The sequence below is a fragment of the Colossoma macropomum genome, unplaced genomic scaffold (assembly GCF_904425465.1).
Source record: "Colossoma macropomum unplaced genomic scaffold, Colossoma_macropomum, whole genome shotgun sequence".
Lineage (NCBI taxonomy): Eukaryota > Metazoa > Chordata > Actinopteri > Characiformes > Serrasalmidae > Colossoma > Colossoma macropomum.
Genome location: NW_023494793.1, coordinates 13,132,317 through 13,349,302, shown reverse-complemented (window position 1 = coordinate 13,349,302; position 216,986 = coordinate 13,132,317). Strand labels below are relative to the sequence as shown.

The window sequence follows — 216,986 nt, the reverse complement described above, 5'->3', positions numbered from 1 at the left end:
AAGACTCTATGTAGAACCATATACAGCACCATATATGTATATATATATATATAGTACCTCTGTATAAAATACCTCTATACTGTACCAGTATATAAACACAGTAAGGTGCAAAAGTCAGAAGCAACTTTACATTAAGTTCATTTCTGGTCAAAAAGGCCAAAAAAGTTTCTCAGGAAAAAAGTGTAAAATATATATTTCACAAAAAAGCCTCAGACAACTAAAATAATAGAATTACATTTGTCAGTATATCATTTTCATTTTTCTCTTTGCCTTTATGACAGATTCCATTCTTTTCAGGAGACTCGCTTTCAGTTTTTCAACGAAATCTGCAGGAATGTTTTTCCACACCTCCAAAGTTCAGTCTTAGAAGTTGGTTGCGTTTCCTTAAGTGATGTTGAGGTCTGGACTCTGGGGTGCAGGGGCATCCCTAGAGGGGGCTAAGGCTTTACTAAGTGGGTCTTGGGCCCATGCTCATCCACAGTGTTTCTAATGGCCCCAAAATGTCTCTTCATTATGAACCTTTAGAGAAGCAATAGGATGAAAATTAAAAAAAAAAATGGTCAAGTTGGCAGAGAGAAGATCTGTTTCCTCATCGTGTATTCGGTACAGATCTGCTACAATTTAAATATCCACCTACACAAATCACAGATCAAACAAAGGTATTAAAGTCAAGCAAGACTATCTCCACTCTCTTAGATAAGCTGCAGATCCTTATTCAAATACTAGATTATAGATCAGGACAGTCTCAGTTTGTGTGACCAGATAGATGGGATTCTGTTCTGTAGCTGTGCTTACATAGGTGACATTTGTCATAGTGACATTTGGCAGAACAAAAATTATATTATCTCAAAGATTTTTTGTTAGTCCCTATAGGGAATAACATTTCTATAAATTTGGTATAAATTTGGACCTGCTTCTTCAGCTCTGTTAGTCTCCTTCAGCTTCTTTCTTTGTATCTCCTTGCTTGAGTTTAGTTATTTTTATGAAACTCAGAAGAACTCAAGGATCGATAAGTTCTTTGTTTTTGTGAAATGGCAAAAATCTTCTCACTTGACTGGCTTTCTACAGAGCTACCACCTCTTAATTATCACCTACACTGCAAAATGAGAATATATAGCCAATACTGTTGTGATTGTTTTGAAATACTTAATAGAAATATGACAACAAATAATCATGCTTTATAGCCTATGCCCTTTTCTTTACTTCACATTAACTCTTTAACCACTTACTGATTCAGACAGTATATTACATATTTTGAATAACTGTCTCATCTTTATTTTTTAGTAAGCTTTTCATATAAAATCCTGTCAAAATTTCAGCGGTTACTTCACAGAGTACGTAACACTACAACCTTTCCTTATGCAAGTGGATTATCTTTTCTAATTTGCTCAGAAATATCTCCTAAAATTGAACAACTTGGTCTCGGACTTTTGCACAGGACTGTATACTTATATTCAGCACTGTATATAATTATGTATAAACAGGGTTGGGATACAGGTAATGAACTGAATATAGGTATCAGTACTCAGTCCAAGTTACATTTTTGTAAAGGCAGTATTCAGAATACAGTTTCTTTTTACATTTTTAGGAGATGCTTTTACAATACTTAGTCACTAAAAAACAAAAAAACATAGACTATTCAGAAGAAACACCATCATTGCTTGTTTATGAACTATTTTAGAATCAGTGCATGGCATATAGCAAATATGCTTGTTAGGTGAATTCCAAAGATGACCTCAAATATCAGCCTCTTTACAAATACTAAAGTCCCTACTAAAGCCTGAGTGGACTGATAAATCAATGTGACGATCAGTTATTAATCTCAGTGTTACTAAGGTCTGCTAAAGCCTGAGTAGACTGATAAATCAATGAGATGATCAGTTATTAATCTCAGTGTCACTGAGCTCTGCTAAAGCCTGAGTAGACTGATAAATCAATGAGATGATCAGTTATTAATCTCAGTGTCACTGAGCTCTGCAAAAGCCTGGGTAGACTGATGAATTGAAGTTTATTAATTACAAAGTTACTGAGCTTTTTCAAGGGATGATCAAATGAATAATCTCCTCAGTAGTGGACATGGTTGTGAGTGACAAATTTAGCGTTAGTGCTGTACTGTACTGCTGTTCGTGGGGGAAACTGGGGGAGCAGCAAAGGACTAAACCAGGTGGTGGGAGAGAAGACATGTTGAGAATTTTGCAAATTTCAATTAAATGATAAGTGAGTTTTCCATGAAATGCACTTGAAGAAAACTACCAGTAACAGCGAGAAACATTTTTCCACATGTGCCTTACCAAGATGTATTTAAATGTATTCTAGATGTATTTTGTATTAGTTATTTATATTAACTCTGTATAGAAATATACCTAAACACCGTATATAGAAACAGCTCTTTCTGACTGTGAATGCGAATGAGTTTCCACACATTTTGATTTCTTCTCCTTTCTGTGAGCAGCAGTGCCACCTTTTAATGACCTCATCACTCTATTGAAACACACACCACGCACCATAAACAAAAACTGTTTAATTTGTTAATCTAATCTGTTAAAATGTTTACTTTTTACTTTTAGATACTTGAGTATGTTTAAATGTATGATTTTGACACACTACCCATATTTTTACCAATTTTTCAAAATGTCTGCATATTGCAATGCAGACATTTTTCTGTTTTATGTGGGACTATTTTGCCTTAGAACGTCCTGCATGTACCCCTCCACCATGAATGCATTTTAAAACGTATATTCAAGCCAAAAGCTTATCACAAAACTATCATAAAACAATGTCTTTCAACAAATTCATAATCACTTTATGCAATATCTTCCTGTAAGGCAGTTTTAGAATTATTAAACACTCCACAAACCACTCTGAATGACTTTGTTTACATCTTAATCATTTAGTTGTGCAGATTTTTTTAAAAATTGGTGCCATTCCCCTTTCAGTCCAGTTTTCTGTACTTTTTCTAGCCCTCATAAGAGCAGAGAACATACAGAACTATGCTGGGTATTGGTACGTCATGACCAGGATGGACAGAGTAGCCTTAATCCATACTCCGGTAAAAGTATTGTTACTTCAGTGAAATAATGACTCAAGTAAAAGTTAAAAAATCTTTCAAAATTTGAAAAAACAACTTCAATAGTTGAATAGTACAAAAGTAGCAGGTCAAAAGATTATGTAAGCCCTGAGTAACTCCCAGAACTGCAGTGGAACTTCTTAATACATCCAGCATCTATCAGCAGAGGCAGTGAAGTTTATGAAGTTGTGAGTTATTGTTCTGTTTTTGATGCACTGGTCATCTGACATAAAATGCTCAAACGTCAGAGGTGTGACCAACTATAAAGCAGTACAGACGCTGTCATCAACATTACAGAATGGATTCTGTATTGTAACACATATATAAAACTAAAAGATTATTCAGATCGAATAGAAGTCGTGTGTCAACTACGGCTCTAAGCAGATTTTCATTATGAGAAAAAATTGTAATTTGCCTGACATTCCCTGTGGTAAACAAAAATGTGCACGGAAATAGCATCACATGAAAGTAAGTCTACTATTAAACTTCAACCCTATTATACAACCACCAGCTACTGCCAAAACTTCTTAACCACCATATTTGACTAAACTTGCTGGTTTGTAGGGTTGTTTTGATGTCAATTCTTTGCGCAGCAGTGTTAGTGCACATGCAGAAACAGTCATATTTGAGCTTATTAATGACCTCGTAACCTTGAGCCGATGTTCTGACAAATTGTGCAACCTGGTCAAAACGGCCTACCATAGCACAAAGTATGGGTAACTCCTTACTTAAAACAGGGAAGGATGTTTTGAAAGCTTAAATCACTGTATCAGAAAATGCTACCAACATTACAACTACAGGTAGGGTAGTTTTCTAACCAAACCCATTTATCAGAAAGTTTTACCAGCATAAAGGAATAATTAGGAGATTTTGATAGCATAAATCAGCTGATCAGTTCAGGGAGTAAGTGGCAATATTAAGATTAGACTGTATGATTGACTTGAAGTAAGTTTGAATTAACATGAAAAAGAAGTTACTATGCTGTAGTAATGAAATGCGCATGCTCAGTGGGACCACTCGCTGGGTAAGAAAAGCTGTTAGAGCAGCGGTTTAAAGAGCCTGGCCACTTCCTATTTCTCGTGTTCTATCAGAAACACAGCAGAACGCCAGAGGGCGCCCGTGAGCAAGTCCTAAATGAATAGTGCACTACTTTTGTGTATTAGTCCAAATTTCATGACTCACATAGTGCACTATGTAGGGAATAAGGAGCCATTTGTGTTTAAGGGTTTCTAAAAAGGTTATGCCCTGCCTTCCGCACCCCCCATGTAATAAAACGCAACGTACGATAGCTACTAAGCCTCTGGACCACTGTGTAACATCATATCCAGAGCTGAGGGTGCGATACGGAGCCCCGGAGGGGACGGAGGTAAAAAAAAAAACGGGTGAACGTTTTGCAGTTTGTATTAACGTTTTCTTTTATTCGTGGTCACGATTTCTTAAATCGCTCTCTTGTTTTCTTTTAATCATGTGCACGTTTTCTTTACTTCGTGGGTACTTTTTTATTCATGATCACGATTTTCTAATTCGTTCTCTCGTCTTCTTTTAACCGTGGTCATCTTTCATCATCATCAAAACCCGTCAGACGGTCTCAGGGAGCTGTTGGCTGTTTCTGCACAGGACAAATAACACGACCTGTATCTACTACATTGATTTTGCTCACGAATCAAAAAAATAAACAACGTGCGTTCAGTTAAAAATGAAACATCACAACGATTAAAAGAAAACGAGAGAACGAATTAGAAAATCGTGATCACGAATAAACAAAAACGTACCTACGAAGTTGCTACGCTTCCCTTTCTCTCCGCTGGTTGGCGGTAAGCGCCGCTGTAACCCGCCCCAGAACACAGAAGAACGACGGGTTCACTTTTTCAAACAGCAGCCGCGGATCCAGCGCACCAACCCCGCTCCGCGTACAGACTCTCCCTGGAGGCGGTCGGTGGGGAAACAGCGACAACAAACAGCCACAGTAACGGTTTCAGTACGTTATTATGGCTCCAGTAGACCTCTTACAGACGGTGGCTTCACTTTAGCGAACCCAGAGACGTCTGTATTTGCGGTATCTTAGCCAGCTGAACATTTACCATTAGTTTGCAAGCTTAGCTTAGCCAGCCAGTCTTTTAACTAGCCGACGTTATTTTTAGCAGCCTAGCAACCAGCAAAATGGCGTTGGCGTGTTTTGACAGCTTGTCTGATTTGTCTTACGACTCTGTTTTTTAATGAAACATCAAGCGAGCTGTATCGTTTCATTGCCCTACAAATAAAGTAAGCCTGTACTGTCGCTTATCTGTGAGCTGCTGCTTAGCTAAGCTAACTTAGCTCGTTTTTCTACCTCTACTCAGGTAACGTTAGTTAGATGTTGAGCGATGCTGGGTTCTGCTCAGCTGAAGCGTAGAAGAGCTCAGGACTTTGCAGCCTGTTATGATTCAGCTTGTGCTGCTCAAGGCTCGGTTCCACTGCCCGCGGTCAAGTCGAGCCTTGGCCAAGGAGTGCTGGACTTCAACGGAGATGTCCTCAGTCTCCCAGACTGGACGCCTGTACTGTCATCTTTGGCCATCAACAAGCATTTACAGAATGTGACCATCAGAAGCTGCTACCTCAGCACTTTGGGATCACAGGGTGAGCCATCCCTGATTTATGTGAATATTAGACCAGCACAACACAGATTTAACTAACACTGATGATAATATTGTCTTGTATTGCTTTAATTTGGCAAAACTGAACAGATTCAAATACTCTTAGTTACACAGTGTTTTACTGGTTGCCATGGTTGTCAGTTGTCAACTGTGAATTATCAGTCACACACTGAACCCTTAAAATCTGTGGACGTGTGTCATTTCTATCACATTTGAGGTGTCAGTTTGTCATGGATGCACACTTATATCAGAATCTTATATCAGAATGGGCAGATAATTGCTTAAAAATTCACAGTTGGACAGATGTTAAGATCTGACCAATATTTCAAACTAATATTTGATGACAAACATAAATCAAAGTGCAACATTGAAAGTAAGATGCTACTGGCTATTTTTCACAATGAGTCATGCATAACATTTGGTATAAGTGTAGCTGCAGCTTTTAAATACAGCACAAGTGCACTTACCTGACTTACGCTATTTATGTTGCAGGATTTTAACACCAATTGGCCAAAATAAAAATGATTTATAGGTTGATTGCTGATCATGTGTTTAGACTGGGCAATTAAACCAAATTTTATTTTTATAATTTTTTTTAATTACGATTTTGGCTTTCACTATAATGGAAAGGTTATCGAGATAAACATTTATTGTGCCACATTCCGTTTCGCAATGGTGCTTTCCTTTTGTTTAGTGCACTACAACAACATGGTTGATCTTATTTATTTAACTTTATTTATTTTTGCTTACTTATTGGTTTTATATTATTTATGTAAATGTTATCATATCTTTATCTTAAGTATTATTTATTTTATTTATTTGTCTTTGTTATTTCAAGGAAATCCACTGTTAATTTTTTTATTTTTTTAAGTTTAATAAATGCATGATGTTTCCGAAATCAATGAGTAATCCTGCTAAATAATTATAATTATGATTTTTGCCATAATTGAGCAGCCCTACAAATGAGCTGATGGTTCCCTTCTATCTAGCTTCTTCTAAGGCCACCAGCAGAAAGAAGACACCCGTAATCCATTCGAAGAGTATGACCCTTCAGCTCTGCAAAGCTGTGCAGAAATGCCTTTGTGTTTCACCCAGTCTGAAGATCCTCCAGCTGCACGGGCTGCCGTTAAGAGAGAGAGACCTCAACATACTCACAAAGGTAGAGAAAGGCACTGTCCTGTTGTGAATGAGTGTGAAGTTCATATTTAGAACTTCTGTTCTCTTTTCAGGGTTTGTCCAAGAGCACCTCATTGGAGCATCTGTCTCTGGCGCGCTGTCCAATTGCAGACGATGGGCTAGAAGGTCAGTAAGTCAGGAGCGTTAAGATCATTATCATCAAAATGGTATTGCTTTGTTTTTGTTTATATGTGCCTTTTATATCTCTCTGTGCGTTCAGTTATCTGTCAGAGTGTTAAGTACTCCTCAACAATCAGAACGGTGGATTTCACTTCTTGTAATATTACCTGGCAAGGGGCAGAACATATGGCAAACATAATCAAGGTAAGCCTGTCTGTTTGCTGAAATGTGATTGGACTGGATTTAAAGGGGTATTCCAGCATTAAACTAGAATTTAGTATTTTAATTAGCATGTAATATTCTGTAATGCAGCATTGCATCCCTCAGTCTTATCAGTCTGATGAATTTGTATCCTTTTTGTGTTTTTGTCCAATACAAACACCACAGTGCCCAGAATGCATTGTACAAATATGCCATACCGCTGGGAATTCTTCCACAGCAGTAAAGAGATCCTGACTGCTGACTGATGTAGAAGCTAATAAATACGGAAGTGGCTTTCTATCAGTAACATTAGCTGTCTACCTTCTAGAGCCAAAAAGAAAAAGACCCATAAATCCACCTCAAAATGCTTGTAGGTTTTCAGAGGTTCCTCACATCTTCAAAATACATCATCAGAAGGTAGTTGTCCTAGTTTTTAAGCCAGCAAATCCCATTCTAGAGACTACTTACCTTCTACAGTAGTCCCACAGTAGATGTGTTTACAACAGATGAAGCGGTTAAATTTTCATTTTGGTCTGGGTGCCCCTTTGAAGATGTGCTTAGTCAGTTTGACCTGAACATTCATATCAACCAGAGTTACATAGTCGAAGGTGCTTTTTTCTAATGGGACGATGTGCAGAAAGCCTGTTGAATGATCTGTTTGTTGTTCTCAATCATTCTCAACAAGAGGAAAAATGAAAGAGACTAGGATAACGTTCCAAATTATTAGCATGAACATGACTGCTTTGTTTGGAGCAGCACCAAGCAGTGAGGCGGCATAGCACAGCATGGGCGGAGTCTTTGCGGTACAGAAAGGCGGAGTTTGAGGCGATGGGCGGGCTGCGCAGGATCACGCTCAGTGACAATATTCTAATCGGGGACAGAGGAGTGACCGCACTCGCTGAGGAGCTCGCAGAGGACCTGTGGGTCAAAGGTCAGACAATATAAATCTTTAAACTGGTATTGACGCATCTCACAACACACAGGATACAGAATGCATTATATATTTCTGAATAATTTATTATTGTCTCACATGCATGAAGGCATGAATTCTGTGTGAGTACAAAAAAGATCCATCACACATGTGTGAAAGAACTTGGTGTGCATGCATATGTAGTTTCTAAATCCTTGTTGTCATGGAGGCTGAAGTCAACTCGGCACGTGCAGTATCAGATAATGATGTAGGATTTTGCTGAAAAAGCAAGCCAGCCCAAATATGTGTTTTATTTGGAAGCTGCTCTGCTGTCTTTGCTATTTTTAGCTTGTATCCTTTTGTAGAATTAACCGATTAACTTAAACACATATTAAATTACATTGAGCTTTATCTTTAAGTACTTTTGCATTTCATTCGGCAATCTGTGACTGAAACCATGTGCCCCTGCTGATCTGGGTTTTCTCATTTTCAGTGATGCATATAAATGCTACTTGAGTGCTAATGGTGCGCATGTTGTTCAGAACCTAAATGAAAACAAGTGAACATTAAAATTCAAACATTTTACATGCTGCAGTTAAATTGACAAATTGTTCCACTTATCAGGATTAACGCTTTTTCGGAAAGTTATTATGGACTTTGCTATAATATATAATTTGCTATAATATTCCTGTTTGGGCTACAACACTTGCAACATTTCTAGCTCAGAAAGTTGCAGCCCTGTAAAGTCACAGATCCATTTTCACGAGACCAAGTAATCCTATAGGCTACGATATATATACGTTTAGATAGTTATTCTTTTTCTGGCTAAATTGATTTGTGTTGATACTGCAGCGGTGGACCTTCAGCGCTGCGGCATCTCTAATGAAGGAGCTAAAGCCTTGGAGAAGATGCTCCAGTCCAACTCCACTCTGTGTGTCCTGGACATCAGGAGGAATCCACTAGTGGGTCAGTTCAGAGCACATTCATATACATGAAGAGAAACCTCTTCGGCTTAAATCCTCATCTTTTTTTCTTTGGATCTTTTTTATCAGACAATGAGTTGGTGAAGGATGTGATTAAAAAAGTCCTTATGAACACTAAAGGCCAGGACTCACAGGTAACACACAGATCCTCACCTGCAAATGGTTTAGGTGCATTAGATTAGTTAATAAGTGGAGAAAACAAGGGCTTCAGTTTGCACCCCAGTTGTGCCATATGCTATAGTATTTTGATAAAAGCAACACTGGCCAGTACACACTATTAATCATTTATTATTACAATAAAAGTTATGATACTTCATAGTTGAACTGAATTATAGAAAAAAAATCAGTATCATTATAAAGCCACTTGAAAAGTGTAGTAGAAGTTAATGCTGGGGCTGTGTTTCAGTATCTTTGGCTGAAGCCTCCAGCAAAGGATGCATATGACCGCACAGGCCAGATTATGAGGAGAAACACAGGAAGAGCTACCTACAGAACTGGTGAGAATGCTGCTCTCTTGAATTATCTTGTGGCATCCCTTGATCTATGACTAAGACTGACATATTTAAATAACTTCTGTGCTGAAATTGGCTGCCCTGTATTGTGCCTCATGCAAAAAGCTTGAAAAAGGCTTGAATGGCTGGACCTAAACTGCTGTTGGTTGAATATGCAGATATAAGTAAATGTTGGTTTTCGTGACATCACAGAAACAGTGAAGTCAGCGTAGTTTCCTTGTATGGACTGAGGATTGAACTGCACACTTTGAAACATTAACCTTGTTTACATATTGACTGTTAGAAATTCTGTTTTTATGTCACTTGTATCTGTTGAAGGATCTCGCAGAACATCTTCAACAGCGTGCGGCTGGAGGCCGCCCCGACCTGGATCTGCTGGGTATATCCCATGGCGCACGGCAGCACGTGCCAAACTTCAGAGGTTAGAGACAATCACTGTCACACTGAGATATAGTGGTATCTAGTTCTTAACTCTTTATCTGTCTATCTATGTATCTATCTATCTATCTATCTATGTATGTATCTATGTATCTATCTATCTGTAAAGCCTCATCGGGTTTGAAAAAGACGCTATATAAATGAAAAGAATTTTGGGATTTAATCCAGCATAAGAGTCTGAAGTCCTACAGTGTGAATATAGTCAAGCGCCATTTAGTTATTGGGCTGCAACACTAGCTCAAGTAAGGGGGAATTCCACTAACTTCTAAAAGTTTCTGCATAATTCAGTTGTTGAGATTCAGAGTGTTTGTGTGGTTAATTGTAGAGAAACTTGCTGACACACATTTCTTTACAATGGTGGTTATAGAAACCAGGGTACCAAAGTCTACAACACAAATATAGCCGTTTTATTTGCACCCCAAAATGACCACATATAACTACTTAGCTTTTATACATCATGTTGATAATGGTAAAGGGAAATAAGTCTTTGAGGACTATTTTTTTTTCTTGCAGTCACTCTGCATGTATCTCTGCTGTGATACCTCTCTGCTTGCTTATCTCAAATATATAGTTAGATTGTATCAGGTGTCATTCAACATGTTCATAACCATTTAATATAATGGCTTTCTGTGAGGAAGCTTTTAGAGCAGAGGTCTTTAATTAAAATTCAATAAGGTCCAGTTAAAGAAAATTTCCTCAAACAATGGTCTGGAATATCATAATGTCTACCTTGCATTATGACTCAGTGCCATATAGTGTATACTAAAGTAGCCTAGTAGTTATATCAACATCTTATGTAGTCGACAACTGAATGTCAGATCAAATAAAGTACAATTCAGTGATATTTCAACAATATTTATTGTCAGTTTTCTCTTTTTAGAGTACACCATATAAGATAATCTGGCTCACTTTCTTCTCCAACTGCCTGTCTCGCCTCGTCCCTCCCCTGTGTGTGCGCCACTCACTTGAGTGCTCAAAGTAATGCGCAGATCTGATTACCTGAGTAGCGTCACATGTGACATTTGCAGCGCATGCGATTGGTCTGTGAGTTTCCCGGGCCGCTAAAGCGGTACCGTAAAGGTTGGAAAAGTTACGCGGTCCGCCTATTAGTGACCTCTGTTTTAGAGCCACTTCTTTTGTAAATTCTTCAGACGTCTGGTTCCCATCACCACTGTTGTGAACAGTTCTAACTCTGGGAATTTCTGAAACAGAACATTTCACATCAAACCACTCTGAATGAATTTATTTATATTATAAGAGTTTAATTTGCAGAAAGCTTAAGCACAGAAGGACCTTTTAATAATAATAATGTGCTGTCTGTAAGGCATCTCTAGTTACATATCAATTAAATTAATTGCAAATTTTTGGTTGTAAAATGTTAGTCATTTTGTCACAGACCTGTTTCAAGTTACAAGAGGCTTTTATTAAGGATGTTTGTTACATCTCAGCATGGATACGGAACAGAAATAATCTTGTGTTTCTGTCTTGTTTAGGGGCCTTCCACAGGGTGCAATTGCAGCCAATCAGAGTTTTCAGGTTTGGTTTTATTTTTTTGATTCCCACACCATTGAAGCACTTCATATTTTTTGCTTCCGTTTCTTTAATGAAGCCTAAAATCTAAATCTAAGAAAAAGTGTTGATTTAAGGGATGAAATTCTCTGTGAAATATTTACTTTATGATGACCCTTTCAGAATGCTTCCACTATCCGAGTCACTCTGGAGTCAGCAAGTGAGTCAGAGTCTGAGGAAGTGGAGAGTGTATCACAAAGTCCGTGTACGCAGAGTCCTCAAGGAAATATTACCAGCAGGAAGTTCAGGCGTCTGCAGGCAGAATACAAGCGCCTACAGGTACGACTGGAACAGTAGCATTGTGTTATGGCATGCAAAAACTGCTCTAGAAAGAGGAACACAATTCAGATTAGTAGTACCCACTGTGCTTAAAGGCCATTGGTTCAGGATTGCCAGACTCAGGCCAGCGCAGAGCTAAGTTGTACTGTTCAGTATACAGTTCAGCCCCTGAAGGACAAAGTAGTTAGCTGAGTCAGGTTTTCTACATCTAGTTTATTTTGGTGTTTTATGAATTTGATAACACACTGAAAATAGTTTTGACACACTGTGATGGTTGTGTCTTTTATCATTTCTTGGGTCAGGGCTAAGGATTTTGTTTATGTCCTGCAACATTGTGTTGAATAATTATGCCCTGCAGGATCTTTTAGAACAGTTAAACAGTGTAGTTTCTCATGTCACCTGCAGGTGGAGCTTGAGGACTGCAAGCTCAGGCTAGCAGAAGAGAGAAATGCAAGACTGAAAGCCAATTCTCGCCTGGTGGAGGTACAGTGATCTAGAACTGTTTTTTTCCTCATATTACTGAAATGTGTATATGGGCCATTCTACCAGTGTAGTCCCACAGTTTAAAAAAAAAAAATAGATTTCAGACTTTTATTTCAGATATTGCCAAGAATATTCCACAGATTTTTTTGCATTTTTTTCAATGTGTCTTTTTGATTTCTTTTAAAGTAATGTTGAATAATTTAGATTTATGAGTTTAATTTTTAAATTAAAAAAAACTTTAAGAAATGCTGTTCCACGTTTTCACATCTCCACCCGAAACACAAGTTTTAGACCATAGGCGGAGCCTTATTTTGGCCATGCCTCTGCATTTTAGAGCAGCAAGTGAGACTGCATCCCTGTCCCTCATGGCCACATGGTCAGTTTGCAACTTTAAGAATCAGTACTGAAACACATGTTTTCTGCATGTGTTTAAGTAAACGTTTTGTGTTTTACTGAAAAATATTATGATTTTATGGGTGTAAAACTGTTCAAAGTCATGTGCTGGGTAGTGTTTTTGAGTTATGCCCAAAATTGTCTATAATTTTTTAGATAATTTTATATAATCTGTGCTTATCATATTTTTTCTATTGAATCAGTCACTACTGAAACATTTGGTACAGTATGGTTAGTGTTTTGATAGTTTTGGTGATGTTTCAATAAAATAAACATTAGGTATATTCAGTTCTGGCTTTGAACCAGTTTGATAAAATGATCCATCTATTTCTCTTGTCTGTTTTGTTTTCTGATTAGCTGGAGTTAGAGAACAGTCGTCTGCGCAGTCTGAATCAGTCTCTCTCTGAAGCCCACGTCAGCCATTCTATGCTGGAGGATGACCGTGTGCTGGACAGCATTGAGTCATCTTTTCACAAATTTCACGCCTTCCTCGACCTTCTGAAAGATGCTGGGTATTTGAAACTGCTGTTTTCTTACTCTGATGATTGCAGTCATGTTAAACAAGTTTTTTCCTAACGTGTGATGTGGATAATTATTCCTAGGCTTGGCCAGTTAGCGTCCATGGCTGGCATTGAGCAGTCAGACTTTGGGCTTCTGGGTCATCCTCAGCTCTCCTCCACAGAGCGAAGGGGCCAGGGAGACCAGGGTAATGAGCAGAGGAAGGAGGACACTGCTGTAAGTGGCATTCATCTCAGTAATAAGAAACATATTATTTTAACAACAAAATACGGACAAGCCAAATTTTTTAGCTGACTTGTGATGTGTTGGAGGCGTTAGGGCACAGACAAGTCAAAGCTGCTTTTGTATACCCTCTTGTGTACTCTCTAAGTATTGGATGTATATGCGAAAAGTCTTTGTCTTTATACAATGCCAAAAAGTGCTCCATTTAATTCATGTTGCCTTCTGTGAGGAAGCTTTTGGAAGCATTAAACACTTAATCTGGTTCCTATCACAACAATTCTGACCTATCAGATTTCTTCAGAGTGGCATATCTGACATCAAACCACTCTGAATGACTACATCGTAATGATTCTGTTGTGCAGAGGTTGTAAAAAATCTCTAATTCCTTTTTAAAGAAAAGTACAAATTACAATTATTTACATATGAAAGCACCTAACATTCTGTACCTGCTCCACAGACTACAGACAACCTTCAAAGAGCATCAAGATCTCAGTCAAGCAGATCCTCCTCTAGAGTCTCTGCTGCCTCCAGGTCCTCTATTCAATCCCAGCAGGAGATTCCCTTCAACCCCACTATCCACTCCAGCACCCCTCCTGCTCAGCTGGACCAACACGATGCACCAGGGCAGCAGCGCAATATCTCCCCAGTCCCAACGAGCCTTCACAGGATGTCCGGCTCTGAGAAGGTCCAGGGCAGCGGAGGCTCAAAGTCAGCAAGTTCAGTCAGTAGCAATATAAGTATACACAGTAAAGTCTCTAATTCTTACAGAGATGACTTTTCTGAGGGGAAGGTTTCTCCTGCTCTAAGCTCTAGATCCTCCAGTGTCTCTAGGTTTGAGGGCCAGAGGAGTACTGCTGGTTTGGCGGGGTTCTAGAGCAAGCTCAGATCCTGGACTCTCTGTAGACTGGATTTAAAGGGCCCATATCTTACAGTTTTCTTCTATTGTATTTTATTCGTAATTGTGACATTTGTATGTTTATGTATCAAAAACAGTCAAAGTTTTTACACAAAATGTACAATTTTACACAACCATTTTTCAGCCTCTCTTTATTCCTTTTGTTACGGGGCCTTTAAAGGCACTTTTTCCACTGCATGGTACCAGCTCGACTCGACTCGCCTTTTTTGGTTTTCCGTGAGGCAAAAGTTGCCTGGTACCTAGTACACGGTACTTTCTTGGTATGAACTCCAACGAGGTTCCAAGCAACCTCAGGCTTTTTCTCATTTTTTGTTAGCAGTCTTTTGCCTTGCTGCTGTCAGCCTCTTCTGAACAAAATTTGTTTCCTTCACATCATGGCAGTTTCATTTGGCATAGCTATGACGCCCAGCTACATTCAGATGGTACCATATCTGCAGTGGACAACAATGTAGCTGCTACTGAAAACGTTCTGATTGGCTGCATTGTATTGTGCATCATTCAGAAGCAGTCCAGGCTGACAAAGTTCAGGGGCGGAGCGAAAGTGCTGTAGGCTGAATAGGTGTATGTATGTAAATGCATTGTTTTTTTTTTGTTTGTTTGTTTGTTTTTTTTTAAAGACATTACAAAAACACTGAATTCAAAACAGGTTCTTTTGGCAGCTTACTATATGCATGGACTGGGGAGTGAATGGCTTGTTTTGAAACTTTAACAGCAGTTACATTGTTATTTTATTCCAAAAATCGAAGGAATTTGTTTTTCCGTGATATGAGCCCTTTAATGCTACGTGCCGGCACATGCGCATTACTGGAGATTTTGCAACAAATGAGATGTCATTAGTTCTAAAGGCCTTGCTGCTGTGTGCTTTCCAAATATTTTAGGTTGTGAGATTTTGGATTGTAAATCACTCAATCATTGTTTTCTGTTAAGTGGATACGTAAGTTTAGATTTTACTTTCAGACTGTTTTTTTTTATTGTACCTTTAACCTCACCATGTTGATGCTGTTCAAATGCTGGTATTTGTCATTGGACAATCCTTTTTGGTCTAGACTTAGGCTTAATCTGGAAAGAAAACTGGCTGATTAGAAAACTGGTGTTGACAGTTTGCGGTTTTCTTAACACAAGATTTTAAAAGATTTATATCATGGTTAATGGAATTGTCATCACTTTTATTGCAAAAAAAGATATGATGCAGTGTGTAAACACTGTAAAAGTAAATGATAAATGGAATTCAAACTGCAAAAACAGCTCATTCTGAATTAGGTGTTTTTGTGGTGTCACATACATCCCGTCTATTAATCAGTTTAGCCCCATCCTTTCTAACAGAAGTTTAAGAGAGCACTTTAGCCTGAAATGCTTTTGTATGAGACTCAACCCAGGGCAGCCAATCAGAACAGAGGCTGTTTACATATATCACCAAGGCACAGCAACAAAAACAGCCTGTTTAATTAAGAGTTAAGAGAGGAAAATGGACATGTAAAAAATTACCTGACAGGTTTCAAGTGGACCTCAGGGAGAAAAATAAAAGACAAGACAAATGGTATGGGCCCTTTAATATACATTGTTTGGTTTTATTTAATTTTTATTTTTATTCTTTTGTTCTTTTTTATATATGTCATCCACCACACTCAGAAGTCATTCATACACTTTATAAAATTACTGTTGACAGATTGCTGTGAAAATGTTATGATGAAAATAAATGTATAGAATGTTGACATTTGACATGGCTTGCTTCCTCTGAATGAACTGAACTACAGTAATGTTAGAAGTGACATATTTTTATACCATACACACACACACACACACACATATGTCCTGTTAAAAGTGTTTTAGAGAGATTTTTGTGGTTTAGAGAATGAAAAAAGTATGATTACTTTTTATTAAACTTTTGGACTAATATGGAGAATTGTGTAAGAAGGAAGACTGGACACTGCATTGGATGTGAAATATGTTCTTATTTACTTCTCTAAGGATCACAGATTGGATGTGAAATATTTTCTTTTTGAATGGTATTTATTTATGTGTAAATATTTACATTAGAAGTGATGGTCTGATTACAAGCCAAACTTTGCACATTTCCTCCATGAGATTAAGTATTATAACACTATTTTTAAAAATCTTTTAAAATAAAAAAGAAATATATATATATATATATATATATATATATGTTTATTTAATGTATCCCCTTGCTGTTGGTTGATTGTATATTGTTGAAAACTTCCTACAATTAAAAAACTACAGGAACGTTAGGCGGCATCCCGTAGTTACAGAAAGGCGTAAATACCGTGAAATGTTATTGGCTCGTTTCTGTCGCGCCTGTGTGCTTTTAGCCAATGAGATCGGGCGATGTTAGCCGCCGCCGCTTACCGTGAGGCTGCGTTGTAGTGCCCCACTTGCATCTCTGAGCCGGGTACGACTTAACACGTTTAATTTAAACCTTTATTAGTATTAATTGTACACTGAGTGTAAATACATGGAGCTTGTGATGTTTAACCTGGAGCAGAGTTTACAGACGTTGCACATTAACGTTAGCAAGGCTAGCTAGCGTAGCCAGAGTAAACGGCAGTGTAAACAAAGACGCTGTGGGAGCTAAACGGCTATAATAATAATCCGATATTATGTTTTACTTCAGCTAAAGGTGGGCCAGCTGCAGTCGCCTGGAAGAATAACGGCTTCTTATTTGGTAATGTAGTCTCAAATGTTACCTCAGTGCTTTGCTGTTTAGTCCATTGAATGGGGACACAGTGGCCAGAATTAAAATAGTCTGTTAGCTAACAGAACGAGGCTGGAGTAGCCTTCCTATTAGCCAGCTTCTTGTTTGAATTTTCCCGTTCCACCTTAAATAGTGCAGCATATACATTCTGTCGCCCGAGGTGTAGTTGGCGGGTGGCCACAGTGCAACTGCTGCACCATTTAAGGTGGAACGGGAAAATTCGAGCAAGAAGCTCGTGTTAACCTCACTGTTAACGTTGCTGTCAAGCCACCTGAGCTCAAACACAGAGAGCTGATGTGTTTTATATATGAATGGCTTCACACCCCCTATGGAACGTTAAAGGACAACGCCACAGATTTTTCAAATTTCTGCATAATTAAATGCATGTCAACAGAATCGTTCAGTGTTTTAGTGCAAAATGCCTTGTCCTAAAGACACAGAGTCACAGTGTTGGTGATAGGAACCAGACGTCTGACGAGTTCAATGCCTCTAAAAGGTCTGTCACAGAACGTTATTACATGAAATGGTTATGAATACCCTGCCTGATCTGTGAGATGTTGTTTTACAGTAGTTTTGTGATAAGGTTTGGCCTAAAATGTACTTTAAACAATTTATTTTAATCCAGTCTCAGTGGAGGGATACACAAAGGCAAAATAGTCCCCCTGACAAACCTTTTTTTTATTATTTGATTTTAAATAAAGTTGCTAAATTTGCATAATAGACATCGGTACCCCTGGTTTCTTTCACCACCACTGTAAAGATTCGGTAAGTTTCTCTACAGTGAACCATTTCATATCAGGCCACTCTGAATGACTTACATCTCAGCCACTGGCTCATGCAGAAATTTTGAAGAATCAGTGGAATTCCGCTTTTATGCATCACATTATATAGGTTATGAAATACTGCTTCTGCTCCCTGTGCAGTAGCTAATATCCATCTATGAGCCATTTGGACTGCAACCCCTGTATCACTAGCTACCCTGTAACGTTATGTCAGCACATTAGGCAGTGCAGCTTTTATACATTTAAAGTAGAATCAAACATTTTTTCAAACTGCTTAATTTTGTTGTTATGATGTAATTACGGTCATTCAGAGTGGTTTGGTTCAAAGTGATTTAGATTGTAGAGAAACTTGCCGACTCAGATTTCTTTACAGTGGTGGTGATAGGAACCAGGGCTCACAATGTCTACAACACACAAATAACCACTTCATTTACTATCCAAAATAACTAGTGAACCTATAGTTTCTTCTGAGTATTAATATGTAATGATGATGATAAAATAGGGTTAAACCTGAATAAAAATGTTTGATTTGGAGACCTAAGTACCTCTCCACCATGAATAGATATAAAGAATATGTTTAAAGCCAAAACTTTATCTCAAAATTATCACAAAACAATGTCTCAGCTTTCAGGCAGCATAGCTGTAACCGTTTCATGTAATAGTTTTCTGTGAAGTCACTTTTTTTTGAAGGACACAGTAGCAGCAGAGTTTAGGGAGTGTGTTTTTGTCACATCTAAACATTCCTAATCGTGTCATGTCATACTTTGTTACAGGACCTGATAATCAGTTAGTGGTGATGCTCAACATATAAAAGACCATGGTAGGATATTCTCGTACAGTTTTGAATGTGGATATTTGACTGGCTGTGATAACCTAGAAATATATTCCCTTTTCGTACACCGTTTATGATATAACCTCACTTCTGTTATAGATCCGGATAGCTGCTCTTAATGCAGCCTCTCAGACTGCAGATGAACATGAGGATCACTTCAGGAGTACCAAACCAAGTCAGACAAAGGAAGCTCAGGTGAGTTTGGGAGATGCAGATAAAAATCACGCTCCTCTGAATGTCCTGATAGTGAAGATGTTATTGGTGCCTGTGAACTGTGTTTAGTCTGTTCACTTTGGCTCTGTTTGCACCTGGTATTCAGTTACTGATCAACACTTTTTCTCGCAATTGTTGCCTTCTCCTTTTTCTTATTTCCTCTCTCTCAACTCCTTAATGTGTTTCAGGAGGCAGAGGCATTTGCTCTGTACCACAGAGCTCTTGACCTGCAGAAGCATGATAAGTTTGAGGAGTCGGCCAAAGCCTATCATGAGCTCCTTAAGACACCACTGCTTAAGGAGGTACAAACGTGGGCCTCAGGATGGGCCTCTAATTCTGTTGGTTAAATTAGATGCGATTGTGTTGCTTAGATCAATTGGTTGGACTTTAAAAACATACTGGCTTTGTTCCAGGCAGTGGCGTCTGAAGATGAGAAGGTTGGGCTCAAACATCCTGGACTGATGCTGAAATACTCCACTTATAAAAACCTGGCCAGCCTCGCCGTGCTCCGGGATGACTTGGATACAGCCATGGACTTCTATGTGGAGGTGAAATATCACTTAACTGCTCAGATTTACAAAGATGCAGCCTAAAGATAAATAGATTTTCCCTGCTTCCTCCACAAAAGTATTGCGAGGTTAGACAGGAATATGGAACACTGGCTAGAAGAACTTTCTGTGTTTGCTGTAAGAAGTAAGGAAAATGTCTTTGATGCTGTACTAGTTAGTGTACACTTAGCAAAGTTAACTTGGCTATCTATGCTAAGACAATGAGTGAACATTCCTCTTAGACTGTCAGATGATTATCCTAAAAACCTTGAGTACACAGCAACCTACACCTGATCTATTTTAAGAGTTTGACCCTTCATATGGATGGAAATGTATAACTGTTTGGCGTCAGCATAGCTGTGAAAATTGATGTTTCCTAATGACATCACCCAGAGGTAACAGGTGCAAAGAGAAAAGCAAAAGCCCTAAAACTGAATCTTGTGGGACTCCACAAGAAATGTTAAAATTTTTGATGAAGTGAAACCATGAACTGTCTATTAACTAAGTATGATTTAAACTGTTCTAAACCTGTGCCTGAGAGGCCTGTCCAGAATTCAGTACGGTGGATTCGAATCTTGTAATCAACAGAATCAAAAGCTGCATTAATGTTCAATAAAAGTAGAATAGAAGAATATTATGCAATGTGCACCAGCGCTGAACCTGAGGTCATTGACGACATGAACCGATGCTGTCTCAGTACTATGGTTAGAACAAAAACCTGATTGAAAATTCTCATATAACTTGTTTGATGTTATATATGCATTTGATTGTGTGAAAACAATTTTTTTAATTTAAGTCTTTACTTAAAAAAGAAAGACTTGAAATTGGTCTAATGGGCTCCCTAAATAGACATTTTGAGAATAAACTGAGTTCTGCACTAACAAACTTTCGCCAGTGGATACAATAGAATGCATATGTAGGTGAAGCATGGACAGGTCACCTGGACACCCCTCCTGTAGGTGCATCTGTAGATAAAGACTTAATTGATAAATAACAACTTTTTGCTTTGTTCTGCTGATGTATGTGTTTGTGGTTTGTCCACAGGCTGTTATGCTGGACTCTACAGATGTGAATATGTGGTATAAGCTGGGTCAGGTGGCTCTAAGGAGAGTGAGCATCCCGCTGGCTCGTCATGCCTTCGAGGTGGGACTACGCTGTAACCCTGACCACTGGCCGTGTCTCGACAGCCTCATCACTGTCCTGTACACACTCAGTGACTACAGCTGTAAGTACTTATAAAATGTGAACCAGTGGTGGAGTGTTTAAGTTTTGCTTAGACAAAATCTTTTTCATCGTATGTGCACGTGCTTGTGCATCCTTGAATTTCTCAGAATTCTTCTAGAATAGCGCATCTCAAAGATTTGATACGACTATTTCATGGTTTTAATTAAAGATGGCACAATATCTCTTTTTCTTTTCCAATACCAATGTCTAAACCTTGGGTATCAACAGATTCCCATTTAAAATTTTTTCTTTAAAAGTTACTAAGCCTTATATTGAGCTATTTTTAATTACAGTGCTTCACTTTAGAAAGGCATCGAAAAATAGGCTATCATGCTCAAACCACTCAAACTCTTTACTACCCCACAGGAAGAAATACACACTTAATAACTGAATATCACACAGTTTTACTGTGTGTTGTATTAGGCCAAAATTGTTACACAATTGAATCCGATTCATTATTTTTTTCCTTCAAAGTCCAGTCCGGCATTTTCTGCTGATATCTGTCAGTACTAATACATGGCTGAAAGTCTGATTCAGAAAGATTTGGACTGTATAATGAATTGTAGATTCATTGTCTGCTGTTATTTGGCAGGTTGCCTTTACTACATCTGCAAAGCCTTGGAGAAGGACATAGGCTACACTAAAGGTCGGGTACTGAAGGAGAAGATATTTGAGGAGCAGCCTTGCCTCAGACGAGACTCCATGAAGATGTTTTCTAAAATGTATGTCCCCTGTATCATTTTTGTACATGCTTATCTGAGCACTTGTGTTGTGCAAGTATCAATCAAGCCTCATAATCATTCATTTATATTCTGTGGAGTTGTCTGACTGTTTAACAAGAGAGTTTTCCAAAGATGTGGCTAGTAACAGAGGTTTGTAATTAAAGGAGAAGTTGTCTTTAGTAGGCTTTTCATGCTCAGTGCTGTTATGTCATCTCTACAGTGATATGATGGTGTATCACGGAGAGGTAGACGAGGAGGAAGCTCACAGTATTGTGGAGGAGGCGCTGGAACTGAGAAGACAGAGACAAGCCAAACTAACCCGCCATCCCCGACCAGACCTTCAGTTAGTGGAGCCCATCAAACGCTTCACGTGAGTCACTGCTGCAGTTAACAGAGCATGTATAGTGTAGGTTCTGAAAAATGAGCATTCTGTCAGACCCTGGATGCTCTTTTGCTACACCTGTCAAAACTCATGTAATCAACTACCCTTCTTTAGCTTTACATATCCTGTAATAAGTAAAGTACGGGCCTGTCTCCTGAAGCATGTTCAGCCTGAGCCAGATTCCTTCAAAAAACATGAACGCTACCGCAGTTCATTTGTTGCTGGATAACAACTTTCTCTTTTAAGGATGGAGTAGATAATTTAATCCAGAAACACTTTTTGTTGTATTTCTTGAAATACTCTTAACACCCCGATAGCAAACAATAAATCAATTGCTCTGGCAGTAAAACATCTATGGAGGCCAAAGGACTGTAAAAAAACGATTGGATGGCCTACCTGCCTGTCTACCTACCTACCTCATGACCTGCCCACATGCGCATGCTCGGCACGTGTACTCAATTGTGGAGTCCGTCACACAGACACAGCTGAAAGATATCGAACTAGGTTCACGAGAAACGTGAAAAGAAAAGAAAGACAGAAGTAGAATTCAAACAAAAAGAGGTTGGATAAAGCAAGAGGTCAAATCAGAGTGAACATCAGTGTGGCTTTCCAATGGAGGGGAAACCTGAGGGAGTTGAAAGGTCTGGAAAGCAACGTCAAAGTTGCTGTTTTTCTTTTGGACATGAAGGAAATAGTTTTTATCCTGAATTACGTAGCCATCGTAGTTAGCTACTTACATAGCTACATTATGTATTAGTACGACGCTAGTGTTGGCTAAGCTGTAGGTGTGGGCTAGCTAGCTATGTTTATCTTGTATGTAATCTGTGTGTGTATATGTTCGATGATGTCTGTGTTGTAGTTTTGAGCAAGTGTTGTTTGATAAGGTAGATGGATATAGTTATAGCACACCACGCATTGCTCTTCAGTGCTCTCTGCCATCACTAGTCAGGAATGCATTAATGTGTTTTAGGGGGAGTGGCTTTGGAAGGAGAGCTGAAAGTAGGGGGTGTGATTTTTTTTATTTATTTATTTTTTTTTATTTATTTTTTTTTTCAGTTGGAAAAAAAACTAGCTTGCGCTTTCTGTTTTCTACAAAATCACCTACTCCAGCTTTAACTCAGGTTTAGATACTCAACCTATGATTGATCTTCGTTTTATGCACATGAAAGCATGTAATTTACAACAAACAGCCAATAGTGTGAAATATGAGTCATGTGGCTTGTTTTTTTTTTTTAAAGAATGGAAAAAAACATATCTTAATATGTGGGAAACCAAAGCTTTTACAACAGTAAAAAGCAGTGCTCGCTCAACTACCACTATGTTGGCTCTTTGTGGAGCAGTACTTGTTTTATATCCTTGATATCTGTGTAGTGTGATTAATTTCTGCTCTATTTTACACATACTCCATATCACAATGAAGAGAAAGTGGCTGAAAAGGACTGTGTTCCACTTGTCCTTGATGGGTTCGTGGCTCTGCCCTGAATCCCAAACATAACCTGCCCTGGAGCAGGTTAGGAGTGCAACATGAGTTGCCATGGGAATGTAGCCCAGTAAGAAGTGATCCACTATCGTAAGACCGAAAATCCAGGGTTGGATCAAATTATGCTTGAACTTAGCTAGCAATACAAGAAATCCTGCTTTGTGAGACAGAGCCCAGCTTTCATCAACATCCCGAATTATAGTTATTGTTAATAATTATACAGAGCTTAAACAACGGCAACTAGTGCATAGAAACTAGATAATGAGACATATATTGGACATTGTGGAAATGTTTAACTGTCATGATGTTATATTTTTACCCTGTCTCATGCCTTCAGCTGGAAGAGTGTGGGAGAGAGTTTCCTGGCCATGTATAAACACCAGAACGAGTGCTTGGTCCCACGGCCTGACTTCGGCCGTAGAATTGACCTATCTATGTACAAGGACCCAGACTGCCTCCTCCAGACACCTCCTACCACAATCCCTACTGCTGCACCTACTGCTCCGGCTCCGGCTCCGGCTCCAGCTCCAGCTGCAGCTCCAGCTCAAGCCAGTGAGCCTCCTCAGCTCTCCACCCCTGCTCCCCTGCCTGAGCTTCCCCCTCCACCTCCGCCAGGCTCCAGCAGCCCGAGCTCCAGCCTGCCCACACCCTGTGAGCCTCTGATCCAGCTGCAGGTGCAGACCAGCGTCCTGGGACAACTCCCACAAAGCCAGATTATCATAGAGGTTGGCACTACTGCCACAGTCACTGTTCCTGCTGTTGCGAATGGAGCTGCTGCTGCTGCTGTTACTGGTGTTTCCACTGCACCCCCTGGTGGTTAGTATTAACACTTACAGCGTAGGGGTGGGGGAGCCATTGCTGCTTAAGAATTTTTTAGTTGTGGAGTCTGTGGACGTGTGCCATATGTGTCTACAAATTCAAGTACAGTAATCACAACTGCAAAAAAGCTCCAGTGTAAAATTAATGAAGCAAACTTCAGACGTCAAATGTGTCTTGGCTGATTGACAACATTAGTGGTAATGAGAAACCTGTGTAAATTAGTTATAGTTGTGGGTAAGTAGATAATTGTGCAATTATTTACTTACCCTAGATGAAGCTGATTAGCCAAAACATGTTGGGAATACAAATTTTCCTTCTTTTTTATTTTAGAATGGGAGCTATGAGGCTAACGCTGCTAATGTTTGTTACCTATAGCTTCTCAATGCGGCTTAGAACAAAGTATGTCTTACTGTGAGCTATAAAATTGAATTATGGGCTGTTTGGGTGACTACTGAGTTCTAATGTTTGTTAGCTAACATTGCTAACTCTGTGACTAAAAAAGAAAAATTTGGACACCGAACATGTCTTGGCCAATCGGCTACATTTCGAGTAAGTGGAAAGTTGTGCAAATGAGATTTCTCACTAAACCACTCCTTTAACGTGAGAGTAGATTTGATTGGATAAAAGTATTTCCTTTGCAGTGCTTGACCCAGCTTTGAATGATAAAGCCAAGAAAGCCCCCAAGAGGAAGAGGGTGATGGAGGACTGTGCCGAGACGGCCAAAAGGCGCTCAGCACGTGTCCGCAATACTAAATGCAAGAAGGAGGAGAAGATTGACTTCCAGGAGCTGCTTCTTAAATTCCTGCCCTCACGGTATTACTACTCTTTATAAGCACACACAGTTTCTAAGGTGCTTAGATTTAGCTACGCTTCATCAACACTCAGCTGATCAGAAGCATCATAATGTCGGATTGTATGTATTTTAGGGCTGCAAAAAAACGATGATTGCCATAGTCAGTCAGTTCATCGTAGCGTAGATTCATCAGGAAAAGAAAAAGCACAGCTAGTAATCCACAACTAACAAAATATTTCACATCGTATGCACATCGTTTCTTTCAATAAATGAAAAGGACTATGCCTTCTCCTGCACAGTTGAATTAATTAATGATGAATTAATAGATACGTTAATTAGGTAATTAAAATCATGTAATCAAACCTGATGTTTTCAAGCACGCAGACAGTCCGGTCATCAGCCATGTTAGACAAGCAGTGTCCTAAATCTTGCTCACCTCATTTGGAACAGTAATAACTGCACATGATGTCAGTCCACATGATCTTCCATCCAAGTCAAGTCAAAAGGCTTTTATTGTCATTCCATCCATGTACAAGTACACAGTGGAACGAAATTACGTTCCTCCAGGACCAACATGGTGCAACATGGAACAAAATAGACAAAGTGCAAATGTGCAGACATAGGTGTGCAAACATTAAACTAGAAACAATACAGTAAATATGATAAATAAAACCGACATTAGACACAGTAAACAGACAGGACAATGCAGCGCTGACACAGCACTCATTTCTGAACATGAGGTAGTGAGGATAAGGTGCAGAGATATTTAACATGCTGTGAAAATACAGGCAAAAAGTTTTCAGTGACCTAAAACTAATTGTTTTTGCGTGTATGGAAGAATGTAAAGATAATTTTAAGAGCCCTTATCCTGCATTTTTGTTTCAAGTTATTTGTCCCCGAAGGTCCGCTTGGTTTTATGCACCAAAAACAGTCATAATTTGTTTTTATATGACCATTCTCTAACACCTCTTTGGCCTTTCGAATTTAACAGTCTTCTTTTGTTACTGTGCCTTTGAGATTGATAAATGAACTCCGTTCTGATTGGCTGCCCAGGCTGAAAAAATTTGATGTGGATGAAGATGAAGAAAGCCTCAGTAACATGGACACCCAGTGTGACGCCAAACCCGCCTCCCAGCTGAATCAAGGCACTGGCTCCAATCTTTCTGACTACATCAGCTCTGTAGAGACAGGTAAGGGAGTAGGGGGCTGATCGTTGACGAAGTGTAAAGGGTACATTGGGATACATTAGCCTTGTTGTTCCAAAACTAAAGAAGCAAACTTTGGGTGCCAGATGTATCTAAATATAAATGGCTGATCAGCTTCATTTGCGGAGGTGAAATTTTGTACGTTTTTGCTAAACTATCAGTGTAAGATGCACATATATGTTTATTCAGACCTTGTTGATAAAAAAGCAGGAGCATCATACTGTACACAGAGGAGGGCACCTCGTAAGATTCGTATTATAATAAACTGCGTTTGGAGCCAAAAGTGCATCTTCATACACGTGTTTGAAGAGAATGAATGGGAACTCACATTATTTTGTAATTACATTTTCCTACTCTCCCTTATGTGCATTTTTATTCATTATGTGTATTTTTATTCATTTATTTCATTTTTCTTGCCACTCATTTTCCTCCTTTCTACAGAACATGAAGAGGTGCACTCTTTCCTGCTGGCTAACATGCAGAATGGAGGTATCCTGGAGCTTCTGTTGCGCTATTTGAAGGTTATGGGGCAGAAATTTTTGGAAGAGTGGCCCCCAGGACTGAGTGGAGTGGTGCTGGATATTTACAATTGCTGGAGGAAACACAGCGCAGGGCTGCCCAACCCACTGTTGAGAGATTCCAACAACCAGCACATCAAGGTAATGTGGTGAGAGTAAAGGTTAAAATTATATTGATTATTATTAAATAGTTAGTTGCTTTGTTTGTTTTTGCAGCCAATAGATTAATCTGACAGATGTGCATCTGCTTATGTTTGTGTGCTTGTATGTAATAGGAGATGATGATGATGAGCCTGTCCTGTATGGAACTGCAGTTGGAGCAGTGGTCTCTCAGTAAGGGAAAGAACAGTGAGTTCCTCCATACATGCATCCTCATGAATTTATTTATTATTATACAACAGTTGGTTCTGACCTAAGAGTGCAGATATCTCCCAATAATCACACTCTGAGCACATTTCTTTGAGTATCACACATTCACCCATAGCATAGCAGTGAAAACCAGCTGTTAAAAACGGGCCAACAAGTAACAAGTCTGTTAAAAGGACTGTAAAGCAGGCGATGCAAGTGAGCGACAGTGACAAAAAACAAATTGCTTCCAATGGAATGAATGAAGCTGTTCACTCCAGACCCAAGTATTGGATGTCCCGTTTCTGTTTTTGACACTTTTGATGTTCCACCTTAAATATTTTTATTGCTAATCTAATAATAAAAATCAGTAATAAACTGTAAATAGTGTAATCAGTGGTATAATAATGAGTTATTAACACTGGTGTGCTGCAAATGTAGATCAACAAAAAGAAAAGCCAGGCAGTAGTAAATGGTCAGATACAGTTCTGACCTAGTTCAAGCCTAAGAGTTTGACATAGTTGTTTGCTTTGTGCAGTGGGTGAGGTTTTAAAAAAATTTTTTTTTTAATGCCAGTGTCTCAGAGGAAAAGTGTCTCAGGGGGTGATCACGGGGAGTTGGACAGCCAGGAGTCCCGTTTCCAGACAGACCTCTTCATGATGACCATGGCCTCCTCGCAGAGAGACGTGTTTGAGCGTGACTGGCTCTGCTTTGCTGTCAGAGTCCACTGGCTCAAAGCTCGACATCTCGCGTTTCAGGTACCAGCTAAAAATGTGGCACTCCACTATGTTCACTTTTTTCACCTCACTGCCCTACTATGTGTTACTTACTCTGACATTACTGATTCTACTGATTTGCTATTCAGCAAAAATTAAGAATAGTCATTTAATAAGGATAATAATAGGGTTTGAGAAGAAAAATTCAAAGAACAGGGTAGGAGGGGAGTGTGCAATTGGGTTGTATAATAATTTATATTTTTTATGCGAGATACCTAGTTCCTCACCAGCTCCTCACCAGCTGCAAAAAACACAAACTTTTTTTTTCTCGTGCCTGCCATTAATTAATATCTCAGCCTAATTCAAAACAATTCAAGTGGCCCGAGTGCTAATGCTACAGCTTAACCAATAGGTGAGAAACTAGTTGTAGTAGTTGCTTAAAAATCTGCTAAATCAACGCAAAATATTAATTTAAAACAGTTCTTTGTTGTTTGGACCAGATGAGCTGACCAACCTAATTGCATAAATATACAGGACACACTTTGGCAGATTTTAATGCACTAATACTGTTATTTGCTAAATTTAACCTGATGGGGAAAAAAAACACATGTGGCCTGTGCAAAAGTTATGGCACTTTTTTGAATGTTCATCTTGTTAAGCAAATAAATAGAAATTGTGCAGAAATGTGTCATTCCCTATAGAGGATGTGTTAAAAAGTGTTGTTTCCTGTCTTTCTTTCCACAAGGCTTAAGTTAGCTTCCTATTCGGCAGCTTTTTGTTGGAATTTTCAGTTCGACGTCTTCTACAGGGAACAACCTTAAATATGGTATTTTTCTGAAAATTTCGGTGCAGTTTTAGCTTTGTTGAGAGTCATTTGTCTTGTGCTTTCCAACCGTGCTGGAGTTCGGCAAATATTACAGTCATTAACGCTTCAGTACCAGCTGGTCCATGGCTTGCTAGACAAATCCCAGAGACTGTAACGCTGTCTGATGCAGCTGGCCCGGGTCAAGTGGCTCCTCTGCCAGGCCTCACAGGTCTGGTGTCCACTTTAGGCTAAGGCTAACCCCAAATAACCAGCGCATTCCTTTAAATCCGTTGCCTTGAAAACAGTGGGCTACGTCAGATGAAAGGGACTAGTCAGCGGGTGGTGATCAAGGCTCTGCTGCATTTTCATTTTCATTTGAAATGTGACTGAAGCATCCCTGTCTCAACCATGCAGCTAAACAAGCTAACACTTGTATGATTTGCACTGCTTGAACATCATGTAATCTGTGCTTATTTGTGGCTTACTGGTGTAACGGTTATGACAACTTATACCTGGGAAGAATTTTAACCGATATGCAGCCCACTAGTATTATGCATTATGTTTGTATTCAATCTGCTGTGGATGTGACAAGTTATGCGTGCTGTGTCATAGGGTGACATGGACGAGGCTCAGGAGGGTTATGACCTGTGTGTAGGACTACTGAAGAGCCAGCCTCAGAGCAGCGAAGGGGAGAAACTCGCCATTTACCTGCCCAACCTCTGTGTGGACTCGGCTATTTCTGTAGAGGAGGTACAGCGCTCAGAACCACACACACATCTCAGCATCTGAGAAAATTATATGTAATTCTGTTTATCTGGGTAGTAATCATTGATCTGTTCAAAAACATTGTGTGTATATGTGTATATATATTTTGGGACGCTTGGAAGTATTTTTGACACAGTTCAGCTTTTTGTTTTAGATTGAGAAGAAGCTGAAGTCTCTAGAGAGATGTCAGTCACTGGAGGAGATTCAGAGGCTGTTTGAGAGTGGAGACTACACCTCCGTGTTCAGATTACTCCAACCAACGCTGAGCTGTGGGCCCAGCTCAGCGCGGCCCAAACCGCTGGAGTACCTCAGCTCAGCTCCCGAGAGGCCAGCACAGCTGCTGCTGCTACAGGTGGCACACAGTCGCACCCAGAAGATCACGTAAACACACAGAGGCTCTGTTTGTTACAGGCCATAATGTTCCCCTGTCTTTGTCCTGTCTGCGTTTCCTAGAGCTCCCTCCTGCGCATGAAGGACTTTGCACAGTGCTTGGAGAGTTCAGAGGTTGCACTGAATGAGGCTCTGCAGCACCTGAATGCTGCATTACCGAGCAGTCCTTCTGCAAAAGAGGAGTGGGTGGCCACGGTAACGGCCATGCTTCGTGGGATAGAGCAGTGCATCACCGAGCAGCCGCAGCTCCTCACCAGCACACCGCAGACCACCAACCTGGCCCGCCTCGCCAATAACCTCATACAGGTCTGTGTATATCAGCTCAATTCTTTACAAAACAATTCAGTTTATCATGAAGTTTTAAATTTCATCTTTATTTTGGTACAGTTCATAATTAGTCAGTACTCAAATGTGACATTTGAAAATAAGGTAAGAAGTGTATTATTATATTATAACTGATTATAATTATTAGAATGTTTATATTATTATAACTGATTATAATTTAAAATAACTTTGAGCATGTAATGCATTTTGAATTGCCGCCTTCAGGTCAGTGCATTGGCACTATAGTATTTTCTGATAATTCGGTAGCACTTTATTTGAAGGCTGCCTGCATAGGGATGTTATAAAACATGTATAAGCACTGATAATGTAAGGTGCTTTATAAAGTAAATGACACATTGACTGAAAGTGACAGACATTTGTTCCATTTATAACACTATGAAGCATTATTATCAAGTAGTCAAACTTAAGACACAGGACTAGTTAAGAGTCCCATATATGAATTCTGTATATTTCTACTTGGGTTTAAGTACAAAAATACAGTTTCTAATAAGGAGACCTGAATAACTAACTGTAATAGAAATAGTCTTAATAGAAATAAAAAAAAAATTCAAGTTCAAGAGCATTGAAGTCTTCCATAGAACTCCTATATGGTGTTCTAAAAAGTGGAATTCCACCAAATTTTGAAGCTCTCTACATTATTCAATCCGTGAGATGTGCGTAGTCATTCAGAGTGGTATGATTTGAAATGGTTAATTGTAGAGAAACTGACAGATTCTTATTTCTTTGTTGTGGTAGTGATGGGAACCAGGGATCACAAATATAAGCATTTTGTTTACTGTCCAAAACTACCAGTAAACCTACATGTCTTCTGAATTTTATGTTTTATTTTTTTTTATATAATGCTAGAAATGGTAAAATAGTGGTAAATCTGAAAAAGTAAGTTGTTTTGGGGGACCATTTTGCCTCACCATGGACTACATGTGCCTCTCCATGACTTAAAAGGAATTTAGGCCAAAAGCTTTTTTGTAAAACTGTGATAAAGCAGTGTCTCAGACATCAGGCCGCATATTAGGCCTCATATTTGTAACCATTTTGTGTAAGAACTTTCTGTGACGGAACCTTTAGGGGCATTAAATGCTTCAAATGTCTGTTTCCTATCACCCCCTTGATGAACAGTTCTGACTTGGTGATTCTCTAGAATGGAATATTTCACATAAAACCACTCTGATTTTATTTACATCCGAATGATTTAATTATGCAAAGGTAGAATTAAGGCTCTCACCTTAAAAGTCTCTTTACTTTGGTGTGATATTTCACAACAGTGTTATAAATGTAATGATGGTCTATTACTTTAGTTTAATGTCACTGCTGTCGATACAGTGCCATTTACTTCATAAAACATCTTATGTCATCTTGCAATTACTTGCATAAGCTGTTCATAAATATTGAAGTATTGCTTTATAGATGTTATTCATTGCTTATGCATGTGTTGTGAAGTTTCTGTATAAGTAGCTTTATAAATAAAGTGTTGATAATTCTAGGAAAGCGAATTGCTTTTTTGAAAGGGTGCAAATGTGATGTCACATAAGTTGATCTTCATCTTCAGGAATGTGTGTATGTATCTTTTGTATATCTGACATGCCTCTTGTGTCTGTAGCTGATAGACTGCAGCATGGTGTTGCCTGATGACCCCAAAGAGCCTCACTTCTCCTCCATGCTGCCCTGGATGCTGCTACACCACCTGCTTAAGCAAGAAGAGGCTGAGTTCGACGGCATGCTCCGCCAACACCTCGCTGATGAAGATGATGATGGTATTTTCTGTCAGTTTTTTCCTTCCTTAGTCTGTTGAACTCCCTCTTCCCTGCTAGTTCTGTTTTGTTCACACTGACCACCAGAGGTGGTGTGATACACAGTTGATGCTCCATGCATGAGCACCCTTGCCAGAGCTGCACCCCTGTAGATCTGACAGAAACCTTTTTGATATACTTCATAAGGGTGGGCGGCATGACGATTAAAAATTGTCACAATGTGCATTTCTGAACCTATCATGGATATTGTAAGTACATAAGGATAAATTCCAGTGTAAATTCCAGTGATATTCTGTTAGATCTGGGGTGTCAAACTCAAGCAGTAAAAGGGCAAAATTAGTGGGCCAGAGAAAATAAATGTTTTTATTTCATCTTAAATTTATGTTGTGCTGTAGCAGATGGAAAAACAGTAAAATACAGACACTTGTAGTAGACCTCGAAATATTTGCACTTGAAAATATTAAATGTCCCCAGGTGCTCAGTCTTTTAAACCTACCTATCTGCTTAAACTAGACACCTGGCATCCTTTTCTGCAAGTTCATAAAGACTTGAGCTCAGTTTCTGAGTGGCTAGGCTGATGTTAAGTGTTAATGTTGGTTAAACTGCAGCTAAAATGCATTTCAGTGATATGACTGGTTTGGAATTGCACAGACTTGTGAACTGAGGTGTAACCACTGTCCCATAGACTGTTGTTGCGGTAGGAGAGTTGGAGCACGTTACATTGCAGTGCATGCTGGGGACTGTAGCGCAGCACATTGTGAAACAGGCTAATATTAATAGAAAATTAAAATACTTTCGCGTGCTGGATAGGATTGTGTGGTGGGCCTGATCTGGCCCATGTTTGACACATGAGTGTTACATGGAAATATTGATTCAAAAACTGTTTAAGGATCTAAATATCATTGTTCTTACAGTTTTTTGATCGCAGTATCTGTATTTGGTGTAGAGCAGTTGCTTCTGAGCATACATCGTGCTCCACACTTGTTCCACTCAGAGGTTAGTGGACGGTGCCCAATATATCCCTCCAGTGTCGCACCAGTTCACAGCGTGAAAAAGCTTACTATTGCTGAAATCCGTAGCAAATGCCAAATGAATAACTGCCAGTTGGACATCACTGGTTACTGTCAGAAGCTGGAACATTCACTAGATGAGGCCAGCAGGTAGCTAATAGGCTAAAAAGCAGGTTCTGTAATAATTAGAAACAGCCTTCAAATTCAGACCTTTCCAGATGGATTCACTGTAAAGCTGCATATAAAATAAGGAATATTTGATTCTGTTACGACCTTTACTTGCCCAAGTTTAAGCCAGAATTGGCATTAAATGTGATTATGCAGCACCACTAGCTTGGCGCTAACACTACAAATTTCCATAGGAAAATTTTTCCAGGTTTTAGGACACTGTCCACTTTTTGACTTATCAGTATTAAATATTTCTTGTCATGCTGCACTGTACATAGGCCACACCCCCACATCAGTCCCTCCATGTCGTTGAAGTTTAGAATGATGTCCTGCATCGTTGAAGTATTTACCACTGGAGTTGCTTCTTCAGCACTGACCAGCTGTATGTTTCATTATAAAGAGAGTCCTGTTTAACTGGATTTAGACCAGTGCGGTATATAAATTGTTGAATAAAATCATTGTACTCATATTTTTTGATGGTATTTTTCAAATATGCCACTAGTAGTCTTGCCAAAATTCAGGAAAAAAATATTGTGATGCATATTATGTATCAGAAAAATGTCTTGAGGTGTTGTGATGTTGTATTTTACCCTTTTGCCCTCTCCCTATATTACTTCTGATGTTTAGTGTATATTGATGAAACTGGTTCTCTTAGGTACCCTGACTAAGGTTGCACATTATTTGTCGACTAACTACAACTCATGGTAACTGCTAATTTGTTCTTGTTTTAATGCACTGGCTAATTGTCTGCATCATTAAGCAGACCGTTTTTTACCTAATAAGCAGCCTGAGGTTTCTTTCCTGCAGGGCAAATCTGAGTGATCTCCTGAATATTTAACTTCACTCCCACGCTATAGTGGTAAAATTGAAAAGATGTAGACTAAAGCACCCGAGCCGAATTTCTGCACCTACTCAACCCCAACAAAGCGCAGTCAAGCGTTATGGTTCGTGGGGGATTTTACATGTGGTAGATTAGGCACAGCTGAGGTAGTGAATAAGCTGTACTGTGGCATTTTCAGAGCACCTTTCTTTTATCTCGTATAATCTGTGTCTTGTAGATGACGACACTCCGCTGTTGCCTTCTTCTCTGATGCTGCTGAACACGGCTCATGAGTACCTGGGCCGCCGCTCCTGGTGCTGCAACTCAGATGGAGCACTGCTTAAATTCTTCGTGAGTATAAACACACTCATCATGTCACATTCAGCACAGTCATTACACACCTGCCTGCACCTGGCAGAGCTGAAGTGTGTATGTTTGTCTTGTCTTTGTGAGGAACACAAGAAATCAGTCCTGACTTTGTAAAGCTGGGGCAAAACCATAAATTAAAAATAAACGGTTTGTGTTGTTTAATTCAGGCTCAGTGTTCTTTGGTGCCAAATTCACAGCATAGTAGTAGCTGGAAATTAGTTTTATAAGAAAGCCATCAATGGACGGCATTAACAGTTTTAAATAAATAAATATACAGTGTTGTGCTGTGCGTTTGTGTATACATACATATATGGGGACATGACCCCACATCCTGACTGAGTACAAAAATAAATCTGTCTGTGTGTTACAGGTGCGTGTGCTGAAGCAGAAGCTAGCTGAAGGGGAAGCTCTGCCATATAAAGAGGAGCTGGAGACTGCGCTGGAGCAGTGCTTCTACTGCCTGTACTCATACCCCAGCAAGAAGAGCAAACCACGCTATCTGGAGGAGCACTCTGCACCACAGGTATGTACACTGCCTGTCAAACATATGGTGGGCATGTCAGCACTCAGCACTCAAAGCTTTGAGCTGTTTAAACCGCATTTAGGCCTAAACAGTTTCAATATGCTGTTTAACAACAGTTTGAAAAAGAAAACTGTCGAATCTTCATTTAGGCAAAACTCGCTCTCTGTACCGAGGAAGACACTTTGATGAACATGAAGCTGATGTTGATCTCACTGGACGATGGACTTTAAATTTTCGAAACATCTGTATAATTAGATGGTTAGGATGCAAACAAAGTCATTAAAAAGTGGTGTGATGTAAAATGCTCCATTCTATAGAAACTTACTGATTCTTACAGTGTTTGTGATAGGAACCAAACGTATGAAGCATTTGATTCTTCACATAGATACCGGATAGAAAGCTATTACACATAATGGTTACAAATACGCTGCCTGCGAAATTGTTTTGTGATAGTTGTGAGATGAACATTTTGGCCTGAAACACATTTGGTAAATCCATTAATGGTGGAGGGGTACATGCAGAGCATTTTAAGGCAAAATAAACCCCAAACAAAACACATTTTTAAGATTTATCACTAATTTACTATTAACAACATTATATATAAAACATAAAACTCAGAAGACAAGTGTAGGCTCACTTGTCATTTTGGATAGTAAATAAAGTGGTTATATCTGCATAGTAGACGGTGCAGGTAGGTCTGTGCGACAGGGTAATGTAATCAGATCTCTTTGATGATGGTTTATTAACCCCGATGGCAATGTGTAAAAGGCAAAAAATGAGAAATAATTAGAGTACTTTAATGTTAGACAGCTTGTAAATATGTTGTTGCACGCCCCAGTAGTCAGCCTGCTTTACCACACGGCTTTCCCTTCTACAGATTTTAGTTTGTTAAGTTTAGCTTGAGTAAATGGAACTGATAATAATTGCTAATGTGCTTTGCAACTTGGCTCAAAGTGACTCGCTGCAATAAAAAAAGAGCTAATGTGACTGGATATTACCCTAGTGCAGCTCAAATCCAGAGAGAAAGTTCTTCTAAATCCCCATCTACTCAGTTCTCAGAAAAAAAGATAATAAATAATATTAAATAATATGTACATGTCATTTTTAATTTGCTTTTACTGTTAAAACAAAGTTATAATAGGCCCTACGGTACGGCTGCGGTGGAGTAAGTTCCCCACTGTGTCTACTGCGTGTGATTTGCTGGGTATAATTTGTCAGTATTTTCTGTACAGCTGAAGTGTCTCAGTGGTTAGTTGAATTATGAAAATGGAAACGGAAAACACCTTTTTTTTTTCTTTGTTGTGTAAAACACGTGGGCTTTGAAAATTAGTCTGAAGTTTCTCCAGCAGGGAGCGCTATTAGCACACAATTCGCCACAAATCTGCACCAGAAGAAGCTCACAATTGCACTTCTTTGCAGTAACATTTATTAATGCTAATTATTTTTAGCCCAGGCCTCATCACGACCCCGGTTCCTATCACCACCACTGTAAAGTAAATGAAATTGGCCACTAAGTTCCTCTACAGTGCACCGTTTCACATCAGACTCTGAATGACTTTGTTTACATCTTAATTAGTGAATTATGCAGAAATATGGAAAAATCAGTGGAATTCCCCTTTAATATATATGAGCTATTTGTAATATTTTGGAAATATTTATTTTTTTTAATTGAATAGTAACAGAAGGCAAGGTGTCTTCAGCACTTTTTACTAGACACAAAAACACATACTCTTTCTTTCTCAAACCCTCCCACATGCATACATACTGTACAGGTGCAGCAAGAAGTCTAAAGCATTGAGTCTCTTAGCACAGGTCCACATTAACCTGCTGTGCGACTGCAGCCCTTTCCCCTGGCAGTGGCTATGACTGCTCTGCATTTTGATTCAGTAGCACCAGCTAGTGCAGTCCCTTGTGTAGCTTGCAGCTCCCCTCACTGTGCCTGATTGCCGTCTCCCTGTGGCTGCTTTGCAAGCTTTGTTAGTTAATGAGTTTACGAGTGTTTTCCCAGAGCTAATTAGGCAGCTGGGTGGCGTGAGGTCTACCCGGGCACCACGGTGACAGCAGGCCGACTCTACAGTAATCAAGCGATTGATTCTCTCTCAGCCTGCTCCAGGCACATTGATTGTGTGGCCGCACACACACACAAGTTATTCCCCACACTTCTCCGGTTACCAGGGAAATGCTCCACACTCACACATATAGAAGCAACCGAGGGGAACTCCAGTGTTTTCTTAATATCTGTGTGACTGTGCGTGTGTAGCATAAACTAGGGCTGAAAGATTCATTGTTTTTATATCAAAATCACAATTTTGCAAGAGCTACTTTAATCGTATCTTACAACAGTGTTTTCCAACCCTGTCCTCAGGGCCACCCAAGCGCTCTACATTTTTGCTCCAAGCTAATTCAAAACACAGGGATGAAGGAAAAATGTGGACCGCCTGGGGGCCCTGAGGACCGACTTGGGAAACGCTGTCCTACATTCTTAACAACTTTTAAGTGGAGAACTTTACCTTAGTGTAGTGTTGAGCTCATGAACTGCCATTCTGGCACACTGCGTTCAGCGTTCAAGCCTCAGAAATGAATGTGCTGTTTTTCCCAACAATTGGAGCTTAATTTATGGAAAACAATCATGTTTAAGAAAAATCACAAATAAAAATGTACACCAATTACACAACAGCAAATTGATCAGCCTTAGCATAGTCTTTTAGCTACAAGTTTTTTTGTAACTTAAGCCGCTGTATTGCTCTCATTAGGAATTATTAGGAAATAATCTGAACTGCTCTGCTATATCAGGCTCATTTTGCTGACATTAAAACTTCAGAGGGCAGAGGAACATCCCATAATACCCTGAGGATATTGCTATGGCGTCTGATGGTTTAATAATTCCATTTGGGAAAACGGGTGACATGATTCCTACCATCAAAAGCCTCAATTATTTTTAAACGCCAGTTGAAACCTTAGCTGCTCCTTACATTAAAATTAAAGGGGCTCTCTGGCCAAAATGAAAACTTGTAAACATGCCTACTTGCTTCTTACAGTGGTGCCACAATCGTCTCTAGAGTGAAATATCTCAGTTTAAAGACTAGAGAAGACCCACCTTCTGATGATGTCTTGAAGGTTGGAGAAACTTCTTAAAACCTCTAATTGCTTTTAGCCCAATGTTGAAGGCAGGATTCTCAGTAGCTGTTCACTGCAGAAAGAATTGACTATGCTACAATTTAGAAGTTCTTTATTGCAGTGAAAAGAGATTCCCAGTGGTTGTATGATGTCTTTGCGTAGTGCATGCTGGGTATTGTAGTGCGAGAACATTGATGGCTGCAAACACAGAAAAGAAACAAAATCATGAATTCTGTCCAACTGATAAGGCTGAGGTAAATAACTCTGTGCTAGAAAGTAATTCATAACATTACCAATAACACATTAAATGCACGTTTCAGGCTTGAATGTCCGTTTTAAGACTTGTTTTCACCTTCTCCTGAGAAGTTTCAGGGATGTAGTTTTGTTAGGTTTTAGTAGGGCTTGACTGATGAAATGTTTGTGACAGATACTGGCTTTAAAGGGATAAAGATTCCAATTCTAAATATTTAGATTTACTGTAGGTTAGTGTTCATAAGGCTACATGACACCTACAAAAGCTTGTCATGACAGCTGACTTAACCCTGTATAAATGTTTATAAATGCTTAACCCAATAGTCGTCATTCGCTATAAAGGTTACATTTGCCACTTTCGATTAAAGTTAGTAGCCTTTATGACAGAGGATGCATGTAGGAATAAGCATTTATAAACATTTATACAGGGTTATGGCAGTTTTCATGACAAGCTTCGTAGTCTTATGAACAGAACCATACAGTAAAGTCTTACCACATTTTCGTACTTCAGTAGTTTTTAGTTGAACAGCGTTTTAATGACAGATATGATTGTCGGTTTTCTTCAGTCACACATTTTAAGCTCAGATAAACAGCAGAAACTCAGTTTCTTTGCAGTATTGGTTTCTGTAAATTATTTCTTAGATTTCTCATTTTTCATTGGTTCTTTGTGTTGATATTCTCATGATAAAGTGGGTTGGAAACATTTTACAGCTTTTTGTTCACATTCACAGTTAAGCGTGTATGGCTACATTAGTGTGTGTATATATAGTTAAATGGGGGCTAACTCACACTGGGTTCTCTAGTGTTGCAGTTGTCTAAGGTGCTAAGATGGGAGATCAAGTTTGAATCTTGGCAATGGCACAAGCAAAAAAAGTCAGTAGTTATTGGCGAGGGTAGGGGAAATCAGCCTCTCTTAATCTTGCCTTATAAGGCTCTTATCAGAGCCTTATTTCCTTTCTCTTTCTTGTCCTCCGCTGACTCGAAGTTAGCCTGCGGCGTTAGCTTTTTTCATCATTCATATTTGATGTGCTCTTTGAGATCCAAGTTTCTTGTAACTTTAAAACCCCTATATTGCTCTCATTAGTAATTATTAGGAAATAATCTGAACTACTCTGTTATATCAGGCTCATTTTGCTGGCGTTAAAACTTCTGAGGGCAGAGGAATATCCCATAATACCCTGCGGATATTGCTATGGCGTCTGATGGTTTAATAATTCCATCTTTTGTCACCCCTCGGTGTCTGAATACCTTAGAGTTAATGAAACCCACTCTACTCACAAGATATTACACTGCTGCCATTGTGTCTTCATTATTAGGCCTTAGTGAGATGCAAAACTGTTGCAAATGGGCAATAACCCCCCCCTCCCCCTTCACTAATCCTGTGTAACTCATGCAGAGAAGAGACTGTCAGTCATATATTAATATAAGAAATAAATATCCATGTATCACACAGACTTACGTTAAAGGAATACTCCAGCATATTTAACCTCATCTCCACGTACTGCATATACAGCATTCGATCAGTAACCACAGTGTGTGCTTAGAAAAGAACAAAAATAAAGTGCTGTCTTGAAATGCAATTGATAGAAGCCAATAGGCAACTGCTGAAACGCTATCCCTTTGGCTTCTGTCATAAAGCTGGCTTTACATGGAAAACTTTCATGCAAATAGCTGCGTGTTGTGAGTTGCCTGCAACCTAATTACTGTGCTCCTTGATAGTTACACCAAGCAATTCAGAAATAAAGTTGCGGGCGCCATATTCAATTATTAAAGTTATTAATTTTGTTATTTACATATTTGCAGCATTTGTTTCATCTTCATATATTTTTTTTCCAGCTTTTATTACTTTATTTCATTACATTATTAGCTTTTTGATATATAGATCATTCCACACATTTCAGACTTTTAAATTTAAAAATCTAAAAACTGAATTTTTTAACTGAAGCTTGCAAATTTAAAACTAAAGTTTTTTTAAGGGTATGTTTTATTTTCAACTCTATTTCCAAAAAGCAAGGGAAGTTCACTTTGGTTTGTGTGTGTGTGTGTGTGTGTGTGTGTACACTTCAAGTACACTCTTTGTCCATTTTGTCAGCTCCACTTACCATATAGGAGCACTTTGTAGTTCGACGATTACAGACTGTAGTCTGCATGTTTTGTTAATACCCTGTCATCCTGTTCTTCAATGGTCAGGACCACCACAGAGCAGGTATTGTTTGGGTGGTGGATCATTCCGTGCTGCTGGAGCTTTTAAACACCACATTGTCACTGCTGGGCTGAGACCAAAAATACCCAGCCAACAGCTTCCTGTGACCACTCATAAAGGACTAGAGGGTGACCAACACAACTGTGCGTCTTTTATTTTTAAAGCTGTGTTTCTCTTTCTGTCTCTCGCAGGTGGAGCTGCAGTGGAGCGATGCTCTCTTCATGTTTGAGTACTTCAAGCCTAAGACCTTGCCAGAGTTTGACAGCTATAAGACGAGCACGGTGTCTGCAGATCTGGCCAACCTGCTGAAGAGGCTTTCTGGAATCATCCCCCGCTCAGACGAGCCCACACTCTCTGTTGACGATGTATCAGCCTACATAGAAGGAGGGGCAGTAAAGGTATAGCTTCAGTAGCCAAATCCATAAACACTCCTACCTTCCCTTTTGGACTTGTCCTGCATTCGTCTCCACTCAGACGTTTCGCGTTATATATTGAAAGTGATACTTTGCTCAATTACCTCAAATATAGTAGATCAGCCAAGGCATGTTTGGTGTCCCAAGTTTGCTTCTTTAGCCTCATGGCTCTAGTGCGAAACGGATGTTACTAGCAAATACTGGAAGCTGCTAATTAGAATCATACACACTGAATTCCTGAATCAACACACCCTTGGCTCAAACTGTGTTGAGTTGTTAGTACTCTCAAAAAGACTTGCTTATATATGTGTGACATACTGTTATTTATAAAAATGGACAATAATACAGAAAAAATCTAACTTCATGATGGCTGGTGTTACTGTTTTTAGCTATATGAGGAATTTTAGGCAAAGTATTTTTATTGAAAACAGTGTCCCATACAGCATCAGAAACCACATAAGCAAGTCTATTTGATATTACTTTAACATTACTGAAAAGCAAACTCGTCTCTAATTCAGGTGCCAGCTCTCCCTGAAGGATCACCTCCAGCGCCCCCTCTGGTGAATGAGCTCTTCTACCTCCTGGCTGACTACCACTTCAAGAACAAAGAACAGTCCAAAGCCATCAAGTTTTACATGCACGATATCTGTGTGTGCCCCAACAGGTCAGACCCAACTGCATTTCCAGCCGTAGGTTTGGAATGGAAGAGATTCAGTTGTTGGCAGTGGATGAGATTCACTGTAGGCATATAATCTAAAAGCCTGCTATTTAAATTCATCTATATACATTAACACTAGCCCATCAGCATCAAAGCACAGCTGCGTGAAATGTTAAAATAAAGACTGACAGAGAAAAGTGGTCTAATGCTTGTTTCAGACTGCAATTTAAATTTTCCATGATGTCCATTAGTTTACATTCACTATTATAATCTTAGGAAATCGCAGTGTGACGCCTCCAGCAACCCAGCCCCCTGCTGTGTTAACAAGTGAACTGTATAACATTAGAATGAATTTCATGAAAATAGCATGAAACAAACAAATGAATGAAATAAGTGAATACCAAACACTGCTTTTAGTGTTTGTGTCACATATTGTGTTTGTAAGGCATCCAGGCATCATAGTGTTATACACTGCCACAGCAACAACTCTAGTCTCGAGATGACTTAGACCCCAGCCACACATAGGGATTTTTTTTTTTAAATGTAAAGTTTTTTTTTCTCTCCGTTTTGGCCTCCTGTCTACATGAAAATGGCCTTTTCTGTCCCTGAAAACGCAGCATTTTGAAAATGCTGGGGTCGTGGTGTTAAATTCTGTGTGTCTGTTGCTGTTGTCTTTTATTAAGTATGCAGACTCTGTCTGAAATGTGAATAAGGACGTTTGTGTCTTACTCCAGGTTCGATTCTTGGGCTGGGATGGCTTTGGCCCGGGCCAGTCGCATCCAAGACAAGCTGAATTCCAATGAGCTGAAGAGCGACGGGCCCATTTGGAAGCACTCTTTGGCTGTGCTGACCTGCTTCAAGCGGGCGCTGGAGATTGACAGCTCTAACCTGTGCCTGTGGATCGAGTACGGCACCATGTCCTACGCCCTGCACTCCTTTGCCTCCAGACAGCTCAAACAGTGGAAGAACGAGCTGCCGGTAGAGCTCGGCAAACAGGTTTGTGTGAGAAAGATTCTCTGGTTGATTACAGTAATGAGTGTACACTATATGGCCAAAAGTATGTGGACACCTGACCATGACACCTGTATGAGCTTCTTGGTTATCCTTTTCTACAACCATAGACATTAATATGGAGTCCCCCCACCTTTTTAGCTGTAACAGCCTCCACTATTCTGGGAAGACTTTCTTCAAGATTTTGGAGCTGTCTGTGCCCCTTCAGTCAAAATAGGTGTTATTGCTCCTGGGCACTTCCATTTCACAGTAGTAGCACTTACAGTTGACTGGGAAGATCTAGCAGGCTGAAATTTCACCAGTTGACTTGTGGCAAAGGTGGCATCCTGTGATGGTGAGGAGATACATCCAGTTAGCAATGGGTGAGGCTAAAACACCTGAACTCAATAATTAGGAGGAGCTTTTCACCGTGAAGTGTAGTATACTTCAGAGTTTGAAACCGTATCATTTTACACAAGACAAACATCTGTTGATTTGACCATTTAAATAGATGTGAAGAAGCTTGTAAAAAATCTAATGCCAGTTATAAGTTCCACATGCTACCAGTATGTATGCCACTCAAAACCAGCAAGACTCAACACCATGTTAAATGTGATTTCTTTGTGTGCCATGTATTACACATAACATGTGTAACATTGTTGAGGTACCCTTTTTTTTGGTTATCCAGTATATTCATTTGCTCCAGTTTGAGTCTTCAGCTTCTAAACTTGCAGTAGATAACGCTACCTATTATACTACCAAGGACCGTACAGGGCTTGAGAATGGACATTGCATCGCGTTGCATTATGGAATCATTTCGCCATTTTGGCAGAGTTTGTTGCTTGTCTACATGCTGCAAATACTCACAGACACTGAGAGAGCTTAAAGAGCTGTTTTGTGGTTTTTCAGACTTGTCATGCTTACTATTAAATGAAACGGGAGTGTATCTTTATCATTGTGAACAACTATATATGTTATAATTAGCCTTTTTGACTGTCTGGATTCACCCAAAGTCCCAAGCGAGTGGAGCAATAATCTGGACATGCTAATGTTACCTTCTTTCCCATTTGCAGAATTTTTTCCCTAACTGTTGTGTGGCTTATATGCCTGTTCTTTTACATAGGTAACAAACTTTCAAGCTGCTGCAGATATAACTTACTGCCATATTTCATCCAGCCTCTGGCTGATTTAACATTATTTCACTCAGCCACTGGCGTATTCAGCCAGTGAGGTGCAGTCTTTGATTTAACCCCTTACGTGGCCAGGGCCCACCAGCCAGCCTAAAGTTTTATTACACACTTCCATAAACTCAGAATAGCCCAACCGGTTTGCATTGAAGTCCCTGTAGTTACTGAATAAATAAGCCTTAGTGTTATAAGCCTGGGATTTTAAGGTATTAGTTGTTGGCATAATTCTCACTGGCACATTTCATTTTTTGGCATTTTCCACTGTCGACTTTTAAAAAACACTAGTTAGCAAGTGACACTACTGCTGGACTGTGCAATATTAACCCCCACATAATATAGATTTTCTCTCATGTGTCTTACATTTACACTGAAGAGGCAATCAATCTAAAGTCTTTAAGAGAAACAGACCAGTAAACACTAATTGCCTGACACCTCAGCTAACATTAGTAGTCCAGTCACAGCATAACTTACTTCACCTCGTATGTTCTAGCTGGAAAACAGAATTTTTGAAGGTTAAACATTGTTTGTTGATCATAAGTGGTAGTATCACTGCATACCCCGCCACAAAGCTGACATTAGCTTGTTAGTCCAATGTCCCCCATAAATGGTGTAGCAGTTACATCCCGGGGCCAATGAGGCATTTGTGAAAAGTAAGTAAGCTGATTCTAAATGTGATAAACCCACTAAATTGAGTCAAAAGTTTTATTCCATTACATCTGTATGATTAGATCTATAAAACTGCGATGCTTCACATGCTGTTTCACTAGAGCTGCGTCTGAATCACTGAGTGAAACTTCCTTTCTGACCTGTTTTCCTTGATTTTGCTCTGATCTGAGATCTGGTAGTCATGCAGATCCACAAGCTGCTGGTCGTCTCTGCAAACATATTAAGTCAGCCCATGAATGAATGGGGGTTTTTAACCCTGCCACAATGGTGAATCACCCATGACGTCACATGGAAAAAGATTAGTATAGCTAAAAAAAGACCTTTACTGCCACAGATTTCAGTCTTTATCCTTCAAAACTGTATCAGTGAATTTTTCTGAATTGAACCTTGTTTTTTTTTTTTTTTTTTTGCTTTTTTCACTATACTAATGTTAGCCTCTTGTGTTAACAAACTGAAGCTGTAGCATGTTAAACTATTGCTACATTGCAAAAAAATTAATCTGAGCTAAATTATCTTAAATCTAGTCAATATATCTGATATTGATGGTTGTAAGAATATTCTAAGTTTATTAGACTTCTTTCTAGACAATCTTTACTTATTTTAAGTAATTTTATTAAGGGAAATTATCCCACTGTATTGGCAAATAAATATATAAATAAATAAATACAAATAAATAAATATATTTGAAACTAGCGAATTTCACAGAAGAAATGTACATAAAACAGTTAAAACACATTTACGTATAAGTTAAATAATCTTATAATTTTCCTACAACCATCTCATAATGAGAAATGTTTGATATTCAGACTGAAATGAGAATTTCTCTGGCTAAGTTATTTTTGCAGCGTACCTGTGTACGTACTGAGAAAGTCTATGTTTTCAATGGAAAAATGTGAAATCTAAGCTGTGGTAGCACATTTGACACAAAAACCATTTTATATTACCATAATAAACCATGCAAAAGGAGTTAGCCCTTTCAAAAAACATGCTTTTGAGTACAAGGGTCTTTTAAAGTCTTTTAAAAGTTTTAAAAAAAGTTTTAAACTTTTAAAAGTTTTTAAAAGTTAAGGAATACTTTGACAAATCAATGTTATGAAGCTCCCCTTGCCGTGAATGCTGCTAGATTACACCTTATGTTTCAACTCTGTTGTGGTCGGCTCAGTTAAAGCAATAATTTGGCCAAAAATCCACATAATACTCACTTTTCTCCTTACTCCACATGTGGGCAGGAATGTTTGAAGTACTTTTTCCACAGGAGCTGTGGAGCTAACCTAGGTAACAAGCAATGGAAACTTTTATCTCACCAGTTGGCATTTTGCAAACTAGATTCCTGAATCAAACTTGCCTCAGACTACACCAAGTAATCTCGCTTGTGGTTTTTGACACTATATGACAGTGTTACTACTGTTACGACTGTTTTTAGCTATGCAACATTGTTCCTTTCATTTTGACCAAACATGTTTTGACTTTCATGCTTTCATGTATTTAAAAGTGGTAGCTGTCTGTAGAGCACTGAATGTTGTATGTATGGAATTCTCTCAGTGTGCGTATTGCATTAATGTTTGCAGGGGAAGGGTATTCTTGTCTGTGAACTGTTAGCAGGCTGTAAGATACTGATTGTGTGAGCATGTGTGTGTGTGTGTGGTAGATGGAGGAGCGCAGGGACTCGATGCTGGAGACGGCGTATCAGTGCTTTCAGAGTGCATCTGCGTGTGGCGGCGACTGTAATGAGGAAGAGTGGCTCATCCACTACATGCTGGGCAAGATCGCCGAGAAGCGCAAGCTACCTCCTAAAGACTACCTGCAGCTCTACAAACAGGTGACCTGCTGAAAACTACTGCTGTCACACTCTTAACAACCAGCTGTGGATGGTACACAGTTGAAATGGTTGATAGTTTGTTAAGGATTTTAAGTATTGAAGGAATAGTATGTAAAGGTTTCTTTAGCAGCTCTTTTTTTTGTGTGTATATATGTGGGTGTGGGTGTGTGTGTGTGTTATTGTATTTATTAATTTATTCATTAGGCCCCTCAACAATTATTGGCACCCCTGGCAAAGATGAGTAAAAGAGGTTATAAGAAATTCTCCTTTTGGTGAATTAGCTTAAACTCGCACTGAAAAGTGAGAGAAATCCAACCTTTAATTGAAGTCAGTTTATTCTGAGAAAAAAAAAATCCCACATTCCGCACAATTGTAGGCACCCCTGCATTTAATACTTTGTACAACCTCCCTTTGCCAATAAAACAGCACTTAGTCTTCACCAATAACATCTTAAAATGTTGGAGAATACAGAGCAGGGAATTTGAGACCATTCCTCCTTACAAAACCTATCCAGATCGTCCAGGGTCCTAGGTCCTTTACCTCACCCTGCAGGTTTTCTATTGGGTTTAGATCAGGGCACTGGGATGGCCATGGCAGAGGCTTGAGTTGTGTTCAGTAAACCATTTTATGTTCATCTGGACATGTTTTGGATCATTATCCTGTTGGAAGATCCAACGACGACCCATTTTTAGTTTCTTGGCAGAGGCTAACAGATTTTGATTCAAAATGTCCTGGTATGAGTCCATGGTGCCATGTACCCTGACTCGATTCTCTGGGCCTTTGGAGGAAAAACAGCCCCACAACATCAGATCCTCCACCATACTTAACAGTGAGCACTAGGTTCTTTTCAGTGTAGTCATCCTTTTTTTCAAACCAAACCTGCCTTGAGTGTTCGTTGCCAAAATCTCAGTTTTCGTTTTATTTGAGCATAGAACACGGTTCCAGTTTAGCAAACTCGGAGACATAGTGACCCCAAGAGGCAACTTTTTTCTGTAACTCTCCAGCAGTGATCCTTTTGCCTCTCCTACCATCCTCCTCACTGTGCGTGGGGGTAAAAAATAAACTTGAGTCCTTGTCCAGATAAGTTTGTCACAGTTCCAGTTGATTGGAACTTTTTAATTATTGCCCTCCCTGTAGATGTGGACATTTTCAGGCCAGTAGCTATTTTTTTATAGCCATTCCCTCAGTCAAACACACTTTTCCCTTATTTGAATTGTGTGTTCTCTTGTCTTTCCCATGTTAAAGAATGACTAAGGGTATTTGTGTGTCACATGGATTACTGCTTTAAAGTTCCTAAACACTTATCAACTTAAAAAAAAAAAGTAAAATCTAAAATAAAAAAATGCTGCAGTTACATTGTGTTCCTAAGAATCTCCAGGGAGGCCAGTAATTATGGCACATGAGGTTTTGTTAAACAAAAATTATTTCTTGAGGATTTTATTTTATCGCAGAATAAATGTACTTCAATTAAAGGTGGGATTTTTCTCATTTTTTTCAGCGTGAGTTTAAACTAATTCACCAAACGGAGAATTTCTTATAACCCTTTTTACTCCTCTTTACCAGGTGTGCTATAGATGTGGAGGGGACTGTGCGTATATAAGCTCTGTTCAGCTTGGCTGCCCTGTTTTGTGCCTCATTCAAAACGCAGTCCAGGCTGAAACACTACCTATAACTTTGGTGTGAATGTGCAAGGCTAAACTGCTGTAGGCTGAATAGGCAGATACATGTAAATGTGAGTCATTATAAATCAAGAAATTCAAAACAGTGTCTTCACTATGATTCTAAAGTGGTAAATGTAAAAATAGTACAAATAAACAAAACTCTTCTATGTGTAGTTATGTCTGGTACTGGTGTCACTTTGTGCTGGTGATTTGTTGTACTACCTATATGAGTTTCATGCTTTCTCTCTTTCCTAGTCTGCCCATTATCTCCATGAGGAAGCTGCCCGATACCCACGGAAAATCCACTACCACAACCCTCCTGATCTGGCCATGGAGGCTCTGGAGGTAAGAGGTGTAGTAAAATAAGATGTAGGAATAAAGTTATTTTAAAAAAGGCTTTTTTCACTTGTTGACATTCAGACTTCTGAAAAGCACCTGTTTACATGTGCCCCTCTTTTTTTGTTTTCTCTTTCAGTTGTTCTTTCGTTTGACTGCCACTATTCTGAAGCTGCTGGAAGAAGAGTGTGATAGTGAGGAATCAGAGCTGCAGAAGAACGTTCTGGATTACGAGCTTTTCTTCAACATGCTCGCAGAATCTGCAGTTGGGCCTTTTGCTCGCGGAGAGGAGAAGAACATGCCCAAAACCAGCGACAAGTAAGCCAACGTTTCAGTACTTTTAATTCTGAATATTTTGGTACCTAATAGGGATGTCAGTGATTAACCGTTAACTGGCAAATACATAAACCAGTGCATTTCCAACGATAAACAGACATTTTTATCGTTGAGTTTTTCATTTTTGAGGACTGTTTTGAGTTGTATGCGTGAGGGCGTAAGAGCGCAACAAGTTCTAGTAGCCCTAGTTAGTGATGCACATCTCTGGGTTTTCTGGAGTTGACTTTGACTATTAACTGCTCGACTCCACTTAATCAAATTAACCAATGGCCCTAGAATAGTTGATAAAGGGTTAGAGCAAAGATTAAACCATCCTAAATGCAGTTTACAGCACTGTCTCAACCAGGATATTTAGCCACAGGACACAGCAGTAAGGTAGACTACAACTGACTATGTGTTTTTAAATGTAATGTAGCTTTTGTTGGGTGTAGCCTATGAATGTGTTTGTCAGCAAACATTTAGCCTAGTTAGTCCTGTAACAGAAAAGCTTTAAAAGCGTCATGTTAGTGAGTGCATTTACATTCACTTAGTAATCTGATTATAATCGGATATCTGCACTTATCTGATTATTTAAATGGTCATATAAACAGCAAATCTGATTAAGAAATCCGATGAAGAGAGCTGGATTTTAGCTCAGTAGTCAGATTTCTCAGCGCATGCTACTCTTTCTCTTTGGGACTTCTCAGTCTGTGCATGCACGAAATCAGACCACGGTACCGGAAATAAGCAAGCAGCGTTTAATGCAGTACCTGCGAAATGACAACAAAACACTTTTTTTTTGTGGCTCGATGGTTTTAAAAAAAGCTATAGTGTTAAGTTATAATATTACATTACATTCACATCAGGTCGCCTTCTGTGAGTTTTCAGCCGTTTGCAAAGCAGAAATCTGAAGTTTCCCATTATCTGACTACTCAATTGCATGTAAACACGTTGATCGGATTACTGACAAAATCTGATTTTCTGCAGTTATCAGATTATTTAGTGCATGTAAACGCACTCAGCGATTTTAGGTTTGTCGGTTAACGGTTAAACACCAACTTATGACAGTCAGTTATCAGTCAATAGAATTTGCCAAATTTCACATTCCTAGTACGTATTATAGAGGCCAAACATTTGTAAGGAAGGGCTGTTTTTGTTTTTTCAAAAATATTTTATAGTTAAGTGAATTAGCGAGTTTAAATAAAGACGTTTGTCTGAAATATTTCATTGGTTGGCAGTGAAATACTCTTACTCTAATGTATTATAGAGGAGAAACACTCACTTTCTTTGTTCGTAAGTCCCTGGTACTGAGCAGTTTTTAATTCTTTAGACTCTTAATTTAACACCTGATTCTGTTCCTCAGAGTGATTCTTTAGGAGCATCTAAATGAGGGAATCAGATGGATATGATTAGAGGTGCAATTAAGCTCCACAGGAGAATCACCAGGATCAAAACAAATGAGGAATCAGCCACTATAGCTGCAGACAATCAAACAGTTTTGTTTTTTCGGTAACCATAGTATTGTCTGTTGTCTCTTTAAGGAATTCATGTTTATTATTACAGAGTTAGTGTTGCTTTTGTACTTTTGGCTTTGGTCATAGAAAGAGAGAAGGGAAACCAAAAGACTATACAGTGGTAAAAAAATTGTTTGTGTATATTTAGTAATCATTCATCTGCTGTTCCTCAGAGAAAAACACCCTTCTTTGAATGACGAAGACTCTCGCTCCTCTTCAATGGGCGTAGCAGCGGCGGTGACCTCCACACTGACCTCCACATCGACTTCCACAATGACCGCCGCTCACGCGGCGACATCATTGCCTGGCGACGGTGCGGCAGGTGTGACTTCCCCCCCGTGTGCGGTCACTCCGGTCGACCACGATTACGCCAAACGTAAAAAGCTGCAGCAGAGGCAGGGGCAGCCGCAGGACGGTACAGTACCTGGCCCAGAGTCTATTCTCTTTCACTCACTCACTCACTCACTGGGGGCGTGACCAGGGTGAATATGATGAGGATTATGATTGTGATAAAGGCTAAACGTGGCCATTGGGCTTGGGTTTATAACAGTGACGTCTCCCACCCCTGCTCCTACCATCCGCACTGGGCTGCTGAGGATCATGGGAACACGGGCGACAAAGCTAGCAGGGTCCATTTTACCGAATGTCAGGATTGTTTCCTTTTGATTTCATGAAATAGATGAAAGCAGTAGGTGTGTACTGATGAAAGAGAGGAAAGACTGAGTAGGCTGTGGCTCCGGGGAGCACAGTTAGGTAGTTCGAGGTAAATGTTTCCATCAGAGGAAAGCAGCACTGCTTCTTGTTCTTAACTTATAAAGTGACACACGATCATCACACCCTGTGGTGAATGTGTAAAGCAACCAGAATGAGTTTTTAAAGTAATCTCAAATAGACTTGATTGTAGGGATTTCGGTCAAATTAGCTGTTTGAATTTGCAAGTCATGTAAAAACTCGCCCTCATTACTGTTATGTTAATCCCAAACCACAGATCTATAGTAGATTATATATAGCTTGACTTTTGCACAGAGAAAAGCAGCCCCTCTAAAGTCCTCAAGCTAAACAAGTAATTGCTAATTGTCTGTTTTTACCTCGTCTAACGTTACTAGCCTAGCCACATCCTGTTTCAGCTCCTACCTGTTAGCTAGAACGCTGAACTGCAACCTTCAGTCGGCTACAGTAGTATTTTTGTGTTTCCATATTTATACTAACCTAAACAGATCAGAAACTTTGGCCAATACGATGCAGGCTCTACACCTCCTGCTACACTGGTGGAATATAGGCTTGATGCATCTCATGGCTCTTCAATATGAGAACATATGATGTTCTAATTTGCATGTATTTACTAGTTTTATTGATTAATTTACTTTCATGACTGTTCGAATATATTTGAACTTTCAAATACATGTACTGCGTGACTTGCTATAATCTATAAAAATGGATAAAAGTACATGGTATATGAAAACCTAAATTTTGTTTCATACTTTTGTTCATACAGTGACCTTTTATGTATGTGATATGGTGTTGAAAACCGCATAAGCAAGTTTATTTGAGATTACTTGACAATTCAGTGTGGCTAGAGGCAAGTTTGTGATGATTTTGGCATGCACAGTGCTAACTGGTGGGGTTTAAGCTCCCTTTATTGTTAGCTTCATAGCTCTGGAGAAACTAATTTTGCTGATTGGCTACATTTGGGGTATGTCAAAACTGTACATTTGATTTTTCGCTAAACTATTGCTGCTGTTTTCTGGCAGATAAAAAGACAAGCTTGGACCTTTCTGCAACCTGTTTGTGTTGTATGTATGTCTTCTGAACTCTGGCTATTGAAGAAAAATAGGACACAATCACTCTGTCAGTTATCATTAATTTCATGTAGTGTTTCCAAGTTTCCACTTTTAGCCTGAGACTTTTATTCATCGTAGATTTTTCCCCATATTTTTTGGGCTGGTTTGAATAGGGTATTGATGGAATCTTGCTGTGGCCTGTTTTGGTAAAATAGAGACTGTATCTGTGTCAGATGACAGGCTTGACCTAGTTACTGAAGTGGAGCTCAACTTGGTGAGCTTGTCTCTCTGGAATGCTTCAAAGGGTTCTAAGGCCTATAAACAAGTCTGGTAGCTTCTCAGTAACAGTTTCTTCGGATTTTATGAGTAGCCACTAATGACTGCTTAATGCTCCTAGCTTTACTGTAATCCTATTTATTGACAATCTGTATCATACTGCATCAGTATTTGCATATTGCTTCTAATGGAAAAGTCATGGCCTTTAAAATGCTTTTATCCCTCCTGAGAGAGCCGGATGTATTTAGAGTACATTTTAGTACACAGTCGAATGTCTAGCTGTCATTTTTGGATGTTTGTGTTATAAGAAACAATAATGAGTCACTTTATGCATTAGCAATATTGACACTAAGTGGTCAAGACAGGACTGTATTCACAAACAACAGTGCAAATTTATCGTGTGTGACTAACTTTGAGCAGCTAATCATATTTGCATGATGTTGCAATGGCCTGTTTTTTTATATAGGCCTTAATGGACACAGTGACGGGGCAAACTCAGTTACCCCGTTCTCAAGGCTTGGTTATAAACCTTACAAGTTTAAAGGTATTGTTGTTTTCCTGTACATTTGATTTACACTTTTTTTTTGTATGTAATTACATAATTACATATAGACATGCACACTTGTGAGGTGCTCAGAAACCAACCAAGCCCCTCCCACCCTACCACCATAATTTGTACAATTTTGACATGATAACTAAGCATTTTTGTGTACTCTGATGCTAGAATATGTGAAAATACCATCCAAGCTCCAACAAAATACCACATATAATCCAAAAAATGGTGAAAAGGTTAATTAGTTATTTTGTTTTCTATTTTATATTTCTATTTTTATTTGTACAATCTTTTTATAAGCAGCCAAATTGTGTATTATTCATGTTTTAGTGACCTCTTTACTTTGAATACAGGGCAGTAAACAATGTCATGCCGTGCTTATGTAATTTTTCGTCATATATAGTCATATATACTGGTTTTTGTTGCAAGGGCTCAATTCATGTCAAAAATGATTTTGCTGTCCAGGACATTTGATGTCAGTCTGCGTAAATTGGCAGAAGACTGGCAGCACTCTCCTTTTAAGACCCATCTTAAACAATCATTAAAAATAGGGGTCATTCCATTCTGACTGCCCATCACTTGTGTTCTATCTGCTGAAAGGCCTGTTCTGGCTCATAGGTCTCCATATGGTGTGTTGTGCTTGTGGCTCTTGTGGTTATATTTGTCTGCGGTCCATTAGCAGGATAGCGGTTTCGACAGTCCATAAGAATCAATTTGTTCTATGAACAAAGGCATTAATTTCAGACAAAAAAGTTGTCCCTCATTGTCTTGCTGCAATGCAAACAGTGATAATTACACAAACTGTTCAAAAGCCTTTAAAGAAAGAAATCTGAATATGCAAAATTTCAATCAACTTTACTCATCACTTTCATCAGCTATATTTACCATTAGTTAATGTTAATGGTGGCTAATTTCACCTTTCAGTTTGTTCGGCAATAAAAAAGGTAAAAAATGAAATAGATGGTTGGCTTCTGTGGGACCCCACCCTTTCACCTCTTATTTATTTTATTTCCAGTCAAAATGGCCATTGGATGCAAGGCAATAAAACGCCAAGAAAATAGTAGAAAACACATATTTAACAGAAATTTGCACAGACAAACTAAATATATCGGATTTTTCAGTATTTAGTGTGTTCACTTTTTGCCTTTTCACAGTTTTCATTTTTATTCAGACGCTTGCTTTTAGTTTTTCAAAGAAATCTGCAGATTTCACACCTCCAAAGTTCAGTCTTAGAAGTTTCATGCATTTTCTGCTTCAAAGTAATCCCATTAAAAAAATTAGACTGATCCGTCAATAAGACCTCCACATCTCAGATGTTCAGATCTCTGTTTATCCAATTCCCACTGAATTGAATGAGTTACGAATGAGAAATGATTGAATAAAATGTGAGAAGTGGAGTTCATGGCCTGTACACTTAGGGGTCCTGGGAAGATTAATAAGTGTTGTGTAATTGATATGTGCCAAGCTGCTGATCTAAAACCAGCTGTTGTCTGTGAATATGACTTGAGCGTAGACTGGGGTTAAAGTGTGGGGCCTATAACTGTGTCGCTCGTGTTCCTATTCCTGTGGCCTACTCAGGCTCCCTTTCCCCCTGCTGCCTACCTGCCTGCTCCCTCTTTGCCTGCCTCTGGCCTGCTTTGCACCTGCTGCTTCTTAACGTGTGCATGATGAGATCAACACTCTGATTTGGTTTAAAAGTTATCCTAAAACATCCCACAATGTACTCTGCTCCACTGTGTGTGCCAAATGACATTTGAATGATGTGTCCTTCATGACTTGCTTGCACTGGGGTGAACAAAAATGATGGTATATGTCTGTATGTTGGGGTTCAGTGGTCCACTAGACCACAGTGGGTTGTGGTGGTCTGTAGGTTTGTATGTTGTGTTTTATATATTTTTATAAAATGAGCAGATTGGCTTCAGTGACGTGATGCAGATGCTGCTAAAATCAGGTAAAACAGAAAGTGAATTCATTGTGAGTTGCAAATGTTTTCTAAAGCCATGGTCTCCTCCGCAGCTAACCTCTCTCACGACCACGATTACTGCGGGTCCGCGTCTGCTTTGCGAAGGCGACCTGTGTATGGTACAGAATACACTCACCTCCCTCCAGCACGAAAGGACTAACCTCTGCAGGACAGTGGTGAAGAACCTTTGTTCAGGCTTTTGTTCCAACCAAGGATGGACTAAGTAGCCAATCTCTGAATCCAGAATCACCCATTCTCACTATTTAGTGTACAATATTGTGTATGTGTTAATGACTTTTTCTTCCTGTGAGATCTGCAACCCTTTTAGTTTAAACTTTAATCAGGCACACCTGATCCAGCGTACTAAAGGTACTTTTTCACATTTGATCCCTGCTTAGCACTTATTGGGTGATTTTCTACGCATCTCAAAAAGTTTTTTTTATATCAATTGAATTGAATCAATTGAAAATCAAATTAGAAAAGATGTTCCAGGAGACAGATAAAGCATATAGTTTTATTATAAGACATAATCTGCCTTTGCATGCTTGAGTCACACAACTGTATTCGTCCGCTGTGCCGCGAGTACTTCCTGGGGCTACATATGTTCGTTCCTTTGTTTGCTACTTGCTAAGTGATCGATATTCATACAAATGTTATATGTCAAAAACTATGAAGGCTAAGTCATTTCATAATGTTACTTAAAATCAAACCTACCTCCAAAGATCGTAATTGTAACAGTACATCCAATGTTGCTAATTACTTAGCGAGCTAACTAGCTACTGTAACCAAAACAAAGCCAGCTGCAGGCGTATTTTGAGGATGCTGTTGTCGACAAATCAGCTGGCGCACATAAAACCATAAATCCATCTCATTACACTTTTTGCAAATGTTGCTAAGCAGTCAGTTCTAGAGGAAAAAATGAAAAATTTTAATATGGCCTTTATTAAGCTAGAAAACATCCAAAACATATCTAACAGGGATGAGATGTAATTCCTTCTTTAAGCAATAGTTTGGATGAAAATCAGATGCACACTGTTTTTCCTCTTCACTCTAAATGTCTACCAGGACAAAGTTTGCTTGTACAACAGAGGTGTAACAATGCATATTTTGAGTTTCGATATGATTTTCGATTCTAAAGTCAAGATTTGATTTGATGTTAGATATTTCATGGAGTAGTGGCATCGAAATTCGTCCTCTGGTATGAGTTTTGTCCTAAGTGTTAAACTGGTAACATTTAACACATAAGCACACAAATAAGTGCATTTATACACTGTTATACCGCGATATAGGGCTAGCGCTCCCTCTCATGTATTATTGCGATTCTGCCACTGATTATACCAGTTATTGATTTTTATTTTAAGATTTTGAGATAAATATGATACAGAAACAAATCAACAACAAAGTTCCTGTAATACCGTGAACAAAAATAGCTCAGATTCAGCACTGCTGCATATACACTACCAAACGAAATATCACACTGCGAAACCTTCAGGATGCCCACACTGGGAAAGCCAGGTTTGCTCATCAAGTTAAAATGTAAGAAAACTATGAACTTATCAGCTAATTTTTTGAGAGAAGTTCATTTTATGTGTGTGTAGCCCATTTTAAAGCTGTATCAGAAGCTCACAGCAGATTAAAAACATGATACTATTGAGTGAAATATAAAAATTAGAGAAAGGGTCATACAGCTCACCCCTTGTGAATTAGTTTAATCTGTAATGGCACATCAGCATGATGTGTCACAACAAGTCAAAAACAGAAACAGGGCAAAGATTGTTACTTGTACTAAAATTGTGCCAGTTACCTTTGCCTTTGCAGGTGAATGAGGCGAAGATGTACTTAGAAATTCATTTGGACTGGCATGATCAGGAGATATTGGCCCTCATGTAATGCCTCTCGCCCAGTCTCATTACAAGGTCAGAACTAAATATCAAAGCTTGGATACAGGAAAGCTAATCAGCCAATTTGCCCATGTTAGGCTTGCACTTTAATACTTGAATACAATGAACAGATTAAATTAAATTGTTAATTGCTATTATTTATATGGCAGTTTATCTTGTCATGATTGAGACAGGCCGTTATGGCTCCAGTGTTGCTCTACAGAAGCAGACTTCAGACGCTGAGCATGTCTTGGCTGACTGTCTACATTTGAGGTAAGGGGAAAACTACTCAAATAGCCAAAGTGTTTCTTCAAAAATTGGCATCTGAATACCAACGTCATGTGAGTTTAAGATTAAGATTAAGGCTGGAGCAAACGTTTTCAGGGTGGCTGATCTCCAGAAGAAGGCATTCTTAACCCTGGATGAAATAAAAGCCCCGTCCCAAGAACAGTGTTCTTCACCACTGCTCCACTCCGTCCTGATCAGAGCGCTTTAAACCGCATATTTCTCATTCAGCTTTCAGCAGCTGCATCCTACAGCTGTTGTTGCTGTGTGAAAGCACAGTTCCTTCTTCACTTCGCACTGTGAAATCAAACTTCTCCAAACTGCTCCTGGCACTTTCACTATATAGTTTCATATACAAGTCCAGCACTGCAACCTCTTGCCAGCACACCTTTCCATGGGGCAAATGTTTCCAGCTTTCACCACTCAGTCAAATAAATCCCTGTGCCAACATCTCAGTAATTAGATTTTCTACGAATTGCTTCTTGTGCTCCTATTAAAGAAAGTAGACTGTCCAGTGAAGACGCCACCCTGGTGCTATTGGACTCTAGCTGAGCTCCATTGGGGGTTTTGCTGAGGCTGTCCTTTCATCTTCTTTTTTTTTTTTTCCCCCACCCCCATGCTGAGTTGACTTGGTGCGTTGGCGTTTTGGACGGGGGCGATTTTTGGCATTGGATTGTTGCTGAGGGCTGCAGAGTTGATGGCACTTTGCTAATGTCAGATGCCCTCTTCCAAGCCACACTACTGACTCTCTCAGCATGCGATAGGGCTTTAGTGTTTATTTTTTGGGCAGCACAAGAACAAAAACAAAAAAAGAAAGAAATCACTTTCTTGTCTTTTTGCAATGGGTGCATTTGGAGAAGGTGCAGTAGTTTTTAACGCCCTCCTAAAGAAGGCTAGTAATCATTCCCCTTTTCCTGAATAGCACCCAGATTAGAGTCCCCATCCCCTTCCTCTCTGCCCACATAGCTTATCTGAAATAAGTAGCCCTCACTTTACATATCCTGAGTGAAATTTGTAGAGATACTGAGTGGTGCACTTGTCTTGTTTCAAAAAGAAATTCAGCACTGTCACTTTTCAATGACTCTTTCCATCCCTGAGCCTTTTGGTGTTTGTGTTGATCCATGACTCATATGGATGGGTCTCATAGGCCTGGTTTTCTGGACGCTGATTAAAAGAATAGTCCAGCATGTTTCAACCAAATCCCTATCTGCTGCATCTGTAGCGTACACTCGATTACCATGGACAGTATATTTCAACGTTTTCCCTTGAACTTAGGAAAAAAAAAAGAGAAAAACTGTTGACTTGAAGCACGTTTATAATAGAGATCGTTGGGCAGTTGCTGAGTTACACCAGGAAACATTTATGTGAAACACATATTTCTTTACAACACTTTGAAGAGTCCTTCAGTCAAAGGTCATTTCCCACAGGGAGGAATTTGTGTTAATTCATTATCTGAGTGGTGGTGTGGGTGGACTTTTCTCAGGCTACTGCCTGATCACTCATGAATTACCGGAACTGCTTTCATATAGTGTTCGAAAGTTCGAAACTTCTTAAGAGCAGCTTAGGGGCCCTTAGGGCCTTCTAGGCTTTGAGAGAAGGTCTAATGATATCAGTTAAATAAATTAAAAAAGTCTGTATTTTGTAGTTGATTATTGTTTACTATAATCATCATGCTTGTTGCACTTAAACTCTGCAAGTGTTGTAGCACTAGTTTTAATTCATAATCCAGTCAGTGTGGTATCTAGGTAGATCGAGCCAAGTTAGCTCTCCCATTGGTTAGGACATCCTGATAAACCATATCAACATATTTATGAATTTACAGTGGAATTAACTCATCATGTTTTGGTTTCCAAGGGGTGGGAACAGTTTCGACCTTCTCAAAGTCCTAGATACATCACTGACTTTGAATAGGAGCTGTAGCCTAAGTTTCCATCAGTTGTTAGAAATGGAAAACTGCAGTAGATCTGTCCCAGCTCTTTACTGAAACAGTCACTGTAAAACTGCTACAGTGTATAAAACGTGCTATCACAAGCTTCAGGTGTCAACATTTAATCTTGAACTGCCAAAAAATGTTAATGTGAAAAGCTGTTAGTTTAGCGCTAACATACTACTAGAATCCCGTAGAGGGGCTAGCAGACGTTTGCATTAATGTGGAGGTGTTTTTTCCCCTCTGTTTTTAACTGAGTTTTGACGTTTATGGCCCGACTTTAAGGCCTAACTCTAAGGGTGTGTTTGGACTTGGCAGGTTTGGTTCAGTTAAAACAAACCCTGGTGTGATTGCTCTGTTAGTGCAGCTTGTTGGATCAAGTGAGAACTCTGCCATCCAAACTCTAGTGCACACCACATCAGCGACCCGAAACCTCCTGAGCAGATTAAAAATTATATTTTATGTTTTGTAAAAGCAGTAAGCCACTCAGAGCTGATTTCATCCCACTATGCGTCATGCAGAGCCACAGTAACGCAGGAAGTCTTGTGGCTTATTGCTCTGATGTCACAAGACAGATGAAACAAGACATTAATAAAACCAACAAACCCAGATAGAACAATGAACAGCATAATTCAGACGTTTTGTCGGACATTATTATAGTTCTTGTACGTAATAAAAATATGCCCAATATCAACCCATATGACTTTTGTTAACTACCTTTGGTACAGTGATAAATATGGTTGAATGCTAAGCAAACCAGAACTAGAATGCAACATGTATCACTTTCTGCTTTGGTGCAGACCAAGGGAACCAAACTACAAATATAAACGCACCCTAGTAGTCACAACTGCTCTCATTATGAAATCACAAATTGAATGATCATCCACAGAATTTAACAGCTGTCTACTGGCTTCTACAATAAGTTTGAAGTCAACACATTTTCTGTTCTTTTCTAAGGTGCAGGGAAAGATCAAAATTTGATATCCATGGTAATCAACTGTACGTTACACATGCGACAGTTAGAGATTAGATTGAAGGATGCTGGACTATTCCTCTAAAGTCTAGCTTTGGACTATATTATGTAGTCAATTGGGGTCTCTATTAGAGAGCTCTGAAATTTAATTGTGTCCTGGAAACCAGCCTGCTGGCTTCTAATGGTCAATCTTGGGATTTTGGTGTTAAATTGCGGGTTCTGCGATTTGGGCCACCCTGGTTTAAAGCAATGAAATAAACAATGGTGTCTTTGATTATTATTTGTCGTCCATGTGAATGTGCCCAGTGACTTTGTCCATCAGTAAACATTACGGTGTGTTTGTGTACGTGTGTCTGTGTGTACGTGTGTGGTCCCCCTCATCAGAGCAAAGTCAGGACAGCGTGGCGGTCTTGTCGGACTCCAACTCCCTGCAGGACGTGTTTTTGGACCCCACCAGCTCACAGGACAGCAGCCACAAGCTGGATTCTGGGAAATGCCGTTCCTTTTCTGAGGACACCAACACACTATTAAAAGACAAGCCATCGACGACAGAGGAGCCAGGTATTGTCATTGTATTGTTGCATATGTGAAATATTTAAAATAAATGAAGCAGAGGAAACAGATGTGTTGGCTGACATGTCTCAGTAGATTAGAGAATTCTTATTAAGGATGTCCTGATTGAGTTTGTTTGCCCTGAACACTATCCAAGATATTTAATATTAAGTATGTGCCAATACCAAGTCTTAATGCATTTGTATGTGTTCTAGAAGATAATAAAGTCTGTTAAAGTCTAATCTAATCTATATTATGTAAGATACCATCGCTGTTGGGACAGAACCTTGTTTTTCCAAAATAGTAACTTCACAGGAGAATGAAAACTTCATGAAAAGTTTGAAAACTTCTCATCCTTATAATAAGTTAATGTAACATTTTTTTTTTTCTAATTCGTTTTAGACCATTTCTAGTCATCATAAAATATTCACGCAATGTAACACTGTGTGTACAAGTGGCTAATGCAAAAAAGTTACAAGGACACAAAGTGTCATAGATGTTAAGCACCAAATGCTACTTGAGTGCAGAGTTGCCAGGTCTAGCAAAAGTTTCCAAACCAACCTTTGTTTAAATCTTGCCCACCAGAAGCCCAAAATGTGAATGTCGAATTGCAAAAAAGCTGGTTTTGATTGCATTCAGCATATTTAAAAATGTTTATAATGGTATACTTGGCTGCCAAAATCACATCAACTGGTATATTTACACTACATTTAGCTGCTTTTTGAAATGACAATTTTATGGTGTCTTTAATACCATGCTTCTGTATTTCACATCTAATAATAGTGACTCTTTTCAAGCTGTGATTTTTTGTAGTCCACACACTTACATTTTACATCCAGTTAGTTTAACCCTGTTTTAATGAAAGATGGCATTCAAAACACTGGCATGTTGGGCTTTAAAACAGTTGTACGCTGCAGGCATTTAAACCACATTTTAACTTCTGAATTGTGTCTTACTGCTGCAAGTTAAAGATAATATCTGTTTTTTATCCAGCGCCTTTACGACATTGGTGTAAACAAAATGCAGCTGGGTAAATTAGCCTTAACAGAGAATCCTAAAGTCCTTGGGGTTTAATATTAGGGGTGCCGTGAATATTTTTAAGCCATAAAATGTAGACACATTGGGCCTTTCTGATTGGTAAGAATTCAAACCTTTTCCAACTATAAATAGTTGCGGTAACAATCTTTACTACCACGAATTAAAGTTTAGCTTGACTCTTTTTTCCCCACTCAATTAAAAATAAACATGCCAAAATTCTAATTACTGTTTTAGCTTTTATTTCTGATTTTTCTTGATCTCAGAAATTCAGTTTACACCTGTGAAAATAAAATTTTATCTAGTAAATATTTAATTCTTGAAATCATGAATTCAGTGTGCACGTGTGAAACTGGAATTTTCATTAGTAAATATAAAATTTTGATTAGTAAAAATTCAGCAATATGGCTTCTGTTGTTTTGCGGTATCATTTAAAAATATTGCTTATCACACTTACAGAACTTTGAATGATCGTGATTATGTGATAGTGGCTACAATAAAGCAATAAAGTCATAGTAGCTTGTTAATCGAATAATAGTGAATGAATTAATGAATTATAGAAATAACCGTTAGTTGCAGCCCTACTAAATATTGCCAGAACCAATGAATTTAAATAGATCTTTCTTCTTCCCTGGTATCCCAGGCGCCTCAGAGGAAAAGCAGATGGACATCAACTCCACCACACTCTCCCAGGAGTCCTCAGCCACCCAGGAGTCCTCAGACACCACTCTGTCCATCATGTCTCCTGAGGTCGCCATGCCAAAAACCATGACTACTGATACCCACAGCCAGCCTCCACACACTCCCCTCCATACCACCCCACCCAAATCTGGTCCTGCTTCTCTGGCAGGGCCTCCTAGTGAGGGAAAGCGTCGGCCTGAGCCCCCCACCCCGCTGGAGCTGCTGGAGGTGCCGCGGTGCCTGCCTGCGGGGAGAGTGGAGCAGAAGAAGGTGCTGGTGGACATGTGCGTGAGAGCGCTCTTCGTGTGCCTCAGCCGTTTCCCTCAGCACTACAAGAGCCTGTATCGGCTCGCCCACCTCTACGCCTACAGCAAGACCCACAAGGTGAGACGCACACACAAGCGAAGGATTAGAAGAGCCTGTGCTGTCTGGCCTACGCATGGCCAAACATATACATGATAGCATTCAGAAACTGCACTGAAGTACTGTGCAAAAGTCAGAGACCACCCGTTATTGACTTAATTTCCTGTCAAAACAACCCTCAAGTTCAAATTATTCTTTCAAAAGAAGTTTCTATAAAAAAAGTAATCCCCTTGCATAAGAAAGTCGAAGGTTGAGTTCAAAATGGGACCTGCTAGACCACCAAAACCTTCAGATTAACAGTGCTTTAAGGGGAATTCCACAGGTTTTTCAAAATGTCTGTAAAATTCAACCTCTGAAATGTAAACCAAGTCAAACCGAGTGGTTTGGTTTGAAGTGGTTCATTGTAGAGAAACTTATTGACTTCTTTACAGTGTTGGTGATAGAAACCAGATGTCACCAAGACTATAACACAAATATAGCCGCTTTATTTACAATTCAAAACCCCCTGAACCTACACGTGTCTTCTGTTTTATATATCATTTTAATCATGGTAAAGCAGCGGTAGATCTAAAAAATAAATAAATAAAAAATTAAATACATTGGGCCTCATTCACCAAGCGTTCTTAAGAAGAAATTTCTTCTTATAACCCACTTATGCAGTTTTGACGAAGATTCTGACATTCACCAGTGTTTTCTTATTTGGGGTTTGTTCTCAGGTAAGAAAAGAATCTACACATTGAAGAGCACAAAGGTGTGAACAATTCTGCAGTTTAAGAACACGTCATGAAACTGACGTAGACTTTTTCTTGGGGCCTATCTCAAGAACACATTTAAGAAAAAACGTAGGAAGATATTGGAAAATGAGGCCCTTTGTTCTTTGGGATCTGTTTTGCTTTCCCATTATTGAATTTAATTATGTATTTTAGCCCAAATTCTTATAACAAAACTGTTACATAACCATTCATGTAATAACTTTCTGTGATGTATCTTTTGGAAGCAATAAAGTGCATTCCTATCACCACAACTTAAAAAAAAAGTTTCTCCAGAGGAATTTTTTTAAATTTATCAATACTTTAACAGTACTTAAGTTTTTGAAAGAGAGAGGAGAAAATCAAGCTTCTCTTTTACTTCATATGTTTCTATCCATCCTTCCACTGTGAGAGGACAGCTCAGCACTATGGCTCTGAAAGGATGTGTAGCTGTGAAGAAACCGTTACTGAGAAAAATAAATAGATTTAAAAAAAGAAAAGTGAAGAAGTAAAACAAAGAAGCTCCTGGTTTTCTTTTAGAGCAATGGACTGACTTCCCCAGAGTCCAGACCTCAATGTCAGTGAATATTGGGATTACTTGGATTGTGAGAAGCAGTTCTTTTTCTAACTTGCCCTCATCCACTTTGGCTTGTCGTTCCGATGCGCGTCACACCTACATTACGCATGTGGCCACCTAGTGCAGAAGGGGAGGAGCCGACAGTGAGGAGCGGATTATTCAAATCGAATGCACTTGCCCTCAGCAGGTTATCCTCAGTGAGCTAATCAGGTAGCCATGCGAACTGTGCAACACGAAACGTTTAGAAGTTTAACGTACGTAATGTGTGAATAATTGTCTTGTCTGGCTATAAACGTGGAGCAGAGTCATAGTGAAGTGCCTTGCTTTTTTTTTTTGTTCCTGTTAGCCACGTAGCCTGTTAACATGCCAACGAGCCAGCTTGCAGAGGAAAGTGATGAAGTTCTGAGCAGTCATGTATAACACATGGAGTAGTTTGTAACTTAAAGCCCAGTAAATTGAATGTTTTGGATGTGTTTTTAGGGGGGTTTGAAAAGGGAAATGCGTCAAGTCACAATGATTTCTGCTGCTGAAGTCGACACTGATGTTCGCTCAATCCCTTGCCCCTCCACAGGCTCATCTAACACCCTTCACTTGAGCTGATAATGTAATGGAACTGCCTATAAGATGGCGCTGGGGATTTCCCTGAGGCCATGTATACGAGGGCTTGTTAAAACCGGTATTGAAACAGGGGGCAAGTCTCTTGGAAAAAAATGGAAGCTGTAATAAAGGCAAAGAGTGGACACACCAAATACTTAGTGTGATATATTATTCAGTATTAAGTGGACATGCTAAATACTGAAAAATGTATTATGTTAAGGCTTCTGTGTAATTAATGTATGTATTCCCTTATGCCTAAAAATGAATAACTTTGACTGGAAGTTAAATAAGTGAAGGGTGGTCTCTGTTTTTTTTTGCATAGTGCTGTATATGTTTACAGCTAATGACTTCAACAAACAGCTAACATCACATGTTCATTTACATTCGTCCTGTTGATATTTTCTTACATGATTCTGAGAGATGGTGTAGTTTTTGTGCGTGTGTGTGCGCGTGTGTGCGCGTGTTAGTGCAGGTAAGCCGGCTGGCATGGGCACACCTTGCGTGGGTGGGTAACATGAGGTGGATAGCGTGAGTGGGCGATGAAAGCTGTGCCCTTCCGCACTGAATGCCATCCTGGGCACCGCAGGCAGCACTGTGCCAGCCTCTCACGGCCTGAGCGGAGGTCATGCTGGCTTTATTCAGCCTGACAGGAAGCTGTAGTTGATAACAGCAGGGGAACCTGACACAGGCTGTGATTGTTCTATGAGAGCGCCTGAAGCATGGGACGGAGCCGGGGCTTCCCCGTGCTTTCATTTTGCATGTGCGGTTAGCTGGTGGAACACACGTTTCTGCTGCGAGAAGGGCTGCGACCATGACTCGCCCATTTTGTCTCTTGCCTTGACTTTTCTTGACCAAAATCCCCATCCACCAGGAAAAAAGACAGTACATAAGAACATAGTATCCAGAAGCTTTGGACTATGGAACCAAAAGCTAGATTTTATCTCAAGTGTAAGCTGTTATTTGGCTATATGCAGTCGTATGCAAAAGTTGAAGCACCTGTGATCAAACTACATGTTTACTGGTCCGTTCGTGGTGAAATTGTCACACATTATAAAGGTCAGCTGACGTTTTGAAATGTGGGGAGGGGGCTGAGTTCGCGTTTGATTCCCTTCAGTGCCACAGCCGTCTGTGGGCGTTTGTCTGAGAGAGCATAATTGACTTCACTCTCTCTGAGTAGGGTGGTCCTCCATCTCCCTTCAACCACTCAGCGTGATGCTGGCCACAGCAGGCCTCTGTTAGCTGACTTAACAAAATTGACCTAGCTAGTAGGTGGCTACAACTAAATTGAAGGGAAATCATTAGAGGAAAAATCAAAAGATTAAATTAAAAAACATAAAAGCAAGAATGTATTATTAAGAACGGTATCACGCTTTTAAAGCATGGTTGACTATAGTTTACTCACTCAAGTGTTTAAGTGACACATTGTATTTAAACTTGATCAATAGGGCACCTTATAGAACATTCAAATACATCAGTACCTAAACTTGTATGGTGACTAGTTACATGGTCTTAACTTATTTTACAGAAATACACTATGGACAAAAGTATTAGGACACAGCTCCTAATTATTGAGTTCAGGTGTTTCAGGATAGTACTATGAGGTTGTTTTTCAGGAGTTGGGCTCGGCCCCTTAGTTCCAGTGAAGAGAACTCTTAATGCTTCAGCAGACCAAGAGATTTTGGATGACTTCATGCTCCCAACTTTGTGGGAACAGTTTGGGGAAGAACCTTTTCTGTTCCAGCATGACTGAGCCCCAGTGCACAAAGCAAGATCCATAAAGGCCTGGCTGGGGGAGTTTGGTGTGGAAGGACTTCACTGGCCCACACAGAGCCCTGACCTCAACCCCGTCATATGCCTTTGGGATGAAATGGAACAGAGATTGTTAGCCAGGCCCTCTCGTCCAACATCAGTGTCTGACCGCACAAATGCTCTTCTGGATGAATGGGCAAAAATTCCCACAGACTCTCCAACATCTTGTAGAAAGCACCAGAAGAGTGGAAGCTGTTATAGATGCAAAGGGGGACCAACTCCATATTAATGCCTATGGATTTAGAATGAGATGTCATAAAAGCTCCCATAGGTGTAATGTCTAGGTGTCCCAATACTATTGTCCATATAGTATATATACAGTTTTCACGGTAATTTATGAAGCAAATACGTAATTACATAAATAGACGATGTAAATTGTTGCTGTTGTAAGAAACCCTCATATCTGACTTTAAACAGGTCTTAAATTTATTTAGGTATTTATTGATTCATTGATTATTTTGAATTTTGAAATTTCCAGAAACGTAAAGAGCAGCTGAAGTTTTAAATAGTCTAAAAGATAAAAAAAAAGAAAAATATGCCATGCAATGAAAAAAGAATAGAGTTACAAGGTTTTGATATGAAGGCAACAGTTAGAGTTGTGTATATAACAGTTAGAGTTAGTGAATATAATTGGTTGACAAACATAATCTTAGTCAATAATCGACTAGTCAACAGCCGCCCTACTCTGCCCCTTGTGTGGTATTTCAGCGCGGAGGTTATAAGCTAGTGTAATGTGGCCTTTCCTCTTAGCAGTTAGAGTTTTTCAGTGTAGCGACCCCGCATTAGCATCTGTATAACAATGCCATTTCCCTATGTGGAAAGAGAAAGCTCTATTGTCCTTTAAAAGAGAAATCTGCCTCTGTGATTATTAGAGTATCCATCGCTGCTGTGCACGCGAGGCAAGCAGACAGGGATAATTGCAGAAAAGCCTGTAATCAGCCGCGTGGCTGTGTGAATACATCCAGCGCAGTCAGAGCAGTAAAAACTCAACTCTGATTCTGTGAGGCCTAGCCTTGATGGTGTGTGTGTGTGTGTGTGTGTGTGTGTGTGTGTGTGTGTGTGTGTGTGTGTGTGTGTGCGTGCGTGCGTGCTCAGGGAATATTGACATGTCGTTTCTTTAACGTGAGTAACGCTGCCTGAAGCTGTGGCATTTTCCATCAGCACATTGCTTCTTCCTGGTAACTGTGTTAAAAGCTTGTTTGTCAGTTTTCTTTAGTGAAGCAAAAGCTGTATAAACCAAAATACTTACACAATTCGTGTACATTATATTCAGATAAGCTAAGTTTAAATCTGACTTTCTGACAGGGCAGCTTATAGAGGGGAATCCCCTTTGTAGTAATTAACTTTTAGTTCCTAGTCATAGAGAGCACATAGTTCTTAAATTACTCTCCTCCTGGAAATATTTAGCATGTGTGGTCCCCCCCCAGTTATTTGAAGAACAGCTTATTATGGCCTGCAAATACACGCCAGGCTAAAAGGATGGAAGTGAGCAGTGACATATTTTGCAGAAAAGCAGAGTTGGTCTTCGGTCTGTATTTCTGTGGAGGGCTTGAAGGGTCAGGAAATAAGTGGTGTTATTAGGCCTATGGTGGGTGATGGTTGACCAAGTTACCACATTAGTCTCAGTAGTGCAAAAATGAAGTCGCACACTTTGTTTTTTAAAATTTCCAGTCCAAAAGGCCATTAAGTACAAGTTACTCATTGTTCAGTGTCAGGAAACTTACATTATAACTTTATTACAGCTTCCATTCTTTTCAGGAGACTCACTTTCAGTTTTTTAGAGAAATCTGCAGGGATATTTTTCTCCAAAGTTCAGTCGCAGAAGTTTTCACAATCCGAGTAATCCAAACACATTCAGTAATGATGGTCATTTGGTCTGGACCAGCAGCTTCTTTGTCTTCCTTTTTCTCTATTTTCTTTTCTCAGTAAGAGCTTCTTGACAGCTACACATCCTTTCAGACCCACAGCGCTGAGTCGTCTTCTCACAGTGGAAGGATGGACAGAAACACCTGTGGATTTTTTTCAGATCTGAAGCAGTTTGATTTTCTCCTCTCTCTCATAGATGAAAGCTTTCAGTGCTGTTTATTTGATGCTGGCAATGGTGGTGGTCCACCATAGTTTGTATTGCTGTTAGGAGTCCTGTTTTCTCTGGATCTTTTGATAATTTGTTGAGCTCCAGTTTTGGAAACTCCTGTTTTTCCCACTTATTTTACTTTGACTTCTTCCTTATGCATGTGGATTATCTCATATCTATTCTCCTCAGAAACAGCTCCTGAAAAATGGCCATTCTGACTGGAAATTAAACAAACGATAGGTGGTCTCTGACTTTGACACAGCACTTGCTTCTGATTCCCATGATCCCCCTCTCTTCTTTTCAGCACTTCAGTTCATCCTCTCCTCCTCTGTACCCTTTCCACTGCCTTCTTTTTCATCGTAGCACTTGTGTTCCAATCTCTGTGGCAGATTATTAAGAGAAATTAATTCAGCCCTTAAATTTGCTCAACCTAGCATGGCTAGTGAGATTTTGTAAAAACTGCCGTGAAAGCGTTTATCTGGTGTAATCGCGTGGAGCTGTGTTTACAGCCCGATCGCACGAGAGAGCAAATTCATGACATCTCTGATGAACAGCAACAGGCACTTTTTATTCAGATGGTGTGAACCAAAGGGAGCGAGGGCTCTGTGTGTGGGGGGGGGAGGTATTTGTCGTGCCACAGTGGTGCGTGTGAGTGTGAGTGATGAGTGAAGTGATTTTATTTCTCCTCACTGATGTGGAGTAATTGTATAGGAAAGTAACAGTAGCTGTTATTAGAAAACCTCACGACTGAATATTCATCTCTCAGGCTTTCCATCAGGACCTGTAACAGTGTGTGTGTGCGCGTGTTTGTGTTTGTATTTGATGAGGAAAAATGTACAGTAACGCACACATAGTAATGCTGACACACACACACACACACACGCACACACACACACAAACACACACACACACACATGCCTAAACATACATACATAAACACACATACACACTGACTCAATACATGTTGTCTCTCTACAGAACCTGCAATGGGCAAGGGATGTGTTGCTAGGGAGCAGTGTCCCATGGCAACAGCTGAAGCACATGCCAGCGCAAGGACTTTTCTGCGAGAGGAACAAGACCAATTTGTTCAATGTAAGTCTGACATATGCACATATACACACCTTAAAACTAATCAACCACACCTCAGTTTTGGAGTCATAGTCCATGCAAGACAAAAGCATGGAAAACAGTTGAGATTCTCTGGCTATAGATTTGTTTTTTGTAGCAGCTGCTGTGAGTTTGGTCAAGAACTTCACTGAAAAATTTCACTCAGCCTGTTAAGAAATTGTGCTAAGAATCAGTTTTTTGTCAAAATAGGTCAATTATTCACGTCCGGCCACAATACAATGTCAATGTACAATGGCTTACACATTCTACATAATGTTACAGTTTAAGATGCTACGCCACTGGGCTGGCTTCTCTTGTAGCTAATCAAAACTACAAACATAGTTTGCTTGATTGCAGGATGAAAAACAGTTTATCTACCCCAGCAGTATGATCTTTCACACTGATACAAAATAAAAATGATTTAAAATCGATATGCAGTTGTATGCAAAAGCCCATGATCAGATTGTGTTTTTTTTTTTTATTTTCCAAGTACAGATAAGTTGAGTTGGTCAGAATAAAGACCGGAGTATTTTGACACCATTTTTATTTCTGTAAACTGAGCAAGAGGTGTTAATTGTACACCATTTATGTATGATTTTATATCCTAATCATTTATATTCATGTGCATTATTATTCTGCATGTCCGTTCCAAAGTTGGTGTCAGTCAGGCTATGTATGTTTGAGTTGCAGCCAACAGACTTGCAAAAACTCCACCCACATGGATTGATTGACATGTTGTAGCAACTCTGTGTTAAAAAGTCAAAATTTTTTCCCGTATCTTTTTACTTTCAGACTCCAAGTTTTGTTTCAAGACTAGTTTTAAGATAATGGGTTGTAAACGATAGGACTAGTTTGAAATGTGTTTTTCGAGCAATTAGAATTTGTAAAAAAATGGTAAAATTAGTAAATAATGTGTATTGACAAAGTTGTCAGGCTCACAGAAGAGCGTTGTTTGAGCCAAACTGCATGTGTATAGGCTGGACAGTAGAAGAGATTTACTTGTTTTAGTGTTTTGAAACAAGAGTAGCGCCCCCCCCCAGTGGCTGTTACCCGTCTAATTTCAGTGGGCATTTCTCTTTTAATGGAACACTCAAATATTTAAGATAAAGTTTGATAGTATGTTCGGAAGTGAAAATATTTGTTTAGTTTTTTAGCATTTTCGCTGATACTAATGAAACACTGGATAGTAAATATAAAACAGTGTTACCGCCAGGCAATATATTGGTCAAACTCTAGTATAGACTGTGTTCTGTAAAACTTTTGTACATGAAGAATTTTCCACCATTTATATATTCTGGTAATATGTTCTATTAATTTATATCTATGTGCTTTTCCAGAGTATTATTCTGCATGACTGTACCAAATTTGGTGCAATCAGCCTATGTATGTTTGAGTTGCAGCCAACGAACTTGGACAAAATATTTAAGTCATTGTCGTGTATCTTGAACAATATGTGCAATTTGAAATGTAGGAAAATACAAATTCTTGTAGCCTTTTTCGTAGCAAAAGTATGGCACGTCTTCCTAAGATGGATTAGCATTTGCGGTGTGGATTAAGGGCCACAGCTCATCACACTGTAATTTTTGAGCATATGACTGCAGATGAAGTCTGTGTGTGGGGCAGAGTGAGGCTGCTGTCCATCCACATGTCTGATTTCTGCTCTTATGAGTTGGTCTAATATAGTGCAGTCAAATCCCCACACCACACACACGGATTAGTGAAAGTCTCTTCCTTTTTGGAAAAACTGGCTGGATTTCCAGACCTCGCTCCGTGCCATGATGCTGACAGATGGCACTGCTGTGCTGTGTGTATGTGTGTGTGTTTTCTCATCACCCTGTGTGTGTATGTGTGTGTGTGAATGGAGGAGTTTTTGGCACTCGGTCACAAACCCGGCTGAGATGAGGACATAACCTTTGTGCTTTACAAAACCTGCATGTATGTGTCTGTGTGGATTCGAGGGAGCTGTCCGTGGTATCAGTGGTCTCAGTATGGCTGAGTGTTGGAGCCTTGCAGGGAGTTGCCACTCTAGGTGTCAGAGCCACAGCCGTCTGGCATTGCCAACCTGTCGCCCACTGTGCCCACCTGTCCCAGCTCCCAGGACAGCCCCCGTCTCCACACTCACACACCACCCACAAACTCCCCTCCCAACACGGCTCTGAGCATTCCACCACTGCGCTACACAGAACCCCACACAGGCCTTTGCTATTTAAAGAAATGGTCCGTTTAAAAAAAAAAAAAACTAATTATACACAGTTTTCCACTTAAACCAGATGTAGTGAATCATCCAGGACATGTCTGGTGTCCAAATGTTTAGTGTAGCGCTGGAGCTACAAGGTCAACTTTGCTAACACTTGAAGTCAATAGTCACCAAGTCTTTGATGAATACATCCCCAAAACTTCTCGCATCCAGGTGTTGACTAACTAACATTTAGTAATTCATTTCTTAACATGAAAAATGAACACTGTTATTAACTAATATTAAGGAACAAAGAACAACAGCATAAATATTGTATTTACTTATTTATTCACATTCCTGCAAATTGTCACTGTTGGAATAAAACCTCGTGTCTCAAATTAGGAGAAGGAAAGTGTGTGCGCGTTTGCGCAGCAGTTACATTATCTTTGCATAAACTTAGGACTTAATAATTATAATTATATCATCTTAAGTAATTGTTGTACTGGCAGAAATGTGTTCAACCAAAGGTATGTAAAATAGCTGTACACACTAAGTGAAAACATTTATATTATTAAGTTATAGTAATGCATCAATACCACCTATTAAACATTACTAGACATCAATAAAAATTCAGTCCCTGTGTTTAATCATGCATATTATAAACATGGTATCTAATGTTGTTAATGTTAGCAAATACACTAGTTAATTTTAGTCAACACTTAATGTGAAAACAATATGCAGTTGTTACTTCTTTTCATAATTTTAGCTAACCATTATTAATATACTACCTTGTGTGTCAACAACTGCATTACGTCATTTTTTTATTGCTACAGCTGGGCAAAAACAGAAATGTGCGCAGTCATAAGACTTAATACTGTTCACTTTTACATTACTTATTCTATTTTGTTTTCCATTGTCATTTCTTTTTTACAAACAAAAATGTAACCACTTCAAGTAAGCATATGGAATTTTATGCAAAGTTGAATAGCTTTGTTTAATATTTTTAAAAATTAGTTTAGTATTTATTTATTTATTTGCTATGTCTAAATATGTGTACAGAGTCATGTGTGGAATCCTAGCTAATGACTCTATTTGCCTTTGGTAATTCTAAGACATAATGACAGGTTGTCATAAGGCATAATGACTGATGTTCATGAAAACATCAGCTTTGGACTGTTTTTGGTACATAAAACCTCAGAAAATTCCAGGAAAAACGTAAAATACAAGAATTATTTTGAGCATGTCTGCTCGTGTGAAAGTATGAGAAAGCAACTCATAATAGAATGAGGTGATCTAGTCTCTCTTGAAATAGTGACATTTGACTGTTTTGACATTTATCACATTCATCACGCTGGGTTTGTGATCCTAACTAAGAGCTCTGTCTCTGTGTGTGTATGGATGTGTGAGTATGATGTGGGTCAGGCTGTTCTAGTTTGCTTCAGGCTCTGACTTCAGTCGCTTTGACTTGGACTCGGGCACACGATCACACAAACTTGCTCGCGCTCACGCATATGCGCTTACATATGCCTCCACCCACACTCTCCCACAGCGAGACCACCACTCACTTCGTGCCTCCGCTGCTGCTGATTTGGCAAAAAAGACAAGCCAAACTCGACAATAGCCAAAACAATTTTGTGCCATGGCTGCCTGCCTCTTCTGACTGGCCTGTCCAATTTGTTTATCCAATACAGTGTGTCATATTTTAGCAGGACAGTGGTTTTTTTTATTGTAAGCATTTTTCAATTATTGATGGTTTTTTATTATTTATTTTTTTGTTTTTTTGAGCCAGTAGGTTTAGCCATGTTAACCGTCACTATCCTATTTTTATCATTCACAATGCAGCTTCATTTCTTACTAGGTGTTAAAGCATACCTAGTAAAGTATACTCTTATTAATATTAATGATATGAAAAGGTTGTCAGTACTGGTTGTAAAGAGAGGGACAAAAATCCAATAACCCATAACATCAGCTGATATATTTATTCTTTAGGTTTTGAGTGCTTCAGTATTCAAACAGTGCTGGCTGATATGATCTGTTACTTGTTGGTGACACTTTTTAAACTCCAACAGTAAGAAATTCACTGTTTTAAGTTTGGATACATTTTACATATGTTTCTTCTTTCAGCCGTGATGGTGTTGTGTTCAGATTGACCAGTTCAGCCTGCATCTCCCCAAACAGGGGGTGATTCTGTTTTAGTTTAGTGTATAGAAATAAGCAGTGCTGGTCAGGCTCTGATTTAAAAGTGGTTGATTTTCATACTATAAAAATGTGATATCGGTCATACACAAATTGGGGTGATTTCTGCTGCTCTATTAAAAATGCTATGATATTCCTAAAACTGACAGCCAAGAAAGGAATTACAAAAATGTTCTGTGCCTGAAAGCATTTTACAGTTTGTGTGCATTTCAACTCATTTGTCTTCTAAGTTGTTTTAGCCATGCTTTCACCTGACCTGATCTTTGACCATAATATAACATAAAATAGATATTGGATGATATTTCCTTTTTCACTTCTGCACTGAAATTGTATCATAACAAGTGTAAAAAGCACAGTATATCTCAGTGAAATTTGGGACACCCCTATTTCTTATCCTCATTTTCTAGGGTTTACATCATTCAGCAGCTTTCTCTAAAGCTCTTTTCTTCTTGCATAATGAGCTGCCGTCCCTTTGAAGATAATTTACACATAGCTGTGAGGTGTAGACATAGCATTATGGTGATTAGTAGAGGCTGCGTATTTAAAATGTGCTCTTCGTTCTGGGGTCTTCAGCAGCCGCTGTTTGGATAGGGCACATATTCCCTGCTACGTTTTTAATCTTTTCTCCATAATTATGATATAATAAATCCTGTTTAATTTCAGTAGAGTGTTTTTAAACTTTAAACGCCTTTATTAGTACTCAGTACCTGCTTTGATCGCTCTCTACTCTGATTTATTTAGTGCTGTGGAATCCCCTCTTGACCTTTGTGTGTACTGCCTGTATCTTTCTCCTGTGTTTCACTCCTCCTCTGTTGTGTGGAGGCTGTAGCTCACTCTAGACAGAGTGGAAAGGGGACACCGAGAGGCCCGTGCATGTGGTCAGTCCTAATCTGAGATTCTGACCCTAACCAAACCCACTGAGTGCTGCAGAGTTAATAAGACTGTGCCTGTATTTTTGTTGTTTTTCATACATTTTCGGGACAAAAACAGTATAGCGTGTGCACACACACACACACACACACACACACACACACACACCCCAAAAAGCCGCTTCATTAAGTACCCCTCCTTGTATTTACACTCATTGCCCATTTTATTAGCATATATAGCCATATATTAGCCACACAGGTGCACTTTGTAGTTCTACAATTACAGACTGTAGTTCATCTGTTTCTCTGCATACTTTTTTAGTCCCCTTTCACCCTGTTTAACAGTCAAGACCCCCACAGGACCACCACAGAGCATTTTGATTTGTGTGGTGGATCATTCTCAGCACTGCAGTGACACTGACGTGGTGGTGGCGTGTTATTGTGTGTTACGCTGGTACGAGTGGATCAGACACAGCTGTGCTGCTGAAGTGTAGACACACAACTGTATACGATTAACATGCGGGACGTAATACACTAGATTTAGCAATTAACATTCTATGTTAACATTCTATATTACAGCTACTGTTACTACTACTGTATATGGATTCTTACATATATATATTTATGTGTGTGTATGTGTGTGTATGTGTGTGTGTGTGTAACGTTCTTTAAAATCCCAGCTTTTTCAGTTATAAACCGGTCATTATTTTTGTGCTTTCTATTCTGAACCAAAACACATGTGTGTGTACTTTTACTGCAGTACATTAGCAGTGCCTGGTTTTATCACGTGCTTTGTGAGGCGTTTTCTACATAGAATAGACTTTATTTACAAACTGCAGTTCCTGACAGTCAGCAAGTTTTCAGTGTTTTTTCCTGTTAACAACAGGAAACGAGGAAGCCAGGTGTGTGTGTGTGTGTGTGTGTGTGTGTGTGTGTGTGTGTGTGTGTGGTTACCAGGGTGGAACCACAAGATAAGAGGGGAGGAAAGGGAAACGAACTGTCTGCTGCTCTTGCTCACACACACTCTTCCTCTAACACACCCTACTGTCTTCTCTCCTTTTTGCTTTTTGCTTACACACTCTCTCTCTCTTTCTCTCTCTCTCTGTTTGTGTATATCGTGTGTGGGGGCGGACACTGCTGGCCCAGAGAAGATCCTCTGCTCTCCGATTGGCTGAAATGATCCAAAGGGGCGGGCCCTGGGCTTGTGTACAGAGAAGGAGAGATAGAAAGTGGGAGGAGGGGGAGTAGTGAGAGAGAGCGAGGCGCACAAGAAGGCAGTGATCAGAGCAGAGAGAGAGAGAGCGGAAAAAAGCTGAAGAAGGCTGCGATCAGAGCAGAGAGAGAGTGAGCGAGAGACAGTCAGAGTGAGTGGGAGAGAGAGAGCGTGGGCGTTTTGTTTTGCGATGGCAGCACGGCTCGGAGGAGAGAGAGCGCGCGCATGTGGTTGAGCCGAACTCGTTCTCCGATCCCTTCTTCTCCTCCTCTGTTTTCCCTCCTCCTACTGCGCGCGTGCAGCCCGTTCCCTCGAGCCTCGGACTGCCGGACGAAGTCGAAACATTTCAGAAAAAGGAAAGGAAAAAAAAAAAAGCACAATTGAAAAGCAAGCTCGCCTCCCACAATCCAGCGCAGGCAGAGTCGCCTCTCCTCGGTGATGGTGAGTTACTCTTCCATTTTCTTCAGCGTCTCTAATGAGCCTCTCTGTCGCGGCGGAGCTGCGAGTATAGGAGCGGAATTCTTCTGGCGTTGCGCTGCTGGACGAGGGGTTAGCCCAGGGGAGGAGTTACACACACTCTGAGAGATGTGGAGTGAGTATTGTGGAGTGAGTGTGGTAGAGCCTGGTTTGGTTTTCTGTTTTCCAAAGCTATCACGGTATCTGAAGGAGAATTCCACCGACTTTTCAGAATTTCTGCCTAATTAAATGGTTAAGATGTAAACAAAGTCAGAGTGGTTTGATGTGAAATGATTCACTCTGGAGAAACTTGTTCAGTTAGAGTTGTTCACAGGAACCGGCGGTCTGAATGCACCTAAAAGCTCCCACACAGAAAGTTATTACATGAAATGGTTATGAATATGCTGCCTTGACATTGCTTTAAAATCGTTTTGAAATAAAATTTTGGCCTAATGTTTATTTATGTATATATGTGTGTAAATAAACATTAGGCCAAAAGTTTATTTTGTGTGTGTGTGTGTGTGTGTGTGTGTGTATGTGTGTGTATATATATATATATATATATATATATATATATATATGTATGTATGTATGTATATGTATATATACACACACACACACACACACACATGTAAATGTATGTAAATGCATTCATGGACATTCATGGTGGAGAGGTACATGCAGGGCGTTGTAGGGCAGTCTAGTCCCCCAAGGAAACCAGTTTTATGTTTTATTCACATCTAAAACTCACATGGATGCAGATGATGTAGGTTCATTGGTGGTTTTAGATAGTAAATAAAATAACTACATGTATGTTTTCGACTTTGCGACCCCTGGTTTCGATCACCACCACTGTAAAGACCTCGATCGCATCAGACCACTCTGAATGACTTTAGTTACATTTCGACAAATTATTATCATTATTAGTATTTATTTACTTTTTATTGTCTGTTGAATTCCCCTTTAATAAAGCTAATGAACTCATGCTGGCACTTAATGTTAAAGAATGTCTTGCAGACCTGACATAATTCAATGGATGAGATGTAAACAGTCATTCAGAGTTGTTTGATATGTTGTGGAGCATTGCAGGGAGACTTACTCGCACTTATTTGTTTACAGTGGTGGTGATGGGAATAGCCATTTTATTGTCTGTCCGAAATGACCAGTGAGCCTACGTGTGAGTTTTATATGTAATGCTAATCATGGTAAAATAGTGGCAAATATGGGGGAAAAAAAGTTTTCTGTGGATTTATTTATTTATTTATTTTTGTTTATTTATTTTTTGCCGTACAGCAACCAGCATGTACCACTCCTCTACGAATGAACTTCATTGAATGAATGAAAAATACACATTTTAAGCTAAAGCCTTATCTCAAAACCATCATAAAACCGTGTATCAGGCAGCACGCAACATTTTTTGGTTAATAAATGTTAATAACTTTCTGTGAGGGAGCTTTTACAGTCATTAAATTGTTTCAGATTGTTTTCATTGTTTCAGAGTCCCCGTCAAGCACAGCTTCCCGTCAAGCACAAGATGTTAATTGGCTTCACATAGTAATGCAGTTAGTGTGCTGGGACACAAGTGTTGTAGACAGGTTTTATTTATGTTTTAAGCTGTTTATCTGAATGTCTTTACCTTTACTTTTAGGTTAATATCAGTGGGACACAAATTACACCCAGCAAATGACGTAGACTGCAGTTTTATTTGTTCTCTAAAAATTCAGTACTTTTACACCAATTCTGATATTCTAGTATAGACAGTTTATCGCTCTGCCCTGGAGTGAACGTGAGAGTGCTGTTCCGTGTAAAGATAGTAAAGAAAGAATGACTGAGAAGAAGAAACCATGTACGCCAGAAGGGAAAAGACTTGTCAAGTCAGACTTTCATTATGCTGAGAGAAGTGTGTACAGGGGAATTAACGTTAGATTTGTGTCTTGTTTTTAGCACGGTTGAAAAAGTAACACAACAACCCCGCCATAGTGCCAGTGAACAAGCAAATACCTCAAAATTGTATTGGGATAGGACAGCCACCAGTTTTAATTATGTACTGTAGCATAAAACTGTGATAATTGAACTGTTTCAAATATTAACCATGTAAAATCACAGGCTTATAACTTCCTAAGGCTTATTATTCGGTAACTACTTGGACTTCCTAAGTTACAGAAGAGTGCAGTAAAATTTTGTAAACACTACCGAGTTCCAGCCATTTAATGACTTAATGCCTCCGAAATTGGTGTACAATTACTATCTTTAAGAAGTCTCAAAGAAGTAGATGATTCGGTGCTGTATGAAGTCACCCCTCCTTTATTTAATCTTCAGTCAAAATGGCTATTAAGTCATTTCATTTTTCAGCATCAGGGGCAAAAAGCAGAAAAATATATATTAACAGAAAATTGCAGAGATACTTCAACTGAATATATAATATTTTTTCATTATTTACTGTTTTCATCCTTTACATCTTCCATTTCTGTTCAGGAGACTTGCTTTCAGTTTTTCAAAGAAATCGGCAAGAATATTTTTCAACAGCTTCAAAGTTCAGTCTTAGAAGTTGGTTCCATTTTCTGCTTCTCATGATCCGAGTAATCCCAAACACATTCAGTGATGCTGAGGTCTGGACTGTGGGGTGGTCTGAGGACACCAGCTGCTTATTTGTTTAATTTGAAAATTTTTCTTTTTCTCATTAACAGCTTTTTGGCAGCTACACATACTTTCAGACTCATTGTGTTGTTGTCTTCTCACAGTGGAAGCCTAGACAGAAAAACTTATTCATTAATTTATTCAGATCTGAAACAAAAGCTTGATTTTTCTCCTCTCTCTGTTTATCTGATGTGGACGGCTTTGGTGGTCTACCAATTTCGAAAGCTGTTTTTCCCCCACATATTTTCCTTTGACTCTCTTCTTCCTTATGCAAGTAAATTATTTTATATCTTATCTCTTCAGAAATATCTCATGATAATTGAATGACTCAAGCTTAAAGGCCGTTTTGAGTAGAAAATGTGGTACGGTATACTCAGGTATGAAGTTTTCGCTGTTTTGAATGGTGATGATACCGGAAACGGTGGTTATGGTTACATGACCGGAAAGTTTCATACCATCTCATTCTCTGTGTGTGCTCGTGTGTAGACTTTTCTCATGATGCATGATGGCAGGTCACTAGCGCTCTTCCTACCGTTCTGCGTCTCATCAAGCCGAGGGCAGCCGTAATGACCACAAATGGAGCGAAAGAGTCAGAAACTGCATGAGTCAGAAAAGCCGGGAACCTCCTCTCCTCCCCCTCTCCCTCCTTTTCTCTCTCTCCCTCCTTTTCTGTGTTTCCCTCAGCCTCCCTGCTTTTCTCTGTGGAACTGAACGCTCTAGCTTTTGGAGAACAGTGCCTCTGGGAATTGGAGAATGCCGAGTGCAGAAGAAAATCTGACCATTTCTTCCAAAAGCAGACAACATAGCAAATCCGAAATGAGAGCATGAGTACATTGTCACACGCTGCTTTTCAAAAGTTTGGGGACATTGTGTCTTTGTTTACGTTCGATTTGCTGTTACTTTTCAGTCAATTAAGAAAAATGCTATAAGCCATTTGGGTATACTTTACAATACTTTCATCAGTGTCTTCTTAGGTCTGAAGTCAGATTGTATACAGTACAACAATACAAATTGTATGGATTTCAAAGAGCTGAACATTTCTGTAACAAATAATATGTGCTGATATAATTTTGCATGATCCAAAAGTTGACAAATATGATTACCAGTCAAATATGATCCTGTTCAAGTGTCAAATTTCTTAAGTAAACAGCAGAAATGCTGTTTAGGAGAGACTGCTAAACAGTCAAACAACCACCGACCATTCGGTTGTAAGTATAATTAAAAACAACTCTTTCTCGCACCATACCGCTCAGTCGCAATCGGTGGAGATTTCAAAACAATGTGGTGGTAAAATTCAGTCTCGGAACAACAGTACAGTAATTAGAACCAGTCACAGTCTGGGGAGGTATTAGAACAAACAACAAAGTGGTTAGAACCAATCACAGTCTGGGGAAGGTCTCAGAACAAATGACACAGTGGTTAGAACCAGTCACAGTCTCGGGGGAGATCTCCGAACAGATGACACAGAGAGCAGAATCTACCACAGTCTGGGAGAGGTGTCAGATCAAACGACACATTGGTTAGAACCAATTACAGTCTTGGGGGAGATCTCTGAACAGATGACACAGAGAGCAGAACCTATCACAGTCTGGGGGAGGTATCAGATCAAACGACACAGTGCTTAGAACCAGTCACAGTCTGGGGGAGGTATCAGAACAAATGACTCAGTGGTTAGAACCAGTCACAGTCAGGTGGAGATCTCAAAACAAACAGTGCTGTTAATAGAACCAATCACTGGGGAAGGTCTTAGAATAAATGACGTGGTGGTTAGGCGTTCCAGGAAGAGCAAGGAGGATACATGGCTTGGAGTATGGCGTAACTTCCGAAATAGTACTTTTGTCAGTTGTTCCTTCAGTTTGTGAAAAAAAAAATCTTAATGGCTAGGGGTGCGGGAAAAAATCGTTTCTTAGATGCATCGCGATGCGGACGTGAACGATTCTGAATCGATTCACAAATGTCAAAAATCGATTTTCTAAATATTTAATTTATAACGTAATGTTGACGGAACGCAAAATACGGAACTTGGAAGTGGGTAAGTGCAGCACCCGGACAGTCTGTGGCGGCACATAACAAAAACACCACTGCGAGAAATCTGACCAGCTTCCTCTGCATTAAAGCCAGGTTAGGTCAGGAGTCACAACACAAATGATAAGAAGAGACATTTTGCCTTTCAACAAAAATTAAACCACCTTGGGAGCCGCAACATTTAATGTCCAGTATGTCTCAGTATGTGTTAATGTCCTAGTATAGACTAAACAATACAAACGAGAGCGCAGACTTACTTCGCTCTGCTTTAAGATTCAGCTATAGCCGCTTTCCTCCCATCTCCGCCAGAAAACTTTTCCTCAGAAGTAGATCAGTTAAATGTCTCTCAGCGTTCGACTGTTTTACGTGGCTGAAGTCGCTTCTTATTCTCCAGCTTCTTGTTCGAATTTACTCGTTCCACCTTAAATTCTAACTGAGGCGCCGAATTTAAATGCGGCACCATTTAAGGTGGAACGGGAGAATTAGAAAGAGAAGCGACTTCAGCTTCGCCACTGTTTAGTGTGTGACAGTCTCTCGTTGAAGATTTAACGTACCAGGAAACCAACTGCGCTGCTCATAAATGCGAATAACGCATCGCTGCTATCTGACCTGCAGTTTGCACGCCGGTTCTCAGTCGTTGCCAAACGGGGCTTTTGCTCTATGTTGCACACGACCTGTCTCAAAGATACTTTACTGACACAGCGATCCCCCCATCTCTGCAACGAGACCAAAACCGAAGTTATAAAATCACTAAAGAAAACGGGTAGAATAGCTGTAACATGTGCTGCGTGGACATCCACTGCCACTGGATCTTATTTCACCGTAACTGCACATTTTATCGCAGATGAGTTGCAGCAGCTTCTCGTGCTCCAAACAAGAGCACTGAAAGAGAGCCTTCTAGTTCACTTGCCACCTCACTTCCATTTGTTTTATTAATAAAAGATATTGGAAGTAAATTCATTATGGATCATTACAAATACTTTACTTTAAAAGTACCAAGTCACTTTAAATAACAACACCGAGTCACTTAGTCGCTTTAAAATGTATATTGTCTCTATATTCTGTGTATATTTTGTGTATATTTAATATTTTAGTTGGTTTTTCTTGTATTTTTATTTTTACTTATTTACTTTCTGTAGAGTGATTAGCTGAGCCTCACCACAAGCATTTCAATGCATAAATGTCCTGACATGTTGTGCAAATGACAAATAAACTTGAAACTTGAACTCGAAACTTGAGCTCACACAGTGAGAAAATATAAATGCTATATAGAAAAAAAAGATGCATCGATAATCATTTTATAATCGCATCGCAGCCCTCTGAATCGAATCGTGAGGTGCCTAGAGATTCCCACCCCTATTAATTGCTTTGCTTATGTTAATAAAGAGAACTCACTCGTAAGTGTTGAAACATTTTGAAAATAAAGACTTCCCCAAACTTTTGCCAGTCTGTGCGTATAGACCCCATGTGTCAGGCTCCAGTCCTCACGGGCCAAAACTCCACAGACTTCAGCACGGGGCCTCATTAAACACACCTGAGTCAGCTCATCGGCTAATTAGCAAGGCCTTCATGAACTGACTTCAGAGCATTAGATAAGGGGAAAACGTTAACATCCGCAGCACTTTGGCCTGGAACGTCCCCCGTTTGACATGTCTGATATAGACCGTGATGGAATTTTCTGACAAGTGTGGAAAAACATGCGTCAAAGGGTGATCATGTTTCAAAAGTCTTTATCAGCAACATCTCAAAGCCTGTTTTAGCTATTCAGCTTTTGCTAACGGGGCGTGTTGCACATTGTTTCTCATGTCGTGTGTAGAAGTTCGGTAGTGGCGTCTGTGACAGGGTATCACTTTCTGTCTGTGGGTTTATGAAGGAAGCGTGTGCAGCTGGGAGTGTTTGTGTAGTGAGGAGTTGATTATTCCAGGCAGGTCTGGCTGACTGAGTTGCTTCGATTGAGAGGAGGACGCGTCTTCTGTGCTCTGCTTTTAAGAGCATAATGATTTTGCTGTCACCGGATATCGATCGCGTTAGAGGCTCCCACAGGCCACCTCAGACATGACTGATCAACCTGTGAGAGACACCCCTGCTAGTTCTTTACTGTTGCCTCAGATGTACTGTATGCTTTTGGAGAGATGGATGTTTCTGGCTTTCTGAGCTGTGTTGAAGGCAGACACTGAAAAGTGTGGAAGAAGGGGATGTCCCCCGCCCCCCCCAACAATGACTATTTGTCAACAAATATTTATTTATTTTTGTATTTATTTATTTTTGTTTTTCTAAATATTCCATTTGTTTGCAGTAGTTTTTGCCACACGATTCCTTCCAAGTACTTTAATACAGAGTATTGGCCAGTTCTGATCTGATATTTATATTTTCATAGATAATGCAACCAGTTTAGGCCAAATATGCATTTTTAGCGTGTGAATGATGTGATGGCGGATTGGTATGTTTTATTTACTACAATGTTTGTCAATTTTATAGTGTTTCCACTACTGGCACATGATCAAATTAGATTAACCGATCTCATGATTTGTCTCCAAGTTACTCTATGATCCTGCAAAATCATGTTCTTTCCTGATATCTTTTGGGTTCTTATGTAAAATTGCCATCTTATTGAGGTGAGGTGTATTGCTGTTACATGGACGCTGTCGTCTGCTTCTTTATTGGTTTTAAACGTACTGGACAACTTGTTCTGCCAACTCCAGCTTCAAACCAAACTGTGCACCTTGACTGGCAAAGCTTAGTATTTCTGCAGTGGTTTTGTTTTCAGGCCTCGCGAGTGATAAAAGTGTAGAAGTGTGTATTTTGTACATGATAACTGGTGGCGCACGGCAGAAAAAAAGCCTTAAGAATCGTAATAGCCTGACACTCTTGCTTTACATGCCCATATTTAGATGTTAGGAGGTTTAAACACAAAATTCTAAAATATTATATATTATAAACAGGGTGAGGCAAAAAGTTTAATCCGATTTCAAAATGATTTGTTTCACTTATAAATTATTACAGAACAATGCAGTAAATTGTAAATGGTTTAAGTGAGCATAAAGTTTATTATGTAATTTTACTAGTGCTAAATATGAACCTCCTCCCCCGGTGTGGACAACATCAATGCAATAGTCAAATTCATCCCATACTCAATTTAGCATGTTGGGTGTCACTGTACTCACGGCTCTTTCTGTGCGATTTCGGAGATCATCCAGTGTTGGGAGTGGTGGCACATAAACAGAATCCTAAACGTACCCCCACAAAAAAATTACACAGCCTGAGATCTGGTGATACTGGTGACCTTTTTCTTGTAACTGGTACCAACGACGAGTGCTCTGAGCTGTTGGAGGTTCACTGCCACACTGACAGTCAGAAACTCTATGACCCCCTCTTTCAATTGGTATGTGATTGGCTCCTAGATGCCTCACGGTTGTAAAAAATCTGGCTCTTTTAATCTGATGAATCTTTTTGAATTGCCCTGTATTTTCATTTTCAATAAACCAATCCATTAAAATATGACTGGTGGGTTTCAATATCACTCGATTGCAGTAATCTAACACAACAGTAATCTAATTTAACTGTTGTGCAATTATGTCTCACTCTTGACTCATTAAAACAGGAGGAGAAATTTTGTCAAAAGTGGCATGGAAGAAACGGAATGTCAGAAGAGCAGACTCAGACTTACTGACACAGGATGTGAGCTGAATGTAAATGTAATTCATTAGATGACATTGTAATTAAGTTGAGTTGACAAAGCCAACTTCTTCGTTTTATTGTTCTGCACTCTTTTTGAACCGTTTTTACGCACAATTTTCAAGCCAGAGCCGCGTGTGTGTGTGTGTGTGTGCCTTTTAGAAACCACCTTTAATACCGTAGCAATGCCCTAGCATAGCAAAACCCGAGCAACCACCTGAGATAACATAGCAATGACCAAGCACCACCTTACTAACCACCTGAGATACCATAACAATGGCCTAGCAACACTTTAGCAACCACCTGGGATACCATAGCAATGGCCTAGCCTTTGGCAAAAGCAGTGGCATAAAAGGCCACGCAGAAAAGCAGTTAACAAATCCAGAATCTGGGTAGCTAATTATATATTTTTGCTTTTCATAAGAAAATCTCATAACATTTTTTTTTTTAAACTGTTTAAAAATGCCAGCTGTCATTTATGTTGTGTATTTCATGACTAATCAACCGACAAAATGTTTGTTACATTAACTTATATTGAGAGTGTTTTTCCTTCTCTTCACAAAAACCATAGCAAAAGCTGTGACAGTATTCCAATAGCAATCAAATGCAAAAGTTTGAACACGCCTGGTCAAATTCCATGTGTTGTTGATTAAGTTAGCATATCCTCTACAGATAACACACGTAAATATGGCATCTACAAATTTATATATAAATATACAACTTTTGCTAATGTTACAGTAATATTTAAGTAATAGTATAGTAATAATTCAGCAAATAAACAATAACGTGTTAACTTATTGTCACTTAGAAAATCAACAAAATATGTCATTTAACAAGTGCGCACAAGCTTTTCAGTGTGACTGTGTGTATGTAGCTTAACAGTTGTTCCACGTGCTAAAGTGTCTTACTGTAAAAGTTCGGTCCAGATAAATGAAACTTCTCAGCTAGAACTTTTAGTCCATTTAATAGACGTTGATCTCTTTTCTATTCTGTGCTGTAATTGTTCCACTCTTGGAAGTTGATGAATGAATAATTAATTTTGCAGCATGGGAAATATGCTAATGTGCTGAAGCAGGCAAACCGCTAGATTGATAGTTGCATCTCGGTTGCCACGGCAGCTGGTAGTATGATGCTGATTGAAACTGGACAACTTGTGTTTCCCTCAAACGTCCTCCATCACACCCCCTCTGTAGAAGAGCGTTCAGTCTCTCCTGTGCAGAAGGGATAGCACTTACTCACTCACAGACAGAGAGAGAACATGAAAGAGGGATTAGGTCAACAAATTCACCCCCTGCACTTACGCACACATCTCACTCCTCAGTCTGCGGTGGAAAAAAAGAGAGAAGAAAGAAATGTAGTATTGATCCTGGTCTTTTTTTTTTTCTTGTCCTTTCTAATGTTTGTTGTTTGTTGGAGCTCATGCCTCTCAAGTCTCTGAGAAAGGCTTTTAAGATCATCCAAGTGGATCTTCTTGGTTTATTTTGGTGGCTTTAGCTTGTTATGTTTGTCATGCACAGAGTATTGGTGGAGTTGTACCTGTTTTTTAGGTTTATGCAGGAGTTTATTCGGATCCCGATTGACAAACATGTAAGTAATACGGTTCCTAAAGGAATAAATTTATTCAGCGAAAAATTCACATTTTCCCCTTACACCAGGGATCGGCAACTCAGACATTAGGAAGAGCCATTTTGTCCTTTCAACAAAAACCAAACCACCTTGGGAGCCACAACATTTTATGTCCATTTTACTGAAATAACGTTTTGCCATCTTTCTATGTAATTATGTCTCAGGATGTCAACTTTTTACAAGGCTGAAGTCAACTTCGCTTTTGCCAGCTTCTTGATTGAATTTTCCCGTTCCACCTTAAATGGTATCTGAGGTGCCAGAAGGTAACTGCTGCACCATTTAAGGTGGAACGGAACAATTCAAGCAAGAAGCTGGCGAATGTGAAGCTGACTTTAGCTTCGTGACTTAGTGTTTGACAGTTTCTTGTTGCAGATTCAACGTATTAGGAAACCAGCTGGAGTGATTATAAACGCAAATAAGTCCATTCGTCTTCAAATTGTCATTGTCCATCCTAAAACTTTCGTTTTGCCTTTTCGTCAGCTACTATCTGTGGAGCCGGCAATAAAAGGGTTGCGTGTGGCTCCGGGGCCACATGTTGCCGACCCCTGTCTTACACCACATGTCTCTTCAGTTTTGCTTATTCAGTTTCCCACTGGAACTACAAAGCTGATGTAGCTGACAAGTAATGTAAGCTTATACCTCATCAATAAGCACTGTTTTAACTGCATGCCTAAGGTCAGAAACAAACTTCAAGTATGTAAATGCGAACACCTTTTTACATCCCACTGCGTTCTAAAATGTATCACCACGCAATTCAAAATAAAAAGGGCCACCATAGTGCCAGCTGGGGCCTGGCCAAACTGCCTTGTACCACTAGTTTATCCGGTCATCTGGTTTCATTGAGATTATGTGATTTGTGACACTGTATCATGTTATCTATGCAAATGAATGTATCATAGCTATAAACTGTGGTAGTAGCAGCCATATTGATAGTCCCATGAGGCCAGACGTGCTCTCATGACGAGGTCATGAGACAAATGTAGGTGACAACAAATAAAACATAGACTTACTAGGGTGAGGAAGACCTCGTGCAGGTGGAGCTCAAAGTAAGAGTGTGCTTATCAACATTCTCTGACTTACAAGTCTATCTTAGATCATAGGTGTATTGTATGTTAGAATGGCCAAAAAGTCCCATCAAAAAACAGCAGAAAAAATAAAACTATTGCAAGAGAACAGCAGTTCCATCATCTAACAATAGGGTTACGGTAGCTAACTTGTTATTGATTACTCTGGACGTTAAAAGAGCACAGACTAGAGGGATTTGGGTGGGTTTTAGAGAAGACGAACACTTGTTTGCGTAACAGTCCAGCACAGCCGTTTAACATGTTGTCCCCAGAAGTGAATTCTCATTACAAGACCACATCTGGGCCTGTAAGACTACCATGTTGGCACCAGAATGCATCTGTGTCTTTGTCTGATTTATAGATAACAGTATATTGTAGTGTTGGAAACTACTAAAGTAAATCTGGTGCTTGTCTGCTTGTCTATCAGCCTTTACGTTGATAATTGGTGGAGTATAAGCTATCCATGCTACCCATTAAGTGTTAGCTATATTAGCCTCGTCACTCCAGTGCGAAACCAAAGAAGCAGTCATATCATGGCCACATATGGGCCGAAAGAATTATGTGAATTGAATTTTTTTGCCCATTTATTCCTCTTCTGGTTATATATGCAGAAAATCAAGGATGGAGTCAAAAAATCAAAAGGCAGTGCGCGATATAAATGGATGTGTAGTAAGTGAGTGAATCTACACGGGGTGCTTGAAAGCAGGCCCCTCCTCCTCACATGCAGGGATTTCAGTCCCGCTGTCAAAGTGTTACATAATTCCATTAGCCGCACTAGTGCAGCTCAAGCCAAAGCATGCCAGCGACGCAATGAAGTGACACTGGCACACTCTGAACTGATGGCTTTCTTTTTTTCCCCCCATTCAGTCTCTCACGTCCCTCACTGCCGGGGGCTACAGCTAAACGATAGAGGGAAAAAATTTGTTGTGATTATTTTGCTAAGTATTGCAATTAGGTCTGTCATTATCAAGATATATATATATTTTTATATTTATATATATATATATATATATATATATATATATATATATACTGATTATTTCTGACAATTATTTGAAAAATTAAACAAATTAAATCATGCGTAGCCATTCAAAGATCCCAAATACTAAGATATGCTTCATTGTGAAGATTTATGCGGTCGATCCTCCAGTTACCTAATAACTTTTCATAACTCGTCATTTTGTATTGTTTTATAATAGAGGTGGTCAGGATGACAGTATTGTTATTGTGATAAATGACACTGTACGCTTTTCCAAATCGTGGATATCATCAGAGTGTAAAGAACTAACTGCATGTTTCACTGCAGAGACAGATGAATTATTCTTGTTTAATTGGATTTACTGTAGAGCAGTATGTGAAATGCTGAATACAAAGCATTGTGTCTGTATTTTTCTGATAGTATTTTTAAGTGTGGTTCTGCTGGTTCACCTATCAAACCTCAAGCTTAAAAGGCTGAAGACTGCCCTACATTATTTTGACCAAAAGTTTTAGATATCATAAATGCCATCTGGAATGTCTGTGATTGGTCAGGATGCTTACAGCACACAGTAAGCAGTGGTGTTAGTGTTCATCTGCATATTGCAGACTTCTGCTGTATCAGTATTGCTGAAATGATTAATAAAACAATATATTCTGCAGCCCTGCCGGGGGGCTCCTATTGATCAGCAGTCTTCATAGTGGTTCTGGCAGTTCTGCTGAACGCAGCCCTGGGTATCTGAGAGAATGAGGGGGTGAAGAGGATCTGGCAGCCCTAACCAGCTGTGCAAATTTGAAAGCATGCCTCTGCGCTAACCTCTCTGCTGTGGTTGGAAACTGTTGGGTTTTTTTTCCGAGTTCCGAGCCACAAGCGAAATCAAAACGGTGTGCGCTGGCTTTGTTAGGCTTTACCGTCATTTACACAGCACCTTATAAACCATATACAGTGTAGAAACAGTAAAACAGTGTATATACAGTGTGGAAACTGTAACAGTTTATGAACAGTGTATACAGTGTTCACAGTGTAGAAACGGTAAAACAGTGTGTATACAGCATATGTACAGTGTGGAAACTGTAACAGTGTGTACAGTGTTCACACTGTAAAAATGGTTAAATTGTATATGCAGTCTTGTATACAGTGTAGAAACAGTAACAGTGTATGTACAGTGTTTACAGTGTAGAAATGGGAAAACTTAGTATACAGTGTTTATACAGTGTTTTATGTAGTGAGAAACAGTAAGTGTATGGACGGTGTATACTGTGTTTACAGTGCAGAAAGGGTAAAACAGTGTATGTGCAGTGTTTTATACAGTGTAGAATCAGGGGCAGTGCATGAACAATGCATACAGGGTTTACAATGGTAAAACTGAATATACAGTGTATATACAGTGTTGTATACAGTGTAGAAGCAGTAACCGTGTATGAACAGTGTATTTACAGTGTTGTATACAGTGTAGAAACAGTAACAGTGTATGAACAGTGTATTTACAATGTTGTATACAGTGTAGAAACAGTAACAGTGTATATACAATATAATGTAGGAACAGTACAACAGTGTATATAGAAGGTAGTGTACAGTGTAAATAAAACATGACAAAAACCATGAAATTAAATGTCTGTCTAATATAATTGTGAAAGTAAAATCAAGAAAACATTAAAATGGAAACTAAAAAAATCTAAAACAAAAGGATTTAGAAATAAAGTGTTATATGTACAAACCTCATAACGAACAGTAGACAAAAACAAGAACAGCAAGTGGTAATGAAATGCCAAACTGTGTCCAGTGTTTTTTGCATCATTGCTAATTTATTATATCTTTTTTTTAATTTTGTAATATATTAATAATGTAATATATTGTCAGTCAGTAGAGGATGCTGATGTCTGACTTAAGAAGGATGAGCTCCAAAGTTTGGTAACACTTTATTTGGAGGATCCACTGTAGATGCTTTGTGGATGCTCAGTATATCTTTATGTAAAATTCAACTAAATATCTATTAAATGCAACTGAACTACAAGTTCAGTGTGAAAGAGTTTATTAAATCTATCCCTACTCCTAACCCCAACCCTGACCCTAACCTCGAGGCTAAACTTACATCTACTCCTAACCTTAATCCTAACCAGTGTTGTTGACAATCAACTGAACATTAACGGAAAGTTAGTTAATGATTTAAGTATCTGTAGAGCATCTATAGGGGGCCATCCAAATAAAGTGTGCTTTTAGAGTCCTTTTTTTCCTTGTAAGTAGGTAACAAGTTGAGATTTTTTTTAACAAGTTGAGAGTTTTTAACAAGCAGTCCATAGGTGTGATCTAGACAGATGTTTTTTCAGCAGCGGTAGTAGCAGAAACGACAGCCACATGTCACACATGTCGAGGTGTGGGTGTGTGTGTGTGTGTGTGTGTATATGTCTTGCTATCCTTATAAGGACATGTAGTTATGACATGTATGGCAGGACAACATGACATTTTTGCTGGAGTGAGGACACTTTGCTGACTCACTTCAGCAGGTGTTGTTTTCACCTCAAATTACATTTTTTTGGAAAACACTAACAGAGCAGCAACAGGTTCTGAGGTTAAGGTTTGGGCTGGGTTTAGGTTTAGGTGCGGTATTACTTTGCTACAGCAATACAAAAATCAGTTGGAATCTATGGAAGTCCTCGCAAGGAATTTGTGGAAGTCCTCACAAAGACAAATTTGTGTGTGTGTGCGTGTGTGTGTGTGTGTGTGTGTGTGTGTGTGTGCGTGTGCGTGCGCGTGTACGTGTGTGGGTGCACGCGCAAGCTGGCTAAAGCTGCAGTGTTTGGATTGTAGCGCAGCAGTCAGAGCGAGTCGTGCCAAAGAGACTGCAAGATACGTTACATCTGCTCATCTACCCAGTGCATACCCCATTATGTCTCTCTCTCATCCCCTGTCTCTCCCTCTCTCTTTCTCTCTTTTACTCTCTCTCTCTTTTTCTCTCTCTCTCTCTCTCTCTCTCTCTCTCTCTCTCTCTCTCTCACTTTCTCTCTCTCTCCCCAAAACCCCCACTCCACCTCTCATTTCTTTTCTCTCTCATTCCATCCTACTTTCATTCTCTTTTCTCTCTCTTTTTTTTTCACTCTCTCTTTCTCTCACTCCATCTCTCACTCTCTTTCGTCTCTCTCAATCTCCTGCCGTTTTTCTTATTTCTTTCTTTCTCATTCTTTCATTTCTTTTTCTCCCTCTGTTCCTCTCTGTCTACCCTGTTTTTCTCCCTCGCTTCTTTTCTCTCACTCTGTTTGTCTCACTCTCTTGTTCTTTCTTATTTTTGTCTTTCTCTGTTCCTCTCATGTCTTTATCTCTATCCGCCTCTCTCTCTCTCTCTCTCTCTCTCTCTCTCTCTCTCCTTCTCCCCCCACTCCACCTCTCATTTCTTTTCTCTCTCATTCCATCTTACTTTCATTCTCATTTCTCTTTCTTTTTTTATTTCCTTCTCTTTCTCTCACTTCATTTCTCACTCTCTTTCATTTCATCTCTCTCAATCTCCTGCCTTCTTTCTTTTTTTTTCTTTCTTTCTCCTTCTTTCATTCCTTTTTCTCCCTCTGTTCCTCTCTCTGTCTACCATGTTTTACTCCCTTTCACTTCTTTTCTCACTCCATCTGTCTCACTCTGGTTCTTTCTTATTTTTGCCTTTCTCTGTTCCCCTCTCTCTCTCTCTCTCTCTCTCTCTCTCTCTCTCTCTCTCTCTCTCTCTCTCTCTCTCTCTCTCTGTCTATCTTTTAGTGGTCTCCTAACTTCAATCAGTGTGAATCTTCATGTGCAGATGATGTGAGCTGGTCTCTGCGTCTGTGTTTGAAGCTGAGAGTAAACACCAGTGAATGCAGATGAAGTCTGGTGAATATTTCCTGTTTAACCATAAACCAGAGGCTCCTCCTCCTGCTGCCTTTCTCCTCTCATTCATCCCCTCATTAGCATGGCAAATGGAGAAACGTTCCTCCTTTTCTTCCTGAACCACTCTTTCCCTCTCCCTTTCTGTTTCTCTCTCTCCTCTCCCTCTCTAATATTTTCCTGATGTGAGTTAGATCTCATGGAAGATCTGGGCTAGCTCTGCTCAGGCTTCAGCCTAGAGGCTCTAAACAGCACTGTATGGAAAGTGGCATGTTACCTTGTCATAGCTTTAAGTAAGAGCTGGATTCCATCCATTTATTTTTATTTAAAATACTAAATGAGGATTTATTAATTTTATATAAAATGTCATTAAATGAAAAATGAATAAATCTTGTGTCTGTGTGTTGTTGGCAGCAGTGCCCCTCTTGCCACTGGGGTCGTACCCTCGGAGGTACACCTCAGTGCCTTTAGTCAGGGAACATAACTGTACCGTAATCCACTGAAATTATATTCTCTATGTTGTATTGACTCAACACACCCCGTCTTTATTGTTCCGTTTTAAAACATTGTTATGAAAAGGCACAAATATGTACTTTTCACCTGGATAAAAACTTTAAGGTACACAACTGTTGTACCTTTGAGGGTACATTTACATTGTTTGTACCTGCACAGTACCTTCTTATCTCTGTAGAAGTTATTACATTAAGTGTTCTTCATTTTTGGCAAGAAAACAGCAGAAAGCATATGGTCTACAACCGTCTGTCAAGAATGATGGAGGATCACTGCAAGTTTAAGGATGTTTAACATCTGGTGCCGGTGATTTGTTTTTGATTGAAGGCATCATGAATAAGCACATGATGAGTACAAACAGATTTTATTACGTCATGCCGTACCCTCTGGAAAAGATTTAATTGGGAAGAAATTCATTCTACAGCAAGATAACTAAAGGATCAAGCTGTACTTGGCGAACAAAGAAGTTGCTGGTGTTTTAAGAACAATGGACTGACCACTCCAGAGTCCAGACCTCAGCATAACTGAATACTTGGATTGTGAGAAGCAGAAAATGTAACTAACTTCTAAGACTGAACTTTGGAGGTGTGGAAAAATATCCCTGCCCATTTCTTTGAGAAACTGAAAAGAAGAATTGGTAGTAAATGAAAAGGGCAGACGCGCTTGTGTGTTTCTGTTACTCGTACTTAATGGCTGGTTAAAATAAATAAATAAATACTGACTTTGTCTGACTTTTGTCCAGCACTGTGAAGATGTGCAGTGTGCAAAGTGCAAACAGACAGAGCAGGATGTAGGTGTATTTTTAATGTGGGCTGACAAATGGGCAGCATACGTGATGTTATTGCTATAGAATCAGTAACTAATAATGAAATAAATAATAAACTGCCGTTAGTAACTTTAAACTGTAGCAACTTCCTGCCAGCTTTAACTGAGGCTCCACAGGCCTCTCCACAGCATCGCCTACAGCTATATGGAATGTCCTACCGTCCAAACATGGGTGCTTGCCAACCTTTTTGCCCAGTTTTCCTCTCTCTCTCTCTCTCTCTCTCTCTCTCTCTCTTTCCCTCTCTTTTCCTCCTCATGGCAACAAAAAAATGACAAATGCAGTGGAACAAGATGGATACACATTGACCTTTCTCAGTGTATTTTGGGTATGTTAGTTTTTCCTTTTCCCCCCTCAAGCATTCTTTGCACCTTGGCAGAAGTGGAATTTGTAGCTTTGCTTTTGGCCTTGTAATAAATGGTGCTGCTTAGCTCCATTAAGGGCTGAAGGCATCTTGAAACTGGGCTCTGGTACACTGAAGCCTGTAGTTGTGTAAATGATGGGGTGCATTACAATATTAAACAGATAATTCACACACACACACACACACAAATTTTCTAAACTGCTCATCCTTCTGGGTCTCGGGGGGGTTGCTGGAGCCTATCCCAGCGGTCATTGGGCAGAAGGCAGTATACACCCTGGACAGGTCGCCAGTCCATCTCAGGAGGAGTAGTTCAGTGAACAGTAATTACCCTCTTTCCCCAAATGTAGTCAGTCAGCCAAGATGTGTTTGGTGTCTGAAGTTTACTTCTATTAGTTTTGTCATAGCCGTTATTCTGGTATGCCAAGGATAACGTACAAACAGTGCAAACCACACCAGCCTTAGCCCTTTTTAGCTGGCTAAGCCAGGGCTGTTTCAGACACATTTCAAATGAAAACAAAAGAGCAGCAGTCCCTCGATCGCCTCTCACTGTCTCGTCCTTTACATTTGAGGTAGTCTGCTTTCAGGCAGCAGATCTAAAGGAATGTCTGGTCTTTTAGGGTTAGACACCAGACAAATTACCATACTTCGTCTCGTACCACCTGTTCAACTGTAATATTTTCGGTCAGAAGCATGAGTGTATTGGACACACATACGAGACAAATGACTGCGACAAAGCAGAAGTTCCCTTCTTATTCAAAATTCCCATTCCATCTTAAATGGTGCAGCAGATGCATTCAAGCGCCTGTACAGGTGCCACAATGCAACTGCTGCTCCATTTAAGGTGGAATGGAAAATTGGAACAAAAAGATGCACCTTTTACAGCCAATTTTTCCAGGCCGGTTAGCGTAAAAAAAGCAGTATTGACGTAGGTTTATCTATATATGGCTCAGTTTTGTTTCGTATTATCTTGCACAATGAAAATATTTAATTATCATGTTTGCCTTAAAGAGTTGTTTATTATGTCAGTAGCCTTTAAGTGGTTTCTGAAACTGTATGTACTCTCATTCTGTCCTAGCATTGACGTGCATCTTGAGTGATTCATAAGTCAATAAGCCATAGTAAATGGCTCTAAATAAAGGTGTAAGAGGTGCCCGGTGCATCTTGGGAGACATATTGTTATCTCATCACTCAAACCACCTTCAGAGCTCGTCAGGGATGCATATGATCACATTTTAGAGATATGGAAAAATATCCCTGCAGATTTCTTTGAAAAACTGAAAGAACGTCTCCTAAAAAGAATGGAAGCAGTAATAAAAGAAAAGTGTGGACACACTAAATACTGAACAAATGGATAATTGAATTAGTTGTCTGTGTAGTTTGTCAGCCTTGGGCAATCCAGTTATAAGTGGACAGCACCAAGTACAGATGTAAACTGGGTACAGTGCATCTTTGAGACTCTTTGTGATCTGATTGCTCAAACCACCTTAAAAGGTGGTCAGAGACACATTTTCGTAGTGTGACCCTTAAAGTCCTCTTTTGGTCAGCATGTCTAATAATTATATTGTACATAGCTATTCTTAAAGATGGGTTGGCTCACTTTCCATTAATTTAATTTAATTTAATTTAAAAAGTCTTTTGAGTTTGCCTGTGTGATGATAGTTTTCATAGCTTCCATTACTTGTTACATTAGTTTGGTTGCTCCAGTGCAAAACTAAAAACACCAAACATCTGGTGTCATTTAGTATAAGGAGGAAATTTTTGATTTTTGATTTGAGAATTTGATTTGTTTGTTTGTTTTTTTTGTTTTTTTTGTTTTTTTGCCAAACCAGCTCTTTGAGTCCCTCTAGGACATCTCTGCTGGCCATCGCTAGCACAGTGCTCTCCTGTTCCCTAGCCAATTTCACTTTTGTCTGAGGATAGAAGAGTGTATCTCAGAGGGAGGTATGCAGAGGATAGATGGAGAGATGAAGAGAGAGAGAGATGGAAAAAAGGCTGTGGGCAGATTGCTGGCGCTTCTCTCTTTTCATGGCCAGAGCCCAACACTTCAAAAGCCAGTTCTGCCCAGCCAGGAACAGATGGCCTTACAACAATAATATTATGCCTTTCCACCTCTCTTCTCTTATTCTCTCTTTTCTCTTTCTCTCGCTCATATCCATTTTATACTGCCTTCTGTTTACTGACAACATAATAATCTTATATTTTCAGTGACTTTGGTGTCTGTTTTTCAGATCAAATCTGTTTTGTTGGCTAATTGAGAACTTAGAAATACAGTGATAGTTTAATAATGACATTTTATGGTCTGTTTCTTTGTCTTCATTAGCTCTGGTGTGTTAAGTTGGCAGAATGTCGATATGTTATCCAGTTTTTCTACCCAGTTTTCTCCCCAATTTGGTCACGGCCTGTTCTCACCTGCCATTTCAGTCTTCACCCATCACACAGTGCTACCAAACTGTGTCCTTACCAGGACACAAAGCACCAGCGTTCTTCAAAATACTGATAATGCAGCGTCATTCAACAGCTCAACACACTTGGAGGAGAACACTAATTGCCATTTCTGTTAATTCCCAGTTACTGGTGGCTATGGCATCGCTGGGGATCGAAATCACAGGCTCCCGACGATAGGGTCAACGCTTAGACCCATTCGTTTACCTTTACCAATTGTTTGGGTTTTTTTTCCTTCTGTTCTAGTTTATTTTTGGAAATATTGAATGAAAAAAGTCATATTACTCATTGTTTACAGCAAAATGTGGCACTGATGTTTTGGTGTGGTACATTTTTTTCTGTTCCAGCTTGTTCATAAACTTCAGAAAAACTAAATATTGTTGTAGAAAGAGACAGAGTTGTGGCTCCAGCTTCATGTTGAGGCTTGTTTGTGAAATAAGACTCGACTGGGTTCTGACAGTCAAGGCTGTGCTGTAACTGTACTAACACCACCTCTCTCCTTGTTTTTTTCCTCCTTTTTTCTCTGTCTCTCCATCCAGGGCATCTGGCGTATTCCGGTAGATGAAATCGATCGGCCGGGCAGTTTTGCGTCTCATATGAACAGATCCATCGTGCTACTGCTGGATGTTCTGTGTCAGTTAAGGGATCACGACACGCTGCTCAAAATTTCCCTCATGCTCCAGAGAACCCCTGACCAGGGAAAGTAAGCACAGCCTTTTTGTTTACTTTTGACGTTAGGGATGGATTTGTTATCAGCTTTAATTATTTGCTACAGTCTTCCTGTTTTCTATTAAGGAGCATTTATCCATCATCTCATGTCCTTAATTTTTGTTTCTCACCAAGCTGTTTGTTGTACTTTTGCATATACATCATTGTTTTGAGTGTATGTGTGTGAAATCTTCACTCTGTCTGGGTGGTTGTGTGTTTTGTAGGAAATATTTGCGGGATGTGGACCGGCAGGTTTTGGCCAAACGCGCCTTCTTCTTCACTGTGAAAGTGCTGGAGGACAATCTGGATAAACTCACTGCGGTACGACTGCCCTTTTTCTGTTCTCTCTGGCCTTTAGCTTACATGGAAGTGGGTAATTTGCTCTTTTAAATGCTGTCATTGTGGGTCCTGATTGTATGATTCATGCCAAATAACTCATCCTTCTCAGGGGAGCAAGGTTCAGCAAGTTCCGCACTCACAATTGGCACTTTTCAGAACACTGCAGCTATGACTAATTGCCCAATTCCAATATTTTGCTCAGATTCCGAGATTTTTGCCGTGGCAGGTCACGTTCATCACTGCAAGTGACCCATCATCTTTCACAATGGATGATGACAGCAGTGATACGTATGCACAGTGACACATGATTGGGGGGGGGCATGAATTGCATCTTCTGTTTTTTCCTTCTGTTTCTGGCGGGAGTATGTCAAAATAGTGATTTAGTATTGTGAAATAATGGCTTATTTTCTTAGACTAATTCATGTAATTTCATCAATGTAAGTCATTATTCTCTGATATTAAGTCAGTAATTTTGAGGAAATATCCATTTTTCCAAGATACTAATGCATTGTGAAGACAAAATAAGTCGTCATTCCGGGATGCTCAGTCATTTTAGAGATCTAAAGTCAATATTTTCAGAAAATAAGTCATTGTTTTGAGATACTCAGTCAATATTCTGAGACAATAAGTCATCATTTCATGATGCTACCTGAATATTGTGCCTTACTGCTGCCAGAAACCGAAAAAGAAGAAAAAAACATAGGCATCAAAATGTTATGTTTTTATTTTGCTACCCATGGACAGCAGATGAAAATTAGCCGCTCAGATAAATCTGACACATTAACGTCACAGAACAATGACATCGATTTGGTTTGGTCCTGAATTGTGACATCTCTGTCACTTATAGCCAAAACGTTTTGTGTCTTATTTATTCCACCATTCATTCCCTCATTCCCCCAGGTATCCGATCCTTCTCTTAAACCTTCCACCTCCTCCATGGGTGAGATGACCACAGCCGACGTGTCCAGCCGGCCTCCTGCCACGGAGGACCCCAAATGCTCCCAACCTCCGCGACCTAAACAAAGCCTCCCAGACGCAGCCTCTGCTCCAGGCACGGACATCACACCCTCAGAAACTTCCCAGCACCAGCCTGGACCACCTCACCCCTCTTTACAGCCTGGGATCCAGGCCCAGGGTCCAGCAGCCTCTACTCAGCCCAGAGAAAGCAGCTCAGGCTTGGGGGAGCCCATGGAGCTTGGTCCATCACCCTGGACGGGTACCATCAAACCCAGAGACCCACAAACACCCACTGATGGCGTTCCACCAGAGCAAGGAAGGTCAGCAGCAGAGGGGGCAGAAAAAGTTCAGGAAAGCAGCCGGACTCCCGAATTGTCGCTGGAGGAGCTGAGCATTAGCTCCAAACACCAGCTGATGCAGGTTCAGGCAAGCACGGCTAAAGGGCCGCATGCTATGGCTGTTAGTTGCCCTGTTAGCCAGACTGGCAGTCAGGAATTGGGTTTGTTGAGGCGGCCTAGTAGGAAAAGGAAACTTCTGGAGGATGCGGAGTCCGGCAAGACGCTCCTGTTGGATGCTTACAGAGTGTGGCAGCAGGGTCAAAAGGTCATGACGTATGACCTCGGGCGCATCGAGAAGATCATGTCGGAGACGTACATGCTGATCAAACAGGTGAGTGTGTTTGCTGGTTGTAGTGATGGGCATTTTCACAATATTAGATCTTTGAATGTCCCCATTTTCAGTGAAGTATTCTGCAAGCATGAGCCTGATAACATGATCGGTACCAGATTTTTTATTTTTTTTTAGTCCATAGTCATTTATTTTTGCATTTTAGGAGCTTAGCACTTTAGCATCTGCCCTAAATACACAATTTCCACTGTATATCATTCATCATTTTGTTATGAGCTACACAATTTTAAGTTGCTCATGCAGCGGAGAAAAAAAAAACATGTTGCTTCTCATTAAATGGGCAAACTGTGGCAGTGTGGAGGATGCTTTTTCTACTTTGAAAAAGGAAAACAGAGAGTTTCTCCAGCTCATTCAGGAGCTTAAACTTCATGCACTTCATTTCACTTGCAGTTCAGATCTGCATAACTCAGATTTTAACAGCTAGTTCACTTTAAATGAACCAAACGCAGTTCTGTTAAAGTGAACCTTAAAGGGAACCAACTGCAAATGATTCCAGTGCTTTTTTTCACAATGCAAGCAAACTTAAAAGGGACTCGGTTCTCTTTCTGGTCCTTTTTGGTGTTGATGAAATCTCAGACCTGTTGTTGTTCACACCAGAACCCATTTAGAAATGTCAAATTTTGGGTAATATTGTTAAAATTTCCCTCATGGTAAAATACTCCAATTGCACTAGAGCTACACTATTAAAAACAATTAAATGGTCACCACTGTTTGTAAAATACATTTTGATCTAGATGATTTTTTTTTTATTGAGTATCGTTTTTATTTTATGGTATATTATAATTTCTATCACCGCTTAATTAAAGCCTCTCTAGTCTACATTACAGTGATTTCAATTCAGGTAATGGGTTTAGCTGAGACCTTGTGCATCTGCTGCAGCAGAGCTCCTGCATCCAATTGGAAGTTAATGTGTTTGAAAGCATAGCAGTGAATTTTCCACGTTCAGTATAAAAGCAGCATAATGTTACATGTATCTGCCATCAGCCTTAAACACAGAATAATCACACAGGCTCTTGCATCTTATTGCTTTAAAGTGTCAGCTCTGCTGTCTTGTCACAAGATCATGGGCAGGATTAATCCCATGCAGTACCTTATATATGATCTGTGGTACTTTATATATGACTCGCAGGCCAAGTCAGTCCCGTGGCACGATCCTATGTGCTGTGGCTGTTTACATGGTAACCCTCAAGGTCTTTTAAACATAAAGCAAAACACAAAGTGAGCTGGGGCCATTTTGTTTTTGCAACGCACAAATCAATCAGACCACGAAACAGACTACAAACGACCTGTACGAGAGGTGGTCTGTAGTTTGGTTTGTTTTGTGGGACTGTTTAGAGAGGTCTGAGCTCATTTGACATGTTCACATATGCGCAGAAAGCCATGACTCAGCAGTCTGAGCCCACTCGAGACACTGAAGCGGTCCAAGTGTGAAAACACCCTCAGTTTGAGCTGACTTTGGAGATGCAGCTCCACACAAGACGAAGCACAAGACAAACAAGCCAAATGTCTTCAAGTGCAAATAAGAAATCTTTTGCTCCTCAGAGAACAGGAAAACAGACTCTGGGCTCCTTTGCATTTTGTTAAAGCGAAAGTCACGTGTGAAGCCCATGCGTCAAACACAAGATCTGTGGGCCAAGTCAGGCCTGTGGCACGATCCTATCCAGCCCGAGAAATTATTTTAACAATTCTGTTTATATTGGCCCATTTCAGTTACGCAACAAAATGAAAAAAACTACCTGCTGGGGACATTTAAAAAGATATAGTGGTTATCTGTAGCTAATGTAGCCTGTTCTTTTATAAAGAAATTAACTTCTCTCTTGAAATTATTTTTAAATAGTTCTAGTATTGATGTAATATTTAAGAGTTTAAGTTGCCTGTTTTGCTATTGCAGTTTTGGCATATTTTGAATAAGTGGTTGCCAGTACAGGTGATTTATTAGAGAGTTTATGTCGCTGGCAAAAGTTTGCAAAAAAAAAAAAAAATTGCATTTTTACCATCTGAAAAATTGCATTTGGTGTGCAAGATATTATCAGTTATATGCATTTCCTGCACAAATAAATCACTTTTAGGGTGTAAAGGCCTTTATACTGAAATAACTAACTAAACTTCCGTTTGATTACTGGAAATCAACAGTCTGAGCTTTAGCATGGGTTGCTAATGTTTTAGAATAAACATCCTTATATATTTCATTATATTTTGTTATTCATTTCAGTAACAAATGCTGTGTTGCTGTCGTCTCCTTTTCAGCTCCTCTTGCTATGTAATTTCTGTTTGTTGTGTCTCGACATGCAGAGGTTTTTCTGCTGTCAGTGCTTGTGAAATGTTGACAGTGCGTCATTATAGAAGCATAATGATGGGGAAACCCCTGTTCCTCGGCCGGATGACTCGACATGAAAACGCTGAGCTGATGTATTAGGGGAGATACGAATAAGCCGCAGCGTTTTACAGTCCGCGCTCTGCACTGTCGCTCGCTGGAGGCCTCAGGAAACTATTCTGTACATACAAAACTCACTTCTCTGCAAACTGCGTTGTTACCGAATAGTTTTGATTGAATTCTAAAGAGAAATGTACTAACTGATATGTAGCACTGCAAAGTTGGGCAGAAAGAATCTTAGTATCATTGACCCCTGCAGCTGGTGCTGTGGGTGTTTGTCTCCTGACTGCCTCCACCCTCTTCCGTTCTTAATTTTGTTAACTTTCTACTGCAGCGCTGTTTGGACTTTCTCATTGCACACATAGCTGTACAGCCTTATTGTGATCTAGCATTTGTAAAATGTATGCTGTAGTTCTGTCTAGTTGGCCTGTCTGTGATGATAATGAGAAAAGTCTTAAGGAGTAACAGGATGTTTATGCCCTACTTTAACCTCTTACACTTTCAGGGAAATGTAGATGGGCCACACTGCCGTTCCTCACTCTCACAGCTGTATAATTGACACAATACAGTTACTGAGGCTACGTTCACATTACGAAGTGGCACAAATCCATTTTTTTGCCCTAATGTGTCTCAGATCTGATGTTTGAGCTGTGTGAACACACAAGTCTGATCTTTTCAAAACTGACCTGAGCCACTTTGGCTATGTGCACATTACAAGCCTCATTGCTCAAATCCATTTTTTTGGCTTAGTCCAATTAATAATAGTTACTGAATACTTTATAGTACGTTCTGAATAATTCTTAGAATGAATCATAGTAGTCACTGAATGATTCATAATGATCACTGAATGATTCATAGTGATCACTGAATGATTCATAGTAGTTATTGAATGACTCATAGTAGTCACTGAATGATTCATGCTAGTCACTAAATGATTCATAGTAGTTTTTAAATGACTCTTAGTAGGTACAGAATGATTCTGTGTAGTTTCGTAATTATTAGTGATTAATGAATAATAATGTGAAATTTATAACTGAATAATTTGCTGTTTAAATAGCCTGCTGTGAAAAATTAAAGCGTAAGAAACACATTAAATATAAATGTATAAAATAATACAAAATGATTCCCTTTCTCATTAAAAGAGGACTAACAATGACATGAGGCTTAATTTAAACTGAACATGGCAAGATAGCATGCCTAATTGAATAGGATTAGCCTAAGATCATACTAAATTAACTGAAACTACATTTGAATACATCACTTTACCTATCCATTTACCTTTCCATGGTTTGCTTACGTTTCTGTAGTAGAATAGGTTATCTGCATTATCAGTAGCTGCTTTTTTAGGACTGAATAAGGAAATTGAACTACTGAGAATAAGCTTTTCAGATCTTATAGTTGAGCAGTATACTCATTCAGTGGCTTTCACTGTTGATTATATTTGAGTAATTGAGAAATTTAACGATTTTCTTTTTTTATTTTTGTGATATAGATACACATAATTAGGGGCGAGCTGTACATATGCATGATATATTAATGCACCTTTAAATAAGTGAAAATGAGTTTTTGGACAGTGTATTTTACATCTGCTCTTATTGTTTTCAATCCTGTTTCTTCTAAATTTGTACAAATAAATATGTGAAAAGAAACTCATTTAATTGAGATTAATTAGTTTGTGTACTCAATTGAGATTAATTACGTTTGTCTTATTTGCTCATATTAGACATATATATTTGCTCAGATATGACCTGGAGAAAAGAGCTATGCATGTTTTTATTGCTGTATAAGTGGACAGTTTAAGTTTCAGAAGAATATATTTATTACTTTATTTTAGTAGCATTGCTTTCATCATTTGAACGCAAAGTTTACATGAACCTTAACCTGAAAATCTGGAACAAAAAAGGAAACTGGAAAACAGAAACAGATTAAAAAACAGGATTTAGACATTTATAAGAATAATGTTCTAATCTGTTTCAATTCAAGGTATTGATTGAGATAATAATAATAAGTTGAATATGTACAAAGCCACCATTTCTAGAGTACTTGCTATTGGGAGGTGTCTGTCCCAAAACCTAACCCCTAAATATTAACCTGTGAAAATATTTTCAATTATTTTTAAGAGCTTTTTGATTTCTTGAAGTGACATTGAACGATTTAGATTTGTCATGAGTTTAGTTTTTAACTAAAAAACTTGATTCAAAAAATGCTGTCCCAAATTTTCACGTCACTACCGAAACACTGCGTTTTAGTCCATAGGCGGAGCCTTATTTTAGCCACACCCCTGCAGGTTAGAGCAGTAAGTGAGACTGCATGGCCACATGGTGAGCAGTTAGATCCTATCGTTTTGAAGTAAATGTGTCCCAAAGTTGAAAAATCATTAAGAACTGTCATTACCAAAACACACATTTCCTGTAATTAAGTAAACATTTCTGTGTTTTAATGAAAATATTATGATTTTATGTGTGTACAACTGTTCAAGGCCATGTTTGCTAGTCATGTACTGGCTAGGGTTTTTTTGATTTCAGCCAAAACATTTGGTGAAGTTTGTGTACTGCTATGATTGTTTTGTCAGTGACAAAATAGAGTGTTCAGTCGAGGCCAGTTCAAAAAATAAAATCTGAAACGTGTTTTCAACTCTGACTTTTAACCAGTTTGGTAGAGTGATCCATATATAAAAACTTGGTCAAAGTTAATGAATTAATAAAACTTTACCGCAATACATCAGAAACGGATTTTTTGTTTGTTTGCTTTTGTTTTTTGTATTTTTTTCCAAATGTCATTAACGCATTTTCCTATTTTGACATATTGAACCATCCGTACTTCGAGCCTGAGGCCCGGCTGCAGGGTGCCTTGGCTATGACTAAGTGCTTGTAGCCCTCCCATTCAAATACACCTTTTAACTCTCGTGTTTCATTGATGGCTGTCTTGATAAATGTTGTTTCCGGAAACTGCAACGCTGTGAATTTGTTTATCACCGAAGCAAAACACACAGTATCAGTCAGATCAGTAACATTAGCACCGGAGTCTTCAGCAGACTACACTGGGCAGCGCTCACAGGAGAACTGTGGATAAATCAATGAGAGCAAACTCTCATTAGCAACAAAAGTGGAAAGATCCAGTTCCCCTCAAAACAAGATGTAGCATTATGGGAGCGAGAGACTACAATCACAGTGGGTTTACAGCCACTGTTGCTCTCACAGGATGAACATTGGAAACTGTTTTCACCTTTTCATGTTCAAGAATTGAGCCCTTGCAACATACATAAGCATGATGTGGCATTATTTGATGCCCTGTGTTTAAAACAAATAAAGAGGTCTCTAAAATGTATATAAAGCATAGTTTATATTTTTAATGTAAAATATGGTACAAAATACAATAGAAAACAAAATAAATGGTAATCCAAAAAAAAGGATGGAATGCTTAGTATCGTTGTCGGAACAAAACTTTGTATCTCCAAAATGGTAACTTTGCTTACCATAGCTTAATTTCAATGTAAGTCAATGGAACCAGACTTTTTTCCAAGTAATTTTGGGCCATTTCTTTTGGTCCATTCATCATGAAATTTCCACACAACATAAAGGGCAGCAAGACTTTTCAAACTATATCAAACTGAAAAACGACAAAATTAGAGATACAAAATTTTGTTCCGACAGCAGCAATAAATGTTTTTTCGTTGGAAGGGCTCAATTATTTTTATATCCATAACAGAATACACTGCATTTTAAATCAAGAAAATTGTTCTTTAGGGTCAAATTAATGCCAGTAAGACAGTGTTATTAATCACGATTAGCTAAATAAAGTAGTGTGATTATTTTGCTAATAAAATAACACTGTGGAAAAATACATGTACCTAGGCAAGTTCTTCAGACTCTCTCTCTTACTGTAAGAGAGGAGAGATCAATAGGAGAACGAATTGCCAACAAATCATTGCTTTGACTAATATTGACAGCCCTAATTACACTGATGCTCTACTAGGACTTAAAGAATGGAGCTACTGAAAGTTAGCAGTTGAGATCTAATAGTGGAGAAACATACACATTCATAGAAACAGACTATATACATGAAATCTGCAAAGACTGATGCTAAGGTTGTCGGCGTGCATTGCTTTCTGTTCTGTATGAAAAGGTCAGATTAGACTCTATGCTTGATATGTTGTAAAAGTATTTGTTACTTGAAGCGTTTCGCTAATAAGAGTAACCCAAACGGTCTATAAAGCAAATTTCTGTTTATTTGTCTAATCCATTTACAGAATAATGGGATATATGCTTCCCCCACATACACATCTGCCTGCAAACTCCATCTTTTTAATTATACTGAAGGGACAAACAAACCGCTGAAGTTTCCATTAAGGTTGTGTTATTAGTTTGAGAGGATAATGGCTTTAGCTGGCAGGAATCATGCACATACACAGTACTCTCCCAATCCATTATCAGGTCCATCCACACTCGCTCTGAATAACCTCTTATTTCCCCAGCCTGTGTAATTATATCTGCTGCATGTGTGTTTGTCTGTGTGTCTGTCTATCTGTCTGTATGTCATGCTCTCATGCTTTTCGAGCTCTTATGGAGCCTCCATGGTGGATGATGGCTTTTGCATTAGGAGGTTCTTCATAAAAAGTTTCCACATCAGTTTGTTTCTTTGAAGGGTCTGTATAATAGGAAAACATTTTCATTTCTCTTATTTTTTTTAAATAAGACATTTATTTAGTTTTGTAAATCTTTTGAAACGTATGATCAACTCCAGAGTCCGTGCAGACTATATATACTGGAATTAAGCTGCATAAACAGCATGTTTTGAATTAGGGTGGACAGTATGACAATATTTATCGTTACTGTGATAAATTATATCACAGTATGCCACAATATGCTTTTCTGAGCATACCGTGGGTTTCGTCAGTGCTTAAACACTTTCCAGCTGCATTCTTTGTTTAATAGTTAATAGTTAGAAATCAGTATATTCATAGTTTTTGAAAGTACTTTTCAAATATGGCACTATTTTGTCTATTCCAACTCATCACATGTCAGAAAAATTATGTATTGTGCCATGTTGTGTATAGTGAAAAGTTTCAGCCCAGAATGATTTTTGAACAAGGGCAGCCAGTCAGAACAGAGGTCATTTACATATCTCAGTCTTAAAGGCATGTAACAAATAACAGTCTGTTTAATTATAAGGGTAAAGGAGAAATTGGAAAATGATCATTGGAAAAAGAATTCTGACTGTTTTTGGGACAAAAAACAAACTACTAATAAATAAAATACTCCTCATGAGTCCAGGTGCTCATGGAAGTTGTAGTCAGTAATCCCTAATCAAATATCCATGAGCTGTTGTGTGAGATGTTTGCTCAAGGGTAGTCATCCTGTGGTGTAGGTTATGTTCTGGAATTCTGGTAGTTGGGAGTCCAACAGGCAATACGAACAGTAGAGACCAAATCTAGATATTGTGTGTATAAAACATAATGGAAAAATATCCCAAAAGCACCTCTGGATTTGGAGGCTGAGGCACCCCCTGCTTTACCCTCAGCCTATCTTTGATTTGTGGAAAAATGGGTCAACTTTCAGTAGACAAAAAAAAAAAACAAAATTGAGTTCAGCTTCTTTTATTATAAGGGTTTAAAATTACATTACCCATCTATTTGACTGGAAAGAAGACAGTTACAGCTCTCATGTGACACCCACCTTTGGAATGAAGCTTATGAAATATGAGTTATGAAGAATATGAAGTGCATTTTGAAACCACTGGTGGTCTCAAGGAGTTGAAGAGTTTAATAAGCTGATTAAATAAAAATATGTCTTAAGTTTATACGCCAATTCATTTTGAATTTCATCACTCCAGCTCTACATACATAACTGCTGGTGTTGGTTTTCTCAGAGATCATAAATCACACTTTAAGATACAGAAAATGCTACTTTGTGGAAAAAATGAATATCTATATTTCACAAAATGAACATTAATATACAGATTTTACAGCTGCTTCTATTTTTTCACAGTAAAAAGTGACAATTTGGTACCCTTATTTAGAATTACCCTTTTTTAGAAACAATTTTTGTCTCTTTCTCAATACAAAAAATGTAGAATAATTTATATAATCATTAATTTATATATAATTTATAAAAATAATAATAATTTGTGCTACAACGCTTGCAGTTTTTGTTCTACCAGTGCTACCTGTTCAAAAAGTTTACATACAGTCCTGCTGTTTAGAATACATTCATGGTGGAGAGGTACAAGTAGGGCATTGTAAAGCAAAATATTTCCCAAAAAAAGAAGCTATTTTTTTGGATTTGCTACTATTTTACCATTATCATGTAAAAGCTCACAAGACATTATAGGTTCACCAGTCATTTGTTTAATAAATAAAATGGCTATATTTGCATTGTAGACAATGCAGCCCCTGGTTGCTGTCAGTACCAGAGATATGTTTCTCTACAATGAACCATTTCACATCAAACCACTCTGTATGACTATCTGTACACCTTAGCAATTGAATAAGCCAGAAATGTTAAATAAACTATATTATAAAACAGATATTTCTGGTCCTAAAATCTGACTCACAGTGGTAATTTGGTGACCTAAAAGTACGTATAAAGTGAAAGTTTTTACATTAAACAGTGCTGTGTTATCATTGGTTTATTGTTATATGACAAAAAGTTAACAAATTCATGTAATGACTGCAGTATACAGCGATGAGCGACCAAATGTGAAAGGGGTGTTAGGCACTCGCTTCACATCGTAACACACTGCCCCTCGTGGCTTATTGCTTTAATTTAAAGCAATGTTGGCTTAATGGAGTTGTTAAGTAATCCCAAATAGACTTGCTTATGTGGTTTCTGACACTGTATGGCATAATGTCATCTAAAAAATGGACGAAAGATGGCTTCTACAGTTTTTTCTATGCTAGGCAGTTGCGTCCATTTGTGGTAAGGTAAATTGTGTAAATATGTCAGTTTATTGGACAGTATCAGTATTACAGTTCTAAGCCATTGTCATTCTACAGCAACAGGATTGTGATATTCTAATACATTTTTAATGAATTCCTCCTCTTCTGGTCTCTGTATATGCCCCCATATCAGTGTAGATGTTTCTGTTTGGCTCAGCTTGGCAATCAATGCTGCAGTGATACTGGCTCCTGGCCCAGATTTAGCCCTCTGCAGGCAGCTGAGCCGTAGCTATGGCTGCACGGCTGTAGGACAGGAGGCCCTGAGCTTGTGTTGTGTGTCAAAACATGGTGACATCACACTTTAATTCAGCGTAGGCAGTTGCTGACTTTAAACAGCCGCTTGAAGAGCAAGTCTGAAATAAATTTGTGTTTATTTGACTGCAGATATACCTGGAAAAAAAAGTCAGAGATTTCCAGTCAAAACGCAGAAGCCTCAAACACTGAATAGAATATTATATTTTTCAATATTTAATGTGTCCATCTTTTACATTTATTACAGCATCCATTCTTTTCATGAGATTAGCTTTCAGTTTTTCAAAGAAATCTGCATGGATGCTTTTCCACACCCTCAAAGTTCAGTCTTAGAAGTTGGTTGCAATTCTTTTTTTGTTCATGTTAGCTTTGTAGCCTTTAGCATTCTACTGAGTCAGCTAGCTGAGGAAAGTGACAAAGTGGTATCAGCAGTGTAACAGATGGAGTAGTCTGGAACTTAAAGTTCTGCTGCTGAAGTCGACACTGGTGTTCCCTCAATCCCTCCCCCCTCCGAGGGGCTCATCGAACACCCTTCCGTTGAGTTAATAAATAAATGGAGCAGCCCAGTAAGATGGCGCTGGGGATTCCCCAGAGGGGAAAAGACGAGGCCAAGTGGATGAGGACTTGGTAAAACCGGTGCTGAAATGGGGGTTGAAGTCATCTAGTGAATTCTAACCTTAACGGACTGACATCAGCTGGCTGAACTAGCTGTACTAGTTACAAACTCAACTCATTCTAGAAAAGTTCAATGACACAACCTAAAATCTTATCTGACATGTCAACTTGACAGCAGAGCTGACAAAAGCAGCCTCTATGACAGACACTGCCTACTAATAAGCCTTTATAATTGCCAGTTGTCATTAGGGAAATTACAGCAGTAACACGTCACATATACAGACATATATTGTGGACATGGGGAACTTTTTCAAGTCTGAAATGAATTTGTGTTTATTTGACTGCAAATATACCTGGGGAAAAAGTCAGAGATTTCCAGTCAAAACACAAAAGCCTCAAACACTGAACAGAATATCATATTTTTCAATATTTCATGTGTCCATCCTTTACATTTATTACAGCGTCTATTCTTTTCATGAGATTAGCTTTCAGTTTCTCAAAGAAATCTGCAGGGATGCTTTTCCACACCCCCAAAGCTCAGTCTTGGAAGTTGGTTGCATTTTCTGATTCTTACAACTCAAGTAATCCCAATAACAAATTTACACTCATCAGTCCATGAACTCTTACTCCACATGGCAGATGTCTAGATGTTCATTTTCTGATGGGGATGGTTTTGCTGGTCTACCAGGTCTGCACAGTTGTTAGGAATCCCCTTCCTTATGCAAGAGGTTGTCTTATATCTAGTCTGATCAAAAACATCTCTTCACAAATGAATGACTTATTTTGACAGGAAATTTCAGAATTGAAAGGGACTTTTCACAATACTGGGGCCATGCTTGATTTTATTACATGGCATGAGGGGAAAATTGCAGGTGTCATATTGAAAACTCACAAAATAACCTTTGGTTATTAGCTGTTATAGTTTTTTATGTGAAGCGTGACTTGTTGAGGAAATCTATAGGCGTACCTGCCTCAAATACTGAAAATGTGTTTGTTTCTGTGGGTGTTGAGTTTGAGGTCAGTTGTGAGGGCGTGTGCCTTTGATTTATAAGTGTTTTTAGACTCTTTAAGGTGAGTAAGGAATGGCAGTGGTTAAGTGTCACACCTCAGCTACCACATACCTCACTGACTGGAGGAACAAGTCCTGACAACAGCCATAAACACACTCACATGTGTACAAAAGACACATCATATACATGAACACGCACTTTTTAACCTTCACTTCCATTCCTGAGAGATCTGTGTATATTTAAAGTAGATTGGCTTTGGTTAAAGAAGCTGTTCAGATGTCTTTTTTCTATTTTCGATTCGTGTTTTACAAACTATTTAACACTGCAGTCAAACCTTATGCTTCGTTTCCCTGAAAAAGTGCCCCATATCCACAATGTATGTCCGTATATGTGACGTGTTAGCACTGAAATTTCCTTCATGACAACTGGCAATTATAAAGGCTTAGTAGGCAGTGTCTGTCATAGAGGCTGCTTTTGTCAGCTCTGCTGTCAAGTTGACATGTCAGATAAGATTTTAGGTTGTGTCATTGAACTTTTCTAGAATGAGTTGAGTTTGTAACTAGTACAGCTAGTTCAGCCAGCTGATGTCAGTCCGTTAAGGTTAGAATTCACTAGATGACTTCAACCCCCATTTCAGCACCGGTTTTACCAAGTCCTCATCCACTTGGCCTCGTCTTTTCCCCTCTGGGGAATCCCCAGCGCCATCTTACTGGGCTGCTCCATTTATTTATTAACTCAACGGAAGGGTGTTCGATGAGCCCCTCGGAGGGGGGAGGGATTGAGGGAACACCAGTGTCGACTTCAGCAGCAGAACTTTGAGTTCCAGACTACTCCATCTGTTACACTGCTGATACCACTTTGTCACTTTCCTCAGCTAGCTGGCTTGCTAAAGGCTACACGGCTAACATGAACAAAAAAGAAAGGGATTTCAGCGTGATTCTACTCCAGGTTTATAGCCAGACAAAACAATTACTCACACATTATGTATGTTATGATCAAACTTCTAAAAACACGTTTTGCATTGCAAAGTTTGCATGACTAGCCGATTAGCTCACTGAGGCTAACCTGCCGAAGGTAAGTGCGTTTTAATAATCTGCTCTTCACTGTTGCCTCCTTCCCTTATGCCTCAAGTGGCCACTGGTGTAATATAGATCCATGATAATGGGGCTCTAGACAGAACAACCTCTCAACCAATTAAACATTTGAAAGCAATAATGTTAGCAATAAAAATGGGTTCTATTTGAATGCATTTTGAATGCATTTAAAGTCATCAGATTCATCTGCTCGGGGAGGGGTTCAGATCACAACCCACATAACAAAATGTTCTTCCATATGTTGCGAGGTCTCCAAATCCCCAGAACGTCTACAAAGAAACTTTAAATAAACTCTTAAGAGACAAATAAAGTTAGGCGTCATCATATAATTTAAAAAGCAACATTTTTGTTTTCCCATAATCTTCCGTGAAAATATAGTGACAAAAGTACGATTGTAAAAAATCTTAGCCTGAAGGCTGACAATCTGTAAATCCGCAGCTAAACTTCATATTAAACAGTAGCCATGTTTACGTGCAGCCTTATAATCCATTAATAATCTGACTAATAGCTCAATAGAATACGTCCATGTATACGCCTCAGAATAGACTAGTCCGATTGAGGCCATTCGGAAAACAACTTCTGTCCGATTGAATGAGGTGGGTAATCCTGTAAATAATCAGTTAAATAGAAGAATAATAACCGTGTAAACGCCTGTATCTGAATACATTCCCAATCAGAGAGTTTAAGTATGTTAAGTGCATGTGCATCGCGTCATAGTGAAAGTTTATGCTTTGAACTTTAAAAGATGCTGGTGGGACTGGCAACCAGAACATGACGTCTTCCTCTCACTCCTTCTTTAAGTACATGTGAAGTACGTTTTTTCTGAGTGTGTCATAATTTTAAAGCAATTAAAAACCCAAGCACTGCTCACCGCTGCTCGTCTCTGACTGGACTCACATGATGCTCGTTGTCATGGTAACGTCTATACTAAGCGGTGCTCTACGCATGTGCGTACGTCTGAAACAGATGACTTGTGTGCATGTAAACTGAGACTTCCATCAGATTGTTGAGTAGAGTCCGTATAAACACCTCAGTCTTAATCTATAATCGGAATATATTCAATCAGATTGGCAAAAATCTTTGCATGTAAACATAGTGATGAATAGAGAAACCTGCAGTAAAACATTAACCTATGGAAAACTTTCAGATCATTTATGAAATTTCAGCACACTTTTTTTCTTAGGATGTATGTTTTATAGGAAATATATTCCACCAAAGCCAGTGGCTGTTGGGCAACACAGCTGACCCCCCACACCAGACTGGAGTTCAATTCCCTGGCCAGGCAAACGCACTAAGCTATACCAATTAGACCCCTTGGCAAAACTCCTAACACTACATTGCCCTGCCTCTGTAACATTACTGTGAATTATAAGTCATTCTGGAAAAGCACATCTGCCATAAATGTAAATGTAAATGTTATCCCATCTTGGTTTAGTGTTTTCCCAAGCGTTCAGAGCTGCCTGACAGTGCCTTGAGGCCTGCAGTTTTAAAAGTCAGACTTCATACTCATCCAAAGAGGCGTATGCACCAGTGATGCAGGTGGGCCAGAGCAGTTCAGCAGTTCGCTAAAATAAATAAACGTGCTGGTTAGGTGGTTAAAAAGAAGCCTCCTTCCATTTGGGTTCATCACAGACATGTGTTTTAGAATCTCCTGCCTTCTCTCCCTCAGCAATTTTCCTATTAGCCTTTTCAGCTTAGTCAGAGGCAATAGGTTCATTATAGACCGAGCGCTGCTGAAAGTGCAGCGATATGCACTAACATGTTTGCATGTGTTTTGTGTATTTCTCTCCGTTTCTCTCTCTTTTTCTCTCTCTCTTCCTCCCACACGCCGTTAAAGGAGAGAGCACCGCGTTCCCAGTAGCTGACATAAAACAGACACCAGGGATGTCCAATCGCAGCACTCCCTCTCCGTTACCATGGTCACGGGAGCTCCAATAAGAGGTCTTTTTAGGTCACCATGCTCTGCAACCTTTTGGGCCCTGTGTGTCATGCAATTGTAGAAAATTTGGTTTATTTCATTTGCAGTCAAAACAGCCATTAAGTACAAGTTCTTCATTTTTCAGATGTTGCTGAGCAGATTAGACATAGATGATCCAGTTGCTTAAGGATAGAGAAAGTCAAAGTAAAATAAGTGTGGAAAACCAGAGTTTCCAAAACTGTTAAAAAAAATAATAATAATAATGATGGCGAGATATAGAAGGAATGGGACCCCTAACAACCATACAAGATCTGGTAGGCCACCAAAACTTGAAGCTTCTGTGTAATATACTGTTAAATATATATTTTCTGCTTTTCTCTTGACACTGAAAAGTGACTAATGTGCACTTAATTATACTTTAAACTGGAAATTAAATAAATGAATCCCTAACATTATTATTATTATTATTATTATTATTATTAAATAAATTATCCGTAACTTTTAAACAGCAGTGTGCGTTTCAGTTTGAAGTGAGTAATGTACTTTGTTTGGCTGCATGACACCAAGATCATACACAGTTTATTGAGATTTTTTTTTATTTTTAATGTCTTTGTTTATTCTTTTGTGCCCCATTAGACAAGTTGTCTTGTCTGATGAGTTTTTCGGCTTCACAGTCAGCCATATTAGTCTGAGCTCAAAGAATATGTTTCATATTGTATCCAGTGCTCGGCCTGCAGCTGGGCCTGATGTGTAAAGATGTTCAGTCTGTATTTCTTAATGAAATGATTGCAGTCCATCATTAGAGTAAGTGTCCTCTCACCTGCTCTCATGAGCCTTCATCAGCTGATTGCTGAGAGCCTGTTTTTAGGCACAAGGTATCACACTGGCCATCCTCCTCTATATGGAAATAAGATAAACGAGCAACAACTATGTAGCAATATGAGACAATGTCAGCTCTACAAAGGACATAAGGAAACTTGCTATGTAGCATGTACTGCTGTTAAAAGTTTCAAAACCACTCACTTAGCCTATACAGTCCATATATGGAAACTGAGCCGCCCAATGTGAATTAATCATGGTAGTGATGTCACAACCATTGACGTGATACAGAGTGTCCTTAGTGCGGACAGTCTGCAGTAGAGTGTCGTAGTGGAAAATGAGGGAAGATGATTGAATGTTGTGCTGTTCATGGTTATCAGGAAGCAGAAGCAGAAGCATTTCTTTTACCTTCTAAAGGATCTGAAAGGAACAGCTGAAGTTTATTTTTTCCAAAACACCTGAGGATTTCAGTCTGAAATTAAAAAAGGGAGTTACAAAAAGAATAAGACATTTTTTTAAGATAAAAAGTCATTCAGAGTGGTTTGATGTGGAATGTGTTGTTCTACAGAAATTTGCCAAGTCAGAATTGCTCACAGGTGTTCATAGGAACCAGACGTCTGAAGCATTTATTGTCTCTTAAAGCTGCCTCACACATGAAATGATTACCAATATGTTGCTTAATGTCTACAACATTGTTTTACCATGATTTTGGGTGTTTTTTTTTAACAGAGAGGTACATGCAGGCACTGTGAAGCAAAATAGTCCCCAAAGAAAATGTGTATTTACATATTTATATCTGTTTACCATTAGCAGAACACATGAAAACATGTAGGTTCACTCAGTGTTATGGATAGTAAAATAAAATGGCTATATTTGCATTGTAGACATCAATGGTTTGAATTATGCAGATTGTTTAAAATATCTGTGGAATTCCCCTTCCCCAATTTACTTTCTGTTTTACTGTAATTGACTGTGTCTCAGTCCAGAGTGCTTTTTTAAATGGGATCAGAGATCATTTACATGTATCATATATGTAAATAACCTAATCGGCCTGTTTAAGATATAAAGAAAGTTTGGAAAATGGTCATATAAAACAGAATAACAACTCTTTTTGGTACATAAACCCACACAAATGTTGTAAGTAGACTGAAGTGTTGTTTTTATTTGTTTTTTGTGTTTTTTTTTTTTATTTGAAGTCTACGATATTGGCCCTGGTGTGGCCCAAGTGTTGTGTATACAGCGCTTACATTTTGAGTTCTCTGCTGGAAGCAAGTTTTGTGTTGCGCTTTTGTTTTGAAACTACAGGCCTGAGCTCTGACTTGCTGTGCTGTTTCTCTCTGCAGGTGGACGAGGATGTGGCTTTGGATCAAGCGGTGAAGTTCTGTCAGATTCAGATGGCATCAGCACAAAGACAGGTAACACACACACCCGCACACAGAGGCACATTCAAATGAGCGAGGAAATAACACTCTATAGATGTTTTTTCCCCTCTGCAATGCAAATCCTTCACTCAGACATTCTTTTACGGTCACATTGAGCCTCTTGTTCAGTCTGAATGTCCTCAGTGTGCTTCTATTTAGCCAAACTTCTCTGGAACACTTTTTTCTATCACTTATTAGGAGTGATGTAAGAGTGTATGGATGCATCGTGATGCCTCATTCTGCAGGTGGTAGGCTTGAGCCAGTAGCTTTGCAAATCGCTGATAGATTCAATCCATCATGGTTCAAGTTGAACAGTTTAAATGTCTTAAAATGAGCCACCCACACCTTTAAGATGCACGAAAGTAAGGAAGATTGTCTCATAATTTCTTTTAGCATGTTTTCTCATAAGAACATTCTGTAGCAGCACAAGGCTGCACTTACTTACTTATTTGCTTGCTTACTTATGCATGCAAGCATGCATGGATGCATGCATGTCGTGATCTGGCTTATTAAACTGATAAAGCCGTGCGCAGCCTTCCATGCGCAGACTGATGTTGTGGTTAATAACAAATAACAAAAAAGACAAAGCCTGCCATTGTTACTAGTGATCTAATAATAATAATAATAATAATAATAATAATAACAGACTACAAGAATAGTAAAGGAAAGCTGCCATAACAGGTGCCTGAAAGGCTGACTTCAAAGTAATCTTAAGTCATTTTATTGTTTTAACATGAAGCAATTTAAAGACTGTAAATGTGTAATTTAATAAATGATTTGTTAAAAAGCAAAAATCATATCGAGAACTACAAAACCGTACACAAACGAATTTAGCTTACACGTTTCAAGCATATTTCATTTTTCAGATTTAAGCAGGCTTCTGTGTGGTGTTAGCACATAGCCTGCTGTGCTGACATGTCGTTGGACGAAGGAGGTGCAGAAAGGAGGAGCCTCTCAGTCTGTGTGAAACAGTTTTTCATAGTTATTGTTAATGTTTAGTTGTCATGAAATCTTTTCATGTGGTGTCAAAGAAAACCGAATGTGATTTTAACACAAAACTCTCACGTGAAGAGAAGATGAAGAGGAAGACGGAGTTTTCTATGAGGAAGTACTCCAGAAAAGAGTAGAAAACGTTAAAACTTGATTTTGTTACTGTTTTGTTTACACTCACTGTCTGTCTTGCTGTCCTAAGCAAACGCAGTGTGTCATTAGCATCGTCGTTAGCTTGGGAATTAACAGGCAACAGTCCAATTCACTGTATAATATCAAACTCTTTTCTATGATGTTTTTACTCGTTTTAAAGTTCTGAGTTTAAAGTAGTATACAAAGTGTTAGTTTCATTTAAGCTACACAGAAAGTGAGCAAATGCTTCTTCGAGTGCCTCCATAATTAAGAAGCTCCTTTCACATAGAGTGTGATACCATTTCACTGACCTGTCAGTTTACACAGGATTTCTATGGCTCGTTTAAGAAGGTAAAAGGCGCTGGAATCTTTACTGATGCATAAAGAAAATCACACCAGTAAAAGGTTCCTTTACCCCACCTCCCTGTGTAAAACTAATCCCATACAAATAGGGAACAAGTTGTCTTTTTTTTTCCTTTGGTCTCACTTAATTTGGATAGTCCACTATAATCCCCTGTGGATTATCTACAGATGTTCAAATGGTGAACAAACTATCTCTTGAAACTCAGTTGATTCTGAGCAGTGGTGGGGTTAGGGTTAGGATGTATACCAGGGTGAGGGTTGGGTTTAGGTTTTGGTTAAAGTTAGGGTTAGGATTAGAGGCAGGTTTAGAGTTAAAGAAAATTCTGGTCAGTTTAGTAGATATTTAGTTGAATGTAAGTTAAGAGTAAATTAAGTATCTTCAAAGCATCTAAAGTGGACTATCCAAATAAAGTGTTATCTTTTGTTTTAGCTGGTGTGACCCAGGCTGCAGACACTGGGTAACGGCCTGTTCTGCTAAAAAATAAAGAAGTTCAACACGGACTGTTGCAGCTGCTGGGTCTGTTCGAGGCCCCGTTACTTGCCTTTTGTCTTGACGTGTGTTTGTTTTTTCTGTAAAATTGGATCTCTTGATGAAATGCTGGATGAGCAGGTATGTACCAACTTTTGAAAAGGAGTATTTTTTTAAACTTTCTATCACTGCTTGCTTCAGTACTTTTAGCCAGAGAGAGGGAGAGAGAGAGAGAGAGATAGAGAGAGAGAGAGAGAGATTTATCCCACAGGCTATCTGTCCCTCAGGCTTTATTCCAGTAGAAGAGAGGTGGACTGAATGCTGTATGCTCCTTCTTTCTCCTCATTGCTCTCCTTTCAATTTCAGCCTCTACTTCTGTCTGTATTGTTCTCCTTTTTGTTTATTCTTTCACCCACTGCCTCTCTGTCTGTGTCTCTCTGCTCTCTCTCTCTCTTGTGTCTTTGTATGTTTTCTCTTTGGATTAGTGGTTCATAAGCATGTGGCAGCCTGTCAGCACAGCTACTGGAGCCACCTCTCTCTCTCTCTCTCTCTCTCTCTCTCTCTCTCTCTCTCTCTCTCTCTCTCGTCTCTCTCGTCTCTCTCCCTCAATTTCACATCTTCTCTCACTCTTTCTTGTTCTCTTTTTCTCTTATTTCTTTCTCTCATTCTTTCGCTTTCCTCTTTTTCATCTTCTCTCTCTCTTGCTCTCATTCACTTTCTCTAACTCATTTCCCTTCTTTTCTCTCTCTCTACCTTTCTCTCTCCCTCTCTTTCTGTCTTCTTTCTCTTTTCTTAATTTTTTTCTCTTTCTTACACTCTTTTATTTTCTGTCTCCGTCACTCTGTCTACCTCCCTCTCTCTCTCTCTTTCTTACTGTCACACACCACACATTTCACTCACTCACTCACTCACTTGTCTCTCTCTCTTTCTGAGTCCCTCTCTTTCTCTCTGTCCTTTTCTCTCTCTAGCTTCACTTCTGCCCTCACTCTTTCCTTTTTCTTTTTTCTCTCTTCCTTTATTTCTCTTTCCCTCTTTCTTGTTCTCTTTTTGTTATATTTCTCTCATTCTCTACTTTCATCCCTTTTCTCTTGCTCTCATTCATTTTCTCTCACTCTCTTTCCGTTTCTTTTCTCTTTCTCTGCCTTTCTCTCCCCCTCTCTTTCTGTTGTCTTTCTTTCCTCATTTTTATGTCCTCTCTTTCTCGCTTTCTTGCACTCGTTCATTTTCTTGGTCTCCCTCACTATCTGTCTGGCTTTCTTTCTCTCTTTCCTGCCCTTTTCTCTCACTCTCTTTTTCTCCCTCTTCTCTCTCTCTTTTCCTACCCCCCGTCTCTCTCACCCTCCCTCTTCTTTTTCTCCTCTTGTGCTTATTCTCTTTCACAGTCTCTCTTTCTTTCTATTCTCTGTTTTGCAGCCATGAATCAGATCTTTCCAACATGAGTGTATGATATGATAAATATGCCAGGAATATAAATATTTAAATACTTTCCTCAGCCTGAATAATGTATATAAATATGTATGGATTATAAGGCATACTTTGTTTACCATATACAGAGATTTTGTGTGTGTGGATGGATGGATGGATGGATCGAGTACATAGATATATTGTCATGGTATGTGTAGTGTTGAGTTTGTTGCTATGACAGTGATAAAGCCACAGGAATGCAGTTGTAATTCTTTCTTATGGATGTAACTTTACTGACAGTTGATGAAGAGCATTGTGTTTGTTCTGACAGTGCTGCAGTGCTCCAGTGCTTCAGCGCTTCCACAGAATCTCTTATTTACTCGATTCAGCGGCAGACGACCGTGTGTGTGTGTGTTTATGCAACAGGTGCTTTGCCTTTCTTCTCTGCCTCCTTTTGAGTGTGTGAAGAAGAAAGTCGAACAGGAAGTGCGGCTGCCGGTGGGAAGCGTGGGTTTGGGGCGGTTTGACTGAAAGAGAGAGTGAGTGGGTGCAGGCTCATCACAAATGTTTCTCTGTGTCAGTGCGGAATGCACAATTTACCATGGAAGGGTTTTTTTGTTGTTTTCGTGTCACTTTATTGTTGTCAGTGTCAGTATTGGGCCTGTGCTGATATTAAAGGACCCTGCTGATGTAGTAAAACAGATGCTGATAGATGTTAACTCGATGTTACACTATTTCAGAATACTGAACGTGGTTATTACAGCTGTACAGTAGGGGAGTACAAATACATCGATTCAGTGTGATACAGAGTGAAGGTGGCAGTTCAGCTGCATCAATTTTAAAGTGTTTCAATTAAATGAAATCGATTATGATAATATTCAGCTGATTATATGCTCATTTTATTTGGCCAAAATAAAATTCACAGGCTATTTTGGGTTTTTGTAATTGTATACTTGTTATTTTCACACATCTGCAATTCACCTTTAGCTTGCATTTGGTTTTACTAATCTGGTTTAACACTGTGGTAATGTATTTTGCTGTTATTCTCATTGTGAGATGTGAACTTTCAGCTATATAGCTGTAGGTCTGCATGTTCATGGACGTATATGCAAAAGTTGTATGCAAAAGTTAAGGCGCCCCGGTCAAACGGCATGTTTTGTTGATTTCTTTTATCTTCAAAAAAAAAACAAAAAAAAGTCAATACATCCTCTACAGAGAACACATGCCTGCACATTTTGTGTGTGTGTGTGTGCATATATATATATATATATATATATATATCGCTGAGGTCGGAAGAAAACCTTCTATCTCCTTTTTTGACCTTTTTCAGTTTTTTGAGATAATTTGAAAATGCCTGTTAATCTTTGCATTGTCTGTAAATTTCCTGAAGAATGGTCCAAAAGAAATGACCCAAAATGACTTGGAAAAAATTCTGGTTCCATTGACTTGCATTAAAAATAAAGTAGGTTTTTTCCTTCTCCTGTAAACTTACTATTTTAGAGATACGAGGTTTTCTTCTGACTGTATAATACACACACATATGTGTATGTGTGTGTATTATATAATATATAATATAAATATATAAAGTAATATATTGATATATAGATATATGTATTTAGAAGGATTTGGTAAAATGCTGCACTGATTGTGTTTTTGCACTGTTAGTTGCATTAACTTCTTTGAAAGCACTTTCCTCCTTAATTTTTCCATTTCTGTGATCCCATACTTGCGATGGTATTGAAGAATTTTGTAATATTTAGAATATTCAAAAAACCCACCAATATCTCATAACTCCTTTCAGTTCCACTGCCCCTTTCCACCAAAACAGAGGCAATGATATGTAACCCACTCCAACTTTGCTTTAAGCCCCAGTTTTAACATCAGAGGCAATATAATTAAAACTCACGTCTCTTCCTCTCCCATAAACATAATCATTGCGTCTGTTGACGTACAGCGGCCAGCCCCTTTAAGCCTTTTTAAATCCTCATCTCCATAATTGCTGGGGGCCTATTGAGTCTCCCGCGATCCGTCCTCTTTCTCGCTTTCTATTAGTCAGTAGTTTTCTCTCTCTTTGTTGCTGTGATGAATGCAAGCAGGCCCACAGGACTTCTGTCTTCCTCAGGTACGCTGTGTTTCCAGATGGGCCGGCCAGTTGAAGGGGGGGGGAGGTAGTCTGTGGAGCGGGGGAGGCTTTGTTTGTCTGTGTGTTTGTTGAACCAAAAGTGTTCACATTTGAGTCAGCGAGTGCTTTCAAGAAAAATAAGAAAGGGGAGAACGGAGAGGGAATGGAGGGAGTGAGGTATGGGGGACTCTAGACAAGAATATTTGAAGATTTAATAGAAAGAAAATGTACCGAGCATTTGCCCCTGAGGAACCCCTGTACCCAAGAAGCCTGTTTTGTCTCTCTCTGTTTGTCTCTCTGTCTCTCTCTTTTTCATTTTGTCCTACCCTCTTCTAAATGGTTATTGACCTGCTTGTACCCCTCTTCAACAATTTCATTGCGCATTTGCAGACAGTAATTTAACTATGGGTTATCAGTTAAGAGTATATTGGATTCTGCTTCATGTTGTGGGTTTATATTGGCTCCTCTTTTTTTGTCCCTCCAGTCTTTCTTTACATGCGAAATTTAATTCAATCATATCTCAGAATCAGATCAGAATCAGAATCTCAATCTTTTTCACCAAGTACAAGAGGTACAAGGAATTTGCTTTGGGGAATAAATGATATATTGCATAATTTTCAATAAAATGAAAAAATAACACACCAAATTACATTATAAATGTACAAAGGATAGAAAAACAATCAGCAATGGGTGTTACGTTTTTACCTAGTAGATATTGCAGATGTCTATACAAAAAATAATGTATTGAAACTATATATTACAAGATATAATCTATTTAAAGTACTGTGCAAAAGGCAGGAACCCCTATTTATTTAATTTTAAGTTATAATTGCAATCGGGTTAGTCATTTTTCCACATCAGCAGGGAAAAAACAAAACGACCCAGAAATGACCCAAAATGACTTGGAAAAAATTCTGGTTCCATTGACTTGCATTAAAAATAAAGTAGGTTTTTTCCTTCTCCTGTAAACTTACTATTTTAGAGATACGAGGTTTTCTTCTGACTGTATAATACACACACATATGTGTATGTGTGTGTGTATTATATAATATATAATATAAATATATAAAGTAATATATTGATATATAGATATATATTTAGAAGGATTTGGTAAAATGCTGCACTGATTGTGTTTTTGCACTGTTAGTTGCATTAACTTCTTTGAAAGCACTTTCCTCCTTAATTTTTCCATTTCTGTGATCCCATACTTGCGAAGAATTTTGTAATATTTAGAATATTCAAAAAACCCACCAATATCTCACACAGAACCCTTAACAACTTTATGTAACAATTTTTAATTGTTGTACTTCATGTAATGTTCATTTTCGTAGGGTCATTTGGTTTTTTGAACAGGGCATATATCATGTACACTTGCATTGTAAGTGTCAGGAATATGTATAAATATTCACAAGCACAGATGAGTATATCCATCACAGTTCAGGCTCTAATGTGGATGTAAATATAAACATGAAAACACAGATGCGAAAATTTCTACTCTTCATATGTTTCAGCACTTTCTACCTTTTGTGTCTCCATAGTAACAGGCCTGCACTGTTGGTGAACTCACAGCATAACATAACACTGGGCTACATCTAACTCAACACATCTAAATTTTATGATCACTGCTTTGAATGCTAAGCTTCTCCTTTAGGTAGACCTGTCTTAAGTAACTGTCTGCTTTTATGACTGTCCTATAAAGCAGATTCTGTGTCAGGAACTGTTATGTGGGACTCCCATAGCCCTCTAGTGGCTGCAAATGAGCACAGCTGTTGTGTAACTGGTGTCCTTCAGATAGCCTGTGGCTTTCAGTGCCCACATGCATGCTCTAATTTGTGTTGACTCCTTCCATAGGGAAGGTTTCGTAATATGTCATAAGGCTGCATATGGACAGAGTGCTAATATTGAGATTGTATTGCTACATGGTGCATTTACGAAATACCTTACAGTACATTAAAAATGCCCTAGTTAGTCCATAATGGTACATGGTAAAATATTGGCCTGCACTATTTTGTCCAAACTAATTTGATTAATAATTAGTCGATTGTTAATCTGAAAATATTTAAGTGTATATATATTGACCATTCTAACCTAATTAGTTCCAGCTGCGGTCCCGCGGTAAAAAAACACATGTAAAAGAAACAGATGTAAATAATGGAAGAATTCAGATCTATTTATATCCAAGGCATTGACTGAGATGGTTTTGTGTATATTTAGCTTATTACTATCATTTATAGGGTACTTGCTATTGGGAGGTGTCTGTACCAAACCCTAACCCCTAAATTTCAACCTGTGAAAATAACACTTTTTAAGATCTTTTTAATTTTTAAAGTGAAGTTGAAAGATTTAGATTTATTAGAAGTTTAATAAAAAAAAACACTTCATACAAACAATGTTTTTTTCATGTTTTCCTGTCACTCAAACACAGTTTTAGTCGATAGGTGGAGTCTTATTTTAGCCACACCCCTGCATTTTGGAGCAGGAAGTGAGACTGCATCCCTGTCCCTCATGGCCACATGGGGAGCAGTTAGATCCCATTGTTTTGAAGTAAATGTGTCCCAAAATCTGAAAATCAGTGTTAAATAATAGAAATTGCCACTACCAAAACACTCTTTTCTGCAGTAAACATTTTTGTGTTTTTATAAGAACATTATGATATTATGTGTGTACGACTGTTCAAAGCTGTGTTTGCTAGTTATGTACTGTCTAACGTTTTAGAGTTACGCTCAGAATTAACTCAAATTGTAGCTTCTGATACATTTGGCAGTTTGGGTAGTGTTGTGATTGTTTTGGTAGTGACAAAATGGACTGTTTAATAAAATAAACATATTTAAGGTAACACTTCTTTCTGCTACCTAGCATTTACATTATGTTCATTAATATAACACCAAGTTACCATTACAATTAATTGTCATGACAAAGGTCACAATGTCTGCTAACTAATGAGTGATATAAGCAGCCATGGCATAAAACATCATGACATGTCATGAGAATTACTGATAACGGTAACATGACGTTGTTGTTATATCACTGAACAAAATCTATCACGAGCAAAAACTTGTTCTCTAGTTGCCTGCATACTTGCTAATAGCGCTAAAATTGTAGCTTCCGTTAGCTAACGTTAACTTGGTGATCTCAAAGTGAAGGTTATAAAATGGTGATGAACACATTGGAATATTATTCCGGTTTGCGTTCTGCTTATTGGTACTAGTCCTGCGGCCTGGTCCTTAGCGATTGTATCCTCACCTGGAACAATAAGAAATAGCAGAATTTTTCTGCTTTGTTTAATTGTTAGACTTATAATGATAGTGTTGGGAGGGCTTGGGAGCAGCATTCAATACTGTATAGGTAAGTGGGCTCAGTCAGCCAGTCAGTGATTCAGTGATGGACGTTAACTCTCATAAGCTCGTAGCAGAAACATTGATTTGTTAGAGGTTAATATGCACATTGATGTCTTCTGTGATATCATTATTTCACAGGCCAGTATCGCAGTAATGATATATTGTGCAGCCTTATTATGTATATCAATAAAGAAGAAGCCTATACGAGTTGTTTCTGTTATCCAGTATAATAGATTTGCTGATCGGATTTAAACAAGCAACAAGTGTTTAAGCTCTTTGCTTGCACTTATTCGCTCCTTCGCCCTTTTAACGTTATTCTCTTGTCTTCCCTGAAATGATGAGCGTGCAGCTCGGAACCGCACGCTTTCGTTCTATGGTCAGTGAGCGAGACTTGGACTGTAGGGAGGAAAAAAAAAGTGCGTGGTCGTTTGATCAGCTATTGGCTGTGTTCGGCCAGGTTGCCTTGGCAACGGCCGATCCTGTTGTTGTGGGGTTTGTTTGTGGAGCTCTGAGTGTGTCCCTGAGTGGTCCTCTAAAGACACACAGCACACACACACACACACACACACACTTTCTCTCTCTCTCTCTCCTCACACACACCCTCTCTCAGAGCCTTGCTGATTTGTTCGCTCAGTGCGTTTGTTGATTGTGAGAATGAGGGTGACAGTGTTTCGCTAAGGCGTCGTATACAGCACAGGACAAAGGCGGGTCATACAGGTAGGCCTCCCATCGTGAGCTGATTGGTCAGTTTAAGTCAAAAGTTTAAGCTGAACTTGTGCTGGCTGCTTTGATGGTGTTTTCAGTTGTGATGTCTGCATTCAGAAGTTGTTGACTTGGGCAGGCTTTGGGAATAAGAAGATAGCCGCTTGCTTCTTGTTGATGGTTTTTGGTGGTTTAGAGAGAAACTTAACTTTTTGGTGGATATTCTGTCAGACTTCAGTTCAGGTGTGATCTGCTCTCAAAGTGCTGTTATTTTTTTAGGTTATATTGTGCTAATTAAAGAAATAATTTGGATTGGTCAGTGGTTGTGCTATCTGTCGAATTAACACAATTGTCCCACACGCCATTCGATCATCTGAGACATTTTTCGTGTCTGCTTCTTTAGTTTTGTGCTGGAATTATGAGACTAATGTAGCTAAATCCTCACTTACCTGTAAAAACCACATTGAAATTTTACAGTAGACTTATCATAAATAGTTTATCTTAAACTTGCTTTCTGACACTTTTATTTCTGGGATGTCCCGTTCCCGTTTTTTTTGACCACCTGATGCGATCTGCGTAGCATAACGTTGAATATTGTCCAGTTTTGTCCTAGGCAGTTGTCCAGTTGTCCAGAATATTGTCCAGTATTGTCCTAGGCAGTTGATTAATACTGCAGTGTTAGTTATAATGTGCCATTTAGGACGGATATGTTCTGTTTCATATACTTTTAAATTGGCGTTTGATAGTTTAAAATTGGCTTGTAATCAAATTTTGATTGACCTGTCTGATTATTTGTCTTTAATATCCCGCAACGGCGTCACTTCATTTTTTTATATATGTATAGTGGTATACACTTTGAACTGATATCTTTTAATTGTTTTTTTCCTAACTACTTCTGTACAATAACCATTTTGTAGTATTGTGAATACAAATAGGCCGACTCCAGTTTTGAGCATGGTGTTTCTGTTGATGGCGCAGTGGTTTTGCAGTCGCAAGTGAAAAACATGGCCGGAGTGTCTTTTGTATGTTCTCCAGGTGACATGCTGCTTTGTGACGTTAAGTTGACTGGAAGCCTAACAAGCACATGCTCGCATTTCTTGTGCCAGTGTTTAGACAAAACATACAGCAAGTTTTTTCCACTGTAACATATTTCCACACTGCAGACAGGTCTTTGTTAACTTCTGAAGCCTCACCTTACTTGTGCAAGTTGTGGATGACATCTGTGTCACGTTTATGACATTGGTGTAAGTGGCTGGATCAGGCTTTATATACCTGATCAATAAAAATATTCATTGATATCTGAGTTCAGGTGTGAATGTGCAGTACTCGAATCTAACAGCAAGAGGCAGCAGTGTTTAGCCTTCTGAAAAACAAAAGAAGAAACATTCAACCAATCATAGCGCTGGGTTCATTCCCCAGAGATGACAAATGCGCAGTGTCAATCATTTTAAGAGACTGCAAATCGACCGCAACACAAAATGGGTTTTATCCCTATTGATCCAAGGAAGGATTGTTTCCACACGCGTGTGTTTAACGCACGAGTTTCCTAGTCACGCAAGGTTGCCAGATAATGCGGTTTTGCCAAAAATTCCGCTTAGTCTGAGCAGATGGAAATTACACTGTTACGGTTTGAAAATAATGAGTCGTCTTATGAATGTATATCAGTCCTAGTTTTAAATAGGTGGCAACCTGTTACGTTTCTGAGGGGTTATGTTTCTATCATTGGTGTGGCGCCATAAAGGGTGCAACCTCAGCACCTTTAGTTAGGGGAACACATTGTTGTGTTTGAAAAATGGACAAAAGTGCATTATATGGTTAAAAACAGTAGTAGCTGCCATCGGAATTGTGTCTGTCCCTTTATCCAGGTCAGCCAAAGATCTCTTTGTTTTTCCTTTATAACTGTGTTCATTGTATGTTTACATCCATTTAATTGTATGCCACATGAAATGGCATTATCGGTTGTTTCTCTTTTTCTTTTCCAGAATTCCAGTGATGCCCCCACCACCCCAAAGTTCAGCAAAGAGCAGCGAGACATCTTCTTCCCTGCTTCCTTCTCCACTCCATGCCTGCATGCACACACACACCCCCTACCCTCCCAGGAACACGAGACCAAACTAAACAAGACTGCACGTCCACTTCACACACACTCTCATACACACTCGCACCCACATACGCCCAGCACGCCCACGCAGCTCTACTGCCAGCCCCCAGGCCAGCAGGACCAATCACAGTCCAGGACGACGCATAGTCATCCAATAGTAGGCATGGCCTTCCTGCCCCACACAGGTAAGGCACCAAAACACACCTCAGTTCAGAATCAGTTTTGTTATGCTTTCAAAGGTTTTTACTGTCTTAGCTGTCTGTGATCTCCTTGTGTGCTCGTTCTGGGTTGTTTCATAGAACAGGAATTTTCAGTTAGCCAGATAACTTAAGCCCAGAGCTGAAATTTACAGTCGCCCTCCCAACCACAAGTGTATTCGGTAAACCATAACATGTTTGGTGTCTGACGTTTGCTTCTTTAGTTTTGCACTGGACCTAAAGGATAATGTAGCTAACGTAAAGGAAGCTTAAACACCACCAATTAGCATTTTGCAAACTGCGTACCTAAATCATCACACAGTTGCCTGGAACCAGAGATGTTCCCAAGTCAGTTCATGCCAAGTCCAAGTTGAGTCTCACGTCTCTGAGGTTCATGTCTAAGTGAAGTCTCGACTCTCTGGGGCCTAAGCTGAGTCTCGAGTCTTTAGTAGAGAATTTTAGTTTAGTAATTGGCTGCAAGCATTAGTGGTTTCCTATGATAAAAAGCTTGAAGCCGTTTGAAGCCGCATCAAGCCCAAGCCCGCTGCGACCTGGGCATTTACTGCATTAAGGTGAGCGGTCCTAACTTAATCAGTTTTTGTTATCAGGCTGAGAATTCACAAATTGTTTTCGAGTCATTTCGAGTCCAAGTCAAGTCACAGGTCCCTAAACATGAGATTCGAGTCACTCACTCAAGTCCCCAACTCTGCCTCAGACTGTGCTGAGTTGTTAAATAATTTCAAATAAATGTGGTTATGTAGAAGCAGCTGGCTTGAAGCCTGAATTCTGCCTGTGCGTTTGTCTATTCTGTGTCAGGAACCACATTAGCAAGTTTGTAGTTGTTAGCTATGTTAGCCTCGTAGTTCCAGTGCAAGAAAAAAAAAACAATTTTGGGCACCAAACTTGTCTTGGCTGACCGACTACATTTGGAGTAAATGGGAAAATTGTGCACAATTGGCCAAACCCTTGTTTTAAATTACCCACCTTACTAAGAAATCCTGCTTTGTGAAATATCCCACTGACTTGTAAAGCTTATATCATGTTGTGTCATTAGCCTCTTTAGCCTGCAGTAAATGATCTCGTCTTAGTTCAGCTGGAAGGACAATTTGGGTTGATTTGATTGATTTTCTGAGGTAATCACCGAGAGACCAGTAGAGGGCAGACCAGTGCACTGATGTAATTGCTGCCAAATTCATGAAGCTGATTAGTCTTTCATTAGTGCTAATGCTGTTTGTTACTGTTTATTAGCTGCATTCATTGTCCTTTTATTCTTTTCCTACAAAATCACAGTAGATCAATGTTTCATGACCTTGTTTTGTGCTGGAGGGAATGTCCCACATTAACATCTCTACTTGTCTTACTGAAGTTTTCTCTATGTCTCTAATTATGGACTTTTCCATGTGCACATGCAAATTGTGAAAAGGTGTGCGTGTGTGTGTGTGAGGTTGAGTAGAGTTTCTCCCTGTCAGGCCAGTGAGTTCTGAGTTCCACACTCAGTTGCTAGGGAAACAGAGATGGAGAGATGGAGTAGAATATTGCATTAGTTGTGTGTGTGAGTATCCGTGATATACACTGCATACTGAGTGTGTGTGTGTGTGTGTGTGAGTGTGTGTGTGTGTGAGTGTGTGAGTGTGTGAGTGTGTGTGTGTGTGTGTGTGTGTGTTTCGAAAAGCATCTGGAGACACGAACAGCAAATTTCTACATCACCACAAAACTATTACTTTATGAATCCCCCTTATGAAACATATTAGGTTCATAATTATTATCATTATATTTTAGTCAGGGTTAATCTTGCCAACAACATTACTGGTTGAAATGCTTGTTGACAGTTTTTTTGTTTTTGTCGTTGTTGTTTTTTTAAACTACAATACTGCCCGTAATATCAAAGACATCTATTCAATTTCCAGTCATTAACGATCATTAAGAGAAAGTTTGAATTTTTTTTCTGAGGAGTTAATATAAAAAAATAAAAACAGGAGGTTCAAAACCAGAGATTAAAAAGTTAAAGAGAAAATGGGACAAAACATGTAAAACTGTGTAGACCACCAAAACTGTCCCCATCAGATAAACATGACTTAACAGTTCTTTCATTTTTGAGAGTGAGCTCCACTCTGTCCATCCTTCCTCTGTGGAAGTGGGCAAAACTCTGGAAATGGATAAAAAAAAGAAGCTGCTAGTGTTCTCGGAACATTGGCCTGACCACTCCAGAGTCCAGACCTCAACATCACTGAATGTGTTTGGGGAAAATGCAACTCCAGGGCTGAAAATATCCCTCCAGATTTCTTTGAAAAACTGAAAGCGAGACTCCTGAAAAGAATGAAAGCTGTAATAACGGCAAAATGTGGACACTAAATACTGAGGATCTGATATTATATTTAGTTGTTGAGACTTCTGTGTAATTTTCTGTGAAATATATTTTCAGCTTTTTTCCCCCGACACTGAAAAATGAATAACTTGTACTCAGTGGACATTTTGACTGGAAATTAAAGTGATCGGGTGGTCTCTGACCGTATTTTATGTCGGTAATAATAATTCACTGAATAGCTTTTCTGTAAAAATGAACTTTAACACATGCATCAGCATACCTTGACAGGTGTGGTCTCTTTTAACCTCCTAAAAGTCTGGCATGTGCACCCCCAACCCCCCCCCACACACTGCATTTGCTCGCTTTCATAACTACCTAACTTGCATACATTACTAAAAGTTTGAAATCACCATCTTCATTAATATCAAGCCAGTGTTGTAAATAGTAAATGGGTTTCTATTTTTAGGAAGCTGGGAAAATGTAGTAATTTTCTGTGCTGAACAGAGCTGTAGATGATTCTGTAATAGGTAAGAACATTTGTAGCTGCTCCAGTCAATAATTATTTATAGTAATTTTGTGATGAGAAATACTATAAAGATAATTCATTATTTAACAACTACTTGGTTGCCATGTCAAAACTTCTCATTGTTCTCACAATAATTGTGAATAAACCATCGTACCTGTGATTAAACCACTGTGTGGCCACTTGCGGCCTTTTGTGGCTTATTGCTTGTATCAAACAGCAACAACAAACATTATGATAAAATACGCACATTTTCAACACCATGTTCTTCCACCACGTAGTTCATTTAGATTATGCTGTTGCCAAACAACTATGGACAGCTAAAGAACAAACAGAACTTTGTCATCAATCTTCGTAAACTGACGTTATTTTATAAAGCTTTTCATTTTTGTTATGTAAAAAATGAAAGTATCAAAACATACTAATGCTAATTTTCATTAGCATATCAGTTCAGCTTCGTGTATCGTGTTAGCATCAAGCCAACAGTGCCACATGTTCATTTTCCCACACTCAGTTCAATACCACTTAAGGCAGATATACAAAAAACATGGACACTTGAAGCATGTAAGACATTAAAGGAACGTATTCTTTACTTTTATTGCTGCAGTTCTACAGTGAATCTTTCAGTAAATACTTCATATCAGAGCCTAACACTGAATATTAATGGAGGAGCGGTTTAGCCTGTCGGCTGTCTTTTAGCCTGGTTAGCCTGTCTGTTAGCCAAGTTGTCAGTTCTTCAGTTTAAGCAGAACTGGGTTCTGTTGGTGGTCCATGTAAGCTGTGCAACTGTCCTTTTACAGCAGTGTTTTTTTAGGGAGTTGGTGCATTAATACAAAATTCTGTCAGGGGTCTTCAGTGTGTGTGAATTGAGTATTTTACAGTGGCTTCAAGCTCGACTCAGTCAATCAGATTTTAGGAGTGCTATCCGCCCACCTGTCCTTATTTTTATCGCAAATGGCTTGCTTTTTTATTTTATTTATGAATGTTATTATTATTATCATTATTGTTCTAATGGTAATGGCAAAGAAATATTTATGGAAACAGCACCCTTTTTTATCGTTCGTCTTTCCACCTCATCTTCACCAGTGTGTGTGTCTAGAGGGTCCCACAAGCACATAGTACAGTCCCTGTAATAAAGTGCTGTATTAGGCATTAGTATTGGCCACCTAGTGGTCACATTACAGTATAGCAACAGTGGGAATCTGTGTGTTGACACTGATGACTGTGTGTGTTTGTGTTTTTAGAGGACAGAGAAGCCCCCGCTCCTGAGGGTCTGGTGTACAGACAGCAGGAGTCTCACTTGTGTCAGCAGATGAAGATGGCCACAGTCTCACAGAGTCACGACACTCAGGAGTGGAGCAGCCACGAGACCGCCACCTGCTCCACACATTCCGGCACAGGTAACCCCTCGTTTGTTTGTATAACTTTGTCTGGCCTCTAAACATTGATCTGTAAGCCTTGAGCTGTAGCTGTAGATCTGTAAAACTGTTGTTTTGTGTCTCAGCAGAGATTGTTGACCAGTCGAAACAGGGAGACTCCAGCCGGATCCGCTCCAGAATCCCCCCCAACATGCCTAAACTGCTCATCCCCTCCACCGCCACAAAATTCCCCCCAGAGATAACCGTCACACCCCCAACCCCCACACTGCTCTCACCCAAAGGCAGCATCTCAGAGGAAACCAAACAGAAGCTCAAAGTAAGTCAGAAACAGCAGCTGTTCCAAGGTTTGGAATCATTTTCATTAATATAAAACCAATTGCAGACACGGTACTATGCAAAAATCAGAGATCATCATGTATTTATTTAATTTTCAGATTGAAATTTCAAAATGGCCAGTAAATACCAGTTATTCATTTTTAGTATCTGGATTTGGTTGCATTTTCTGCTTCTCACGGTCCAAATAGTCCCAAACACATTCAATGATGTTGAGGTCTGGAACACCAGCACTTTCTTTGTATGATTTGCACATTTTCTTCTTTACTTTTTTTTTTGCTTTTTCTTTAATGTTTCCTTTTTCTCAGTATGGCTTTCTTGACAGCTACACGTCCTTTCAGACCCATAGAGTTGATTTTAGTTCTCTCATAGTGCAAGGATAGATTTTTTCAGATCTGAAGCAAGAGTGGAGCTTCATTTTCTCCTCCTCCTCAAAGATGAAAGCTTTAGGTGCTGTTTATGTGATCGTCACAGTTTTGCTGGTCTACCAGGTTTTTATATATATATATATATATATATATATATATATATATATATATATATATATATGACATTTTGAATCATATAAAACATATGAAATTTTATCTGCCCAGAATGGTGAACAGAGCTGTAAATGTTTCTGTAATGGTTGACAAAGCTGTAGGGCATCAGTAGTAATGTTTTAATAAAATGAATATCCAAAAGTCCTCCTATTTCAAAACCTCAAGGCAGAAAATTTGACCAAAAACTAATGTAAATGGATAATTACTGTATATTTTTTCTTTTAATTTAACTTCTTATTTCCCCCCCTAAAACTATTGCACAAAATATCTAAGAACTTCTACGGTTTTAAAAACACTTCGTAGTTGTCAGTAATTCACACTTTGTAAATTATTTTTGACAGAAAAAACAAAAATGTTAATATTGCAAGTGATTCTCTATTTTGTACAATGCACAATGTTGACTATGTGTTGGGTTTTTATTGAAAATATCATACAAAGTAATGCTGATCCTGCTTTACTGCTGTTTGAGTAATAACCTCTTTTGTTTTTTCCTCCCAGAATGTAATTCTGGCGTCTCAGTCGGCGGCTAACGTTAAGAAGGACACCCTGACCCAGCCGGCGCTGGAGGTGCAAGAGACGTCCAGCCAGGAGTCCTCACTGGACAGTGAGTCTGACGAGGAGGATGATTACATGGACATTTGAACTGGGAAATTTAACCTCTAGCCTCCAGGGGGCACCAAAGAGCCCTGGACAGTCCATTAAAGCACCAGGAGGCAAACATCTTTCTTTCGCTCTTTCTCTCTCTCTCTCTCTCCTTGCTATACCTTTCTCTTGTTGATTTGCTCATTCTTTTGTCTCGAAGCAATGGAATGTTCCCGGTTCCGCTGCGGTGTTTGTGCACTTGGTCTCTTCGTCCTGCAGCAGTATGCACGTAATTCAGCAAAAGGGCTTTTCTCCCCAAACTTGGCTCGAACTCCAGCTAGCCATGGACTGTGGTTTTGATTTTGCTTTTTGTCGTGGATCAGCGATGCTGCAAAAGTGCCATTTTTTTTACTCCACCAGTCTCAGCAAAACTGCAGCTAAACAACAATCTGTGGCAGAAACAGCAGCTTCTAAACGCCACTACAAGTGACTTTCTTTTAAAAGTCCACAGAGGCTTTTATACCAGGGACCTATGCAGACAGTCTGTTTAATGCAAAGAGTTCTTAAACACAGCCAGAGGGGCATTAGATCAACAGCATTAGTAGTTTTTCCCCAGCGTTTGATAGAAACTTTAATTTTGCTGCGGTCAAAGTAAATGAAATTCGAGTTTACATCACAAGCAAGGTGCTTAAACTCAGACCCGTGCTGCAGTGACGTATCAACCAAAAGCAGATATTTTTCTTCTCTGAAGCTGTCAGCATGCAAGCACAGACGTTTTCAAGAATTGTGCATATGTGAGTTTTTCACGTGGTTGTGTGCGTGTTAAGGGTGGATATTGTGCTATCCACGGTGAAGCCCCTTGCTGTAAGCATGGCTGCCTTTTGCTTGTGTGACTGTCTGTGCTTTAGCAATCAACCTCTCCAAGACTTTGTCCGGTCCAACCTACTAACGACGGCATGAGTTTACAGTTTTCAATAGTGTTGACAGATTTTTTTAAACCACTTTCTAAACTGTTTGCCTCAAAAGTTTTGGTTACTTTTGGATAATGACTGGGTGTACATTGTGTTTGGAGGACAAAGTAAATGGCTTCTAAGCCATATTTAGACCTCCAGGTTTCATAATGTTGGAACTTTTTGGGAACACTTCAGCAAAGTTCAAAACAATTGACCATTCCTGGCTCCGCCCACAAATGCATATATGTTTAGTAAGGTTGGACAAGCTTTACAGAACGTCGGCAGAAAGGCTTTTCAGCCTAATGAGAAATTGTAGTTGGAGATGGCATATCTGCACTGATGGGTATCGGTATTGGGGCGATATCAATGCTGGATCGGATGTCAGAGATCCAACAGGACAACGCCACTAGCGTGAAAGACCTTCCTGTAGGACAGTGGAGTGTTCCAGTAGTTTGAGCGTGGTGGCCTGCTTTTAGATGCGTAGATCTTAAGTGAAGCGCTTGGTTAAAAACAGCTCATTTTAGAGCTTAGTAGAATATATCGAATCAGTATTGGAAAAGCCCTGTGATGGACTGGCTTCCTGTCCAGTGAGCGCTGGGATAGGCTCCAGCAACCCCTCATGACCCTGGAGGAAAAACAACCTAGAAGATGTATGGATGATACTGGGAAAGTACCATGTTGTTACAGCTAGTCAGAACCAGTTAGTGTGCAAACAACGCCAGAATTCACCACCATGCTGTGTTAGCTTGGTTACATTTAAAATAAATGTGAATTGAGTAACACACTCAATTTGCATGTTTTGGACACGTTGTCCACTACACTTTCTAATTAGGTTGAACAGGCTTTTGCTAATGTTCTGTAAAGCTTGCCTGACTTTACAGCCGTTGCTACAGAAGAACAGGATTGTGGGTGCGGTGTGAACAGGTCAACCACTGGAATTCTGTTCAGAGAATTTTCTACTGACTCTGCTTTTCTTTGTATTGGAGTTTTGTTCTATCGTAGTCCGTAATGTTTTCTTTTGTACTCGTTACTTGTATTATTACCTTTTGCAGGTTGTTAGGGATCGTAGCTGAGAGAGAGAGAGAGAGAGAGAGAGAGAGAGGGTTGTAAGCATGCAGGCTCGTAGTCCTGCCACCAGCATTGTGAAGAAGTGTGGGTTGACTTTTGTCTGTTTGTATATATCGCACTTAAAACCGAAGAGCTCCACCAGTTTTGTTATATGATCAGGTTTGTTGTGTCTGGCATCATTCTAACATGAAATGGCTTTTTCACAATCTTTCGTCCTTCAGACCGTAAGGAAACGGAGGTAAAAAGATTTATTTCTGATGATGAAAGAAGTTTAGAGTGCCATGAAGCTGAGACTGGAAAAACTGATGCATTGAATTGACTTGATTCAAATGTAAACATTGCTTCCCGCTTGAATTAAAGTATATGACAGTAACAGATCAGTAATGCTCTGTATTACACATTACGTCCCTTCTTGCTGAAAGTAAGTGATTACTAAAAATCGTATCGTCATAGTCATATCAAAATTTATTTACACTGTTTAAAAAAAAATACCAGCTGCTCTTTAGAAGGTGTGAACATTTCATGATAAATGGACCAATAGAAATGATCCACAGTTATTTCTGGTCCATTGCGTCAACATACATTATGTGTCCATATCTGAAATGTTACTTTTCCTTTGGTCCAGATGTTCTCTGAGCTTGCTTGAGCACAATGAGCACAATAACTGTCAATCAAATCAATCTAAATAAGTAAATAAATCAAGTCTTATCTCTTAATTTATCATATTATTCCAACTGTTGATGTAACTGATTGGCTTCCTAGTGTTATACGTACCAGAGATTATAAATCCAGGACCGGAAACTGGATTCAACTGATTTGAAGACCTCTGTTGCCACTTGAAGTGCCAAGGTTTCATTTCAGCAGTGTCAATTTCTATTAATGTGTTGTAATCATCTGAATCAAGCCAATTCAGTGAATTAACTTTTTCAGTGTAGCATGATCCTGGACACAACTGTGGCGTTGATCGCTGGTGCGGTAACCTGGCCGTAGATGCATTGAGTGCATGTCTGAGGAAGAACTGATTATATTTTTGGAGAAATTAATATGACACACTATGTGTTGTGCTGAAATAAGCTTGTGCTTTGCCTTCCCCACAGATCACTTGTGGAGATCATGTTGACCTCCTTTCCAAGCAGCTGAATGTTGTTTCTTTTTTTCTACGTAACGTTTTGTACGAGTAGATGGATGAATAGCCTCCAGTATTTTTCTTGATCACTGATTTCCGAAGATGATTTTTTTTGCAGAATAAGGAGAAAGCTTGTGTTGACTGACTGAAAAAAAAGGAAATGCAATGGACATTAGACACATGCGCCTGACCAAACTACCTGTAAACAGATAAAGATGTTTGTATTTTTCTCTGGATTTTTTTGTATGGCTCTGCTGTGCTTGTACTGAGAATGTAACGTGGTGGAGGAATGACCGAGGTTGTGGGCACTATTCTCAGCCTCTGTGGAGACGGGCCTTTTACTGTGCTCAGACTTGTTCTAACAGAGGGTTGATATTTTCTCTTACTTTCTGACTTGCTGCATTAAAAAATGTCACAAAACCAAAAATAACACTTGATAACACTTTTTTACCCTGGTTTCTGTGTTTTTCTTTTTTCCTTTAGGTCACTGGTTAGATGTATCCTACACTTAAGCTTTAGAGGTTCTTTATCTCAAATGTCAGGCACTAGAAGTAAGTTCTCTGGGAGGAGGGTCTACCAGAACTGATAGTACCAGGACACAATTTCTACGGAACAAAATGCTTCAGTCACCTGCTAAAAACGGCATGATATGGGCTTGTAGCAATTGTTAATATTTGTAAAAATATGTTATAATCATTTTAAAAGAATTGAGATTTTCCTTTAAAACTGCCATCAAATTTTTCAGTTTTCCCCATTTCCCAAAAATGATTGCTCAACCAAGACAGACGACCACTTTTCCACTGGAGCTACAAGGCTAATGCAGCTAACAACTAATGGAATGGCACTGAAATAAAAGGTCATTCCATGCCTCAAAGCGTATTTGGCCACAGGTTGTTTATTCATGATGGAAAAAAAGCAGGAGCACGCTCTGTACTCCTTTCATTTTTGTTGTATAAGATGCACCTGGCCATCAAGATTGAGACGTTTGGCATCCATAGTTTCCAAAAAATATCCAAATCTGATCTATTTTTATAGCCAAGGTTGGAAAACTGAACTCTTGATGGAACGTTCCGCTACTGTTTCTGATGAATTTTCTGATGCTGCTCCATTAAAATCAATGGAATATCTAGTTTATTGTGTAATCACAGTCTTCTGGAAGCTTATACTCAACAATTGGCATCAAAGCGTAATCTCAACTAGACTATTTTGTGATCTCAAATCGACCACAAGAACTATTTATTCAAAGGCCCAGGATGTTCTCACTGTATCAGCAATAATAATAGGACAGTATTAATATTGAGTAATTATTCTCACAAAAGCACAGTGGAAAAACAAGACATTGTAAATATACAACATGAACAAACAGCAGAAAGAGAATTTCCACACACTCTTGATACCTTGAAATATCATTCAGTTTACAGAGGTCATCGATCTCTCAGCATCTCTCATTCACAGTTTTCTCACAGTGTTTGACCAGAATGTCTTAACTTTCAGTGTAAGTTAATCTGACCTAATTGTAAGTCATGTTGGACCATTTCTATTAGTTCACTCATCATGAAATTGTTTTTCAAATTATGGAAAATAAAAAAAAAAATAGATAAAAGGTTTCATTCATACCGTAGTGATACGGTTGTCCTTGTTTTGGCCTTATTTATTATCCTCGCTGTTGAACATTCTAACAGAGCAGATTCTCAGATGAGAGCGGCATGAGCAGAGGGTTCTAACCCCAGTTTTAAAATGGTCTTGCCTGCTGTGAAAACAGCCAATAAAATCCATGAATCCTTCTGCAAAAAAATATAATAGAAAGATTATCTCAAACATAACACCGAAATAAATCAAAAATGGGGCGTCCCCAAAATATAGGCGTACAAATACCAACTACTGTCCTGTTACGTAAATGAAAGGGCAATGATCCTGGCTAACTTTGCAGTTATACAATGAACTGAGTGTAGCATATGCTCTTATTTATGGACTTGCAGCTCGCAAATAGACTTGCTCATGTGTTTCTGTATGTCATACTGTTACAGTGGTGTCCTAAGGTTTGAACACGTGGTCAAATTACAGGTTTTCTAAGTGAAAGTAAGTTAACACATCCTCTACTGAGAACAAACCTAAACACGTCATTTTTCTGCACATTTTAGTACACAAGAATTTAACATATTGGAAAAAAAACGAAATATAAAATATGCCATAACTTCTGCACAGGCCACATTTTCCAATATGTTAAGTTGAGCAAATAAACATATATAATTTTTACTTTTGCAGAGAAGAAATCCCCTTGGAATTATAAGGTTCTATCTGAAATTTTTGTCACAATTCAGTTATTCACATTTTCTTACTCTGTGACAAGAATTAACATCGTGTGAGGTGGTTTTTTTTTTCAGTGCATTTTTGGTCTCTATCTAGAAAACAAAAAGGTTCTCTCTCCAAGCTCAAACTCTAACTTAGTTCTGTAAGGTTCTGCGAGCCAGTCAGCACTTCAAATGCACAGAGGAGGACCAATCAAGTTCTGCTTCCTTGTAATGTCACTGCACTGCTCAGTGACTGCAGTAAAGTTTATAAAACTTTACGAAACGTTGCTGAAACTCTGCCTGTTTTCTTGTAGTTCTGTAAAAAGTCTTATTGTCTTAAAGTTCCTAAATGTTAAGCCTTATAGGTAATTAAACAGTAAACGTTCGATTTGATGGTCTTAATTACAACATAAACACTAATTTTATTCATTCATCCATCTTTTCTTTTTCTTCTTTCTCCCAAAATAAGACATTTTGGTGCTTTAGTGTCACATTTCTAATATTAAAACCTCACACTGCCTTTATACTGACCGGCTACACTTACTTGCTGGGACAGTTGATTAGCTGGTTTCTGTCTAAAGGAAACTTAAACTAATGGTTCCTACCGAAAACTGACCTCTGCACTGGACAAAAAAAAATCTAGCACTGACCTTTATACTTAATCTATCAATCAATGCTTTTTTGAATAAGAAAAAGATTATTTGTCCTAAAACAAGAAATAGATGGCATTAAAAAATAAATAAATAATAAAATGTCATAAAAATGTCATAGAAAGCATTAAATTGAACTTTCTGATACATGTAGAAACTCTGTTACAACACATTTTATGTTTTAAAAGAAATTGAGTGTAAAGTGTGTACAATTTGCTTATTTTCATGTTTTGCCTGATACAACCTCATAACTCCAAGCAGAAAGTGAGTTCTTAGAAGGTTCTGTCTGTATTTGACCTGTTCCAAAAAAAATAATTTACAAACTTACAAACTATGATTTTGATGTTGTACATTTAGAATACATTTAGGCTGTCTTTCATATTCATGTACGAAGGAGACGCGTTCCACATATCAGTTTTGCTGTTCGGAATGCGAAATCTTTGATGGTCAATATCTCAAAACAGCTCAGAACCCAGACAGAACCTTATAATTCCAAGGGGACCAAGTGTGTACAACTCTATAAACATGGGCGAAAGTGCATCACTGTAGTAGCCATCTTGAAGTGCAAAACAGAAGAACTTTGGACAGCAAACATCCTTGTAAAGCAACTACTTTTCCGGGGGTGCCAAACTGTTCCTTTCAAATCGCTGAGAACCGTTTATGTGAAGAAAGAACAACTGCATATAAAATGATACAGTAAGAATGAGGTTTTGTGATCTTTCTCCTACTTGGCGTGTGTTGTTTGGCTGTTGTCCTTTTGCTTCCAGACCACCCCGTCTCTGTTAGCCAGGCTGTGTCAAAGGGAAGGGCCGGCCAAGCGTGAAGGCCTCAAACCTGAGGCAGGACATTAGGGCCCATTAGCAGCTCCCAGAGGTTTCTTATGAAGTGCTGCCAATTTGTCATTCACTCCCTTTGGCAGGCATGCTACACTCTCAGGTTTGTTTTCTTACAAACAAGGCCAAATGTGCCACTCATCTTCTGCAAAGGAGGATGGGAGACGCTGGCTTTCTGTCCTTTTCTCTTTGGTTGAAATGCTAAGTCTTACATTTACATACCCTGATTATTTCATGTTGTTCCTTGAATGCCTGGTAACTGCCAAGGATGGGGCAGTTCCATGTCTAAGGCCTTAGTTGATCCTAAAACACCAAGCAAACCTTCTTGCTCATGCCCATTTTGTCCATAGATGCTAATTTTACTCCAAGGCCACATTTTTCCAACAAACCACACGTACCCAGACAAGCTTAGTATATTCCCCTTGATTGCTCGTACCTGAGCCCTGAAAGTGGCCAATTAGAGCATCAAAAGGGAGCGTTGCATGGCTAATGCCAGTGAAAGGTGTGAGATTTCTCGTCGGGCCTTGGCGGGGGGGTCCTTTATGGCGGCCCACAGCCGTCTGATCCCTGCCCAGAAGTGCCTGTGTATTGGCAGCTGTTAAGCTATTGAGCGCCAATGGTGTCCATGCAAGGCACAGCAAATGGCAAAGCTGGCTGACGCCTCCAGCCTCAAAGGTCTGGGAGAAGGGCTGGAGTTAGCAGAAAGAAAGTATAAACGAGAAGGCACTTTTAGTCTTTTAAAGTGGGGTCATTTTTGACGAGATGAGGCAAAGAGCTGTGTGGATGGCAATAATTTCCTCCCTCAAACTACATCCATCAGTCATTGCGCTGCCTGCTCTCAGTTTTTCAAGACAGCTTTAAAAAGAACTGCAATTTAGAAGGAAACAAACTAAATCAGGGAGCCAAGGTTTTCACTTAATGACCTAGCCCTACTTCCAGCGATTGATTTAAAGAAGTTTATGTGGTGGCTCAAAGCCATGGCCATGACCAAGCTCCCCACTTCCTGCTATGGTGCTGATCTAGGGTCAGCTTGTCCTCTATAACAACTACTCACCTTCCAACCAGCAAGCTGATCTCGGGTCTGCCTTCATCTGTCAACACCGAGCTCCGTGTGAATGGGGTTCGGCTCAGTAGGGCTCTCTTGATCTCTGTGGGGTCTTCAACAGGAAGCCTCCCGTAACGTTTAGATATGACACCTCGGACAACCTTACATTTCCTCTAAAGCCGGGCCATGTGTTTTCAGCAACACATTAATGATATTTTAACTTGATCAAAGATGCATAATTTTATGACATGCTTCACGGCTACATGAGGTTAGCTGGAAGTCAAGAGAGCCCAACTTTGACCTTTTGGAGACTGCATTAGGAGAGTTCTTGAGGTTTCTACTAGGGAACTGTGAAAGTAGGAGCTCATTAAAAATGCAAGATGAATCAGAAAGTTCCATTTCCATTTTGCTCCAGCATTACATTGTTGGAATTTCCAGGGCCATTGTTGGAGCTTATGTGAAGAAACTTGTTTCCTTCTCCACAGCTACACTCATAATGTGTGTCATTTCTAAGTATGTAAACACCTCGTAGGTGTTAATAAGCTAGTAACCCCATACTTAGCCTTAAAGTGAGCTTGGGTGTCCGAATCATCGAGCCTGAGCCGCTAATACTGACAGCACTGGAGAAGATTTCACCTCATGCACACTCAGAGGCTCAGTCCAAGACTCTTCTCCAAGCTTGTGCCATTGTTTTACTCTTTAAGGCCTTTTCCAACTACCACTGTCCACTAATCATCAGCTTCTGGCTTGGGAGTTGCCTCTGTTTTCCTGTTTTATCCATCTCATTCTCTCACTTGTCCATCAGCCTTATCACCAAGTGTAATGGTCCTGACGTAAATGCTGTTGAAATGTACACCTCTCCTCCATCAACATCTTACAAGTCACGGCTCTGTTTTGCCGCTGGGTCAACAGGGGTTATGAGGAATTCTCTTATGAGTATCATATCCTGAATGATTTTCCCAAATTGCTTGGTCATGCAATGTGATCCACTTAAAGAAACTGAAAATACTATCTATGAAAATCTGTTTAGGTCTCCATTTTGAGTATAACGTTCTATGTGCCGCTGACAAGAAGAAACTGCAAGTTAGCGACAGCTAATGTCCTTTCACTAGCTAGGGCAAAAGTCTTTTTAGAGGCTGTTTTTGCTACATTTGCATTTACAGTCATATGCACAAATTCCAATACACCAGGTTATATTACATGTTTTTTGATTTTATAAGTGAAAAAGTTCATATTGCTGTTGTTGGAACAAAACCTCGTATCTCCACAATGGTAACTTTACCGGAGAAGGAAAAACATACTTTCCTTTAATGTAAGTAAACGGAACCAGATTTTTTTCCAAGTCATTGTGGGCCGTTTCTTTTGGTCCATTCATCATGAAATTTACATACAATGTAAAAGAAAACAAGCACTTTCAAAGTATGTCAAAAACTGAAAAATGACAAAAAATGGAGATGTGAGGTTTCGTTCCGACAGCAGCGACATCCTCTACAGAAACACATTTAAATATGACGTTACTGCACAATTTCCATTTCATTTTCATTTTTCTATTTATTTGTTTGTTGAGTTTAATATATTTGGAATAAATCTAAGAAAACCTCACATTTTAGGCTTTATTTTTTCCCAATTTGTTAAATTCAGCAACTTTAATTGTGCAATAACATGCAAAAGTGTCTGTAGAGGACGTGTTAACTTGCACTCTTAAAAGAATTTAAGAGTTCTTTAGGGAAGAAAATGGTTCTATATAGAACCATGAACTCTCAAAAAACCCTTTACATGATTCAAGGGTTCTTTGCATCCTGAAAAGGTTCTGAGAATGTGCTGTAGATGCTTCTATAAAGCACCAAAAAGGGTTCTTCTATAGTTACAATGTCAAGCTTGAAACAATAGAAGAACCCTTTTGGGTGCTATATAGAACCATCTCCAGCACATTCTCCATTAATCTAAAGAACGTTTCATGATGCAAAGAATGCTTTAATCATGCAAATGGTTCTTTGAGTGTTCATGGTTCTATATAGTGCCAGTTTCTTTACTGAAGAAGCCTTGAAGAACCGTCTTTTTTAAAGTGTGTATTTTCACTTAGAAAATCAGCAAAGCACAATTTGACAGGGGTGCCCAAACTTTTGCATGCTCTACATTCTGATGACCTCTTATGATTTAGTGTAAAATCCTACCTAGTGAAAAAAAGTAAGGCTCGATCATTTTGAATATAACATACCAGTAACTGTTATAAACTCTGTAAATTAGCAGCAGCTTAGCAAGTTTTAATGAGTGACTTGAGTTCCAGAATGTTCTGATTAGTCAAACTGCAAGACTTCCAGTGCCAATGTTACAGCTTATGTGAAGAAACTGAAGGAACTGCTCAGTTCTTGTCTTCTCCACAGCTACACTCATAATGTGTGTCATTTCTAAGTATGTAAACACCTCGTAGGTGTTAATAAGCTAGTAACCCCATACTTAGCCTTAAAGTGAGCTTGGGTGTCCGAATCATCGAGCCTGAGCTGCTAATACTGACAGCACTGGAGAAGATTTCACCTCATGCACACTCAGAGGCTCAGTCCAAGACTCTTCTCCAAACTATGCTATTGTTTTACTCTTTAAGGCATTTTCCAGCTATAAGTGAGATCCAGATCGTTCACATTAGTCAATCCCTGTCTCACGTCTCAGGCCAAGACTGGTCACAGTGCTACTGTAATGTTCAGGACTAGAACTTGTGCGCACCAGAACTGATGTGTGTTTGACCTCAGTGTGGAGTGAGATGCCTGACGCATCACGTGTGGCTCCTACCAGCTCTTATAATGTGGAAGAACTGAAACCTGGCCATCACACCTTCAGCAGTGCGAGAGAGAAAGAGAGGGAAACAGAAAAAGAACAAGGCCTTTGCTGTTGCTGCCTTTAATGATAATCTGAAGTCTGTCACTGAGGTGTGAGAGGACCTTGAAACGTTCTCCTCTGCTCTGTATGGATGCGTTTGAGTTATCGGTCTAATATGCATCCACTTAGACCGGCCGGTTTTTGTCGATACTTTCACAGCTAGCGCAGGCTTTCAGCTCATAAACACACAATCCTGCTGTAACTGCTGCTCCCTTTATGACTGGAACTTTCTCTTTACATTCGCAAAGATGTAAAACAAATGTCCATCTGTCTCTATTTGGTATTGATTGAAACTGAAAGCACTTAGGAAACAAGCTGCAGCTCTCTGAATTTCCATGGTTATTGGAAAAACGAGAAGCAAAAGGCTATCAAAATGTCAAGCCACAGAGACTGAGTTGGCCTGGGGGAGATACAAGGTGCTTTGTGTGTTAACAAAATGCTTTATCAGGTCTAAAGCTGCTGCTTCTTTCCAGACAGAAGTGTTTCTTGTAAAGACTGATGGTGTGAATCTGTGTCGTTAAGGTGAGCTGATACACTCGGCTTGACTACACAGTTTACTTCATAATGCTTAATTGCTAGAAATTGCTTTAAGTAAAATATCCAGCATTAGAGCTTTATAATAAATTTAAAATCCATTCATAACTCTAAAAGATCATAGCTCCCCCAAGACTGGAGGCTACAGCAGCTGTGCTAAGTATGTTAACTAATTTTATGTCCTCGGTCAGTTTTCTGTAATATGTTCATGTGTCTTTAATCTGATTTTCATGATGTTCTAGTTATTTTAGAAGCTGCTGATGTAAGCCCAGTTAGCAAAATGTGTTTGGGCCATGTCCTCGGGTTTGTTCCGGCTCAGTATACTGCTGGATCCTTGGCCTAGATCTGGCCCAAACACTGTAAAGCAAGTAGAACTAATGGATCTGGCCCAAATCTGGCTTAAATCTGACCCACCTACACGGTTGGTCCACAACATTCACACCAGAATTGGCCCACAAATATTTACACAAGGCAAAACCCTATGAAGCTGTACAAGATCTGACCCAACTCTGGCCCTCATGCCTAACATCTGCCCAGTTGTCAACCAACACTTGCGCAGGAAAGCTCAGCCCAAATCGCCCCAAAACTGTCTGCTATCTGGGAAGCTAAGGAGACCGGTGTGCCTCTATTCCCTCTGAGCTAGCATCTAGCATGTGAAAGATGTTTGCTAACACTCTAACAGTGCTTGAACCTGGTGTGGACATACAGAGTGGACTGTGGATTGAGACTGCCAGCTCAAACATCAGTCATATTGAGTCATTTTAATATTTTTAATCATAACTAAACACCAGTGTAATAAAAAAAATAAACAGAACTTAGCAACTTAGCAACTATCTACACTCTTAAATATGGTTCTTCAAGGGTTCTTTAGTAAAGGGGATGGTTCTGGGGATGGTGAGTTCTATGTAGAACCATTCCATGCTTAAATAGTTCTTTGCATGGTGAAATGGTTCTTCAGACTGATAGAGAATGTTGTACATGGTTCTATATACAACAATAGCAACAATAGCTGAACCCTTTTTGTTGTTGTATAGAACCACAACACATTCTCCATCAATCTGAAGAACAATTTCACGGCGCAAAGAACCATTTAAGCATGAAATGATTCTACGTAGAACTCATGGTTCTGAATACAACCATTCTCTTTACTAAAGAACCCAAGAAGAACCATCTTTTTAAACAATGTACCACATTTGGTAATATTTCACCAGTAAACATTTCCGAACATGTCTCCAATGAGTCTCCAGACTCCAGACTGGCACCAATGCTTATTTCCTCATTTGCGAATACAGCAAGTCAAGCACTCACTTTGGCTTGCTTTCAGTCACAAATGAATATCAATAGTTAGCAATGTCCTCCGAAGATTATTCACGCAGATAAAAACCACTCTGCCTGTTTGTGTGTTTGTTCTCTGTACCTGGAGATCAATTGTGCTAACAGGCTGTGAAGTGCTGGGCCATACAGTCAAATTCTGCCCTCCCATCCATTTCCTCCCACTTTTCTGTGCGTCTTTTCTCTCATGTTCTTCTCATTCAGTGTCGTCCATCTCTAATTCTCTATTTTTTCATCTACTCTTCGTAATGTACTCTCTCGCTCTTTCTCTCTCTCATGAATAGAAAGCTGAAAGCTTAAACCAGGAGGACTGTGGTCCAGCTCCTAATGAGATTAAGCACTGAAGCATTGTCACGTCTAGACAGGGTGAATACACAACACTCCAAGCCACCCCACACCCCCCCCCTCCTGAGACAGTTTATGTCCCTCAGGTAAGCTCACCTGCATCTTTGCCCCAGGGCCTGCTTTCTGTTCTAACTCAATAAGTGCTTTATGTGGTCCTCACCTTCCGTCGCTCTAATGGTGGTGATTTTCAGTCCAGATTCAGTTAAAGGTTCACTGATGGCCCTAATGCATCTTCTCATATAAATTAACAGGGAATAAACCCTTCAAAAAGGACAGAGTGGTAAATGTGGGCTTGATTATAAATCCGTGTAATGGTCAGCACTTGGCCAGTGATTTAAAATGAAAATGGGTTTTTTTAGATGTTGTGAAAGAAATGAATGCTAATTTTGGGTTGATTCTAAAAGACAGATTTACAGCAGTTGTTAGGTAATTTGGTGGAAGGATGGCTCTCTTGGCACACAAATATAGCACACGATGCTTATTTCTTTGAATGATTCTCTACAAATACTAACGTCCATTGACTTGTATATTATTAGTATTGTGTATCATCAATTTGCACTAAGAAAAGGCTTCTTTAGCTCTTCACCGCAAAGCAACACTTCTCAGGAGCCTCTGCTTGTTGCTCCAGTGAGAATTAGCGGATAAGTCTGTGTGAATTAGCCAACGTTCCCCCGAATGTGTTCGATTTTGTTTGGGGCAATGTGTAAATATGCCATTTAGGCCTAGGCTCTCGTACGCTCTCCCTCACATTAGCTGGCCGTATTAAGGTGCTTGCGCTGTTGACTCAGCCTGCGGCGAGCTCGAGGGAAGCCTGTGCGTATTTGTTTAAAAGTCTTTTAGCAGTTCATAAAGACAGCCTTCCTCCGCTGGTCCCCTTCCTGTTGGGACTCTGTCAAGGCTTTGCTAAGTCTCTTTGATTTCCCCCATCCTCCAATCACATCATGACATTGACTCATCACTGGGCCACTTCAAAGGGTGCGAATAGGGGCCCAAGCCCCGCCCACTCTCAGGGACCCCTTAAAGCCACGGGCCGTCCTCGCTGTTCCTCAGAAAGCTGACCGGCATCACTCTTCCTCCACTTCTTTGGACTTAAGCCATCAGCACTTGGATCTAACTGGAGCTTTCAGAGGAACCTCATGGAGAGTTTGCTGTTGTGACTGAACACACCTGGAGGAGACGCTACTCGTTCTGACCTTTTCACAAGTCTGTGGCAGCAAGAAAAGCTTGCAAGGGATTTGAGCAATGCAAGCCATTAGAGGTGAGTGTGGAGCTCTTTGGTTTGTTGGGCATATTTAAAGCTAAATACTCCTAGAAGTGACAGTTAGCATCTTGCACTGTATCTCCATAAGAGGTCTCAAATCTTTGTCCTTCTTCTACTGGTTCTCCTTTGCTTAGACCTCAAGCACAACTTCAGCATCCCACCTCCATCTGCAATGGCTGGAGCTGCTGACTCCTATCTCCAAGGCAACATCAGGATGACCCTGGAGGACCCTGAGCTGTGGAAGTCCTTCCATGAGATTGGCACTGAGATGATCATCACCAAACCTGGCAGGTAAGAAAGCCAAAAAGACAACTGTCCATTTTAGCTAGCCTATTGTAGTGATGTACTGACCAGCCAATCTTAATCATTTAGCGTTTGTAGACGGAGCTTCTTTTAACTAATACGTTTAAGTCTATTTGGCCAGTGAAGTAAAAAAGTGACCAGAAGTAAATGCCAGTGTCTGAAAGTACATGCTTTGTGTCCATATTACAGGCGAATGTTCCCGCATTGTAAGATCAACATTTCTGGACTTGTGCCGTATGCAAAGTACATCTTGCTGGTGGACATGGTGCCTGAAGATGCCTTCAGATACAAGGTGAGAATCAGCTCAGTTTGAAGCCTGTATGTTACAGAATTTGGTGGCAGTGATCTCTTATGGTTGATGCATACTGGAATTACAGTGACCAAACAGTCCCCCAGTGCGGTGGCTAATTGCTCATAATTATTGGTCCTCAGTGCCAAAAATATCAGTATGCTAAAAATGGACAGTCAGGAAATGGTCAGAGGGCAAACTGGTGATTTCAGATCAAATGCAAACGACTGGAGCTTTGGAACAGTTGGTGTGTGTCTGTGTGTGTCCAGAGACTTCTCACCACTGATTACACTACCCAGCTCACACACTCCACTTCAAAGAGCCCCAAACTCTTCCTGTTTTTACAGGACCCACTGGGGGGTCCCGCTCCAAGATCACCCTCTTCCCCCCCACCCCCTGTCCTTCTGTCACTGACAGAGGTGGTGAATCTTCTTGTCCTTGACAGTCACCTCTGTTACCCATCAACTACACCACTTTATCACATTTCAGTACAATGATTGGTGAAGTTAACCTGCTTTTTCACTCCTTCTCCACAGTGGAATAAGGATAAGTGGGAGGTGGCTGGAAAGGCGGAGCCTCAGCCCCCGTACAGGACGTACCTGCACCCGGACTCCCCCGCGCCGGGCAGCCACTGGATGAAGCAGCCCGTCTCCTTCCTCAAACTCAAACTCACCAACAACGCCCTCGACCAGCACGGACATGTAAGTGCTTCCTTTTTAATGGGTTCTAGATTCATCTAAGACGTGTTTGAGTTCAGTGAAAGCCTATAAGAGGTTTAGGCTTTTAGTTGACACCAGGTGATGAATTAAAGATAATCAATCTAGCAATAAAATGAATGAAGCAGAAACTAGTGTTGAACAATTTGGAGAAAATATTGGGATTTTTCTAATAATGCGACTGCGATTATTTACTATAAATTAAAGTTCAAGTTTGCCTAGAAGACCAGAATATCCCCTTTTTCTGGCTTGAGGCTTGACCCCTGAATGTAGTGTGCTTGACAGCCAGTAAATTGTGGTTGTGATATCACAACACATGAAGATTTGCTTGCTTCTGATTGGTCTAGCTCTGTGTTATTGGCTTAAATAAATCTTAAGAAAACATTTTTAATCATGCAGGCTATAACTTAAAAAATTGCAGCTATTGCGATTTAAAAATTGCACTCTTTCACTAAAAAATTGCGATTTCACCATAAAAATGATCTTTCAGCTGTAGGGTAAAACCATAATGCACTCCGTGATATATTCCGAGTGAATTCCGAGCAGTATCAGGGAGGATCTCAGATTTTTTTCCAGCCTTTTAGTGCATGTAATCAAACTCAAAATACAATTTTAAGGCAGGCAAAAGTAATTCGTTTTGATGGAAGATTGCAAGAATTTTGTATTTTCAATGATATATGATGATTTTTTGCTTAATATTACCAGGAATATGAACTAACAAGGTAAAAAGTTTGTTTGATCTGAGGCTGTAATCTCAGACAGGTTTCTGACACTGAATGACCTTCTGTTATCTATAAAAATGGACCAAATATGTGTCAAAAAGCACAGTTATGTACATAAACTAGATTAGCCTAACTCAAGCAAACATGTCTTGGTTTAGGATCTATATTTAGGATAAGGGGAAAAACGCCATACTGACCCTTTTAATGTTCACTATCTGACTGTTTTTCCTCTGTGCTGTAGATCATCCTGCACTCTATGCATCGCTACCATCCGCGCTTCCACATCGTTCAGGCCGATGACCTGTACAGCGTTCGCTGGAGCGTCTTCCAAACCTTCACCTTCCCAGAGACCTCCTTCACTGCCGTCACTGCCTACCAGAACACTAAGGTGTGTGTATCTCCTACACGTACACAGACGCAGTAGTGATGCTTACAGGCCACACCATTCTGTTTTCTCATGTGACTAAAGTGATTACTGTCCTTTTACAGATAACCAAGCTGAAGATTGATAACAACCCCTTCGCCAAGGGATTCAGAGATGAGGGCACAAACTCCAAGAGGTAAGACCACATCAGTGCTATTGACATCTAGTCTGTTCCTCTTTCCATTCTGTCATGGCATCAACTGATTTTCTCCTTCTTTCTCCACTTAGACGTGCTAACAGAGGTTCAGATCCTGAGAGGCTGGCCAAGAGGCTCAACTCCATGGTTAAAGATGCAGATCAAGACAGCCCACCAGGTACACACCAAGCTCTCAACACACTGATTAGCATACCCGTCCTTATACATAAGCTCATTTGATGGGTTGCCATGGTGTGGAAAAATAAACAGGATCTTTTATCTCTTTTAGGCATGTGCCGCTCCTCCTACGAAGGTCTGGACGATGGGAGAGCAGCTTCTAAGGAGCTGGAGGATGTGAAAGAGGAGCGCTATTCTCCATGGGGAGGTGCGTCTGACCGGGAGAACCAAGGACTTGGCAGAGAATCACCGCTGGGCTCTGATGCTCGAGACATGTACAACACTGAACAGCTTGTGCCAGGACACAGCACGTACCAGCCTTACAGGTACATACTGACCTTAGAGAAACTCCCTCACAAAGCAGTGTTAGTGAGGTCTAGTGATACATAGCACTGATACAAAAAGCATTAAAACGTTCAATGTCGTCAATATATGAAAAAACGCGTTGTTTGCTTATAAAAAAAGTGCCCTTTAATGTTCTGTAGGGATCAAATCTAGAACTATATATGCAGCCATTATGACAGATTGCAATACACTACAGGAAGCTTTGGCAAAGTCCATATGTCTAATATTTCTCATTGTAAGAATATCATTGTTATTTATTTCTAGACATTTTTACTTGTTTAAGTAAAAAAAAATCTAGTGAAATTTTGCTTGTTTAAAGAAATAATGTGTTTCTGCCAATAGAATAAGACAATTTGACTAGATAAAACAACCTAAAACACGTAAAAAATGTCTGTATAGAAGTTAAATAATCAACGTTTTACAACAACCTCAAAATGAGAAATAGTAGATATATCGAGTAGATGTAAGATGATTTCACTTGCCAGGACTTTTTTTTCTGTGCTTCCCAGATGAGGATTAAGCCTAGTATTAGTGAATCGCCATTGGAAGTTCTTTTTCGTCTAGACTCTGTTTAATGTGGGTCAGAGAAACTGCCCCATAATGTTTAATGGGCCATCAAAGAAGAAAGCCCTTGATGCGTCACATCACTATCGCCAATTTACACTTTGAATATTTCAGTATTTCTTTTTTCATTCATTTATTAGCTCTAGCTCTGTAGCTCTGACTAGTTGGATTGATTGCTATTCCAAGAAGAAATTAACATGAATACATTGAAATATCACGTTTCCAACAATGCAAATATTCAATTGTTAAAAATTCCTGGGTAATTCCTGAATCAAACTGCCTGCTGTGCTTAGCCCAAACTATCATTTTCATCAGTGTCAATAATTAATTCTCGATCTTTCCTCAGGTTTCATGAATACGGCAAGTCCCCCTCTCCGTCCTCGTCCAGCCTGGGCAGCAGCGGCAGCGCCGGACGCTCCAGTTTCGAGTCCCGAGTGCCTGACGTGGCTACCGTCCCGGACCATGACAGCAAGCCCTCAGCCCACGACTCAGGCCTTCCCCACTGCCCTCCTCACACGTCGGCCACGTCTCAGGACTACACGGGCGTCCTGAACATGGCCGTGGCTCAGGCCAAGCCGACCATGCTGGGACACCCTCTGTACGCCCCATACGGCTCAGAGCAGGCCCTAGGCCAGTGGGCCAGCGGGACTGGGTCTTCTCAGTACCCCCCGCCACCACCACCCCCACCCCACCATCACCCCCACCACCACCACCTGGCCACGGACTACAGCGCTCAGGCCGTCCATCACGGCTATCACCACAGCAACGTAGGTGACTGGAGCCAATATCCACTCTTCTCCTATTCCTGCTGGTGAGGATGAGGGAACAAGACATGGACACAGATGGACAAACCGACTCTCTCTTAGTCCCTCTTTCAGTCGCAAGCTCAGAAATGAGGTGCGGTGGCCATGTGGGACCAGAAAAGGCCAGATGGTTTTGGTGACTTTGAAATTGGCCATCATCTGGAGCCGTTTAAGGAGACCAAATTAACGTTCTAGCTTTGAGTCGATTCATTTTGTTCTTGGAGTGGTGTTAGCATGATGGAGAAATGGTCCAAAACAGATGCCTGTTCAGCTTTGTCTTATCAGCTTCATGAGTATTGCTGCTAACTGAGAAGCCCCGAAAAAGACTTGTCTTTCTTCTGAAAGGACTGAAATATGATGCTTATTTATTAATGAATGGTTTTGCTGTTTAACATTATTGTTATGGAGATGCTTTATTCTGATGGCCTGCTGTAGATGCTGTAGATGCTGTAGATGCTTAACCCTAAAACGTAACACTTACTATAAACCTCAACCTAAACGGACCATCAGAATAAAGTGTAACCATTATTTTTGTAAAAAGAAGAAAAGAGATGTGTGCTGTAAAATGCCTGTGTACAAACTGCATTGTGAGTGTCTGAAAAGTCAGTAAAGATAATGTAAAACTCTTTCCTGGTGATGTTTTCATTTCACATTTATTTCAAAATTCATTTTGCTTTAGCAACAAGGGGTCAGTAAACAAGGTGAAACGTCTGGAACAGTAGTGGGCGATGTACCTGGTTCATCTGCTACACTGGTTGAAATTCTTTTTATGGTATTAGTTTAGTCATTGTCTAGCATGGAGACTAGCTGGCTTTCCGTGTGCACTGCCTATGGTGCTCCTTGTTCAGCCAGCTGCTTCAGGCAATGCCGCAGCCTCGGCCTACAAAGCAAGCTTCTCAGCTAAAACTGATAGTGTGAACGGCTTGTAATGTTTACTAAATCCCAGCAGCGTCTGACAGTCTTAGATTAAAGCGTAAGTGTTAGAAATGCACATATAAGATTAATTATTTTTGGATGTAAAACAACATTCAGCACCGTTTTTACCGCACTCAGAAAAGCCACTGTGGGAAAAAAGAAAGCAATATTGACATCTGTTCATTTCTGTTTTTACTAATTGCCCAATACAAATACTTTAGATTTACTTCAGTTGTTAAATATAATTCTTATTATAAGTGAAGACATTCAGAATAATACATCATTGTTAATCTACAAAAAGGTTTACATACACTGCTAAAAAAACAGCGAAGACCAGCATGCATTTCAGGTCTCAAACTGGTTTATGGTGGTCTGGTGCTGGTTTATTTGGTCACCCCTGCATAGCCATACTGGTTGACCAGCATACCAGTGTCAAAATAGAACATGTCGCTGTTGTCAGAGGAAAACCTCGTATCTCCAAAACGATAACTTTACAGGAGAAGGAAAAACCTACTTTACTTTCAATGTAACTCAATGGAACCAGAATTTTTTCCAAGGCATTTTGGGTCTTTTTTTTTGGTCCATTCATCATGAAATGTACAGACAATGTAAACAGCAACAGGCATTTTCCAATTATGTCAAAAACTGAAAAACGTCAAAAATGGAGATACCAGGGATTCTTTCGAGATCAGTGATATGCTGGTTTTGCTGATGACCTGCCATGCTGGTCTGTACTGGTTTTTCTAGCTGGGTAATCATCCAAAAAGGCTTTATTTGAAAAATATACATATACTGTGATATTTACCAAAACCGGTAATCCTAATTATACCCTGATATGAATTTTTGCCCTGGAATTAAGTCTGATTTCCATGGCATCTGTTCATGTAAATTTGGAACATCTGTAGCTCTACTGCTTATTATCTGTCAGGAAAGCTCTAAAGTCTGTTTTTATGGGGAAGTAGAGTAGACGCAGTGAAGTTAATGAGAGCAATTAGTAGGCCTGTGTTACATCCTTAACTACTAACAATCAAACTACGTTTATATTACAATATTTTTAAGGCTTGGTAGATGCCTCCTTTTCAATATAATTTCCAAGTTTTCTCAGATTTCACCCAATACCTGTTTGTAAAGTGCCTTATTTATCCAGATTTAGTCAATTCCCTTACATTTTAACATGCTAATGAAATTAGGAATTTGAGCCCCCAGAATTTCTATATATGTAGATTTGTTTGTAGAAAATCTCACAAAAATCAAATACATTTGGCTTTTCATTCCACAGCTTTACATATTCACAAAGAAGAGATGCCAAAGTCAGTTAACACAGAAACTGGTAGAAGACATGACGGCCCAAATAAAGTGCTACCAAACTTTCATCCAGACACGCTCTGTTTCCAGACTTTAGTGTTCATGTAGGGCTCGTTTCTGTTTGTTTTTCTCATTTTGCCTTTCTTTTGTTGACCCTAATGTGGAGCCCACCCAACTGTCCTCAAGTCTTTCTTCACACACACAAAGTTGCTGTTCTAAGGGGGAGTTCCTTTCATAGCAGAGCATGTCATAGGGCCTTGAAAGGCTGCTAAGCAGCGTGAAAATGGGGGGATGGCGAGGCTCGTTCCTCGTCTCAAAAGAGCAGCCAGACACTGATGGCTCCACCGTCCCACATCTCAGGTGCTAATCACTGCCATAAGGGTGGGGGGTGGGGGGGAGGAGTATGTATGAGAGAAAGTTATGCCGTTTCAATATAAAAGCAATCAGCCAAGTTACTCTGACTTTGAGCACATTATTTTAGGTAAGTTGTCAGAAATGAGAGCTGAGTTCTTCTAATGCACTTAAGGCTGGTGCAGACTTGTCACGGATTTCTATTAAACAATCGGTATTTATTTAATTCAATATAACCATGGAAAATTTCAAAGCTGTAATCTGAATAGTTTTTTAGTTATACAGTTTTAATGGGGTTATAAACTGCATCTGAAATACTGAGTTTAACTCAGAACTACTGAGCTGAAACATTAACTGGATATAAATACAACATTAAGAAAACTAGTTCATTTTCAATGCACTAATTTCATGTTATTATATTTCCAGAAGAAAAAAATTCATCAGAGGAAATCTTGATTTATCTGAAATTCAATTTTTTGGTCAGTTTTCAAAATTATTTTTTAATAAGTTCCATCAAACTTGAATGATTCATTTCTGTTGTTTGAATTTGCTGTATTAAAGTCATTTTCTCAGCCTCAAAAATAACAAAACAAACTATAAATGCGAGTTAATTTTAGTTAAATGTCAGTGTTTAAACAGACATTTCTTTTGAAACTGTCTACAGCATCTATGAAGCTCGTGTTAATGGCTGATTCCTCACAAACTCATCTAGGGCCTGTCCAGTCTCGTCAGGGAGTTCCATGAAAAAATCAAGGAAAAAGCCGCTTATTAATTCCTGCTACCAGGCAAAATTTCAAAACTGTATTCCGAGCAGATTTTAGTTATGAATTTTCAAATTTTAGCCTGTCAGGTTCTAAATTTCATCTTAAATATTTGAGTTAAACAGCTTACAAAATGACTGAACTGGAAACATTAAGAGAATATTTCACTGTAAATCAACTGATGTTACGTTAATAAATGCCCACATGTTAACTCATTGGAGGATCATCCAAATTTTGTCTTTGAAATTTCATTTTCAGTTGTTTTTCAAAATTATTTGTTCTAGATTTATATTGCAAATCTATGAATTAATAGTGTAATTAACACATGCAGTATTTTAAGCCTCACAACGTCAAAAATGGATTCTGAAAAAAAAAATCTAAACATCCATTTTCCATTCCTTTTCATCCCTATATTCTCTCTAAAGGGACTAATCTTATTTATTTAAATATGAACATATTTTCTATGTCTCTGACGTTTTTTATTAATATTGTAAACATGAAGCATTTGACAAAGAACCAAATACAAAGAAACAGGAAAACTCTAAATAAACAAACAGTGGATTTCTGAAATATACTTTATAACGCACCAAAAAAAAGTTTTTTTTTTGTTAATACATTCTTTTATTTCTTGTTTTGGGGTGATTTTTTATGCACAGAATCACCCAAGTAAGCAATCTTGCTCGCCATGAATGATTTACTGATTCTAGTTGCTTGAAAGATATGAGAATATCAGGAGAGAACACTTTAACATCCCCCTCATCAGTAACAGCAGCAGCAGAACCTGAGAATTCAGATGACGATGTTATGAGGCTGAGTATCTCAGAGAAACACACAGCCACTAGGTTTGATTGGAAATAGTGGCTAAGATTCCAGTTGGACAGTTCAGATGATGATGGTGAATTTCATGTGTCCTCCTGGCCTGGTCATTTATTTTGATGGCCACCAAGACCAGCTACAAACCAAGATGCCCCAACAAGAAGAAATGCAGAAAACACAATTCCTCTGTGTTTCCAACAAAAGATACTGACTTTCTGTTGCTCTATGAAGGTTATTTTCAAAATCTAGTGTTTTACCATTAGTTTATATTGTGCTTTTTAGGAAAATGTATCATGTTTAAAAACCTATTCAACCATGAAGGAGTCATAGCACTGTAATCTATAATCTGTAATTATAGATTTTTTGTTGTATATTAATCAGACATAACTCTTTATTCAGGCACAAGGACGTAGGATTAGACGCTCTGAAAATATACAGGCTTTTGACCCTTTTTTCTCATTTAATTCTATGCTAACTTAAATATTACATGCAGGAAATAATAAAATAATAATGCATAAATACACTAGAAATGAAGGAGGACTACTTAAAACCTACATTTTGCAAACACTGATGAAGATGAGTTTTCAAAAATATTTCAAAGAAACATAATGCACAATTTCACATTACATGAACAGCGTCCAACAAATGAGCCTCTTATGGGTATTTATTAACATGAAACTCATTGATTTAATGTGAAATATTTTTCTTAGTGTTGTTTTAATGCAGTATTTATGTTTCTCTGTTGTATTTATGTGTTTATGTATTTATATCCAGTTAATATTTTAGCTCAGGTCAGTCATTCTGTAAGCGGTTAAGCCCAGTATTTATTTATGCAATGCAGAACCTAAAGGGGAAAAATGTAAAAATTCATAACAAAAATAAAATATTTGAACACAGCTTTGAAATTGTGTATGGCTGCAGGAATTAAACTGCTTGAATTTACTAATTCATATTTATTCATTTACATTTAGCGGGACCGTACAGGAAGAGTGGCCCGGGATTTACTCATATGATAGATCCCTCAGAAATCTTGTTTGTCCCAGAAAGTGCTTTTCAAAGAAAAACTTCGCAGAGATTTTCACTGAAACGCCTTTTTAGAAGTCTAGTTTTCTACTCACAGGTTTTACTGCTGGATCATCAATTTTTTTGTGAAAATATTTTCATTAAAACAGACAATCCAGATAACAGACATACACAACGATGCACAGTTCATTAAAAGAAATTCAATCAGAATAAGGTTCAGTCCTAAACTGCTGTAATAGAGTCAGCTGCCGCAGACCAGGCGACCACAGTATCAGCCTCAGCTCAATTCAGTTCATTTGTTTTCAAAATACAAAACATAATTTGATCATGGATGGCCAGATATGATATGATATATTTACATCTGACTGGTAGATCTGCTTTACTCATCAGACACTGTGGCTGGTAACCCAACATAAGCCATAATAAAGCAGCTTCAAAAAGATGGTTCTTCAAGGGTTCTTTAGTAAAGGCAGCGGTGCTATTTAGACCCATGAGTTCTATATGGAACAATTTCATGCTTAATTGATTCTTCAAATTGATGGAGAATGAAAATTGTTCTACACAGAACCAAAAAGGGTTCTGCTATTGTTACAATGACAAGCTTGTAGTAATAGAATGACCCTTTTTGATGCTTTATAGAACCACTTTCAAAAAGGTTCCATTCAGAACCATATACAACACTTTCTCTATCCATCTGCAGAACAATTTCACCATGCAAAAAAACATTTAATGGTTAAATGGCTCTATACAGAACTCAAGGATGTAAATAGAACCACTGCCTTTACTAAAGAACCCTTGAAGCACCATCTTTTTAAATGTGTAGAGACCTGCATGCAGCACGAACCACAAACGCTGCACGAATGACTGTAATTTAGTGATAAATAACGTTACAGCTATTAGTCTAATATAGACCGATAGTTAAATCTGCCTTTGTGGATTCATTAATGACTTAGCAGTCGATACGTCAGAATTACGAAATGAATGGAATTATCGAACCAATCCACTGAGAGCAGACTTAATCTCTCTCCTTTGCATTTTACCCCATTTTTTTAAAGACCCCCCAGTTAATTTGAGTTTGAGACCCCTGACCCAAAAGTTATACATACATAAATATAATTTACTATTAAAATTTCCACAGAAGCTGTTGGTCTGAAATGGCCCAAGGCAGAATCAGTGAGCTCCTGGGTGTGACCCTCTGGTTTGCGAGGTCAGGAAGACTTTTATGTGGCAGAAACTGATAAGAACAACAGGAGGTCCTGGCGATGTTGCGCTGGTAGATAAATACAACAGTGTGAAAGTCAGCAGGATCAGCGTGGCCTCTGAACTTGGAAGCAGGAGTGAGTTCATCGAGAGGCTAAAGGAGTAACGGGGAACTCAGCATCTTCATGTAATGTAGAGAAGCTCCTTTCCAGGCCTGTCAAAGGCTGAATAGTGAAGATAGAACTAAGACTGACGCAGTGTGTCTGCGCTGGTGTGCGAACCTTCATTAAAAACGATGGTCTCCAATTTTTGGATGCAGCACACCTGGTGCGCAGTGACCTTCACAGAGATGCTGCTATATTTACATGTATATTTTGTCAGTGTAAGAAAATCTTATGTCTCTGAAATGGTAATTTTACAGAGTTGTTCCATTCACCATGTTCACACAATGTCAAGAGTTGGAGTTTTCAAATGTAATTTGAGGTTTTGATATGATTATTTACGTTTATTCATTTAACAGACACTCTTATCCAGAGCAAAAAAACTGAAAAGCAGTGAAAGCCAGATGCATATAAAGCACTAAGACTTCATTTAGGACATAAGGATTCCTATCATAGGTTGATCAAGATAATTTAAGACACATTTACACTGTGAAGACAAATAGAGAAAAAAAAGAACTCATTTTAATAAGAAAATAAAAAACACACAAGATAAATGCAAAAGATTACTGAAGTACAGGACTCCAGGGATGACTTACAGTTCAGTTGGTGGAAGGTTTTTTTCTTATATAGCTCCTAAACTTTATTAAAATAGCATAGATGTTTTAAAACCAAGATTAAAGTTGGAAGAAAACCTCGTATCTCCATTTTTGACATTTTTCAGTTTGACATAATTTGAAAGTGGCTGTGGCCCTTTACATTGTTTGTAAATTTCATGAAGAATGCACCAAAAGAAACGACCCAAAATGACTTAGAGAAATTCTGGTCCCATTGACTTACATTAAAAGTAAAGTAGGTTTTTTCCTTCTCCTGCAAAGTTACCATTTTGGAGATACGAGGTTTTCTTCCAATAACAGCGATATCTAGCTTAGGCCTAGAGCATAGTAGCTCATTTTCACCTGTGGACTGTAACTTTGCTGTTATTTTTTATTTAGACTGAAGCGTTTTTATCAAGCTGTCTGCCCTTTTATCAAGCTCTCTCTGCCAACTGGCTTCTATTATAAGCGTGTTTCAAGTCAACAGCATTGAGATAACTGTCAGTGCTAAATGACTGTATCCTAGAGATGTGGCAGATAGAGAAACATCCTGGAAATTCTTTTAAATGACATTTGCTGAATGAACACATCGTACAAGTGCAATTGAGAGTGTGAGAAGGTCTAGCTGAGTGGAATAAGATGTAAGAAATGGCATTTTAATGCACATTTGGAACAGATCTGAATCCTCTATCACTACATACAGTTACTATTAAGCAGTATTGCAAAGAAATCTACAGGGATGTTTTTCCACACCTCCAAAGTTCAGTCTTAGTAGTTGGTTGCAATTTCTGCTTCTAATGATCCAAGGAATCCCACATTCAGTGATGTTGAGGTCTGGATTCACTGTTCTGAGAACACCAGCAGCTTATTTGTTTGATTTGCAAACGTTCTTGTCTTTTTTGTCTATTTTATCAGTGAGGGCTTCTTGACAGCTACACATCCTTTCAGACTCATAGTGTTGTCTTTTCACAGTGGAAGGATGGACAGAAACACCATTTTTCAGATCTGAATCAAGAGTGGAGCTCGATTTTCTTCCATTTCTCAAAGATGAAAGCTTTAAGTACTGTTTATGTGATGGGGGCAGTTTTGGTGTCTACCAGGTCTTCCAGGTGGTTGTTAGGAGTCCCATTTTCTCTGTAGCTTTTAATCATTTAATAATCCAGTTTTGGAAACTCATGTTTTATCACCAAGTTTTCTTTGACTTTCCTCCTTTTTATACAAGCAAATTATCTCTACTTATACCTAATCTCCTTAGAAAAAAATCCTGAAAAATTTATAACTTAATGGCCGTTTTGACTGGAAATGACGGGTGGTCTTTGACTTCTGCAATACTGTGCGTGGGCTCTGTACTGGCAAATTCTGGCTTTTTCCAGTTTGTTTCGATGACAAAAACATTCAAATAAACGTTTCAGCAAAATTCGACTGTACACAAAACTCATCATCAAATTCAAATCAGAAAATATCTCCTCTACTCACAAACACAAATGTGGCATCGATTGAAAGTTCAGAACCTGTAAGGGATTTCCCCGCCCGTTTCAACAAGCTGTGAATGAGAAACGACTGAACAAAATGTAAGAAATGGCCTGTGGGAGGGTTTAGCATGGTCAGGGTGAATGAGGGTCTACTTGAAAGCACATTTGTCAGTTAAAACCCAGACACACGCTCACTTACCGTTAAAGCTATCTTGCTAATTGTGTCTAAGCAGAAGGGTATTGGGAGGACAGGTACGCATGTCGTATGTCATGGACTCGGCGGGGGGCTTTTCAAGTGCAAAGTGACCCTCCCTGGGCTTCTCTCAACTGTCCTTTCACACTCCCGCTCTAATGACCTGCCTCTTGCTCCTAGAACCCCAACACATATACATAAACACCAAATGAGACTGTGTTTGGGCCAACAGTCCAGCATGGCTCTTAATTTTATGTTTGGGGGGGGCGTGCAACAAAGCGTGTAATCACTCCCAAGACACCAATACAGCAAAGGCTGAACATTTTAGAGGCTCTAACAGCTCCACTAGGCTACATTACGCAGAAAAGACTGTGATATAATGGAGCTAAAGAGGTTTAACACAACACTTCAACAACTATAGACATCTGGGTCAATATGTGCCCTGTATTAAACCCTTGTAGGTGTAGAGTTATTGCTTTCATTTTACTATAGAGAGTGATGTAATAAATGATGTTTACATTTGATTTCCGTGGTGTTTCGCCAGGTTTCACACTTTCAACTTCGTTTTGAAGTAAAGAAATGATAGAACTGTAGTTAAAAAATGTTAAAGATGTTTTTCTTTTCACCCATAAGACAACAATATTAACTAGAAAGCGAAAAGTCATGGTGACCCTTCTTGATAACTTAATTGGGTGTATATAGCAATTCCAGGCTGCTACGAGGTTGCTGTGGTACCCCAGCTTGTTGTTAGGGCGCTGCTTGGTGGTTGCTGGGTGGTAGCTCAGGTGTTGCTGTGGTATCCCAGGTGGTTGTTAGGGTATTGTCAGGGTTAGCGTGCCTTTCAATGCTCTGCATGTACCACTGCACCACGAATGTATTAAAAGGAATACAGTTTAGGCCAAAAGCTAATAGCAAAACTATGGAAAAACAATAGGCCTCATTCTCCAACATCGTCCTAAGTTTCTTCTTAAATCGATTCTTGAGAAAGGCCCTAAGAAAAAGTCTACGTCAGATTCATGATGTCTTCTTAAAGTGCAGAACTGTTCACATCTTTGAGCTCTTGAGTGTGTGTAGACTCCAAATAAGCAAACATCAGTGAATGTCAGAGTCTTAGTGGAACCTGCGTAAGTGGGTTTTAAAAAAGAAATTTCTTCTTAGGAATGATTGGTGGATGAGACCCCATGTCTCTGGCATTTTCTGACGTCTGGTTCCTATGACCAATTGTCAACAATTCTGATTCTGTACGTTTCTGAGTTTCTCTGTTCTCTGACTCTCCGTCCATCTTAAAGATTATGCAGAATTTTTTAAAAAATGGGTGGAATTCCCCTTAAAGTTCTCTTACCAGAAAATGTAACCGCTCAAGATCGGCATCAATGCATCATAACTGAGAAACTTCCACAGCTTAGAAGGCACAACGTTTCAACCACAGTACAAATGATTTTTCCTTGTTTTTTTTTTTAAAAAGCAAGTCTTTAATATCACCAAGAATAAAACAATTACAGTTAAAAGAACATGAGTTATTCCACTCAGCGGCATCAGTTACAGACAGATAAAATGTAAACGGAAACCAATAGATTGTTCCACTGAGGAAGAGTCTTATGTAGCCTGTTTAAATCCCCAAAGTTTGTTAACTACATAACCGGGCACGTTCAAAATAAATATGGAGCAACTTTCCATAATTTTTCCATAATAATCAATAATTTTAGGCATTATTCACATATTGTTAATTTCTTATACTGTCATTCAAGCTCTACTCAAAACTGGGCTGTAATGGGCTTTTCGAAGTACAAAAATACCTACAGATTAAGATCAAGCTATAGATGTGATTGTGACATATAAGAGAGCTAAAGGTAACAAACGCTAATCCACAACTCAAAACCCCAAGCAGTAACATGACAAAGGTAGCAAATTAATGCTACCCTCAAAAGACTTACTGTATAGAGGAGTTCTGATCAGGATTTGAAAATTAAACCACATCATTCAGTGCTGAGCATTTTATTTACAAGGAAAACAAAGAAGGAGGATATTCCACCTTCAACAGTCTTACAATTACAACCCATAATCCATAACCTGGAAACAACATGCATAGTTAGTTCCTCTGTTTCATTCCTATAAGCAACCAAAAGTTCCATCTATCTTTAACCAGCGAAGGTCAATATTCTTAGCAAAGATCAGGTTTTTTTGTCCTCACCTTTTTTTAGAGGAGTATGATGTCTTAATCTTTTCACACATTTGAGGCACAGTCTTAATTCAATCTCTACTTGCGGTTCAGAATTTGGTGGAGAAGAAGGAAAAAAGGCACGGTCAGTGCAAACCGAACTCATCCGTTAAAGTGCATGTATCATCATAATCACTTATTTTTACCTTGACACATTCTCAAAGTCACTGCTGGTGAAGTTTTGGATGCAAAAATTGACCTCATTAACCACCTCTAGAACAGGCCTTGTTTTGGAGATTGTGGCTTCACGTCTTTTCGGTGGTCCTGATACAGAGAATAAATTGCATGCAGTTGCTGAAAAAGAAAAACTGAAGAAAAAGGAAAAGAAACCCAGTATATTCTTACCACAAAGCAGACAGACTGCCCTTATTGCTGTGGAACTGAATATTACGCCAACGTGTGATTGGGTGAGCAAAGTTTGATATGATTTCTTTACCAGTAACAAATTCAGCTTTGGAAAGACTTACGATCTGAAATCGCCAAACCAAAGTGAAACATTAACAAGAGTTTTAACACGAGAGGTCAGTCTATGGGGCTGTTCAGGACAGTAGTGGAGGAGCAGGAGGATGAGCAAAAGTCTGGAAAGAACTGCTGACTGACAGCAGCATAACTGCGAACAAAAATCGAGACTGATGCTAACATGAATGCTAATCATATGGACAGACGCTAACAAAAGTCTGAACGGATGTTAACAGAAGTGCTGACAAATGTTTGAACTGATGCTAACAGAAATCCTAAAAAAGCCTGAATTGTTACTAACAGAAATCGAACAAAACGCTGGACTGGTGCTAACAGAGATGCTAACAAATGTCTGGACTGACATCAAATGCTAACAGAGGTCTGGATTAATGCTGTCAGAAGTGCTAACAAAAGTCTGGGCTGATGCTAACCAAAGTGCTATGAAAAATCTGGACTGATGCTAACCAGTCTGGATAGAATAATGCCTACATAAATAATGCTCACTCTGTGGAACCTCTACACTCACCGCGTCCCCAACTAATCACCCATTTAAACCCTTTAAACGATTACAAATAAAGAAGTGAAAAACCAAACAACCAAAACAGTAAATTAAGTGAAAAACTGGTATGTACGTCACTGAGTGTGCGTAGTATGATTTCTATTTGTGTGCTAATCAGTAGTTTATGTACGCTTAGATTATTACAAGTAGTACTAAATGTATATTGTGTAATATATGAATGTTCACGTAAATGTAAGAGCACTGGTAAGAGCTTCAAATCATTTAGACAGTTCTGTCATGCACATACCCAAGACAACTGGAAAAAAAACAGTACTGTGGAGGGTCCTATCTGTACATGCAATGTTAAACAAAAAAAAGTGCATCAAAGTTGTCACAACATGTCAGTTTTCAAATTCTCAAACAACAAAAAAGACAAATGTTTATAAAATATAACAAAGAAAAACTTTGAGTGAAATTAATAGCAAATATGATGCCATTATTCCAAATATTAGACATAATAAATAGCATAGTCAATCAATTCATACCTGACCAAGCCAACTGACTGCATCAGACTTCTGACATCACAATGTGCTTTCAGTATCAGATGTATGCACTGACATTTGTAAAAGGTGGGCACGTGAGAAATTTCTGAGAATTCAAGAATTCACCAATTTTAAAACCCCTCCCTATATCACCTGAGACCACCTGTCAGCCGTCGTCACTGGAGTTGTCCGAATCATCCCAGTCCACCTCCTCCCAAGATCCTTTGGCTCTTTGCTCCCAGCTCTGGGCCTGAGCCAGGGTGTTTCTGGGCACCAGGGCCACGCAGGCCGACAGCCCGGACACACGGTCGTCCAAAGACGTGCCGCTTTGCCAGTGGTCCTCCTCTGGGTCGTAGATGTGTACGTATTTCATGCGGCTGCCTTTGTCGTGTGACCTCCCGCCCAGGATGTAGATCCGGCCGTCCAATACGGCCATGCCTGGCTCTCCGTGGCCGGCAGGGAGCGGGCACACCACTGACCACACGTCTGCTGTTGGGTTATAGCATGCCACCTGCAAAGACAAGCACAGCACCACTGTGATCACAGAACGGCTCGCTTTGAACTTGTGTTGTAGTACTTGAGTCTGGTCTTGGTCTTGAGACCTTGAACTAGCAGTCTCCGCCCCGTCCTGGTCTCAACATCATTTAGACTCTGCCTTGTCTCAGCCTCGGGGTAAGGTGGACCGGGAAACTGTTATTGAGACCAGCCGAGCGTGATGCCTCCATCTGAGGTGAATTATTATTGAATATCAATAAAACGAGAATAAACAGAATAAAACTGTTCTTCCTCTGCATGAAGGGTTCCAAAAATTTTGCCACACACAGCCAAAACAGACAACCACAAAATCTTCAACGGATTTATGCGATCAGATCATCTATTTCTGACTCACCTAATGTGATGGCTGATGTTTGGCAGCTTCTGAGTGCTGATGTCAGAAGAGAGAACAGCTGAAAATGGAGTTCTGGCTCAATGGACAGGTTTAGTTACCTATTTGATATGTTTGGTCTCCAAGCACCGATGTAAATTGATGGGTTTCAAAGCTTCAGTTAAAAAGACCCCTGAGCAAACAGCACGGAGCCGTGGTTACTCGTTTTCAACTCCCATGCATGTAAAGCCCAAAGCTATGGATTCATTGCTGTTTGTCCTTCGTTTTGGTTTATGCTTGCACTGAAAATATAAACACAATTAGCTTAAATTTTGCCAGGACAATCAATGAACTCTATATCAATATAATGTTTTATTTTTGCAAATAATAAACAACATTTGTCATTTTTAAAATTATGTTTGGTTAAATGTTTGTATTTAATGAACTTTTGCATTAAAAAAATTGAAGTACCACCACAGCCCACTGAGAATCTAATTGAGCCTTTCCAGAATGGCTTAACTCAGTATTATGTCCACTGGTTCCAAAGTTCAAACATTCCTTTAGGCCAGATCAGAATGTTATTAGAACTATGTTTTCTGAAGAAAGAAACAGCGAATAACTTTAACACTGCTTCCAGTTACAATGCACAGTCTGACTAAGATTATAATACAACCCCATTTCCAAAAAAGTTGGGACGCTGTGCAAAATGTAAATAAAAACAAAATGCAATGATGTGCAAATCATTTTTGCTGAAATAATCGAGGCCTTCCCTGAAAAAGACGTCGTCTAGATGGCAGCATATGTTGCCAAAACATGTTTATATTGTTCAGCATTAATGGTGCCTTCACAGACGTGCACGTCACCCATGCCATGTGCACTAATGAACACCTATACCATCATGAATACTGACTTTTGAACTGTGCACTGATACTAAGCTAAGTGGTCTTTAGCCCAGAGGACACAGTGTCCATGATTTCCAAAAAGAATTTCAAATGTTGATTCGTCAGACCACAGGACAGGTGTTCCTCAGACCATGCAGTGATTTCCACTACAGAATCATGTCTGTTTTTAATGCAGTGCTGCCTGAGGACCCAAAGATCATGGCCAGCAAACGCTGTTTTTTGGCCTTGTCCCTTGCATACAGAGATTTCTCCAGATTCTCTGAATCTTTTAATGACATTATGTACCGTAGATGATGAAAAGCAAAAGTTCTTTGCAATTTTATTCCTGAATTGTTGCACTATTTGATCGTGCAGTCTTTCACAGAGTGGTGAACCCCTCCTCATCTTTACTTCTGAAAGACTCAGCCTCACTGGGATGCTTTTTTATACCCTATCATGTTACTGACCTGTTGCCAATTAACCACCAGGTGTTTTTCTTTCAGCATTACACTTTACCAGCCTTGTTGCCCCCATCCCAACTTTTTTGGGACGTGTTGTTGGCATCAAATTCAAAATGGGCATATATTTTTCAAAAAACAATAAAATCTCTCAGTTTCAACATTTGATACGTTGTCTTTGTGCTAATTTCAATTAAATATAGGGGTTAAATGATTTGCACATCATTGCATTGTGTTTTTATTTAAATTTTGCACAGCGTCCCAAGTTTTTTGGAAACGGGGTTGTATAATACTAACTAATTATATTCTTGCTCTCAATCTTGACTTGGACTCAACGTGTCCCGGTCTCGGTCATGACCTGGACTTGGCTCTAGCGGCCTTTACTACGACAAGTTTTGCAGTTTGTTCCCATTAATCTGCATCACAGCAGTACTGTGCCTCTTTGTTATTGCTACTGTACTCTGCAGTACAAATGCTGTTTTGCAGCAGCTGTTACATAAAAAATACACAGTGTCTAAAACGACTGTGGAGTTTTCCAGCCATTTTTACACTAAAATTATTTTATCAAGTTTCTTTTACCCCCATTGATTGGATGTTAAGGATTGTATACGACTGTCTGTAGTTACTGTGTTTAATAATATAAAATCAATTTGGAGCAAATGCTGATAAAAAAATGTGATGCTGATCCTGTACAACTTTATGGGTTTGAATGATGAACATATCTGCAGAAAATGTCATAACAACTGATAAATCTGTAGAGCATCGGAGATGAAGAAAAAACAGAAATACAATCAAGAATGCCCTTAAACTTTGAGGCAGACAACTTGATGAGAATATATTAACTAAGTTATTAAGTTAACTATTAAGATTAGTATCATTTATCTTTTAATGACTTACTGTTGAAATATTTAAGAAAATATCTGAACACCTTCTGGTGCCTAGTTCATCATATTTGAATATACTGTACACTCTGTAAGCTGTAGAAGTTATTCATGAACAAAACAACAAGAATTACTAACACAACAAGGAACATAACAAGGAACCTCTGAACAGTAGTTTTTGCATTTGGTCAATGCAACAAATATTTTACCATAAAGAACCTTTGATACCACCCTGAGGTTTTATTGGAGCCTCTCCCTCTTGTTTGGAAGCTTTAGTGGTTTCTCTGGCTGTAGCATTTTATGGTTCTGTGGCAATAAATGTGAACATTTGACTCATTCCGCACCTTGAGGACGTCCCGTCTGTAGCCGCAGCCGTCGTTGCTGCCTCCGATGACGTAAGCTCGCCCGTTCAGTTCCGCCATCCCATGCCAGGCTCGCTCTACTGGGCCCTCAGAACACACAGTCCACCGGTTATCCTGAGGGTCATAGCAGTAGGTCTCCTTCAGGTAGGCCATTCCTCTACGACCACACGCAATGTAGATCTTTCCGTCCACAACTGCTCCAGCATGGGCATACACCTAGAGAATGACGATATGACGTGCATCACATTGTGAATACTACAGTACACTATACTACAGTGATAGTTTAGTGAAATGTTGAAATGTTTTCCAATTATTATTCCAATCTTATAATCTGAATTTTTCCATTTTTATAGATAACAGGATGTCATACAGTGTCAGAAAACACATTAGCAAGTCTAATTGATATAACGACTGGACATGGTTTGAGGTGAGTGTGGTTAATTTAGGCATGCGGTTTGTATGATGCTAACTGTTTGGCTATAAGCTTCACTTACTTATTAGCTATATTAGCCTCGTAGCTTCAGTGCTAATCTAAAGAAACAAACTTCATCTTGGCTGATTAACTACATTTAGGGTAGAGAGAAAGTCTGTGTAAAGTTCTTGTCAAACTTTTGCTTTTACATGTACGACAGGCATCTGTCAGACCTCTCGTTTGAGTGGGGCCACGTATTCCCATGTGTTGGCTCGAGGGTCATAGCGCTCGACGCAGTCCAACTCATTGCTGTAGTCACGACCTCCAATAGCATAGATGAAGTCGCCCACCACACACACGCAATGGTCTGCATGCTGCCGCCGCAAGGGTTCGACATTACACCAGGTGTTGTGTCGAGGATCGTATCTGTTAAAAACAGCCATGTATACACACGTTTACTTTAGACCTTTTTAAATGTGATGATAGGTTTCAGACAATTACGTATAAATATATATACATATGGTCCCATTTGTATTGTATGTTTGATTACCCTAGACAGTCATTTTCATTTGAAAAACATTTTGTACTGTTGAATCTGTACTGATCTAAAAGGTTTTTTAGAGAGATCTGTGATGCCGTGGATAGTAGTGCTTCATGTTTCTTAGTATAACTTACTGCTTTATGTTGTGACTGTGATGGCAAAACACACAGTGAATATACAGCTTCATATATAACCATTTAACACATTGCAGCTGTAGCCTTCTCTGATCCTTTATCTGTTACGTATTTTGGTTTAAACTGTTAAGTAAAGCAGGTGTGGGGAATCCCGATTCCAGAGGGCCGGATTCCTGTACAGTCTGATGATTTTCCTGCTCATGCACACCTGATTAAACTCATCAACTAATTACCAGATTTAACTGGTGTGCTAAAGCAGGGAAATCACCAAACTGTATTGAACTCTGGCCCTCAGTTCCCCTGATTTAAAGAATTCTCCAGCATGACCAAAAGACAACCCGCTTACAAAAACGCACTTCTAACAGGAGGCAATGGGCAGCTGCTTCAAAAAGTGTGGTCAGAGTCAAAAGGTTTTGTGCTCTTTTACTAAGTACAGGCAAATGAATCCAAATTACTGTCCATGTTAATAAGACTGTATTCCTATAAGGGAAGGTAAAACCTTCAGGTCCTATGCGTGTACGTATCGATACCGTTGATGCACAAACACACAACATTCACTGACGTCTACAGTACAAGACATTTTTTCTTCATGGATCAGAGATTTGATACGTCCACTCACCTCCAGCAGCGGGCCTCGGCACGGAAGCCGCTGCTGTTCTTGTCTCCCCCGATCAGGTAAACAAAGTTATTCAGGACAGCGATGCCCATGTTGGACATGCGGGGAGCGCGATCTGCACCGAGACTGCGCCACTCGCCCCAGGACGGATGGAACACCTGTATGCGCTCTTCATTGTCAGCCGGCGGGCCGGAAGAATACATGCCACCAAATCCCAGGATACACAAGGAGCTGGAGCGCGGCTGAGAGAGAGGGCTCTGCATGACCGGCTGCCACAGCTCCTGACTGTGATAGCGGAGGGCAGCAGAGACAGACTCACGCAGTGGGCAGGGCTTCAGGCGGCTGTGGAGACGCTGCAGGGTGGCCTTCTCCATCAGACAGAAACGCACCGCCTCCAACATCAGCAAGGGCTCCTAACCAGATCAATATATTTAGTCAACAGAATTTCACAACTATCATCATATTCTAACCCATTAAAACATTCATCTTGTCTATTAAAGTGTACATACTTGTGTCATACAGATCATACACAGAACCCTTTTCAAACTCACATTTTTATGCATGGACTTAATAATTTTATACTTATAATAATAACAATTCAACAATAACAAGACAATCTGACATAAACATAGAAACTTAAATACAAACGTTAAAAATAAAAACCAGACACTGTGTTTTGTGTCCCTCCAACATATCTAGAAAAGTTCAGATTGCTAACAGAAACACATTTGATTAAAAACGGCATTAGGGTTTGGATTAGGTTTAAATTTTGGATTAAGTTTAAGGTCTGGTTTTGGGTTAAGGTAAATGTAAGATATTTACTTGAATGTCAGTTAAAGATAAAATCTACAATGCATCCACAGTGGACCACCCAATTTCTTTCTGTTTTACAATAAAACAGTCTATAAGGTCTATTTTCAAAACCAGAAAGAACATTCTGGCGTGGAGCTATGCTTCAAGCCAAACAGAATTTAGTCTATTCATTCCAGATGTACCTCTAGAAAAGTTTCTGCCTTCGTTCCTCCCGTCTGAAGGCACATCTGATCCATGTCCAGCTCCTCGGGGCTGTAGTGGTAGTGCAGTGCAGCCTCAAACACCTCACACTCTGAGCTCACCTGCAGCTCATCGCTGGACAGCACTCGCAGAACCTTCTCTGCAGGCAGCTGACGGTAAACAGATGTGCGAGAGAAGGTCTGGATGTTTTTCAGTAGGTATGAGCGTACCTTCTCTCCCAGCTGCTCTAGTCCGTAGATGTCGGCAAGCTTCTCCACCTCCAGTATGTTGTCATCGTCCAGCCAGGAGAATAGGAACTCACAGCAGAACCCGATTACATCCTTGACCTGAAAGAAAAAAATGACAAAAAAGTTCAGTCATGAAAACATTCAAAAGAACTATTCTACGACTGCCACTGCAGTTAGATTAAGCAATGGCATGCAGTTTGTTATTTGGTGTACATAAATACTCCAATACTTGTTAGCAACATAAGCTTTTTGTATTTCTCCATAGGTAAATTGTAGAAATTTTACCTTGGCAGTTGATGTTTCTTGGAGGTTTTTATTTATTTACCCTTTTTGCGGTTCTCTGAGCTGCAACTTAAAAGCTCACACCATTAAGTTCCGTGATGGTTAAGCCCAGAGATGGTAGACCATTCTAAGAGCCTTACCTGCAGCAGCGTGGCAGCACAAAGCACCTCCTGCACCGTGTCCAGATCCAGCTCCAGCTCAGAAGTGTAGATGAAGTCCAAAAGTTTAGTCATGGCTGTGTGTGTGACTCCATGAATGGTGATCTCCGTCTGCTGCATCTCTCGCAAACCACCAGCAAACATACCTCTAAAAGTATGGTGAAAATACAATATACATACAGCATAACTACAGTATTTATGTTTGAAATAATTTGGCATGTGTTTCATGAAGATTTAGTCTAAAGGTGTAAGTCTGAAAAAAAATAAAATAAAATGATGCCCTCTGAAAATCGTAATTAAATAATCAACTATCACATAATTAATGTTCTAAAATAGACAGCAAAATGTATTTTGTAAATGTTCAATTCAGTATTTCAAAACCTGTGGGAACAGAAGGAAATTAATAAGTTAAATAAATAATATATATCAATAATATATATAGCAATAAATCATCTATATATGGAAACATCTTGCCTTCTATCTACACATTATAACATCATTCTCAGTGTTATACAACTTTCTCTATCATTTTATAAATCATCTACAGATTTGCTGAACATTTTCAACACATCTAAGGTTTCAAATTATTTTAAAACAGCTTCCTGAAGGTGAAGAGTACTAGCATCATATTTCAAATATTTGATCCATTTAAAGAGGAGCTATATTGTTAAGTTGTTAAGATGTAAAAAAAAGGTCATTCAGAGTGGTTTGATGTGAAATGTTTTGCCCTAAAGAAACAAATTCAGTCAGAATTGTTTAGAGTGGTGGTGACGGGAACCAGATTTCTTTTTTTTTGTTAACAATTTTTTATTTTCAATATTAAACAGAAACAAAATGTACATAGACAACACAGATACAAATAAATGCTTTCCCCCCTGAACTCCCCCCCTCCCATCCACCCACCCCCAGTTGGGAACCAGATTTCAGAAGAGTTTAATGCCCTCTAAATGTTTCCTCACATAAAGTTATAAATGTGAAATTGTTACATATACTTTGCCTGTTGCTTGAGACATTGTTTTATGTTCGTCTTGAGAGAAGGTTCTGGCTTATAACATAATTTTTAAAATCCATATATGGCAGCAAGGTACATACAGGGTGTTGTAAGAAAAACAGTATCCAAAGACAATGTGTCTTTTCAGATTTACCAGTATATTTCCATGATAAAAGTTCCATTGAAATATCAGAGAACATGTGTAGATTCACTGGAGGTTTTAGATAGTAAATAAAATGGCTATGTCTGTGTTGTAGACATTGTGACCCCTGGTACCCATCACCATTGCTGTAAAGCAAATTTAGCTTGACAAGTTCTCTAGAACAGAATATTTCACATTACATATTTGTTTACATCTCAAAGATTTATGTAGAAAATTAGAAAAATTGGTGGAACTTCCCTTTAACTGCAATGAAACCGATGTTATATTATTCAACTTATTTTATATCATTGAGTGATTCCATACTTTTGAACGGTACCATACCTTCTTTTACCTTTGTGTGTGTGACTTGAGAATTCCTTCACACTATGCTCAAACAGCTATTAAACTGCTGACCTGAAGTAGCCACAGGAGGCTGCCAACAGGATGCGATGAGCTTGAATGGGTCTTTCCTCCACCAGGAGTACAACATCAAACAGAACACCCCCTTCACGCAGAGCGAGGAGCCCGTCTAAGAGGTCTCGGGAGTGACCCCTGCTGGAGAACCTCTGCCTGGCACACGGCTGCCCGGATCTCGCACCCCGTCCTGCCCGGACTGGGCCGGCGTCCACATCATCCGCCATCTCAGCACCACGCGACGCAAGCCCTCGTCCTGCTGATCACATCGCCTGAAACCCTGAGATGTGTGAAGCTTCACATTACTGAGGAAAGAGAAAGGGGGGAGTTGGAAAAGACAAAAAAAGAAACAGTGACAAATCAACATTTGCATCCATTAACTTTTTCAGACGCTACAGCTGAGTATAAAATAATACACAAAACTACAACATTACACTGAGACTGTACAGACCTTATATTCTTATGACTTACTACGCAGACATTTGGAGATCTGCACAAAAATATGCCAGCCACTTTGGTTTAGGCGCACTCTTAAAGATTGTTCTTTCATGGTTCTATTTAGAACCAAGAGCTCTATATACAACCATTTCATGCTTAAATGGTTCTTCAGATTGATAGAGAATGTGTTGTATATGGTTCTACGTAGAACCTTTTTGAAAAATGGTTCTTTTATTGTAAAGATGTCAAGCTTGTTACAATAGCAGAACTCTTTTTGGTGCTATACAGAACCTTTTTCAAAAAGGTTCTATACAACAAATTCTTCCTGCTTAAAAAAGAACTCTTCAGATTGATGGAGAATGTGTTGTATAGAACCATTTCCAAAAAGATTCTACACAACACATTGTTCCTGCTTAAAATGGTTCTTTGCATGGTGAAATGGTTCTTCAGATTGATGGAGAATGTGTCGTTTACGATTCTATATAGAACCTTTTTGAAAAACGGTTCCTCCGTTGTTATGATGTCAAGCTTGTTACAATAGCAGAACTCTTTTTTGGTGCTATACAGAACAAATTTCCAAAAGGTTCTATACAACACATTCTTCATGCTTTAAACGGTTCTTTGCATTGTGAAATGGTTCTTGATGTGTTGTACAGAACCACTGTCAAAAATGTTCCATACAGCACACATCAACCTGAAGAATCATTTCACCATGCCAAGAACCATTTAAGCATGAACTGGTTCAATACAGAACTCATGGCTCTAAAAAGAACCATTCCCTATACTGAAGAACCTTTGAACCTTCCTTTTTAAGAGCGTACAACATCCATCTAAATTATTAAGTGCCTTTAAATAAATAAATCATAAATCATATATACTGCAGTGCTCAGTTCTTAAAACCTGAAACATGAGTTTTAAAAGTGCGATCACAGTTAAAAACGACTGTTAGCTACCGGAAAAAACGTCGTTTTGTTTCTCAAGGAAGGAACCTGAGAGTACTGTCTGCACCAACCCTGCAGAGCTCAATGAACTCCGCATAAATACAGTACACTGATTCGAGTAATTTATAAAACCTAGCCAACAAATTAATGACTATGTTTCGAACTTGTCCCATTTGTTCACTACACAAAATGGGATACAACGTCAGGAAGTGGATAAAGTGTCTTTACTCCTGATTCCCTGTTTACCACGGGATAGGTGAAGACGGTCGCCAACACTTGTGCCTTTGCAACAAGGTGGCTAACGAGCTAACGCTAACGCTACCGCTTTGTGAGGCGGAATAACATTAAAGAAAAAACACATGTCGGCAGCAAACAAGTCACGCTAATAAAGAAGCAATTAAACAAAACAAAGAAATTAGCAAAAATGAGCACATACGCATTGGAGAAAGGAGCTTATAGCGCTGAAAGTCGGCAGTAAGCGCTGACAGTTGACATTTCGCTTACGACGTTAGCTTAGCGACGTCCGACTCATGAACCAATCGGTTCTTTTGAACCGGCTCTTTTCAGTGAGCCCGTGTTGTAGTTTAGGGAGCCCCCAAAGGGTCCCTCGTTTGACTGTGATTCAGTGAATCGCCAAATCCAGTCGCTGAAACGTTCGATTCATTCAATGGAATCGGTTCAGTGTACTGACTCGAACTCCCCAACACTACATTAGCCAGCTGTGTTTACATTCGCCAGCTGACTCTGACTTCCGGCAACATTAGACTGATGGGGAAAAAAACACATTTCACGCTTTTAGTAAAAGACAATAGGGTCACATTTTAAAAGAACAGGTTTCACAGCGAGTCTTTGTCACCTGATCAGTGATCTTCCCGTTTTTTGCATACGTTTTTGAAAATTACAGATTTAAGATATGCACTTGGAACGATAACGCAATTTAAGATGCATGAATTTGTATATTTAAAAGTATAATGTTAGGGGAATTCCACTGACTTACACTGACAAGCATAACTCAGTCACTGAGTTGTAAACAAAGTCATTCAGAGTTAATAGTTATGGAATGGTTTGTTCTAGAGAAACTGTGGTGGTGATAGGAACCAGACATCCAAAGAGTTTAATGCCAGCCTCATCACAAAACGTTGGATTAAACGATATGAATACACTGTATTTTATGAAAACACTGTTTTGTGCTAAACCACTCTTTAACCATTATCAACACTACCTATAAAATATTAGATCACACGTGGTTCATTGCTCGGTTTAGCTAAATGAACATCAATAAAATGGCTATTTGTGCCCTTGGCATTGTGACCTTTGGTCCTATCACCACCACTGTAAAGAGGTCCGAGCCGGTGCGTTTCTCTACACAGAACCATTTCACATCAAACCACTCTGAATGACTATGTTTACATCTCGGTGATTGAATTACCTTTAGTTTTAAAAAAGTATGGTGTAGTTCCCCTTTAAGCATTAACATGTTTTACAGAGCACACTTTGCGTTATTATTTTCACGTCTCAATCCGCAGACTAATACGGAGCCCTGCTGGTGAAATCCCATATAAATAAAAATAATGCGTGGCCATGCCTTATTAACGCGTGAGAACAAGATCCTAATGTATGGCCACGACTTAGTTAGGTGTGGGAATGCAATAATTAAGTCATAGCCACGACTTAGTAATGCGTGGGAATGAGATCATGCCGTACTAAGTCGTGGCCACGCATTATGATCTTAGTTCCACACCTTACTAAGACGTGGTCACGCGTTATTTTTATTTATACGGGATGTCACCAGCAGGGCTCCGTAGACTAGCACATTGAATAATATGCAAATATAGCATATATACCATTAGAAGTGCACTCATTAGTGTAGTAGGTGAAGTACAGATTATAGCTTTGCTGTGCTACACATGAACTGCTCAGTAACAGTTTGAGGTATTTGTTAATTAAGGATCATTCATTGAGGTAAATTGATGCATTTATTGAGGTAAGATGACGAATAAGAAGCTGACTCGAGCTTGATATATATGTATGAGTTAATTATTTAATAGCTTTGGCAGCTTATTTATTAGTTTTTATAAAATTTGATGCACTGGAATGTTTTGAACTCTGGAGACATGCAGGCTATACGGGTCCAGTCCACCAATCTAGCTAATGTTCTCCTCATAGTGTTTTGTAGAGACGCATCTAAAGCGTCTACATGTCTTTAAATCTTTTTAGTGGTAACTCTGGTCTGTTTTGCTTGTTTTTTATCCATTTGCAGGGTTGCAAATGCAGTAAAGGTGATGAGATGAGCTCTGTCAGCACAGTCAGGGTCACAGCTTGCCTTCCAAAATGGCGACGTGGTCTTCGTGGTGATGTAGTTGAATACTACGAAATCTCCTCTCTACAAGTTCTCTGGCTTGCCTACCAACGTGGCCAGGTGGGCTTCTTAATGATGCAGTCAAGCACTATGAATATTAACTGATGCCATGTTTACTATTAACAGGACCCACTGGTAGAACATATTAAAGCAATAAGCCCAGAGAGGCCGTGGGTCACTGCGATTTTATCACAGGAAGTATTAAATCCCTTCCAGTGATAAAATCACAGTAATGCACAGCGTCAAGTGGCTCATTGCTTTTATAAAACGGCGGGCAACATAAAATATGATAAAATACATCACTTTTCGGAAAATAATTTAAGTTATTATTAATAATAATCGCCATAAGCATATATTCTGCAATAAATATCGTTTCTTTAGAGTGTCCAAGCAACCATGGGCCGCTGAATGAGGAGAACGCTTGGTCGCCCGTTGCTGTATATTGCGGTCATTTCATGATTTTTTTTAGGTTTTTGTCGAATAAGAATGAACATATGATAACACAGCACTGTTTAATGCAAAAACTTTCACTTTCTAAGCACTTTTTGGTCACCAAATTACCACAGAGTATTATTTAGCACCAATTTAGCGGTGCCCTCTTCTCGGGCTCTCAAGTGGCTCCCAGCTCCCTACATAGTGAACTTCGTAGGAATTTAAATACTGGCTCCTACATCCCAACAGTGCAAAAATAGCTAAGAAATAGTCATTTGGGATTCAGCCACATCCACACTCGATAAATGATGCACTATTTGGCTGTAGAGGCTAGAATGTCTAAAGTTTAATAGCTAGGACTCTGTTTAGGGAGCCGTTCGGGATTCAGTCTGGGTTTGAGACACTTCTGACTGAAACAGGAACATTTGAAGTGCGTAATCCACTCAATTTGTAAAAAAAATCTGTAAAAAAAAACACTGTTTTACAGTTAATCATACCATCCATCCATCCATCCATCATCTAAACCGCTTATCCTTCTGGGTCGCGGTGGGGTGCTGGAGCCCATCCCAGCTGTCATTGGGCGGAAGGCAGGACACACCCCAGACGGGTCGCCAGTCCATCGCAGGGCAGACACACACACACCTAGGGGCAATTTAGCATGTCCAATCAGCCTGACTGCATGTCTTTGGACTGTGGGAGGAAACCCACGCAGACACGGGGAGAACAGGCAAACTCCACACAGAAATGACCCTGGTCACCCGGCCGGGAATCGAACCCAGGCCATTCTTGCTGTGAGGCGACAGCGCTACCCACTGCGCCACCGTGCCGCCCTAATCATACCATAAGTACTTTAAATCAAGCCTGTGATATTAATGATGGAGTTGTTTAGGCTGTTGGCTATGTTTTAGCTTGTTAGCTACAGATACACTATTCAGTTGTTGTTAGGTGATCATAGATTGGTATATTGTGGATTTTACAAAGGCTTTGAACACAGCTCAGCCAATCAGATTTTGGGACCGAAACTATCTGTTCTATAAAATGAAAATTACAGAGGTCCTAAAACAGAGCCAGAGATACTTTACCATGGTACAAACAGATGATTCTCTGTTTGCATTCACAAACTGATAGAGATCAGTCAGGTAAGATCTAAAACAGGAAAGAGTTATTCCTCTTACTCCTACAAGGTTTTCCCTCTTATATCTGTCTAGCTTGTCTAGTGGAATAGTGTGGTCTACTGTATTGAGTGCTGCACTAAAATCAAGATACTGTCGTCGAAAAAGTAAGAAACTTATACTCAAAACAAGTGTTAATCTAAGTTGGCCCAGGCAGCAACTGACCAACTCACCAAATTTGACACTTTTTATACTTCTTTGGGGCAAGGGGGGGCTTGCACCTGACTCCCTCTAGCCCCTCCCAGTTATGTAATCTCTTTTCTGATTTGCCACCGTTATCTTCAAGAAAATTCCCAACAATTTTTCCAAACCCAAAAGTAACATATATATTTTTTTAAATAGCCGCAGGCCAAGGCCACTACCAAGCCTTGACCCTACAACTTAGTCTCTCTATGTATGTGTGTTCTCCCCCTTTGAGACATCTTAATACTGATAGGGAATAAGCAGAATATCTTTAATACTGATAAAGGATAAGCAGGCGTCATCCCAAGTGTGTGTCATTTATTATGATTAAAATAATGTATTGTTATGAAAAAATCTTCTATTTTATAGAATACTTACAATTTTCTCTAGCTCTGTCTCAGTACTATTACAAGGCCTAAATCCGGACTGAAATGTTTCATGTATGTGATTTCTATGCAAGCAGGAACTTACTTGTTGCCCCAAAAGTGTTGTGTACAGAATGGTGCACTACAACTTTAGTGTCTTGAATGTTCTTATGAAGAGATATTATAAAGCATTATAGAACCTGACTTTCTGGAGTCATATGCTCTTGCTGTATAAAATGTTATTCATGTAACTTCAGCTACTTATAAGCAATTACACAAGTTTATCAAAGGCATTATAAGGCATTATGTACGCCATTTACTGCATTCTTTAGCATTATGAATACAGGATTCATATTGAGTTTGGACACATCAAATCAAGTCAAAGTTTATTTAAACAGCACTTTTTACAACAAGCATTGGCACAAAGCAGTTTTACAGAACAATCTAAATTATCTAAAAAAAAATCTAAATTAAAATATAGAAATGGGAAAAGCAGGTAAAGCAATGGCTATTCTTAAATAGGTTGATTCTCCATTTTGGTCAAACTAGTCCAAGAGGCTGGCGAGCAGTGGGCACCCAATCAAGGCAGATGAAGCAACAGCATCAGACTGCACAGGATGGGCAGTTGTTCAGCTCAGCAAAGAAAAAGAAAACACACAGAGTTAGGTCTGTAAAGAGTGACCGATTACAGTCTACAGGGCTAAACTACTACGCTACTGCACACTGAATTGACATCATTAGACTGGCAGCTCCCTTATATACCATGCAGACCAGCCTGCTTTGCTAATGTGACAGTGGTCTTTTAAGCTTAAGTCTTAAATTAGACAAGGAAAGGCCAGGTCTTTGGTTTCTCACACGACCGACAGGCGTCGAGCTTCGACGGCAGCCATGGACATTCTCCTTACGCCTTCCCGGACTGAGCCCTTAGCATAGACCTGAGGCAGGGCTGCGCTGGAGTCAATAATGTTTGCCTGAAACAGAGAATTAAGACCAGAGTCAATGGTCTAGCTACAGTATGCGGCTTATTTCCAGTGGAACAAGGTACACTTCTAGGCTGTTTACGGTGCTTAAAGTGTTTGCGCTCAGCAATAGTTTTTACCTTCTCCAGGGCGATAAGCGTCGACAGCATATCACCAGTGCGGCCAGAGGCGATTTTACTGCTCAAGATGTTCTCCTCCATCGAGGCAGCCACCTGGCTTTGCAACAACCTGGCTCAGTGCAAACAGCTAGGGCAGAATCAAAGACATATATAAGTATACACAGGGCAAAGCAATCACCATTTGCACTTACAAGGCATCAGTATGGTAGCTATTACCAGTGGTAGACAGTAACTAAGTAAATGTAATTCGTTACTGTACTTAAGTAGTTTTTTTTGTGTATCTGTACTTTACTGAAGTATTACTTTCACTCCACTACATTTCAAAGTCAAATATCTTACTTTTTACTCCACTACATTATGCAAAATCTGTTGTTCGATTTGGCTTATGTGTGTATAAAAACGTAACATGTCAAAACAAAAGAAGCACAAAGCAAGAACACCAATCAGGGCACAGCGCACACTTTTTTGACCTGGTAGACATACCGACCCAGTGCAAGCATACGGTTCAACGTCAGTGCAGCAGTGTAACATTTTGGGAGTGTCTATTCAACATAAATGATGAAACTAACCTAACTTTGTGGGTAAATCGAGCACAATATAGAAATATGTACACATGTGCAGTTGTGACTGATGTCTTTTTTCTGTATTTGTACAAACACTATTTCATTTTATAGTAAATTTTTGCTAGTTTATGTTTATGAACAGAGACCTACAGATACAGTAAAGGAAAACTCATTTGTGAACCTGAGTTTAAAGCAAGCTTTTTATAAAACTTAAACTTGTAACTAAATTGCAGATAAATCTCAAAGTGAACCTTTGCTTGTTCACAAAAGGTTATTTCGGAGCCACTTGGTTCTACCTAATGGAAACTGTTTACCTTCAGTGTTTTGTGCTTATGAAAATTTTAATAATGACATTCTATTAAAAGATTGGTTTAGAACATTAGAGTCATAATGAATCTTTCAGTACTTTTACTTTTGATACTTAAGTACATTTGAAGGCAAATACTTCTGTACTTTTACTCAAGTGGAGGTCTAAAGGGAGGAATTTCTACTTTTACTGGATTAATATTTTACTTTATCTCTACTTTAACTCAAGTACATGATTTGTGTACTTCGTCCACCACTGGCTATTACTAAACATTTTGAATATAGAAACTCCTGTAACTCCAAACTGAGAAAACGAGTCACAGTTGAAGCACAGGCCGTGAATGGTGTGAGAGCACGTACCACCATGCTGCCTCCAAGAAGCAGGAAGACGTTGATCAGTTCAAAAACAGAGTCTGTGAAAACGGTGGAGATCACAGAGCTTTCTTTGGTGTGTCCAAATAGCCTGAAGCTGCGAATCAGTTGCAGAATTCTATAAAAGAGCAAAAACAAGCACATGTAAAACTGAAACAAACACAGTGAACAGGTGTATAAACGTTAAAACAAAATGTAGCTTGACAGAAAACTACAGCTAAATTATGCATCCTGGCTTCAAGCAGATGCCTTTTTACGCTGTTTTTCCTCTTTTTATGAGGAATAATGGTGTAGATGGATTAGATAATGAGGATTTTGAAGTGTAGTTACATAGAAGTGTTCCTTACGTGATGACCCTGTCGTCAAAGTCATACGAGACACTGGACACTGCAATCAGAACCACGGTGATCGCAAAGTCCAGTAGGTTCCATGAGTTCTGCAAATACAAAACAACAAATAACCAAATAAGACTTAGGATGTGACAGAGCAACATTCAATGAGGTATAGAAACAAATATAAGTGCAGTAACTACCTTCCAGAAAATCCTGAAGCCGGTGCACAACTTCAGAAGAATCTCCAGAAGAAACACAGTGAAGATAATGATGTCACAGGCAGAAAATATGGCTTCATATTCCTGAAATCAGAGTCAGGAAGAGCATTAATTTAAAATATATACTACATAAAAATCACACAAATACAATCCCCAGCAGCTTTCCCTCTTAAATGAGCTGTGCTCACCTTGACTATCATTGGCTTGGTCCGGAAACCAATCATGACGCAGTTGCCAAGAGCCACAGCCATGATGAAGACTTTAAAGATGATGTGGTTCAGCAGCCTCTGAATTAAGCCGTGTCCACTTTTTATGTCACCCTACATGTGAGACAAGAATAGTGTTCATTGTTAACAATTTGCCCAAGAAGTTTTGATCAAGACCCACAGAAAAAATACAACAGAACTACAAAAGATTACATGGTTTACAATAGAGGTGATCAGCTCCAGGCCTGGACAGCCAGAGTCCAGCACAGGTTGGTGATTTCTCTCCAATAATACATCAACTAAACATTGTAATTATGTGAAAAGCTGCACCAGTTGTGCTTGAACAGGAAAACATGTTTTTGAATGGCATATAAAATACATTTGTTGTTCCACTTGTTCCCTGCCTTCCTCTGTCACTGACAGGGGTTCCACAGTTTTCTTGAATGCGCTCTGCCACACAGACAACATACAGAATTTATAAGAAAAAGAATTTGACAGCATGCACACAAAAAATTACATGAAAGAATACGATAAAGAAGAAAAACGTGTAAGAGAATGTGCAAATACAGAATTTAAAAGAACACATCAACGAAGAATGTCAATAAAAAAGTGAGAAGACCAAATAAATTCAGAATTTAAAGGATTAGGTGAAATAAAAACATTAAAAAGGTGTAAAAGAATGCACGAAAGAATGTATAAAAGAACAGTTAAACACAGAATTAAATAGAACAGGTTAAAAAAGAACCGGGCCTACGTTTATTATATGGACAATGTTCTTGCTCCTCATTGTATCTCTCTGTTGAAGTTCACAGGCGGTATCTGTTCTTCCTCTCTTTCCTCTCCGTGTCTCTCTCTGACCTTCACCAGCTATCAAATGGCATGACGTCACAATGGAGCTGCCTTTTATTGACAATGACGTCACGAAACGGCTGCTATTTCCCGCTGCGTTATTCTGTTCGCGTTCCAAACCGCATACTAGCACACTAAATAGTATACATATACCATTAGAAGTGCACTCATTAGTGTAGTAGGTGAAGTACAGAAGTGTGTGGTTTGGGACGCGGCGTTAGCTCAGCCAGTGAAACGCGTTATAGCGTCGCTGTGCTACACATTAACTGCCCGGCCTGGCCGTAAGTAGCTATGAGGACACCGAGGTCTGGACTTTTTTCTCACTTTTCTCCATTCGTGAGATTAAACGTAGAAACAGCGCCGTTATAATGATACCGTAGTCCACTCAGGGGGGCAGCCACAGTGTCACAGACCCACCCAAATGGTGACAGAATTTATTACGCGTAATTTTTTAACTGAGATTTGATTGGTTTTCTGTGAGCTCCGTCACTGTATTTATTAAAAATCCGTCAAGCTCCGCCTTATTTTCCTCAACCCTCCAATAACCGCTTAGCAACCGTCGCTATTCGCAATCGCCTCAGCAACCGTCGCCCGTGCTGTTCGTGAGTAGCGTTGGGGCTCTGAGGTCCTCGGAAGTTTCTGAAGGGTTTTTGAGATTCAGTGTGGGAAAAAAGCGACGAAACTACCGAATCAGGTTCTCAGCTGACCTCAGAACAGCTGTGGCTCGGCCATAGACTGAACTGACCGCAGTGTTTATCTCTGTACGTGCTGAGCTGCGCTGCCCAGAGAACCAGATAACTTCTAGAGGTGTTCAGGATCGCAGCACACAGGCTATAGGCTAATATACCGCCATAACATACCATCGCTATGGTAAAACTGTAGCTAAGAGTTTGTGAGCGCAAAAAACGCGAACGGTTGTAAAACGCGAATCCTATATTTCAGTTTTGTTTTGATTGGTCGTAATGTTGCTGGCTAAATAAGGCCTGCTCTAGTCCAGCTCCAGTAGCTGCTCAGTTTAGGGCATTAAACCCGCCTTCCGAATAATTCCTAATTATTGCCTTCCTCTTAATGTATTCCTTTTTATTTTTCCATATGAACTTAAATAAAAGACTGTCAATGGCTGAACATGTCCTTTTATCAACATAGAGAGATAACGCAGGACACACTAACCTTGACATACCTTCAGCCTTTGAAAGCCAGATACGCCCCTGAATTGTCAAATCTCTCTGACAGCAACAACTGAAGATACGTTTGGATTTTTGGATTTTATCAGAAAAATTACTTATTAGCCTCTCAGAAGGTGTTTTGCTTATAAGAAAGCCACGGTATCAGACTGTCTGTTTAACCTTTATGCCACGTATGTCCAAGTCATTCAAATGATGTATAGCTAGTATCTCCCTTGCCTTCCGCCCAGTGACCGCTGGGAAAGGCCCCAGCCTCGTGAAGAAGTGCCTGTGACCAAGGAAACATTGCTGTTGATATTATTATAAAAGGTCTGAACCATCCTCAAAACCAAAGTGACGCACAGCTTCATACATAAGTTCGTGTTCCACCGTATCAAAGGCTTTTGAAGAAATCCAGAAATAAAATAACTGCCTCCTTATTTACCAGTTCGGGGTCATCCAAGAAATCTAAAATAGGCCGAATGTTATTTGAAATATCTCATGAAACCGGACTGTGAAGTAGAGAACATTTCTTCTAAACAGGTTTTTAATCGGTTGGCATTTTATTAGTTTATAATCTGAATTAAGCAATGTAAGAGTGTGCCAGTTATCTAAATTCAGTGTGTTTATTTGGTTTTGGATTTAGTGTAATCAGGCCTTGTTTCACTGAATCAGCAAGTTCCCCTAATGACTATGCGTTCTATGAACATCTTCAACAAAATTTTTCTAATGTTCTTCCAAAATGTCCTGTAAAATTTGAAGGGCAGACCATCAGGACCTGGACTTTTGTTCAATGGACTCTTTGTAATAATCTTATCCAGTTCTTGCAATGTTTCTTATTTTGTTCACTTATTTTAGGTATGAATCTTTGCACCTTATTAAAAAGCTGGTTACAAATTTGAGGCTTGAATGTAGACATGTATAGTTGCTAATAAAAGTTAGAGAAAAAGTTAGCAATATGTTCTTCATCAGATGTAAGGTTATCGTTAATATAAAGAGAGGTAATTTATTGAAAAAATATGATGATTTTTTCCCCCAAACTCAAGCCATTTTGCTCTAGATCTGACAAAAGGCCCTTTAGCTTTCTCAACAAAAAAGGCATTTAATTCCTCTTTCAGTGAGTGAAGGCTTTCATGCTTCACTTGTTTGTTGGAGAGAAAAAACCTGATTTATTTCTTTTAACGTATCAGCATTTTTGCAGCTTTTATTCTATCAGATTGTTCACTGAAATTTATAGAATGCATTCGACATTTGTACTTGATCATTTACCACTTTGAAATTGCAGAGCTATCAGGTCCTGTTTTAATTTTACTGATAATATCCTTTATACCTGAGCAACATGATGGTTGTTGTAGAAGAGAAGTATTTATCTTCCAATAGCTTCGTTTTGGGCAAAACTCATTCATCAGATATGATCAAATCTTTGTCGGCATGATCTGGGCTGGGGAGATATCGCATGACTTTATAAAAGCTGCAAGCCAATCGGAAACAAGCCAAAGATCAATACCAGATGTGACGAGTCTGTTTTAAACCAAGTAAAGCAGTTAACAGAGTTATTATGCACTACTCTATAAGCATCCAGCAAATACCACAAAAGTCAATAATAATTGGATTAGGCCTGCTAATATTACCTCTTGGAGGGAACCGACCCATAAAAATCAGGAACTTCACTGAAATCTCCCCCTACAATAACCGCAGCTGATGGGTATTTCATTTTCAAATCAGAAATATTTGTTGCTATCTCTTGAAAAAGTATTTTGTTTAAATTAGAATAATTGTAGCCATTTATGTTTGTCAAAATATAAAAGAGATCCCCTAATAGATTTACAACCATTAGCCTACCTTCAGAGGAAGAATGTGACTCAAGAATGCTACCATGAAAATTTGGGTTGAATAAAAGTAAAACTCCCCCAGAGTTATTAGTGCCATGGCTAAACACAACTGTAGTTCCCCATTGACTGCGCCCAAATATTTCGTCTTTGGGACGTGAATCTCTTCTTTTACTCTTACAAAATAGAAATAAAGCCTTTTGTTTCATTAAATCACGCAACCCCCGTACATTAAGAGAAAAACAGGACAGTTTAACCAACATACAAAACACCAACAAAACCACTCCTCACCTACTTGAGCGCTTAAAAAAGTAAGAAATTCTTTGTAAAGTGCAAAACCTCAACTTTACCAACACACTCTTTCCCTCTTCAACATCTGTACCCCGTTTTTTCCAGTCTTATAGCTGATTGGGACCCATCAACAGGAATTTTAGAACATCACATGACCTGTTACTGACATTTCAGGCCCTCTTAAATCAAAATTGTTCCACAGTAACCTTCTTGCCATCAATTACAGTAAATGGTCCCTTAAATCCTGCACGCTTCCCGTCCTTTCTGGCTTGTTCTACTAGTGGCCAAAGCTTGTTCCTGGACTTCTTCGCATGTTGCGAGCCTGTGAGCAATGTCGACAAAAGACTGCAGAACATCGGCCAGAGAGGGAGACAATCAAGAAAGTCATATCCATCACAGTCATTTTTACATTCTCTCTGTCTTTCTCTGGAATTCCCGAAATTCTCAGATTCCAGCGCCTCTTGTAGTCATCTAATTTATCCACTTTAGCCCAAAGACTCAGGAGATGCATTCCCGCTAACAATAAAAATCCTGGTGAGAAATCTCTTGTGTGCTTATTTTCATTTAATCCCAGTGTCTGTGCAGTCAGTTTGTGAGGAAAACGCTATTTCATCTTTGTGATTTACTGTCTATTTGCGACGAACGCACCGCTGCCATTATTCCACCTGTAGTTAGAACAATTATCTAGGAACCAAAAATGGAGTGTACTATTTTACAAGGGCAGAGATAAAGCACATACTACGCTGCTCAATCAGAGAAATTGTAGAGAGGAGAATTCCCACTCTGCAATGTCTTCTAGGTTTCTCAAACACTAGAGGGCGCTCCCGAGCAAGTCTAATATGAATGGGCATTTGAGCAAAATCATAGTTTATAAATGTTTAAACATTTTTAATGTAAAAGGATACAGTCATTTCCTGAACACTGAATGACATAAAAAAATTTAACACTGCTATAATATTTTTAGAGCTTTCAAACTTGAGTTATAGGAGTTTAAAACGGTGTCTCATGTAAGTTCCTGACGTCTGTGAGCGTAAACAGCCAATGAGCTGGGCAGGCTCCTCATAAACCGGCTCTGGCTTAATGTCCAATTCCTACTGGTTATCGCCACATCACTTCACTCCTTATTTGCATAAAGTTAAACTCCACTCTTTTTCGCGTTGCCAATGTTTGCACCACCTTCTGCTGCCGGAAATCGCCAGCACTCGTTGAAAACGAATGACCTTCAGCCGCTTTGTTGCATCACGTCGTAGGGCACCTAAGTGATCTGGCCCATATACTGTAAAATGAGAAGAACTAACAGATGTGGCCCAGATCTGGCCTGCATGCTTTAAAGTCAGTAGAACTAAGGAATCTGGCCCAGCTTTGGCCCATATACTGTAAAATGAGAAGAACTAACAGCTGTGGCCCAGATCTGGCCTGCATACTTTAAAGCGAGTATAACCAAGGAATCTGGCCCAGATTTGGCCCATATACTGTAAAATGTGTAAGTTTAACGGCTGTGGTCCTGACTTATATATGACACACAGTTACGGCCGAGTGCCCACTTTGGTTCCCGGCCCAGATGTGGCCCTGCAGTGATTTACTGCAGAACATGCAAATATTAGTAATACTTCTTCTTAATAACCAATAGGTGTCAAAAGCCATTTCAGAATGAAAACTTCATGTTAATTTTGGTTAAATAAATAAAACCAGTAAATGAATGAAGGAAAAAGGCTTCATCTTTGTGATAGAACATCGTCTGCGGTCTTTGTGTGTACACCTTCAAGGACATATGCAGCGGGGCATTCCTAAGACTGTCTGCCTTAGGTCAAAGAGTACTATGTTTTCCACATTCATAAATACATTTTCCACAATATTTCCGCACTAAATTTAACCCATGGCTGACGAAAAATTCTTGAGTGAGGAGAAAGAGGCTCTGAAATACAGGTTAAATCTAACATCTCCCTTGAAGCGCCATTCAAGTGGGTTTAGAATGACATTTTATTTTAAACCAGAGATGAAAAAATGTCTGAAAAGTTATACTTAAGCAGTCTGTGGAATAAAAACAGTTGTGTACGTCTCTGAAGTACAGGTGTCAACCCCTTCAGTGTGCCTTTATAAAATATGTACATATATGAGATCAAGCCAACTGTGTATGAGAGAGTTTTACAGTTTAACTTAAAACAGCTATGTTTTCTGATTCTGTATGACTACTAGAGGATTTTTTTTCACAGTAAACAAATACAAAACTGGACAAACTGCTGTTTTGGTGGAAGTAACCTAAGAAGTTATACAGAGACTTTTAACTGTTTCCATCATGAGCCTACGTGGGTGTATTATGATCATAATGCTTTGCTTACAAACAAGACACATCATATCACACACACACACACACCCACACACATTTTCTAAGCCGCTCATCCTTCTGGGTCGGGGGGAGGGGGCTGGAGCCTATCCCAGCAGTCATTGGGCGGAAAGCAGGAAACGCCCTGGACAGGTCGCCAGTCCATCGCAGGGCAATATCATATACATGATATATTTAAATGACATCTGTTCTGATTGAGCTTTATTCCAAAAGCAGCCCAGACTGAAAAATTCCATATCTTTGCAACAGTACATTTTGGAACTTGTTTACATCAAACTTAAATTCTGTTTTTCTTGCTTTTTAATGTTTTGTTCCTTTGACACACTTCTTTATTTTATCCAGCAGAGGTCACTCTTATCCTTTTTTTGAACTTAGAACTCAGAGTTGTGCAGGTCTGATATTGTCTTCTTCACAAATCATAGAAAACTTCCCTTTAGTTTAAACATATTTCAAAAATCGTTAAACATCCAGTGTTAGCGCAATTCATTTCTCTCCTAAGGTCTCTCCTAAATAAATAAGCCTCATAAATCTATAGTCAGACCCAATTCACGTCACAAAGAACAGACACAAGCGCAGATCTTTCAAAAAATGAAAAGAAACTGTCCGGTTCTGTTATGTTTCAGTTCGTCTATTTCATTTGCATTGATCTTAAAACCATCTCAAGCAATTGATGTGATTATTCGTGGTACTACCTCTCCTCCGCTGCCTGGGTCTCTATGCTTTTATTGCCTCATAACTAATGGGGCGTGCTGCTCCTATCAACCGAATGCCTACTCAGACCAGCTGTAAAAGCTGACATATGTCCCACCCTAATGACAGGTCAGAAATCAATAAGGGCCAGACAGAGATACAAAAACAGGTCCAGTGAAAGAGACTTTCTCAGTGGTTTGTGCCAGCAGAATGAACACAAAATAGCTTTCTTTCAGTCGCTGGGTACACATGCTAAAAGAAATGACGTCCCTACAGGCCAGGGGTGTTGAACTCGGGTCCTGGGGGGTCACAGCTCTGCAAAGATGAGTGTTTTTTTCTCCTCTAACACGGCGACTTTGCTCCTGTAGGCCTTGGTCATTAGCTGATGAGTTCAGTCAGGGTGTGTTAAATGAGGTAGAACGCTAAACTGAGCTGTGGTCCTCCAGGCCTTAACCTTATGCATTCTGTGTTTACTATTTCAACCTGACTGCTCATGGATATCACATGTACATGGTGCATGATGGTTCAGCAAAGCCCAGAACATGTGCTGTGTCTCAAATCGAGCACGTCTGTCATGTACAAGCCTCTTGTAAGCTGTGAGTTCACACTGAGAAATGTAACAAGATGTAGTACATTGTTGATGATGCGCTAAACCTGCTGAAAAATGAAGCTGTGTACTTTTTCTGTACTTGTGTGCACGGTCATGTTCTTTCCGGTGTAATGTAAATAGTTAACGCTGTCACACATAGTGTACTTACGACAGGCTGTCATCTCCCCACCAGAAAAAAATTGCATCGACTTTACATCATGTGACAATTTAATGATGAATGGACTAATAGAAATGCTTAGAATAAAATCCCTTTACATTAACTTACATTAAACGCTAGGAACGTTTTTGCCCTCTCCTGTAAAGTTATTTTGGAGGTACTTGGGTTTTTTTGTTGGACAGCAACAAAATGTTGTGTTCTGGATGCTGGTATGCTGTTCAGCAACAATGGAAGTTGTTAGGAATCAGCATATGTTGTGAACCATGCTGGCCAGCTAAACCAGCACTAGACTAGCACAAGCCAGCACTGACCAGCTTAGACTAGCATAGAATGTATGCTAGTCTGTCCTGTTTTTTTCAGCAGGGCTGTACAACAAATTAGTAGCACAAAGGAAGCAGAAAGAAGAATATAGTTATAAACATGATTTTTATTAAGCAAACCTCCTCTACATTTAAAATCAAAGGGAAATATTTTTGCCACTGTGGTTTAAATAGCTAGATGAGCAAATGCTAGGGCTAACAGCTTAACACTAGAGGCAGTTGTCGTCTTCTACACAAGGTCATTTTTACCTCTTAAGTAAATATTGGCTTGTTGAGGTTATACTGAAAACAGATAAATAGCTTTTCTAACTTCAGCTATTGTCATTAGCCTAGCCACGAGTTACCTCAGACTTCTCAGTCATGTCTGTGGCATGTTGAGGTACATGTGTTTCATAGTAACATTAGCAAAATAAAATAATATACAGTAATAAGACACAACACTGAGTGAGAAGACACTGAGCTGATTATCAGACGTCCTACCCTGCTCATGGTAAGCTTAATGCAGTAAATAAAGATCTCTACTAACAGACTCAAAGTAGGCTTAATAACAAAGGACTAACTTGCATATCATTGCAGTAGACAAAACCTGGTATCTCCAAAATGGTAACTTTATAGGGGAAGGAAAAATTATCTGTAACTACATGGATCAGCCATAACTCCTTGTTGTTATACTCCCTGTCCATTTTATCAGCTCTATTTACCATATAGGAGCACTGTAGTTCTACTAGACTTTAGGTTGGTCATCCTCTACTTCGCAAAATTTCTTCCCTCTGCCCTCTTGATATTCCACGATCAACTGTGAGGCAACGCTCTGCTGACTCCTCTGGCTTTAACATCAGCACAAAAACTGTGTGCCAGGAGTTTCATCACATGGGTTTCCATGGCCGAGCAGGTGCATGCAAGCCTTACACCACCAAGCACAATGCTAAGCGTCAGCTAGAGTGGTGTAAAGCATGTCGCCACTGGACTCTGGAGCAGTGGAAACGTATTCTGTGGAGTGACAAGTCACGTTTCTCTATCTGGCAGTCTGATGGACAAGTCTGGTTTTGGCGAAAGTCAGGAGAACATTACCTGCCTGACTGCATTGTGCAAACTGTAAAGTTTGGTGGAGGAGGGATAATGATATGGGGTTGTTTTTCAGGGGTTGGTCTAGAACCCTTAGTTCCAGTGAAGGGAAATGTTAATGCTTCAGCAGACCAAGACATTTTGGACAACTGTATGCTTCCAACTTTGTGGGAACAGTTTGAGGAAGGCCCTTTTCTGTCTCAGCATGACTGAGCCCCAGTGCACAAAGCAAGGTCCATAAAGGCATGGCTGGGTGAGTTTGGTGTGGAAGAACTTGACTGGCCCACGCAGAACCCTGACCTCAACCCCATCCAACACCTTTGGGATGAACTAGAACGCAGATTGTGAGCCAGGCCCTCTCGTCCAACATCAGTGTCTGACCTCACAAATGCTCTTCTAGATGAATGTGCAAAAATTACCCACAGACACTCTCCAACATCTCATAGAAGGCTTCCCAGAAGAGTGGAAGCTGTTATAGCTGCAAATGGGGACCAACTTCATATTAATGCCTGTGGATTTAGAATGGGCTGTCATAAAAGCTGTAGGTGTAATGTGTAGGTGTCCTGATACCTGGTTGTGTAGTGGTTTAATATGCTGGTTTTGGTTGTGACCAGCAGAATAACCCCCATTACTGCTGACCAGCATTCAAAACGCTGTTTTTTTTTTCAAACAGGGTAGCTAAATAATGTGTGAGTGTGATGTAAAAGGCTAGCGGTGTTAGCATTTGTCTTTTTTTTCTTATAGACTTTAGATGGATATTGTACTAGGTTTCAATTTCAAGACACCTACTGTGGATCTGTGCAGTGGGTCTGGGTAGTAGCCTTTGTGCAACATCAAATCAATGCGCAGGAGTGTTAGTATGAATGTAGCATTAGCAATATTTGAGCAATGGTTGTACTTTGACCACTTAGTGACCATAATTCACAGTAAAATGTACACAGGACAAAATGTATTGGCTTTGGAACATCTCTGTTTGCCACAGGCTGCTAATAGCTGTGATTTTCTAAAACACCATTCAGTTTTCTCCATGGGTAAAACAGGCTTAGACCCAGGGTCCTTATTTGTTGCTGACTACAAAATGATGCAATGTCAGTCAACACTCCTCAGCATCCATAGAGTGCCTCATCTACATTCACAAATTTGTGGCTTCTGCTGGCTAAATTTTGAAGGCGTTCGTTACCAGCCTCTCTGGAAATGACCCCCCCCATGCTAGTCCTACCTGATCCTGTGTCTCCCTTTCCTCACTGAGTCTCCCTTCTTCATTCAGATGGCATTTTGCGGAGTACGGTGAGAATAAATTAGCCTCCTTAATTATCTCCCAACTTCACGATTTTGACATGCGGCCTGTGTGCCGATCTAAACCTCTGCTGTCCGTGCCTAGCGACAAAGATTAGGAGTCCATGCATGGAGCCATTGTTTTCCACACAATCACCTATGACAGCAATCAATTTCAGCCAATCTGTAAATATAATCGTTTTATCTCCCCTTTTTTTCTCTCTCTCTCTCCGCGAGCTGTCAAATTACCCTTTTTAAAGGGGAATGATGTCAACATATTGCACAAAGACGCGGGTACGTGGTGTAATGAGTTTTTACAAAGATAAGCGTTGCTCTATTCTGTTCTACGTTAATGACCCAAGGGCTCATTGAATTAGCTCTGTCCATGGAGACTGTGCAGCGAGGCTCATAAAGAACAGATGATAAAAAATGGAAAAAAAATAAATAAAACAACTTCCAAACAGGTTCAACAGTATTAGGCCACTCCGAGGCCTTTGTTCATGTCGTTCCTCCTCCGTATGCTAAATAACTCTCAAAACGTAATTATTCACAGGTAATCATGCTGCCAGATTGGCTGTTTGAATATGCAAAATTGGTTTCGTGGTGCTTTTCATTGTCCGAGGGGAGACCGAGAAATCCCTCGACTTATATTAGCTTTGCTGCCGGCTCTCCCAGCCTGTCTCTCCAATCATATCCTCGCTTGATTAGCATGCAGAAGACTTTCCAGACTGACGCTGTCTTTCTCCTTAAAGGAAAACAGCTAGCTGCTGGCTCTTGTCAGTCGAACAGACACAGCTGTGACGAAACCGCTGAGCTGAGGCCTCGGGACAAGGATAAGTGTGGTTTCCTCAAACGTAAACTTACATTAAGCTGTTTTTTCCCTGTTCGCTAATCTTAAAATGGTCATCAAAAGTTTGGGGATACTTTGCCTTCTTTGAAATTTGCATTTGTCTGTAGTTCCCTTTACATAAACATGACAAAATACCATCAATGGTCAACACAAAGCAGTAGTTTGCTAATTTTTTGAGTGAATTTTTTCTAGTATCAGCTTTGTGGTCATGTGGCTTCCTTGGTATGCAGAGTAAACTTTGCCTAAATAATGAATTGACAGCTTATTTGCAAAACTACCTATCATTTAAAGCACATATTGAAACTCTTTTGGCCCAAAGGTGTTTTAAACAGCTATACGCACAAATATATGAATAAAGTGACATCACACCGAAGGGATAAAATGTATAGGTTTTGGCATCATTCAAAGTAGCATGGTCACAAATGTTGTCCCAAATATCTAGAAGGCTTTATTTATCTTAAAGATAAATCTGTTTTATCTTTAATTTTCAGTTATTAAGCGTAAGACTTGTTGATCAATAAATAAACCACTATGAATTATTCATTCATTTCTATGAACTGCTGTATAACTAGTACATGTCGCTGTAAAGAATTAAAGTGTTGTCGCTCATACAGCCCCTTGAACAGAACTGACCAAGAAAACATCATCACATTATAAAAAGCTAGGTGTCCCAAACCTTTTAATGGGCAGTGTAGCTGACAGTCTGGCACAACCAACCACATTTTTTGCTCGATACTTTTTTAAAAAGTGTTCAAACAAGATTAATATTTTCTTTTTTAATAAAAGCAGTCTACACATCTCTGTTACAACTCTGTTTTTAGCATCTATTGTTTCTCAACAATTTAACTGAAAGTTGCGCGAGTGGAAATGTTGCAGCCTACCAGATAGGTGGGTTTAATTGTAAAAGACTGAGGGTGCAAGTTGCAACAACTGATAAACAATCTGGAAAGTTGATCATCTAAGCAGTTGTTCTCAGACTAGTCCTCAGGCCCCCCAGACGGTCCTCAGGCCCCCCAGACGGTCCACATTTTTGCTCTATCCCTATGCATTGTGAGTTCGGTTGGAGCAAAAATATGCACCATCTGCAGGTTCCTGAGGACCAGTTTGATAACCGCTGATCTATAGTAGGTTTTTGGTGAAACAATTTCAATTCCATTGTAAATGGGGGGGAAATGGACTTTTCCCATTGTTTACTTTGGGAGATTTTGCTGTACGACTGTGTTAAAACTATCCCCGCCGTGTGGAGGCTGTACTTTAGCCTGATTAGCTCTTATTGTGACTTATTTACTTGCTTTACTATGGTGCTGCTTTACACTTGGTAGTCAATATACAAACAACATGTAGGTGTGTAAAATGACCTGGTAATCAAAAACAAATTTCCTTCATAGTACGAACATGGTCTGCTTGAAATGGGTCTGAAACTGTGTAGCAGACATTTATGTTCTTTTTTTTGGGTCATCCATGATCTGCAGACCTTTCACATGGCTTCAGTTAAGCTTCTAGGGAGAATCTTGTCTCCTCTGGTTAATCTCTTCATGCCCTTGTGCCCCCGTCCTGAGATTCGGCTGTAGGTTTTACGTCATTGGCCGGTTGGGCAGGAAGCTGGCATGACAGAGGTGACAGTCACGTGTTCCATAATGCCAAGCTCCGTCCCTGGCCCCCTCAGCAAGGTCACATCCATCGCCCTCTCTAGCACCAGTGGACCCAGAGCCTCAAGATTTCTCATATTTTTAAGTAAACTAAAAATCAACACAGTAAAAATAATGGAAAATTGAAAAGAAAGAAATAATAAAACACCTCCACAAAGTATAAAACTTTTGTTGGTGTTAAAGACTTTTTATAGCTGTTTGCTGTTTCTTTTTACTGTATAAGCCAATGCAAGCTTTTTATGTCTACAATATCCTTCATACAGAGACACCATATTATTCACTTAACTGAAATTTGTAACTAATTTGCATATATATGTTAATAAACCTACCTGTGTTTTCTTTAAACTATGTAAAATTCAACTTTGTAAACAACATTGCATAACACAAAGCTAAATGGCTAAACACCAATAAAAGGAAATTATGCTAAAAATAGTTTTGACTGGCAACAGATTTTGGTGCTGTTATGTTGCAGCATTAACAGCATTTTGTCCCTTACAACTGTTATCAGTCAAATGCAGGATCGGAAAAGTTGGCCTGTATCAGAGACATTGGGAATGTGTTTTAAGTTGGGGGCGAAGAAATTTTAAACCGTGTATATATGACCTGACCGTTTACGTCATGCAAAATCGTTAGCCTTTTTAAATTTGTTTATTTATTTGTTTATTCTGCTAATTTACATTAAACATAACATGTCATACAGTGCTATAGTGAGGTGAGAGATAACAATATATGCATGTACATGACACATCAAATCACTGACGCACATCATTTCTTTGCTCTCTCCTTCTGGACAGACTTTATGCAAATGAACTGAGCAGCGACTAATCAGATTGTTGATATGTTGTGCGGTAATCGATTGTGTCGCACCTACAGTCACGCAGTGAGATTTAACCAGAGAACTTGAAGAGAGGAGAACTCCCACTCTGTAATGTCTTCTGCGTTTCTCAAACACTAGATGGCGCTCCCAAACGAGTGCAACACTTATGTATTAATTTGGAACGTTTGAGTAAAGTCACATTTTACTTTTTTGTCACGTTTTTCAGTTTTTGACATAATTTCGAAATGCCTGTTACCCTTTACATTGTGTGTAAATTTCATGCTGAATGGACCAAAAGAAACGACCCAAAATGACTTGGAAAAAAAGTCTGGTTTCTTTGACTTACATTAAAAGTACAGTAGGTTTTTTCCTTCTCCTGTAAAGTTCCCATTTTGGAGATACGAGGTTTTCTTCTGACAACAGCGATTTGTAAATGCTTAAACATTTTTTATATAAAAATACATCATTTCCTGAACACTGAATAGCATAAAACATTTTAACACTGCTGTTATATTTTTAAGAGCTTTTAAACTCGAGCTATAGGAGTTTAAAACAGCACCTCATTTATGTTCATGACATCAGCGAGCGTGAACAGCCAATGGGTAGACAGCATGAACAGCACTCAGTAGCAGTAATGCTTGCTTTCTGCTGTCCAAAACCCGTTTGCTGTAGAAAAAAGGAAACATACAGGTGATTTTTCTTTGCTTTTTTAGTGAAACACATCCCTCTACTTTCCAAAATTAAAGAAACGTTCTGGGCGAGTGATTAGAAACGATTTTAACATTTAGTTGTTAGCTGTTTAGCTCCATTTACCCCCATTCATTGAGGACCCGCTCGTGGGCGCCCTCTGCTGTTTAGCAGTCCTGTTTTTGATATAATGAGGGAAAATGTAAGAAGCCAGGCTCCTCATAAACCGGCTCTGATTTAACACTGAAACGCACACAGAGCGGGAGATTTAACGGGGAATAAAAAAGTCATTATTGCCATAGATAATCATTTGAAAAAGAAACATTAGGCTGTTTTGGTATTCAGGACTGGCCTGTAACTCTGCATAGTCTTTCTCTCTTTTTTTGAAAAGTGTGTCAGATGCCTGTTACGTAAGGTTAACACTAGCTAGCAGTATTGTTAGCTTGTAGTGACGTGGGATTGCTTGGACATGCTGTGTGTTGTAAATGTCTGTTTGCTCTTGTACTTTTGCTCGGTCTCCCAGAAAAACCTCACAGCCTTAGTCAAGAGTTTATGAAACTGGCATGTCAGTTTATCATGCTAGAAACATATACGTACATTCACGGCTGAAAGCTGCTGCCGATAGGGATGTTGGGCCACAGTTTTGATCACTTTTGATTGTGTCTTATTCACAAAGGGCTGGTGTGGCTGCAGGTTTTCATTCCAACAAAGCAGGAGGACAGATGACCAGCTGTCATCAAATCAAAGACTGAGACCAACTGATTAAACAAGGGGAATTATGTGTGCTTCTGCTTGTTGGAATGAAAACCTGTAGTCACTCTGACCCTTCGGGGATGAGATTAGACACTCAAGCTCTAGCTAAATGCTAATTGCATGTGTACACCTTACATATTCATTGGCATTCACATATATCATATTTAGCATGTCTGCTACTTCCATGTCCTGCTGTCTGTTCCATCTCTCTGAACATCGGACTCTATATTGTCTATGTATGTTTATTTTATTCGTTTGCAAATAAATAACATTTATGTGTATTAGAATAAATTCGTCGTAAGTGCTGACTCTGATTTAGCAGTGGTAAACCTGCTACATTTTGGGGGGCTTTGTTGCATCGCTGCTGTTGCTCTGGTCTCTGTTGCCGCAGTACTGCAAAAACTGACCGGCCACATTAAGCCGCTAATAAAAAGAGCGGTTAGTCACAGACACGTTATGTAACATCAGTTCACGCTTGTCCACTGATAAATAGCAACAGTGCAGAACTTTTGCTGTAATATGTGTTCAGGCCTGCCAGTGCAGTCTCAGAGCTCTTCATTTTTTAGCACTTAGAATTCAGTTAACGATTGGGGTAAGGTGCTCATACATCATTTGAAAGCGTTAAATGAATATCATTAACTGTGACCTGTCACTGTGGCTCATCTAAGCGCTCACTAAATTGGTTTTTCAGATGTCCTGGCTGGCCTGGGACTTGTTCCAGATTCATCCAAGTGTGATGAGTGTGGTAGTGTTTAATCGTTACTCAGGCCATGATTGGAAAGTAATATGTTACACAGACTTAAATTTCTGCTCTTGATTACACTGCATTAACAGCCATTATTTCTCCAATTAATATTTTGTTATAAATTGACTTGTGTCTTTGGATCAGGTAGTGTTAAAGTGAAAATACAGCAGCGTTGCTTTCTTTGGGTTATATATATTTACACCGATCAGGCATAACATTGTGACCACCTCCTTGTTTCTATGCTCATTGTCCATTTTATCAGCTCCACTTACTATATAGGTGCACTTTGTAGTTCTACAATTACAGACTGTAGTTCATGCATACTCTGCATACTTTGTTAGCTCCCTTTCATCCTGTTCTTCAATGGTCAGGACCCCCATAGAACCACCACAGAGCAGGTACTATCTGGATGGATCATTCTCAGCACTGCAATGACACTGACGTGGTGGTTAGTGTGTGTTGTGAGGTTTTAAACACTGGGTCCACTCACTGTCCACTCTATTAGACACACCTGTTGGTCCCCCTTGTAGGTGTAACTGGACATTGTGAGCCCAGCAGTGACACAGAGGTATCTGCAGGGATATCTTCACATCTCCAAAGTTCAGTTGGTTTAGCATTTTCTGCTTCTCACAATCCAAATAATCCCAAACACATTCAGTGATATTGAGGTCTGGACTGGACGGAGTGGTCAGTCCATTGTTCTGAAAACACCAGCATCTTTTTTGTTAGATTTGAAAATGTTCTTCTTTTGTGTATATATATTTCCTTTTTTTCACTAACAGCTTCTTGACATTCACAATTATTGTTGACCATAACAAATATATTATATATTTATACATTTTTCACTCACAGGTCACTGAAACGTCACTGTGGAAAGTTCAGATTCTAAACTTTCAATCCATTTGTGTTTGTAAGAAGAGGAGATATTTTATTATGATTTAAATCTGATGAAATACTTTAAAATGCCTGTATTCTACATTTTTCCTGTATGTTATTTTGTTACCCTGAGGTTCATTTATGATGTTTGTGTGGGTTTATTTACCAAAAACAGTCATAAATCTGTGCCTTATTCAAAAGGCAGTCCTTATAGATTCAACAAGAGTGGGCGGGGCTAAACTGCTATAAACTGAATAGATGGCTTTATGTAGATGTGTAAGTTTTTGTGACATAACAAAAGAGATTTATTTTACTTGGCTTCCGAATGTGGACTGTATGGACTGCGGACTGAGTGGTACACTATAAAATTTGTTTAAAAACTACATCAAACTATATGGTTTTCCATGATATGGGCCCATTAAATTGTTGACACAGTAAATGAAAATTAGTTGTAATTGTACATAAGGTCCTTTACGTGAGGTCATTTAAGGGTTAAGGTCCAGCTGCTGCTCTTCAGTTCTCTCTGGCACGAGGGCTGGCTGTTGTAATTTTTATTACTGACCTTAGACAAATTTATTGGTCTTGAGACTCTGCAATGCCCTTGATACACTGACATCTCAAACAGTCTAGATCTGCAACATATTTATGCGCTTCTCAGGGAACAGGCAAAAAACAAAAAAAAAAACAGAGAATTGCTCCCCCTTTTCACACACGATGAGGTTATAAATTCCTCCTTCCAGTTAAACCGCCCTCAATTCATGCTTGCCTACCTCTCCAAGCAGGCCACACTCCTGTAATACATCAAGAGGAGCGATGTAATTGGTTTTAGATGGAGTTGGAACCATGATTCCTTACAAACGCTCTGGCAGCTCCTCTCCAAAGCCTCGCTTAGATTGGACATACATGGACAGCTCTTGGTTTGCCCTCAGTGAAGAGTTGAACGCCTCTTTGCTCTAAGGGACTGGATTTATTGTGTCCCGAATTGTCTCGCCACTAACCTCCAGAGTGTTTTGGTGTTATATTGCCCCGAACGCGTTGTTGTCGGCTAAAATGAAACGTGAGACGTCTCAAGAATACCAAGTGTCCATCTGGGGTCACTTCACCGTTGCATGTTATCCCACAGTGTGGTGATTCACAAGCTGGAACATGCATAAGAGAATGAGGCCTTGGCTCAGTTTAATTCGTCAACCCCTTAAAGCCCCAGAGAATTCATAGTATTGAGTGAATAATTTTCAAGAAATATTCCTGAGGAGATTAGATATAAGATAATCAACTTGAGTAAGAAAGTGGACAGTCAGATGAAAACACAGGAACAAAACTAGAGCCCAACTAATTAAGCAAAAGTTATAGAAAAAATGGGACACCTAACAACTGTGCAGGACCTGACAGACCACCAAAACTGTCCCCATCGGATAAACAGCACTTAAATCTTTCATTTTTGAGAGAGAGGAGAAAATCAAGCCGTAAAAAAGAAGAAAATTTACAAACCAAAGAAGCTGTTGGGGTTCTGAGAACAATCGACTGACCACAACATCCAGTCACAACATCCAGTCCAGACCTCAACATCACTGAATATGTTTGGGAATATTCATGAGAAATGCAACCAACTTATAAGACTGAACTTTGGAGACCGAATCCCTGCAGATTTCTTTGAAAATCTAAAAGCAAGTCATTCTAAAAGAATGAAAGCTGTAATAAAATAATGGAAACGCTAATTTTGGAAAAAATAAAAGTTATTTTTCTGTCTTGTTTCATAGATCATGATCACAGAAGGCTAAAGAATAATAAATGCTGGCAAACGCAGCCATTTAAAAAGCTGTTAGCATTAGCTGGCTAGTTAACACAGCTTACAGAAACTTTTGTTATATAAAAATGTAAATATATATATATATATATATATATATATATATATATATATATATATAATTTCAAAATGTCATTCGGCGTGATCTGTTATGGCCATTTTGATTGCCTCACAAAGTTGAGCTTCCTGCAACTTGAATCCACAACAGATGCTTTACATTACGCAACTCAAGTGCAATTTAGTTTCATGTAGGTTTCAAGCAACTAAAGTTGCCTGAAAGTTATACTGTGTGAAGCCACCCTAAAAGGCAAAAGTCACTACACTTTGATGGATTATTTAGGGGAAAAAAACATTTTTGATCTCTAAGAGCATAAGGGACTGAAGTGTGTGTGTCCTTTGTGATTTTTTGTCTGACACCACTACTGTGGTAAGCATGTGGGCCTGTACCTGCCCTTACACAACCAATCCTTGCATGTGAACATGAGTGAAACTGATATTTCATTTAAAAAAACGGTCCAGATAAAAAGCCCAGCAGGTGGGCCAGATGCAGTGCTGTCACACAATGTTCCCCATTACAGAAGCGTGTGCCTGATTTGTGGACAACAGCACTAATTAGCTCATAACCAGCGTTTGCGCTCCTGAGCCGCTCACTGCTCCCGCTGCTGGTCTGGGGGCGGACGGTGGACAGTTTCCATGCCGACGGCTCCGTCTGGCACGAGCCAGTCTGCGGGGTCATTTGGGAAGGGACAGGCTAATGTGTCGGTGGCTGCAGTCTGTCACTCCGCAGTTGCAAAGTCCTGAACATTTAGACGTGCTCCGATGACATGCGTCATGTTGTGCAACATTCACTCCCTGTTTTCATTTTTATCTCTTACTCACTCGGAGGGGCAGAAACATCCTCAAGGACGCCCCATGGGCAAAAATTACAAGTCGATATCAGAATCCTTGCTGTGAGTGCCTAGACCTTTTTATTTCTTTCATAATTACTATCAGGGGGGTCAAAGAAATCAAAGAAAGATCTATTGTTGGGATGACCAGAGGGAAAAGCAATGAGGATGTAGAACACAAAGTAGTACAGTCATATTTTTATAATGAAACTTTCCATTTTCATTAGCAATTTTTAACCAGTCTTGGCCTTTCTAAGTGTCCATGTGGTTGAAGGAATAATTTGGCAAAAAAATCCAATATAGTTGACCAGCCAAGACATGTTTGGTGTCTGACGTTTCCTTCTTTAGTTTTACACTGGAGCTGTGAGCTAATGTAGCTAACAAGTTATGAAAGCTTATAACTAGCTTGTTAGCTTTTACACTGGAGCTGTGAGCTAATGTAGCTAACAAGTTATGAAAGCTTATAACTAGCTTGCTAGCTTTTACACTGGAGCTATGAGCTAATGTAGCTAACAAGTTATGAAAGCTTATAACTAGCTTGTTAGCTTTTACACTGGAGCTATGAGCTAATGTAGCTAACAAGTTATGAAAGCTTATAACTAGCTTGTTAGCTTTTACACTGGAGCTATGAGCTAATGTAGCTAACAAGTTATGAAAGCTTATAACTAGCTTGTTAGCTTTTACACTGAAGCTTTGAGCTAATGTAGCTAACAAGTTTTGAAAGCTTATAACTAGCTTGTTAGTTTTTGCACTGGAGCTATAATGTAGCTAACAAGCCTTGAAAGCTTATAACAAACTTATTAGCTTTTACATTTGAGCTTTGAGCTAATGTAGCTAACAAGTAATGAAAGCTTAACGTGTTATCTTTTACATTGGAGCTATGATCTAATGTAGCTAATGAGTAATGACAGCTTATAACTAACTTGTTAGCTTTTACACTGGAGTTATGAGCTAATGTAGCTAACAAGTAATGAAAGTTTATAACTAGCTGGTTAGCACTATGCATGCCTAAATCTTTACATTTCTCTCAAACTAGTCAAGTTGTTCAGTAATCCTAAACAGGGGTGTTTGTTAATAAAAATAAATAAAATAAATAAAAATAAAAATGGACAACAGCGTGTTGTACAGCTAAAAACAGTAGCAGCAGCCATGTTCCCAGGGTCCTACATTCACCAGGCTCTTTGTTTTCTCCCTGAAATTTGAGGGAAACAACCCCATGTTCACCAGGCCTGGTGTTCCCTCTATGTAATTTTGGAACAGACTTGTGTTCCCATGGCTACAACGTTCCCTCATTGAAATTTTATAAGGAACAACTCCAGTATTCCCATGGCTACCATGTTCTGTCAATCAAGTTTCCTCTAGTTCTTCAGGAGCAGGAATCATTGTGATCTGATGTAACATAAATTTTGTGGATTACTTAATACTTCAAAACGATGACATTCAATTTGCTGCATTCAAAACTGGACTTTATATAGTAAACCTCTTCATCTGTTACACGCATCTGCTAATGTGTGTTACTTTACACTGCTAGCTTGCTAGTTTTACTTGTGCTAGAATTACACAACTAGCAATAACAAAAATAAGCACATTGTAACACACTTAAGCCAGACAAAGTCATTATTCGAAAAAAGTCATTATTCGAAAAAAAAAAAACTTTACACTCTGACTTCTCAAAAAAGGGTTTGCATTACAAAGTTTGCTTAGCTAGCCAATTAGCCCACTGAGGCTGGCCTTATAGCTGAGGGCACGAGCGCTCCTATTGAAAAACTTGCTTCTTATTGTTCCCTTTTTCATCTTTGGTGACCCCAGGGCTCTAACCATGACCTTAGCAACCCTTTTACAGGTTGCCTTAATGCATCCCATTAAGGTATGATGTATCATATAAAGCTGAGGGAGACCAAACGCCGTCAGACCAAACGGCCTCAGAGAAAAGGTATCAGACCAAATGCAAGCCTGGTCGAGCATATAGTGGTTCATATAACTATTATGTATCTCGATATAAATGCCTGTATAACATTTCCAGTCTTTTCTGACGGTGTTTGTTCTGATGTTCAGTTTCACCAGATCTGAGTCATGACGAAGGTTTTTCTCAATACTCAAAGTCATTTAGCTTGAGGAATGATGCCGCTCTGACTCGGAGGTCTGAGGATGTCCCAAAATGTACCCCGTAGCCCCGCCCAGTGCTAATTAACATATATTTGCATGTTGGTCAGTTTGAAAATGAAATCGAAAAGTGGAAAATGTAAAGTAATGTCCAGCAGGTGGCGCTGATGTTCGTTTGCATTTCGTCCGCGCCGAAAACTGATTCACAAACTGTCACTTTGCTGTTGATTTATCAGTTTTGCATTTTCATTTTAATTTTGTCAGATCTGCAGCCGATTGCTGTGAAAAAGAAATAAGAACGTGAACACTGCATTTTGATTTTAGTTTTGACTCGTATTCTGCATATCATGGAGAAAAGCCAAAGTGAAGCTTGGATTTTCTTTCCTCTGTTAGCTTTTTCGTTTTAGATTTGGCCATGAAAAACCAGAATAACGACTAAAATGAAATGACAAACAGCTGTTTTACATTTATTTTTATTTTTGTCACAAATGGCCCATGCTCAGGTGAAAAATTAAATTGCAAATGTAGGCATTTCATTTCATTTTAAATTTTGGCAGGATATTTGCGCAGATGTTTGGAAAAAGAAATGGCAAAAAGAGGTTTGCATTTACATTTTATGGTTTTAATTTTAATTTCTTTTTTGGCTGGATTTTCCCCCCATAGAGGGAGCACAGCACCCTGGCAACATAAATACACTCCCCATCTAGGAGCCTGAAAGTAGGCCTAGTAACCAAAGATATACATACCTAGATGCCGCATTGGGTCCAGCCAGGCACGTCAACAGTGCCGCCATTTCGGGGCGGTCAACATCGCTGCTGGACTGCATTCAGTACCATTACAGAGCGGCAGTTTCAGAAAGATACTGTTTCAGGAATATTGCACTCAGAAAGCGGGATAGGATTATATAACGGAGGGAACGCAGCGATTCCCGCTCATGTTATTGTGATGCGTATTGTTTGTGTGATGTTTGTGTAGATATGGCCGTGTGGTTGGTGAGGCACAAAGAACCTGTTGATGTGATTGCTTTTCCTCTGGATTTATATTAAGCTTGTTTCATTTAATAGTCTGTTCAGGGGATCTTAAGTTTATGTAGTAGTTATTTATTTACATTGATGGTTAATGCTTTGTAGCTAAGTAATAGCATTCCTTAATCCGTGTAGATACTCATAATAGATTAACGTTAGCACCTTCTTACAAAAAGCTGAAATTAGCTTCTTATTTGCCAGTTTTTTGTTAGAATTGTTGTGTTCCACCTTAAATGGTGTATCAACCAGCTTCTTGTTTGAATTTTCCCATTTCACCCTAAATGGTGCAGCTACAGGCACCAGAAAGTGACTGCTGCACCATTTAAGGTGGAACGGAAAAACTCGAACAAGAAGCTGGCGAACAGAAGCCGACTTTAGCTTCGTCCTTCTTAATGTGTTTTGGGGGGTTATTTTATTTTTATGTGTATTAAGATTAGAAATGATTCACACATTGATGGATTTGCTGATATGTTTGAGCGCTAAACTCGGTTTTTAAGATCAGGTGCAGACTGAATGCTTTTCTGCTGGTCTGGATGGCTAATTAGCATGATGGCTAATTAGCATGATGGCTAATTAGTTATTAAAGAAATAAAAGCTACTGAGAGAAGTCCATGCAACCTAGATTAATCTGTGTCTGAGGATTATAACAAAATAGATTTGGTGAAAATCAGTTGAGTAATAAGGAAGTTGTGGCCGATTTAATCCTGAGACTCTGCGGATCTTGACCGCTCCAACATGGCGGACGCGCAGACATATCGCCTTAGAGAACAACAGACAACGCGGCATCTAGGTATGTATATCCATGCTAGTAACATTTTCATTGTCATTTCCATTCACCAGTCTTGGTCTTCTGTTAAAGTATCCACATCCTATGAAGAGCATGAAGACTATGAAGCTTTGCAGCCATTACTTTTGCAGAGTTCTGAAATGTTAGCATTAGCAGCCTGAAACAAGCAAGTGTAGTTTCGACTAAACAGTTTTACACAAGGAGTGTATGATATATTTAGTTTCCTTTTTTAGTCCAAAGCAATCATTGGGTTTACTATTGTCATTAAATGTGAATGAAACAGTAAAACAAAACTATTATTATATAAACTCAACAATCTATCTCACTCACCTAGTAGTTACTTGTACCTGTGTGAATAGAAACATGTTATAAGGATGAAGCTGAGCAAATACAAGGCCCAGAATCAAGAAAGACTAATATTGGTTAAAGTATTATTACTAATTCACAAATAATGAGACACCAGTATTCAACATGAGCAGCGGATTTGCACAGAGCTGTTCGGGATGAGCAGTTAATGTCTCACTAATCTCTGAGAGCACTGCTTTTCTGATCCAGGCCGATTTGTTATCTTATTGCACGTCATCCTCACTGATACCCTTCACATTATCTCCCATTGATATTTGTGTTTCAAACTCATTAACCCTTCTATTGATTTGCTGAAGTCTTCATTGCTGAGAGAAGTTCTCCGCACCAGGTACATGCCCCATCTCACAGTGATCTTACAAAGCATGTCATCTCGTATGGCCTTGCTCTTGCAGCTCTGAAAGGGCATTAGACTAATGTTCAACGATTTCATTGATTTTTTTAGTTCAGAACGTCCAGAAGCTGCAAAATATAATGGCTCTTTTCTTAGCATGGTGGTAACATATAGAGGACTGTGCAGAAGTCAGGCACCACTCTTCATTTACCTTATTAGCAGTCAAAACAGCCATTTAGTTCAAGTTATTCGTTTTTCAGCTCCAACATGTATGTTTAACAGAAGATTACACAGAAGCCTCAACAACTAAATATGATATCATTTTTTCAGTATATAATGTGTCAAACATTTATACCTGTATTACACTTTCCATTCTTGAAGTTGTCGTCTCACAGTGGAAGGAAAAACACCTGCGGATATTTTCAGATCTGAAGCAAGAATGGAGCTTGCTTTTCTCCTCTCTCTCAGAGATAAAAGCTTTAAGTTTATCTGATGGTGACAGTCTTGGTGGTCTACCAGGTCATGCATGGTTGTTAGTCCCAAATGTTTATCTAATCTTCTCAGAAATATCTCCTGAATAACTGTATTTAATGGCCATTTGACTGGAAATTAAAAGAAGTGAAGGGTGGTCTCTAAATTTTGTTTAGCACCTCATTTATCATTGGTCAGTTTCTGGAGCCTATCCCAGCGGTCATTGGGCGGAAGGCACACAGACATATACATTCACACCAAGGGGCAATTTAGCATGTTCAGTTGGCCTGACTGCATGTCTTTGAACTGTGGGAGGAAACTGGAGCAACTGGAAACCCACGCAGAAAGGACCCCGGTTGCCCGGCCGGGGAACCGAACCCAGGCCCTTCTTCCTGTGAGGCAACAGTGTTACCCACTGCACCTATTAATAATAGACAATAACTCTCACTGTAGAGATAAATGTAACTTAACTTATCCTTATCTTTTTCCACAGTAGAGATATGCTTTTTTCCCAATACATTGGTGAAATAAGATTAAAAGACCTTTATTAGTCCCACAACGGGGAAATTTCACCTCCACTTTTTTTCCCTTCCATGCAGTGAAGCACCACATACACACACACACACACACTATAGGGGGCAGTGAGCACACTTGCCCAGAGCAGAGGGCAGCCCTATCCACAGCACCCAGGGAGCAGTTGGGAGTTAGGTGCCTTGCTCAAGGGCACTTCAGTCATGTACTGTCGGCTCAGGGGATCAAACCGGTGACCTTCCGGTCACCAGGCTGGTTCCCTAACCTCCAGCCCATGACTGCCCCCAAGTTTATCTAATTTATCTAATATGTTTCAGATTTTATCTTTGTAGGTGAGCGAGCAAGACAACATTTATACGTTTGTTTTTATTGTTGTAACGTGCGACCAATAAGCAGACGCTCGCGGATGTAAAACAATGAAGAAGCTTTATTTGGGGATTTAGATCGAGATATCGTTGTCAGTAAACAGGCATGGGTCAGTTCCAAAGTCAGCAAAAATACACAGAAGGTGATCATAACAAAATAGGGCTAGGCAGATCAAAGTCCAAAACACAGGCAAAAGTCAAAAACCATATATCCAGCAAACCAGGCTACAGTACCAAAAGGGCAAATCCGAAAAATCCGAGAAACAAAGTCAAAACACAAGGTCAAAACACGGGAGATCAAAACCAGAAAGAACGCTCAGTAGTTTCACTAGGAAAACAATACCTCACACTGAACCTGACTATAGCCCGGGCTAATATACTAACTAAAACAGGTCATGTGAGAAAACATACAGGTGAAAATGATCAATATTCAGGAGAACTAGAGCGGTGATAGGCTGCTGATGATCTTCCCGGAGTCAGGTGACGAGGCGGAGGATTCTGGGAATCATAGTTTTGAGGCTGGCTGGCCGAATACGTGACAATTGTGTTCAAATGCTTTTTTGTATTGTGGTAGATTTTTAATTTTAATTTTAATTTCTAAATATCAAGAAATCTGCTGTTGCGCTGTCCATTTTATCTCTGCATGTGGAGAGGTGTGTATTGTTTTTGCATTAGGGGGTTCTCACCCCTCCCATTTCACCCCTCATTGCTCCCTAGCAGCTCAGCACAGAGTCACAACATTTCACACACAGAAAGCTGACAGTGTCCTAATGAATCTCTAAAGTCGACTAGTGGCCTGCAGAAGGAAGCTACATAGAATGGCACACCTGAAAAGAGACATTTTCTGAACTGCTGGTACGAGTGTAAGCATTCCAATTGTTCTTCGGTTCTCTATATGTAACCACTCCCTTTACTAAAGACCCCTTGAAGAACCTCCCTTTTTCAAAGTGTGAAAAATGGCAGTTTGTGCAACAGTAAGTGGACAACAGACTCTAACTGTACACCAGCAAGGTGAAGCTACAAGGTAGGCGTTCCTTATAAAGAGAGGGTATACACTAGATCTACAGCAAATGAAACAGTTGAAGCTGTTTCAGTAGATAAAGGCCTTTCCTTAGGGTGAGTCAAAGAGAGTTGAAAACTGAGTCACTTCTGTGGGTGAGCTTACCTCTGCACTCTATTAATCAGGTCTGGAAGTGGTCCTGACAGGCGGGTGACCCTGACAAGAGCAATTTAGTCTCTGCCTCTCACCCAACGCCGCCGTGTGATCAATTTTCAGCGGCGGACGGGTGGAAAAAACTATACGGCTACAATTCGAAGAAGCTGACATTTATCAGAGTTCAATACTTCGTCTCTTCTGGCACTTTCATACACCCGCATAATTCTCGCCTTCATAATGACAGATCAAAGATTTTATTTTCTCTCTTTTTTTGAGTCCCCCTCTGCCTTTCAGTAGCCTAGGCATATTAGTCATAGCCATAACCTGAGAAGAAGCTGACAGCCCCAAGGTTCACAGTTATAAATAGTAGCTGTCGAAAGTGCCTGTTGTGTTTATTACCGGCTTTGAGGCGCCCTTAGTTTTGTCCCAGGTGAATATGAAAACGATGTGCTTTACAACAAAGCCTCCGACACCTCATCACACCGTCTTCTGCGAGAGGAAGATGCGGGATGATTACCTCCATCCGCTCAACTCCGCTATTACGATAATGGGTGCGCGGCAGGTTGTTCCGCATCGCACTGCCTTGCCGAGATCATTAGGGAGAGGACAGGCAGTCCGGCTGGGTGTTCTGGCTGATTTTAACATGACAGAACTATGCTACAAAGCCAGCCGTCTGGTGCCCACACAGATAATGCTGTATCTTCACCTTTGATTATTGCTTGTAGATGAAAGCTCTGATCTTAGTGCACACAGGTGGATTTTTTCTCCATTTCCTTTTATCAGTAACAACATCCTGCCAGCTACACATCCTTTCAGACCCATAGCATTGAGTTGTCTTCTCACAGTGGAAGGATGGACAGAAACACTTGTGGATGTTTTCAGATGTGAAGCAAGAGTGGAGCTTGATTTTCTCTCAAAGATGAAAACTTTAAGTGCTTGTGTGGTTGTTAGGAGTCTCATTTTCTCTGTATATAAAAATTTAAACTTGTTTTTTCATTAGTTTCATTTGACTTCCCCATCTGCATCCTTTGGTAATATTCCTAATAAAAAGTAAGCTGGTTCTGAGGGCAGCTCTATATGTAAACATTTTTTTTTTGCCAATATTCTGATAATTTTGGACAGTCCCAAAACATGTGTGTATGGTGTCCTACCAGACCACCGCCCCTCCAGCACTGATCCAAGGTGCCACTAAGAGGAGTCCTGAAAAATCTTACCTTAACTTTCCATTCAAATTCCTTCCAAATGGTATTATCAGTTATTTTATGTCCCTCTCTGCATGATCCAGTTTTTATCTGAAATTTTGGGGTTCATCTCCAATTCCCATTTTTCTAGCCATTAGTTCTTGTAATATCTTATATATGTGCAATATAATCTCATTTTAATGGTCCCTTTGATTGTTAACATAAAAAATGTTCTATATTGGAAGAAGAATTGCATAGTTTTTTATGTGCCTTTTTATGTGTCAGTAAGTAACGTCTCAGCTGTGGGTGTCTAAATAAGTCATGGGCTGGAAGGTTGTGTTTATGCTGAAGGTGTTCAAAGCACATCAGGTCTCCTTCTTCAAATAACTGACCAAACATGATTAAATCATTTTGTTCCATTTTTAAAGCCCTTTCCTTCCCATTTAGATGAAAGAAAGTTGATGTAATGTGCAATTTTCATTGCTCTAGATGTTGAGATGGGGAGTCTGAGCTTCTTCCTTGACCGTATTTTTAAAGTGTTTTTTACCCATTTCTAATTTTATTTAGTCTCCAGGTGGCTTGATTCATAAATGGGAGTCTAAGGGCACATTTGGGCAATCGCTCTGTTCCATCCCAACCTATATGGCATCTTGATCCCAAGATATCCATGCAACCATTGGTCTGAGATGGGCTACCCAAAAATATTTTTTCAGGTTGGGCCAGGGGTCGGCAACATGAGGCTCCGGAGCCGCATGTGGCTCTTTTACTGCCTTTTTGCGGCTCCGCAGCACAATTTTTTTTTTTTAATAGAATAATCCTCCTTTGCAGTAAAATAAAGCTCTGCTAACACAGTTTTAACAATAAATTGTCCTAAACACTGGAGTTAATGTATAACTTCTATTATACATTATAGTATAACTGCTATTTCAGCTAACAAAACAGCAAAGAGAAAGATTTCAGATGAACATTAATACTTTTGGAGACAAATGGACTCATTTGCATTTATAAGCAGTCCAGATGGTTTCCTAATATGTTTAGTCTGCAACGGGAAACACTAAAAATGGGAAACACTAAAAAGTCATGAAGCTGAAGTCAGTTTTTCACTTGTTACAAGAAACTTTTCTACTTTTGGGGAAAAGTTTCCTGCTGGAGATGTGAGAAAAGCAGCTATAGCTGAGCTAAAGCTTAAAGCAGAGCAAAGTAAGACTGCATTTTTGTTTTATATTACATATATTAGCCTGTGCTAGGACAGTAGCATATACTGAGACATATTTACAGCCAACATGGTAAAATGGACATAAAATTTTGTGGCTCCCAAAGTGGTTCGATTTTTTGTTGAAAGGACAAAATGGCTCTTCTTTAAATTTGGGTTGCCAACCTCTGGGTTGGGTAAATCTAGCCCCCATTTTTTGAGCATAGAATTCTTTTAAATTTAATTATAGTTCTTTTGTTCTGACACATAAATTTAGATAACCATTCATTGATTGTTTTAAATGTAGAAACAGGGCCCTCCAAGAGTAGAGATTGGACCATAAAATGCAGTCTTGGCACTCCACTCACTCTATGAAAGATAAGGGGAAGACTTCCCATCTTGTAAGGTCAGTTTTTATTTCATTCATCTGTTTCCCATAGTTGGCCTTAAACAACTGTGATATGGTAGATGTTATGACAGTTTCTAGGTATCTAAACCTTTGATTTGACCAGTGGAATTTGAATCTTTCTATTAGTTGTGCTGGCCAGAGCCCCACCAACATCAGTGACTTTAATTGGTTAATTTGATAACCTGAATGTTCTCCATGTCCTTGTTTCTTATCCATGCAAGGACAGAGAAAACTGGATCAGTGATACACGTCGATACATCATCTGCATAGAGTGAAATCTTGTGTTCTGTTTGACCTTCATCTTTTACACCCTTAATACTATGATTTTGTCTTATTAAAGCTGCTGGAGGCTCAATATTTATAGCAGGGGACTGAGACAGTCAGATCTCCCTCTCAAGGTAGAAAAAATCTGATCAGCATGCATTCACTCTAACGCGTGACTTCGGATTTGTATATATGACCTTCATCCAATCCACAAACACAGAGTGGAATCCCAGAGCAGCCAGCGTTTTGGACAGTTACTGCCAATTCACAGTGTCAAATGTTTTCTGTGCATCAAAACTAATTAACAGTTTTTTTTGTATATTTTTTTTCTTGGCACATATTATAATATTAAATATTCGCTTCATATTGTTTACTCCTAGGGATAAATCCTATCTGATCCAGATGAATTATTTTTAATATAATTTTTTGCATTCTTTTTGCCAGTATACTGGTCAGTAACTAATGGGCCTATAGCCCTCACAGAATGTCAGCTCTTTCCCTTCTTTGTGGATCACTGATATAACGGCCTCTGACCATGTATTTGGAGGTCGATGGTCAGAGGGCTCGTCTTTGGAGAGGGTATAATTAAAGACTTAAGTTAATATTGGTACTAAATCATAAAGCATTTATAAAACTCCCCAGGGAGTCCGTCTGTCCCTGGAGCTTTGTTGTTTTTTAGTTTTTGTATGGCTTCCTGTATTTCAGTTTCTGTAATATCTCATATCATCTGCGATGCTTCATCTTCTGACAATGAGAGTAAACGTACACTCGTAAAAAAGATGGTTCTTCAAGGGTTCTTCAGTAAAGAAAACCAGATACAGAAATACAGAACCATGAATGACCACGACCCTATCTGGACTAAGCGGTTAAAGATGATGATGATGATGATGATAATGAGAACATTTGCATGATTAAAGGGTTCTTTGCATTATGAAAAGGTTCTTCAGATTGATGGAGAATGTGCTGTAGGTGGTTCTATATAGAACCTTTCTGAAAAGGGTTCTATCTAGCACCAAAAATGGTCCTGCTATTGTTTTTGGTGCTAGATAGAACCCTTTTCAAAAATGTTCTATATAGAACTGTTTACAGCATTCTGCCATCTGCAATCTGAAGAACGCTTTTATGATGCAAAGAACTCTTCAATCATGCAAAGGGTTCTTTGAGTGTTTATGGTGCTAGACAGAACCATTTTCTTTACTCAAGAACCCTTGAAGAACCATTTTTTAAAGAGTGTAGAATAATTCAGTCCACTATAGGTGACTATGATAACACTGTTCATATAAGTATGGCAGAAGTGTTAATATTATCCTTCACTCTTGTTCTCAACTCAGCCTTCATGTACATAAGAGGAAACAAGAACTGACGTCCAAACATCCAGCGTCCTACTAACCAGTGTCTGTAAAGATGGGCAGTTGTGACGTTAATCTCTCCGGGGAGACACACACGCAATGCTACTGCAACAAACTGACAGCGAAATCGCTGTGTTAAGAGTTGCCAGTACACTATAGTAATATAGCATCCATATGCTTTCAGAGAATGTGCACGAATGTGGGCGAAATGAATGCAGAGTACTGACAAAAGGCTCCCTCTGTATCCATAAATGAGCCTTGAACGTGGATTCCTATATCCTTAAGGGTGGTGGGGCACATCCACAAGGGTCATGAGGGTCTTCACGGGGGATTCCAGGTAGATTTTTAGCTGGGCACGGAATGGTGATCGGGCTTTACCTTTTTTCTCTTTGAGTTGCTTTATTACTTCCCGTATCTGCTTGACTTTTTTTGTGCGTCCTACAGTTTAGAAGATCTTCTGTCCTCAGTATGTCACACCTCCTTTTTTCCAGGCTTGTTGGGGTATCATTTCCTTAACTCTGTGGTCAGAAAACCTGATGATAATGGATCTAGGAGAGGTGGAATCTTCTGGTTTCATAAGTGGGTTTTCCATCCACTAGTTTTTTGTGAAAGAAATGCTCATGGAGAAAGAATGGAATGGAAAAAGAACGGAATGGAAAAAGCCAGAAATTTGAAAAAAAAACACTCAAATGAGGAGTTTTTCGCTAAAACGAAGTGTAAAAGTGAGAATATCGCCAAAACCGAAATGTGAAAAAGAGTGATGGAAAATGGGTCAGATAAACAATGACATATCAAGCCGTAAGTCAAGCCGTAGGATTCCATGCTTCCAACAGATGGTCCTATCAGGGCGTATAGCTTTTTGAAGGTTGCTTTAGGCACTCTGGAATGCCTAATCAAAGCTTGTTTGAAAAACGGCTCTGCACAATGCGCTCCCAGAATTGTTTTTGCATTCCCAGATGCAAGGTGGACGCTGTCGGGGTGGCATGGAGATTTCAGCCCTCATTAGGTGGGCCATTGTTCATCCTGCCTGGCGTCTCTTAGCTGCAAACAGCACGGCCATAAAAAGATGGCAAATGACTGTATAGATAATTCTACCTAAAGCATAAACTGAGTTAAATCCTCTCCATCTTGCTCGTTTCAATGCAGCCCCTTAATCATGGTAGCCTATGTCATCTAAAGTTTCTTTGCATATCTGTTGTGGATGGAAACGTGACTTAATTCTCTTTTTACCTGCCAAAAATTCGTAAACGCACACAAAATTTGTGAAATGTTTGAATGGAACCCCAGCCGTAGTCAATGAGTGGTGCCCTCTCTCCACACACAAGTCCAAATCTTCTGTTTTTTAAAGTAAGATACGCATCAAGTTGGTTATGAAATGAATCATATTGTTCCTTTCCTCTGCCTCTTTCACCCCATATATTGTTCTGTCTTGCTGTAGACTCAAGGTCTTCACACTTGGTCGATAGTTGTGCTTCTCTGTAAAGTAGACTGGCTTTCTTGCATCAGAGTGCTTTATCTTCCATATCACTCACTCTCTGGTCGATGTTCACTACTTCTTGTTTTAATTTTGTTGTACAATCCAGCACATCACCAAGCGTGGACTCCACCCTGGATAAGGTAATCTTCGTGTCTCAAGAGCCCTCTGTGTGTTCCTTCCATAGGTCGCACAGTTCCGCCAGAAAGACTCAGGAGTCAAGAGTGAAGGAGGACATTTTTTATATCCTCAGTGGAATTTTACAAGTCAAAAGATAACAATTCAGTATAAGTGAAAGAGTCTTTGGCATGGGCCCCGTCCTCGGTCCAGGTCTTGGGGGGTCAAGACCCTCGCTGATCCTGCCAGATAGAGACGGCAGGGGCGGAGCCTAGCCCCGGACAACCAGACAGGGACCCAACTGGTGGTGGGGGGGAGGAAGGAGGGGGACGTCGAAACGTAGGCAACTGAAAGCTAAAGCTTCCATTTCTGTGAGCACTGTTGCCATATTTTCTTCAGTACCTGTTTCACTGGTGTGTGAAGACTTTTTGGTCACTTTGCCTTTCTTTTCTGCATCTTTTTTCCAGAGTGGATATTGTGGTGTTTGTTTTAAGCAATTTGTGTTGATTATTTGGACTTGAATCGTGATATGGCTAGTTTTTAAGGGTTTCTTCCCACAGCAGGACAATCAAGCTGCTACTCCCGTCATAACGTCACCGGATGTCCTGAAAGGCTGTTTTGACTGGAAATTTAATGTCTGAAGGCTGGTCTTTGACTTTTGCACATTATTGTAGGTGTACGCTTACAGGATGTCACCCATCTGCTGATTTATACCCTCTGCCCCATTCATCACTGGTCAGTTTCGACCACTATTATTGAGTGGTTGATCATTCCCAGCACAGTAGTGACACTGACATAGTAGTGTTTGTAGGGCTGATATGAGTGCATCAGGTACAGCTGTGTTGCTGGAGTTTTTACACGCATTGTTGCCACGGCTAGGTTGAGAATGGTCCACCACTCAAAAAATAAAATAACGCTGACCACTGGCTGAAGAAAGGATACAGGATGGCTAACACACATGGCTGTGCATCAGCAGATGGACACTGGGAGCTTAGCTAAGACCTCTTCAGTAGAGGAGTCTGTGGGGAACATTTTGTGTGGGGATTTTAATTATCTATCTATCTATCTATCTATCTATATATATATGTATTTATTTATTTAGTTATTTTTGTCAGCTAAACACTCCATTTTCAGGCAATTTGAGACAAAAATGAAGCTTGTAGCGCTTTGTGCTGCAGAGCACCTCACTGCAAAAGACCATAACCTTCAAATAAAAACAGGGACAGTGTGAATCACTCAGCCTATTATAGCGCAGATCTTCTATAACCTCCTCATTGAAACGTCCAGTATACTGGACATATTTTCCCAGGTATTCTAGCTCTGTAGAAGCAGGTACATCACCACACTCACTTTTATGTGTTTCTACAGAACTCAGTCTTTGTATTGGTTGATAATTTAATAGAACGTTTTCTTTTTTTATTTTGTCATAAACAAAAACAAACATGGCAGCTGGTGAGACGGACGCTCACCGCCTCCTGCAGCAAAGCAGCGCTGTTTCTGAATGATCCTGTATTTATTTCACAGAGGTTTTTTGTGTGTATGTCCTTCAATCAGTCAGCCTTTATTTTCACTCGGAAATACATCGAGGGCGACACTCATTTTCAATGCAGCCGAGTATTTACGGTGTAAAGAGATTGAAAAGAAATTAAAATGGAAAATGAACAGAACTACAAGAGCAAATTAACAGTGAAATCAAACAAACAAAAAAATCAATTAAGATTTCATTAAGAAGGGGAACAATAAAATAAAACCAAGGTAATAAATCGATAAATAAAATTTCACCATAAAAGCATAAATAAGGCAAACTAAAATAGTATAAAGTAGAAGGATTCTAAAAAAAAAGAATTAAATAAATAAACAAATAATAAACACTGTAGCAGAATGAAGGTCTAAATAATAATAATAATAATAATTTTATTTATATAGCACTTTTCATGCCAGTGGCAGCTCAAAGTGCTTTACAGACAGGTGATAAAACACAGTTATAGAAAAGATCATTAGTACTTAATTAGAATCAGAAGAAAATGAAGAAGATTAAATTAGAAGATAAAAACCACGAGACATTCAGTTTTAGTTAAATGCTAATTTAAAGAGATATGTTTTTAGGTGCTTCTTAAAAGTGAGCACTGAGCTTGACTGTCTAATAAAAGGTGGAATTGAGTTCCACAGTTTAGAAGCATAATAACTGAAAGAGGCCTCTCCATGTTTTCTGTATTTTACAGAGGGTATTTGATTTATACCCTCTGCCCCATTCATCACTGGTCAGTTTCTGACCACACAACCACTATTATTGAGTGGTTGATCATTCCCAGTGCAGCAGTGACACTGACATAGTAGTGTTTGTGGGGCTGGTATGAGTGTATCAGGTACAGCTGTGTTGCTGGAGTTTTTACACGCATTGTTGCCATCTATCTATCTATCTATCTATCTATCTATCTATCTATCTATCTATCTATCTATCTATTTATTTTAGTTATTTTTGTCAGCTAAACACTCCATTTTCAGGCAATTTGAGACAAAAATGAAGCCTGTAGCGCTGCAGAACACCTCACTACAAAGCTTGACTGTCTAATAAAAGGTGGAATTGAGTTCCACAGTTTAGAAGCATAATAACTGAAAGAGTCTCTCCATGTTTTCTGTATTTTACAGAGGGTATCTGTAGAAGGCCACTATCTGCAGATCTTAGATTGCGTGCCGGAACATAAACAGACAGACACTCTGTGATGTAAGCAGGTGCTAAGTTGTTTTGAGCTTTAAAGACTAGTAGCAGAACCTTGAAATCTATCCTGAATGATACAGGCAGCCAGTGCAGTTCTTTCAAAATGAAGGATGAAGGTCTAAATAAGGTTTTAATCAGCCAAACAAAATGCAATAAAAGAAAATAACAAATACAGTAAAATGAATTAAAATAATTTGAAAAAAAATAAAATAAAAACATGAAAGCAAAAGTTAACAGTTATAGGCTCTCTGAAGGTTGCTAGAGATTACACGTTTAAAATGACTGAGCGACACCAATGAGCCAAATCTTGGAGACTTCTGTAGTAAAAGTTCCCTCTTGTGAAAGAAG

At 39.4% G+C, this 216,986-nt stretch overlaps 4 protein-coding genes across 6 annotated transcripts; 3 read left to right on the top strand and 1 right to left on the bottom strand.

Annotated features, from left to right (window-relative positions):
• Positions 1-4,949: 4,949 nt before the first annotated feature.
• cep78 (centrosomal protein 78) lies at positions 4,950-15,461 on the top strand. The gene is made up of 16 exons (XM_036578003.1): positions 4,950-5,045; positions 5,407-5,683; positions 6,690-6,859; positions 6,930-7,002; positions 7,097-7,200; positions 7,954-8,128; positions 8,960-9,073; positions 9,160-9,224; positions 9,497-9,587; positions 9,921-10,023; positions 11,534-11,576; positions 11,733-11,888; positions 12,294-12,371; positions 13,122-13,276; positions 13,367-13,499; positions 13,963-15,461. Exons 2-16 carry the CDS (start codon positions 5,431-5,433, stop codon positions 14,377-14,379), a joined length of 2,130 nt encoding a protein of 709 aa, XP_036433896.1. The 5' UTR covers positions 4,950-5,045; positions 5,407-5,430; the 3' UTR covers positions 14,380-15,461.
• Positions 15,462-16,780: 1,319 nt separating this feature from the next.
• On the top strand, positions 16,781-136,066 carry cabin1 (calcineurin binding protein 1). Its single transcript, XM_036578548.1, has 41 exons — positions 16,781-16,828; positions 17,051-17,101; positions 18,687-18,733; positions 18,845-18,940; positions 19,147-19,260; positions 19,372-19,506; positions 20,551-20,731; positions 21,323-21,452; positions 21,673-21,822; positions 23,652-24,130; positions 24,775-24,946; positions 25,980-26,116; positions 26,573-26,790; positions 26,925-26,997; positions 27,571-27,752; positions 29,128-29,265; positions 29,435-29,632; positions 29,734-29,976; positions 31,613-31,766; positions 34,000-34,112; positions 34,501-34,653; positions 40,417-40,623; positions 41,157-41,302; positions 42,031-42,292; positions 45,788-45,958; positions 47,875-47,964; positions 48,095-48,273; positions 49,958-50,199; positions 52,308-52,385; positions 54,411-54,476; positions 59,807-59,983; positions 61,653-62,074; positions 68,838-68,951; positions 96,401-96,564; positions 96,794-96,890; positions 97,809-98,534; positions 114,915-114,986; positions 126,495-126,798; positions 130,883-131,038; positions 131,143-131,333; positions 132,391-136,066. The coding sequence occupies exons 3-41, from the start codon at positions 18,731-18,733 to the stop codon at positions 132,532-132,534; spliced, it is 7,077 nt and encodes a 2,358-aa protein (XP_036434441.1). The 5' UTR covers positions 16,781-16,828; positions 17,051-17,101; positions 18,687-18,730; the 3' UTR covers positions 132,535-136,066.
• Positions 136,067-145,602: 9,536 nt separating this feature from the next.
• On the top strand, positions 145,603-151,849 carry tbx16 (T-box transcription factor 16). Its single transcript, XM_036578002.1, has 9 exons — positions 145,603-146,783; positions 146,921-147,077; positions 147,279-147,381; positions 147,915-148,079; positions 149,058-149,204; positions 149,306-149,376; positions 149,469-149,554; positions 149,666-149,879; positions 150,809-151,849. The coding sequence occupies exons 1-9, from the start codon at positions 146,768-146,770 to the stop codon at positions 151,275-151,277; spliced, it is 1,428 nt and encodes a 475-aa protein (XP_036433895.1). The 5' UTR covers positions 145,603-146,767; the 3' UTR covers positions 151,278-151,849.
• A 9,327-nt stretch (positions 151,850-161,176) lies between these two features.
• Positions 161,177-174,088, bottom strand: klhl22 (kelch-like family member 22). Of its 3 annotated transcripts, XM_036578545.1 has the most exons (8): positions 173,967-174,088; positions 172,152-172,456; positions 170,587-170,752; positions 169,919-170,263; positions 168,927-169,336; positions 167,866-168,058; positions 167,203-167,436; positions 161,180-164,284 (listed from the first exon to the last, which is right to left on the bottom strand). In XM_036578545.1, the coding sequence occupies exons 2-8, from the start codon at positions 172,376-172,378 to the stop codon at positions 163,940-163,942; spliced, it is 1,920 nt and encodes a 639-aa protein (XP_036434438.1). In that variant the 5' UTR covers positions 172,379-172,456; positions 173,967-174,088; the 3' UTR covers positions 161,180-163,939. The 3 variants fall into 3 exon arrangements, with proteins under 3 accessions (XP_036434439.1, XP_036434440.1, XP_036434438.1); XM_036578546.1 differs by lacking the exon at positions 173,967-174,088 and having other exon boundaries at positions 161,177-164,284; positions 172,080-172,329; XM_036578547.1 differs by lacking the exon at positions 173,967-174,088 and having other exon boundaries at positions 161,177-164,284; positions 172,090-172,329.
• Between the last annotated feature and the right edge of the window lie 42,898 nt (positions 174,089-216,986).

Bases quoted from the DNA above. Each gene is read 5' to 3' on its own strand.
- tbx16 (XM_036578002.1), top strand. The intron at 149,205-149,305 runs GTGTGTGTATCT...GTCCTTTTACAG, and splicing joins CTGCCTACCAGAACACTAAG to ATAACCAAGCTGAAGATTGA. The intron at 149,377-149,468 runs GTAAGACCACAT...TTCTCCACTTAG, and splicing joins GAGGGCACAAACTCCAAGAG to ACGTGCTAACAGAGGTTCAG.
- klhl22 (XM_036578545.1), bottom strand. From the start codon at position 172,378: ATGGCGGATGATGTGGACGCCGGCCCAGTCCGGGCAGGACGGGGTGCG. The intron at 170,753-172,151 runs GTCAGCAGTTTA...CCATACTTTTAG, and splicing joins GCCTCCTGTGGCTACTTCAG to AGGTATGTTTGCTGGTGGTT. The intron at 164,285-167,202 runs GTGCGGAATGAG...TTGTCTTTGCAG, and splicing joins ACAGACGGGACGTCCTCAAG to GTGGCATGCTATAACCCAAC.
- cabin1 (XM_036578548.1), top strand. The intron at 29,633-29,733 runs GTGGCACACAGT...TGCGTTTCCTAG, and splicing joins CACAGCTGCTGCTGCTACAG to AGCTCCCTCCTGCGCATGAA. The intron at 98,535-114,914 runs GTGAGTGTGTTT...TTCTCTCTGCAG, and splicing joins CGTACATGCTGATCAAACAG to GTGGACGAGGATGTGGCTTT.
- cep78 (XM_036578003.1), top strand. From the start codon at position 5,431: ATGCTGGGTTCTGCTCAGCTGAAGCGTAGAAGAGCTCAGGACTTTGCA. The intron at 5,684-6,689 runs GTGAGCCATCCC...CCTTCTATCTAG, and splicing joins CAGCACTTTGGGATCACAGG to CTTCTTCTAAGGCCACCAGC. The intron at 6,860-6,929 runs GTAGAGAAAGGC...TTCTCTTTTCAG, and splicing joins ACCTCAACATACTCACAAAG to GGTTTGTCCAAGAGCACCTC.